General features: G+C 52.6%; 9 protein-coding genes across 12 annotated transcripts; 5 read left to right on the top strand and 4 right to left on the bottom strand.

Moving 5' to 3' along the window:
- Positions 1–67,001: 67,001 nt before the first annotated feature.
- FTH1 (ferritin heavy chain 1) lies at positions 67,002–69,924 on the top strand. Its single transcript, XM_082660887.1, has 4 exons — positions 67,002–67,324; positions 68,918–69,064; positions 69,379–69,504; positions 69,601–69,924. The coding sequence occupies exons 1-4, from the start codon at positions 67,211–67,213 to the stop codon at positions 69,763–69,765; spliced, it is 552 nt and encodes a 183-aa protein (XP_082517013.1). The 5' UTR covers positions 67,002–67,210; the 3' UTR covers positions 69,766–69,924.
- A 1,497-nt stretch (positions 69,925–71,421) lies between these two features.
- On the bottom strand, positions 71,422–78,799 carry BEST1 (bestrophin 1; the record flags this gene model as incomplete). Its single annotated transcript, XM_082660123.1, has 9 exons — positions 78,645–78,799; positions 77,097–77,191; positions 76,284–76,517; positions 75,497–75,651; positions 75,024–75,101; positions 74,572–74,724; positions 74,272–74,352; positions 73,834–73,985; positions 71,422–72,094 (listed from the first exon to the last, which is right to left on the bottom strand). Exons 1-9 carry the CDS (start codon positions 78,794–78,796, stop codon positions 71,422–71,424), a joined length of 1,773 nt encoding a protein of 590 aa, XP_082516249.1. The 5' UTR covers positions 78,797–78,799.
- A 5,989-nt stretch (positions 78,800–84,788) lies between these two features.
- Positions 84,789–126,501, top strand: RAB3IL1 (RAB3A interacting protein like 1). 3 transcript variants are annotated; one of them, XM_082659970.1, is made up of 11 exons: positions 84,789–84,863; positions 116,932–117,178; positions 117,575–117,670; positions 117,762–117,839; positions 118,509–118,727; positions 119,963–120,091; positions 120,186–120,298; positions 120,576–120,599; positions 121,773–121,872; positions 124,586–124,652; positions 125,477–126,501. In XM_082659970.1, exons 1-11 carry the CDS (start codon positions 84,835–84,837, stop codon positions 125,557–125,559), a joined length of 1,185 nt encoding a protein of 394 aa, XP_082516096.1. In that variant the 5' UTR covers positions 84,789–84,834; the 3' UTR covers positions 125,560–126,501. The 3 variants fall into 3 exon arrangements, with proteins under 3 accessions (XP_082516096.1, XP_082516098.1, XP_082516097.1); XM_082659971.1 differs by lacking the exon at positions 84,789–84,863 and adding an exon at positions 108,691–108,786; XM_082659972.1 differs by lacking the exon at positions 121,773–121,872.
- A 7,586-nt stretch (positions 126,502–134,087) lies between these two features.
- FADS3 (fatty acid desaturase 3) lies at positions 134,088–149,561 on the top strand. 2 transcript variants are annotated; one of them, XM_082661114.1, is made up of 12 exons: positions 134,088–134,449; positions 143,547–143,657; positions 144,154–144,351; positions 144,734–144,835; positions 144,968–145,090; positions 145,355–145,415; positions 145,973–146,049; positions 146,532–146,629; positions 146,980–147,076; positions 147,189–147,268; positions 147,453–147,578; positions 149,246–149,561. In XM_082661114.1, exons 1-12 carry the CDS (start codon positions 134,243–134,245, stop codon positions 149,295–149,297), a joined length of 1,332 nt encoding a protein of 443 aa, XP_082517240.1. In that variant the 5' UTR covers positions 134,088–134,242; the 3' UTR covers positions 149,298–149,561. The 2 variants fall into 2 exon arrangements, with proteins under 2 accessions (XP_082517240.1, XP_082517239.1); XM_082661113.1 differs by having other exon boundaries at positions 146,881–147,076.
- A 6,373-nt stretch (positions 149,562–155,934) lies between these two features.
- FADS2 (fatty acid desaturase 2) lies at positions 155,935–189,288 on the bottom strand (the record flags this gene model as incomplete). Its single annotated transcript, XM_082661115.1, has 12 exons — positions 155,935–156,152; positions 156,508–156,633; positions 157,093–157,172; positions 157,478–157,574; positions 157,837–157,934; positions 162,638–162,714; positions 163,126–163,186; positions 171,594–171,719; positions 177,898–177,999; positions 178,119–178,316; positions 179,839–179,949; positions 189,082–189,288. The coding sequence occupies 12 exons, from the start codon at positions 189,286–189,288 to the stop codon at positions 156,101–156,103; spliced, it is 1,335 nt and encodes a 444-aa protein (XP_082517241.1). The 3' UTR covers positions 155,935–156,100.
- Positions 189,289–219,512: 30,224 nt separating this feature from the next.
- FADS1 (fatty acid desaturase 1) lies at positions 219,513–229,057 on the top strand. The gene is made up of 12 exons (XM_082661116.1): positions 219,513–219,719; positions 221,637–221,747; positions 222,316–222,513; positions 223,180–223,281; positions 223,385–223,513; positions 225,204–225,264; positions 226,371–226,447; positions 227,351–227,448; positions 227,617–227,713; positions 227,964–228,043; positions 228,152–228,277; positions 228,631–229,057. The coding sequence occupies exons 1-12, from the start codon at positions 219,528–219,530 to the stop codon at positions 228,680–228,682; spliced, it is 1,323 nt and encodes a 440-aa protein (XP_082517242.1). The 5' UTR covers positions 219,513–219,527; the 3' UTR covers positions 228,683–229,057.
- A 3,482-nt stretch (positions 229,058–232,539) lies between these two features.
- On the bottom strand, positions 232,540–235,711 carry FEN1 (flap structure-specific endonuclease 1). Its single transcript, XM_082659598.1, has 2 exons — positions 235,605–235,711; positions 232,540–234,917 (listed from the first exon to the last, which is right to left on the bottom strand). The coding sequence occupies exon 2, from the start codon at positions 234,897–234,899 to the stop codon at positions 233,757–233,759; it is 1,143 nt and encodes a 380-aa protein (XP_082515724.1). The 5' UTR covers positions 234,900–234,917; positions 235,605–235,711; the 3' UTR covers positions 232,540–233,756.
- Positions 235,712–236,001: 290 nt separating this feature from the next.
- On the top strand, positions 236,002–239,428 carry TMEM258 (transmembrane protein 258). Its single transcript, XM_082660824.1, has 4 exons — positions 236,002–236,062; positions 237,999–238,108; positions 238,575–238,711; positions 239,325–239,428. Exons 1-3 carry the CDS (start codon positions 236,060–236,062, stop codon positions 238,699–238,701), a joined length of 240 nt encoding a protein of 79 aa, XP_082516950.1. The 5' UTR covers positions 236,002–236,059; the 3' UTR covers positions 238,702–238,711; positions 239,325–239,428.
- A 2,922-nt stretch (positions 239,429–242,350) lies between these two features.
- Positions 242,351–273,776, bottom strand: MYRF (myelin regulatory factor). The gene is made up of 26 exons (XM_082661216.1): positions 273,716–273,776; positions 261,482–261,569; positions 261,030–261,293; positions 258,554–258,615; positions 257,400–257,658; positions 256,080–256,330; positions 255,863–255,986; positions 254,013–254,208; positions 251,932–252,008; positions 251,638–251,748; positions 251,152–251,242; positions 250,597–250,797; positions 250,237–250,348; positions 249,638–249,747; positions 248,797–248,957; positions 248,652–248,724; positions 248,288–248,376; positions 247,929–247,997; positions 247,173–247,261; positions 246,884–247,063; positions 246,377–246,628; positions 244,960–245,065; positions 244,640–244,714; positions 244,165–244,270; positions 242,747–242,821; positions 242,351–242,572 (listed from the first exon to the last, which is right to left on the bottom strand). Exons 1-26 carry the CDS (start codon positions 273,759–273,761, stop codon positions 242,492–242,494), a joined length of 3,348 nt encoding a protein of 1,115 aa, XP_082517342.1. The 5' UTR covers positions 273,762–273,776; the 3' UTR covers positions 242,351–242,491.
- Between the last annotated feature and the right edge of the window lie 6,965 nt (positions 273,777–280,741).

Raw genomic sequence — 280,741 nt, 5'->3', positions numbered from 1 at the left:
CCCAAAGTTAATAGAAGGAAAGAAATCATAAAGATCAGAGCAGAAATAAATGAAATAGAAACAAAGAAAACAATAGCAAAGATCAATAAAACTAAAAGCTGGTTCTTTGAGAAGATGAAAAAAATTGATAAACCATTAGCCAGACTCATCAAGAAAAAGGGGGAGAGGAATCAAATCAATAAAATTAGAAATGAAAAAGGAGAAGCTATAACAGACGCCGCAGAAATGCAAAGCATCCTAAGAGACTACTACAAGCAACTCTATGCCAATAAAATGGACAACCTGGGCTTCCCTGGTGGTGCAGTGGTTGAGAGTCCGCCTGCCAATGCAGGGGACACGGGTTCGTGCCTCAGTCCAGGAAGATCCCACATGCCACGGAGCGGCTGGGCCCGTGAGCCATGGCTGCTGAGCCTGCGCGTCCGGAGCCTGTGCTTCGCAACAGAAGAGGCTGCAACAGTGAGAGGGCCGCGTACCACAAAAAAAAAAAAGGACAACCTGGAAGAAATGGAAATATTCTTACAAAGGTATAACCTTCCAAGACTGAACCAGGAAGAAATAGAAAATATGAACAGACCAATCAAAAGTAATGATATTGAAACTGTGATTAAAAATCTTCCCACAAACAAAAGTCCAGGACCGGATGGCCTCACAGGTGAATACCATCAAACATTTAGAGAAGAGCTAACACCCATCCTTCTCAAACTCTTACAAAAAATTGCAGAGGAAGGAACACTCCCAAACTCATTCTGTGAGGCCACCATCACCCTGATACCAAAACCAGACAAAGATACTACAAAAAAAGAAAATTAAAGACCAATATCACTGATGAATATAGATGCAAAAATCCTCAACAAAATACTAGCAAACAAAATCCAGCAACACATTAAAAGGATCATACACCATGATCAAGTGGGATTTATCCCAGGGATGCAAAGATTCTTCAATATACGCAAATCAATCAGTGTGATACACCATATTAAAAAACTGAAGAAGAAAAACCATATGATCATCTCAATAGATGCAGAAAAAGCTTTTGACAAAATTCAACACCCATTTATGATAAAAACTCTCCAGAAAGTGGGCATAGAGGGAACCTACCTCAACATAATAAAGGCCATATATGACAAACCCACAGCAAACATCATTCTCAGTGGTGAAAAACTGAAAGCATTTCTTCTAAGATCAGGAACAAGACAAGAATGTCCACTCTCACTACTATTATTCAACATAGGTTTGGAAGTCCTAGCCATGGCAAGAGAAGAAAAAGAAATAAAAGGAATACAAATTGGAAAAGAAGAAGTAAAACTGTCACTGTTTGCAGATGACATGATACTATACATAGATAATCCTAAAGATGCCACCAGAAAACTACTAGAGCTAATCAATGAATTTGGTAAAGTTGCAGGATACAAAATCAATGCACAGAAATTTCTTGCATTCCTATACTAATGATGAAAAATCTGAAAGAGAAATTAAGGAAACACTCCCATTTACCATTGCAACAAAAAGAATAAAATACCTAGGAATAAACTTACCTAGGGAGACAAAAGACCTGTATGCAGAAAACTATAAGGCACTGATGAAAGAAATTAAAGATGATACAAACGGATGGAGAGATATACCATGTTCTTGGATTGGAAGAATCAATATCGTGAAAATGCCTCTACTACCCAAAGCAATCTACAGATTCAGTGCAATCCCTATCAAATTATCAATGGCATATTTTACAGAACTGGAACAAAAAAATCTTAAAATTTGTATCGAGACACAAAAGACCCCGAATAGCCAGAGCAGTCTTGAGGGAAAAAAATGGAGCTGGAGGAATCAGACTCCCTGACTTCAGACTATACTACAAAGCTACAGTAATCAAGACAATATGGTACTGGCACAAAAACAGAAATATAGATCAGTGGAACAGGATAGAAAGCCCAGAGATAAACCCACACACCTATGGTCAACTAATCTGTGACAAAAGAGGCAAGAATATACAATGGAGAAAAGACAGTCTCTTCAATAAATGGTGGTGGGAAAACTGGACAGCTATATGTAAAAGAATGAAATTAGAACACTCCCAAACACCATACACCAAAATAAATGCAAAATGGATTAGAGACCTAAATGTAAGAAGGGACACTATAAAACTCTTAGAGGAAAACATAGGAAGAACACTCTTTGACATAAATCACAGCAAGATCTTTTTTGATCCACCTCCTAGAGTAATGGAAATAAAAACAAAAATAAACAAATGGGACCTAATGAAACTTAAAAGCTTTTGCAACGCAAAGGAAACTACAAAGAAGACAAAAAGACAACCCTCAGAATGGGAGAAAATACTTGCAAACGAATCAATGGACAAAGGATTAATCTCCAAATTATATAAACAGCTCACTATTAAAAAACAAACAACCCAATCCAAAAATGGGCAGAAGACCTAAATAGACATTTCTCCAAAGAAGACATACAGATGGCCAAGAAGCACATGAAAAGCTGCTCAACATCACTAATCATTAGAGAAATGCAAATCAAAACTACAACGAGGTATCACCTCACACCAGTTAGAATGGGCATCATCAGAAAATCTACAAACAACAAATGCTGGAGAGGGTGTGGAGAAAAGTGAACCCTCTTGCACTTTTGGTGGGAATGTAAATTGATACAGCCACTATGGAGAACAGTATGGAGGTTCCTTAAAAAACTAAAAATAGAATTACCATATGACCCAGCAATCCCACTACTGGGCATATACCCAGAGAAAACCACAATTCAGAAAGACACATGCACCCCAATATTCATTGCAGCACTATTTACAATAGCCAGGTCATGGAAGCAACCTAAATGCCCATCGACAGATGAATGGATAAAGAAGATGTGGTACATATATACAATGGAATATTACTCAGCCATAAAAAGAAACGAAATTGGGTCATTTGTAGAGACATGGATGGATCTAGAGACTGTCATAAAGAGTGAAGTAAGTCAGAAAGAGAAAAACAAATATTGTATATTAATGCATATATGTGGAACCTAGAAAAATGGTACAGATGAACCAGTTTGCAGGGCAGAAATTGAGACACAGATGTAGAGAACAAACGTAGGGACACCAAGGGGGGAAAGTGGTGGTGGGGTGATGATTTGGGAGATTGGGATTGACATGTATACACTGATGTGTATGGATAACTAATAAGAACCTGCTGTATAAAAAAATAAAATAAAATTCAAAAAAAAAACAGAAAAAGAAAAAGATGAATTATCTAATTACCATTACTTTTTGTAAGGAGATTAGGTAAATAAAATGGGCAGAATTATATAGGGAACTTTTCAGCAGTAAAAAAAAATGAATCAACTATGTATTAACATATATACACATTTACATATGTGCATACATACATATGTATTAACATAAATAACTCTTAAGACAATGTTGATCAATAAAATCAAGACCTTCAGAATGATACCATATGACGCCAATTTCCTGAAAAAAATTGAAACACACAAGTCAACACTATTTGTGTTCATTAATAAAGACTGTACAAGTATAAATACACACATGGGTCTGAAAAACACTATCCTGAGTTTTATTTTTACCTCTAAGCAGAAAGGGAAATAGGATTGGGATTTCAAATAAATCTATAATATTTTAGGTGTTCAACTGAATCATAAATACATGAATGTCTATTGTATCATTATCTATGCTTTTTTGTGTGCTTAAAAATATTATAGGGACTTCCTTTGTGGCGCAGTGGTTACGAATCCGCCTGCTAATGCAGGGGACACGGGTTTGTTCCCACATGCCACAGAGCAACTAAGCCCGTGTGCCATAACTACTGAGCCCGCGTGCTGCAACTACTGAAGCCCACGCACCTAGAGCCCGTGCACCACAAGAGAAGCCACCACGACAAAGAGTAGCCCCCCACTCGCCACAGCTAGAGAAAGCCCACGTGCAGCAACAAATACCCAACGCAGCCAAAAATAAATAAATAAATTAATTAAAATATTATAAAAATTATTGAAAAATCTAAAATTAGTTATAGCGTCTTTGGGGGCTAATCCCCTAGAACCACAACAGACTTTTTGGTGTGAAATCTTGATCCGATTATCCTGGTTTTGTAAATTGTCACTTTAAAAAGAAAGCTCGTGACCCTGTAAGAGAAACGAAGGCAGAAAGTCTTTAGTTCATAGTGTAAATATTGGGGTTTTAGCTTCCTATACGAGGCGCCGTTTGGGGGCGCCAGAGGACAGCACAAGCCAGCCGATCCCAGCTTCTCCCAGGGGAACAGAACGCCGGGTTCACCTGTTCCACACTGGTTAATAATCAAACATCTGGTGGGTTCTTACCTCCCGAAGTGTCTTGTGATGACGGAAGCGCGTGCTGTCTTTAACGCCCTGGACTTGATATAGTAAGGGTTTGCGGAGCCCCTGAAATGCAGCTCATTTTTGACCTGAGCACTTAGAACTTTGCAAGCTGAGTCAGGTGGCAGTGGTTCTTCCATTGCATAGGGTTATGGAAAATTAATCTGGCTGAAACTCCGTACTTTCTGACACCCCCAGGATCCTCTTGAGCAGGAAATGAGGCTGCTTGATGAACGTGCTTTTTTCACCTCTTGAGGAATTGCCATATATTAAAAATAATTTAAAAGAAAAACTGGATGATCGAGGTTGTTACCCAATATTACAAAGAAAATTGCATGTAGATAGGTTGATGCCTGGTGAAAATGGAGTGTGAACGGCTTTCCTTACCTAATCGGAGGGTCTTCTGAGAGGTCCTGTTAAAATCATCCAGCCAAGTTAGGAGGAATTCTTCCCATTTTATAGCAAATGAAGAGAAAAGATCACCAAGAAGTCCCCTCCCCTGGGTCCCCTAGACCAGTGCTGTCCATTAGAACGTTCGTGATGATGGAAATGTTCACATTTATGATGTACAATGAAGGAGCCACTAGCCATGTGTGGCTGCAGCATGCTGAACTATGGCTAGAATGAAGAATAAAATTTTACATTTTATTTAATTTTAGTTCTTTTCAATTTAAGTGACCACATGTGGCTGGTGGCTACTGAATTGGACAGTGCAAGTCTAGATATTTTTAAATGTTTATTTTCGTGTTGTACCACTAATATATGCACTAAAGAAAATGAGATGCATGTTAAATTCAAATTTGGGTGTATATACTTCTAACGTTTTCCCTACTGATGTCAAATGTACTTATAGAGACACACGTTTTTCTTTTCAAAAGTGGGACCATACTTAACATATTGCTTTTAATGTTTTAAAAAAGTAATACACAGGGAACATCTCCCCATACCAGAGCTTTATATAATTTTTAGTACCTGGAGTATCCTCTGTTGAGTGATAATAATGGACAGTTATTATTCTAAGCACGTTGCCCGCATTATCTCATGTGATCCTCAAAACCCCATGAGGTAGATATCATCCCATTTTACAGATGAATTCTCTGAAATACATAAAGATTAACGTGTACTTTGCAAAACTCAAGCAGAGGCGGTGGGAGAGTCAGGGTTTCAAGGCTCCCAAACAGGTGGGCCGACTTCAGAGCCTGCTGCAGAATCTCTCTGCTTTAAATAAAGTTTTTTATTTTTTAATTAATTAATTAATTAATTATGTATAGGGTGGATAAACAACAAGGTCCTACTGTATAGCACAGGGAACTATATTCAATATCCTCTGATAAACCATAATAGAAAAGAATATAAAAAAGAATGTGTGTGTGTGTATATATATATATCTGAATCACTTTGCTGTACAGCAGAAATTAACATAACATTGTCAATCAACTATACTTCAGTTTTAAAAAGAAAACCCATTTCAGCTCCTTACACTAGTAAGATGGTAAAGGTAATTAGTTAACTTCCTGCTGGGCCAGTCTCTTAACTAGTTTGCTAATTTACCCATAGGATTTCTCCTCTACGGGAGTATCTAGAGGACTCCCTTAAGCTTCTCCCCAGAGGGTTATAAAAACGCAACCATTTAGAAAATAGAGATGCACTGTCCTAATCCTCTATAAATCCTTAAACTATAGAAGAAGCTGTTACTGATTGACACACGTAACTCAGGGGAGCCCAGTCTTGGGGATGCGGAAACATGAGTTCACCATAGGTGGCCTTTGTTTGTTTGTTTTAATCGTAGAGACTTCTCTTAAGTCAGCTGTTAAAGACCAAGGTCTCTTTGCAAACCAGGCCACTCAGACGCCCTCAGCTCCGCCCTCCCTCCCCCCGCCCCCTGCCTCCGCGCAGGCCTCTGCAGGGCGTCCACCTCCTCCAGGGTTTCAGTTGGAGGCATCAGCCCTCTTGTCCTTCAGCCAACCCTTCTGTAACTGAAGTCCCTGTGGACGAGAGGGAGCGAAGCTTCAGGTTCATGTCAAAAATATTTTAACCCTTGCTCCACCCAGAAGCCGCCTGCGTAGGGTTGATGGACTATAAGGGCCTCGGTCCTAATTAGGGTCAAGCGGAAGTTACTAATCAGCACCGTGCCCAGGACTTCTAGGCTCAGCTGAAGCAAAATCGAGAGCATGCCGTCACACGCCGCGTGCGCGGGAGCCCACTGGAAAGGAGGAAACGTGAGCCCCCATCAGACACGGGCCTTTAGATGCAGTGACGCTGACTGCCAAGGAACTCCGCGCTCTCTGCTTTGCGCAGAATCTGATGAATACTCAGATTGTTCAGTGCGCAAAACATACACACCCAAGTTCTGGAATTGCAGAGCGGTGATGGTTGCACAGCACTGTGGATATACTTAACGCCGCTGAATTGTGCACGAAGTGGTTCAGATGGTAAATTTGACACTGTGTGTGTTTAATCACAATTAAAAACAAAAACCAGAAACTCAGTTGCTTGCTTCTAGAAGCTGAGCCATCCATTTTATTTTTCATTTAGGATGTTGACTTTTTAAAATCTTTATTTATTTATTTATTTGTTTATTTATTTATTTATTTTTGGCTGCATTGGGTCTTCGTTGCTGTGTGCAGACTTTCTCTAGTTGTGGCGAGTGGGGGCTACTCTTCGTTGTGGTGCACGGGCTTCTCATTGCAGTGGCTTCTCTTGTTGTGGAGCACGGGTTCTAGGCGCACGGGCTTCAGTAGTTGTGGCACGTGGGCTCAGTAGTTGTGGCTCGTGGGCTCTAGAGCACAGGCTCAGTAGTTGTGGTGCATAGGCCTAGCTGCTCTGTGGCATGTGGGATCTTCCCGGATCAGGATTTGAACCCGTGTCCCCTACATTGGCAGGTGGATTCTCAACCACTGCACCACCAGGGAAGCCCGACATTCTTTTATCTTGAACTATAATTGACACATAATATTAGTTTCAGGTGTACATTGCAAAATGATCACCACATCCATTCTTTCTTTTTTTTTTTTCTATCCTTTAATTTCCACAGCATGTTCATTCACATTTGACTGACTGATGGTACATAATTTTCTTTCACAATAGGCCAGGACATCTGTGTTATCCTGATTATACAAAAACAGATACAAAATGGTGTTGAGACTTACTTGCCTGAAATTACAAGACTGTGTATACGCATATAGTTTTTTAAATTTCTCTATTTCCATTCCATCCCTTTGGCCGAACATTATGAGTACAATATTTGCCCTTCTTCTCGTATTCCCTTCTCTTGTGGCAGGCATCACTGTCCAGTAACCCAAGCCAAATCTCCTTTGTCATCCCCCCCACCAACGGTCATCAAATGCTAACAAGACATCTTCCTAAATCTCTCTGGAATTGATCTCTTCCCCATTAGGGTTCCCTTTTGCAAGTCCATTTCTTCATCATAAGTCTGATATGTGAGCTCTTAATTGCTCGGCCGCAGTTTTCTCTTCTTCAGTCAGTGGTAAGAGCTTCAGGTCTGTTTGCTTTTGTAGTTCTTGTATCAAGGTCATAGTCTTATTGAAAGTAGCACCAATGCGGCTCTTAGTCTCTTTGTGCTCCACAGCGAGTGGTTTAAAGCATGCATGCAGAGTTTGATATCGAGACTTTATTGCTGACAATTCCTTTAAGAGTGTAACTGGATTTTTCTTGCCTGCCGAATCAGGATAATTAGTCTTGATTTCCTATTTCAACCTGTACTGAATGTAATCCGGATCAGAGTCAGCTTTCTGGAACATCAGTTCCAGCTTATCGACCTCTGCCTCCGTGTTGAATAGTTGACATTCCTCCTCCATTCTTTTTTTAAATTTTAATTTCTTTAAATGAAGTATAGCTGATTTACAATGTTGCATTAGTTTTAGATGTACAGTACAGTGATTCAATTATACATATATATGTATCTATTCTTTTTCAGATTCTTTTCCCTTATAGGTTATTACAAAATATTGAACATAGTTCCCTGTGCTATACAGTAGGTCCTTGTTGGTTATCTATTTTATATATAGTAGTATGTATATGTTAATCCCAAACTCCTAATTAATCCCTTCCCCCCTTTTCCCTTTGATAACCATAAGTTCATTTTCTATGTCTGTAGGCCTATTTCTGTTTTGTAAATAAGTTCATTTGTATCATTTTTTTTAAGATACCACATATAAGCAATTACACATGATATTTATCTTTCACTGTCTGGCTTACTTTGTATGATAATCTCTAGGTCCATCCATGTTGCCGCAAATGGCGTTATTGCGTTCTTCTTTATGGCTGAGTAGTATTCCATTGTATATATGTACCACATCTTCTTTATCCATTCATCTGTCAATGGACATTTAGGTTGCTTCCATGTCTTGGCTACTAAGATCCTTTTTTTGGTTGGGGGGGGGCGAGCCGTGCAGCTTGTGGGATCTTAGTGCCCCCAGCAGTGGAAGCGTGGCGTCTTAACCACTGGACCACCAGGAAAGTCCCCTAAGATCCATTCTTTCTTTTTTAAAATTAATTATTTTATTTTATTTTATTTCTGGCTGCACTGGGTCTTCGTTGTGGTGCGCACGCTTCTTATTGCGCTGGCTTCTCTTGTTGCGGAGCACGGGCTCTAGGCATGCAGGCTTCAGTAGTTGTGGCTTGCAGGCTCTAGAGTGCAGGCTCAGTAGTTGTGGTTCACGGGCTTAGCTGCTCCGTGGCATGTGGGATCTTCCCGGACCAGGGCTTGAACCCGTGTCCCTTGCATTGGCAGGTGGATTCTTAACCACTGTGCCACCAGGGAAGTCCTAAGATCCATCCTTGAGTCTCTCCTTTACTTACCCCACATGACCAATCTATCAGGAAAACTTGTCAGCTCTACCTCCAGGAGATTTCCAGCATCTGTCCTCTCCATCTCCGTACCATATCCTGGTCCAACCTACCATTCATACCTTTGATTACGGCAGCAGTAACCTCCTAACCTGTAACTCACCTCCCTAATCGACTCTTGCCCTTCTGCAGCCCGTTTCCCTCTCAGCAGCAAGATCATAACAACTGACAGTGCTCTCCTCACTGAAACCGAATGGATTCCCCTGGTTCTTGGAATAAAAGCCAAGCTCCCTATCCAGCCTCCAGGGTTCACACCATCTGTCACAACCTGCCTCTCCAGCCCCATCTCCTGCCACTTCCTTCTGGTTCACCACGTCCCAGCCCCTTTCTTTCTGCTCCTTGAGGATGCTAAGCTTGCTCCCATATCAGGGCTTTGCTCTTGCTGTTTCCTCTGCCCAGTCTCACACGCTGGCTGTTTCCTAGCAGACCTCCGCTTCATGTCACCTCGGCAGAAAGGCCTTTCCCTTGTAAGTCTGAAGTAGCCACCAAATCTCTCCATCACATGTCCCTGGTGCATTTTCCTTACAGCCTGTATTATTCCCTACTATTTTCTTGTTTATTTGTAATCATGCTCTGTCCATGTCCTCCCCCTAGAATGGAAACTCCACGAAGAGTAGGACCCTGAACGGCTGGGTCCCCAGCATCTAGAATGGCGCCTGGCATGTAGCAGGTGCACAACACGTATGACTGAGTGAATGAGTGAAGACTTAAAGTGTATTTCCCAGACATCGGGAATGTCACCCGTAGCGGGCTGAATGGTGGCACCGAGAAAGATATGTCCGCGCCCCAGAACCTGTGAATGTGACCTTATTTGGAAAAATGGGGCGGGGGGAGAGAGGGAGGGATAAATTAGGAGCCTGGGATTAAAATATACACACTACTAAATATAAAATAGATAACCAACAAGGACCTACTCTATAGCACAGGGAGCTATACTCAATCTCTTGTAATAACCTTTAAGGGAAGAGAATTTTTTTAAAAAAGAGTAAATATATTTATATAATTGAATGTATAATTCAATTATGTGTATGTGTAATTGTATGCAAAATTGAATTACTTTGCTGTACACCTGAAACTAACACAACATTGTAAATCAACTATATTGCAATAAATATTAAAAGAAAAACCATCTTTGCAGATGTAATTAAGTTGAGGATCTTGTGACGAGAGCGTCCTGGATTCCCCGACTGGGCCCTAAATTCAAGGACAAGTGTCCTTAGAAGACACAGCGGAGACGGCCATGTGCAGACAGAGGCAGTGATTAGAGAGATGCTGACACAACCCAAAGATCGCCTGAAGCCACCAGAATCTGGAAGAAGCAAGGAAGGAACCTCACACTTAGAAGCTTTGTGGGGAGCGTGGCCCCGCCAGCACCTTGACTTCAGTCTTCGGGCCTCCAGGATGGAGAGAGAATACATTTCTGTCGCTTTAAGCCACCGAGTTGGTGGCGATTTGTGACAGCAGCCCCAGGATGCTAGTACACTCCCCAAACGTACCTTCTTCTGAACTCTTCCGGCCCAAATGAACTGTGTGTTCCCTTTGATGTTAAATTAACCACGTAAAACAGTATGTGATTCTCTCCCACGTGCTTGTCCTTTTTCCCCCACCTGATAACTAAGGGCAGGATGTTATTGTTCTGCTTCTTGGCATTATCCGCAACAGTTTGCAGAGCGCTAGGGTGAGAGCAGGCACTCAGCAAGTCGGTATCGATTGAACGGTGGGGAATATGGAGACACCCACTGCTCAGGCTGGGGTTACAAAGCAAAGACTCTGGCATCATCAGGGATCCAGGGAACTTTGCTGCCTGTGGAAGCCCTGACTCGATCCAGGTTTGGGTATAATTTTGGCTTTGTCTACGCTGATCGGCCATCCTTCAAACCCAGCCTTTACAACACGGGGAAGATAGCTGGTATTTTATAATAACTATGAATGGAGTATAACCTTTAAGAATTGTCGGGCTTCCCTGGTGGCGCAGTGGTTGAGAATCTGCCCGCTGATGCAGGGGACACGGGTTCGAGTCCTGGTCTGGGAGGATCCCACATGCCGCGGAGCAACTAGGCCCGTGAGCCACAACTACTGAGCCTGCGCGTCTGGAGCCTGTGCTCCGCAACGGGAGAGGCCCCAACAGGGAGAGGCCCACGCACCGCAATGAAGAGTGGCCCCCACTTGCCACAACTAGAGAAAGCCCTCGCACAGAAACGAAGACCCAACACAGCAAAAATAAATTAATTAATTAATAAAACTCCTACCCCCAACATCTTAAAAAAAAATTGTCAATCACTATATTGTACACCTGTAACTTATATAATATTGTACATCAAGTATACTTCAATCAAAAACACAACAACAGCATTTAGCTCCTGTTACCTCCGTCCTCCCTGAGCCTGGCTACTGTGGAAAACTTGTTCTCTGGCTGGAACTTGTAGGCTTGTCAAAATGACTGAGTTCTCGGAGGGGGACCACCCAGACGGCGGGGGAGTTAATGGCTTTGTTCTTGGTCCTCATTTGCTCCATCTCTGGGCACACAGCCACGTCTGGTGGTCTTTGCTGGGGGCCTCCCCAGGTGAAGGAGGAAGGGACAGTGGGAGAGAAAAACAAAGGGGAAAACATAGCCCACAAGAGAGCGGGAGAAATAGCAGGCCCAAGGGAAAAGCAAGGACTTCAGAGTTGGTTCGTCCCTGAAAACTGGTTCTGGACAAAAAGAGACTCAGCTCTGACCTGTGGGCACCAAAGGCACCGGCGGCCGCGTTAGGGAGCAGTGGATGCTGGTCTTTTCCTAAGAGGACACCGCTTGTTTTTCTTTCCTTTTTTGACTGTGGGTTTGTCCACTTTGTCGTTTCTGCCCCGGCTTCTCTGAGGATCCCTGTGCTCCTTCACAACAAGGTTCTTCTGACTTTGCTGCCGAGAATGACTTCTATAAATGCTCCGTGGGGTGCCCAGGACCCCCTCCCCGCAGAAGGCAGCAGGGACACCCCCCCCCATGCCCTCACTCCTCCTGTGCCTATTTGAAGCATGAGGGCAGGGACAGTTGATTTTCCTGCCCTGGGGCTTCGGAGGGCAGGTGTGGCCACGTGGACAGCATCCCGGACAGAGATGACGGGAAGTGTCTCTATCTTCCGTTTCTCTGGACTTCTTTTTATGGATTCACCCTTCCCCCCCATTTTCTTTCCAAACTCAGAAAGGAGCAAAACTTAGTGTGAAGCAAGAGGTGAAGGTAAAGAGGGGGAAAGAGCAGAGGGAGGGGGAAAGGTGGCGGCCCTGCGGTAACAAGGTGAGACTTAACCTGATGAGCAAAGTCGGTACAAGCAATTTACGTAAGGAAGAGCTGTTCAGTAAGCATCAGGGGTGCTAAGTACCTTCTAGAGAGTTAAGGCCCAGGTTGGATGCCTTCAGGAGTAGATTTTCTCAACCTTGGGCTATGAAGATTGAAAATGGCCACTGAGGCCACTGAAGAAAATGGACTTGAAAGGAAAGAGGCTTCCACCTGTCCCAGCAGGTACAATCTGAGAAGTGAGGAGGGGATGCGTATGATTGGGTCACACGGACACACGTGCTTTCACATGGACACACACACACACACACACACACACACACACTTTGGCTTAGAATGAGTCTGTCTGGGCTGTGACTTGTCTTAGAAAGGTTCTCAGTGGACCATGACCGTGGCAAAGGCACTATGGGACATCAGACACTGCAAGGGTGGCCTTTGTGTGGAGGTACCAGGAATAGCCCTGGGGTACAATTTTAGAAGTTATCTTGTTGGGGCTTCCCTGGTGGCGCAGTGGTTGAGAGTCCGCCTGCCAATGCAGGGGACACGGGTTTGTGCCCCGGTCCGGGAAGATCCCACATGCCGCGGAGTGGCTGGGCCCGTGAGCCGTGGCCGCTGAGCCTGCGCGTCTGGAGCCTGTGCTCCGCAACGGGAGAAGCCACAACAGTGAGAGGCCCGCGTACCACAAAAAAAAAAAAAAAAAAAAAAAAAATTATATATATGTATTATATGCCTTTAAAAATACATCTTAATAAGTTGAAATATGTGTCTGCTCTCCTTCTTCCTAAGAGGCTTCTCCTCTTCTCTATTTGCTTTGGCATTCGAATGCGTTGCAGACAAATGAGTCAGTTGAGATGAGGTCTTCAATTTGCTGGAGCCAGACATGTGTCAGCCCTACTCTGGGGAAGAAGCAGGAAGGTGCTCATTTCATGCCTCGCCTAGGACACCCTGGCTGAAGTAACCTCATAACATGCCCTGCCTTCCCCAAGGGTCTGTTTTGTTTTATTTAAAAAAATTGTTTTTGAAGTATAGTTGATTTCCAACATTGTGTCAATTTCTGCTGATGATAAGGTGCTTCAAATCCCTTTGAAAGTGAAAGCACTGGCCAGGGGCTAGTGGTGTTTTTGTGTATTTCTTTCTTACAGACCAGGAGCACAGGAAATGGCTTGTCCTCAGGCCTGGCTGGTGGCTGTACTGGGACCAGAATCCATGTTCTGACCCCCAGCCTGGGGTAAAGGCTGCCCGGCCAAGTGCTTAGTTGGGTCTCATGTCTTGCAACTCCTTCAATTAAAAGCAGTTTAACTGGGACTTCCCTGGTGGTCCAGTGGTGAAGACTCTGCTCTTCCACTGCAGGGGGCACGGGTTTGATCCCTGGTTGGGGAGCTAGGATCCAGCATGCTGTGCGGCTCCACAAAAAATTAAGGGGAAAAAAAAAAGCAGTTTAACTGTTGCCTAGAAGGAGGAGAGCCTGCCACCGTCTACAGTCAGCGTTGAGGGAAGGACATCTGTCCATCTAAGGGTGGCTGGTGGGAGTAGGTGGAGGTTGGGGCTGAGGTGGGCAAGGGCAGGAGACAGAGAAACTGTCAAGAAGTCATCCTGGCAAGAGATGGTGAGAGGCTGGATTCCAGAAGGAACAGAGCAGAGGGACCAATTTGAGAAATGTTATTTATCTTGTGTTACTTAACTTTCTGTTTTGGAAACAGTCAGACTGACACACAAATAGAGAGACTAGTATAATGGACCTCCATATAGCCAGCACCCCCCAATTCACCAGTTATCAACATTTTGCATTTGAGAAGTTGTAGAAGGTGAGGTGGAGAGGACTTGGGGATTGATTAGGTGGTGGGGGAGAGAGGATGGTGATGGAGAGCAAAAGAGAAGGAAGAATCCAGAATGATCCTGGGCCTCTGGCTTGGTCAGGTAGACAAGGGAAGAAGCCGAGCCAGTCTGGAGGGAGATGGTAAGCTGGGTGAGCAGAGGCTCTCTGCAGCGCGGGGACTGTGCTCTTTGCAGCCCCCAGCCCCTTACACGGCTACCTACTAAAGGAATAAGCAAAGGACACTGGGTGGCAGGGTCAACCAGGGGCTCTCCTGAGGGCTGAGCCAGGGGCAGCTGGCGGAGTGTTTGCTTTCTTTCTTCTCTACTCCTTAAACCTTGGTTTTACCCCTTGAGAATTTCTTTTTTTTCTTTTTCTTTCTTTATTTTTTTGGAGTATAATTGCTTTACAATGTTGTGTTAGTTTCTGCTGTACAATGAAGTGAATCAGCTATATGTATACCTATATCCCCTCCCTCTTAGACCTCCCTCCCCCCATCCCCCCCATCCCAGAGAATTTCTGAAAATGAAAATAACCACCTAGCCTTTTTCCCAGAAAAAGAGAAGCTTTGCAGATGAACAGAAGGTTGCAAGAGGGTGTTCTGGAAAGAGAACAGTGATGTAACAGGGCTGACAGCTCCACCCTTCAGGGAACTGCCCAGGCTCTGCCCCAGGGGACTCTTCCGGGCATGAGAATTCAGCTCTACCTCGAAGGTGCCCACATTCACCCTCCACTGTGTGTGTCTTGGAATACACTTAGAGTGCACGGCAGAGGGGATAAGAGGTGTCCCATGGTGGGTCACCCTGACCTACGGAGGGTCCGGGATGGGGAGCCAGCCTCTTCTCATGTTCCAGACAGAGCCTGTCTCATTTTAGGTCAGGATGACACTGCCTGGTCCTGATTTGCAGAGGTTCCAACTTGTCCTCCACTGTTTCCAACCAGGGATGTGACCACCCTGGTTGGCTGGTGTTCAAAATTCCTTATCGCCATTCCAGCAATTATGGGCCACACCAAGGGTGCCCTGTGGGTCTGGTTTTATCTGCCCTGAAGTGTCCATGCCTCTGAGACACAGGCCTGAGTCACCTCCTGTGCGTTCATTACCCAGGAAGCCCTTTGGCATTCTGGCCAAGTCCCAGGCTATTGCCGGTTTTTCCCTTGTCTTCTAGCCAAAAAGCAAAACAAACAAATCGCTCCCTCTCTATTAAACTTCTACCAGCCTTCTTGACCCAGCGCAGTCTTCAAAGAGGCGTCTCTTTGCACAGAAATTTCTCCCATGTATTTGAACTCCCCAGATGTGCTCGTCCGAGAGCCCGTGGCACTCTGCCTGGAGCTGTCATTAAGTTGCCATCTGGCAGGTTTCGTGCTGTGTCATCTCCCCAACTGGATTCAGAGCTCCTGGAGGACTTGCTTCTTCCCTTCCCTCCAGCGGCAGCCGTGTAGTGTTCCCCAAGTTTGATTCATTCAGTGGTGGTTCTTCTAGTTTTGGTGAAAATTATTCTGCCCTGAATGTTGAGATGGAAGCCTGAGGTAGCGAAGGTCCCCAGCACCATCTAGGACTTTTGAATTGACTTCCACAGCTGTGACACCTGTGGGGAACTTGAGGGCAGCCCGGGGGGCATGTGCTGCCTTGGGTAGATGTGGTCCCAGGTCAACCTGCTCTGAGAGTCACATTTCGTTTACTAAGACTTTCTATATTTAAGCACTTCAGCTTCATTGGACTCAAATCTCCTCTTAACACCATCCAAAAAGCAGTGGCTTGGGTTTGGAGGGAGCGGGTAGAGGTGAGCGAGGCGGGTCATCTGCTTCCTCATGTCCTTCTGCTCTTGTGCTTCTTCTTCTTCTTCTTTTTTTTTTTTTTTGCGGTACGCGGGCTTCTCACTGCTGTGGCCTCTCCCGTTGCGGAGCACAGGCTCCGGACGCGCGGGCTCAGCGGCCGTGGCTCACAGGCCCAGTCTATCCGCGATATGTGGGATCCTCCCGGACCGGGGCACGAACCCGCGTCCCCTGCATTGGCAGGCGGACTCTCAACCACTGCGCCACCAGGGAAGCCCCATTCCTTTTTTTTGAGTGTCAACAGCCCGGTGCTGCCTCTCCAGGGGGACTCGATTCTCTGTTCTTCAAAGGGCCCTAAGGGGCCTCCCTGCACAGGCCCCATGGGACCAGCTAAGGCCCAGCCTCTTCCCCCCAGGCCTCACCTAGCTGGGCTCAGCGCTTCTCAAAGCCTCTGGGCTGAAGGGTAGGGTTTGTTTTTCTTTTCTGCCAATGTGTCACAGATCAGTACTTCCATAAAACACATTAAAAATGACTGGGGGGGGGGGCTTCCCTGGTGGCACAGTGGTTGAGAGTCCGCCTGCCGGTGCAGGGGACAGGGGTTCGAGCCCTGGTCTGCGAAGATCCCAAATGCTGCGAAGCAACTAAGCCCGTGTGCCACAGCCACTGAGCCTGCACTCTACAGCCCACCAGCCACAACTACTGAGCCGATGTGCCACAACTACTGAAGCCTGCGTGCCTAGAGCCCATGCTCCACGACAAGAGAAGCCACCGCAATGAGAAGCCCTCGCACCACAATGAAGAGTAGCCTCCGCTCACCACAACTAGAGAAAGCCCACGTGCAGCAACGAAGACCCAACGCAGCCAAAAATAAACAAGTAAATAAATTTATTAAAAAAATAAAATAAAAATTACTAGGGAAACCACTATTTACAATAGTCAAGGTATGAAAGCAACCTAAAAGTCCATCGATAGATGAATGGATAAAGAAAATGTGGTACATATATATAATGGAATATTACTAAACCATAAAAAAGAATGAAATAATGCCATTTGCAACATGGATGGACTTAGAGATTATCATACTAAGTGAAGTAAGTCAGACAGAGAAAGACAAATATATAATATTACTTCTATGTGGAATCTTAAAAATGATACAAATGAATTTATCTACAAAAGACAAACAGACTCACAGACTTAGAAAACAAATTTATGGTTACCAAAGGGGAAAAGTGCGGGGGAGGGAGAAATTAGGAGGTTGGGATTAACATATGCACACTTCTATATATAAAATAGATAAGCAACAAGGATCTACTGTATATCACAGAAAACTCTACTCAATATTCTGTAATAACCTAAATGGGAAAAGAATCTGAAAAGAATATATATATATATATATATATATATATATATATATATATATATAATTGAATCACTTTGCCGTACACCTGAAACTAATACAACATTGTAAATCAACTATACTCCAATATAAGATAAAAATTTTAAAAAAATGACTAGGGAAGGGTGGCAGAATATGCCACCCCAAAGTATGCCACTTTGGCATAAGGATTAGTTTGAGCTAAATGCATTTTTTGAAATAAATTTATTTATTTTTGGCTGCGTTGCGTCTTCCTTGCTGCCCACGGGCTTTCTCTAGTTGCGGCGAGCAGGGGCTACTCTTTGTTGGGGTGCACGGGATTCCCATTCCAGTGGCTTCTCTTGTTGTGGAACACGGGCTCTAGGCACACAGGCTTCAGTAGTTGTGGCTCGTGGGCTTTAGAATGCAGGCTCAGTAGTTGTGGCGCATTGGCTTTGTTGCTCCACGCATGTGGGATCTTCCTGGACCAGGGCTCGAACCCGTGTCCCCTACATTGGCAGGCGGATTCTTAACCACTGCACCACCAGGAAAGTCCCTAAATGCATTTTAAAAACAGCAGGTGCAAGAAGGGTGCTCTGACTCTCCCCTTTTTCTCCCTAAAAGCAGGAGCTAAAACCCCAGATGGAAGATGTCTTCCCTACATGTGGAGGAAGGTAACATTCTTATCATCAAGACCAGGGAGTTGAACCCAAGAGAATTCTGTGCAAACAGACCTTGTTGAAATAAATCTCATCTTCCTTTAGCCTCCCTTATATTTTTGTTACTTTCCTACAATCACCTCTCTTTGTTCAACCTACTAGAAAAACATTTAAGGTTTGTCACTTTCTTTGGGTCTGCATTTCCTTCTGAGGGCTCTTGTGTCACAAAAAACTTGTATTAAATTAATGTGCATGCTTTTCTTCTGTTTATCTTACGTAAATTTAATCCTCAGGCCCAGCCCAAAACCCTAAGGGGAAAGAGGTAAAAATTGCCTTCGCTACACTAAGAAAATGGCATTTGGAAAATAAACTCCCAAAATACAAGTCCTGTTTTCCTTATTAGACTCAACAGTCAGAAAATTACGCTGCCAAATCACCATGAAACTGTCTTAAAAATTTCTCTTTACTTCTGCACTTATTTCTTCTTGGACTGGCCACACAGTTCACGGATCAGTTCCTGTCCCTGGAACACAGTGTGTGTAGCCCTGGGCTAACCCATCTTGAAAGAATTTGCTGTGTTTTAAGAAAACGCATTCTTTACTCTACTGTCGTAAGTAATATCCTAACAGTTTATAATTTAAAAAACAGTATTTATTCTTCCCAGTTTTCTCTCCCTCTCCCCCCAGACCAGCTCCGCTTCCTCTTTCCTCTTCTCCTCCCTCTATTCTTCTTTTTCTTTCTCCGGAATCCCAATAGCCAACTAGTTGGATGGGTTGACCTTTTCTTCTGAGTTAATTTATCTCTGTGTGTGGCAACTACTCTGGGGGAACAGGCAGTAACGGAGCCAGGAACTCACACTGAATAGAAGCAGTGACTTGGGTCATGGCTGGGGCAGAGGTGGTTGAAACAACCACCAATGCTGTAGGAGAGATAAGAGAAACTAATCAGTTGGTGTGCTCCCGGCTTCCATGCGAGGGAGGTTCCAGCCCTGGGCGCTTCCAGCTTTGCTCCCTATGGCTCAGCGTAGAGAGCCACTTCCTTAATCTTTCAAGGAGTCCACGTAGCCCATGGGCTCCAGTCCTTGCTCAGCCACTTTACCAACCTGTCTTTCTCCCTGTGATGCAGACTCATCCACGTGGCCCTCAGTGTCCTAACCACCCCAGTCAGGATTGCATCTGTCCTGCTGATGGTGGTTGACGGACAATGGATTCAGCTCCACACTCATTGCTTCCATGTCCACCGGACAGCCTGTGGCAGACAGAACGACAAAAATAAGTCTCGAAGTTAAGAGTCCTCTAAAGTTCAGTGAGGAAACAGATTTGGGGCTTATATCACATCTATCATTAACTCAGACGAAGTGGAGCTGCAGATGTCTGGGGGAGGGCGGGGTGGGGGGCAGGGGGTGCTGGGGAAGAGTCACAGCGGGCGGGGTACGTGAACTGTGTTCCCTGGGTTAGAGGAGAGAGGATTGCAGAAATGGGCTATGGGATGTGCAGGAGGATGAGAGAGGGGTGGCTGGAGCTGCAGGTGGGAGGCAGATGCCGGAGAAGAACTTGCCTCAGGCAGCTAGGCTCCACCACCCACTACACTCTCACGAGACTCCTGCAGTCACATCCCTACCTTCTGCTCTCCCTTCCTCTCTTGTCCCCTAAAAATCCATGCTCGGCAGCCAAAGCGATTCTTTTAAAAGTAGCTCAGACTTGTCACGGCCTTGCTTCACCCCATCCACTGGTTTTCTATTACTGGTCGAATAAAATCCAAACTCCCCACCTATCCTCAATGCCCAGTGTGACCCCCTGTTCTGGCCTGTCTGGCACCACCCTTCCTGGCACACTGTGATGGGCACCAGCTTGACAGCGGTGCAGCTCGACACCACCTGGACCAGAGGGGAAGAGGTTGGAGTGGCAGAGCCTTCCGGCCTCAGGGGACCACAGGAATGTCAATTTCTTTGTGCAGCAGGTGCTCATGGGCTGATTTGCTTGAGGAGATGGGATTTCCATTTTCCACATGCTGAATTTAAGCATTAAATTTAAGCGTTAAAGCTGGACGTTATCTGGTGAGGCTAAAGATGTGCGAACCCTATGACCAGCCGTCACGCTCCTGCAGAAACGTTTATGCATGTGTACGGGGAGCTCAGAGGGCAGAGATCAAAGCCACAGCCCACGGCCCGATCCTGCCCCAAGTCTGGGTTCGTACAGCTCGTGAGCTCAGAACTGGTTTACATTTTTAGGATGACTTCTCCTCTTTTTTCCATATTTTAAAATGTATTTCAAAATAAAGAAGACTATGCAACAGAGACCACATGTGGCCACAAAACCTAAACTATTCCTTTACAGAAAAAATTCGCCAACCCCTGATTATAGGACTGCTCACACGGGATTGTTTGTAATAACAGAAAACCAGAATCATCTAAAGTATCCATCGGCAGTAGATCAATAGATTATAGTTTGTTCACATAATGAATCTTACTCAGTGTTGGAAATGAACAGACTGTAGCTCTATGTAACAATCTGGATGATTCTCACAACCACACTGAGCAAATAAAATAGGACACACAAAAAATACAGACGGATTCCACTCACATCGAGATCAAAAACAATCGAAAGCAAACTCATTTAGGAATGCACATATGCACGGTCAGCGATGAAGAAAAGTAAGAATTATTTTTTTAAAGTCGAAACTGTGGTTACCTCTAGGGCTGAGGGAGGAGGTGGTGCTCAGGAAGGGCACATGCAGGTTTCTGGGGTGTGGAGTGGTATTTGATTTCCTTCCCTTGGTGGTGGTTTTGTGGGTTTTCCTTGCATAACTAATCTTAATTTGTGGGTCTATGTCTTATACCTCCATCTCTATGTAAGATTGTATTGGTTAGCTGTTGCTACAGTAATGGTGTGTAACAGACCACCCCAATATTCAGTGGCTGAAGACCACGATCCTTTAATCTCACAGCCCTGGGGGTCAGCGGGGCCAGTGGCTGTGATGCATCTGCAGTCATGGGGCTGCTCTGCTTCTGGCGTTAGGTCAGCACTTCGGCTGGGGCAGCTTTGCTCCATGTGTGTTCGTTGCAGGCCCAGACTCAGGAGGCAGGGGAAGCTCCGTTCACCGCAACGCCCGAGACTCAGATAAGGCATATAGTGTCACTTCTACCCTACTGGCCAAAGGAAGTCAAATGACCGAGCCCAAAATCAAGGGGCGGGGGTGAAGCCCACAATGAAGCAGAGGGGTGAAGAACTGGAGCCAGGAACGCAAGTATATCTGTCCCAATAAAAGCATTAGTTAGCAGAGAAATCGAAGCTACTTTGGGGCAGCCAGTTAGGAGTCACAGATGCTGATCAGGAGCTCAGAAATCTCTCGAACGCAGACCAAGACTTGGCTCGTCCGCATTTAGGTAGCAACCAACGCCCCACAAGTGACTGAGTTGTCTGGGGACATTGTACTGGGTTGAAGCAAGAGCATCACTAATGTGAGTTGGGCTCAAGATAATCCAGTATAGTGGGTTTACACAGGCACCAGCGGAGCGGCAGGAAGAGGGGGCTAAGAAAGGAGAGAGTTTGAAACTGAACAAGGCAAATGGCACTGATGGTGTCGAGTGTGGAACAATGTGCTGGGCTTTTGCTCTTGGGAGATCGCATTAGAGAAAGGAACTTGGCAGCTCTGTAGGGACCAAATGCCATCTGCAATGGGTTGAGGCAATTGGAGAGGATACAGGGCTGTTCTTTCAAGCAGCGTGGCTACCGAGCAGAGGTTTTCAACCTCCTCCCCACTCTACCCTACACTAGACTAGTACTTCCCACTGTCATCAGTAGCAGCGCTCACCGCAGGGTGACTTTCAACGGTCCTCACCTTCCTCCAGCCCCGTTTTAAGAAACATTGTTATAAAAACAGGACAGAGAGGTGGTGACTAGGAAAGGATGCTGTACCCAGAGAGGATATCATATTACTGATAAATAGAAGAGCTTGGGTTTCTGCCCTGCCCAAAGGTGAATCCAAGGTCAGCATCCTTGCAGAACTTATTGTCTCTAGGGGAAGTGACCTGTGAACACCTTACAGGAGTTCAAGGCAGGGCAACAGGAGGGATGACTACACTCACCTGCTATCTGCAGTGCTGGCATTGAGGAAGGAGCAAGGAGGGGACAGGCTTACAAAGGAGGAAGCATTTAGGGAGTGGGCTGAGCTGGAAAACGGATGGGGAAGGGTGAGTGGGGGTGGGGAAGGGTGAATGGGGGTAGGGCAACACGTGGAGTGTCTAGGAGGGCAGGGTGTGGAGGGAGAAGCCTGCAGATGGGGCTGGAAACGAAGGTTGGGGCTCTGTATGGAGAACATCAAATGCCAGGGGTATTAGGGCTTACACTCTGCAGGCAATGGAGAGCCACCGTGTTTTTTGTTTTTAATATAAATTTATTTATTTATTTATGTATTTATTTATATTTATTTTTGGCTGCATTGGGTCTTCGTTGCTGCATGCGGGCTTCTCATTGCGGTGGCTTCTCTTGTCGCGGAGCACGGGCTCTAGAGCGCAGGCTCAGTAGTTGTGGCTCGCGGGCTCTAGAGCGCAGGCTCAGTAGTTGCGGCGCATGGGCTTAGTTGCTCCACGGCATGTGGGATCTTCCCGGACCAGGGCTAAAACCTGTGTCCCCTGCATTGGTAGGTGGATTCTTAACCACTGTGCCACCAGGGAAGTCCAAGTGAAGTGTTTAGAAGAGTGTGTGGCATACAGAGTGTGCTCAAAAGTATTAGCTATTATGTAGCCCAAAGGTGGAGGCAATCCGTGTGTCTACCATGGGTGAACCAATGAACAAAAGGTGGTCTATGCATACAGTGGAATATTATTCAGCCTTAAAAAGGATGGAGGGCTTCCCTGGTGGCGCAGTGGTTGAGAGTCCGCCTGCCGATGCAGGGGACACGGGTTCGTGCCCCGGTCCGGGAAGATCCCACATGCTGAGGAGCGGCTGGGCCCGTGAGCCATGGCCGCTGAGCCTGCGCGTCCGGAGCCCGTGCTCCGCAACGGGGGAGGCCACAACAGTGAGAGGCCCGCGTACCAACAACAACAACAAAAAAAGCAGCTGCATGTTGGGACCAGTTTGGGGAGCTTAACCAATATGATGCTCACACCCAAACTCCAGAAGTTCTGGTTTAATTGGAGAGGTGCCACCCAGGCATAGGGATTTAAAAAGCTCTCCAGGTGATTATGAGGGGCAACCAAGGTTGAATACCACTGCTCTAAAGTTCAAACAGGAAGACTATGGCCTCAGTGAGTGAGGTAGGAGCTGCAGCAGATGGAGATTGAAAAGGTCCAGGGAAGCCCAGGTACCACTGAGTGATCGTTTCATGGGGAGGACCATGGACGGGCAGTATCTGCTATTTCTGATGAACAGGAGCCATTAATCTGAAGCTGGTTTGGTCTGTGCACACATAGTGATGTGAAGACCCTGCCTTCTGCATTGAAAATACAGCTTTGGACTTGCCTGGTGGTGCAGCAGTTAAGAATCCGCCTGCTAATGCAGGGGACACAGGTTCGAGCCCTGGTCCGGGAAGATCCCACGTGCCGCGGAGCAACTAAGCCCCTGCACCACAACTATTGAGCCTACTCTCCAGAGCCCGCGAGCCACAACTACTGAAGCCTGCACGCCTAGAGCCTGTGCTCCGCAACAAGAGAAGCCACTGCAATGAGAAGCCTGCGCACCACAATGGAGAATAGCCCCCGCTCTCCACAACTAGAGAAAGCCCGTGCACAGCAACAAAGACCCAACGCAGCCAAAAATAAATAAGTAAATAAATAAATAAATTTATTAAAAAAACAAACAAACATAGCTTTGTGAAATATAAACTAGGTCCCCCAAATGGTCACTTTTCTGCCAGTCATGGTGTCTGGGCTTTTCCCTTTGGCTTGTACCGGAACTGCTGAGAATCGTAGTCAAAACACACCCTGTCACATCTGCGGGTGTCTGCTGACTGCTTACTTTAGCTTTCTTGATGTCATAACAAAGCTGTCCAATGTATTTCTTAATGGGGTGAAGTCTGCTGTCTCTTCTGTTTTGAAATCCATGAGTGGCAAGACTCTGACTCATTTCCCTTAGCCTGTGGAGTGCTACTGCTTCCTGGATCACAGACCCTGCGGGCACCAGAATTCATAGCAGGGGTGAAAATTACCATTCCTCAAGGCCACGAGTTCAAATTCAGACTCTCCCACTGTTGGCGGGGGAGTTGTATGGACAACTAGGTGACATTTCTGGGCTTTGAGGGTTTGTAGAAAAGGAGATGTGTAAATACAAAACGTGGTTAACCCTAATTCAGACTTTTGAGGAGAGGACCAGCAGATTTCTCTCAGTGTGTAAGAGACTTGATTGTTCTCCTGGGCGACCCTGACACCGACTAGCTTTTGTTCAAACATTCAAGACATACGCACTGCCCGAAACTGTTCTAGGCTCCTAAAAACCAGGCAGAGGCAAGTCGGATATTATGGACCCGGCCTCTTTAATTTTTTGGAAGACTTTATTTGTTTAGAACAAAAGGTTTACAACAAAATTGAGAGGAAGGTACAGAGATTTCCCATATATCCCGTTCCCTTCAACATGCATAGCTTCCCCTATTGTCAGCATTACTCACCAGAAGAGTACATTTTATTTTTACCGAGGATGAACCTACACTGACACATCAGAATCACCCAAAGTCCATAGTGTACCTTAGGGTTCACTATTGGTGTTGTATATTCTATGGGTTTGGACAAATGTATAATGACATGTACTCACCACTACAGTATCATACAGAGTATTTTCACTGCCCTAAAATTCCTCTGTGCTCTGCCTGTTCATTCCCTCACTCACCCTCCCAACCCCTGGTCTTTTTATTATCTCCATAGTTTTGCCTTTTCCAGAATATCAAAAAGTTGGAACCATACAGTATGGAGCCTTTTCAAATTGGCTTCTTTCACTTAGTAACATGCATTTAAGATTCCTCCATGTCTTATCACGGCTTGATAGCTCGCTCTTTTTTTTTTTTTTTTTTTAGCTCATTCTTTTTTAATCTGAATACTATTCCATTGTCTGGATGGACCACAGTTTATTCATTCACCTACTGAAGGATATCTTGGTTGCTTCCAAGTTCGGGCAATTATGAATAAAGCTGCTCTAAACGTCATGTGCAGGTTTTTATGTGAACATGTTTTCAACCCCTTGGGTAAATACCAAGGAGCTCATTGCTGGATCATAGGGTAAAAGTACGTTAATTTTGTAAGGAACTGTCCAACTATCTTCCAAAATGGCTGCACTGTTCTGCATTCCCATCCGCAATGAGTGAGAGTTCCTGTTGCTCCTCATCCTCCCCAGCATTTGGCGTTGCCAGCGTTCGGGATTTTGGCCATTCGGATAGGTATGTAGTGGTATCTCCGTGTTGTTTTAATTTGCGCTTCCCTGATGACATATGATGTGGAGCTTTCTGTATGCTTCCTTGTCATCTGTATATCTTTGGTGAGGTATCTGTTAAGGTCTTTAGCCCATTTTTTTAAATCAGGTTTTTTGTTTTCTTATTGTTGAGTTTTAAGTGTTCTTTGTATATTTTGGATAATAGTCCTTTATCAGATGTGTCTTTTGCAAATATTTTCTCCCCATCTGTGGTTTGTCTTTTGATATTGTCTTTTGCAGAGCAGAAGTTTTCAATTTTATCTGGACTCTGCCTTTTCGTGAAGCTTACCAAGATGTGTGCTTGGGAAATAGCATTCACGGTCTTCAGACTGTTCTTTTTTTTTTTCCAGTTTTATTGAGACATAATTAACATATGGCATTGTATAAGTTTAAAGTGTACAGCATAGTGATTTTTTTAAAACTTACCATTTTAATTATTTTACCATTTTTATGTGCACAGTTCAGCACCATTAAGAACATTAACATTGGGGACTTCCCTGGTGGTCCAGAGGGTAAGACTCCGTGCTCCCAGTGCAGGGGGCCTGGGTTCGATCACTGGTCAAGGAACTAGATCCCGCATGCATGCCGCAACTAGGAGTCCACAGGCTGCAACTAAGAAAGATCCCGCATGCTGCGGCAAGGATCCCATGTGCTGCAGCTAAGACAGGGTGCAGCCTAAATAAATTAATTAATAATAAATATTTTTTAAAAAAGAACATTAACATTGTTGTGCAATCATCACCACCATCATCTCCAGAACTTTTTCATCTTCCTAAACTGATACTCTACCCATTAAACACTAACTCCCCATTCTCCACTGCCCCCAGCTCCTGGTAACCAGTATTCCACTTTCTGTCTCTATGAATTTGACTGCTAGAGACCTCACATAAGTAGAATCATACAGTATTTGTCCTTTGTGCCCGGCTTATTTCACTTAGCGTAATGTATTCAGAGTTCATCTGTGTTTTCGCATACAACATAGTGATTTGACTTACATGTAACCTTGAACCATTCTTTTTCACTTAATTAATAACAGCGAACACTTAGGGAGTGCTTACTGCATGCCAGTTCCCGTGCTAAACCCTTGGTTTGCACTCCTTTTAAAAACAGCTATTTCCTTTTATCACAATTCTTACTCTCCTTTTCCTTTAAGCAACCATCCTAACATGTTTTGTGTATGTCCTTGTTTGTGGTTGTGGAATCTTCAGTTGTTGTTTCTATGCATGCATTTTAATTTATATTTATGTCAGATATGCTTATGTAAATTAGGGTGGGTGCACTTTTTCTTCCAGCATATGTTAGTATGATCCATCTGTGTTGCTAGCTGTGCATCTCCCCTCGTCTCATGGCTATAAATGACTCACAGAGTGCAGCCACTGTGTTTCACCCGTCCACCACCCCACGGAAGGGCTGCGAATTGCCCAGTGCCCTGCCTCTGCCAGCAACCCTCTGCTACGACGAGCATCCTCGTGTAGGTGTCCTTAGGCCCCTGTGTGAGACACTTCAGGATATATCTATCTATATCTATATATTCCCAGGAGTGGATTATTGGTTATGTGGTATACATACAGGTGGTCAGGCTAAGGAAGGCGGATTGCCTGTAGAATGGCTACACCACCTACCTACTACCTGCAGTCACGTAGGGAGCTTATAGTCCCACATCCTAACCCACTTGACCTTACTCAGCTTTTTAATTTTTGCCGAATAGGTGGCAAGTAATATCTCGTTGGTCTAATTTGCATTTACCTTATAACCAAAGAACATCTCTCCATATATGTGTTTAGTCCTTTTGGTTTCCTCTTCTCAAAATGACCTGTTCCTAGTCTTGGCCCATTTTTCCGCTGGGTTCTTCTCTCTTTCTTGTTGATGTGCAGGACTTCCTGTCTATTCCAGATACGAGTCACTTTTGGGCTTGATATTGCAGTATCTTTGCCCAATCTGTTTTCTGGTCATTATCTTTGACCGCTGTGCCCTTTGTTTTACAGAAATCCTGTATTTGGAGGGATCACATTAACCTCGAGTCCTGTGATTGTGCTTTTCGACTTTTTTTAAAGAAGTCCTTCTTTGCCTCTAGTCCGTAAAGACACTATTTACGGTTCTTCTATTACCAGCAGAGTTTGTATTTCACAGGTCGGGCTGCAGTTTATCTGCACAGGAGCTCTGTAAATGATGTTTATCAGGGATCCACTTGTGTTTGTTTCTGCTTACCCTACTCACTGCATCTTCATAACAGCTCTCTGAGGTAGGGGAATAAACTGAGGGCAAGGAAGGTTAGAATGCTAGCAAGTGGCAAAATCCAAACCTGATTTTGTTTCTTCAAATGTCGAGGAGCTGGACCGTGTTACAGAGTTCCAGGGCAGGGGAGCAATGAAGCCTGGGACCCAGAACACAATTCACCTAGAATAGGCACTATTCATTACTTGGTGGATGGATGAGGCCCTCAGTTTGGTCTCTTGGACTTAGTTCAATCAGAAATGCCAACAAACCCCCAGGAAGGGGCACACTCAAACCCCCAGCTTCAGTAGGGAGCCCCTTCCCATCCCTCTGACCCCTTCACCACGTAGGCCACACACGCAGCCTACCCCAAAGTAGCTTCTCCTCCCTCAGCTTAGGGTCTCCTTCTACTTCCTGTCCTCATATTTTGCGCTTATGAGCTCTAAGAAATCTAAGAAACTCTAAGATGCGGAGAGTATTTTCCAAGTGCCAGGCGCTGTCCTACGCACTTAACATGTAGACACTCATTTACTGTTCATAACGACCCTATGAGGTGGGTATTATCATTGTACCCATTTTGCAGATCATAAAATCAAGGCCACAGTTCTCACTTTCAGTAAGTAGCAGAGCAGGGATATAAACCCAAGCCACTGAGCATGGAGCCTGCACTCCCAACCACTGCATCATACTGTCTCTTGTAGGGTACATTACCATCCTATCCAGATCAAGTACAACTTCAGAAACTATAAAATACAGGTACCTGAATAAGGCTGTGAGTTTTATTTCAAGCATCTTTGTAACAGACGCTGCCATTTGACATTCCAGCATCCAGAATCACCTGGATGAAGGCTTGCAGTCATCGCGGTGGCCTGGTTACCTCACATCCCTGCTGGAGCCAAAGACCTCAAACATCTTGCTCTGCAAGAAAGCCCACCTGATTCATTAGGGCTTGCTGTGCAGCACAACTTTTTATTAAGTGAGCATCCCACTAACTGTAGAGTTGCCGTTCCCAGCCCAGCCACACAGCACGGCGCTTGTCACTGTTTTTGGCAGAATCTCTTAATCCCCTTTGTGTAACGGAATCAGGGGGGCGGCAGTATGACCACTTCCCAGCCTGTGCTGGCTCTGTCCTGGGCTTTGTTCTCCTCTCCCATGACCCATTGTCCTCAGATCCTTCGCTTTCTGCATTATCATCTTGTTTTTAGCCCATCTTGGTTCTGTTCCTCATCATCATGTTTTCTTCCATCCTTCGCTCTTGCCTCCAGCTTTTATCTCTTCTTTCTACCTCTTTCTGTCTCCTGTTCAAAAAGACATCTTATCTACCTGTCCTTTCTTTGCCCTTCTTTTTTCTCTAACCCTTTCATCCTAAACCCACCTTGGAGCTGGTTCTGTGCAGTCGCTTCTTCTCCTTCCCTCCCTGCTGAGCCCCGCATCCTCCGGGCAAGCTCAGCCACTCCGAGGGCAGCCCCCCCCCGACTGTGCGACAGTGGCTCTAAATTGTCCTTTGGTCAGATTTGAATGTAAGCAACGGGATAGATCTGGCTTCTCCTTGCTGTAGTCCTGACTTATTTCTCTCCTGCAGGGAAGGTGACTGGGCATGCCTCCTTGTTGGTATTGCTTTCATTTCCTGGGAACAGTCTCCTTTACTCAGCTTTTCCAGTTAACCCTGTCACTTCAGTCCCTCCTGTCTGACCTCTAATTCGTTCCCCACCGTCCCCGACTATGTCTTTGAGCACGTTTAAGTGTAAGACCGTCCCACCTTATGAGACATGTCCTCCTCATCCTGTTTGTCCAGGGCACCTGCTCTTGCCAGGTGTTCTGGAACACCTGAGGTCCTGCATTGCCCCAACAGACGCACCCGTGAAGGTCCTTCAGGGGCACTGATATGCTATTAGAGGCACACGTGGGTTGCACATGGGCTTATTCTAATGTACACAGATTATCTCCCAACACAAAACCCGACCTCTGCCAACAGCTAACGCCAGCCAGTCCTGACCCCCTCACAAATGTGAACACCTTTTGCTGTCAGCACTTTCGTCCCTTTGCTCATTCTGTCCTTTTTCCCCTCAGCTCTCCCACTTCATCCCCATGGCTGAGACTGCCTCTAGGCCTTTCCCAGCACAAGTCCTGAGGGTCTTCCAGGACCCGACTTGAGTCCCACCTCCCCTGCAGAGCCCTCCCTGCTCTCTGTCGTCTGAGTCCCCATAGTTGTGCCAGCAGTGTAAGGGCACTCACATCCGTACTGATAGTACCTGGTATTGCTAGGACATTTTTTATTTGTCTCTCTAGTAAGATTCTTGGCACCTTTGAGGCAAAGGATCACATTTTCGGTGTTTAGAGTCCAGATGGGCAGATGGGGAACGATTCTGGATCCTTAACAAGTATCTGAATGAACAGATGTGGAATCTCGGACCCCTCCCTCCTGCTATAGTCACAGGCCGCCTTGGTCTACGGCCGTCCAGTTATATGTTATAGTTTCCCCCACTAGACTGTAAGCTCCTAAGGTGATTGGAGCAGGGTGTCTCCAAAAGGACCTCATCCCATCCCCCCCAGAACTCAGCACCACTGCAGACTGAGCACCCACCGGAAGTTGTCAAATTGGCATGGAGGTCAGAAGACACAGTTCTCTGCCCATGACCTCTAGGGCTGCAGGAGAAAAAGGAAGTTAAGGGGACAGGGGAGGGATCAGAAGCACTTGGGTGTCCATCTGCTGGAAAATCAATCTTTTCATTTGCAAGACCCAGAAGAGAAGGCCTAGGCAGTTAAACCCCAGACCAGGAGTATCTTGTACCTTGGCACCGGGAGCCCGGGAGGAATTGGGTACTTGAGGCCATGAGAGTGTTGATGTTGACCACTCAGGTCAGGGCTCTGGGTTCCATGAGCCTTTGGCCTCCTTGCTTTCCTGCCGAAGTGACAGAGAGCTGACTGGACTCTAGGGGAAGCCCAGGACTGGGGATTCAGGACTCAGGAAGGCCAGCTGTGCCACCCTGGGTGGGAAGGGGCCCCTTCCTGGACTTCTTGTTCTTGCGTTGAGAAACCGTATCACCACCAATTCACGTTATTGCTGACCAGGCCCACATTCATTTCCTTTTGCTGCTGCAACGAATTGCCACAAACTTCGTGGCTTCGAAGAACACAAGTTCATCACCTCAGAGCCTTGGAGGTCAGAGGTCTCAAAGGAGTCTTACAGGGGCTAGAAACGATCCTCCTGGAGACTCTAGGGGAGAATCCGTTCCTTGGCTTTCCCAAGGCTGCCCATGTTCATCAGCTCGTCGTGACCACATCACTCCAACTTCTGCCTCCATTTTCATGTCTCCTCTGACTCTGAGGCTCCTGCCTCCCTCTCATAATGAATGACCTTGTGATGCCAGCAGGCCCACTCGGATATCCCTCCATCCCCAAATCTTTAACTCAATCATATCTGCAAGGCCCCTTTTGCCATGTAAGGTCACATATTCACAGGTCCTGGGATAAGGCCTGGAACATCTTTGGGGAAACATTATTCACCCCTCCACAATGCCCCACAGAAGGACAGTTTTAATTATAAAATATTTCAAGCTTACTGGAAAGCACAGACCATGTTAAAAGACCCATGTACCCACCAGCCAGCTTTGTCCAATCTCGACATTGTATCATATTTACTTTTTATGTTTTTAAGTAATAAAATGGTAAAACATTGCAGATTCAGTTGAAGCCCCTTGGGTGGCTCTCCCTGACATCTTCCTTGCTTCAAGAGATGACAGCCTGTGGGGATCACCCCCGACAGGGCCCTGTGTGCCCAGCCGCATGGGTTTTACTCTCCAGGTGATGGACGGTCAGCCTGAAGTGCGGGTTAAGGTCAACAAGCCCGAGTGGGAATTGTGACCCTGTCGTTGCTTGGCTGGTGTGACCCCTTGGAGGTCACTCAGCCTCTTTGCTCCTGTTTCCTCATCTATAATACCAACAGAGCACTTCCTAGACTTGTTGAGAGAACTCAATGCGATAAGCTTTGGAAAGATTTCCTGGAACCCTAAGAGCGTCCACTGAGCCACAATAATCCTCCTATCTGCTGTATCATAATTGAAGGCATTCACCCAGGTGGGAGAGTCTCCCCGGGTGCAGGGAGGAGAGAGGATTTGCAGCTCCAGGGGCCCACGGGCAGATCCTTTCCTGGCTGACTCTACAGAAGGTTCCAGGAAAGCCGGGAAGCATGGTGGGTGGTCGGGAACTCCCCGGCAGCTCAGCCTCCCAGGGAGCCAGAGGGAAACCCTGAACCACCTCGCCTTTCCAGAGGCCAGGACTCCAGCTTTCCAGCTCACCATCGGCGTTCCCCGCGGTGTAGCCTGGCCCCCGCCGCCCCGGCCCAGCAGCGGGGAAGCAAGCCGGAGAGAGCCGGCAGCGGATCAGGGAGCTTAGGAATGTGGATCCTTCCCTCACTGCGTGGCTCAAGGCAGGCTCTTCCTCTGATTCATCTTTGCCTCCTGCCCTGCCCACTCCCCACACTGCACCTGGCTCTCAGGAAGCCACGTGGCTTTGAGCAGCTCTCAGCCCAACAGGGGCTCGGGTTTCCCTTCCCAAAGACCAGGGACCTGGGGACAGCGGGTTCCCTATGAACACAGTGTCCTATTCACGGATGAGGGCTCCGAGCACTCGCCCTCAGGGAGTTGGTTGAGATACAGGGACACAAAGGCAGTCAGTGGCAGAGCTGGGACCAGAGCCCCGTCTCAAGGAAGGCCATTAAGCTCTGCAGTGGGGAGAGCACACATCAGCCGTACCCCAAGTCTTCAGCTCCGGGAGACAAAAAACTCAACATGGGGGACTCCAAAGGGAGAGCCCCTTTATAGGGAAAAATGAGATCTTTTGGTCTCTAAAGTGGACATGACTGATGTCACAGTTAGGAATGCATTCAGCTGCAGAAAAATAAAATCCTGACCAACAACGTTTTAAAGAAAGAGTTGTTTATTTTTCTCATAAAGAAGATGACAGGGCTCTGGGTTCTTAGCTTTCCCCTCATGGTTTCAAGACGTTTGCAGGAGCCCCACACATCACATCACATCCTCACACCATGTTCAGAAGCAGGAAGCAGGTGGTGATATCAGGCAGCTTCTTCCCTCAGCTTCCCCCTTATCAGCAAGCAAAGACTGTTTTCAAGGACCCAACAGCTGACCTCACGTTATTGGCCAAAGAGGGGTTATAAAGTGCTCCCCAGAAAACCCAGACTGTGTATCTGGCTGTCCCAGGCTTTACAGTGAGAGGAGGACAGGAAGAAAGATTTAGGCAATGACTCTGGGTTAGGCAGCAAAAAGTACCTGCCACAGCTGACTAGCTCGAGGACTCCTGGTTTTGAGTAACTAGACTTAGGTGAAAAATTCTTACGGTTTTCTGGTGGGAGGACCAGAGATTGACCTGCAAAGCTAAGGAAAAATCTTCCAGTTCGGACTAGAGAAGAGAGAATTTAAACCCTGTCCCTGAGTGAGATGGAAAACTTCCTAATGAGGCATCACTTTCAGGTGGTGTTTCAGTTGCCAATTTCTGTGTAACAAACCACCCCAAAATTTAGAGGTTTAAAAGGATAACTTTTTATTATCTCTCATGATCTGGGAGTTGACTGGGCTCAGCAGGGCAGTTCTTACTTAGGGTCTCTTGACATCACAGTGTGGGCTGGAGCCATCCGAAGTTGTCTTTACTTAAATGTCTGATTCCTGGGCTGGGATAGCTAAAAGAGCTAGAAGAATCATCTATATCCACAATAAGTAGTTAAGGGATACACAAAACAAAAAGGTGTAAAATATGATATCAAAAACATTAGGAAAAAAAAAAAACATTAGGGACTTCGCTGGTGGCGCAGTGGTTAAGAATCTGCCTGCCAATGCAGGGGACATGGGTTCGATCCCTGGTCCGGGAAGATCCCACATGCTGCGGAGCAACTAAGCCCGTGCGCCACAACTACTGAGCCTGTGCTCTAGAGCCCGTGAGCCACAGCTACTGACCCTGCGTGCCACAAGTACTGAAGCCCACGTGCCTAGAGCCCATGCTCCGCAACAAGAGAAGCCACCACAGTGAGAAGGCTGCTCACCGCAATGAGTATCCCCCACTCACTGCAGCTAAAGAAAGCCCGCATGCAGCAACAAAGACCCAATGCAGCCAAATATAAATACATTAGTTAATTAATTAATTTAAAAACAACAATAACAACCAAAAAAACCCATTAAGGGGTTTTAATGGGTTTAATGGGAGGTAGTGATAATGCAGGGTTGTTACAACGTGTTCAAACTTAAGAAACTATCAACTTAAAATAATCACGTACATATAGGTTTTTATATATAAACTTCATGGTAACCACAAACCAAAAAAAATCTATAATTATAATAGATATACAAAAAAGAGAAAGGAATCCAAACATAACACTAAAGATAGTTATCAAATCACAAGGGAAGAGAGCAAAAGAAGAAGGGAACAAAAAAGAACTTCAAAAACAACCAGAAGACAATTACCAAAATGGCCATAAGGACACACCAATCAATAATTACTGAAAGTGTAAATGGACTAACTCCTCCAATCAGAAGACACAGAGTGGCTGAAGCAACTGAAGTGCCCGTCAATAGATGGATAAAGAAGGTATACAATGGAATATTACTCATCCATAAAAACTAATGAAATCTTGGGGGAATTCCCTGGCGGTCCAGTGGTTAGGACTCTGTGCTCTCACTGCCAAGGGCCCAGGTTCCATCCCTGGTTGGGGAACAAAGATCCCACGAGCAGCGTGGCGCGGTGGGAAAAAAAACCAAAACAATGAAATCTTGCCATTCGTGACAACATGGATGGACCTAGAGGGTGTTATGCTAAGTGAAATAAGTCAGACAGAGAAAAACAAAATACCATATGATTTCACTTATGTGTGGAATCCAAAAAAAAAAAACAAATGAACAAACATAACAAAACAGAAAGCGTCATAGATACAGAGGACAAACAGGTGGTTGCCAGAAGGGAGGGAGGTGAGGAAAGGTAAGAAATAGGTGAGGGAGAAGAGAGCTGTAAACTTCCAGGTGCAAAATAAATGAGTCACAGGTATGAAATGTACGGTGTGGGGAATAAAGTCAATAATTATGTAATATCTTTGTATGGTGACAGATGGTAACTAGACTTACCGTGGTGATCATTTTGAAATGTATAGAAATAGCAAATCACTGTGTTGTGCTCCTGGAACTAACATAGTGTTGTAGGTCAATTATACTTCAGTAAAAAAAAAAAAAAAAAACTAACTAAAAACACTACATTAAAAAAGATTTGCAGCAACATGGGTGGACCTAGAGATTGTCATACTGAGTGAAGTAAGTTAGAGAAAGAAAAATGTCATATGATATCGCTTATATGTGGAATCTAAAAAAAAGGCTACAAATGAACTTATCTACAAAACAGAAATAGAGTTACAGATGTAGACAATAAACTCATGGTTACCAGGGGGTAAGGAGGGGAGGGATAAATTGAGAGATTGAGATTGACATATACACACTACTTTATATAAAATAGGTAACCAATAAGGACCTACTGTATAGCACAGGGAACTCTACTCAATACTCTGTAATGGCCTACATGGGAAAAGAATCTAAAAAAGAGTGGATACATGTCTATGTATAACAGATTCACTTTGCTGTACACCTGAAACTAACACAACATTGTAAATCAACTATACTCTAATAAAAATTTTTAAAAAATAAAAAAGCTAATATATCAGTATTTTTAAAATGTTGTTTCCACAAATACTATGAGTTATGTATGATTACCAAGGGGAAAAAACAATAGCGACTACCTGGTGATCATTTGTGCTTTTATGAAGTTAAATACCATCTGTGCACATTCTTAATATTTTCTCCTCAAACACCTTAATAAGCTGTACCACTGGCATACCATATGCCTCTCCTAGATGGTAATAACCGGATGAAAAGGCAAAACCCAAACAGAGCTGACACGTATGCTAACAAGGCGTACTGAAATTGCATTTGTGCCGCTGCGTGGACGATTCACCTTGACTCGTCAGCGTTCCAGTTTGTCACGTTAAAACTCCATTGTAACCCAGTTTCTTACAAGATGGGTTTAAGTATAACATTTATCACAACATGTGTGCCGAAACCTAACCACCAGAGAGACATTGTGAAGTTGAATACATGGTTATAGTATTAAAATTATATTGATTTTGTCCCCTAACACACATTTCATGAATTTCGGGGGGTATTTTTATATTAAAAAAGTGAGCTATTTTGGAGAAATAAATAAGACAGCTGGAGGATGTCGAGCGTCTCTCTTTCCGCGTGTTCTCTCTGCTTGACTAGCTTGGGCTTCCTCACAGCATGGTGGTCCTGGGATCGTCGAGCTTCTTTCAAGGCAGCTGGCCCCACTCTAAACAAGTGTCCAAAGACAGGTTTCGGGACTTCCCTGGTGGTCCAGCGGGTAAGACTCCACAGTCCCAATGCAGGGGGCCCGGGTTCAATACCTGGTCGAGGAAATAGATCCTGCACGCATGCCGCAACTAAGAGTCCGCATGTCACAATGAAGATCCCGCGAGCCGCAACTAAGACCCGGCGCAGCCAAAAAGAAAAACAAAAGAGAAAATAGGTTCTATCAGAACCTGCAAGGCTTCTTGCAGCCTTGCCCTAGAAGACCTAGAACACCCCTTCCACCTCAGACGGAAGAGCCACTCACACCCAAGGTGGAAGAGGGGTCATTGAACTCCATCTCCTGACATGAGGCAGGGAAGGCTTGACGGCAGCCCTCAGAGATCGGGGGTCATAAGGTGATCTCAATGTGGCTGCTCTTCAGTGGGGAAGGAGGGACAGTGAGGCCTTAGGCCAAGGCACGGAGAGGCCCTGCAGGGAAGGAGTGACATCAGAAGAGGAACTTGTGGGGTCCAGAGGGAGATGTTGGTGCTGAAATGCTGACCCAGCCCAAAGGGCTACCCCAAGGGTATGTCCCTGAACAATGGGTTCTGAGAGTCTCTGACGCTGTGAAACTATCAGCAAAGGAGGTGTGGCCAAATCTCCCCCCTGGAATCATGGGGGATAAGGAATTATGCTGTGGGAGGAGCCTAAAAACAGAGGCGGTGAAGGGCCATTCGTGCCTGGGAAGGGAATGATTATTTGTGCTCAGAAGCTAAGTGCTTAGAGAACTAACTTATGGTTACAGGGGGAAGGGTGGGGGAGGGCACAGACTGGGAGTTTGGAATTGACACGTACACAGTGCTATATTTAAAATAGAAAACCAACAAGGACGTGCTCTACAGCACAGGGAACTCTGCTTAGTAGTCTGTAATAACCTAAATGGGAAAAGAACTTGAAAAAAAACAGATACATGTATATGTATAACTGTATCACTTTGCTGTACACCTGAAACTAACACAACATTGTTAATCAACTATACTCCAACGTAAAATAGAAATTAAAAAGAAAAAGAAGAAGTTGAGCACCAAGGAACCCCTTGGGACATCACAGGCTCCTATCTCTCTTGGGGGTCTGCTCTTCTCTCCTACAGCCTGTGCACCAAATCCAGCCCTGGGCCTCTTTTTATACAACCCAGAACTGAGAATGATTTTAAAGGATTGCAAGAAAAGAGGAAGGAATGGGTGAGGAATAGGCCACAGGGATGCAAGTGGCCCTCAGAGTCTAAAATATTTCCTCTCCGGTCATTTACAGGAAAAGTTTGAGGACCCCTGCTTTAAACAAAGGGCGTGGCTCCCACTGGTGCCAAGTGCACTGATTGTAGGGGAGATCTGAGCTGATGTTAGGTGTCAGCAAGCACGTCATTCCCTTTTCAGCTCTCTCCCAATCCTGATTCCTTCCAGGGGCAAGTCTCAGTTGTGTGTGTGGGTATGTCTTGCAAGCACGACTAACATTTGAGAATCTCCTTTTCAAACAGAGAAAGGAGGCCACGGTATCCAGCTGGAATTGTTCAAAGTCCTCTGGTCAGCCCAGGAGTCCCGCATGGCCCAGCACCCCACCTCCACCCCCGGCTTGGCTTCCATGCTCAGCCTGACGCTCGGCTCTCCTGAAATAGACGGAACTCTTCAGTTTGCTACATGCATGCTGTTCCACTTCAACCTTGGACCTCTGCATCTGTGTCTCCTCTTAGAATACTTCATACCTGGCCTGCGCTGAGTAACTCCCACTCACCCTACAGGGCTCTATAGTACCATTGTTTCCCATAGAACTATTTCAGTAATTTACAGACAGCCTATCTACCCACTGTCCCGCACCCACCTGTGTGGTTCAACAAATGAAACATTCTTTAACAAAATAGGAAAAGAAGTCATTTTAGGGAACATATAAATACAAAGAAAACAAAAAATAACGCTCATCTCCCAATCGCTGCTTCTCCATCCCTGGCCCTGGGCAGAGGGCTCTAACCAGTCCAATCTCATTTTTCCTTCACAGTGGGTGTGGCTTCCAGTGGACAATGGTTCCATTCAGCTTCCCAGCCCCTGACCCTGGGGGAGAACCAGAGAAATGGGGTTGGGTCTGGAAGAGCCATCTGAAGCAGATGGATGTAAATTCAACCCTGTGGCCCCGTCTATAACCAGGGCTAACCCTCCCCACCCCCCAACAGTTTCCCTCCATTAGAAGAGAACCTGGGACTTCCCTGGTGGTCCAGTGGGTAAGACTCCGCCCTCCCCATGCAGGGGGCCTCGGTTCTATCCCTGGTTCAGGAACTAGATCCCGCATGCTCGCCACATCTAAGAAGTCCACATGCCGCAACTAAGACCCAGCGCAGCCAAAAAAACAACTATAAAAAAGTAAGAGAACCTGATTCTTGCTGGTGTTCTCTCCAGACCGGGGTCTCAGACACTGTGTGATCGTTTCCCACTCTTACCCCTCAAAAGAGGCACCACCACACGGTGGTTGGATCACGGGCTCTTGAGTCAGACAAACGTGCGTTCAAGTTTCCACTTACTACAAGACCTTGAGCAAGTTGCATAACCTGATGCCAAATGGGTTTATTGAGAAGAAAAACATGAGACAATGTATATACCGCACTGAGCACAGAATCAGGTACATGGGAAGCAAATGTCAGCCACTATCATCATTAACTTTTTAAGTTTTTATTTTAAAAAGTATCACTACAGTAAAATTGACTTATTTTGGTGTACGATTCTTTGAATTTTTGCACCTGTACAGACTCACATAACCGTCACCATAGTCAGATACACAACAGTTCCATTATCCAACCCTCCCGAAAGCAACCAAACCACTCTCCTGCTACCCAGTACCCTGCCCCACTCATAACCCCCCGACAACCACTGACCTGTCCTCCCTCCCTGTAGTTCTATCCTCAACAATGTCCTATAAATGGAATCTCACAGTATATAAACATCTGAGACTGGCTTCTCTCGCTTGGCATAAACACCATTGCGACTCATCCAAGTTGTGTGTATCAGTGGTGTCTTCCTTTTTATTGCCCAGGAGTGTACACTTGCTGAAAATGGCTTTCTCTTTTTTCATCCCAACGAACTGTCCAAGTCAGATAAACACAAATAGACTCTATAGGTCTTGATCTAGGAGTCACTTTCCCTGGGGAAGCTGGTAACCCCATATTTTGTCAGGTCCTCTTCCTATCAACCTCCCATAAGCCCTCTTGAAAGAAAAGCCCTGAGTCCACATTTATGGTTTGAGGGAAAGAAAAATCTTTGGTCCCCTGGATGGTAGCAAATGGAAGACCCCAAAGGGTCTGGGGAATAGCACTCTGAGCCTGGAGCCCCTTGTGCTCTGTGACCTACAATTTGCAGCCAACTGGCCAGGCACTGTCAGGCGGCCAGTTATCCTATTCCCCTCATACACAATTGCAGGGCAGAAAGGCTGGTGCCTGAGGGTGGGAAGAAGAATTCCAGAGACCAACGGGGAGACCGAGCAGAAGAGGCCGTTTGTGGCTCTGAATAACATCCTTCTTTGCACTATTCTGTTTCTCCAGATTGGCTTAGAGGGACACCCCAACTGCTGCCTTCTCTGCTGTTCAAAATTATTATTGAGGGACTTCCCTGGTGGTCCAGTGGTTAAGAATCAGCCTTCCAATACAGGGGACGCAGGTTCCATCCCGGGTCGGGGAACTAACATCCTACATGCCGTGGGCAACTAAGTCCGTGTGCCTCAACTACTGAGCCCACGCACTCTAGAACCCATGCACCACAACTAGACAGAAGCCTGCGCGCCGCAATGAAAGATCCCACATGCCGCAATGAAGCTAATGCGTGCCCCAACTAAGACCCGACGTAGCCAAATAATAAATATTCTTAAAAATTATTATTAAAGGGGCTTCCCTGGTGGCGCAGTGGTTGAGAGTCCGCCTGCCGATGCAGGGGACACAGGTTCGTGCCCCGGTCCGGGAAGATCCCACATGTTGCAGAGCGGCTGGGCCCGTGAGCCACGGCCGCTGAGCCTGCACGTCCGGAGCCTGTGCTCCGCAACGGGGGAGGCCACAGCAGTGAGAGGCCTGAGTACCGCAAAAAAAAAAAAAAAAAAAAAATTATTATTAAAGGGCACATCCTTCCTTAGAACCATTAGGGAACAGATACAACACTGGCCTCTGAGTTGTCCTAGGAATGTCTTTTTTGTCTTTTGTCTATCCTTCTGTCCATTCCTGGGTGGCCTAGGGCAGGGTCCTAGGGCAACTGCTCATTAGAGGAGGGGGTGAGAGAGAGAGAGTCTTTGATTTCAAAGTGCAAAGTCCATGGCCAGAGCCTTTCCAGCCTCCCAGATCCTTAGGGGACACACCATGGCAGTGCCACTGACAAGTGACCCAGTGCCGTCATCTTCGGGAGGCTCGTGAGCTTTGACTCAGGGAAAATGAGCTTGTTCTGGGTTCCAGGGCAAAGAGTTAGCTTTGGGGTTGGGCTGTGGCCAGCTGGTCTGCACGTCCCAACTGGTGCTGGAGGCCGGCTTTCACTTCCTTTGGAAATCCCACGCACTTGGCCTCTGAGGTTTCCGCAATATGCATAGACCCTAAATTCCCCTGGGAGTTTTGGTTGACGGGTTTTCTGAGCAATGGATCAACTTCAGTAAGGTGACACACAAAGTTAGAGCTTTCTGACCCAGGAGAGCAAAGGTTACAATCCCGAGAAGCCTAGCACCGAGAAACACAGAACACTGAGAACAGGTGTGTGAGTTAGAAACTATGTCCTCTCACCTGGACTTGGCATCAGAGGAGAGTCGAGTGGTGTCATAGGCTCGAATCCCAGCTCTGCAGACAGCCCGGAGACCTTGGACAGACCCTGGACTGCGGCCTCTTGAGCTTAGGGTCCTCTGAGTCCTGTTGTCCATTCTGAGTCACTTCATAGATGCCCAGGTCTGTGTGAGGCCCCGTTAGAGACACGGGAAGATGGGGGTGGTCCTTGCTTCCAAGGGCATGTGGAGATGTGGCCCACACACCAGATAAGACGGGAGCGTAGGAGGAGATGAGGATGTGATTCAGGTCAATAAGCGCTGGAAGAATCAAAGGGTGTGATGTTGGTGCTTGACGAGGACTTTCAGAGGAGCAGGAAGGGGACGTCGGAGGCGGGGGAGGTGGCAGAGGCCAAGGCACCTGGGGGGAGGGGTGTGGCTCATCCAGGGCAGTAGGAGGCACGGTTGGAGGCCGTAGGAGACGCTACAGATGCCCCACCCAGATCCCCATCACCCACTCCCCTGAGCTGTGACTGTCGGGCTGCTGCAGCCCCATAGCTACACCCTTCCCCAGACCAGGAGCCACCTGGTCATTACACCCCCAAGGGGTGGCCGGCAGCCAATGCCGGGACAGTTACGAAGGCCCGCCCCCTTGCATCCGGGTGGAACGGCTCTGTGGGGCCATTCACACTCCAGAGCCCCCAGGGGATCAGGCTGAAGTCAGAGTTGAGCCACAAACAACTCTGCTTGGCTTCTTCACCCGCCCTATCCTGCTTCCCCCACTCCCTCACCGGTTTCCATCCTCTGGGTTCTCCCACAACACATCATCTGCACAAAAGCCCCAACCTCAGATGCTGCCTCTAAGGAACCCGCCAACTAGGATCAGCACAGGCAGGGCTAAGGGGTCCTCGGATGCTGGAAGGTCTGGTATGTGGGCAGAGACCAAATAGAAGGAGACCTGGCTCCTTCAAGCTGTTCGCACCTGTGCCACTTACTTTTCTTTCTTTCTTTTTTTTTTTTTTTTTTTTGCGGTACGCGGGCCTCTCACTGTTGCAGCCTCTCCCGTTGCAGAGCACAGGCTCCGGACGCAGGCTCAGCGGCCATGGCTCACGGGCCCAGCCGCTCCACGGCATGTGGGATCCTCCCGGACCAGGGCACGAACCCGTGTCCCCTGCATCGGCAGGCGGACTCTCAACCACTGCGCCGCCAGGGAAGCCCGCCGCTTACTTTGAAAGTTCAGCACGTCAAAGTGGCCCACCCCACTTTATCCTGGGTGCCCGCCCCACACAGAGAAGAATTTCTAATGGATTTGCTAATGGTACTGGAAGTTCTTCGGTTTAGCTAAAGAACAGGGGCAGGTGTGATTCTGCTGCCCCGGAAACACCTCTGTGGGGGGTGGTCCATCTGCCGACCCCAGCGCAAGGGGGAGTGTCAGCCTCCTTGTCGGTGAAGGCGCTTAAAGGGAGAGACTGGTGAGGTGTTTCTTTCTTCACATGATCCGCCCCTCAGGAGGCATATGAAGAAGAAAGGCAATAGAAAGAAAAGGCCATCTCCCCCCGACATGCCCCCTTCTGTCTCCAAGCCACCTCCTTCCTTTCCCCCTCTATTCCAAGTACCACCCACCAATTCAACTAAACATCCACCAGGTGCCGGGCACAGTTCTCGGCACTGGGATACGGCAGTGATCGCCACAGTGAGGGCCTGCTCTCAGAGACTTCACATTCTAGTCAGTGGAGGCTGGAAAGGGGAAGTATATTAAACAGAAATAGTGTTCACGACCATCAGGAATATACAGTAATGGCTTAGAGAGAGGCTGGCTCCTAGGGGGATGGGCCACCTTGGGTAGGGGTCAGGGAGGGCCTCTAGGAGCTAAGCCATCAGTGCTGAGAAGGTGTTGGTCCAGCAAAGATCTGGGGGAAGAGCATCCAGGCAGGGGGAGCAGCAAATAAGGAAGTCCTGGTGTGCATTGAATACGACGAACCTGGGAGATCCAGGGGGATCTCTGCGGAATCTCAGGTTGTTCTCCCTTTCGTCTGGTCCTTGCAAGGATGCTCGTGGAGGGAGGAAATCGAATGTGTCTTCCTGAAGTTTCTACAGCTTTACGCTGATGGCATTCTGACCAAGCAGAGCTCTCTGCTGGGGTATCTTCTCCTCTTCCAGACAGTGAGCTGGGTTTTCAATAGTAACCCAAGGCTTTCAGGTTGGAGCCCAGCCTTGCGTTCTCTTTTTAGTGCCTCGTGGCTTCGGACATCCTGGTCACTCCCTGTACTGGACCGCTGACTCCCACGTGCCAGGGATGGTGAAACTTCCTGTCTGGACGCAAAGGCCTCAACTTCCTCCTCTTCGGACACACAAACACATTGCAAACTTACAGACCGAAACTGTCCTATCGGCAAGGTAGGTCCAAAACACCTCTTAGAGCCGAGGGAACAGGGGCCTCCACCTCTTCTCCCAGGAGATGTGGAGCCAGACAACGTACTGCTTAACCTTCCACCAGACTCCGGCCAAGTCTTCCCCCCAAGGCATGCTTCCCTAATGAGTCAGCTGGGCCCCAAAGCTGGCTTCCTTCCTCCACTGGCCTCTGGGCTGCCTGGTCACTGGCTTGGCTCATGACAATTTATTTTATTATATGGTCAGGAAGATGCTCAGGGGTCTCAGCAGGTCAGATGATGGGCTTAGGAACTTCGAGACACTTAGGAACTTCCCCAGACCCCACGTCAGGGAGACACCTGTCCCTCTGTTCTCTGCACCTGGCACCCCTCTGGCAGGCAGGGGAGGGGGCTGGTGAGGGGCCAGGACACAGAGGAGGCTGGAAAGCGTGGCATGTGGGACACAGGGAGCAGTGTTCAGGGGAAGGAGATGAAGAGAGTGGGAGTGGCTGGGCGTCAGAGCGGGGCACTCAGATGACGTGGGCGCAACTTCCTGGGGCTCAAGGAGTGGGCAGAAGTCACTTTATTGTAATAAGGAACAGCCTGATTCTGCTGCAGCCTAGCAGAGGAAGGGGCTACCCCAGGTGGCCAGCCCCGCCCCTCAACCACGCTGAGCCTCAGGTTCTCAGGCCCGACGGGGCCATCCAGGAGAGCCGGTGGTCCTGGATCTGGACGAGGCCCATACTCGGGGCAGGCTGGGCTAGAACCACACAACCTGGGCAGCTCCGCCCTCCCCACACACAGCTGAGGGCGGGACATGCTTCCGTAGCATCCCCCGCTTCCCATGAACGTAAATCTCAACAACAGCTGTGGGGCCGGCAAACAGGGCCACAGCCGCCATTGTTCTTTACTAAACCAAAGTGCTACCAACACTGAGAATCACTGCATACCAGGATTTCTAGGGTCACTTTAACTCTTAAACAATGTCTGATTCTATGAACCTGGGACTTCAAGGTCAACTTGGAGGGCTAAGGGAAGCACAGGAGTCAGAGCTACTAAGCCAGGAATGGCTGTCTGATGGTGGGGAGAGAGGTCGCAAAATCTAGGGCATATGAACAATAATAATATTGTGGGGCACTTGCCTGTAAGTCACTTTATACGGTGTCAACACACACATCAACCCTCCCAGAGACCCTGTGCAGTGAGTGGAGCAGGTATGACGTCATGCAGGTGTCCGGGTGTGGGAGGAAGCGTACCATGGCTCCCACTTCCTGTGGCCCTACCCTGTGCTCTAGAGCCCGCGAGCCACAACTACTGAGCCCACGTGCCGCAACTGCTGAAGCCCACGCGCCTAGAGCCCGTGCTCTGCAACAAGAGAAGCCACCGCAATGAGAAGACCGCGCACCGCAACGAAGAGTAGCCCCCGCTCGCCGCAACTAGAGAAAGCCCGCACGCAGCAACGAAGACCCAACGCAGCCAAAATAAATAAATAAATAAATAACAAATAATTTTTTTTAAAAAAAGGTGAGAGCTTAACTTATCATTAAAGGCTTGTCCCCTGGTCCTCTCCTCCTCCTAGAACTTGTATTTCTGGCCAGCAGAGTTTTGACAACAGACACTGATTTACTGAAGCAGATGTGTTGACCACTGCTCAGAAAACAAGACCCACTCTTCTTTTCGTGATGTTTTTAGCTCTCAGAACATCTGTTCTTATCTCCCCAAAGAAACAAGAACAGTGTATTGATTCTCTCCCCCCCAGCACAGAGCATGGTATTTGCTACAAAGTAGAAGTTAAGTAAATATTGATAAGATGAGTGGGTGGATAGGTGATAAATGGTCTCTCTGTCTTTTGTTTAAAGAAATGATCCTTTAAGGGCCACCATTAGCCAAGCACTAGATTCTCTCCGGGGCCCCAGCTCTGTAGTAAGGATAGAATATTTGGTCCCACCCATACCTTCCCCAGGGGCAGAATAGGGACCACCTACTTCCAGAGAGCTCTCCTCTCTGAAGGTCATTCTCCAGAAACAGCTCTTTATCTGCAGAGTCTGGGTTAGTGTGAATTTGGCCCCCATAGACTCCCTCTCAGGGCATTTGCCTCCAAAGCTTGACCTCTGAGCCTGGAGGAAAGGGCTTTGTTGTCAGGTGGGAGCCTTCCCCAAGGATGATCTTGGCAAGGAGGGTCGTAAGCAGTGGTGAATGAGATAAAGTGATTCCCCTTGACAACGAAGTCCAAAATCCAGAAACAGCCCCCGTTGCCTATGGAAAGCTTGTATATGATAAAGGCAGCATCACAAATTGTGGGGAAAGCATGGGTGACTTAACAGTTAGTGTTAGGAGGGACTTCCCTGGCGGTCCAGTGGTTAAGACTCCACGCTCCCAATGCAGGGGGCATGGGTTCCATCCCTGGTCAGGGAACTAAGATCCCGTATTCTGCACTGCGCGGCCTAAAAAACAAACACACACACACACACACACACACACACACACAAACAGTGTTAGGATAACTGGAGAGCCTTGTGGAATCAGAAACAGTTGGTGGCATTCCTCTTGTATTACCAGGACACATTCCAAAAAAACTGGAGAGTTCAGTATAAAAGTGAAACCATCCAAGCACTAAAGGGAAACATGGGTAAATCCTTCTGTAATTTGGGACCAGAGAAATCTTTCCTGATTCTGACTCAACATCCAGAAGCAATAGGGGGAAGATTAGTAAGTTTCATGGAATTGACGTTTTTCTACGCGGCCAAAAAAAAATTTTTTTTATTTAAATAAATAAGTAAATAAAAATTTAAAAGACAAATGACAGACTGGTAAAAAAAAAAAGATTCACAACTACAACACAAAAGAGTTAACATTCTTAGAATAAATATAAAGTGCTTCTAATACTAATTAAAAGGCCAACTATCTGTGAGAAAGATGCACTAGAAATATAAACAGTTTACAGAAAAAGAAAAGCAAATAAATATTTCAAAACTATACGAAAAGATGTTCAACCACACTTGTAGTTAAAGAAATGCAAATTGCTCCAAGGAACTATTTCTTGCGGTCAGATTGGCAAAAATCCAAAAGTTTAACAAATACTCTCTTCTCTAGGCTGTGAGAAAACAGACATTCTCACACTTTGCTGGTGGGAATGTAACCGTCCTGATGGAAGGGGCTTTGGCAATACCTACATGTGTATTTGCCCTTTGATCCTGCAATCCCACTTCTAGGAATCTGTCTTAAAGATTCACTGCAAACAGTACAAAAAGACACAGGGACAAGGTTATTTATTGCAGCTCTATTTGTAACAGCTTAAGCCTGGAAAAAAAGCCAAATGCCCATCAATAAGTCCCAGCAGAATAAACAATAGTATATCCACACAATGGAATACTTTGGAGCCATAAAACGAATGAGGAGTGTTCCTCAAAAAATTAAAAATAGAATGACCATATGACCCAGCAATTTCACTTCCGGGTATATACTAAAAAGAATTGAAAGCAGGGTCTCGAAGGGACCCTGTGTTCACAGCAGCATTATTCACAATAGCTAAAACACGGAAGCAACCCAAGTGTCCACTGATGGATGAAGGGATAAGCAAAATGTGGTCTATACATACAGTGGAATATTATTCAACCTTAAAAGCAAAGGAAAATCTGCTACATGGATGAACCTTGAGGACATTATGCTACATGAAATACAGGATCTCAAAGAGATATCTGCGGGATTTCCCTGGTAGTCCAGTGGTTAAGACTCCACGCTCCCAATGCAGGGGGCCCGGGTTCAATCCCTGGTCGAGGAACTAAGATCCCACTGCAACTAAGCCCACGCACCGTAACTAGAGAAGTCCACACGCCACAACGAAGACCCAGCTCAGTCTAAATAAATAAATACAATTAAGAATATTAAAAAAAAAAAAGAGATATCTGCACTCCCATGTTCAGTGCAGCATTATTCACAATAGCCCTGAAATAGAAGCACCCTAAATGCCTATGAATAGATGAATGGATAAAGAAAATGTGGCATAGACACACAATAGGATATTATTCAGCCTTAAAAGAAGCAGAAAACTGTCTCATCTGCACAAGGCGGATGAACCTGGAGGAAGCTGTACTAAGTGAAATAAGCCGGTCACAAAAAGACAGTTTCTGCATGTTTCCACTTATGTGGGGCACCTAGAGTCATCAAACTCATAGAAACAGGAAGTAGAACGGTGGGTGCCAGGGTCTGGGGGGAAGGGGAAGCAGGGAGCTCTTCAATGTGTGTGAAGTTTCAGTCATTTAAGATGAAAAGCTCATGAGATCTGTTATACAACCATGTGCATTTAGGTGACAGTATTTTCACGTATACTTTAAACAACGATAAATTCATGTCATTTTTTTAAAAATTTTTTAATTTTAATAGATCTTTATTGGAGTATAGTTGCTTCACAATAACATGTTAGTTTCTGTTGCACAACAAAGCGCGTCAGCCATATGCGTACACATGTCCCCATGTCCCCTCCCTCTTGAGCCTCCCTCCCACCCTCCCTATCCCACCCCTCTAGGTCATCACAAAGCACCAAGCCCATCTCCCTGTGCTATGCGGCTGCTTCCCAGCACCCAACTATTTTACATTTGGTAGTGTAGGTATGTCGATGCTACTCTCACTTCGCCCCAGCTTCCTCTTCCCACCCCGTGTCCTCAAGTCCATTCTCTATGTCTACCTCTTTATTCCTGCCCTGCAACTAGGTTCATCAGAACCAATTTTTTTTTTTTAGATTCCATATATATGTGTTAACATATGGTATTTGTTTTTCTTTTTCTGAATTACTTCACTCTGTATGACAGACTCTAGGTCCATCCACCTCAGTACAACTAATTCAATTACATTTATTTTTATGGCTGAGTAATATTCCATTGTATATATGTGCCACATCTTCTTTATCCATTCATCTGTCGATGGACACTTAGGTTGCTTCCATGTCCTGGCTATTGTAAATAGTGCTGCAATGAACATTGTGGTACATGTCTCTTTTTGAATTATGGTTTTCTCAGGGTATATGCTCAGTAGTGGGATTGCTGGGTCATATGGTAGTGCTATTTTTAGTTTTTTAAGGAACCTCCATACTGTTTTCCACAGAGATTGTATCAATTACATTCCCACCAACAGTGCAGGAGGGTTCCCTTTTCACCACACCTTTTCCAGCATTTACTGTTTCTAGATTTTTTGATAATGGCCATTCTAACCAGTGTGAGGTGATACCTCACTGTAGTTTGTTGTTGTTGTTGTTGTTGTAGTTTGCGGTACGCGGGCCTCTCACTGCTGTGGCCTCTCCCGTTGCGGAGCACAGGCTCCGGACGCGCAGGCTCAGCGGCCATGGCTCACGGGTCCAGCCGCTCCGCGGCATGTGGGATCCTCCCGGACCGGGGCACGAACCCGTGTCCCCTGCATCGGCAGGCGGACTCTCAACCACTGCGCCACCAGGGAAGCCTGGATTGTTTGTGTTTTTGATATTGAGCTGCATGAGCTGTTTGTATATTTTGGAGATTAATCCTTTGTTGCATTGGCAAATATTTTCTCCCATTCTGAGGGTTGTCTTGTTTATGGTTTCCTTTGCTATGCAAAAGCTTTAAAGTTTAATTAAGTCCCATTTATTTATTTTTGTTTTTCACCATTGAGTATCATGCTTGCTGTGGGTTTGCCATACATGGCCTTTATTATGTTGAGGTAGGTTCCCTCTATACCTATTTTCTGGAGAGTTTTTGTCATTAATCAGTGTTGAATTTTGTCAAAATCTTTTACTGCATCTATTGAGATGATCACATGGTTTTTATTCCTTAATTTGTTAATGTGGTGTGTTACATTGATTGATTTGCATATATTGAAGAATCCTTGCATCCCTGGGATAAATCCCACATGATCACGGTGTTTGATCCTTTTAATGTGTTGTTGGATTCTGTTTGCTAGTATTTTGTTCAGGATTTTTGCATCTACATTCATCAGTGATACTGGTCTATAAGTTTCTTTTTTTGTGATATCTTTTTCTGGTTTGGGTATCAGGGTGATGGTGGCTTTGTAGAATGAATTCGGGAGTGTTTCTCCCTCTGCAATTTTTTGGAAGAATTTGAGAAGGATTGGTGTTAGCTCTTCTCTAAATGTTTGATAGGGCTTCCCTGGTGGTGCAGTGGTTGAGAGTCCACCTGCCGATGCAGAGGACACAGGTTCGTGCCCTGGTCTGGGAAGATCCCACATGCCGTGGAGCGGCTGGGCCCTTGAGCCATGGCTGCTAAGCCTGTGCATCTGGAGCCCATGCTCTGCAACGGGAGAGGCCACAACAGAGGCCCACGTACCGCAAAAAAAAAAAAAAAAAAGTTTGATAAAATTCGTCTGTGAAGCCATCTGGTCCTGGGCTTTTGTTTGTTGGAAGAGGTTTAATTCCAGTTTCAATTTCATTACTTGTGATAGGTTTGTTTATATTTTCTAATTCTTCCTAGTTCAGTCTTGGAAAATTGTACCTTTCCAAGAATCTTTTCATCTCTTTGCGGTTGTTCATTTTATTGGCATATAGTTGTTTGTAGTAGTCTCTTATAATCCTTTGTATTTCTGCAGTGTCGGTTGTGATTTCTCCTTTTTCATTTCTAATTTTATTGATTTGCGTCCTCTCCCTTCTTAGCCAGATGAGTCTGGCTAAGGGTTTATCAATTTTGTTTATCTTCTCAAAGAACCAGCCTTTAGTTTTACTGATCTTTGCTATTGTTTTCTTCACTTCTATTTCATTTATTTCTGCTTTGATCTTTATGATTTCTTTCCTTCTACTGACTTTGGGTTTTCTTTGTTCTTCTCTCTCTAGTTGTTTTACGTGTAGGGTTAGATTGTTTATTTGAGATTTTTCTTTTTCTTGAGGTGAGGTTGAATTGCTATAAACTTCCCTCTTAGAACTGCTTTTGCTGTGACCCATAGGTTTTGGGTCGTCGTGTTTATGTTGTCATTTGTTTCTATGTATTTTTTAATTTCTTCTTTGATTTCTTCAGTGATCTCTTGGTTATTAGTAGCACACTGTTTAGCCTCCATTATTTGTACTTTTTACAGTTTTTTTCCTGTAATTGATTTCCAATCTCATAGCGTTGTGGTCAGAAAAGATCCTTGATATGACTTCAATTTTCTTAAATTTTCTGAGGCTTGATTTGTGACCAAGATGTGATCTATAGAATGTTCTGTGTGCACTTGAGAGGAAAGTGTATTCTGCCACTTTTGGGTGGAATGTTCTATAAATATCAATTAAATCTATCTGGTCTATTGTGTCATTTAAAGCTTGTGTTTCCTTGTTTATTTTCTGTTTGGATGATCTGTCCATTGGTGTAAGTGGGGTGTTAAAGTCCCCTACTATTATTGTGTTAGTCGATTTCCCCTTTCATGGTTGTTAGCATTTGCCTTATGTATTGAGGTGCTCCTATGTATTGAGGTGCTCCTATGTATTGAGGTGCTCCTATGTTGGGTGCATAAACATTTATAATTGTTATATCTTCTTGGATTGATTCTTTGATCATTATGTACTGTCCCTCCTTATCTCTCGTAACAGTCTTTATTTTAAAGTCCATTTTATCTGATATGAGTATTGCTACTCCAGCTTTCTTTTGATTTCCATTTGCATGGAATATCTTTTTCCCACTTCAGACCTAGGGACGCATACAGACTGAAAGTGAAGGGATGGAAAAAGATATTCTATGTCATGTGTTTTTTACCACAATTTTTTTTTAAGTGATTCCTATGGTGAAGAGGCTGACCCTTAGCCTTGGTTAACCCAACCTTCCCCACACCTGAACTCCGGAGGGGCTCCCACCCTGTTCTGCCCCAGGCTACGTATGGTACCCTTGGCAGGGTGCACAGTGAAAGCAGCCAGGGACAAATCCAAGAAAAAAGGGAGTGACTGCCCTGGGGTTAAGATGCTGGTGCAGCCCTGCCCTTTCACCTCTGCAGCCCCAGGCCTTCCCCAGTCACTGCAGAATTAAGTCGGTGTGTATCTAGTACCTTCCTCCACAAGCAAAGGGTACTTCCATTCTTGGGCTCTTACGTGGCTCTCAGGCTCTCAGCCCGCTCTCCTGAATCCCACCATCCTCTTATTTCATGTCCCTGCTGATGCCAAGTCATGTGCCCGGACCACCGTGAACGCAGCGGTGCTACTCAGCGAGCTCACCCCTTCAGAACCTGTTGGGAGCTTGGCTTAGAGAGCGCAGTGAACTTGTGTCTGTTAATCGGATCCCAAAGGAACTGGGTTTACATGGTTCTAAAGTAACTCTCAGTTCATCCCCTCTGCTCTTGCAGCTGGAAGGAATGCTCCTCCAGGAAGCACACAGTGAAGAAATGCAAGCTCCTTATCTCCAATGGACAATTGACCACACAGAGGCCCAGAGAGGTTGGCAACTTGCCCAAGGTCACGTAGCTAGTTAGCCGCAGAGCTGGGACCAACTTCAGCAGGTCTGGCTCCAGGCCTGGTGTCCTTTCCGGCGCATGCACACAAGTCACCATCACTAGACTCCACCCAGCTTGTTCTCCGTAATAAGCACCACAGGCCCTGGGCCTCGTGCTCCTGAGCTTTGCAAAGGCCCAAGACAATGTGTTGGTTCCTAAATTCAAAAAGAAAATAGCAAAATCAGTAAAAGTAAATGTTGGAAATCCCCTGGTGGTCCAGTGGTTAGGACTCCGTGCTTTCACTGCCGAGGGCCCAGGTTCAATCCCTAGTGGGGGAATGAAGATCCCGCAAGCCACATGGCACGGCCAAAAAACTAAAAAATTAAAAAAAAGTAAACGTTTACAAACTGTGACACGGTCACCTATTCAACTGCAACTGAGCTCAGCTATTTTTTAAGTTACTTTTCCATTAAGTTGAATGAGGCATGTAGGTACGTTTTAATGTATTTGCTGTGGTATGCAGTGGAGCTTCCAAAATCAGAGTGCTGGGCCCCTCATAGGTCTTCAAACAGACACATGGTGGTAGAACTCTGTAGGGCACAGGCCTGGGTGCACCAGCTCCAATGTCCTGCCTCTAAGATAACTGTATTATTTGGTAAAATGATACCAGCAAGCCAGACAAGAGAGCACTTGGCAGAAACTCCTCCTGTCTCCAGTGAGCCCTGGGGCCAAAATCCCACTTAGAAACACTCATCAACTCCATCTTCTAGGTTTACGTAAGCAGCTATTTAGAATCAGACACTCCAACTGACTCAGGTGAGATCCCATCAGACAATGCTTGTGAAATGGAAGGGCTGGGGGGGTGGGGGCAGTGTGTGTGTGGCATGTCTAGCATTACCTCTGGAAGAAGAAGATCTGCAACACTGGATGCTCTCGGAAGATAGCCTGAGGATGAAGCTCCACAGATGGGAGCAGATCCCAGAGAGAATCACAGAGAAATAGGGGCAGAGGCCTGATGGAACCATGCCTGAAACCCATCTTCTCTTGATCTCTCAGCTACAAGAGCCAACAAATCCCTTTTGTTGCTAAGCTGGTGTGGCTTGGATTTTATTGCCTGAAATCAAAATCATCCTGACTGATACAGACCTCCCAGCTTTTTCATCCATCTGATCTTGGAGAGACAGCAGTGAGCAGTCCGGAAGAGAGATCTCAATTTGCTGCCCAGGAATTGAACCTGGCTAGCCTGGATGAAAACCAGGACTCCTAGCCACTAGACCACCAGGGGCTAGAGGCTAGAAGCAAAGTAGCTCTGGCTCTTTCCTTGGTCTGAAAGAATGTTGCAAGGAGGCAAAAAAATGTAAAAATACAGGTACAGAGTTTGTTAGTAGACACAGCACAACGTACGGGAGAGCACACAGAGAAGCAGTTTATTTATTTAAGTCAGAAGCTAGGCAGAAATACACACCCAGAGAGGAGTGCAGGAGTCCTGAATGAGGAGGGCAGTCAAGGGGTGATTTATATCACTTGTATAGGACACTCCTCCTGGTGTCTGTTTACCTTTGGCCAATTATCTTGTTTCTTTTTTCACACCTGACCTGTCCTAGGAGTCTCCCCAACATGCATGTGCAACTTTTCGCTAAGATGGATCCCACAGCAGAGGCCTATGGGTGCATGTCCACACTTACTATGGGGTGGTGCCCCACCCCTTTTTGGCCCCCAAGGAGCCTTCCTGTGCATGCGCAGACAGGGAAGTTTTCCTTGACCTCAAGAGTGGCCACTGTATCTCTTTATTCCAGCACAGCTCAGCTTCTGCCACTAGCTTTGTCCTTAGAGTGTCTGGGTGAGAACAAACTTAAGTTTTGCTGCACTTGACAAACACCAGCTGTCCAGCCCAGGGGCCCATCTATATCCTACCTCACGTATAACCTCAGAAGCCTCCAGAGTGTTTTTCCCTGGAGTACTTTCACAGGGGCTGGCCAAGAGGCAACTGTACTCAAGCCCTCTGATCTTACACTAACAGTGACGAGAGCCCATCTGAAATCTGGGAACTTTTCAGAAACATCCGTTTCCCTAGATGTGGCAGAGAGTATCAGGGTGTCCAGGAGGCTGGGCTTGGGGTGGGAGTGTCCGTGCTGCTGGACCCAACATTTTTGTTCTTCCCTCTCATGCCCTCCATGGCCTCCTAGGGATAACCTGGATAAGCAGACAGAATTCCCAAACTCCATTCACCTGTTCCAGAAGCACTTACTAAACCCCCAGGTGAGACACCCCATGATGGACCCTGGACATGCAGAGTGGAGTGACGAGCAGAGAACGGGTTGGAGCAGAGGGATGAGTGATCTGGGCAGTGGAAGGGGGATGAAGAGCAGTTAAGAGTGTGGGCTCTGGGAGTTCCCTGGCGGTCCCGTGGTTAAGACTCGGTGCTTTCACTGCTGGGGCCTGAGTTCAATCCCTGGTCGGGGAACTAAGATCCTGCAAGTTGTGTGGCCAAAAAAAGTTTTTAAAAAGAGTGTGGGCTCTGGATCCGAACTGCAGGTGTCCTTGGGCAAGTTACTATGTAGTTCGGTGCCTCAGTTTTCTCATCTGGCAAATGGCATGCCTGGAATATCTAGTAAGGGCTCAAAAGTATTAGCTTTTATTATTAAGTATTTGTTTTTATTATTGAGCATTATTTTTTATTATTATTGGATTCATTTTAAGAAAGGGAATTGACTTTAACCCACATGGCTGGGTGGAGCTTGGGCCTGAGGACCCCTTACCTTGGAACACAGGAGTTTTCAGCTAAAGAGCTTCAGAAAGGGACGTCCCTGGTGGTCCAGTGGTTAGGACTCCGCACTTACACTGCAGGGGGGCACGGGTTTGATCCCTGGGGAACTAAGATCTTGCATGCCTCTCGGAGCAGCCAAAATAAAAAGAGGGAGGGTGGGTTCAGGCAAATTCCAGAGACCAATTCCAGTTCCACCTCTGAGGTTCCCATTGTGGGCTCCTAAGGAGAAAATGCAGGAGGGGCCCTCCCTAACCCTTAGTTAAGTGCAAAGAACCATGTCTGAGGGAATGAAGGATGCTCCTGGGGCAAGGATTCCTCCTTTTCACAACGGTTCAACTACATCCAACCAGAGCTTGCACTGAGCACCTGCAGTGTGCCAGAGCACGGGCCAGCGTACCAGGAGCACAGAAGAAACAAAGTTCCTGTGTCCACTGAGCCCTCGGTCTCCCAGTGGCCATGGAGGGATGGTGATGCAATGGCACAAGTGCCTACTGTCACTCAGTAAAAGTTGAAGGGACCAATGTCAGAGGAAGAAAGAGATTAGCTCCAAATCCTGGAAGACTCCTCGGCAGAAGCAGGATTTGGACCGGTGTTTGGAGGAAGCGTAGGTCTTTCATAACTCGAAGGGCACAGCTTTGGGAGGAAAGATGTAAGCAAAGGGACAGAGGTGGGGCCCATACAGGACCTGTGGGGCACTGCAGGGACGGGGGTGGATGAGGCAGAGAGCTGATGGGACCAGCAGGAGGGACGCCAGCAGGGACTGAGACCTCTCACAGCCTCAGCCTGCTCTGCCACCTGTCAGGCAACTGTGTCTGGCACGCAGGGCAGCTGCTGGTAGCAAATGCTATGAAAGGTTAGTAAAGCTCAGAAAGACAAGAGTGAGGGACTTCCCTGGCGGTCCAGTGGTTAAGACTCTACGCTTCCCCTGCAGGGGACACTGGTTCCATCCCTGGTCGGGGAACTAGGATCCCGCATGCCACAAGGCGCGGCCAAAAACAAAAAAGAAGAAACACAAGGGTGAACCAGATTGGGGGGTCGGGGGCAAGGATCCTTGACGGCCCCTCCACAGGTGCCTAATTGGTTTGACAACAGCTCCCCTTTCCCTCTGACTCCTGGATAGAAACACAGGGCATCTGGAATCTGCTCTGATCAGTTCTGGGCAATGTTTCCACAGGCCCCATTCCACAGCTGCTAATTGCTGCTTGCTTGCCCCGGGGCCCCACAGGGAGGTGACATCTGGGCTCAGTGCAGCCCTTGCAGCCAGCAGGTATGGCAGGCAAGGTGGTCATCACAGACATTCACAGGGAACGTTGTCAGACACGGCTGGAGCTCCTGAGGGCAGACACGCAGTCCCACTTGTCACTGTATGGCCACGGCTCAGCCCAGCACTGAAAGCATAAGTGAATTGTTCAGTTGTTTCCTTTAGTCGTTCTCTACCAGGCAAGGGTGTGTGTGTGTGTATGTGATTTTCGTGTGTGTGTGTAATTTTCATGTACATATGTGTGCTGAATTTTTCATAGATGTAGTTTTGATCATGGACAGCTCTTTATTTTCTCCTTTCTCCTTCTTCTCTGTCCCTTTCTCTGCAGTCTTTACCACCTCTGCTTTGCCCAGAAAGCAGTGACCACTGCTTAGCATAGAGTCCTCCATCTTTTTCACACTCACGTATCCATGTGCAAACACTGCCACTGGGATTTAATCTCGGGAAGCCGAGGAGCATAATTAGAGAATGCTGGCTTGGGGGTCAGAAGGCCTAGGTTCTGGTCCTTGACTCAGCCGCAAACTTTCTGTGAAACCCTGAGTCAGGCCCCTCCTCCCTCGAGGACTCAGTCTCCTCATCTAGGGCCTGGCCCAAAGCCGGCATTTTAAAATGTTGCTTGAGTGGCTGAATGAAAGTATTCGATAGTCTCAAAATCAACTTCCTGGCTTGAAAATTCTGTGATCCATGAAGGAATTAGTTGCCCTTCAGGTGATTTAAAAGGTAAATTGACTGGAAAATGTGTTGCAAGTGACAGAATATGTGTCTTCCTCTGAATGTGGGGGGCAGAGGCCGTTCTAACCATAGTACAGGGCAGGGGCTGGAGGGGAGGAGATGTCTCCCCAGAGGAAAATCGGGGTGGGGGTGGGGGGGGACTGGATGTGAGGAAGTAGGTGTGACTCTTAGAGAAATCACCAATTCCAGAAAAGGTAACATTTCTGGATTCCTGTCACTACCACCACATACACACCCACAGTACTGAAAGGACAGCTGGACAGATGAGCAAGTTGGGAAAAAATTAGAGCTGCTGAACTCTAGCTAGTGATTCCAAAGTATTACAAAAGGCGGGGATGTTTGAAAGGGGGACACCTCATTGTGGTTTTGATTTGCATTTCTCTAATGATTAATGATGTTGAGCATCCTTTCATGTGTCTGTTGGCAATCTGTATATCTTCTTTGGAGAAATGTCTATTTAGGTCTTCTGTCCATTTTTGGATTGAGTTGTTTGTTTTTTTGATATTGAGCTGCATGAGCTGCTTGTATATTTTGGAGATTAATCCTTTGTCAGTTGCTTCATTTGCAAATATTTTCTCCCATTTTGAGGGTTGTCTCTGCATCCTGTTTATGGTTTCCTTTGCTGTGCAAAAGCTTTTAAGTTTCATTAGGTCCCATTTGTTTATTTTTGTTTTTATTTCCATTTCTCTAGGAGGTAGGTCAGAAAGGATCTTGCTGTGATTTATGTCATAGAGTGTTCTGCCTATGTGTTCCTCTAAGAGTTTTATAGTGTCTGGCCTTACATTTAGGTCTTTGATCCATTTTGAGTTTATTTTTGTGTATGGTGTTAGGAAGTGTTCTAGTTTCATCCTTTTATTTATTTATTTATTTTTAATAAATTTATTTTATTTATCTATTTTTGTCTGCATTGGGCCTTTGTTGCTGTGTGCGGGCTTTCTCTAGTTGTGGCGAGCAAGGGCTACTCTTCGTTGCGATGCATAGGCTTCTCTTGTTGCAGAACATGGGCTCTAGGTGTGCAGGCTTCAGTAGTTGTGGCACACAGGCTCAGTAGTTGTGGCTCACAGGCTTAGTTGCTCCGCGGCATGTGGGATCTTCCTGGAGCAGGGCTCGAACCTGTGTCCCCTGCATTGGCAGGCGGATTCTTAACCACTGTGCCACCAGGGAAGCCCCTAATTTCATCCTTTTACATGTAGCTGTCCAGTTTTCCCAGCACCACTTATTGAAGAGGCTGTCTTTTCTCCATTGTATACTCTTGCCTCCTTTATCAAAGATAAGGTAACCATATGTGCATGGGTTTATCCCTGGGCTTTCTATCCTGTTCCATTGATCTATGTTTCTGTTTTTGTGCCAGTACCATACTGTCTTGATTACTGTAGCTTTGTAGTATAGTCTGAAGCCCAGGAACCTGATTCCTCCAGCTCCGTTTTTCTTTCTCAAGATTGCTTTGGCTTTTCCGGGTCTTCCATATAAAATTGCGTGGCACATTTTTTCGTAGAGAGAATCCATCCTTCTACTCTTCCTCCCTGGCCCCTTGTGACCTCCCACAAGTTCCTCCAGTCAAGGAAACTCTCTGTGGCCACCGACACAGGCAAAGGGAACCGGTCAGCAGAGCAGGGAGCCTGTGACCATGGCGTCACTATTTCCATGGCCCAACTGGTCACAGACCGCTCTGCCTTGTAGTGTTCTCAGACCCCAGAGAAGCTCAAGTATTCTCTGTGTCTTCCTTGTGGGGAGTAGGAAGAGCTAGTGATGTAAAGATGGAAAAAGCAAACCTATGAGGCAAGGGGTGGGGAGGCCTATCCATCAGTAACAGGAAAGGTGAGTAAGAGTTGGGCTCTTAAATTAATCCAACACACAGTTCTCGGTAGTCTGGGAGCCTGGCGCTTTGTGGGTACCGAGGTGGGGAAGGGGAGGCACTGCCAAGGTGAATAGGGCAGGAGCTCCCCTTCCGGTGTGGGCGGTGGGTACAAAACAAGACACTGCAGTACTTGTGGCCACAGAGAAATGTTCAGAGCACTGGAGGGCACAACGAATGGAAATTCTCACCTCTGCAGGGGGAGGTGAGGGAAGCCTCACAGAGGATACGTGAGCTGGGTGTCGAAGGCTGGGTTGTTTTCAGGCAGAAAAGTCAGGGCAGGGCAGTCCGTGCAGAGGGACCAGATATACCAAGTCCAAGGGGACCGCCACTGGGTTGAGGGGAATAGCTGAAGAGGAGGCCCAGGAGGAGAGTGGCTGGCGGATGAGCAGGGCCTCTCACTGCACGGTAGACTGGACTTGTATCCCAAGGGCAGAGGAGAGCCTGGGAGGAGTTTTAAGCAGAGGAGTGAAGTGCTTACCTTTGCATTTCATAAAGCTGGGACAGGCAGAAAAGAGACTACAATCTTCCCTCCATATCTGTGGGTTCCATGTCCACAGATTCAACCAACTGGATTGAAAATACTAAAAAAAAAAAAAAAAATCTAGAAAGTTCTGAAAAGCAAAATGAATTTGTCGTGTGCCTGGCATGTTTACATAGCATTTACATTGTATTAGGTATTATAAGTAAGCTAGAGACAATTTAAAGAATACAGGAGGATGTGCATAGGTTATATGCAAATACTACACTGTTTTATACAAGGGACTGGAGCATCCTCGGATTTTGGTACCCACAGGGGTCCTGGAACGATGGTAGTTAGAGAAGGGCCAGGCTGCAACTGGTAGTGCAGGCAGGAAATACAGGGCCAGGGACACTGGTAACAGCCAAAGGCTGACTAGGGCCTCTTCCACGATAACGGTGAGGTCTTTTGGGTCCTGACCCTCTCCTGGAACACTCAGGACTCCCCTCTGCTGGCCACTGGGCCCCATCTGCTTGCTTAGCCAGAAACACTAGCTTGCCTGGAGCACACGCACCTACGGACCTTCCTGGGAAAGTCAGAGAGTCGCTCACTCCCGCTACATTCTACTGCCTCCCAGCTTGTTTAGCCCCCAGCTGCCCTTCACTTCAGCCTCCCCTCTGCCCCGGGCTGCTGGCCTCTCAGATTCCTAACAAGCTTCTGTGCCCTGCCCCCCACCCCCCACCCCCGGCTCAGGGCAGCCTGAAGCTCAGGGTTCTGCCTCCATCCTCAACTTCTCCCAGCAGACGTGGGACTGTGCTCGTGCAGCCTCCCCTGGGTGTGGGTGAAATGCACATCCACGGGGCGAGAGCAGAGGCAGACGTCAGTCCCTACTTCCTGGCTGCCCACCTCGGCCAAAGCGAGCACGCCACTCTACTCATTCCCTTCTCCGAGGCTGCCCTTTGCTGAGCCAGGCCTCTCCTGATTTGGCCACGGTGGGCATGGCTGAGCCTGGACTGGGTGACATGGGCATGCTATGCGGCTGGGTACCAGCTCATGGGGTGAAACATGAATCGTGGTGACGAGGGCACCCAAAGTGTGTGTGTGGGGGGGACACCCAGGGTAGCACGGGGGAGGACTAGCTCCAGAGACCGTAAATAAATATAAGAATCAAAGTTTGGAAAGGCCAGGTGACCTCATTCAAGCTTCCAGAATGTGGGCGCATACCCAGGGGCTCCTTCGGAAGGATATAGCAAGAGACCATCAAAGGCCAGACGCTTACTTCCAGAGGCCTACAGTCTGAAGGCAGAGACTAGATATTATTCCACTGGGCCCGATGATTCCAGAGGAGGGCCCTAGGGCTGCAAACTGCTAGAACCGGAAGGGCCCCGGATTGTGCTAGGGTCTGGTGACACAGGTTAAAATGAAGCTCAAAGTCCAGTGGGAAGGCAGACAAGCAAACAACAGCCAGGGTGCATGGGATAAAGTCTCTGGCAGAGGTGAGGTGTGCTGGGCTCTCCCAGAGGGAGCTCCCATGGATGTGGTAAGGCCTGAGTTGCCTTAAAAAGTGGGCCTTCCGGGCTTCCCTGGTGGCACGGTGGTCAGGAGTCCGCCTGCCAGTACAGGGGACACGGGTTCAAGCCCTGGTCCGGGAAGATCCCACATGCCACGGAGCAACTAAGCCCGTGCGCCACAACTACTGAGCCTGCGTGCCACAACTACTGAAGCCTGTGTGCCTAGAGCCCGTGCTCCGCAACAAGAGAAGCCACCGCAATGAGAAGCCCGCGTGCTGCAACGAAGAGTAGCCCCTGCTCACCGCAACTAGAGAAAGCCTGAGCGCAGCAACGAAGACCCAATGCAGCCAAAAGATAGATAAATAAATAAATAAATTTAAAAAGTGGGCGTTCCTTTCTCACTTATCCCCAAACATCCCAGGTCATGGCTCTTGACCTTAACCTCCTGGAAAAGGGGAAACCTGAGTACCTAGACTGCTGGGTTTTCAAGAAATGCCTCAAGGACAAGCTCTCTGAATCACGGCTGCATCGTCCAGAAACGCACCCAAATCTGATTCAGTATTATTTTTTCCAATTTCTGAACTCTGATTTCCTGCACACTTCACTTTACTTAACTTCAGGGAAAATCCCAGACACTGAAAACACCAGCTCTTCAGTGAAAACATCACTGAACCCGTTCTCTCCCAGTCCTCCTCTGTGCTTCCAGCCTGGGGATTCTTCACTGTCATCAGCTGTGAAGGAACTATTCTGGGCTCTGCTTTTTCATATAACATCATTTCATATACACTTTCCAGCAACAAATGTATCCATTTTAACGACCCCACACCGTAGGCCCTCATGCGTCTTGTCCTTCATTTTCAGCTTGTGTTTCTGCCAGTGATGATGGCCTTAGGCAAGCCCTGGCCTTCTATGGGCCTCTCACCTCTGTATCTGTAAAATACAGTGATTCGGAAACTCTAAAGTTCTTTCTGAGCCTTAACATTCCAAGGCCTATGATTTTCCAGCTGTGGAATCATAACCCCATAGCAACAATCCCTAGAAAGGAAAAAGAGACCCAGCATCTGTTGAGAACTCACTGTGAGGCAGGAAAGCACTGAGGAGGAAACAGGCACAGAAAAAAAGAAAAGGGAATTCCCTGGTGGTCCAGTGGTTAGCACCCTGCGCTTTCACTGCCGATGGCATGGGTTCAGTCCCTGGGCGGGCAACTAAGATCCTGCAAGCCGAGCAGCGAGGCCAAGAAAAGAAAAGAAAAGAAAAAAAATATTTAAAAAAAGAAAAACAAATAAACAAAAAAGAAATGGGTGTGAAAAGTGACACCTTCCCTTTCCTGCAAAAACACTATCTGAGGCCTGGGTGGGTGAACTAGATCCCTTTGTTCCAGGTCCAGCCTGGACACCCGGACACACTACCAAATGTGGCTCACCCTATAGTAAAGCCCTCCAACGTTCCCCTCCCCCGGATGACAGAGCACTTTTGGAGCCCAAGCCCAACCCCTCCAGCCCAGCAGAGTGCTGAGTCACGGTGGGGCAGCAGTTCTCCATCCCATCCCCCACCTCTTCCCCCTCCCGGGTGAGCTGGAGTCCTCCAGAAACCACAGGCCTGGCTCTTCCCTAGCCTGAGGCTCCTCCCGCAGAGGCCCCAGGGAGGCCAGCCGAACTCCCCACCTTCTCAGAGGAGCCGGGCCTGGAGGGGAGGGAGGCAGAATCCTGGTCAACAAAGGTCCAAAGACCAGGCCAGGGCTTCGAAAGGATCTAGAGGCTTGGAGATGGCAGTTCGGACACCCCAGGGGTTCCCAGAAGGTGTGGAACAGGCCCAAGCAAACACCCCCCCACTCCCCAGCACAAGACTGCCCTTTCATTTTTCCCAGCCGGCCTCCCCCAGTGACCTTCTACATCCCAAGCTGACCCTCAGTTTTGCCGTGATGGTCACTGCAGCTGCACGTGTTTTAACCAAGCACGGAGCCAAGAAACCTCCTTTCTGCACCAGAACAACTTCCTTCCGGTGGATCCAACTTCATGTTGGCTCTGTCCACCTGGATGTCCTGGAGGCCCTGAAACTCAGCAAATCCTGTGCAAAACCAAGCTGGCCTCCTTCAACAACCTTCCCCCCAAACTGCATTTCCTTCTGTGTCCCCATCCTCAGTGAATGGCAGCAGCAACTCAGCTGCCCAGGCCAGAAAGCTGGGGGCTCTCTTGCCCACCGGCCCCCCCTTACCACCCCCCTCCACAGCTATCCAATCAGCTACCTCATGCTGTCTGTTCTGTCTTCTCCGTATCTCTCAAATCTGCTTTCTGTCTCTTCTACTCACTGAGAACTAGGGCTGTTACCTCCCAACAGGTACCCAGCCCTCTTGTCTGACTTTAAACTATCCTCCACATTCAATCATGCATACATCCGTTCATTCAACAAATACTGAGGACCAAGTTACAAGCATCTTGCCAAATGCTTGAAATGCAGGATGGAGAAGACAGAACTAATGCCTGCCCACCAGGAGCTTACAGTATACAGCAGCAGGGAAGACGATCCAAAAGTGATCTATATGTCTACAATATACGGTTATACATACGAATATATATTGTATAGTATGGTTATTAATCTTCACTACTTAGCAAGCTACAAACACTAACTTAATTGTCATTTGTATTTTAACTTTGTTTACGGCATCTTTTGTCTTACAGCTTTTCATTTTTGTTGTATGATTCCATCCATATGAAATTCTAGAACATGCAAAGTTAGTTAATATCAGAAGAGAGCTCTTCTTGAGGGGTATGGGGGAAATCTACTGGAAAGGGGTACAGAGAAACTTTCTGGGATAATGGAAATGTTCTGCATCTTGTTTCAGCTGTATTCAAGTGTCAAAACACATTTAATAAAACGCCTAAGATTCTGCATTTTATTTAGTTAATTATAGCTTTATTTTAAAAACTTAAATCACTCATTTTTGCAAAGAAAAGAACAATTTTGTTGGCTTTTTACCTACTTGATACCAGTTAGCTTCATATTCCAATAACTATTCACAGTATGTTTCTAGATATGCCTCTCAAAGATTTAACTCCATGTATTTTGAATTCATCAAGATTTGGTGGGACCACACCCTTTGCTCTCCCCGCGGGCCCCCCCCCCCAGCCCCCCAGGCGCTTGGTCCAACGGAAAGGACTTCCTAGAAACTACCTTAATCCATTCAAAAATTTTAACAAACTGTGTGACGGCCATGCCCTTGATTTGGTCATTACCCTGAGGATTCATCTTAATCAGCCTGTGTTACTCAAAGTATTTCTTGGTGTTATTTTTTACTGGTTGAAAAAGACAAAGAGTTCTAACTTCAATACTACACGTCCCAGAAATTCTGGATTCATTTTCCTCTTCCCTCCCACTGCCAAAGGGGCCAGCTCTGTTCTAAATTTATCTCTTTCCTGTAATCAAATGCGCCTGATAACCAAGGCACTCTAGTAACATTCTGTTTTGCAATCTTGCTTCATTTTGGAGCTCTTTCAGGAATTGTAGTGTCATCGATTTTCTCTGCCTTGGCATATTCTTTGTTTTCTGAAGACTTGGACTTTACTTTTTCTTTGGTGTAGTTCAATAGTTGGTCCTTCTTGCTCTGCCATCGTCCAGATTTTCAAGTAGTCATATCTGCCAACTGGCTTCTTTTTTTAAGGCAGCCTCAGAAGAACACTCCCTACCCCCTAATTCTAAAAGATAATTTTCTATACATTCTTCTAATGACTTCATAGGTTGTTTTTTTGTTTTTTAAGGCAGCCTCAGAAGAACACTCCCTACCCCCAAATTCTAAAAGATAATTTTCTATATATTCTTCTAATGACTTTATAGGGGTTTTTTTCTTTTGTTTTTTAAGGCTTGGATCTTTAATCCATCTGGAACGTATTTTTGAAATGCTGAGTCATTTTTCACCACATGACTATCTATTGTTTCAACATCATTTGTTGAACCCATTCTCTCTCTCTCCTAATTGAAATGCCACTTTAGCATGTACCAAGTTCCCATTCATATGGGGGTAGGACTGTTTAGTTGCATTGATCTACTCACCTTTTCCTGTGCCAGTACCAACTGCTTTATATTATTATATTTATACTACTGTTTTTTTTTATATCAGGGAGGACAAATCTAACCTCGTAACATTTTTCCCCCCAAATGCTTATCAGCTTTTCTACACACTCTTCCAAATGAACTTTAGAAGCATTTTGTCAAGGTTCCAAAAGACCACTGAGTTTTACAGAAATTGCACTGAATTTATAAGTTAATTTGGGGAGAATTGACATCTTTGCAAAACTGAGGTTGGCTATGTAGAAACATGGTGTCTCTTCATTTATGCAAGTTCTTTTCTGTCCAGCAGTAAACATTTATAGTTTTCTTCACACACTTGGTAACTTTATTCCTAGGTACTTTAAGCTTTTGTTGCCATTGTAAATGAAGAAAATTTTTCTCTCATTTCATTGTCTAACTGGTTACTGACACATAGGAAAACTTTGCATCTGGTAACTTTGTCATACTCTTACCCTAATAGTTTTTCTGTTGATTCGGTGTAAGATTTCTAGAAACAAAACTAACGTGGTTATTTCTCTGGCTAGAAATCCTTTAGGGTCTCCACGTCCTCCAGGATAAGATTTAACCCCTTTTTACGACACACAACCCTTCCTGACCTTGCCCCTATACTACCCTCCCAGGCTTCACCAACAGGGACTCTACTTTCAGGCCAACACATTCTCTTAAGGTGCCTTGGATAGGCCATGCATTATCCACACCTTATACTTTACATATGCTGCTCTCTCTGCTTGGAATTCCCTCCTCATCTCCCTCCTCCCTTTCACCTTTCTTTTACTTTTCCTTCTTTTACTTTTCCTTGAACTAAGTGACAGTTCAAGTGTCACTTTCTTTTCTTTTTCAACATTTATTTTCCTTTTTTGTGTGTGTGGCTGCATCGTGTCTTAGTTGCGGCACACGGGATCTTTGTTGAGGCATACGGAATCTTTTCATTATGGCCCTCAGTCTGCTAGGGTTTCTCTCTAGTTGCGGCTGTCGGGCTTCTCTCTCGTTTTGGCAAGCGCGTTTTCTCTTCTCTAGTTGTGCTGTGCGGGCTCCAAAGACAGTGTGCTCTGTAGTTTGTGCCATGCGAGCTCAACAGTTGTGGCACGTGGGCTTAGTTGCCCTGCAGCATGTGGGATCTTAGTTCCCTGAACAGGGACGGAACCTACATCCCCCGCATTGGAAGGTGGATTCCTTAACACTGGACCACCAGGGAAGTCCCCCTCAAGTGTCACTTTGTTAGGGAAGCTTTCCCTGACCTCCTATCCCAGACTGGGTAAGGCACTCCTTGTCTGTATTCTCCCACCACCCTTCTGCTTATTTTATCGTATGTAGCTCTAGCCCCACTAAAAATTTTTTTCCTTAAACGAACACATGTTCGTTTTGAAATGAATAACAGATGCAAGAGAGCAAGTGCCATAATTCCATCAGCAACTTAATATTTTAGTAAAGTTCCTTTTTTAAAGTTTTTAAAATTGAAATATAGTTGATTTACAATGTTGTGTTAATTTCTGCTGTACAGCAAAGTGATTCAGTTATAGAGACATACATTCTTTTTTTTTCATTCTTTCAATTGAAATTTTTAAAAAAACGTTTTTTAAAGGTTTGTAAGTCCAGCTTCCAGTTGCATGTTTGTGAACATCCTGAAAAGGTTCTTGGGTAGGTCTCCCACCCATGCGTTGAAGAACCCGGCTAAGAATAGTGACCCTGAGGAGAGCAGACTGGGGCGCAGGCGCTCGGCCTAGCTCCGTCCAGTTCTGCCATCCATGAATTCACACCCATTCAGTGCTGGGGACACTGCTGCAAGCCACACGCAGTGCCCCTGTGTCCCCCCCCCCCCAGGGTCCCTGGCATCTGTCGCGCACATTCGTTCAGTGCCATTAGCTTCTCTCCAAGGACAACCTGGGGGTGGCTCCCTGTAGGCCCTGCTCAGCCCGAGGCTCCTGGGACTGGGGCCAATAAAAGAGGCCTTTTCAAAATGGCCTCGCAGCATCCTTTCCAGACCCAAGCGGCTTCTCTATTTTCTAATCCCTGGTCTCTGAGCTTTAAGCTACCGGCGATTTCCTCAGAATTCAACGGCTCATCCCCACGTTTCCCTCGGGAAGGCGATCACCGCAGTCTCTCGGGAAACACGACCCGCCCAGCCTTTGTTGTATCAAATGCTGCACGAGGAGCCATATTTGCTTTCAGCAAACGGCGGACCAGGTCGCCGGAGCCGGAAGAGGGGCCGACCCGCGACGGGCCGTGGGCCCCACCCGGCCTGCATTCGGTCTCTTTCGAAGCTTTGAGGAAGAGAAATTGAGCCCTTTCCCAGCCCGACCTCTGACTCACTCGGCCTCCTCGGGCCCACGTTCACCCTCCAGGTTCCCTATTTGCATCACGAAGTAATCACCTCGGGGTGTGGCAACTGCGGCTCTACCGCTCTGATTTTTAACATGCCCTTGGCCAAGAGTCTCAGGGTGCCTTCTGGGACCTCGCAATCGCCCTGACGCCCCCGGCGCCAGGGGCAGTTTCCTGTCGGTTTCAAGACCCAGGACGCCACCGGGGTCAGGGCTCCGAACTGGGCTTCCTGCCCCCGCTCAGGTTTTCTCTCCAAACCCACGAAACGAGCCCCACGTTCCACGGAACAAGCTGCACCCTCCAGGCCACCCAGACCCCGCACCGCCACCCCCACCCCTCCTTCCCCACCCACCCCCAGCGGGGCGGAGCCGCGCCTCCACAGGAAGAGGCGGGGCTCAGCTAGGCGGGCGGGCGGCGTGATTGGACGCGGCGGGCCTGACGCCCATTCCCGCTATAAGAGCCGGGCAAGAGTCACCTGCGCCACAGTCCTCGCGGAGAGTCGCCGCGGTTTCTTGCTTCAACAGTGCTTGGACGGAACCCGGCGCTCGTCCCCCGCTCCGGCCGGCCGCTCAGAGCCAGCCCTCGCTACCACCTCACGGCGCCCTCCGATCGCCCCAAGGTCCCCGCCGCCGTTACAGCGCCGCGCAGCCACCGCCACCGTTTCACCTCAGCCGACCGCCATGACGACCGCGTCCCCCTCGCAGGTGCGCCAGAACTACCACCAGGACTCGGAGGCCGCCATCAACCGCCAGATCAACCTGGAGCTCTACGCCTCCTACGTCTACCTGTCCATGGTGAGCGCGGGCGGGCCCACGGGGCACGGGCGCGGCCTCCCTGGCTGCAGGGCGGGGGTGTGGCTACCGGGAGGTCCCTCCCGCCTCCCGCCTCCCGCCTCCCGCCTCCGTGCGCCCTTCTGCAAAATGAAGGGTGCTCGGGGCCCTCTAGGACTCCTGCGCAGAAATTCTGAGCAGTTGTCCCCTGGGAGTGTTCCCTCGCGGGCCAGGGCCGCCTCTGCGCACCCCAGTTTATTTAAAGAGAGCTGAGTTTTCTCCCGGGGTTGCCACACTTGCCACCAGTACGACCCTGCAGTTAGGAAGGTGGATTTTCGCATTTCCATCCCTTCTGCATTCGATCACGTGATGGGGGCGGTGCTGAGGAGGTCCGGCTCCCATCCCCCTGAGTCCGGCGGAGCCTGCTGGGTAATGGTGTCCAACTGTGGGGGCTGGTGCGAAGTGGTTTATCTCTCGTGGGCCGAACAGCCGCCTCCACCTCTCCGCTCTGTTTATCTCAAAGCCCCGCTTGAATTGAAGCATATCTCTAGAAATCTCCCTTTCAGCCGACACCGAGTTGTCTGCCACCCGTATTCTTTATCTTTTTTGTATCTAAGGGTTGTGGCGTAATTGAATCTTTAGTTCTTGGATATAGTCCACCAACAGTTACGGGGCCTGAAAATTTTCCATGCAGTAATCGGTGGAATCAGTTTTCCAAAATCCTGGTTTTAATCGGTGTGGTAGGAGTTTTAGTTATAATTGTCTTATTACGTTTTGCAAATCATCCAAGAATAAACGTGTTCCGGATGGGTTTGGAATACGCCTGGATTTCTATGACTCACTCCATTTCAGGAACAACTGAATACAGCAGGGGTGTAAAAGGGACTAAAATTTTTGCTTTCTACTGATAACATGTTTACGTGGTAAACAAGGTAACAACTGTTACCTTGCCTAGTGGGTTAATTTTACACATCCATCAGCCTGCTGCAAGCTGGCAGCTCATGTTTTTTGTTTTTGTTTTGTTTTTTTTTGCGGTACGCGGGCCTCTCACTGTTGTGGCCTCTCCCGCTGCGGAGCACAGGCTCCGGACGCGCAGGCTCAGCGGCCATGGCTCACGGGCCCAGCCGCTCCGCGGCATGTGGGATCTTCCCGGACCGGGGCACGAACCCCTGTCCCCTGCATCGGCAGGCGGACTCTCAACCACTGCGCCACCAGGGAAGCCCGCAGCTCATGTTTTAACATGGATTACCCAGGGAGGAGGGGGAGAAGGCACTACTAACAGTGCAGGGTAAATACTCCAACATCTCTTCAACCAGATTTCACAGGGGCTGTAACAACTTTACTCTGCACTTAAACAGATGCTTAAGATGTTCCATGGTGGAGGCAATTCCCATGATATTCTAACGGTTCCTTGTAGCAAACTTTCAGTTTCAAGGACCAAGTTTCATCTTTGTGTTTCAGAGTAAAAACTAATTACTGTCGTGTTCAATCCGGGAACATACCTTGCTCTAGTCTTCCTGTGCTCAGACCCTTTCTTGCTGGGCTTTGAGAAGGAAGCCTAGACTAGCAGACTGCCTTTCTTTGGGAATCCCTAACATGTTCATGTACTGTTTTCAGTCGTACTATTTTGACCGCGATGATGTGGCTTTGAAGAACTTTGCCAAATACTTTCTTCACCAATCTTCTGAGGAGAGGGAACATGCTGAGAAACTGATGAAGCTGCAGAACCAACGGGGTGGCCGAATCTTCCTTCAGGATATCAAGGTGAACTGAAGATCCTGGGGTCGGCATGCCTCATCTGTCTAGCAGTCCTCTGACGTCAGAAATCACTGAGCTCAGCAGTTGCCCTTATCAGATGAGGATACTTTGGGTTTTTGTCTTTTGCGCTTTTTGGGGCCTACCGTCTAAGCTAAAGTTGGCAGACGGTAATGGGCAAGGATATTAAATTGGAAGCGGTTGTCAGGGGGAAGTTGGCTGTTCCTTTTGCCAAGCGCGGTTGTTACACATTAGATGCTTGCTGATTTGTGGTTTAAGTGGTAGAGGTTGCAGATGCACTGACTTAACCTCCTCTCATTCAGAAACCAGACCGTGATGACTGGGAGAATGGGCTGAATGCAATGGAATGTGCGCTACACTTGGAAAAAAGTGTGAATCAGTCACTACTGGAACTGCACAAACTGGCCACTGAGAAAAATGACCCCCATGTGAGTATTGGCAACCTGGGAGTAAATGGAGGAAATCATTTGTCTTAGGGGCTGGGGAAGCTTCCCAATAACTTTTTTCCTTGTTCTCTTTTCTAGTTGTGTGACTTCCTTGAGACTCATTATCTGAATGAGCAGGTGAAATCCATTAAAGAATTGGGTGACCACGTGACCAACTTGCGCACGATGGGGGCCCCCGAATCCGGCATGGCACAGTATCTCTTTGACAAGCACACCCTGGGAAACAGTGATAATGAGAGCTAAGCCTTAGGCTGGCTTCCCGTAGCCACAGGGGTGACCTCCCTGGTCACCAAGGCAGTGCATGCATGTTTGGGTTACCTTACCTTTTCTGTAAGTTGTACCAAAATATCTACAAGTCCTTTCCTTAGTACCGTTCCTTCAAATAAAGTAAGTTGGTACCCAGCTGTTGTCTTTGAATTCTCGGGGTGGGCTAGGAATGTATCCAGGCCATCTTTATTAAACTTGTAAGTGCCACCATGGCTCAGTCACACTCACCAAAGTGAACCGCTTAGGAGGATCTGTATTTACGTACGAAATTCCTTAGTTTGCGAAAGATACCAAGGCTTGGGTGTTTAGAATTCAGACAGGACTTAAGGATTCCTGATTCTGAATTAGGTGTTTTATACGTTTCCAGCAGTTCTGGCTTTCACAATTTATATGTACGGAAAGCATTTTGAGGCTTAAAGTAGACTTGAAGCTACTGATTCTTGTTCTTCATTAAGGTAACCATTTAATTCAGGCTGTCGTAGGGACATGTTCTTCAGTGTGGACAGCTATATGGCTATGACTGGATCAGTGTCCTGCTGGTGTACACGCAGGTAGGACCAGGCCGGTGAAGCATCCCCCTTGGGAAGCAGGCTAGGAATGTGCTTCATCCCTAGTGAGAATTTGAGGAAGGTTTACATGAGTATGGAAAGAGACCTTCGTTTCAATAGGAAAATAGCTGCAGTAGGAGGGAAGAGGTTGAGACATCTTGAATGTTAACCAGTGGGGAGCCGTCTGGGTCCTTGCTAACCAACTACATTAACATTGTTTCCTAAACCAGCCACAGTGATTTGTAAGTTTCCAGCTAGCCCTGAGAAGTATGACAGGTGGTAGGCCTTTTCAGCCTTTTCAGTTTTCAATACAAAGCTAGGTATTCTGACCTCAGAATAACTGCTTGAGAATAATAAGAAATGAGAAGTTACACTTCCCTTTCACATCGTGATGGGGGGCTGGGGTGGGGGGCCGGGTCTAATTGGGTGAGTGAGCATCTGGGGAATCTGGAATAAAGGGAAACATCTGGTGGTACTGTGACAACTTTAGATTGACCTCAAAAATGCATGAAGAGCTCATTTAAGTTCAGAAGTCTTGGTGAGGTCCCCAAAGCAGTAAGATGCCCCAAGGGACCTGGATTGTCCCCACCTTATCATCTGCCAGTTCCCAGGAGTGTGGCACCCTTCCCAGGAGGGCTTCAGAGCCACCACTGGTTATGGGGGAGGGCTCATGCGACCTCCCAGCTAAGCCTGGCCAGTAAGTCGAGTTCTTGGGCTACAGTCTAGAGCCCCGAGTTCTGCCTGTGTTTCTGTGTCTGCCACCCCTGCTTAAGGTGAGCTGGGCCCACTGGTATCGTCAGCCCATGTAAGCCTGGCCTAGTGGCCCTTCGGCGTTACTCTTGTCGGTGCAAACCTCGTCTTCCTATCCCTGGGCCCCAGAGAAGTCTTGGTGAGTCAGGCTCTCGGGTGAAATAAGCAAAAGTCGCCAACACTTCCCTAGAGCCCCTGCTGTGGCGGCCAGGTGTGTGCCCCAAGCCAGTGCTGGGCATGCCCTGGCAGCCATAGAACCATAGGAAAACTGGGAGTAGGGTGGGCTTCAGAGCAGGGGAAGCTGGTGGGGACCACCCCTGGTGGGCTGGGGGGTTCAGTGACCCTGGTGTGGGTAGAAGACAGACCTGTTGTTTTCCAAGGCCCAATAGGGATCGCCACGATCTTTGAGTATAGTGTGTATGTTGCTTGTCGACTGTCCCAAATGCGGTTCTCTGAGATGTTCAGGGGCCTCTGACATGTCTGTTAGGTTAAACTCAACAGTTTTCCTCCTCATGTGACTCACTTCCGGGTGCTCCGTTGAGGCCCCAGCACTCTCTGGGAGCAATTCAAAGCTCTTCTTGGACCTGGGAGTTGGAGGCTGAAGGCTTTGGTCTTTGGCGGTGTCATCCATGCCTGAGACTTTGCGAAGACTTGAGGGTGCTGACTGTCCAGGTGGGAAGACCATAGGGGTGTGGCTGAGGGGTGTCTGGGGGGCACTGTGGTAGCCTGACCTCCCGTATAGCACGGCGGACTTGAAGGCATCCTCCCCTTTCCAGGCCTTGACGTCTTCCTGGTCACTGGTGTCCTGGCCGTCTCCCCCGAGGTTCTTGGGCTGGCCCTCGTGGGAAAGGACTTCTGTCTTCGGCCACAGTAGTTTGGTCTTTGAGTTTGTCCTGGGGGGCTGGCGGTCATGGGATTGCAGCCCTCGGAAGCGGCCAGCGATGCCAGTGTGAGCACTTTCCTCCTCCTCCGGATCTGGCTGGAACTCCAAATCCTCCTTATCCAGACTGGAAAGAAACAGGAGACTCGAGGGTCAGTGGGCGGACAACGGCCTGAAGCCTGACTTGACTTCTCCCTTACCCTCTCTTCTCCCTCTGGCCCAAGGCCCAGGACACACAGTCTTCCTCACCTCAGCTTTGACTCACCTCTCTGCTGATCCATCTTGTACCTCGCAGTGAATCCCTCCTGGCCGAGCTCGCCTCACTGTTCTGTGGCTCCCTCTTGCCCGTGTTAACATCCAAACTCCCTAGCCTGGTATTTAAGGGCTTCCTCTTCAGCGCCCACATTTTCCCTTTGAAACCCCTCACTCCAGGCTGTCTGAACGGCTCTTCCCCAGGTATGCATGGTCACGTGAGGCCCAGGAGTGACTGAGTAAGCCAGGGGTTTGTGGTTCCTGCTGGGGAGCAGTATCCCCCCAGAAAGAAGTCTGGCTTCCTGGGAGCCTAAAGCCTTTACTCTGCAAGAGAAAGCCTACCCACCCGTGAATGTGGCCACCTTTGCCCATGTCCAAATTCTCCCCATGCTTCAAGGCCCAGCTCCAGGTCCAGCTGGAGGCCAGCTCTCAGGCAGCCAAAGGTGATCTCTGTTCTATACTCTGTCCCTTGCCCAGGCATCCAGTACCTTGTATCTTGTATCCAGAGTCTGGGCCCTGGGTTTGAACTCCCTCACTAAATGGTGTGTTTCTTGGAGGCAAGGTCTATGTGTTATTATTCTCTGTTATCCTCCTTCCCCAGCAGCTGGGCTACCAACCATGGAAAACTCAGAGGCGACCTCCAGCAATGTTTCTGACCTAAGCAAGCCTCCTTCCTTGATCATTTGATCTCTTATCCAAACCTTCCTCACACCACCGAGAGACTCTAGCTAATTCTAATTACAGCTTAATAGGATATTCGGTTCTTAAAAAGAGAACAGCGCTTTTAATACTGTGGAAGAACACCTTGATGGGATAGACCCCGAATTGCAGCAAACACTCTCCGAAGTCCTCTCCACTCTGTCATCCTAGGGGGAGAGAGCTGTCTGGGGCGCCTCTTCAGCCGGCCATGGCCCAGCTACAGCTCAAAAGGGATTCTAACCAAATCAGGGAAAGAGGACCCATGTGGGGGAAAATGTGGCTGCTGTGGGCTGACCTGAGGCCCGTACTCTGTAGCAAGAAGTCTGCTCCGAAGGTCCCTGTGATGACCCAGCCTCTTGCTCGCTCCCTTGCCCAGGGAACCCCACTCCCACTCCCCATGCCAACACCCTGGCTTATCAGGAAACATAGCTCTGAACCAGAGTCAGGAACCAGGCCCTGACATCCCAGCTGCATCACTAATCACTGACTGCCCTTGAGTAAGTCCCTTCTCTCTCTAAGCCTCAGTTTTCAACTCTGGATAAGGGGTGGGGCTTAGATTGGAGACTACCTAAGAGCCCTTATAGCTTTAAGAGTCCTTACACAGCACAAGGTAAGGGTTAAGGGTGTGGAGTTGGACCCAGACATACCTGGCCCACCTGTGCTGCTTGCTAGCTATGTGACCTTGGGTTGGGCAACTGACTTAACTTCTCTGAACCTGGACTTAATCATCTGAAAACTGGAGAAAACAAACCAAGTTTATTGGGGGGGGGGAAATAGCTAATATATGTAAAGAGCTTAGTACAACGCCCAGCACTTAATAGGAACCCAATATGCATTAACTAATATATTCTAAGCTCTCAGGCCCTTGCACTTGGGGTTTTCTACCCACCGAAGTGGTTCCCTGGCACTTCCCACCTGATGCTGAAGGTGGAGCCGAAAAAGGAGGGCCGACGAGACTGGGCAGAAGCGGCTGTGTAGGGGGGATGTGGTTCTGGCTCATTCCAGTACATATCTCGCTCCATCGGTGGCAGGTCCTGGTGCATCTCATCTACAGCCAACAGGGACACCTGGTCGTCGGGGACAGAAGGAGAAGTCCAACAGGTCAGCCCAAGCAGGACCATGAATTTGCCAGGTGACTTGGAGAGGTCACTGCTCTCTCTCTGGGCCTCAAGTTTCCCTTCCTGTGAAATGGAGAGACTGATGCAGCCTGGAGCCTCAAAAGTTAGGCGGAGAATCCTGTGAGTAAATGGTTGGGCAATTCACTGTGAGGCCTCCCTACAGAACTGTGGGGCCCCCTCCCTGGGTCCAGTTTGGGGAAGGGCCATGGGGCAGGCTCTCTTCCTCCCGTCATACCTGCAAACTCCTGTCGACAATCCAGTTGGTCTCAAAGTCATCATCATCCTCTCCGAACGGGTTGATGAGCTGCTCTGCCACCTTGAGGGTAGGTGAGGCTCTGGAAATCCTCAGGTGGAACCCCTTGCAGCCTTGCTCCCACCCTTAAACCTTGGCTCCTGCCATGTCCACCTCTCCACCCCCCTCAGTGATGCCCTTCTCGCCTGACCACTGTCTCCAAAGCCACTATGTAGGGCCCCTCCTCTCCTAACTGGCCATGACTCCCTGGGCCACAGCTGGCCTTGTCCCGGGGAGGCCTACCTTCAGCCAGCCAGCATAGAAGAAGAACTGCAGGAATGTGAAGAGGGGTACAACGAGGTCCATCTCGTGGCCGGGGTAGGCCTTGGCTGGGTTCAGAAACTGCCGTCCCACCAGGCAAGCCAGGAAGAAGCTGTACACCGCCACGGTCACCACCTGGGAGGCAGAGGCGGCGTCGGCAGAGATGGGCTGCGTGGGGACCACGCGATCAGGAAGCTCCCCAGGCTCTGTGGTCTCCCCTTTAGAATGGGGATGATCACACTGCCTCCACCACCTGGACCAGGCAGGGACCTGGACTCTTTGAACTTGGCACTAGAGACAACCTGCAAAGTCCAGACCTGACTCCCCAGGGTGAGCCTCTTCTTCAGCCTCTGAGTGAGCCCTTCCCATCATAGGCTGCTTCCCGGGTCCTCCTCAGTTTCCCAAAGGGGCAGCTTCACCAGCCTAGTCCTCACCTGAGTGTACACCAGTGGGATACTGATCCAGTCGTAGGCATACAGCTGTCCACACTGAGTACGCAAGGTGTTCATTTCCTAGGGGGGCAGGAGGGAAGGTTGGGCCTTTGACCATCACCTGCTCTCCCAGGCTCACCCCCCAGCTCTTCCGCAGATACCAGGGTCTCGTGCTCATGGTCCAGCCCTGGCTGTGTGGTCATGGACAGCTCACTTAACCTCTCTGTGCCTCAGCCTCCTCAATATCAAAAAGGAACCAGGATCTCAGAGGTTCACTTTAGAGAGGGGAGGGGAGGGGAAATTGGAAAGGGGCCACCTTGGGCTACGGAATCCTGTTGTAAAAGATCCTCTACAGTCCCAAGGTAGGCTCTGGGAAGACCCTCAGAGGCTCAAACTTCCTCTTTGCAGAAAACCTGTTCCACGTGGGGCGTGACCCTCCCCGCGCTGCAGCAGCCCCATGTGTGTAGCGGGCTCACGTTGAGCAGGCTCTGGAGCAGGACAGGGTCCCGGATTCGACCTCCCATCCAGGCCTTCGTTGACAGGTTGGCAAACCACACCCAGGGCATCCAGAATGAGTTGTGTGGCAAGCTCAGTTTTTGTAAGTGCTTGTGTTCCGAGGGGGTCATAAAGCCTGCGGGGTAGAGTGGAGAAGACAGTGGGTAGGGGAACCTGCAGAAAGGGTGGCTGGCCAGGCCCTGCTGGGTGGGACCCAGAGTTCAAACCAAGTCCCTGCTGAGCCCATAGGGACCTCAGAGCTCCTTTGCTATCCTCTTTCTTTCAACAAATTATCACTGCGTCGTATCTACTATGTGCTGCTCTGGGCTGAGTACGTGAGAGGGATCTGTCTTATTAACCAGGATCAGGTCAGGCAAGGCCAGAGAGTGAGACTGCTGACGTACAGACTGGAAACCGGAAAACAGGAAGGGGAAGGGCAGTTCCCAGTTCCCAAAGCCCCACTCTGGCCCTCAACCCTCACTCTTCCCTCATCCCTCAAGAGGCCTTAGCCCTATCTCAAAGCCCTATCCTCCTAGAGTCGGTTCCTGGTCTCTCCCCACCTTTAGACCCCTGACTTCGCCCCACCCAATTCAGGTTCCCGCCCCCCGCCCCCCCACCCCCACCCCGGCATCCCAGGTCTCGACCCCACTCCGCTCCTGGTCCCACCCAATCCTCAGCCCTGGGGCCTCTGACTCCACCCATCTGCAGCTCCGGCCCCGCCCTTGTCAGCCTCTGGCTCCGCCCACTGCTTCGCCAGGCCCCGCCCACCTGCTTTCACCAGGTGTTGGGGACTGGGAAAGCGCTTGTAGACCGCAGCACTGACGCTACGCAGGATGAGCACGTTGCCCAGGTTGGCGTAGCGCATGAGCGTGCGCCGCAGCAGCCGGCCCTGCTCGTCCTTGCCCTCGACGAAGCACGACACCAGGTTCATGAGGCGGTCGGGCCATGGCAGGTTCTCATATTGGTTCCACCAGCGGGTCACGACCAGTGTCACGTAGAAGCCTGGGCGGGAGGGGGGCGGGGGCGCGAGGGGCGAAGGCCCACGCTGCGGCTAGAGCCCAGCGAGGGCGACGCCTCGGTTTCTCCATCTTTCTAATGGGGCTGGGCCCAGCACCAACCCTCCTGGAGGGCGCTCGGGAAGGGGAGACCATCAGAGCTTCGCGTGAAGGCACGAGAGACTTGAGTTCTCTCTCTGGCCCCGCTTGCTTTCCCAGAAATCCGCCAGATACCTCCCCTCCTGCGCAAGGCTCCAGAGACTACTGTAATGTCGGCGCTGCCCTCAGAAAGTGGGGTCTTAGCAGAAACTAACACAGCAATGTAAAGCAGTTATACTTCAATAAAGATGTTTAAAATAATAATAATAATAAAATTTAAAAAAAGAAAGTGGGGTCTTGAGTGCTAACAGCAGGACAGCCTTCCTAATGTCTAACTTCAGTCCCTCTGGCTGCAGGCTCCCCGTTTCCCTGAACCACCGAGAGGCGCTGACATGCCACTGGCCTTCCCCAGCTAGCTCTTCATGATCTGCCTGTCTGGAGCCTGGAGCAGCCACTGGGACCCCAACACGCGGAAAGGGGAGCTCACCCAGCACGAAGGAAATGGGGATGAGCTGGATGTAGCTGTCGCAATATAGAGTCAGCTTCTCAAAAATCACCTGCTGATCGTCCGTGAGGGCCATCCTGGGGGAGGCGGGGGGCGGGGGGGAAGATGTGTAGATACTGGGAGGGGATGGCTGAGACCGGTCCCAGGTCCAGCCAGGCCCGGGGTAGGAGAGTGGCAGCCTCACCTCCCTATCCCTTTCACTGGCCTGCCTGGGGCCCCTCCTCTGGCCTGAGCCAGGTCCCCCTCTTTCTCCCACCGCCCTGAAACCCCAGTGGGGCCCTCTGCTCCATGCCTGGAGGAGAAACCCTCAGGAGGTTTTCTATAAGGTGGAGGAAGGAAGGTCCTGCTGAAGGGGTCAGCTTTAGGCACCACTGACCTTTTTAAAGGATCCAAAAGACAGTTGTTTGAAAGCAGGTTGAAATGAGTGTTTGGTCTTTAAAAAAAAATATCTGGTAGGGAGGGATGAATCGGCAGAGCACAGAGCAATGAAATTGTTCTGTACGACACTGTAACGGTGGATACAAGTCATTATACATTTGTCCAACCACATAGAATGTACAACACCAAGGGTGAACCCTAAGGTGAACTATGGACTTTGGGTGACAATGATGTGTCCGTGTGTGTGGGTTCATCTGTCATCACAAATGTCCCACACTGGGGTGGGATGCTGATAATGGGGGAGGGCTGAGTGGGTGGGGCAGGAGGGGTGGGGTATATGGGAACTCTCTGTACCTTCTGCCCAGTTAAGCTACGAACCTAAAACTGCTCTAAAAAATAAAGTCTTAATTTTTTTTAATTATATTGACACCCTAGTAACAACCAAAGAAAATGAACATGCTTTGTTATTAGGATTATCATTATGAACTCAAGAGGTTTATGTGTTTGATATTTGTCAATGCATTGCCATCATTAATGCTTTTTCCATTAAAAATGCTATCATGGGCTTCCTTGGTGGCGCAGTGGTTGAGAGTCCGCCTGCCGATGCAGGGGACGCAGGTTCGTGCCCCGGTCTGGGAAGATCCCACATGCCGCGGAGCGGCTGGGCCCGTGAGCCATGGCCGCTGAGCCTGCGCGTCCAGAGCCTGTGCTCTGCAACGGGAGAGGCCACAACGGTGAGAGGCCCGCGTACCGCAAAAAAAAAAAAAAAAAAAAAAAAAAAGCTATCATATATTCTGTGGTTTTAGCTGTCTTTTATTGTTTAAATACACATTTTTATTGGGGAAAAAAAAGTATGATATGGGCCTGTGAGACTATGTGGTATTCAGGGAAACAGGCTGACTGAGGGGGACTAGGTAAGGCCTGGGTTCCAATGCCCCTCCCTCGATTTGAGGAAAGGGTGTTTGAGATGCCCCGACCTACACTGAGCTGCCCCCCAAGGCTGCTTCCTTTTCTCTCCTCCCCAGCCCCCAGGCCTCAGGCCCCACGGTTTGACCACAAGCCCAGCTCAGCCTTATCTGTCTCTGTGCATTGGCCGCCTAGATGGCTGGGAGGCACCCAGGAGCTCCAAGCCCTGTCTTGTCCCCCCCGTACCTGTAAATGAAGCGGATGATGTAGTAGCAGATGAGGAAAATGAGGAACTCGCCATAGAGCAGCTTATAGATGCTGCCTCGCCAGCACAGAAGCAGGCGGGAGAAGGAACCTAGACGGGCATTAGCCACTTGGCTCGAGTAGGTGACGGTCATGGCCAGGCACTGAGCCACAGCAGGTGGGCTTGGGTGCTGGTGAACAGACAGAGAGAGATACTGATGGGGGGGGCCAGGAAGGAGTAGGGACCTCTTCAGAATCTGTCCAGGACGCATGAGTGACCTTATCCAGGACCCTTCCCTTCTCTGGGCCTCAGCTCTCCCATCTGGACACTGGGAGGGGGGCGGTGAGGTGACCTCCAAGAATCCAGGAAAGTGAGCTCAGGGACCGTCCATAGCCTTGGCACAGAAGACACAGAGAGGTCTGTGCCCTTAAATTGTACCACAAAGGCAACAACAGAAATGTCCGCATGCTGGGCTCCTTCCTGAGTTATGAGCCCATCATGTTCAGTAGCTCCCCAAGCTCCATCAACCTCCCTGGAGTGAGAACTGGTAAGGGGCGTGGTCAGCCTTGGCCACCACCCTGTTCCCCGTGCCCAGAACAGAGCCTGGCTGGTGGAGATGTTTCCTGAATGGTGGCCCCAGGGCCTTTTCACATGCTGATCCTCCTTCCTGGGGGATGCTCGTCCTAATCTAACTGTATGGCTCACTCCCACTTCAGATCACCTCCTCAGAAAGGATACCCCCAGCCACCCTACCTGGAAATAACATCCTCGTACCACTGGCCCGCTCTTCCCCTCGCCTTGCTCCATTTTTCTACATGGCACTTATCATGTTATAACTGCCATTATATTTTGCATGTTACCTGCTTGTTTACTGCCTATTCCCTCCTGGGAATGGAGCCCCTATTGTGTACTCATAGGTGGTGCTCAATAAAAATTGACTGAAGCAATGTTTGGCACCCCATCCTCCCCCTACCTGCTCTGACGCAGCCACACTGGCTGTCTCTGTGCCTGGCGTTCCCTAAGTTCATTTCTACCTCAGGGCCTTTGCACAGACACACAGGTGCCCGCACACCTGCACGTGTGCTGCCTGTGTGTATCCATCATGTGCACATGTACAGGTTATCTACCCCAAAGGCTCTCAATGTCCCAGCCCAGCCTTCTGGGGTAACCCTTACTCACAGTTGGGGCTCCAGGCTGGTCAGGCGATCCCACAAAAGGTCTGGCCACAGGACTGGTGGGACTCTCTGGGGTCCTCTGGCCAGTGCCCCTGCCCACTTAGGGGTTGGCACTGCCCACGTGTGTGCTAAGTGGTCACTTGACTCCCTAAGCCAGGGCCTCCACAAAGGAACCCTTGTCTTGGCCCCCTTCTCGTAATCTGCCCATAAGCAGCAGGCAGCACAGTCTGGCCTCTAATTCCTTCCGGGGGTGAGGGGCGTTGAGCTGAGACCAGGGCTGAGATGGGGGGCAACCCCCCTCCACCGTGGGCCCTGACTACCCTGCCATTTCCTCTGGGCCCTAGACTCCGGAGACTGAGGGATCTGTTTCTGACCCCTGAGGTCTTGCAGGGAGAGCTGTGGGGAGGAGGGGCCAGGGCCTTGGACCTCACCTCCTGTGCCAGGAGCCATCCAGAGAGGGGAGCCTCCGCCCAGGCCCTGTGGGCTTTGGCAGCACTCTGGGCACCCAAAAGAACATTGGACCACAGGCAGAAGTCCTGGCTTCTAGTCCTGGCTCTGCCACCTGGTGAAGTGACCCTGCGTGGGCCTCTTCTCCTCTCTGTGCGTCAGTGTCCCTCTGTGAAAAGCATGGCGTTGCTTTAGAATTCCATCACCTCATTAAGATGACAGAATTCAGCATATACTCGTGAGGAGCTCTGATTGGCTGCTGGTGACATCATAGGTTATTCGGGCTGTGATTGGCTGGCAGGATCCAGTGAGGTTGGTTTATAGTTATGGAAGGAGAAGGGGGGCAAGGGGGCTGCTGCGTGGGGGCCGGGCCTGGTGTGGGATGACACAGCAGTGTTTCTGCACTTCCCAGCTAGCCTGTGCAATAGGGAAGTATGTGCCCAGGTCCCCAAGGACAGCTGGTTGATATCTCAACAGTGGGTTTCATACATTTTAATACATCAGTCCATATGCGAGAACCCTCCCCTAAGTCGCTAGAAGTGATGGGGGTCTAGGATGTCTCTCCTCTTGTATTAAGTGAAAGCTTGAAGCAGCAGTGGCTCTTGGTCTTCAGTGGCTGTAAGAAGAGCCTGGAATATTTGTTAAGCATGCAGCTTCTCAGGATCTTTCTCCAGAGTCTGATTCTGAGACCTGAGGGATGCTGCATTTCTCACAAGCACTGTGGAGATTATAATGCCAGTGGTCTCTGAGCCACACTTCCGAAGCCCTGATTTACAATGTGACCTTGAGCCTTACCATAAATCCGCTCCTTCCCTCCTCCCTCCCTCTCTCCTTCCCTCTCCCCTTTCCTACCTGTCCCCACACCCCCCACCCCATAACTCTTCATGGTTAACAGTGCTGAGATTGCAGGCGATTTTTGTGCACAGTATTTTGCCTTTATAATTCTCTGTCTGGAAAAAAAGTTATTTGACAACAACCTTGGGTACTTTTCTTATCACAGCAAACAATCACACCATTATTTTTATGAGGGAGTCTCTTCAGAGATCAGGGACCATCTTTTAGGAGTATTTGCTGCATCCCTGCTGCCTGGGCTGTGGGAGACATATTTCCCACAACTGTCCTTAACTGAACTGGGGAAAGGGGCAGGTTCACTTGAGCCTCAGTCTCCTAATCTGTGAAATGGGAGAATAACACCTACCTCAGCAGCTGGGTGAGAATGAAGGACGGGCAACGTTTTAGTCAACTCTCCAAACCAGAGCGTTCTCGTGCCTGTTCACTCTTCCTGGGGAACATCTACAAACCCCTGGTGCCTCTGCCCCACCCTCCAGAGTCAATTGGTCTGGGTGGGGCCCAGTGGTTGGTGTTTTTTCAAGTTCCCCAGGTGAGTCTAGTTGACGGTGTAGGTTGAGGATCGCTGCTGTGAGGGAATTTCTCCCTTCCTTGTATTCCCTCTTCCCCCACCCCACCCCAGCGCATATCAACGCTCAAGAGAGAGCTTTCCATTTACCAGATGATTAATAAGTATATTTTATTTTATTGTATTTTTTAAAAATTTATTTTATTTATTTTTACTTTTTTGGTTGCACTGGGTCTTCGTTGCAGCGCACGGGCTTTCTCTAGTTGCAGCAAGCGGGGTCTACTCTTTGTTGCGGTGCGCAGGTTTCTCATTGCGCTGGCTTCTCCTGTTGCGGAGCACGGGCTCTAGGCGTGCGGGCTCAGTAGTTGTGGCGCACGGGCTTAATTGCTCTGCGGCATGTGGGATCTTCCCAGACCAGGGCTCGAACCCGTGTCCCCTGCATTGGCAGGCGGATTCTTAACCACTGCGCCACCAGGGAAGCCCAATAAGTATACTTTAAAATTAAAATTGAAACATGTGCCCAGCACCAAACCCGGCATGAAGATGTTCAATTAGGTGGAATAAATGAACCACCTGCCTTTGTGGAGTCAGGTTCCTGCCTCCCCTGTGGTGGCCACTGGAGGGCGCCCTTGGCCAGCTGGCTTTGTCCTGGAAAGCCTGGTCCACTGGTCAGGGCCTGGGTGGACGGTGGAACTGGCACTGGATGGCACCTTCATCTCCTTGAGCCTGACAAGCAGCTATAGAGAGGGAGTTGGGAGACACTGGAGTCCTCCCTCCCTTTTCCTGAACCACAGGTTCCTTGGCAATTCCCCCAAATCCCAGCAGGACCAGCTGACTGTGCTACCCTAGCCCCCTTCCCTCCCAGATGCCCCAGGATATCCCCAGAGACACCCCATGAGCAGCTGCTCCTGGCCACACCCCACTGCTAAGACAGGCACACCCCAGGCATGCCACTGTCTTTCCCACTGGGTCTTGGCCGTGAAAATGTCCCCAGCCAGTCAGGCATGGCTCAGGCACACAGAAAGGCCACAGCAAGCACTGATTGACTCAAGCCATCTCGGACAAAGGCCCTAGGTTTGACCCCTGCAAGGATGGAGCCCAACCCCATCAGTGTCGGTCTCTTCTGCTTTCCATTCCGCAAAGTAGTCAGTCAACAAACTATTTCCAGCAACAGAACTGAGCCTAATCTGATTCCTGCCTCCAAGAATTCACGCTTAATGAAGCAAGTCAGACAGAGAAAGACAAATACCATATGATATCACTTATATGTGGAGTCTAAAAAAAAGGCTACAAAGAACTTATGTACAAAACAGAAATAGTGACAGGTGTACAAAACAAACTTATGGCTACCAAGGGGGAAAGGGTGGGGAGGGATAAACTGGGAGATTAGGATTGACATATATATATAACTAGATATAAAATAGATCACTAATAAGAACCTACTGTATAGCACAGGGAACTCTACTCAGTACTCTGTAATGACCTATATGGGAAAAGAATCTAAAAAAGAGTGGATATATGTATATATATATAACTGATTCACTTTGCTGTACAGCAGAAACTAACACAACATTGTAAATCAACTATACTCCAACAAAAATTAATTAAAAATTAAAAAATAGGGCTTCCCTGGAGGCGCAGTGGTTGGGAGTCCGCCTGCCAATGCAGGGGACGCGGGTTCTTGCCCGGTCTGGGAAGATCCCACATGCCACGGAGCGGCTGGGCCCGTGAGCCATGGCCGCTGAGCCTGCGCGTCCGGAGCCTGTGCTCCGCAACGGGAGAGGCCGCAACAGTGAGAGGCCCGCGTACCGCAAAAAAAAAAAAAAAAAAAAAAATTAAAAAATAAAAGAACTCATGGTTAAGTAAAAACCAGGAAAACACTTAAATAACTAACACAGAGAGGCAAGGCCTAATATCTGTGCCAAGTACACAGAGGTCAGGGAAAGTTTTTCAGAGATGGGAGCATTTAAGTTGGGTCATGAAGCATGAGTAGGAGTTTGAGTTGAGAAGGATGGAAGAGCACTACACATCAGGGGTACAGCCCATGAAAAGTCACAGAGGCATTACTGAGGGACAGTTAAGTATGGCATTATTATCCACATTTTATAGAGGAGGACACTGAAGTTCAAAGCCCACTTTTTTTTTTTTTTTTTTTTTTGACCTTGGCCGTACGGCTTGTGGGATCTTAGTTCCCGGACAAGGGATCGAACCCCGGGCTTTTGGCAGTAAAAGTGCAGAGTCCCAGCCACTGGACCGCCAGGGAATTCCAAAAGCCCGCCTTGTCCAAGGTAACGTGGTTATAAAGGGCCAGGTTGGAATTGGAATCTGTGTTCTGATTTTGAATCTGTGCCTTTTCCACCACCCATCATCGCCTCTCCAGTGGAGGTCAGTTTCTGAGGGGGAGAGTCTTACCAGTTAGGGTAGTGGTCTCTGTTGGGGTTGAAGGGAGGTCCAAGGGATGGGGGATGCCTGGAAGAGACTTTGACTGCAGTAGAGCCCGTGCTCTCAAGCCCCCCAACAGAGAGCCATCTCCGGCGGCAGGCAGAGCAGAGCTGGTCAGATGGGTGGAGGTTCCAGAGGCAGAATGCTATGGCCTTCTTATCTAGGATAACCATGGCAACAGGAACATCACAGACGGCCTGCCACTGTGCCCTTCCAGGCCCTGTCTCAGCCGGGCAGGAAGGAGGGGACCCAGCTTGGCTGGGGGCAGTGACAGGGGGCCCTGGGGTGGGCCAGCCAGGCCTGGATGCTGCCCAGGCTCTGTGTAGGGCACCTGCCAGCCCACAACCCTCTCTTGGGCCAATCACAGTACAAACAGGACAGAAGCCAAGAAAGAAAAGAAGAGGTCTTGGCACAGCTGGACAGGGGTGGTGAGGGAAACTGCCAGCCTGGGGCCTGGAATCAAGACAGACAACACCTCTACCCTGGGGCCAGACAGCCCTGATCCCTGAAGGGCCACATAGACTCAACATACAAAGATATGAACACGTGAGCTCTGATTCCTGCAGGAAGACGACAGAGACCAGGAGAGGCAGAGAGAGGCTGGGACACGCCCAGGTCCAGCTCCACCAAGCCCAGTCCTGCCAAAGACAACAGAATAGCCCGAATAGGAATTCTGGGATAGGCCAGAGCTGGCCCAGCTACAGACACAAGGCGAGAGCATTCACCACAGCCTTCGGGAGAACGCTGAGATCTCCAAGCTACCCCGTCCCCATGGACTCTACCCCCCTGAGGCCAGCCAGGTGAGGCACAGACGCCAACCACACCCCCAGCCCACCAGCTCAGGACCGGGGCTAATGGGCAGGGGAGGAAGAAGAGGAGCGTCCCAGGGCAGGGCTCCCCGAGGGTACTGCACTGGGTGCGAGAGCACAGGATGCTGTCATGCATTCACCACAAGTCAGGAGCCTCAGCTTTCCTCATCTGTCCAATGGGCATGTTAGCCGTTTCACATGCTGTAGACAAAGAAAGCAAGGCGTAGAGGCAGAAGTCGACTTGCCTCGAGTCACAGAAATTAGAGTTGGAGCTGGGAGGTATAACACATCATGGTCTAGGTCAGAGCAGTGTGTCTTTTCACTGTTCCGTAGGTTCCTGAGTTTCAGTTCCACAAGCAAGCACTAAATACCAGCTGAGCTGAGTGCTGTGCTGGGTATCGTGGGAGGAAAAGGGAACAAGAAACAATGGCTTCTCCGGTGACTCGAGCACTTACTGGGTGCCAGGCAGTGCACTAAGTGCTTTTTAGAAATGATCTCAGCTCGGGACTTCCCTGGTGGTCCAGTGGCTAAGGCTCCCAATGCAGGGGGCCTGGGTTTGATCACTGGTCAGAGAACTAGATTCCCCAATGCCACAACTAAGAGTTCACATGTCCCAGCACCCTCAGCTAGGACCCAGTGCAGCCAAATAAATAAATATTTAAAAAGAAAAGAAAAGAAAAAAAGAAATGATATCGGCTCATCATCAGAACTGGGGAATAGGAAGTGTTATCTACCTGTGACAGGTGGTTGTCGAGCCCAGAAAGAAAGTAAGTAACGTGCCTAAGTCTCCACTCAAACCCAAGTCTGTGTGGTCCCCAGCCCTAGAGGTAATGACTGTGAAAGCTGTCTCCTGGCCCGAGGTTGCTGACCACCGGGCCGCCTGGGGTAAGGCCGCCTGTCAGGGTTGCCCTGGAGGGGGATTCCTGTACCAGGCGGGCGACTGGACCAGGCAGCCTGCTCTGCGTCTGCGTCTTCCAGGGGAGCCTTCCTCAGGAGACGGCCAGACCCAAGGGCAGCGGGGGAGGACAGCACAAGGGCAAGCCGTCGAGGAGTGAACCACGGGGGCGACTGTCTGCTGGGCCAGCAGGACGGCCAAGCAAGCGGCCTTGAGTTGTCTTGATGGGCCTCAGACACAGGTTGCCTGGCGTCCGCAGCTCCAACCTCTCTCTACCCCAGGCCAGGGCTCCAGAGTTAGCAAGTAAAACTACAGGACAGTCAGTGACATATGAATTCCAGATAAATAATGAATAACTTTTTAGTGTAAATATGTCCTGCACGACATAAGCTCCCTGGGGAGGCGTCCAGAAGCAATGGTCCTTTCTGTGCTAGCCCTCCTGCAGCTGACTTCTAGAGCCTGGCTGCCTGGGGCGTGGGAGTGGAGGGTTGGGAGGTGTCTGTGGCCCAGTTGCAAAAACATCATTTGGAAGCTTTTTTTTTTTTAAACAAACTTGTTTATTTTTGGTTGCGTTGGGTCTTCGTTGCTGCATGTGGGCTTTCTCTAGTTGCGGCGAGCAGGGGCTGCTCTTCGTTGCAGTGCGCGGGCTTCCCACTGCAGTGGCTTCTCTTGTTGCGGAGCATGGGCTCTAGGCGTGCGGGCTTCAGTAGTTGTGGCTTGCAGGCTCTAGAGCGCAGGCTCAGTAACTGTGGTGCACGGGCTTAGCTGTTCCGCGGCATGTGGGATCTTCCCAGACCGGGGCTCGAACCTGTGTCCCCTGCATTGGCAGGTGGATTCTTAACCACTGCGCCACCAGGGAAGCCCAGAAGCATTTTTAGAAATTAAATAAACTAGACTCCCAGAATCCCAGGTCCCACCCTGGACCTACTCAATTAGAATCTGTATTTTTTTTTTTTTTTGCGTTACGCGGGCCTCTCACTGCTGTGGCCTCTCCCGTCGCGGAGCACAGGCTCCGGATGCGCAGGCTCAGCGGCCATGGCTCACGGGCCTAGCCGCTCCGCGGCATGTGGGATCTTCCAAGACCGGGACACGAACCCGCGTCCCCTGCATCGGCAGGCGGACTCTCAACCACTGCGCCACCAGGGGAGCCCTAGAATCTGTATTTTAACAAGGTCCCCAGGAGATCTGTGTGGACATGAGAGTTTGAGAGGCTAGCTTCAGACGATGACAACAGAGATAAGGGAGATTTATTATTGTACTAAGTGTTTATTGTAAACACTTAGGAAAATATAGAGCAGCAAAAAAACCCCGCAAATCACCAAAGGTATCATTTTGATGTATTTCGTTCCAGTCTTTTTTTTTTAATATTGAGGTAAAATTCACATCCTATAAAATTCACTATTTTAATCATTTTAAGTGAACAATTCAGCGGCTTTTAGTTTATTCAACCATCACCACTATCTAATTCCAGGACATTTCTGTCATCCTGAATGGAAATTCAGTACCCATTACTCAGTCACTTATTCATCCTTCTCTCCAATCCTTAGCAACCATTAATCTGCTTTCTATCTCTATAGATTTGCCTATTCTTGACCTTTTATATAAATGGAATCACACATATTTGCCCTTTTGTGTCCGGTTTCTTTCACTTAGAGTAATGTTTTCAAGATTCATTCATTTCCTAGCATGGATCAGTGCTTCATTCCTTTTTGGGTTGAATAACATTCAGTTGTATGCAGGTATCACAATGTATTTATTCATCAGTTGCTGGACATTTGGATTGTTTTCATTCTTTGTCTATTATGTATATTCATGTACAAGTTTTTGTTTTTAAACTTCCGTCTTCAGTTCTTTTGGGTATGTACCTAGGAGTGGAATTGTTGGGTCATATGGTAATTCCATGGTTAACTTTTCAAAGAACTACCAAACTGTTTTCCACAGTGACTGTATCCTTTTACACTCCTACCAGCACTCTATGAGGGTTCCAATTTCTCCACATCCTCTCCAACACTTGTTATTTCCCCTTTTTTTAAAAAAAAATAAAGCCATCCTAGTGGGTGTGCAGTGGTATCTCATTGTGGTTTTGATTTGCACTTCCTTAATGACAAATGATGTTGAGCATCTCATGTGCCTGTCATTTGTATATTTTCATTGGAGAAATGTCTATCCAAGTCCTTTGCCCATTTTTCAATTGGATGATGTTCTCATTGTTGAGCTGTAAGAGTTCTTTGTATATTCTGATTACTAAACCCTTATAGGATGTATATGTATCTCATAAGATTTACAAACATTTTCTCTCATTCCGGGTTGTCTTTTCGTCTTCTTGAGCATGTCCTTTGATGCACAAAGATTTTAACATTTTGATGAAGTCTAGTTTATTTTTTCTTTTGTTGCTTGTGCTTTTGGTGTTGTATCTAAGAAACCATTGCCAAATCCACGGTTCTAAAACTTTACCTATAATAAGTACAAAATATTTATTTAAAAAAACAACAAAATTATCCTTAAGTTTTTTTTGAAGAGTTTCAAAGCATTAGTGCTTACATTTAGGTCTTTGACCTATTTTGAGTTAATTTTTGTATATGGTGTGAGGTAAAGGTCCAACTTCACTCTTTTTTTTTTTTTTTTTTTTTTTTTTTGCTGTGTTGGGTCTTCGTTTCTGTGCGTGGGCTCTCTCTAGCTGTGGCAAGCGGGGGCCACTCTTCATCGCGGTGCACGGGCCTCTCACCATCGCGGCCTCTCCTGCTGCGTAGCACAGGCTCCAGACGCACAAGCTCAGCAGTTGTGGCTCACGGGCCCAGCCGCTCCACGGCATGTGGGATCCTCCCAGACCAGGGCTCGAACCCGTGTCCCCTGCATTGGCAGGCAGATTCTCAACCACTGCGCCACCAGGGAAGCCCCCAACTTCACTCTTTTGCATGCAGATATCCAGTTATTCAAGCACCATTATTTGAAAAGATTATTCTTGCCCCATTGAATGGTCTTGAAACTCTTGTTGAAAATCAATTGACAGTAGTTGTATAGGCTTATTTCTGGACTCTCAACTCTATTCCTTTAATCTAAAAATTTATCCTTATGTCAGTACCACACTGTTTTTATCGTGTAGCTTTGTAGAAGTTTTAAAATCAGAAAGCGTGAGTCTACAACTTTGTTTTACCTTTTCAAGAATGTTTTGACTATTCAGGGTCCCTTGAAATTCCGTATAAATTTTCAGATCAACTTGCCTATTTTTGTAAAAAAGGCAGTTGGCATTTTGATAGAGATTGCATTGAATCTGTAGATCACACTGCCTTCTTTTCAATATTGTCTTCCACTCCATGAGCATGGGATGTCTGTTATTAAGATCTTCTTTAATTTCTTTCAACACTGTTTTCAGTGTATTTGTTAAATTTATTTCTAAGTATTGTATTATTTTGATATTATTTTAAATGGAATTGTCAATTTTAAATGGGATTATTGTCTTAATTTTAAGATTGTTCATTGCTAGTATAGAAATATAACTGATTTTTGTATGTTGATCTTATATTGTACAACTTTGCTGAATTCACTTACTAGGTGTAATAGTTTCTGCGTTAGGATTTTTTAAAATAAATTTATTTATTTAATTTATTTACTTTTGGCTGCGTTGGGTCTTGTTGCTGTGCACTGACTCTCTCTAGTTGTGGCGAGCGGGGGCTACCCTTTGTTGCAGTGCCCAGGCTTCTCATTGCAGTGTCTTCTCTTGTTGCGGAGCACAGACTGTAGGCACACGGGCTTCAGTAGTTGTGGCACGTGGGCTCAGTAGTTGTGGCTCACGGGCTCTAGAGCACAGGCTCTGTAGTTGTGGTGCATGGACTTAGTTACTCCACAGCACTTGGGATCTTCCCAGACTAGGGCTCGAACCTGTGTCCCCTGCATTGGCAGGTGGATTCTTAACCACTGTGCCACCAGGGAAGCCCTGAGTTAGGATTTTTTTTTTTAATATTTACTTATTTATTTTGGTTGCTTTGGGTCTTAGCTGCGACAGGAGGGCTCCTTAGTTGTGGCATGTGAACTCTTAGTTCTGGCATGCATGTGGGATCTAGTTTCCCGACCAGGGATCGAACCTGGGCCCCCTGCATTGGAGTCTTAATCACTGTACCAACAGGGAAGTCCCAAGGATTTTTTATCTATAAGATCATGCCATCTGTGAATAGAGATAGTTTTACTACTTCCTTTCCAATCTGGATGTCTTTTAATTCTTTTTCTTGCCCTAGTTAAAACTTCCAGTAAAATGTTGAATAGAAGTGGCAAAACCAGACATCCTTATATTGTTTCTGATCTTAGGAGGAAAGCTCTCAGTCTTTCACCATTAAGTATGATATTAACTGTGGGTTTTCAAAGATGTCCTTTATCAAGCTGAGGAAGTTCCCTTCTAGTCCTAGTTTTATGAGTGTTTCTATCATGAAAGAGTGTTAGGTGTTTTTTTCCCCACCTTTTTTTATTGTGGTAAAATATCTTTAACATAAAATATACCATCTTAACCATTTCTAAGTGTACAGTTCAGTGGTATTAAATATATTTATAACGTACAACCATCATCACTCTCTATCTCTGAAACACTTTTCTTCTTGTGAAATGGAAACTCTAAACCCATTAAACAATAACTCCCCACTCCCCCAGTCACTGGCAAACACCATTCTACTTTGTCTCTATGATTTTGGCTACACTGAGTATTTCATATAAGTGGAATCATACAGTGTTAGTCTTTTTGTCACTGGCTTATTTCACTCAGCATAATATCCTCCAGGTTCATTCATAAGGGTGTTGGGTTTTATCAAATTATTTTTCTGTATCCGTTGAGATGATCATGTGGTTGTTTTTCTTCATTCCGTTAACACAGTACATCACATTGATTAATTTTTATATGTTGGTCCACCCTTGTAATTCCTGGGATAAATCTCACTTGGCCGTGAAGTATGATTCTTTTAATATGTTGCTGGATTCAATTTTCTAGTATGTTGGGGCATTATAGTGGTGGTGGGGGGGAAAGGGTTATTATGGGATTATATGAAACCATATGTGTGAAACTTTTGAAAATTGTTTTCAAATATAGTGTAAGGCACTATAGAATTTAAAGAATCTTTTATTCAATTAAAAAAAGAGGGGCATCCCTGGTGGCGCAGTGGTTGAGAGCACGCCTGCCGATGCAGGGGACGCGGGTTCGTGCCCTGGTCCGGGAGGATCCCACATGCCACAGAGCGGCTGGGTCCGTGAGCCATGGCCGCTGAGCCTGTGCGTCTGGAGCCTGTGCTCCGCAACGGGAGGGACCACAACAGTGAGAGGCCCGCGTACCGCAAAAAAAAAAAAAAAAAAAAAAAAAAAATTTAGAAGTTTTCAGCTATTATTTCTTCAAATATTCTTTCCCCCCATTTCTCTTCCTCCTCTCTTTCTGAGACTTCCTTTATGCATATGTTAATAACGTATGCTTGGTGGTGTCTCACAGATTAGGCTCTATTCATTTTTTTCCTTCTTCTTTTTCTTTTTTCTGCTTCTCAGACTGGGTAATCTCAATTGACTTATCTTCAAGTATGCTGACTCTTTCTCCTACCTGCTCAAATCTGCTGTTGAACTTCACTAGTGAATCTTTCATTTCAATTAGAATTCTTCAACTCTAGAACTTCTATTTGTTTCCTTTTTATAACTTCCGTCTCTTTATTGATATTCTCTATTTAGTGTTATGTTCTCATGGTTTCCTTTAGTTCTTTGTACATGGTTTCCTTTAGGTCTTTGAAAATATTTTAAATAGTTGATTTAAAGTCTTTGTTTACTAAATCCAATATCTGTGTTTCCTCAAGGACAGTTTTTTTTTCCCCATATATAGGTCATGCTTTCTTATTTCTTTGCATGCATCATAACTTTGGTTCTAAACTGGACATTTTTAGTATTATAATGTAGCAACTCTGGAAATCAGATTCTTTACCATGCGAGGCCTTGTTCTTGCTGCTTGTAGTAGAAATTGTTTGTTAGTTGATTAACTTTTCTGAACTAATTTTGTAAAGTTTATTTTTTGTTGTCTGTGGCCACCAAAGTCTTTTCCATTAGCTTAGTGGTCAGCTAGTGATCTGACAGAGATTTCCTTAAATGCCTGAAACAACAGCCATGAAAGTCTTTGCAGATGAGCCTGTATGTATGTTGGGACATACCTTTAAATACTCAGCCAGGCAGTTTACAACTGCTTCAGCCTTCATTTCCTGCTTGCTCAGAGCCTGAAGATCAGCTAGACGTGAGATCTTAGAGCCTTCTCGTGTCTTTTCTGAGCATGCTTCCAGCCCTGGGCAGGCATGTGGACTTCTAGTCCCATGAATAGGTAGGTGCTTTTCAAAGCCCTTATCCCTAGAGCATCTCATTCTCCAGCCTTTCTTCCTAAGCTTTTTGGTTTGTTTGTTGTTTTCTCCAAATGTTACCCAGATGACAGCATCTAATACAATAGACTTTATATATGTTCAATAAATGCTCCCAAGGTAACAGAGAGTTCTGAATTGGGAAAAATAAGGTTAGCCCTTTGAGCCAGACGTCCAGGGAACCACCAGAGAGGTCAAAACAAACAACCACAGTTCTTTCAGTAGAAGGTCCATTCCACTCCCTCTAATGCTAAGAACAGGAACGCAGGCTGTTGTCTTCAAGGCTACCACAGAGCTGGGGAGTGGGGGATGGGCCAGGGTAAGTTAAAATATCATAAAGTTCTCTTACTGAAATTCAGCTACTTATTTCTTGATTAAGTGTTCACCTGGTTGCTGTAAACTTTATTTTGTTTCCAGAGTTCTGATAAAGTTGATTCTGACAGTTTTGCAGTTTATTAGCTGCTTTTGTGAAGAGATGAACTCTTGGAGTTCCCTACTCCATTTTCACTGACCTCCTCAGTCTTTTTTTTTAAACACAGAATATTTTTACATAAAAATAATTATTTGGTATTTCAATTTTTTGCATCTTTTTCACTTAATGTTATACCATAAATATTTCTGTTTACCTGTATTATTCTTCATTATTATCCATTTTAGTAGATCATTTAGCAAATAGTTCTTGGGTACCACTTACCTGGTGGTCACTCTATGGAGACTGAGTATACAAAAATGAGTAAAACAAGGCCCTGCTCATATGGAGCTTATATTCTAGAAGGGAGAGAAATAAGAGTCATATAAATATTCATTCTTTTGAATGCTGTATAATATTCCACCATAAGAATATAACTCTGATAGGATGAAAAATGTCCCCCACCCCCGTAATATCAGGTCCTAATCCCAGAAACTTGTAAATGTTACCTTATATGGAAATGGGGTATTTGCAGGTATGATTAAGTTCAGGGTCTTGGGATGTGGAGATTGTCAGGATTATCGGAGTGGGCCCTAAATGCAACCACATGTGTCCTTTTAAGAGGGAAGAAGAGGGAAATTTGACACGTACAGAAGGGGAAAAGGCAATGTGACAATAGAGGCAGAGACTGGAGCGAAGCCAACAGATGTCTGCAGCCACCAAAAGTTGGAAGGAGCACGGAACGTATTCTCCCCTAGACCCTCCAGAGGAACACAGACCTAGCAACATCTTGATTTTGGCCTACTCACACTAATTTTGGCCTCCAAAATGGTGAAAAACCAATTTCTGTTGCTTGAAGCCACCTAGTTTGTTACAGTTACCATAGAAACTAATACAGAGGTTTGGAACTGAGAGTGGGCTGCTGCTGTAACAGATAGCTAAAACCTGGAGATGGCTTCGCAATTGGGTAATGGGTAGAGGCTGGAAGAATTTTGAGAAGCATGATAGAAAAAGCCTAGATTGCCTCGAACAAACTATTGGTAGAGATATGGATGTTTAAGGCTCTGCCAGTGAGGGCTCAGACCAGAATGAGGAAAATGTTACTGGAAACCGAAGGAGAGGTGATCTCTGTTATACAGTAGAAAAAGTCTAGCTGAATTGTGTCCTACAGTGGTGAAGAGCAGCATTTTAAGTGATGAACTTGGATTTTAGCTGAGGCAATTTTGAAGAAAAATTTTAAAGATGTGACCTGGTTTCTTTTTGCTGATTATACTAAACTGTAGAAAAAAATATATTGAGAAAAGAACTGTTATGCAAAAAGGAACCAGTACTTGATTTTGGAAATTTGCAGCCTATCCAAGTTGCAAAAGATGTTAAATTAGGTGATTTACTGTTAGAAAACTGTGCTCTAGAGAGAAGGCCATGGGTGTGGTTGGACAGCCTTCTGCCAGTGCTGAGGATATTAGGTGTATGACCCGTGGAGCCACTCAACCATCTCAGCAGACGCCAGGGATAAAAGATGATACTTTCCAGGAAAGATCTGTGGGAGACTCTAATGATGTGAGTCTCTGTGACATACAAAGGAGACCCATAAGGCCTTGGAGAATGTTATACCGGCAGAAATGCTGCCAGCTTGAACTGAAAAGAACAGAGGCAATGAAATGAGGGAAGGCTGTTGGACTCCCAAAATTCTACAGGCAGGAGATGGGTTTATAAAACTACTCAGCTTCAACCATTTGCTTGCCTTTAAGAAAAAGGAAAAATGACTCAAAGGGAAGAGCCTCAGGCCCAGAGGGCAGAGCCTCAGGCCTAGAAATCAGAGTCAAGGATGCAGAGGCTGGAACTGTGAATGACAGATTCACCTAGGCCTTGAAAATACTAATGAAATTTGCCCTTTATCTCTTCCATTTTCTTTCTTTTGGAATAGGAATGTCTATAACTGTTATACTGTGCCTGTCCCACCATTGTATTTTGGGAACAGACAACTTATTTCTAGTGTCACGGTTCCAGAGATGGAGAGGAATTTTTTCCCCAGAATAACTCATACCCAGAGTCTCACTTATTCTCGGTTTAGATAATGAGATTAGGGATTCTGAGCTGATTATAGTTAGATGAGATTTTGGATTTGAGTTGATATTTTGATGGATTAAGACTTTCGAAGATGTTGGGATGGGTTAAATGTATTTTGATTGTGTAAAGGGAGAACGTTTTGGGGTTGGGAGCAGGCTCTAAATGCAATCATGTGTGTAATAAGAGGGAGGCAGAAGACAGACAAAAGAGAAGGCAACGTGAAGATGATGGAGAAATTGTGAGGCTGTGAGACAAGGAATGCCAGCCTCCACCATAAGCCAGAAGAAACAAAGAACAGGTTCTCCCCTACAGCCTCCAGAGGAAGCATGGACCTACTGACATCTTGATTTCCGTCCAGTGATACTAATTTTGGACTTCTTGCATCCAGCATGGTGGAGGACGAAATTTCTGTTTTAAGCCTCTGTAACTTTTTAGAGTTGCTATAGGAAGCTAATATGATACCACAATGCATTTATCCAGTCTCTGTTCATTGGACATTTGGATTGCTATTATGAATAGCCTTGTACATGTCTCCTGGTGCAAATGTGCTTGAGTTTTACCAGTTTACACTCCTACCAACGCTATAGTTCCTGTTGATCCACATTTTGTGTATCATTTGATATAATCAGATTTCTTAATTGTTGCCAATCCTAGTGAGTATGAGATAGTGTCTCACTGTGGTTTTATTTGAATTTCCCTGATTACCAGGCTTGAGTATCTCTTCAAATCCTTATTGGCCATTTGTAATGACTCTTCTATGAAATGCATGTTCATGTCTTTGCCTATTTTTCTAATGAATTATTTTATGTATTTTTATTGACTTATAGGAGTTCCTTTTATAGTCTAGATACTAAAATTTTGTTGGTTATGGCTTGTCTTTTTACTAGCTGTTCCTTCTGGGCTTTACACATTTTTATATTGCTAAATAACATGTGTATACTGACAACTTTTTAAAAAATTTATTTATTTTATTTATTTATTATTTTTGGCTGCATTGGGTCTTCATTGCTGCACGCGGGCTTTCTCTAGTTGCGGCGAGCAGGGCTACTGTTCGTTGCAGTGCGCGGGCTTCTCATTGCGGTGGCTTCTCTTGTTGCAGAGCATGGGCTCTAGGCACGCGGGCTTCAGTAGTTGTGGCTGGCGGGCTCTAGAGCGCAGGCTCAGTAGTTGTGGCGCACAGGCTTATTTGCTCCGCGGCTTGCGGGATCTTCCCAGACCAGGGCTTGAACCCGTGTCCCCTGCATGGGCAGGTGGATTATTAACAACTGCGCCATCAGGGAAGCCTGACAACTTGTTATTAATTGTTTAACCTATTGACTTATTTAGTAGATGAGGATTTAATTATCTGATACCACTGCGGGTTAAAAATTAGTGTTTAAGTGAACATTTGGCATTTACATATTTATGCCTACTCAAATATTATTCATAGCTGAGCACTAATATGACTATATTTTGTACTTTTAGTTTTCTCTAAAGTTAGTAACTGTCATTTTTTAAAATTGTTCAGGTTTCTTTGTACCTAGTGCTCATTCTTCCCACACCTTCCAGTATTTTCAATCACATCAGTTAATCTATCCATTCCAATGATTTTTCCTTGGAGACATTATTCCTAGTGACCATGGTTCTCCTCTGTCTAGGCGGGTTACTCTCCATACTGCTACACAGCCATTGTCCTGGGGCTTTGTCGTCGTCCTTGGAATAATCTTCCCCATTCACCCGGGTTGGAGTCCTTGTTTCCCTGTATCCTCTTTCTTTCTTATGGTTTTACTCTTCTGTTTTGGTGGAACACACCCTGTAAGAGTTCATGAGTTCAAAATAGTGGTACAGTGGCAGAAGGCATGGTGATGATTGCTCTTAACATACCGACTTCTTGATCTTCTCTCTTCCAGTTTGGTCTGATTGCCGTCGTTGCCTACACAGAATCCCAGCATCTGCTCTCACAATCATCCTGAAGATTCCCTTCCCTTTAGTCCTTTGCTGGCTTTCCAGTCTCTTGACCTATAGGGTTTTTTCCTTGGTTCCCCCCTCATTTTGCTGAAGTGCATCCTTCAGTGGTTCTTGAGAAAGAGTACGTGAAAGTTAAAATTTTCAAGACCTTGCACGTGAACTTGAATGATAGTTTAGTTGGCATAGAGTTCCAGGTTGGAAATAGTTTTCCTTCAGAATCTTGAAGGCATTTTTCTCCATTGTTTTCTTGCTTCTGGTGTTGCTATTGAGAAGCCAAAATCCATTCTGATTCTAGGTCCTTTGTTGTGGTTATTATTGTGTTTCTGGAAGCTTGTAAAATCTTCTTTTTGCCCCCAGTTTCCTGAAAATGTACAATGATGTATCTTAGTGTTTTCATTGACTCTACTAGGCACAGTGTGGGCCTTTTCGGTTTGAAAAATCCTATCCTTCAGTTTGGGGAAGTGATCTCAAATTATTTATTTGATGTTTTTATCTCCATTTTCTTCTGTTCTCTCTTTCTGTAGTCCTTGTAATGCAGATAGTGAGTTTCCTAAATTTCGCCTTGAATTTTCTAATCCTTTTTCTATTTCTTTATTTTTATTTTATTTCTTTATTTTGGGGGGATATTACCTTAGCCCCTCTTCAGAGCTTTTCTTTTCAGCTGTCATATTTTTTTTAAAAAGGTTAATTTTTTTTTTTTTTTTTTTTTTTTTTTTGCGGTACACGGGTCTCTCACTGTTGTGGCCTCTCCCATTGCGGAGCACAGGCTCCGGACGCGCAGGCTCAGCGGCCATGGCTCCACGGCACAGGGGATCTTCCCGGCCCGGGGCACGAACCCACGTCCCCTGCATCGGCAGGCGGACTCTCAACCACTGCACCACCAGGGAAGCCCACCAAGAGTTCTTTTTGTTCTCTCAACTTTCATTGTATAAAATCATGTTCTTATTTCATGAATGCAATACCTCCTTTTGCTCTCTCTGAGGGATATTAATGATAGGGGGGATTTTTTGTTTGTTTTTTGAGGGTTTTTTTCCTTCTCAGAGTCTCTGTTTCCTGCAAGTTGCTTTTTTTCTGCTTACTAGGTTTGACTTCCTTCATGTTAGAGGTTCTCCTTCGTTGTCTTATAGTCTTTGGTTGTCTGCTCATTATTATTATTTTTTAATTCTTTCTTTCTTTCTTTAGGGCTGCGTCAGGTCTTACTTAGTTGCAGCAAGTGGGCTTCTCTCTAGTTGTGGCGTGCAGGGTTTTCTCTTCTCTAGCTGTGGTGCGCAAGCTCCAGAGTGCATGGGCTCTGTAGTTTGCAGCACGTGGGCTCTCTAGTTGAGGCGTGTGAGCTCAGTAGTTGTGGCGCACTGGCTTAGCTGCCCCGCAGCATGTGGGATCTTATTTCCCCGACCAGGGATCGAACCCATGTCCCCTGCATTGGAAGGCAGATTCTTTACCACTGGACCACCAGGGAAGTCCCTGTCCGTTCATTATTAAGAATGGGAGCTTAAAAATTGATGGGAAGCTCTAAGCATGTTGACTTTGACCTTCACAGTATGGTGTTCTGATGGGGCATTTCATGGGTAACACTAATCTTAGGGTCTTTAGTCCTCTCTTCTTGGGCTGGCCTGAGTCCCCAGGGAAGGTTCATCCAACCTGCTGCCTGGAGGGTAAAAATCTGGCTGCCAGTATTCTGACTGCTTGGTAAGGGAAGAGGGTTTAGGGCCAGGGAAGGGGGTGGTGTCTCAGTTTTCAACTTGTATGCAATCACTTAATCCCCTTAGTCAGCTATTGTCCCAAAGACTGTTTTACCGTCTCCAGAGAACAAATTTCCAGTCTTCTGTTAGACTCAGAAAGGGGAAGTTGCTTAGTGGCATGAAGTAGGGGAGAGGATACAGGGATCTAATTTCTTCTCAATCAGCTTTGATCGAGAGCTTCACGTTTTAGCCTTTACTACCAATGCTAGAGGTCTCTGTTGCTGCCAGTTTCTGATACTTTGCTTCCTTAAATCTACTCATAATTGAGAGAGATTTGTTGATACCTCACACTGTCATGACAGATTTGTCTAATTTGCCCCTGTAGCTTTAAGGATTTTTGCTTTAAATATTTTTAGACTTTTTTATTTTAGGTGTATACTAATATAGAATTGTTATATCTTTCCTGGTGAATTTCACTTTTATTTTACTTAACATTGTCATCACTTCATCATTACTGCATAGTGACTACCTTTAATAATACTTTTTGTCTTAAAGTTCAGTTATTAATATAGATATACCACCTTTCTTTTGCTCTGTATTTTCTTCATATAACTTTTTTCTTTTTAATAATATGTTTTATTAAAGTATAGTTGATTTACAATGTTGTGTTAATTTCTACTGTACAGAAAAGTGATTCAGTTATACATATGTATACATATGTACATATATACATATATATACATTCTTTTTCATATTCTTTTCAAGTATTGTTTATCACAGGCTATTGCATATAGTTCCTTGTGCTATACAGTAGAACCTTGTTGTTTATTCATATAACTTTTTTCAGTCTCAACCTTTTCATATTCTTATGCTTAAGTGGGTCAGGTGTGTGGGTTTTTTAAACTGCTTTAAGCATTTAAGTGTACAGTTTAGTGACAATAAGTACATTCATATTGTTGTGCAACCATCACCCATCTCCAGAATATTTTCCTCTTCCCAAACTGAAACTCTGAATCCATTAAACAAATGTTGATGTCTATCTGCGCTTTACTTTCTTTTTTTTTTTTTTTAAAGAATCAATTTCATTTATTTTTGGTTGTGTTGGGTCTTCATTGCTGTGCTTGGTCTTTCTCTAGTTGCGGCGAGCAGGGGCTACTCTTCGTTGTGGTGCGTAGGCTTCTCATGCGGTGGCTTCTCTTGTTGTGGAGCACGGGCTCTAGGCACGCGGGCTTCAGTAGTTGTGGCACACGGGCTTAGTTGCTCTGCAGCATGTGGGATCTTCCTGGACCAGGGCTCGAACCTGTGTTCCCTGCATTGGCAGGCAGATTCTTAACCACTGCACCACCAGGAAAGTCCCTGTGCTTTACTTTCTATTCTTGGATTTTATAGACCTCATAAGTCTATGCTCTATATCTCTTTTCAACTTCTTTTTCAAATTTTCCATATCTGTGTGTACTTTTCTGTTACTTTTTGATTATTTATATATATTTTCCAGGACTCTAATTCTCTCTTTGGCTCTGTCTAATCTATTTAACCCATTCTTTTGGAGATATACATCTATATGTATACTTCATTTGGTCATTCAAAAATCTGTTTGGTTCTCTTTAATAATCACTTGTTTATTTATCTTAAGTTCATACATAACCTTTCTATAATGTACATAGGACCTGAGTATCCGGGGTTCTATAGCATCTAAATCTGTTCTATGTTGTTTCTTCTGATTCTCACTCATGGTGGCTAGCCTCCTTCTGTGCTGGCGATCTCTGATTGGGAGCTCATTACTTGGTATTAACCAATGGGAATCTTCTTACCTGTATTTGGACACTTCCCTCCAAAGGGGATTTGCCTCTGCTTCTGCCAGGAGCCAGAGGGTGCCACCAGCATGGGACACTTCAGTCCTCCTTGAGGGCCCTGGCTTCGTATAGTTGCCCAAGATCCAGCTCCCCCACCCTCTCCTGGCCAAGCTCCCAGCTTCATTCTAACTTTTCTTTTGGAGGCAGGAAGTGGGTTTTGGAGATCTTGGAAGACAACAGGGCCTCAAGGAATCATGGCCTCTCTTTGCGGGATATTCTTTTTCTGTAGCAAGAAGGTTCCTCACTGCTCTAAGTCCACCAAATGAGAAGAAGCAGAAATTTTCCAATCCAGGGACTTCCCTGGCAGTACAGTGGTTAAGGCTTCGTGCTTCCACTGCAAGGACGCAGGTTCGATCCCTGGTTGAGGAGTTAAGATCCTGTGTGCCGCAAGGCCAAAAAAAAAAAAAAATTCTCCAATCCATTCCACACACGTCTATAGTAGCCACCTTTTGGACATGCAAATCTGATCACATCACACCCCTGCTTGAACCCTTCAATGACTCCCTTTTGTCCTTAAGTATAAAGTTTGAACTCCTTGGGAATTCCCTGGCGGTCCAGTGCTTAGGACTCGGTGCTTTCATTGCCGTGGCCGGGTTCAATCCTTGGTCAGGGAATTAAGATCCCACGAGCAAAAAAGACAAAGTTTGGGGCTTCCCTGGTGGCACAGTTGTTAAGAATCTGCCTGTCAATGCAAGGGACACAGGTTCGAGCCCTGGTTCGGGAAGATCCCACATGCCACGGAGCAGCTAAGCCCATGAGCCACAACTACTGAGCCTGCACTCTAGAGCCCGCGAGCCACAACTACTGAGCCCACGTGCCACAACTACTGAAGCCCGCGCGCCTAGAGCCCATGCTCGGCAACAAGAGAAGCCATGACAATGAGAAGCCCACACACCACAATGAAGAGTAGCCCCCGCTCACTGCAACTAGAGGAAGCCCGCGCACAGCAACGAAGATCCAACACAGCCAAAAAATAAATCAATAAGTTTATTTAAAAAAAAAAAAAAAAGATAAAGTTTGAACTCCTTGCCCAGCTTACAAGGCCCCACCTGATCTGGCCTAGTTGCTCAATGTACTTCCCATCCTTGTACCTGTCACATTGTTACAATTAGATGTCTGAATCCCCCAACACACTCCTCCCCTGAACTGTATACTTCATGAGTGTAGAAACTTTGTCTTGTCCACTAATATCTCCTTGGCACCTGGCACAGGTGCTTATTAAATATTTGTCGAATGAATGAATGAATGAACACATTTACTGGGTGCCCAGTGTTTTTCTTACTGGTTTCTGTGAATTCTTTATCTTAAAGATGTTAACATTTTGCCATTTGTTGGGAATATTTTCCCCAGGCTATCTGGCTTTTAATTTTGGTGACTTTTTGGTGGAGGGAGGAATATAGAACATAGATAAGTTTTACATTGTCATGTAAACAGATCTTCTTCTTTTGAGGGTTCTTCAAACGCTTCTAAGTTCAGAAAGTCTTGCCCTCCCTGGATGTTTGATGTGTCCCTTCTATTTTCTGTGCACGCTGCTGTCGATTTCTTCTTCCCAAAGCAGGGCTCCAATCATGCCACTCTCCTGCTTAAAAATGTTTAACTGTCTCCTTGGAGCCTTTGGTATAAACTTCAAACTCTTTAACTTGGCCTCCAAGTCTTTTCATGATTCATCCCGAGGCGGTCCATCTGATCTTTTGTTTACTGTCCCCCAACTTAGCCTGAGCAGAATGAAGGGATCCCTCCCTCTGTACCCTGCTCTCTCCCACCTCCCAGCCTTCGTTCCTGATGCTCCCTCTGCCTAGAATCCCCGTCTATCTATTTAATAATTATTTATTCTATATATTCATAATTATTACATATTAAACTCCTGCTTATTCTTCAAGCCCTATTTTCTCTAAAAAGCCCCCCCTTACCCCTCCTCCTGAGAGGATGAATGATGGAGGGATAAGAACATGAGCTTCTGGAATCAGATAAATCTGGATGAAAATCCTCGCTCCTTCCCTTGTTCACTGTGACCAAACCCTTTAAACTTTCCACATCTCAGTTCCTTCATCTTCGTTTTGTTTGTTTTCTCGTTTTTGGCTGTGCTGCATGGCTTGCAGGATCTTAGTTCCCTGACCAGGGATTGAACCCTGGCTCCCTGCAGCAGAAGCATGGAGCCATAACCACTGGACCACCAGGGCATTCCCCCCTCCTTCATCTTTAAAATGGGAACAGAAAGCAATGAGAGGACCGATGGGTGATTGCCAGGGTGAACGAAGTCTGATATCATGAATGCAAAAATCCTAGCATGGTCCCTACCCCACATTTTGGAAGGGAGTCATCTGCTGCCCTAGGGTCATACTCTCCCCCTCTAATCGTATTTGTCCCTCAAGGGCTGGCTGGTTCTAATCCCATTAGGTGGCTGAGCTTTCCTGCTCTGGACCAGGGAGTGGGCAAACAGGTTCCACCTCAAAGAATCCAGCCCAGGCCCCCAGGCACCTTTGTGGGACACCCACACCCCTCTGGGGCAAAAGGAATCCCCTCCTTCCTTTCTTGTGAGCTCCAGTGGTTTTGTCCCTGGGAAATATTTAAGTCTCCAAAGAGGCCCACCAGCCAGCACTCTCTGCCCCTTGCCATCAGCACCCAGGACGACGATGAGTCAAGTAGAGCAAGAGTAATCCTCCCAGTTTAAAGGTGGGTAAACTGAGGCTCAGGCTATCTTCCAAATAGCTGGGTCTAGAACTTGTGTGGCTTCTCAAGGGGCTCTGGGAGGCCTGGACGGCTGTGGTGGGGAACCTGGGGAGAGCTCTGACCCCAGAGTAGGAGATGGTACAGGAACCCTGGCTCTCATGGCCTCCACCCCTTGTGCTAGATGGGTTAGTGCCACACTCGGAGGCTGGTGGGGAGCTCAGTGTCTGTGTAAGCTTCGTGAACCTAGAGTACTAGGCTTGAGTAGGTTGTTTTGTCTGTGTTGTCTGGGGAGAGCAAGGATGACAGTTCATTGGCTGGAGCGTGTGTGTGTCTTGGGGGCTGGGGGTGAGGGTGGGGACAACCTGGACAGAGAGGAGAGTGAGCTTAGGGTCAGGAGCCCTGGGTTGCAGCTCTACACCCAGCATGCTGTCACCTGGGATGAGCGCCTGCCTCCTCTGGACACCAACTGCCTTATCTGTAAAATGGGGGTGGTGGTAGATGGGCCGATCACTGCCAGGGGATCAGACGGCTGCCCTGGGCCCGGCTCCTCCCTGAGCCCAGACCGTCTTCTGGGCCTGACTTCACCCGATTGGCCCCCACAAATCTCTGACACCATTCTGCTGCCTCTTCCCTCTGTCCTGTCCTTCCCCCAGTGGCCTGGGCCGGACTCAGGCTCCCCACCATGGCGGGGGCGGGGGGAGCTGGGCAGGCAGTGGTGCTGGTCAGGCCTGGGCGGGGGGCCTCCAAGCCCACAGCTGGCCTCTCAAGCCTCTTCCTGGAGCCAGCATCCTCTCCTCCCTCCCTCTTGAAATCTGAGCCCGGGGATCCAGGGAGCTCTCGCCCTGCAAAACATTCCATCCAGTTGTCCAAACACTCTGCACAGCTGGCGGAGGGAGGGGCCCGAGCCTGGCTTTCAGGGAAGCCTTGGGCTGTTGTTTTCATGGAAATGGCTGAGTCCTTACTCAGATGGCCAGTCTGGGATGCTGGAAGTGGGTTCGCAGGGCTGAGAGGATAAAGAGCCCCCAGCACGCCCTCCTGGGCTTGCCCAAGGCCTCCCTCACCAGGGCCCGGCCGCTGGTGGGAAGGATCCAGGCTGCCTCATGCCGATGCGAGGTGGCAGCCGGGCGCTGGCGGCCTTGTGACCGTCCCCTCGGAACTGGGCTTGGTGCGGTGGCGGGGGAAGGGCAGCAGGAATGGCTGAGAGGTGACTTAGGGCAGCAGCTTTTCCGGGCAAGCAGTCCCAGACCTGGCTGCCTCTTGGTTCTGACCCACCAGTGACCCGGGATGAGTCCACAAGCCTCAGTTTCCTCACCTGCAACAGGAAGGGGTTGGGCTCCTTCTGCCTCTGATTTTCCTAAGTCACAACGAAGGACAAGGTCCTCAGAGCTTCCCGTGCAGTCCCAGCTGTGCCTAAATGTCCAGAAAGTAGCCAGATTTTCTAGACAATCCCCAGAACAACTCTGACTCAGTTTCCCCTCTGAGAGGACAGCTGGGGCTTGGCAGGGAGGAACCATAGCCTGTACACTTTGTCACCAGCCAGGCTCAGCCCCTTCACCTCCCGCCACGTCAGGGTGATGGGGAGACCCCCCCCCCGCCCCTTCACACATCCTGTTTTTCATTCATTGTTTCCAGGTGGGCCCAGAGGAAGGTGGAGGCACGGGAGAATCTAGCAGGAGGATCAGTGAGGAGCAAAAACAGGAAGGGGTTGGGAGCAGGCCATGGAAAATTCACTGCCAGGAAACAGAGGCCAGCATCTGGTTTGCATTAGGCTGAGAGAGCTTGGAAGCCCAAAGCTTGAGTGAGAGATATTGTTATCCATGCGCAGGGCAGGCGGGGTGTGACTACCCCTCAGGAACTGGCAGCTTCTCCCAGTGGGAACTCAGAGGCTGACAGGAAAAAAGAGGGAAGGCGAGGGAGAAGGGGACAGGAAACTCAGTGTCCACTGTGGCTGCCACCTCATGAATGTTATCTTCTTTGATATTCACAACTTCACAGGGGAGAATTGTTCCCATTTTTATAGTTGTGGGGATTGAGTCCCAGAGAGGTTAAGTGACTTGCCCAAGGTCACACAGCCAAGGGAACGGCAGAACTCCCGATTAGAATGCAGGCCAAACGAGATAGGGTGGAACACTCAAACCATCCCACGGGTGGATTGAGGCTGACTGTGTGCCAGGCAAGGGCCCACTGAGGATTTGGTGATGAGCGCGGGCCAGCCTCTGCCCATGGGGTCACTCAGTTCATGTGGGGGGTGTCTGACAGTGCCATGGGGCACTGTTCATGACACAAGGTGGACCACGTGTCTGAGGGCTCCAGCCCAATGCCTGCAGAGGAGAAAGCAATCCAGAGGGGAAGGCTTCCTGGAGGAGGGGGTATGAGCAAAAGAGAATTTTATCAGAGGGGGTGGGTTGGAGTGGAGGATGCAGAGAGGGGGTAGTGTGAGGAATGTGGGAAGAGGGGGGTGTAGGGCATGTCTGGGCAATAGCAGCTGGCCTGATGTGCCTCAGAGGGAGAGATTCCATTTTATAGTTGGGGAAACTGCAGCATAGAGCCTAATGTGCGCAAGGGTCCACAGTCTGGGAGTGGGGTTGAATCCAACCTCTCTGACTCCATCCAGGTCTGCGTTCCTAACTGCTACACCATCTGGTCCCTTTTTGCTGGTGGTTAATAGTTTTAAGGGGATATTGAGGCCAGGGACCACAGGGCAGCGGGGGCCTTGCCCAAGGCCACACAGCCAACTAGTGACAGGGTCAAAGCTGGACAGGCTCTTTTCAACTTGCCAACCTGAGTGGGAAGAGGACAGGCAGCCCCATCCATGGGCCCGGTAAAAACCTGGGGCCTTAGGTATGTAGAGGGAGGCTCTCACTTCCCTTCAAGGTATCTCACCTTCCTTAGGAGAGGGGCCCAGCCTCATATGCTGTCTGCTGAGCCACGGGAGTTAATAATTACTGGGTTTAAGGAGATAGAGGCCTGTCTGGGAGGCGCCTCCCTCACTGGCCACTGCTCCTCAGAGATAGCAAAGGTTAGTGTGAGTCTCAGCCTGGGAGTGGGGAGAAGGCTCCTGCCACCTTCCCGCTTGGCAGTCTCCAGAGACACTCTCGGTCTGGCCCTCCAGCCATGGACCCCGCTAAGGAACGCACTGAGTGCCCTGCCCGAGAAAAATGCCCTGTGTTCCTGGCAATGAGCTCAGGGACCGTCCGCTACGCCCCATCAGGTTTGGGCCTTGCACTCAAGGGCAACTTGGGAGAGCAGCCCTGGGACACAGACAGGTGAGCGGAGGGGATGGTGGAATCTTGCCACTCAGCAGGGGCATTGGGGGAGGGGTGAGAGGCGGGGCTCCAGACAGGGGACTGGCATAGAACTATGAGGAATTTCATGAGCATTCTACAAGGTCGGCACCGGGGGTGGTCCTGATTGTCTTGTCCAACTTGGTGGTTGTACAGATGTAGAATCTGAGGCTCAGAGAGGGCAAGACACTCATTCTTGGTCACACAGTGAACTGAAGTCCAGAATCAGGGCCTGGGTCATCTAGGCTGGCAGTCTTCTGGATGGGTCTGTGGCCAAGGCTGCCAGGCTGGGGATAAGGATGGCAGGGGTGAGGGGGAAGTTTGGGAAGGGCAGTGGCTTGGGGGCAGAGGACACACCTTTTATATTTTCTTCCCCACCTGCCGATCAGGCACCTAGTAGGCTCCTCTTGTTGCCCGACAGCATGTAGCTGGGGCTGCCAGAGAGCCCCTCTGGTTTCTGGGCTGTCTTTTCAGAAAACCGGTATAAGGGGTCACAGCCCCTCCATCCCTGGCTGTGTGACATTGGGCAGGTTCCTTAACTTCTCTGAGCCCATCTTTTTCAACTGAAGAGTTGTGGGAGGAGCTAGTGAGGCCTTGGGAGTCCTAAGCAGCTGCATAGATCATGGGATATTTTTGGCTAGTAATTGGGGTGGTGACAGTGACCCCACACTTGTCCTTCAAAGCCTCCCTCAAGAGTCTCCCCAGCCCACCGGTCCTCCCGGGCTGAGGACCCTTCCTCTGGGGCCATAGCCCTGGACTGACACCCCCTCCACCCCTTATCTCCCACCAGTCCGGGTTACCACGACTTGGACCAGGTCTTATCTCCTGCCTGGGCTTGTGACGACTTGGAGGGTAAGCGCCCTGTTCTGAGCTCCTTTTGTGTCATCCCCTCCCCATTCCCCTAAAGAGTGAACAGAGCAAGGTCCAGGAAGACAGCAGTTGCTCAAGACTATTTGGAGAAGGATTCGTCAACAAACATAATGACATCTGCTTTGGGCCAGACCCTGGGCTGGGCTGCGGTGGGTGGAGAAACACAGCCCCAAGGAGGACTTGGTCCCTGCCCTTGGGAAACCACAGCTGTGGAAACAATTGCCCTGCAGAGTGAAGGAGGTCTGGGCAGAATGAAAAGGACGTCACAGAGGGCTGCCCAGGTTGTTCACTGCACAGGGTACCAGCCAAGGGGGCATCAGAGCCAGACATCAAGTCTGGCTCGCCCTCCACTCACCAAGTCCTGTACCTTGGCATGGGCCATGCCCACCTAGGAAAGGAGTACCGTTCTCTAATTTGAACTAAGACACCATTCACTAGGCAAGGTGTACCCTGGGCAGGCAGTGGCCCTGGAAGTGGAGGTCCCCACCCCACATCTCTCCACTGCACTGGAGCCCCAGGAGGACAGAGCCTGTGTCTATGCAGTTTCCTTTTGGGTCCCCAGCCCTTGTATGGCCCACAGTTTGTGCTCAGAAGGGGTGGTTGGATGCATGCATTCAAAATACGTGCCCCAGATGAAGACGTGATAAACTCAAGCCTGGGGCCCCAGCTCGGGGTCTGAGGGTAGTGCCCCAAGTTCTAGCAATATCTGGAAGGGAAGTACTTCCTCCCATCCTCCTAGGCCTCCTCTAGACACGGAGGCTGGGAGCCATGGTCCCTGGCAGGAGAGAAGCGGGGTTATGCTCTCACTGGATCAGCCCCAGGCTGAAGTTGAGGCTGATGGTCAGGGCTCAGGAAAGGTGACAGAGGGACAGAGGGGTGGAGGGACAGGCTAGACCAGCGTTCAGGGAATCTGCAGAGGATGTGGGACCTGACAGGTGTGTGTGTGTGTGTGTGTGTGTGTGTGTGTGTGTGTGTGTGTGTGTGTGTGTGTGTGTGTGTGTGTGTGTGTGTGTGCGCGCGCGTGCGCAATTCTCCCAGAGAGTAGATGGTGGGCAAAGGTAAGGATGGGCAGTATCTGTTCAGAGCAGGAAGGGAGGCCCCTGGTTGGGGGGGGGAGGGGCGGGGTTGGGGTTGAAGACTTGGGCCAAAGGTGGGGCCTCCCTCAGAAAATGCACTCAGTAGGAGTGAGAAAACTAGTTTTGGGGTCAGCCCCACTTCTCACCAGGAGGGAAGTTGCCCAGAGACAGGCGCAGAGCAGGGAGGCCAGGGAAGGAGTGATGGCCGGAGGGCCGCGTGAGGGGGTGGGAGGGTGTCTGCCGGCCTTGAGTGACAGTCCGCTAAGAATCTGGGAGCTGAAAGCCCGGAGCCATGGTAGGCTCTTGAGCAGGGGTGGTCCTGGGAGGGTGCTGCGCTGGGCCGCGCTGGGCGCCGGATGTCTGGAGCAGAGTAAGCTGGGAGCGTCAGAGAGCAGTGCTGGCCGCAGGATGATGGGGACCCGCTCCTCCCCCACTCGGGCCGTCGCACTGTCCAGGGAGGGCGGCCGGAGCGGGGCTGGGCCGGGAGCGCGCGCGAGCTCTGCGCGTCGGCCGCCAGAGGGGCGGGGCAGGGCACGTGTCCTTGGGCCACCCCTCGGCCACGTGACCCGCCGAGGGCAGGGTCGCAGAGGGACTGGGGGCCGGGGCGCGAGCCCGGGCCGCACAGACCCACAGGCAGCGGGCAAGACTGACAGGCGGCGGGGCAGCCTGGCTGGCCCGGGGCGGAGTCGGCTGCGGGCGGGGACGCGGCGGGGGCGGCGCGGGGAGATCTCTGGGCGATCGCGGCGGCGGCGCGGGGAACCGACGCCCGGGCGCCCCGAGTCGCCAGTATGTGGAGCGGGTAGGTCCGCGCGGGGTCGGGCCGCGGCTGCCTCTGGGGGTGGGACGGTGCGGGGGGGGTTCCCTGCAGTGTGTGCACCCCTACTGGGAGGTGCTCTACGCCCCCATCCCTGTCCGTGCTGTAGCCCGAGGACTGGCGAGCCGGTTTGGGGTGGAAGGACATTCGGCATGGAGGGTTCAGGGGGTCTCTCTGGGGGCAGGAATTGTGAAGGGTGGGCTGCTGACCGTCCCGGAGTGACAGCGCCAACTCCTAGCTTGTCCGGAGCGCAAGTGAGATGGGGGCAAGGGGGTGTGCGGCGGAGTGCAAGCCAGAATAAGCCTGGGATAAGCACCTAGAGGAGGGACCCCCAGGCTGAGTGAACCCTTGAAAAGCAGTGCATTTGCGAAAGGGGGGACTGGGTCTCTGCCACATTCGCTTGCAAGTTGGTGAACTTCCATCTGGGGCTCCTGGAACCTGCTGAGCTCAAAGGTGGGTAGGACCTCCCTGCAGCCTGGAGGGGTGCAGCGCAGACTCTGGGCCCTGGACTAGTGGCTCCAGTACCCATATCTGTTCCTTGATTCTTAGGGGTGGTCCCAGTCCCTGGGCAACCAGGTGTGGGACCCTTTCCCTGTATTTGCAGAAAAGCTGTGGCCTTCTCATGGAGTTGGGTAAACACTTCTTCCTCCCCATAGCCTGGAAAGACCAGGTCCTGGCGGAGATGTGGCCAGAGTGGGGGTGGGTTGTACTCCTGGAAAGAACGGGGCCAGATGGGTGGTCCCAGGACAGGGCTCCTCCCAGCCACAGCCGGGGAGTGAGGGAAGCCCCACTGGAGAGGCTGGCGGGCTGGAGAGCTCTGATGCAGGCTAGATCCACTTTACTCCATGGCACCTAGCGAAGTTCGAGCTGAGATGCTAGGGGAGGGCTGGGGAGTCATCCCCAGCAGGGGCTCCTGAGAGAATGGGCTCCTGGTAGGGGTGAGGTGTGGAGACACGTGAGACTCTTAAAGGGAGAGAGTTAAGCAGAGCCTGGATTCTTGTGGAATTGCGCCCTGGGGGAAGGAGACTGAGCTTACGGAGAAGGTGGTTGAGGTGGGTTGGTGACAGCTGGAGAGGTCAGGGCGATCCCACCTGGGGTAAACCGTGCTTGAGGAGCTTCTGGAGGAAGCTCGTGACCCCTTGTGTTGGGTGCGCCCAGGCAAAACACAGCCACCGAGTTGCTGTGTGATCTTGAGAGTATGGCCTCACTGCCCTGAGCCTCAAGGTGAAATGTGTGGGTTGTGTGGTGGAGGTAATCCAGGCCCAGAGAGTGTCCTTTCCTGGAGGCGTCCAGGCTGGAGCCAGACAGACAAGTCTGGGAGGTGCCAGTAGACGGATGCTCACTTTAAAGACTGGATCCAAGAGTCCCGGGACCGTTCTGGATGGACCAGGCTGCCAAGCTGACGCCCGCTTGATCCTAAGTGTGGCTTACTTGGATCCCCCAGGGTGTCGCTGGGTGCAGAGCACATAGTAGGTACTTCATAAATGCAGATGGAAAGCATGAGGGGCAGGATGAGGAGCTGGGCATCTGGGGAGTGAGAGGCAGAGTCTTGGGGTTACCTTGAGCTCTGCCTTTTCATGGCCCCCTTACTTGGATGTTGGAGGCAGGGGCCAAGCTGCTAGCACCCGCTGGGGTCCTGGGGTCCTACGAGCTCACGCAGACCCCAGCAGCAGCTGGGAGGCACGCTGCTCAGGTCACACTTGCGCAGGTAACTGACTGAGCTGCTGTGACACCTGGGCGAGGGCATCCTTGAGATTCTTCCTTCTAGACTAGGAGGGGTGAGGAGTTGGTGACTCTGGCTAAGCCATTGATGTCTCTGGGGCTTGGTTTCCTTACCTGGAAGACAACAGAGCTACGTCTCTTGGGTGACTGCTCTGTTAATGGCCAGGTCGTAGTGCCAGTTCACCTTCTGGGCCCTGGACTCAGGGCTGCTCCCCTGGGGTGGGTGGAAGTGGCAGGACTCTACAGGAGCTCAGGTGGACCCTCTTCCTTGGGACTCCTTGAGTGTGGGCCCTGAACTCAGAACCCAGAGGTGGCTCCCCCAAAACAGGACTGCTCCCCTCCCCCTCCCCCACAGTGTCCCCTGTCCATAGTCTTGGGTGCCAAGCCGGCTTCCTGGTGATGGGGTGAGGATGGTGACTGGGGTACTTCTGCTGCTAACACAGTGCTGGGCACTTGAGACTTGGTCATCAGAGCCGAGAGTTTGGGTTCTGGGCTCGTTTTCTGCCACTAAGTGGCCACATGACGTTGGTGTAGCCCCTCAGTCTCAGTTTCCCCATCTGACAGATGGGGCTAATCATACCTCCCTAGAAAGGGAGGGACAGGCTCTGATAGACGCCCAGGAATGAGAAAGACCACCCCAACCTCCCAGGGATGGGAGACTGTGTCTTTGCTGCAGGCAGGATGCTGGGGAGCTGCAGGGCTACAGATGGGCTGTGAGATCTTGAGAAAGTCACCTAACTGTTCTGGGCCTTGGCTATCGTAAGGAGCTTGGATCTGTGAGGTCCTGCCTTTAAGGAGTAAGTCACAGGGAACTCCAGGCTCTGAAATGGCATCTGAAGTATGGCCTAGGGGCTCCAGGGTCAAGAGCAGGAGAAAGGGGTTTTGTGACCTTCACTGTCACCTCCTCCTGGAAGCCCTCCATGATTTAACTACCTCCCACCTCCCCCTCAACAGATGGAAATGTCTTTCCTGCTGTCCCTTAATCAGCACATCTGTCTGTGGCACTCAGTAGAGTCCTGCTTGTCTTAGACTCTCCCCACACGGGATTTGTGCTCAACAGGGTGGGGGAAGGGAAGCAAAATGAATTCAAGTGTGATGAGAAGGGGGCTTGGTGATGTGGCTGCCAGAACCTGTGCACACTGGGTGGGTCTGGGCCGGTGGAGTGCCTGGCACACGATAGGTGCTCGCTGCGTATGTGTTGGATGTTTGAGGGCTTGGGGTGTCAGATTCTTCTAGGACCAAACAGGCAGATGTGAGGTGTGTGCCATGTGCCCTGCTCTACCTCAGTAGAGGAGGGAGCCCTCCACCCTTTCAGGCCTTGTGCCACCTCCGGTGGAGACACAGGGCTGGATTCCCTCCCTCATCAGGGCTGGGCTGCGCTGGGCTGGGCTGGCAGGCCTGGGGCTATGGCAGGGAGAGGCTTGGCCTGGTCCCCCTGCCTCAGGTGTTCTGACCTCCCTGCTTACCACCCTGAAGCTGTTCCTGACCTCCTCCTCCCTCCTGCTGCCTGTCCTACCAGGCACACACCTGCTTCCCCCTTCCTGGAGCGGTCCAGGCCCACCCTCTCCTATCCTGGGGGTCCCGCTTGGCTCACTTCCCGGCATTCTTCTGGTGCCTCGTATGACCCTGTTCTCCCATTCTTCTGGAATCCTCCCCTCCAGCCCCTCTGATGGCTCGTGTTCAGGTCTCCAGGCGGGCTCTCTGGCCCTCAGCTCCTCTCTCACCCATCCCTCATCCAGGCTCAGGGCTGCAGCTGCTCCCTCTGGGCTGGTGCCTCCCCTCAGCCACCACTTCCCCAATGCCTCAGCCACGCCCCTTACCTTCCCTGAAAGACCCCCTCCCAGTTCCTCAGTCGTGTCGTGGGCACTGCTGTTCTCATTCACCTTGGCCTCCGTTTTTCATTAGATTAATTACTGCAACTTTTGTTCTGTTCCCCTCTCCAGCCCCTGGTCCTCCCCTGATTTCCTCCCCACCCCCGCCCAAGTCTTTTGTCTCTGTGTGTCCCCTCTGTGTGTCCCCTCCCAGCCCAGAGCCTGCCTGGCTAGAACAGCAGCCTTGGGTGGAACCGTACCACCACCACTCAAGCACTATCTCCAACTTCCTCAAACCCCCGTCTGCATCCTGCCTCACTTCTCTGAAACCACCATTCATCCCCTTTCCGCCAGTCCTGACTTTTTTGGGTGACAGTTCACATGATGCACTAGTGCCTGGACTCTGGGTTCAGTTTCCCCACTGCCACTTCCTTGCTGTGTGTTACAGCCAGGTCGCCATCCCTCTCTGAACCTCGGGTGCCTCGTCGTTCAAACTGGGCTGGCGAGAGCATCTCCCTGTGGCAGCATCGCAAGTTGACACACGATGACGTCTGTGGGGAGGTGGAGTGGTGGGCTGGCGTGGACGTGAACAGGAGCTTGAGAATCTGATCTGTTTGTGGGTCTGGAGCTGAAGACTTGGCCACTCTGTAGGCTGAGCCTGGCCGGGCTTGCTGGTTGGTTGGGGACCCAACACACGAAACCTTTCCTGGGACCCCCTTGGCCTCGTTACGAGAGTCACTTGCCTGTCAGCCTCAGTGTCCTCAGGGCTTACTGGACCGCCCATAAGTGTATGAGCGTGATTCTGAACTGGGCCCCTGTGCCATGGCTGTTCCTGAGCTGCGCCCTGGGTCAGAATTCCTGCAGACCAGACCAGCTGTAGTCGCCCTGGAACCCGGGCTTGGTGGCCCCAGGCAGAGGGTGAGGGTCGCAGTCTGCCCTCCCAGCCCTCTCCTTCCCCTGGTTTTCAGTGCTTTCTTCACTGGCTTCCCCGCTGCTTGCTTAATGAACCCACTGTGCCTGTTAGCACAGGGGAGGGGTCTTTAACTCAAAGAGGTGACCTGGGCACTGGGGGGCAGAGAAGGGGAGGTTAGGGCAGAAGGACCCCATGGCTGGCTGGTTGGGCTGGGGCTGGGAAAGGGTATCCAGGACGCTACCTGGGTCTGTCTGGCCCCGGGAGTGGGCTCCGTTCAGGCCCTCCTGGCCCAGTGGGGTTGCTGGGTGACTGGGGACCGTAGAATCCAGGGTGGGCCTCATTTCGCCATTTTTTCTGCTTGGGGACAAAAGCCCTGCTGGCCCTCCTAGGGGTGGCCTGGGGGGTGAGGATTGAGGTTACTGCTTTCCCCTGCCTTGTGTGTTTCCTGGGGAAGTCACCCAGTGGGGCCTTTCCTGTATGAGCTGCCCTGGGCTCTAGGCCGCAGGGCTGGCTTCGGGATGGGGGATGTTGGCTACCCCCACCTACCTCTGACCTTGACTCTTAGTATCTCCCACCCCCCTACCCGAGCAGACCCCTTCCTAGCCGGCCCTGCTGTGTGTCCTGGACACTGAACTCTGTGTCTGCAGGGAATGGGGTCCGAGAAGGCTTGTGCACAGGGCCGTGGACCTGGACTGGAAGGGGAGGTGCACGGCAGGAGGACTCCAGTGGTAACCCGTGCTCGCCCAAGGAGTGAGCTCCCCAGCCCCCAGGCACTCACACCCGGATTTTCGGGCCTCTGGTCTAGGAGACTGAAGTGTGTGGGAGATAGCAGATGCTGGCTCGGGTGGACCCGAGGGGCCTGGGCTCCCTCCTTCATCTGAACTTCGAGTCACGGGAGCTGGCCTCATAGCCCAGAAGTGTGAGGGGCAGGGTCTGCAGACTTCAGTACAGGGTGGACCCTCCTTCCCTCCAGCTTCTGCACCCCTGGCCCAGGCATTGGGCATTTGGTGACCACAGGGTGGTCCTGCTGTTCCCACGCCTTCTGCCATGAGGATTTGCTCGTGGGCTTTTCCACCAGGGACAGGGGGAGGGTGTCACACTCTGTCTCAGGCCTCCCTGGACCACTGTTTCCTCTGGCTGCAAAATAGGGCGCCATCCCCCCAGAAGTAGACCAAAGTGAGCCTGTTAGGAAAATGATGGGGGCCGTCTGGACGCACCCCCAGCCCGTGCCCTTGGGACCCACTGGAGAGTCCTCCACTGTGGCCAGAGGCCCAGACCATACTGGTGGACGAAGCTCAGGCCTCGTGGGAGGGGCTGGCGGCCTTGTTCCCCTAGGCAGGTGGTGTTGGCAATGTCAGGGTGGTCCTTGTTGTGGGGCTAGGTGTCTGAGACCTGGGATTCTGCCCTGTGCCCTGTGCTGTCCCTGAGTCAACCCCTGCCCTTGGCCTGTAGTTCCTGCTCATTCTATTGTAGTGGGCAGTCCCGAGATGGGGTCCCCACCAAGCCTGAGTGACTGTGGCCATTCTCTCAACTGAGGAAGTGGGGCTGGGGCCCAGGCCTCCAGGTTCCCACAGTGGGTACATCCCCAGGGCCTGGGGTTTCAGGTGCAGGACACAAGAGCCTGGGCAGGGATGGTGGAGGTGGTGGAGGTACCTGGCAGATAGCCCACTATTTACCTGGCGCTGTAGCCAGTGACTTCCTCATTGGATTCTCAGTGTGTCCCTGCGAGTTTTAACTGCCATCCCACAGGCGGGGAAGCAGGTTGAAAGAATTTCAGCAACTTTCCCAGGGGCTCGCGTGGACCCCAGGTCAGAGGCTGGCATGGACCCGGCCGTGCCCGACTGGCCTGTGCTCTCAGCCACAGCTCCCCCAGTCCTGGCCTCCCTCCTGGGAGGCAGTTTCTCTGCCTGAGCAGAGGCTGAGAAGCCAGTTTGGGCTGGAATTGGGTCAGATTTTCCTGTCACAGCCAGGGAGGAGCCTCCTGGATGCCCCTGGGCCCAGCGGCCCTTGATCCCAAGGCAGATGCAAAATTCTGTAGCCCACACCCCACCTGCCTGTCCGCTGTGGCTGGAGAGCTTTGGACCTGAACTGAAGACCTGGCCGCCTGTCCCACCAGTGCCACCGACTAGCTGTGTGGCCCTGGGCAAGTCCCATTACCTCTCTGTAGAATGGGAACAGTACCATGAATGCTGCTGAGAAGTTTAAATGAGATAACACGGGCAGAGCGCCCTCATGAGTCCCCGGGTGCAGACCCCAGCCTGGGGCTGCCACAGTACTGCCAGAGACCCTTAAGCTTCAGGGACCGCCCCCCTTCCCGACTAGACCCCCCCCCAAGCAAAGTATTAGGAAAGATCCCTGTCCGGCATAAACACTGTTGACGGAGTGGTGGGTGTGTGTTCCCACTTTATTCGTCAAAGCCCCACGTCCTAGCAAGGCAGGACCCAGCCCCAGGAACCTTGAGGCCACACTCGGGGCCAGTCCCAGCAGACGGCAGGCTGGGCTGGGCAGCTGGACAGGGCCATGCGGAGGGTCGGGAAATGGGCTCATTGCTGGGGTCCCTGGGTGCCCTCTGTGTTACCTAAGGGCAAACTGAGGCTCCGGGGCCGCTTAGTGACTGTCCCAGGGCCCAGAAGACAGGGAGGTGGGACCGGAGAGACCCTGGCCTTGTGTTACTTCCCCTCCGCGATCCTGAATTTCATGACCCCTTGGCCCTGTCTTTCCTCCCTCCCGTGTGGGCCCCTCTTGGCCCCCTCCCCTCCACTTCCCCACTGCTATCAGCAGCCCAGCCCCCAGCCTCGGCGCAGCCGCTGCAGCTCAGAAGCTGCTGGCTCAGGAGCCGCCAGCTTTTGCTGAGTGAGCGAGTCCAGGGTGCTGTCTTGGCACAAACCGCCACGGCCCAGCCCGCTCCTCCCCTCCCTCCTCAGGGTCTGCTGCGAAGGGGGGCGCGTGGATGGGAGGTGGGCAGCGGCTGGCGGCCCCCACCCCGCACCGCCTCTAGGGTCTTCAGCTTCAGAGGGAGGAGGGTCCTGAGGCCCAGAGAGAGGGGGTGTTTGCCTGAGGTCACAAGGCAGACCAAGCAGAGAGCTGGGACTGCCCCCCTGCATGGTCCAGAGAGCAGGAAGTGGGGCTGCCTTGCCTAGGCTGTTTGCAGAACCTTCCTGCCTCAGCCGGCCCTGCCTGCCCTGGCTAGGCCCTTCCTCTCTGGTCCACCCTAAATGGCGTCGAATTTGCATAAACTATGCATGAACCATAGCAATGAAGGCAGTTCCCACTTAATCACCTCGTGTGCCAAGGTTTTCTGCACATCGCTGATCCACTCAGTGACCCTTGAGGTAGGGCCATTGGGATTGTCCCCATTTTATACAGGGGGAAACTCGGGCTCTCGACAGGCATGCATTTACAACATCTGCTGGGCAAACGAGCACCTGCTGTGTGCTCAGCACCTACGGTGGTCCTGGGCTGGAGGGGATGGTTGACAAAGATGAATGAGGCCTGTCCTTGCCCCCAGGAGACCCTGTGCTTGGTCATTCTGCCCTTGTGACGACCCCCGTGACGGCCTATTTTACAGATGGGGAGACTGAGGCCCAGAGTGGCAGGTGCATTGCCCAAGGCTGGTCCCTGGCCTCAGCTCTCTAGCTCTCCAGGCCTCGGGACACCACCCTGTATCTGCTCTTTGCCTCACAGCCAGCCCCACCCGGACGAGGGCCACCCACCGCCCCCTGAAGCTGTCCCAGTCCCCTGGAAGAGTGCGGGCCCCTGCAAAAGCCACAGGGATTCAGGCCTGGTGGAGACCCCTGCTGGGAAGGAAGCCCAAGGCGAGGAGGACCCTGCGGCCACCCGGCTGGACGTGTTGCGTCTGCGCAGCTCTTCCATGGAGATCCGAGAGAAGGGCTCAGAGTTCCTGAAGGAGGAGCTGCACAAAGCCCAGAAGGTGGGCTCTGAGGGCGGGGGCGGAGTGGGGGGGTGGTGAGGGGCCGGCCTGAGGGGCCGTGGGCTCTCACCCAACGGCCAGAGACGTCACGTTCCTGTCAAGGCCACCTACATGCCAGGCCTGTGCTGGGCAGGAAGGCAGCCCAAACGAAGGAGAAACAGTTTTTCTTGTGACTTTTAAACGACTTTTAGAAGTCATGACATCTCTGAAAACCGTTCCCAGGCTCTAACAAACTGACAGTTGGGGTTCAGCTTCACGCTCTGAGCTAAATGGAAGCACAGAGGAGGCAAGCTCGGGGCCCTGAGGCGCACGTAAGGCGGCCCCGGGAGTGGCGCCAGGCCCGGGGCCGCTGGGGGGCTCACAGCGCCCTCCCTCGTGCCCACGCCCGCCCCGCAGGAGCTGAAGCTGAAGGATGCGGAGTGTGAGCGGCTGTGCAGGGTTCGCGGGCAGCTGGAACGGGAGCTGGAGGAGCTGACGGCCAGCCTGTTCGAGGTGCGGGGCGGGGCGGGGCGGCGGACAGGGGGCGGGGCAGCTGGGCGTCCGTCCGCGCCTGCCCCTCACGTGGAGCCCACCGTCTTCCCAGGAAGCCCACAAGATGGTCCGAGAAGCCAACATGAAGCAGGCGGCGTCAGAAAAGCAGCTGAAGGAGACGCGGGGCAAGGTGAGGCACGCGCCGGCCCAGACCTCCTGCCCACCTCTGAGCCCTGCGAGCGCCGGCCTCCGCCACCCGATCGGACCCTCGCATGGACTGGGGGGCCAGCAGGGAGGCGCAGAGGCATCCGAGATGGCCCCACTGCAACGTTCCCGCTGGAGTGGGAGCCCAGCTCCCTGGGACTCGAGCTGTGTTTCTGCTGTACCACGGAGACCTTTCTGGGGGCCTTTTCAGGGGCTGGGAGGATCCTGTGGCCATTGTAATTTCTTTTCCTCCGTCCCATACCCCCTTTACAAAGCAGAAACCTCAGTCTGGCTGTGTGAGCCTGGGCAAGCAGCTTTATCCCTTGGAGCCCGTGTACCCATCTGTAAAATGGGAGGGCTGGGTTGTTCCTGGCTCCGGGGGGCCCCCTCAGTGGGAGACCCAGCCAGCTCTCAGATACGTGCACCTAACAGAGTCCTGGCTCTCAGTATGACCTCAGCCAGGCTGTGTCTCCTCTGAGCCTCAGTTTCCCTATCTTTGGAAAGGGTATCTCAGCCCCCAACCCAGAGGCTGTTCCGAAGATAACGGGTGGAGTTAGGTGCTCAGGGTGGTCTTTCCTGAGCTGGGGTGGCAGGCAGTGGCAGCCGGGGCAGCCTCAGCCCTGGGTTAATATTGACAGCCGTCTCTCCCGGCCAGGTCGACATGCTGCAAGCAGAGGTGACAGCCTTGAAGACACTGGTCATCACGTCCACACCAGCCTCTCCTAACCGCGAGCTCCACCCACAGCTGCTCGGCCCCACCAAGGCCGGACCCCGCAAGGGCCACTTGCGTCATAATAGCACCAGCAGCGCCCTCTGCCCCGCCGTGTGCACCGCGGTAGGACACGCCCCCAGCCTGGACAAGGAGGGCAAAGAGGTGAGGGGCAGCGGGCAGGCAGTGGTCACGGGAAAGGGAGGCAGTGCCCACTGTCAGCCAGGCAGCGGTGCCCAGTGGGGACCCGCCTGGACCCCGCTGTGTGACAGGGAGCGTGTCCTACCCTCTCTGGGCCTCTGTGTCCTCTGGCTGTGAGGGCTGCCTGAATTCCCTGTGATAGGAGGTGTTGGGCCCTCAGTAGGGTAAGTGGGGCACCTGGTCCAGGCGGGACAGTGGCTGTGATGTCCTTGGCCACGGGTCTTTGGGCAAGTGAAGCCGCCTGTCAGCATGTCAGTCTCCTCGCGTAAATGGGGTTTCCTGGGGCCACAGGACGTGGGTGTCAGGAGCTCAGCTCAGGGCTGCACCCAGCGGACGCCCCTGAAGGCTGTAGTGGGATTCAGCTTCCTGGAGTCTCTGATGCCAAGGTGGCCCCAGCTCTGCCCTGCCCCAGGCCTCCCGAGCACCCAGGGAGGAGGTGCGGGCCAGGCCTCTCCATCCCCTCCTGAGCTCTAAGCTTCCGGCTGGACTCTAATAATCTCCTTCCTCTGTCTGTCTCTGTGCACCTGTCTGTCTGTCTGTCCTGCCGGCCCAGCCCGGGCTGCCCCCTCTCCTCTCCCTGCTCCTCTGCGTGATCCCCAGCAAGGCAGTTCACCTCACCTACGAGCCGGCCTGGCAGCTCCCACCTGGGGAGCTGCCTGTGGGCCCCACCTCTGCTACCTCTCTCTCCTTTTCCCAACAGGTAAAGGCTCCGGAGAGGGGCTGCTCCCTCTGCCCCCTCCCAGCCTCTCCCTCTGCATGTGCCCCAGGGCAGCCAGCGAGTTGTGTGTGTTCCTTTCCGTGTGCACATGCCTGCGTGTGCCGTGAGTCCCGTCAGGTCCCTGTGTGTACCTGCGGGTACCTGCAGCGTCACTCTTCAACTTACCCTCCTCAAGGAGGCAGCGAGGGTCTTCAGAATGAGACCCTGGACCCAAGTCTAATTCTCTAGGCCAAGAAACTGGCAACACACCTCCAACACACTTGGAAGTGAAACTTTTGAGTTCCGAATCAATTCTTCTGTGCAAGGGGAAGAGAAGAGTTCTTCTTTGGGACTCGGGTCCCCTGCATGGCTACAGGGGACAGGCCCGCTGGGGCCTGCCCTGCATCCTCCCTGGCTCCCCACCTCCTGGGGCTCTGCCTGTCTCTGCCATGCTGGCCCCCCAGTGCCCTGCCCCCCACCACCAGCTCACCTTCCCCCACAGGTGGACACGACCCTGTTTGCAGAGTTCCAAGCCTGGAGGGAATCGCCCACCCTGGACAAGACCTCCCCCTTCCTGGAAAGGGTGTACCGGGAGGACGTGGGCCCCTGCCTGGACTTCACCATGCAGGAGGTGAGGCAGACAGAGGGCGGCCCGCCGGGGGACCCGGCCCTGCAGCCGGCGGCCAGCCCCTCACCACCTCCCACTCCTCCCTGCTCTACCGCAGCTCTCAGCCCTGGTACGGGCCGCCGTGGAGGACAACACGCTCACCATCGAACCCGTGGCTTCGCAAACACTGCCCGCGGTGAAGGTGGCCGCTGTCGAGTGTGGCCGTACCAAGTAAGCTTAGCACCCTGCCCCCTGGGAAAGGCCCACATAGCCTTGGGCTGCACCAAGGGGGTGGCCAGGGAGGACTGAGCCTCAGGCCTGCCTGCTGGGTCCTGCAGTGGGACCTGGGGGTGGGCAGGGGCACCTGACTGGAGAGGGACAGTGGCTGCCTCCGCGCAAGGCAAGGAGGCATCTTTGGCAGACATGCTGCCTCTAGTCATGGAGCCGGGGTCTCCTCCTTCCTGGCTGGCCTGACGTGCATCTCTCTCCTACCCCCTCTCTCCCACAGTGGGTTCCGGGCCCCGATTGACACGTAAGTGACGTCATTTTTCACTCCACCTCCTGACAATGACCCGATGGCCCCGGCATCTTGTCCTCCCTGCTTCTCAGCTGGCATTGGGCAGGGCCAGCAGCAGAGCAAAGCTGCCAGCATGGAGCAAGGGCAGGGACTGGGGCCTGCGAGGGAGGCCCCTGGGTGGGAGCCTTGTCACAGAGGGGAACATTTGAGCCGGGTTTTGAAAGATGAATAGCAGTTTGCTGAGCAGGGAAGGACCTTTCAGGCAGAGGCAACAGCATGAGTGGAGGTATGAGAAGCTGGAATATTAATGGAAACACCACTGGATCGGTGGGCGGAGCAGTGGGGTGGGTGGGCATGGGGTTGGGGCTGAGGCCACAGAGGGTGTTTGGGGCCAGAGTGTGAAGGCCTCAAATGAGGTTTGGGCTTTAACCCACTGAGGCCAGCATTTCACAAATCATCGATTAACGTTCCCTGAAAAGAGGGTTCCCTGGTCCAATCAGAGTCACAGTGAACCTGGAGGCAGCAAAGGCTCTGATAAGTCCTGCAACCAAGGAGCCTATTTAACCTTCCTTTACTCGGGATTCTCCATAACTATTTCCTGGGCAGTGGGGAAGCAGCAGGGAAAGATAATGGGCTAGATGTGGGTTTTTGGAGTAGCCCCTGGCTGTAACATGGAGAAGAAAAGCAGAGATGAGGCAGAAGTCTGGTTGGAAGGAACTGAGGGCATCTGGGCAAAAGGTCCTATTGGCAGAACCTAGCCTGGGGACTTGGTGACCTAAGTGGAGGAGAGAGAAGACTCCTGCTTAGGAGGAAGGGATGACTGGGTCTGAGGGCCCTAGTAAAGTAGGGGGCAGCATTTTTAGGGGCGGCAGAGGGTGGAGCTTTTGTACCCCTGGCCTGAGGTTGACCAAGCTCTCCTGCCCAGCAGGGGTGAGGTGAGGGGTTGAGGGATGGGGTCCAGCTTGGTTTAAAGGTCTCCCCCAGGGACTTCTGAGACTGCCCTCCTCCTTGGCCTGCCTCCAGGCTCCTTGGGAAGCTGGGACCAGGGGAAAGGATGCCAGGCCCCACCCTGATGTGTGTTTGCCTCCCCCTCCCTCTGTGCCTTCTGCGGCTGCTGCGTCCTCCCTGGATGAGCTGGGTGGGCAAGCCCCAGCCGTCCCCATGGTCCTGAGGTCTGCTTTTCCCTAGTACCTGTGCCCTGAGTGGCCTGGCCTGCGCCTGTCGTCACCGAATCCGGCTTGGGGACTCCGAGAGCCACTACTACATCTCACCGTCCTCCCGGGCCAGAGTGAGTCATCCAATGGGAGTGTTACCTGGCTCCTTAGAGGCTCCCTGGGCTGGGACTCTGAGCCCCAGGCTGCACAACCTACAATCTACAGAGCAGGGCACAGGCTCAGAGAGGTACGAGAATGACTTGGGCCACACAGCCAAGCCGGTGTATTTGTTTGCTGTTGCTGTGTGACAAGTTACCATAAACTTAGTGGTAAACTTCGATTTAGTATCTCACAGACTCCCTGGGTAGGAGTCTGGGCACAGCTTAGCTGGGTCCTCTGCTCAGGGCCTCATGGACTGCAGTCACAGTATCAGCGGCTGCATCCTTTCTGGAGCTCAGGGTCCTCTTCTGAGCTCACATGTTGTTGGCAGAAGTCAGTTCCTTGTGGTTGAAGGACTGAGGTAGCCATTTTCTTGCTTGCCGAAAAGTAATCATGGGAGTGACACCCATCAGCTCCGTCGTTTAATATAACCTAATCAAGGGAGTGACACTAGAGTTCCAGGCTCCTGACTCCTGGCTCCGGCCCCAGGCTTTGGAGAAGGTTCTGAGGCTTGTCTGTCACACAAGGCTGACAGTCAGCTGTGGGCTCTGAGGGGCCTCCAGGGATCCCAGCTTCTGTCCTCACCTGCCGAGTGACCCAGGTGAGGGTCAGTGGATCAAGGGGCCTCACTGAGCTGGGATGAGGGTGGGGTGGACCCCTTTCCTCTGTCCCTTCAAAGACAGTGAAGAAGATTGGAAAGAACAAAAGTTTGGAAAACTCTGAAGCTTGGTGCAAAGGCGACGTGGTGTGGAAGGTCCTCTTAGAGGAACCGTCTCCTCCCCTTGACCTACTAGAGGTGCCTGATGGGACTAAAGTGGGCAAATGGCCTCATCATCAGGCAGTAGACTGACCAGCACAGTCAGCTTGTCGGGTCCTGACAGCCTCTGCAGGGCAGCCCAGCATGTTGTTTTGGCAAATCCCCCAGCAGCGAGCTGAGCTCCCATTAGAGAGGGAGTCTGAGCCTTAGAAAGGAAAGGGGTGCACCCCAGGCCACTCAGCCTAGACCGGAGGTCTCCCCATCCTGGATCCAGTCTCTTAACTGCTGCAGTTTCCACCCCCTGCATCTGTGCCCAGAGCCTTGTTCGGTGGCCATGGGTCACCTCTGTGTTTTTCTGATCCCAACCAGGGGATCTGTGCCAGACGCTCCCATGCCTAGAAAATTACATCTAGAACGTTGTTCTGCCAGGCCTACGTGTCTGCTGTCCTGGGCAGAGCTGGGAAGGCAGAGGGGAAGGGTGTGAAGTTCTCGGATGTGGTCCCCACCCTGATGAGACCAAGGAGTGTGGAATCCATAGTGAGAAGAAAGTTCTGTCCCCAAAGCGCAGCCCTGGGGAGAGAGCCCCACTGCTCCCCACCATTCCCTAGTCACGGGCCTCTGGTAGGGCCTACTGGCCACTGAGCAATGCCAGGGCCTGGGACCCAAGCTTCTCCTGCCCATCCCATCCGGCCCTACGCAGCCCCTCCTCAGCCCTCCCAGGCGGCACCTTTGCCACACTGGGTTAGTCCCCTCACCTGGCCTCTCTCACACCTCCCTGCCTTTGCCAGGGCCACCAACCCCCTGCACCCAATTTTGTCCTCCTGGCAAGGGCTCCTGTGTGTTTGAGGGCCCAGCAGGAGCATCGCCCCTCCCTCAGCTTTCTCCACTGCCCAACCTGTGGCCCCCACACACTTGCTGTCCCTCCCCCAAAGTGCTGGGTACTCAGCATGGGCAGTTGTGGGCACAGCTGCCAGCTGCCTTCCACCCTGCTTTAGGTTGGGTACCCTAGAAGCAGAGCCTAAGATGGAGATGGTGTGCAATTCTCAGGAGGCAGAATGGGGGTGGGGGGAAGGACAGGCAAAGGTGAGGCTTCAGCTGGAGTCTGGCTTCAGTCTGATCCACAGGGGCTCTGGAGCCCAGAGTGGGTTCCACCCTGAGGCACGGGCGTGGCCTTTTATACCCAAGATGCCTGTCAGTCATTGGCTAAAGTCTGTGAGGGTATGGGGTGCAGAGGGGCACCAGCAGCCAACATTCTCAGCAGTGGGGAGATGGGGCCCCAGCCTGGGGAAGGGGCCTGGGAAGGGCACTAACAGCGCCCTCTCAAAGGTATGAGAGTCTTCGTGACAGAGCTCAGGTCTGAGCCAGCTCGGGGTCCCCAGTGCCTGGCGCAGGGCCTGGCTGGGAGCAGGCCTCAGGTCAGACTGGGGGCTTCAGGTGGGGATCCAGGGCAGCCAGGTGAGCAGCTTCTGATCCCCTCACCTTTCCTGGCATTACGAATAGCACCTGGCAAGGCCTGGCCGGCCGGGGCCTCCAGTAGCCAGAGCGAGCAGGCCCCTCCGGGGAGTGTGTGTTCTAGGCAGCCTGCCCGGTTTCATCGTTGCAGCTCAGCCACTTAATAAGTGGAGGCTCTGTGGCCTCCGCAGGCGTTGTGGGGTCGTTCTCGGAGCCTCAGCGCTCCCCACGTGTAGACTGGGAATGATAGGCACGTCCGGCGCCCCGGGTACGCGTACTTGATTACGCTTAGTTGTCGCTATCGTTTTTATTAGGAGCACTAGTGCTGCTGTTGACTGTAACGTTAGAGCCCAGAATTATCTGAGTCTCACAGGACGTGGGTCTTCCCGCTCTGGTCTGCGATACACCCTGGCTTTTTTGGGGGGGGAGGGGGCAAGTGTGAGGGCCGGGGGGTCACACCCTGCCCCCTCTGCCCACAGATCACGGCCGTGTGCAACTTCTTCACCTACATCCGCTACATCCAGCAAGGCTTGGTGCGGCAGGACGGTGAGCGCCCCCTGGTGGCCGCTGGGGGTGGCGCCCGGGAGGGGAAGGGCGGGGCGGGGCGGGGCGGCCGGGCCAACCCCAGGGCTTTGCTGCACCCCGTCGGAGGAGGGCTCTGCGAGAGAGAGAAGGTCGTAGATTAGCAAAGCGGTCCGGAAGCTCCTGTTGCTGAACCCTGTGGAGAGAGGAAGAGCGGAAGGAGCCTCCTGGGCTCTGCCTTACCGGGAAAACCAGCCTGGTGCCCCCACATACCTGGATCCAGCTGCTTTTTCCCGTTCAGAAACCTCTCCAGCCCCCCGGGCCTGTAGTGACGGCATTCCTGTTACTGGCCTGGCCTACACGATGGGGCCTCCCCTGTGAATCTCCTCCCCTCTCCCGCCGCGTGGACCTCTAAGTGGTGGCTGGACACGGCTCGCCCACCTCCCCCTGTAGACACTCCCCGCCCTTGCCCAACAGATCCTCTGTCCATCCGTTGTCCCCCTGACCCCATTCTGCCAGGCCAGGGACGGGCCCTGTGCAGGGTCGCTGGAGAGCCCCGGGAGCAGGGGTTGGAGAGCATTTGCAGTCTGTCCAAGTGTGTGGCAGTGTATACATGGGTGTGCGTGTCAGGCTGTGGAGGTGACCGTCACCTCCATGCCTCCCGGGCTGCAAGCCCTCAGAGTGGAACCTCAAAGAGGTCCGGCTACGCACTGAGATCTGTCCTCAGGGACTGGGGAGTCCTAGGGTGCCCACCAGCTGCCCTGCCCAAAGCCGGGGGAGAGGCCAGGCCATCTGCCTGAGGCGACCCTGAGTGGGCACTGAGCTGTCCACCCTCTGTCTGCCTGCAGCGGAGCCCATGTTCTGGGAGATCACAAGGCTGAGGAAGGAGATGTCGCTGGCCAAGCTTGGCTTCTTCCCCCAGGAGGCCTAGGTCATGGCCCAGGCCTGGAGGGGGTCTCTGAGCTGGAGCCAACACCTGCCCCAGGAGAGACAGACAGACAGACGGGGTCCTAGAGCCAGCCCTGAGCCAGAAGCTGACCAGAGGGACAAATGGCCAGGCCGTGGAGGCAGCACTGAGCCGGCAGCAAATGTCCATCCCAGGACAGGACCTCGGGAGGTGACCTCTCCCCCCTTGTAGTACTACAGCCACCAGGAGACTTTCGAGAAAGCACCAAAGACCAAGGAGCTGGGAGCCGTACAAAGGGGCTCAGCCCTTGGGAGGGCACCCCTGGGACAGCCAGCACCCCCTCCCCAGTCCTAGGAGCTGCTGCCTGCAGGTGCCTCACTGGCAAGATCTCCAGGGTATCTCCGCACCCCCCCTTTCCTAAGCCCTGGGCACCAGCACCCCCTTGTGGCCATCCCTCACCTCGTTCCCAGGTGGGCCTGCTGTGCCCAAGGGCCAGAGAGCTAGGAGGAGCGGACGGGGGCGGACGGGGGCCTCGCTGGCTGTCTTCCACTCCATCCTGTATCTGCCTGACAATGACCCCAAAACATCCTTAAGATGTATCAGGGGCCCTCCTCCCGCCCGCCCGCTCGACCTTCCTCCTTCCCGCCAGCTGAGCCCGATGCTGCAAGGAGCCTTCGCCCCCACCACTGCTGGGAGGATTGGGGCACTTTCCTCCCAAAGTAAAACACAGACAGGCCTCAGGATGCCCGGGCCTGTTTTCAGCTGTGGATGGCCGTTCCGACGACGGAGGCTGAGATCGCCCAGCCCGGTACACAGGACTGGGGTGGGGCAGGCAGGACCCGGGCCCCTCCTCCCCCCTCGCAGGCTACTCAGTACCGGGGTCCAACCTGGACACATCCCTCACCACGTCCGATTTCCTCCTCTGAATGGAATGTAACGCGATCTCTATTTAATAAAGGACGGCTTTGTTGGTAGAGGCCAGGCAGCCACGCGCCTTCACTCCTGCGCCCTGGGGCTTGGGCCAAGGCTTGGGCATCTGAAGGAATGAAACAAAATCCTTTCCTTGCCCGCCCTCGTGCTTGGGATTAAACCCAAATCCTGAAGGGATTGCTGGAGGGAGCACCAACTGAGTCCTCCCCAGTGTTCCTGGGGCAGTAGGTTATTGGGGGATGAGCCCAGCTCCCTCTCCTGAGAAGTGGTTTGCTGCAGGAGAACGGGGGCTCTGTCGCTGCCTCACAGGGGATCTTGGGCAGATCCCCTTGCCATCTCCCTGCCAAGTGTCACGAAAGCCTGGAGCTCAGAGTCAGAGCATCAAGGCTGCCTGGTGCCTGCAGGGCAAGGCAGGATTGATTGGTGATGTCTGCCAGCAGCACAGCAAGGCCTGTGGTAGCTGTGGTTTTCCCCGCCCTGGTCAAGGGACAGTAGTCAGAGGTGGAAGAAGGTGGAGTCGCCCGGTCCTCTGAGAACCCAGGGTAGGCCTTGGGAGGTGCCTTGTGGGGCCTGATCCCCTCCCCACAAGTAGGGATGTGGGCCCAGGCCAGTTGGTGTCCTTCCTTGTGGGGGTGGGGCGTAGCAGCTTCTGGGTCAGTATTTACTGGGGCTGGTGATCCCTCGAGGGGACTTCTCTGTTGGCCTGAGACCTTGGGGCCACTCAGCTGGTAGGTCGAGGCCCCCCCACCCTATCACTCTCTCCAGCCAGTAGCCTTTTCCCTCTCGCTCTCCCGCCTCCAAGACTCTCCCTCTCTTCCCAGCCCTCCCCACTACTCCACTAGTGATTTGAATCCCTTCTGTCTCCCCAGCCCCCTCGGATGTTCACCGGTTAGGCCTCCTGTCACAGATGTTCATTCATTCACTCAACAAATGCTGGGCAACTCATATGCCAGACACTTTTCCTGGTGCCGGGGGTACCTCGCTTGAGCTGAGACGCTCACGGGGAGACTGGCAATAAAAACAATGCACGGGTGACATCCACGGTGTCAGATGGAGGAAGGAAAACAAGGAAGGCGATGGAGGATGTCAGGGAAGGGTGTATCCTGCCGCATTATATGGGGTCACCTATGTCCTCTCCTGCATACCAGTCTCTTTCTGTCCTGGGTCAACCCTGGGTCAGCCAGGGGACAAGGGAGGATGAAGGTCTGGGCCCTGGAGCTGCCCGTTCCTGCCCTGAGCTTCTGTGCTCCCGGTCCAGCCACACCCAGCGCCAAGGAGACACCAGGCAACAGTTCAGGCAGCCTGGCAGAGAATCCCCACGGCCAGATGTGCTCAGCCTGACCCTGCCAGGTGAGCAAACAGTAGCTGAGATGCCTGGGGGGTGCCTGTGACCCTTACACTCTGGCGTCAGCGTCTCCCAACAATATATAATAGCTGAGCACTTACTGTGTCCCGGGGCTCGTTCCAGACCCTTTAAGTGAACAATTCGCTTAATCCTCAGGACAACCCTATGAGGTACTGTTTTCCTCATTTTGCAGATGAATCGACTGAGGCACCACGAGGCCGTACGGGAAATGGTAGCCCCAGAATAGGAATAGATGAGCCCAGCTCCAGAGCCCACGGTGCGAGCCAGCCTCCTAGGCGCTTCATACTCACCACCTGCCGCGTCCCGGATGCTGCGTCCCGGATGCTGCGTTAGGTCCTTCCCTGTTTTTCAGGGATGTAGAAACAGGCTGAGGCAGTGGCGGAGCAGAATTTGAATCTAGGTTTGTTTCTCACCTTTACCCCGTGAGGGGTGCCCTCACCCCTGCTCTGCAGGCTTCTGGGGGTGGGTATGGGGGGAGCTCAGGGCTTTGGCTTTTGGAGTTGGGGGGCGGGGAAGGTTAGCTCACATCAGCCACACAGGAGTTGTTCCTCTTAAGTGAATTTTCTAGATAACCCACTCAGGTCTCTCTAAGTAGTGCCGCACAGGTGGCCACCTCTTACAAGCCAGCACCAACCACAGTCTCCAAGCCTGAGCCCGGCCCCACCCTGGCCTCACACGTTGCGCTGCTGTGTCACATCTTGCCATCTGCCAAGCCTGTACCGATTGGGTCCTGCCAGGGTTGTGTACCCGGGCAAGTCACTCCTCTCTGGGCTTCAGTTTTCTCATCTTTGACTTGGGAATATCAGACTAAATGACCTTTGCAGCCCCACTCTTTCCCTTTTTTTTTTTCCATTTATTTTATTGTGGTGAAAACCCACACAGTTGACCATCTTAGCAATTTTTCATCGTATAGGTCATTAATGTTAAGTATATTTGCATTGTTGTGAAACAGATCTCCAGCACTATTTTTTTTTTTTTTTTTTTAGCGGTACGCGGGCCTCTCACTGTTATGGCCTCTCCCGTTGTGGAGCACAGGCTCCGGACGCGCAGGCTCGGTGGCCACAGCTCACGGGCCCAGCCGCTCCGCGGCATGTGGGATCCTCCGAGACCGGGGCACGAACCCACGTCCCGTGCATCGGCAGGCGGACTCTCAATCACTGCGCCACCAGCACTATTTTATCTCACAAATCTGAAACTGTGTACCCATTAAACAAATCCCCTCCCCCATCCCTGGCCACCACCATTCTATAACTACTTTAGAGATTTTATATAAGTGAAGTCATGCAGTATTTGTCTTTTTATGACTGGCTTCTTTTATTTAGCATAATGTCCTCAAGGTTCATCTGTTTTGTAGCCTGAGACAGGATTTCCTTCCTTTTTAACGCTGAATAATATTCCATTGTATTCATAGACCACGTTTTGTTTATCCACCCTCTGTTGATGGACATTTGGGTTGCTTCTACCTCTTGGCTATTGTGAATAATGCTGCTATGAACATGGAAGTACAGACATCTGTTTGAGACACTGCTTTCACTTCTTTTGGATATTTAGAGGTGGGATTCCTGGATGATATATATAGTAGCTCTTTTTAAAAAAAAAATTTATTTATTTATTTGTGGCTGCATTGGGTCTTGCTCTACGCGGGCTTTTCTCTAGTTGCGGTGAGCGGCGGCTACTCTTCGTTGCGGTGTGCGGGCTTATTGCGGTGGCTTCTCTTGTTGTGGAGCACGGGCTCTAGGCGCGCGGGCTTCAGTAGTTGTGGCTCGCGGGCTCTAGAGTGCAGGCTTAGTAGTTGTGGCGCACAGGCTTAGTTGCTCCGTGGCATGTGGGATCTTCCCTGACCAGGGCTTGAACCTGTGTCCCCTGCATTGGCAGGCGGATTTTTAACCACTGCACCAGCAGGGAAGCCCCCATATGGTAGTTCTATTTTTAATTTTCTGAGGAAACTTCATACTGTCTTCCGTAGCAGATGCACCATTTTACAATGCCACCAATAGTGTACAAGGGTTCCAATATCCTTGCTAACACTTGTTTCACTGGTGTTTTTTGATAATAGCCGTCCTAATGGCTGTGTGATATCTTATTGGTTTTTTTAAATTGACGTATAGTTGAATTCCAATGTTGCATTAATTACTGCTGTACAGCAAAGTGACTCATTTATACATATATACACATTCTTGTTCATATTCTTTTCCATTATGGTTTATCACAGGATATGGAATATATTCAATAGTTCTCTGTGCTATACAGTAGGACCTTATCCTACTGTTGTTTATGCGTTCTATATATACCAGTCTGCATCTACTAATCCCATACTTTTCCACTCCTACCCTCTCCCACCCCTCGGCAACCACCAATCTATTCTCTATGTCCCTGACTTTGTTTCTGTTTTGTAGGTGGGTTCATTTGTGTCATATTTTAGATTCTGCATATAAGTGATATCATATGGTATTTGTCTTTGTCTTTCTTACTTCATTTAGCATGATAATTGCAAGTTGCATCCATGTTGCTGCAAATGGCAGTATTTCATTCTTTTTTATGGCTGAGTAGTATTCCATTGTATATATGTACCACATCTTCTTTATCCATTCATCTGCCAATGGACATTTAGGTTGTTTCCATGTCTTAGCTATTGTGAATAGTGCTGCTATGAACATAGAGGTACATGTATCTTTTTTTTTCTTTTGTATAAAACACAGTCCCTACCATTTATTTATTTATTTTTATAAATTTACTTATTTTATTTTATTTATTTTTGGCTACTTTGGGTCTTTGTTGCTGCGTGCGGGCTTTCTCTAGTTGCAGTGAGAGGGGGCTACTCTTCATTGTGGTACACGGGCTTCTTATTGCAGTGGCTTCCCTTGTTGCAGAGCACAGGCTCTAGGCACGTGGGCTTCAGTAGTTGTGGCTCGCGGGCTCTAGAGTACAGGGTTAGTAGTTGTGGCACACAGGCTTCGTTGCTCCACTGCATGTGGGATCTTCCCGGACCAGGGATCAAACCCGTGTCCCCTGCATTGGCAGGCGGATTCTTAACCACTGCACCACCAAGGAAGTCCCACATGTATCTTTTTAAATTATAGTTTTGTCTGGATATATGCCCAGGAGTGGGATTGCTGGATCATATGGTAATTCTATTTTTAGTTTTCTGAGGAATCTCCATACTGTTTTCCACAGTGGCTGCACCAACTTAAATTCCCACCGACAGTGTAGGGGTGTTCCCTTTTCTCCACACCCTCTCCAGCGTTTGTTATTTGTAGACTTTTTTTTTGTAGACTTTTTAATGATGGCCATTCTGACTGGTATGAGGTGGTACCTCATTGTAGTTTTTTGCTTTGTTTTGTTTTTTAAATTAATTAATTTATTTTTGGCTGTGTTGGGTCTTTGTTGCTGCGCGCGGGCTTTCTCTAGTTGCGGCGAGTGGGGGGCTACTCTTCTTGCGGTGCACAGACTTCTCATTGCGGTGGCTTCTCTTGTTGTGCAGCACGGGCTCTAGGCACACGGGCCTCAGTAGTTGCGGCATGTGGGCTCAGTAGTTGTGGCTCGGGGGCTCTAGAGCACAGACTCAGTAGTTGTGGCGCACGGGCTTAGTTGCTCCATGGCATGTGGGATCCTCCCAGACCAGGGCTCGAACCCGTGTGCCCTGCATTGACAGGCGGATTCTTAACCACTGCGCCACCAGGGAAGCCCCCTTCATTGTAGTTTTGATTTGCATTTCTCTGAGATTAGTGATGTTGAGCATCTTTTCATATGCCAGTTGGCCATTTGTACACAGCCTCTTTTTTTTTACTACGGGGTATTCTAAGGAGCTCTACTGTTCCATCATAGTGATGCCTCCAGGGAGAGTCTTTCATGGCTGCTAGGGCTCTTGAATAATGAATAATAACTCTTCACTGAGTAGTTGTGTCTAGGGCCTAATAACCAAGCTCGAAAAGTGGTGAGCTTTAACTCAAAGCCAAATCGCAAAGCTCTGACTTGGGTCCCCTTTGCGTGTCTGCTGGAGAACAAACGCCTGGGCTTTGTGACTGCTCTTTTTGGTAGGCGCAGAGTTTTTCGGAAATTTGCCCGACTGGGCCACCGTCGCCCCTACGCGGCCTACACAAACATCATTTGACCCCAGGACAGTGGCTGGTGGCACCGTAGGGGTGTGGAGACTTCAGTGTGTCCAAGAGGCTGTGTAGCAGCTCGTGGAGAAGCCCAGCAGGGGCTGGGACAGGGGCTCTCTTCAAACCTCATGTGCCCCCCCAAAAAAATGCTCCAGCTGGCCAGACCCTCCCTTGCCTTTTGTATACTTCCCCCTCCCCCTGCCTAAACCCTGACAGTGGCCCCTTGGCAGCTCAGGAATGTCAAGTAGTCCCTCTCTCTTTCCAAGTAGCCTGAGGGGCCTCGCTGCCCTGATGGGGGTTTGGAGACAATGGAATCCCAAGTTTCCCCAGGGCCCCTGACTCCAGGAAAGTTGCCAGCTCCACTGGTTTGAAGCCCAGAGAGGCTATGGAAGTCCCTAAGGCCTGCAGAGAAATGTGGGAAGCTGCTGGTTGGGCTCTGGGGAGGAGACATAGTTCCGGCTTTTAGCCACTCAACTCCAGGTGGCAGGAGGGTTCAGCCATCTCTCTCCCCCTGTTGGGATGAAGTAGCTGGAGGCAATGGCCTGGCCCTGAGCCCTGTCCTTGCTTTACCTTCAAGGGGATCCTATGAGGGCCTTCATCTGCCTCATCTCTCTGGGGGCAGCTGGGGCAAGTGAAGGTTCTAACCCACTTAATTCCCCGCTACCTCACATGAGCTGACACCAGGCTCGGGCCCAGGGAACGGGTCAGGTGTCAGCAACTGACCACTGATGGCTGCTGAAGACAGGGTGAGGGCCACGCCTCCTCCATCCTTGTGCCCATGTGTGAACGTGGTGGGGGCAGGGGCATCTGCCGTCACCTCCAGCCTTAGCTGCCAACCACATTCCTCTATCCCCACACATGCTCAGGGAGGGGGCTCGAGGATGCCTCAGTGGAGAGGGCTCAGGCCGCCTATGGCTGTGCTGGCGACAAGGCCTTCCTGGTTGTCCTGGCAACAGAATACAGGTGCTCCTGGTACCAAGGAGAGCCCACACGACCCCTCAAGCCCTTCTTTGGATCCTGCCCAACCTGTCCCACAAACGTTAGTGACAATGATTTCCTACAAAGTGTTAAACGAAAATAAAATTTTAGCACATCAGAGGACTGTACTTAGGGTTCTCAAAGTGTGTTCCCCCAACCAGGACATCCGCATCACCACATCAGCATCACCTGGGAACTTGTTAAAGCACGATTCTCTGCCCCCAAAGCAGACCTGCTGAGTCCCACTCCGGGGATGAGCCCAGCAGTCAGTGTCTTGACAGGCCCTCTGATGATTCTGACGTGCACTCAAGTTTGACACTTCCTGCCCTGTAGCATAACCTTAGCCTGATTTCATTCGCTGTTAGGTGTGAATTCTTAACTTTTAGGAACACGTACCTTTGTCTCAAAAAAAACTACAGACCGTAGGGGAGCAACCTACACTCTCAGAAGGAATTTAAGTAAAAAGTAGGCAAGGGTACCGTACCGAGCAAGCCAGCCAGTAGAGCAACCACATCCGGTGAATGACAGCACCCCACTCCCCACTCTGGCGCCCCTGCTCCCCTTCTGCCCCAATGGCCATCCCAAGGCATCACCGACCCTGCAGCTCCAAAGGCAGGAAGCCCACCGACTTCCATAGATGGGCGGGGGGAGGGCGGTCAGGCCAGTAACCTCAGCCCCGATAGAGGGGCCTCGCTGAGCCGATTCTGGGGACCCATGGTTTGAGAGCTGTTTATGGTCACCCCTAGGTAGTGTCCCCACCTCTGAGCGCTCAGGGTTTAACGTTCTAGGAGGCGCGGCGGGAAGCCCATTCTTCGCAGACTCTTGTTCTGGGCCCCACTGGGCGCGGACCGGACCCCCGAGGGCGCGGCGGACGCCGGCTGTGGGCTTTCCGTCCCTCCGGCCCCGCCCCGCCCCCGCACTGCGGAGCGCAAAGCCCGGCTGCGGACGGTGCCCCCCGCAGGCCAGGGTGTTGTGGCCGCGGAGCCTCGCGGGCGGGGCGCGCCAGCCTCGACACGGCCCTCCCCGCCAGCCCCGCCAGAGCGCGGCGCAGCCAATGGGGGCCAAGGCGCTGCGCCGGGATTGGGGCGGGTACGGGGCGGCGGCAGGGGCCGGGGTGCGGGGAGGGCGAGGCGAGCGCTGTCAGCGCGATTATAAGCGAGTGAAAAGTTGCCGGCAGACAGCCCGGCGCACGCTCGTACGGCGGCCGCAGCGGCAGGGCGGGGCCGCGGAGCAGCGGGTGGCGGCGGAGGAGGTCTTTGAACGCGGCCTCGCTCCTCAAGAGGTCTCGTTCGGCGAGGTCCCGGCTTCGCGAGGACTTTTGCACGCAGCCATGGGCGGCGTCGGGGAGCCCGGAGGGGGACCTGCGCAGCTGGGGGCGACGCTGCCCACCTTCCGCTGGGAGCAGATCCGCCCGCACAACCTGCCAGGCGACAAGTGGCTGGTCATCGAGCGTCGCGTCTACGACATCAGCCGCTGGGCACAGCGGCACCCGGGGGGCAGCCGCCTCATCGGCCACCACGGCGCCGAGGACGCCACGGTAAGGCCACCCACCGCTGGCGGGGTAGAGCCCAGCGCTCGCTGGGGCCTGCTCGTGGGCACCGTGCCCTGCTCCACCGGCGGGGCCTTAGCATCCTTCTTACTCTCGCTGACCTTTGACCTCCCGGCCCGGGGACCCAGAGTTGGGATCTACTAGCCGGGGCCTGATGTGGAGTAGGGAGACCACATCAGCATGGAGGACCCATACCCCCGGCAGTGGACCAGGGCTGGTCTGGAGCAGATCTGTGCGGAGAGGAAGGGGCTCTCAGAGGTGGGTGTGTCATGGCAGAAAGCACTGGCCCTTGGTGAGGGGGCTCCCTGATGCTCTGAGGTTCCTCCTCTCAGTGCTGGCTCTCCCAGACCAGGCTCTTCATGCCGAGCGCTTGCTGGATGCCAGAGGTAGGGCGGGTTCCCCAGGGGCTGGCAAGGATGTGCCTGCCATCAGAGGCTGGAGGCTGGGCAGCAAAGCTTGAGTGAGGCCTAGAGGTCTGTGGCTCCCCAGAGCTGCTGTAAATGGCTCTGAGGAGCCGTGACTCACCTCTCGTGGGCTAACAGCTGCATGGGGGAGAATTTCGCTAGTCAGGCTGGGTGGGCCTCTTTGGGAAGCACATTCACCCCAGGAACAGGCTGGCCCCCGTGGACCCCAGCTTCCCCTTTGCAGCCATGTTCAGACATGTTCTGGTCAAGGAGGAATGTGGCCTGTCCAGTGGGACCATCTGGCAGAGCAGCATCAGGATGAGAGTCCTCACCAGCCCCTTTTCCCACAGTCCCCCAGCTGGACAATAGGACCTGGGGCCGTGACGCTCTGTCCTTGACCATCCAGAATTCTAGGCTGGTCCCACTGGGTACCAGGAAGGTCTTCAAGATTCCAGGGGATGAATCCCTGACTGGCGGAACTTCAGATAACAAAAGCGATTGTGTCCCGTCGCAGGAGGGTCAGTGCCCCTGTTGCCAGAAACATCTGCTCTCTGCCCACTGCCTTCTCCCGTGGCTTGCGCAACCTTCCTGGGACTCTTTTAGGGGGAAACGTGTCTCTTCCTCACTTCCCCAGGAAGCTGAGAGGTTAGGGTCAGAAACCTCCTGAAACCCTAGAAGCTTACCGGGAAAGCCTTGTGGGTAGTGCCGGATGGCCCGGCGGTGGCCACGGCGTTGGAGCTGACTGTGGGCCAGGGAGTGCGTGACCGTGTTAGGCCTGTCCACGTGCGAACGAGGCATGTGTTTGTGAGCGTGGTTATACATGTGTGTGTCGCTGCCAGGGCGTGGGGGGCGTGAGGTGCCACAGCCCCTCCCCCCTCAGCCTGGCTGAGCGCTGGCCACCCCTCCAGGATGCTGGGGGCAGCTACTCTGGCCTTTTTTCAACCTCTGACCTGTCGGACGGGATGGAGGTTGGCAAGAGGAAGACGATGGAGAATATTTACGAATCGTTTTTTCCCGCTTGGTGCCCAGGTCTGTGCTGGGGGCCCTCCTGTGTGGGAACCCCATTTAGCTCTAGACCCTGAGACCGGCCCCCCCGTGACAGGTTTCTCACTGATTCATCACCAGTAAGGTCTGTTTTCCCATTTCCATTAAAACACTCTGTCCGTTCCCTGGGGCCAGGTCCCGGCTCTGCCATTGGAGGCTCTGAGGGACCTGGAGCCAGGCATATCATTCCTCTGAACCTCAGTTTCCTCATCTGTAAAGTGGGGACAGCTGGGCCAGACAGTGAGCCGGCGGAGGGCGGGACTGTGCCTTCTCAGCTCCGTGGCCCCAGAGCTGCTATATAGCTGTTCCTGGTCAGTTTACGCTGCCAGCTGAGAAGTGGGAGTGTGCCCTGCAGACTGTAGAGTGCAGTGGACAGCCACGGCATAGCCACGTCTTTGCTGGGTGACCTTGTCTGGTTCGTTCATGGCTGTAACAGGACATGATGTTAGGCCATCTCTTAGCTTCCCCGAGGCCCCAAACCCTGGGCTGGAGTTGCCAGAAATACCTGGTCTGTTCAGGCCAAAGGGGTTGTGAGGAGGCTGGGGTTGGGGGACCCCAGTCTTTGTCTGTGGTGGGCCCACAGGGCAGAGCAGGGATCAGATCACCCCAGTGCCCTGTGTGGTCCAGCCCAGACCCCAGGCACGCCATCCCCGGCCCTGGAACACAGGTGGGGGTGGGGCAGCCATCTTGCCGGGCTCTGTTCCCGCAGCCACCTTTTAGCAGCCCCTGCTGCCCATCAGCTGTTCTCCTGTTCACGCCACAAAAGCCTTCCTGCCAGGAAATGCCCAGAGTTCCTGCGCCGTGAAGTCAGTCTGTGGCCATCCTGGGATACAAAGCCGGGTACCCTGGGGAGAGTGCTCTGGGCCTTGGGCCAGGTTTGTCTAAGAGTCACAGGCGGCCTGAGACTAGTGGAGCCAGCCATGGAGGGGTGAGGCCCAGCCGCTGCTGATCGTGAGTTTACCAGGCCTGGGTGCCGAGCACCTACTGTGTGCCGGGCTCTGAATTCAGTGCTTGATTTATAGATACTCCCTCTCTGAATCCTCATGATACCTCTATGGGACAGGTACTGTTACTGCTATTTCCATTTTAAAGATGAGAAAACAGACTCAGAGAGGCAAAGTGACTTGAAATTAAATGATGGGTCTGGGATTTGAATCCACAGGCCATGCTCTTAACCACCCGCTTCACTGCCACTTAGCTGTTTATTTCATTCATTCATTCATTCTTCAATTATCAAATCATTAAATCCAACAGCAGATATGCAACGAGCATATCCTACGTGCCAAACCCTGTTCTAACCTCTGAAGATACAGCTGTGAACAAAAAAATGTGCTAGGAGGGACTTCCCTGGGAGTCCAGTGGTTAGGACTCCGCTTTTCCGCTGCAGGGGTCACGGGTTTGATCCCTGGTCGGGGAACTAAGAACCAACGTGCTGCGCAAAAAAAAAAAAAAAAAATCTGCTAGGAGGATGTTCCTTGGCAGAGGGACCAGCTAGGGCAAAGGCTCGGAGGTGGGACTCCGTGCATTTAAGGAACAGCAAGGCTATCAGCTCTCAGCGTGGCTGGAGCACAGCAGTGAGCAGAAGTGCAGGCAGTGTGGTCCAGAGGTAGCAGGGGAAGCAGGACTTTTGTTTTATTCTAAGGAGAGCTTGAAGGGCAGAGCAGGGAAGCCAGGGGAATCTGATATACATTTAAACAGATCCCTAATGAGGAGGGGGAAGGCAGAGCCTCCTAGGAGAAGGGGGAGGCATTAAGAGAAGAGATGGTGGGGACCTGCCCTCCCCAGGGGAGGCCGCTTGGAAGAGGTGGCCATTCACCTGGGCCCTGGCGTGCAGGTACGTCCAGGGCAGGGGGCAGGTGATGCTGTGGGCTCAGGCACACCAACAGGAACCATTAGGATTTAGCTCAGTGTGGTCTCGAGAAAACAAGCTTCAGAGGTAGTCCTAGCGTTAGCCCACTTTGCAGATGAGGAGACTGAGGTTGAATATGGGTGATTTGAAGGGACCTTCTTGGAACCCTCAAAGGGCAGGGCCTTTGTCCATGGGCTTGGAGGGTGGGGTTTGTATCTGGGAGATCTGGGCAGATCTGAGGCTGTGGAGCGAGGGTGGGGCCGGAGACAGGGGCTGGCCAGGAGCTCAGACAACCTGGCTCCAGAGCTGAGGAAGCCGTACTCTGCTTCCTCTTACCACGCCAGCGGCCTCGAGAGCTGCCTAAGGGCCACTCCCCGTGAAGTGTGACCTCTCTGGGCTCTGTGGGTGTTTTCTGCAATGTCCCCACCCACCCAGGCCCCTGGTGGGGCAAGAGGGGGATGGCAGTGCCCTGGGGGAGGCGTCGGATCATATGGTGCTGGGCAGGAACTTGGGGAGCAGGGGTGGGGATGCTAGTATCCTAAGCACGCCGGCAGTCCCTCTGCATTTCCTCCCAAGGATGCCCAAGTGGCAGCCATGGGTTTCTCAGGAAACAGCAGCGGGAAAGAGCCAGAGCTCAGTGGTGGAGAGAGGACCCGGGGCCAGAGGGCCTGGCCACTTCAGGCCACCGCGGGGTCAGTGACACCTGTGAGGCCAAGGGTGCTGGATGGAGGAACCCCACCACCACCACCACACCTGTCACCAGGGACACCAGGGGTGCTGGGGGGACAGGGGCAACTTCCTGAGGACATCCGTCCTTGAGCTGGGCTCTGCTGCTCCAGCGGGAGTTGATGCTCATGTTCAGGGCTGTGTGCCCTTTGGCCTCAGTTTCCTCATCTATAAGATGGGGATACTGATTGTGCCTCCCCATTGGCCTCCTGTGAGGAGACCCAGGGAGAGGATGGGAGGGAGCATCTGACCTGGGCGTGAGATCCTGCTTTATCTTCCCACCCAGGAGAGGGAGGGAGGAAGAAATTCCTGGGTGTGTCCACTCTCCCATCCTCACAACCCCCTGCTGCCTCCTGAGCTGAGGTTAAGAGGAGCAGACCCAGACCACCTGAGCCCCCAGCAGCCCTGCTTCCTTCCCTGCTCTACCCCCTTCCTGATCTGGAACATTCCAGATTCTTTGGAGAAGTCACCAGAAATGCTCCCCGCCCCTACCTTATCTCTGGGGTGGAAGGAGGCTGCCAGCCCCTCCTGTTTCCTAGCCTCAGGCTGGCCAGGACAGTGACCAGCAGGGCGCACCTCCACCCTCCTGCCTCAGGCCTGCGGGCCTGAATCTCACGGGACACCAGGCCCCTTCTAAGTGCTCTGCCTGCACTGACTCAGTCCTCCCAGCAGCTCCACGAGATGGGTATTTGTGGTTCCTGATTTACTGAAAAAATATAGGATGGAGAGGGGGTGCGACCTTGTCTGTGGCTCCAGGGCTCAGCTCCTAAGTGGCAGCTCAGATTCCATCCCCTGCAGGCTGGCTCCTGAGTCTCCCCACTCCCACCCTTAACCAGCTGCTACCTGGAGTTCAAGGCGGGGCTGGGGGCAGGGCAGGAGCCACTCTGAGGCTTCCAGGGACTGAAGCAAGGCTGGGTGGGAGCTCTGTCCTGGGAGAGCAGGGACGTCACAGAAGATAGAGCTGGATTCGAATCCCAGCTCTGCCACTACAAACTCTGACCTGGGCAGGCCAGAGCCTCTGTTCCCTCACGGGCAGAATGGTTCAGATGCCTGGCTTGTGAGCTCCTTGCCCACTTACGCACACCTGCCATCCTGCCCCAGCTCCGTGCAGGGCTCTGAGGCCACCCCTGTGAACAAGGGCCTGTCCCTGTCAACCGCAGCTTATGTTTAGAGACATCGTTTGAATTCTAAAAGTTTCACCCAACTCTGTTCCAAGAACCCGTGAGAGGCCTCAGTTGCCATCCCCGTGGGGGAGGGTCACAAAGTTTGCACCTATGTCCCTGGGAGGACGTTTCCAGGCGCATCAGGGGTGGGGCCTCCTGCAGTACACTGAAACTTGGTCAGTGCAGCCCCAGAAGCACCAGGACCACCGTCCCGACCCCCACAGCCCGGTCTCCGAGCAGCCAGCTCCTTGGCTCCCCGGGATGGTGACCAGCCTCGTGACGAGGGCCCCTTTCCTCCACCTAGGAGACCCACTGCCTCCCCTCTGACCAGGAGTGGCCACCCTGGGGCTACTGCCGAGTGGCCACAAGCACAGTTTTACGGTCAGACCAAGTTCTGGTCCAACCTCCATCAAATGGAGCTATGTGACCTTGGGTAAGTGGCTCAACCTCTCTGAGTCTTCTGCCCAGCTCCTGAATCCTTAAACAGAGGCCAAAGAGGACTGAGTCACATGGCCCCAGCCAATGTTCCAGGAAAAGCTGTTTGCTGAGGTTTTGGTCTGCGGCCAGGGACCCACCTTGTTGGTACTCAGACTGCAAGAAGCGTAGGCTCAGCAGTGCCCACCCAGCCCCAGGAGCCCGAGCTGCTATCCGAGGACCTGGCACAGCCCCGCGCTTTCCCACCCACCAGCGGAAGGCTTGTCCACCAGCTCTGGGATGTCCCTGCCCGGACCTGAGGGGGCGCACAACTTCCCTCCTCAGTGCAAAGGACATGCCTGGCTGGGGGTCCCTCGGGCAAGCCTGGCTCTGTCCTCCTTCAGGGCATTTCCAGGCCTGGCTTGGGTGAATCAGGACCAAGGGAAAGGAGTTGGGGAGGGAGAGCTGCTCCCGCAGCTCCTCAGCATGGCCCTGGAGCATCTGAGGTCGGCCGGGCGCTGGGGCGGCCCCAGAACAGACACAGAGGTCGTGAGAGCGCGGGGCTGGGAGAGAGGGAAGCCTGGGGCCGGAGCCACCGCACACACATCTGCTCTGTGAGTCTGTGTGCGTGCCAGGCCGTGTCTGTCTGGGTGTTCTTGTGGCCTTGCCTGTGCGCGTATTCCCAAGCGTGTCTGGGAGCCTTAGCGGGTCGGTGGTGGTGTCTGCACGCGTGGAGGCGCACCCTTAAGGCACTGCACTTCCGTGACACGTGTGCACCTCTGGTGTCACGCTCTTTGTAGCATGCCGTGTGCCTCTGTGTGCCACCAGGGCGGTTTCAAAGAAAACGAGAGGTAATCAGAGTCAGCGCTCGCTCAGCCTTAAAAAGGAAGGAAATTCTGACATGCCACACATGGATGAACCTTGAAGACGTGATGCTAAGTGACAGGTCCGTCACAAAAGGACAAATACTGTATGATTCCTCTTCTACGAGTCAATTCTTCTTTTTTCGGCCGCACCTCGAAGCAGGTGGGATCTTAGTTCCCTGACCAGGGGTGGAACCCGTGCCCGCTGCAGTGGAAGCGCGGAGTCTTAACCACTGGACCGCCAGGGAAGTTTCTGTGAGTCAATTCGTAGAGACAGAAAGCAGCACGGTGGTTTCCAGAGGCCGGGGGGAGGTGGAAATGGTGAGCTAGGGTCTCATGGGGACAGAGTTTCAACTGGGGAAGATGAAAAAGGTTTGGAGATGCATGGCGGTGATGGTTGCCCAACAGTGTGAGTACACTTAATGCCACTGAACTGTACACTTCAAAATGGTGACGATGGTCAATTTTATGTGTGTTTGACTATAAAGAAAAAGAAAAAAACCTTAGTGCTCTATAGTCCAGAGCCCGAAAGGCCCTGGGGGCGCGCCCCTTTGATGTTCCCCTGGATTTGCCTAGTTCCAGGCAGGAGAACAGACTCGCTCAAGGTCACAGTAAGCGGGGTCAACCAACCACAAGAGCAATCTTCCTCTTAGCTCCCCAGCCAGTGCCGCTCCTGCGGCTCCCCAGTAGGCCAGCGCCCGGGCAGCTTCCTGTGGGGCCAGCTTCCCCTCCCCCCCCTCCCAGGGGCACTGCCCCATCAAGGCTCTTCCGTTGTGAGGGTGAGGTCTGTACCTATACAACCCCTTCCCCTATTATGAGCTCCGCGGAGGGGCCCCAAGTCAGCCTTCCCAAGGGCCTAGGTTATCCCAGAAGCTACATCCTCTGAGCCCCCAGGTCCTCAGACTGCCCTGCGCCAGTAAGAGAGCAGGCAGCAAGAAAGGGGACCCCTCGGGTGAATCCTGCAGGGGTGGCCTTCAGGTGGGAGCTGGAGGGGCCTGAGGTGCTTCTGTCCCCGGGGATGGGACGGTGTGGGATGTCCTGAAGTGAGGACAGGGGCCCTGCTGTTTTAACACCCACCAGGCACTGCTAGGCTCACTAGCAGCCAGCAGTCACCTTCCCCGGCCCAAGGGGACCCGCCACTACTCCAGGTGCTGCTTCCACAGTTCAGGCTGCTGGCCGGCTGGGGGTTGGCTCTCTCAGAGAGAGTCTCCGAAAGTGCAAAGATAAAAATGGGTTGAAGAGCTGTGAACAGCAATGAGCCAGTGACACCAGGGCTAGATCAGGAAGACTGAGTGAGTCCCAAGCGTGAAGTTCAAGTTTACTCACACTTCAGAACTGCCCGGTGCTAGAGGTCGGGGTCACTTCCTGACCGGTCCCTTTCCACAGCCCTTTATCTTTCCTGGGGTCGCTCTCTTCCTCCAACCCCTTCTCCCGCTCTGCACCCTGCCCCCATGACAGAGAATCACAGGAATGTTAGATTGTTTATTTAACTTACTGTTTAAAAAACTTATATTTTCCACTCCTGCTTTTAAAATCAAGCGAGTTTAACTGTTTGAGCATCTTCGGGCTGTGTGGTCCTCGACTGATTTTTTTTTTCTCCCGGTGGCCCAGTGGTCGTCAATTGCAAGTTCCCTCACCCACGTTTTACCCACTGCTTGTGTGTGTGAAAGGTGATTAATCTGATGTTTGTGACCCAGTAGAAAAGCATATGATTTCAAGAAAGCTTTCCAGTGATCTTTTTGGAAAAGTCAAACCCTTTCAGGAAAGGAATCAGAGTCTTCCAGGGAGAACTTTCTGTAAATCCTGATTTATTTTTTTAAATTAATTAATTAATTAATTTATTTTTGGCTGCATTGGGTCTTCATTGCTGCGCCCGGGCTTTCTCTAGTCGCGGCGAGCGGGGGCTACTCTTCGTTGCGGTGCGCGGGCTTCTCATTGCCGTGGCTCCTCTTGTGGCGGAGCACAGGCTCTAGGCATGCGGGCTTCAGTAGTTGTGGCGCACGGGCTTAGTTGCTCCGTGGCACGTGGGGTCTTCCCGGACAAGGGCTCGAACCTGTGTCCCCTGCATTGGCAGGCGGATTCTTAACCACTGCGCCACCAGGGAAGTCCCAATCCAGACTTTTAAAAAATACATTTATTTATTTATTTATTATTGTGGCCGCGCCGGGTCTTAGTTGCAGCACGCGGACTCTTAGTTGCGCCATGCGTGTGGGATGTAGTTCCTCCAACCAGGGATCGATCCCGGGCCCCCTGCATTGGGAGCACAGAGTCTTACCCACTGGACCACCAGGGAAGTCCCCTGTTAGTCCAGATTTTAAAATACCCGACCAAATTTGGGGAAGGGCCCCATGGCGGCGTGAAACAGCTGGATCCTGGCAGGCGAGGGGTGTCTGTTGGGGCACCCAAGGTCTGGGGAGGACCAGGGAGGGCTCACAGGCAAGGCTGACCCGTGTGGTCCTATTTCTGTGACGGCTGAAACACCAGGGGACTGCCTGCCTGCCTGCCTGTCCGTCTGTCTGCTCTGCCCTTGCATCAACAGCCCTTCCACTTTGTCTCTGCCTGCTGCCTCTGGGTGCTACTCCAGCCGTCTGTCTGTCCACCTGACTGTCTGCTCTCCTTCAGGATGCCTTCCACGCCTTCCACCAGGACCTCAATTTTGTGCGCAAGTTCCTGCAGCCCCTGCTGATTGGAGAGCTGGCCCCGGAGGAGCCCAGCCAGGATGGACCCCAGAATGTGAGAAGGGCCCTGGTGGAGGCTAAGCCCCCAGTGGGGGGGCTGGAGGGGATAGAAGGCGTTGCCAGTGGCAGCTTCATTGGAAATATCCCAAGGGGCCCTGGGGCCAAGGCTGGCTCTGCCATCCCTTCCTGGGCAGACAGTTGTAGGCAGAGCTGTAGGGACACCCGCACCAGCGTTTGCCGGGCGACCCCAGGCAAGCCCCTTCCCTGCTCTGGGCTCTGCAGCCCCATCTATGATGAGGATTTTGATGAGCTGCACTCTCGGGGTTTTCCCTGCTTCTCAGGTACCCCACACCTTTTGTGGGTGGCGGAGGAGCCTTTGCCGCCAGCCAGCAACCCAGCTCACACCCCAGGCTGGGCACTCTGGTCCCTCCGTCCCCTTCGGCCACAGACCCACGGGTCCTGACACTGGGAGGAGTGGCTGTTGGGGGGGTTCCGGGGACGCCTGGGGCCTCCCTCGCTTCCTCGGCTGACCAGCCGTGCCGCCGTGGCAGGCCCAGCTGATCGAGGATTTCCGAGCCCTGCGCCAGGCGGTCGAGGACATGAAGCTGTTTGAGGCCAAGCCCACGTTCTTCGCTTTCCTGCTGGGCCACATCCTGGCCATGGAGATGCTCGCCTGGCTCGTCATCTACCTCCTTGGCCCCGGCTGGGTGCCCAGCACCCTGGCCGCCCTCATCCTGGCCGTCTCCCAGGTGACCCCAGCACTGTCTTGCAGACACCTAAACTGACCAACAGACACAGGGCCTGGCACACACGGACACTCGGGACATACTTGCTGAATGAATGAATGAATGAATGCCCAGTCCCATAAGTGTGTATCTGTGGGTCAAGCTACAGTTTCAATATGTGAAGGAAGCTCTTTATTTAATAAGCCCAGAGGGAGCCCACGGCTGGGAGCTGGACGGCTGCCGCCCACAGCTCCATGACAGACCCGCAGCCCCTGGACCTCCCGAGGAAACTGGCCTACTAGGCTCTAGAGTGGAGTGCCAGCTTTGGGGGTGCCCTGCGAGCTGGGAGGGCTGGCCGGGGCCCAGGCGGCTCCCTGCCTCGGCTCCTGACCCTGCGTCTCCCCAGGCCCAGAGCTGGTGTCTGCAGCACGATCTGGGCCACACCTCCATCTTCAGGAAGTCCCGGTGGAACCACGTGGCCCAGCAGTTTGTGATGGGGCAGCTGAAGGTGAGGCTGGGGGCAGGTGGTGGGCAGCCAGGGGCTTAGTGGGGGGGCCACACTGGGTCTGCGCAAGTGTGTGGTTGCCATGGAGAGGGGGGCGCGGCCTGGCCCCACTCCTGAAAGCCCCCTCCCCTGCAGGGCTTCTCTGCCCACTGGTGGAACTTCCGCCACTTCCAGCACCACGCCAAGCCCAACATCTTCCACAAGGACCCGGATGTGACCGTGGCGCCCGTCTTCCTTCTGGGGGAGTCGTCTGTCGAGGTGCATGGGGGACACGCTCGGGCTGGGCCTGCAGCAGAGGGGAACTGGTAGTCCCTGAACCCCCTGCTGTGGCCCAGCCCCTGACCCAGCCCCCGACTGTAGCTCCAGGCTGAGCCCCTGCTCTGGTGGTACCCCTTCCCCCTTTCCCAGTTGGCTAGAATCCAAAGTTGCCTTGGCCCCTGGGCCCCAGCCGGCCCCCTGACCCTGCCTGGGACAAGGAGGGCCTGGAGAGCCACCCTCCCCAACGGCTGCCTGTCCCCACAGTACGGCAAGAAGAAGCGCAGATACTTACCCTACAACCACCAGCACCTGTACTTCTTCCTGAGTGAGTGTCCGCTTGTCCCCCTGGGGGTGGGAGCCATGCCGGGGCCTGCACGGTCCACCTGACGCTTCCAGCCCCCTCAGCACGGCACCTCCAGGTCTCTCCCGGCCTCCCTCTGGTCGCCCTAGCCTGCAGCCCATGCCGACTTCCATCGCCAGGCCTTTGCCCCAGCCCTTCCCTCTGCCCGGGGTACCTTCCGGCAGAAGGGAGCAACCACAGTCTTGCCTGGAGCTTTCAGAGTTCTTTCCTACCCTCACCGCAGGGCGAGCCAGAGCTCTAGGGCAATCGTTGGGGCAACAAGGTGAGGATTAAAGGGCGCGGATGTATAAGGCTGGGACCGACCTGCTGAAGAGGCACAGGAGTTGGCGGGGCGAGGACCAGCCTGGAGAGGCTCAGACACGGAGGGAATGAGTGAGGACCGGGCCTTGTGGGTGACGCGGGCTCGTCCCAGCAGGATGGGACCAGCGCCAAGTGCCGCTGCCCTTCCTGGGGGAGCAGAGCCCCGCCCCCAGCCCTGTGCCCCGCCCCACCCCTGAGCCCTCTCACGCCCCTCCTTGCAGTCGGCCCGCCGCTGCTCACCCTGGTGAACTTCGAGGTGGAAAACCTGGCGTACATGCTGGTGTGCATGCAGTGGATGGTGAGTGGGGGCCCCGCTCGGGTCCCCTGGGCGTACAGCTGTGGTGGCAGGAGGTGGGGCGTCAGGGGGCAGCCCCTCTCAACCAGCGCAAACAGGTGTGCCTGTGATGGTGCGGTAGGCGTGTGCACCCGCGCAGGGGGCGTGAGTGTGTGCCTGTGTGTGGTTGCAGGGGGAGAGGGGCGTGTGCACGGGGCGTGCTGTGGGTCTCTCACGGTGGGGTGTCCTCCCTGGGGCTAGGGATCCACTGGGCCCCTTCTGCCAGGCATTGGTCTTCCCGGGCAAGGCTTCCCTCAGCCCGCACCCCTGCACAGCACCTTCACCTCCGTGGTCAGCCCCCTGAGGCTGGCAGGGCAGGGATCCTACCCATTTACCTGGCTGAGACACCCAGGCCCAGAGAGGGGCGGTGACGTGCCGTCCAGGGTGACCCAGCTCCCCTTCCCGGCTGCCTCGAGGCCTCTGCCCTCCTCCTCCCTCCTCTACAGGACTTGCTCTGGGCCGCCAGCTTCTACGCCCGCTTCCTCTTTTCCTACATTCCCTTCTACGGTGTTCCTGGGGCGCTGTTCCTCTTTGTGGCTGTCAGGTATGGCCAGGTTTGGCATGGCGGGGTGTGGGGAGCTCACACACGGGCGGCAGGGGCCCCTGACCTCAGCCCTCCACGTCCCCATCTGCAGAACGGGGACAGTACTGTCTCCCTGGGCTGTCGAGTGGCAAGATCCTGGGGGTGGCAGGCCTCAGGGAAGCGGCCCCGGGGGTGTCCCCCGTCTTGAGTAGGGCAACTCTGGCAGCCTGGCAATGGCCCCTGCACCACTCAGCTGCTTTAAACACTAGCAGGGAGGGCTTGCCGCAATCCCGTAGCACAGATGGGGAAGCCGAGGCCCAGGTCTGCGTGGTCAGCTGGACGCGGGGTAGCGCCTGGGCCTCCCCTCACAGGGTCCTGGAGAGCCACTGGTTCGTGTGGATCACCCAGATGAACCATATCCCCAAGGAGATCGGCCACGAGAAGCACCGGGACTGGGCCAGCTCTCAGGTGGGCAGCAGAGGCGGGGTCCCAGCGGAGAGGCAGGGGGGCGCTGACGGGGCTGCCACGGGGTCGGGCTCCGTGCCAGCCCCCTCACGTGTGCCCCGCCCGCTCCTGGCAGCTGGCGGCCACCTGCAACGTGGAGCCCTCTGTCTTCCTTGACTGGTTCAGCGGACACCTCAACTTCCAGATTGAGCACCAGTGAGCGCGGGCCCCGGGGGCCCACGGGGGTGGGAGTGAGGCCTGAGCCTCTCTGTCCAGTCTTCCCCCAGGGAGGCCGAGACGTGAGCCCTGGATTTCCTGGAGGGCCCGGGAGAGGTGGTGAGCGGGGCCCGGGGGGCGATGGGTGGGTGGGGGTGCCAGCACACGCTCTCCCCGCCCCCAGCCTCTTCCCCACGATGCCGAGGCACAACTACCGCAGGGTGGCCCCGCTGGTCAAGGCCCTGTGCGCCAAGCACGGCCTCAGCTACGAGGTGAAGCCCTTCCTCACCGCCCTGGTGGACATCATCGGGTAAGGGTTCTTTGCTCACGGTGGCTCCCTGGGGGCCCCGGCCCACCCTGGGCCTGGTCGGCCCCGTCCTGAGCACCCACCTGGCTCTCTGAGCTCACGTGGGCTCCTTTGTAGAAGCTGGCATCCAAGGCCTTTCCGATCAGCCTTTCTGCCCGCAGCCCGTGACCTCCCTTCCCAGTGTCCGCCCACGTAGCCAGGGTTTAGGGAGCACCTACCATAGGCCCAGGCCCTGTCCTTGGTGCTACAGACACATCAGTGAGCAAAACAGGCTGACATCCCTGCCTTCCTGGAGCTGACATCTGAGCGGGGGAAACAGAAAAAAGGCAGTTAAAATAAGTAAATTACAGAAAATGTGAGAAGGGGAGAAGTGCTTCGGCAAAAAACAAAACAAAACCACAAAACCTGAGGGTGGGGGCAGGAGAGGGACTGGGTGGTGCAGGCAGGGTTGCAATTTTTAGTGGGGTGGCACGGTGGGTGGTATTAAGAAGGCAATGTGTGAGCAAGACAGGGAGGAGGGGAGAGGGCTGGCCATGGAGAAATCTAGGGGAAGCAGATTTGGGGCAAAGGAATAGCCGTGCAAAGGCCCTGAGGCAGGAGTGTGCTAGGTGAGTGGGAGAGTCGCTGAGTGGAGGAGGGGCACGATTTTGGAAAGATGCTCTGGCTGTGGGAAGGTACTGATGGGGCAGAAAGAACAGAGTGGGGGTTCCTGCAGCTGTCCAGGGATGACATGGCTTGGCCCTGATGGTAGCCTTGGCCGTGGGGAACAGAGGCCGGATTCTCAGCCAGAGCTCTTCCACCTCTGTGCCTTAGCACATGCTGTTCCCTTTACTTGGATGCCCTTCCTTCTATACTGGTGTTGGAACACCTACTTCTCCTTTTTTTCTTTTTTTTTAATTAATTAATTAATTTTTGGCTGTGTTGGGTCTTCGTTGCTGCGTGTGGGCTTCCTGTAGTTGCGGCGAGCGGGGGCTACTCTTCGTTGCAGTGCGCGGGCTTCTCACTGTGGTGGCTTCTATTGTTGCGATCACGGGCTCTAGGTGCGCGGTCTTTAGTAGTCATGGCTTGCGGGCTCTGGAGTGCCGGCTCAGTAGCTATGGCGCGCTGGCTTAGTTGCTCGCGGCACGTGGGATCTTCCTGGACCAGGGCTCAAACGCGTGTCCCCTGCACTGGCAGGTGGATTCTTAACCGCTGCGCCACCAGACCCGCCTACTTCTTCATGGCCCTTCCCAGCCCAATCCTTGGGGCCACTGCCACTTGGCATGGCCCCTTTAGGACACCTGGCATAGGGTTTCCTAGCAAGTTCTTGATGTTTCTGGTTCCTCTGCCTGATGTCAGGCTCCTGGTGGGCAGATCCCAAGCCTTAGCGGGGCTCAGCAGGAGGAAGCAACAGAGAGAGCTGGGTGAAGGAGAGACAGGCCCACCCTGGTTCCTGCCTGGACTTGGCCTTGGCTGCCCCCCTCCCGACCCAAGGTCTAGGTCCCGCTCCAGTTAATGAGCATGTAGCCTCCTCTCCCAATCCTCCCCTCCAGCCCCACCCAGCTGCCTGCCCCAGGGGACAGGGACTCACCGGGGAACGGGGACATCTCTACTCACACTCCTCATCGTGGGGGGAAGGGGTTAATATTTGCACTTGAGTCCCTTACCTCTTCCTGCCCCCCGCCTCCCAGGTCCCTGAAGAAGTCTGGCAACATGTGGCTGGAAGCCTACCTCCACCAGTGAAGGCAGCGGCACCCAGGGCCCCAGCGCCACCCAGCCACCCAGCCGGGCTCCCCCACCTGCCCCCACCTTGCCCTGCCTCAGCCTGAGGACCCTGCCCGCCGTCCTGGGCCCCCTCCCCGCCTGCTCCACGCCCCTCAGGCCATGGCTCTAGACCCCACGGGACCAGGGCTGGGGGCACGGTATATAAAACCACACGGTGAGCATGGCATGTTTTCCTAGCGCAAAAATTTAGGGAAAAGTTATTTTTATATAAAAACAAACCCAGATATATTACGGAGTAGAGTATTGAATTCGCATGAATTTTGGAGCTGGAGTTCAGATCCTTCAGCCATCAGGGTCTTGGTGGGGCGAGGGGGTAGTGGTGGGTGGTGGCTTTCCGAGTTGCGCTCCACTCTGGGTCAGGGAGCTGGCATCTGCCTTGGGCTCAGGTCACCTGAGGGCCTGGTTCCTTCCTGTTCTTCACCCACTCACCAGCAACCTTGGCAGATCACGCTGGGCTCCCCTCACTTTACTCCTTTGCACAGTAGGACAGGGGCTGGCAGCAGATGGGGCCTCAGGGCTGAGCGCCATGTCTGCAGGCGCCCCCGGGGGGCGCAAGAGGCACCCCTGTCCTGGATCTGCACTGGTTTCTTGCAGCCTCAGCCTCAGCGCTGAGGGGCCTCAGAGGACCACGGGCAGTGGGTCCCCTGCTGATCTCCAACCCACACTTGGCATCACACCTGTGGAGGTGCAGCTGACCATGCTCAGTGACCTCAGGAGGTGATCCCGGATCCCCCCAGTGCCTGCCTGGGGCCAGGTGCTTGCCTGCAGTGAACCATTCAGGCGGGACCCCTGGGAAGGGGCTGTTTCCGTCCCTAGAGTCTGAGAGCACAGCGCTGTCCTTCACTAATAAGCCTTGGGCTCCTCATCTGGAAGATGGGTGTGGTTGGCCTGGGCCTGTGGTGTTTGGACACTTCTGGGGAGGGATTTGAGTTGCCTCTTGGGGCTTCCTGACGGTGGGAAGAAGGGCTTCCTCCGCTCCCAGTACACACACACTTCGGCAGCTCCAAGCTGAGCAGAAGGTTTCATTTGAAGAAATGTCAGCAGCTTAAAAAACAAAAAAATTGAAATGCTGAGCTAGAATTTCTCTGAGGGACTTTCTGGAGTGGGAGCCGCCATCTCCCCACCAGCTGCAGGATTGCTCCCCACTCTGTCTGGGCTCCCATGGCCCCAGACTGGGTTCCCTACAGGAGGTGGAAGAGGTGCAGGTACCGCAATTCTTATCCAGTCTTTCCAGGGACCACCCAGCCCCACCCTGACCCCCTCCACGCAGCTTCCACCCCCTCTTCTCTGGAATCAGGCAGCCAAGGGAAAGACCTGCCTCTGCCTGGACTCTGGGCTGTGACCTTGGGGAAGTTATGCAATCTCTTTGAGTAATAGCATGACCTCCTAGGGTGATGGAAGATCAAAGGGATGCTTTGAAAAAAAAAAAAAGGGATGCTATGTAGGGCTCTTTGCTTAGGGGCTCCAGCAATAGGGCTTAGACTTTATTTTTAAAATGTTCTGCACAGAGTCCATGGCCCTGGGGCCATCACCTGCTCTCACCTGAGAAAAGCACTTGGCTGCCTCCAAGCCTGTTTTGTCCTTGAAAGGTACTTCCTGCCCTGAGAGCAAATCCTTGTGTGTAGGGCAAGTCCCACTTCCAGGGCCCCTGCACAGGCTGTTCTCTTTGTGGGAGTCCCTCTTCCTGTGGTCACCTGCTGACTCCTGGTGCCTTGTGGGCCCTGGGATGGCAATCCCCCTGGGCAGATGGTCAGTGCCTTTCCTGCAGTGACTCTGATGCCCTTATCAGGGAAATGCTAACACACTAGACTCAGGGACAGCGGGTGCCCACCCAGCGGGAACGCTGAGCCTGCAACGCCCCCCAGAGGTACCTGGAGTATCTGCACCAATGTGGGGCAGGCCGAGCTCCGTGCTGCCCCTGGTGGTAGCTGAGGGCAGTGGGCCCTCACAACTGCAAATGGGTAGCTGCCTAGTAACTTGCTGAAAAGACCATTGGGAAGGCCCTCTGGCCTCAGTTAGCCACCCCACTCCCTATTGCCTGAAATCCTTCACTGGGGGGTCATCTTTGCCCTTGTCCCTCTCTGTCCCCCATGCTGGAACCCCTGAGGACAAGTCAACCACCCCTCTCCCTAGTTGAGTTCCCCCTTCTATGTCTATAGGTTTCTTATGCAGTCACGGGGCCTGGGCTGGGTCTGTACAAGGAGGGAGGGAAGGGCCTTGGCGGAAACTCTAAGAAAGGCCGTGGCCCTGCTTTACAGTCTGCAGTCTTGGGCCCAGAGGAGAAGCAAAACTCCTTAGGGAAGCCATGCCTTTTGCCCCCTTCAATCAACCAGCATTTAATCAGAGTCTTCTGTGAGTTGGCCTGGGCAGATGGGGGAAAAGGAGATTCACAAGACCCAGCCCCTGCCTGTAACGTTGGGAGCAGCTGGTAGGTTATGTGACTGGACAGGTGGTGGGTCTTTCCCGCCCCACCCCTCCCCCACACACGTCCCGGAGCACCTGGCTGCCTCCATCTTCTTGGCCCTTTCCAAGCCCCTGGTACCTGTCACTAGTCCTCCTGGATACTTGCTCTTAAACCAGATAATTTGGAAGAAAGACCCAAATGCCTTCAAAACTCAAAGAAATGTATTTATAATAGCAGAGGACAGTAGAGACATGATCTTTAAGTCCTAGCCTGCTAGGTGTTCTCTTGTTCTGTTTATGCACGGGCTAGTAGTTCCAGACCTGCCTGGGCCCTGCCTTCCCCCTCCAGGCCTCGGTTTCTTCATAGATGGTGTAGGTACCCTACTGGATCCACAGCTAATCATTTCCATCTCAGACTCAGACCAGGGGTGAGCAGCTGCGTTCTGTCCAGAGGGGCACACCTCTCCAGGGACGGCGTGGCTGGGACAGCTGAGGAGTCCCCGAGGCACTGTGTCACACAAGCAGTAGCCTGTCACTCCTGAGGGCCGTCTGTGCCCAGTCTAGGTGGCTGCCACCTCCGCCCTGCCCCTCCCACCAAAGGCCTCCTCTCTCCTCCCAGTGGGCCAAGAGGGTCTGAGTGTCCCACTGGACGCCTGAGGAACTTGTCAAGCCAGTGACCACCTCTGGGGCTCCAGGTCCACAGGCTGCTCTGCCAGCCCCTCCTCTGGGCCCGGTGCCCAGCACATGTCCACGCCACCCACAAAGCTGATAGCCTTATCAGGGTAGCCACCTGCCATAGGTGAGCTCTTATCCCCTCCACAGGGACTAACTCCCTGCGTGTCTCCACCCCGTCCACCCAGCCGCTGGGCCTCTCAGGAGCAGTCTGACGTTTGGCCTGATGGGATGGGAAGAGCCCATGGTCTGGGAAATGGCCCTTCCCTGGCGGCGGTGAAGGACACGCCAGGCGGAGTGCAGGGTGAAGAGCCGGGCTTCAGCTGCTGCGCCGAGTGCCCTCAAGCCAGTCCTTTCCCTCTGGCCTCAGCCTCACCTGTGAATGGAGGTTTGGTCCTGTGACCACTCAGGGCCTTGCACGTTAGGGTGTCATGACTTTGGCAAGGGGTGGGGATCAGAAACCCACGATTCTGGGCTGGGCAAGAGCCTCAGCAGGGTCTGGGGACAGGAGGGGCGCTTGGACAGAGAGCAGGTATGGGTGTCCCCAGTTTCTTACCCCAAAGGTAATACATCAGGGCAAGGTGGGGAGTTGGAGGGGGGGAGAAGTCACAGAAGATCCAGGTGCCCATCAACCTGGGCCAAGTGCCCATCGACCTGGTGCCCATCGACCTGATGCCCTCAGAGCCACCACTCTCCTCCCCCTCCTGGGATCCTGGTTGTCACTGGTGAGGGATGCTGGACTCACAGCTGGCAGGGGTACAGAGGTGTGTATGTACTCTACCATCCTGCGAGCCAGGGTGCGAGGCCCAGCCCAGGTAGGAGGCAGAACACAGGCACAGGTAAGAAGGATGAAAGGTCTGTTCCCCAGTGTCTCCCAGATTTGAAGGCTTCTAGTGGGTGTCCAGGCAGGGCGAGGCCAAGGGCTCAGTGTTGGGAGATGACAGCATCCTTGGAGCTCTGTAGCCCACTGCCTTCTCTGTACAAATGGGGAGACTTCAGCCTTGAAGGCTGGGGCGGGCAAAGGACTCACCCAAGGCCACTCAGTGAGCCGGGGCTGGGTCTTTGCCTCTTGGCTCGAGGCTTCTGGAATCCTAGGTCCTACTCCACAGTCTGTGCCCACTGGGGAATCACACACACACCCGACCTGGATCAGCTGGCTGTCCCTGCCGGCTATACTGAGGTCATAGGCTAAGCAAGAGGGAGGGCAAGTGTCTGCTGTGGAGCCTCCCCAGCCCTGCTGGGAGGAGGCGCAAGGCCAGGTGGGGAGCCCCTGGGATTCTGGCCCCCGTGAACCTCTTGGTTCTTCCCTGGCACAGCCAGCTTGACCTGCCAGCTGAGCCAGCCCAGAGCAGGGTCATCAAAGAGCAGTGTGGGAGCCACTGGGAGGTAAAAACTGTACGAGTGCTCCTGGCGCGTTCCTGTGGACTCTTTCCGGGCTTGGGGACTGAATGAGCCACTGCACGGGCACAGCGGCCATAAGACATCTGATCCCCAGGGCTTTCCTCAGCCCCTTGAGACTCTCTGCCCCCAGCGCTCGGTACGGTGACCAGAAACGGGTAGAGGGGAATCCAGCAGAAGCCAGCTGATGTGGGCCTGTGGGCAGACAACTGGTCCCTAAAGGAGGAGGGGGATGGGAATGAGGATGTCAGGAGGTGGCCTGTGCCAGCCCCCTGCTGCCCCCCGGAGACCTTCCGGAAAGCCTCACTCCGGTGGTGGTGGTTTTGTGGGAGATGCGGAGAGTCCCCAGCCCCCAGGAAGAGGAAGGAGGGCTCATTTATTTGGGCCATTTGTCCAAAATTCCTGGCCTGGAGTGCACTGCGGGGCAGGGGAGAGGAAGTCCTCTCCCGAGAAAAGGCGTGGCGGGGGGAGGGGGCTGGGGAGGGGTGGACAGAGGGAAAGGGCTCCCAGTGCAACATGGGCCCCCTCCTCCACCCTCCACCGACATCCCGCCCGGCATCAGCATGCAGGACGCGGCCAGCGCTGATCACGGAAGTGAGAATAAAATCACTTCATTTATTTCCAAAAATGTAGGGGTGGGGAAGCAACATGATAAAAATTAAGATCAGTTCCCTATGGATCCATTCTGCCCCAGGGGAGGGACAGCGGCTCTTCTGGCCAGTGTGTTCTCAGTGGGAGGGCCTCAGGCGGACCCTCGTTGCCATGGCAACCTGAAGGTCCATCACCAGCCAGGGCGGGTCCCTCTTGGCTGGCCAGCGGCTGGTTCCTGTCCCGCCCTCCCCTGGAGCTACATAATGGTTAGTGGGTTAATTTCCAAATGCAGCAGCTCTGGATCCTCCCAGGGGCACCAAGCTCCCCACCCTCCCCTCTCACTTTCCTGTCCCCTCAGCTGTCTGGCCTCCAGCCCCAACCCCTCCTTGTCCCACTAGGTCCCCCCCAAACCCCCGGCTCCTCAGGGTCACCTCCTCCGGGACTCCTTCCTTCTCTGCCTCCCGACACTCAGGGCCACCGTGGCCTCAGTGAGTGAGCCCAGCTCAACCCACTGTGGGGCCTGGGGAGGCTGCGAGGGGCGGCTGGTAACAGGCAGATTGTCACATGGCCCAGTCCCGTTGCCACCCCCGTCAGAATGCATCCTGTAGCAAAAGGTTAAAAAACCAGGAAAAGACACGACAGCATAGAAGACGGTGAAAGAGAGTGTCCACGCGGGCAGCCCCAACCTGGGGAGGGACTGGGATGAGCCCCCGGGCTCTAGTGCCCGCTTGCAGCCTGTGGGACCCAAGTCTGCACGGGCCAAGCAGCCAGGGACTGGCTGGCACTGCCCGGTAGGTAACGGAGCACTCTGGGGAAGGGTCTGATTGCTCCGGAATTTTAGGCCTCTCAACCAGGACAAACATCTGAACAGGGATGGGGGGACAGGGCTGAGCCTACAGGCTGGCTGACCCCTGACCTGGCCATTGCTTCTGCTAAGCCCATCTGTGGCACTGCCCCCTTGGACCCAAAGTCCCAGGCTCTGGAGCTGGGAGGCAGCAGGGTGGAACTGCTCGAGCCCTGGGCCAGAGGGCTCCAGTGGGGCCAGGAGGACATTTCCCTGGGCCCCGAGGCCTGAGCTGGCTGCGCTACAGGCACCGGGAGCCTGGCGTCAGGGCCCAGGGGCTGAAGACATCTCAAGAGAAAGTGGGGCCTGCAGGGACGCCCCAAGTACCGATCCTGGCGGTGGGAAGGAGACCCAGGCACAAAGCACGCCACCCCACATAGGGGCAGACGGTGGGCGGCCATCAGAGAGGGTGGAGCCAGGCTTGCAGGCTCAGGGAGCCGTCCTGCTGGCTAGGACCCAGCCCCGCAGACCTCAAGAGCATCGGAGGGAGAACAGAAGGCGGTGTGAGGCCTGGAGGCCAGGTGCAAGGGGGTGGGGGCCACAGGCTGCACCTGTGCACCTCTGGTCTGCAGATGCTTAGGGGCAGAGGGTAGTGGCCAGGCTGCAGCCACCTGGCTCTGCTCCTAGGTGGGGAGAGCCGGGCTGACCGGGCAGGCCCCAGGAGGGAGGGTGCTGGGGGGAGGCGCAAAGGCAGCGAAACCAGAGAGCAAAACAGGAAAGACCGAACCCAGAGTCTGTGAGCCAGCAGGTACCACAGCCTCATGACACCCCCCTGAACCAAGTCCCACCCTTCCCTTTGGCCACCATCCCCACCTGGTCCCCCTTCCCCATGGGCACCCGGAGGGCTGCAGCTTCATTTGTGGAGGTAGGCGTCCAGCCACAGCTGCCCAGACTGCCTCAGGGACCTGGGAAGAGAGAGGGATAGGGACAGTCAGGGACCAGGGAGCCTCAGGAAGCGGGGGGCTGGGAGCATGGGTGCCTCCTCTCAGCTCTCAGCCAGGGGCCTGTGGGCCTGCTAGCTCAGGGCTCCCCGGGAGACCCCGTGGAAGGACCAAGGGAAGGTCCTCATCCAACCCACACAGAGGCCAGGCAATTCCTAGCGACAGAGGGGCCGGCGGGGGGCACCAGTGCCAGCAGGGCCTCGGCTCCTCTCGTCACCCCGTCTTCACCATGGGTGGTCCCAGCTACATGCCTCTCAGTCTCCCCCCTGTGCCCCACGGACCTCCAGGGGCGCCAGCACCCGTGCCCGCCAGCCCTTACCTGATGATGTCCTGCAGGGCCTGCAGCAGCGGCTTCTGCTGGTACTCAATGCCATGCTTGGCGCACAGGGACCTCACCAGCGGGGCGACCTTGTGCAGGTTGTGCCGGGGCATGGTGGGGAAGAGGCTGGGGAGAGTGCGGGGGGCCGGGCGTGAGGAAGCACCCACCTCCTCTCACAGCCCACTTGGAGGCTGGCCGGGCCCAGGGGACCCCGTCCATCTCTCCCTATGTGCCCACAGGGGCGGCTGGCATGTGGAGGGGGAGGGCTGGGCCTCGGGTTCCCTGGCAATAAAGGGACCAATCACCTGCCCTGCTAGGCTCACGGGACCAAGGAAGATGCCAAGCCACACGTGCAGGGGTGGGCGCCACTATACCATGTGGCCCAGGGCAGGAGAACCCCTCTCCAGGCTTCGGGGGGCGCTGGGGTGGAGATACGCTCTAGGGTCGGTGGGGGGACCTCACTGGGGAAGAGAGAGGTAGTCCCCAACTGCTGCCTTCTGCCGGGGAGGCTGGTGGCTACTTCCCTCCACTGTACGGCCTCCACCCTCCACCCACCCCCACCTCCCCGCCCGCGCCTGCGCTCACTGGTGCTCGATCTGGAAGTTGAGGTGGCCGCTGAACCAGTCATTGAAGAAGGACTGCTCCACGTTGCAGGTGGCTACCAGCTATCAGGGAGAAGGGGGATGAGTGGCCAAGAGCCAAAGCACAGAGGGCCCCGTCTCCTTCCCACGAGGCCCAGCCTTACCCAGGGGTCTCACCGCCCTGTCCAGATTCCCCATTGGTCCCTCCAAAAGCTCCCCGCCACTCTCTCTTGCCCAGCCCTGTTCCTCCCAGCGGAAGGACACAGGCAGCCCCAGGAAGCGCAGGACGGCGCCGGGCCCACTGGGCAGCCACGTTCCCGGGAACCAAGGACATGGACCTCGGGTCCAGGCTCCACAGGGCCCCGGTGGCCAGCTCTGGCCACCCTCACCTGGCTGCTGAACCAGTCACGGTAGGGCTCCTGGTCAATCTCCATGACGATGTGGTTCATCTGCGTGACCCACACAAACCAGTGGCTCTCCAGGAACCTGGAAGCGAGCTCAGCTCAGCACTGGAGCCCGGCATGCTCGGTCTCCACGGGGCCCGGGGAATCGGTGGGAACAGAGCCTCCCTCCCGACCCCGCACAGCCCAGGGCGGGTGGGGGGTGAAGCGAGTGCAGCCCCTGATGAGGGGCCGGGGCAGGAAGTGGGGACCTCTGAGCCTTTCCTCTTGGGGGCCTCGCATCAAAGCCCCCATCAGTGCCAGTGCTCGAGGGGCCCAGGGATTATTAACCAGCAAAGCGCAGGCACCTGATGAAGTTGAGGAAAATGATGGCCCCCAGGACACCATAAAAAGGGATGTACGTGATGAAGAAACGGGCATAGTAGCTGATGGCCCAGGCCAGGTCCTGTGGAGAGAAACAGTTAGATATGGGAGTGTCCCGCCCGCCCCCCGGTACGGCTTCCCGACCACAGGTGTGTGTACACAGCACCTCCCTCTCACTGCTGGGCCAAGGGGCCTCCGTGAAACTGGGCACCAGGCCCACTGAGGACGCGACGCCTGCCAGCGCAGGGTGTGCACGACTGTCTTTATATGTCTAGGGAAATGCTGAGTGTTTTAGCAACAGGAAGGGGGCTGCAAGCTCTGCATTTAGGGAAGTAAACAGGGATGGGGACCAGCAGATGCCAGCCATAGGGAGGGGCCGGGGGTCAGCAGCTCTTTCATGGTCCTGAGGATTCTGAAGGTGCATTGCCATCTGCACGCACCCCTGACACCTGCAGGTTCACAAACTGCTCATCAGCACCTGGGTCTCCTTCCCGGACATTCACTCCAGCACAACAAAGGCCAGGGACACCATCCATCGCCCGCCTCTGGGCCCTCCCAGCAACCTCTGACACTGCTGGCCCTCTTCCCACACCTGATTCTCCTCCTGGCCCCTCTTCCTCTCGGCTCTCTCCCCTTCCTGGGCAAGCACCTCCCCCAGCTGCCCCAGTGGCTCCATAACCATGGCAACCAGAGCGACCATCTTAGCTCCAAGCAGACTATCTTTCCCTAAGCCCTCCCATCCCACCCAGATCAGCCCACAGGGATTGGGGACCACTGTCTTCTCAGCCACCCTGACCCAGCCTGTTCCCACCTCAGGGCCTTTGCACTGACTGTTTCCTCTCCCTCATCACTTCTCCCAGACACTCGGCAGGGTAGTGATGAGAGCAGAGGCTCCGGGTCAGGCTGCTGGCTGTTAATTATAGCTCCACCCTACTCTGTGTAGCTGTAAGTAATTTTCTGAGCTGTGCCTCAGTTCCTCCATCTGCAGGATGGGAATAGAACACCCCCACACCCCCTGAGATTCTACATGGCTTGAAGGTGTTGCAACAATAAGCACAGTCCACAAGTCTGAGCTCTAAAGACTCCAATCTGGTCTCTGCACCACTTTGCGACCATAGAGACTTTCCTAACATGCAAGCTGGATCACGCCACTGCGATCCTCAAAGCCATCACGGGCCTCCTTCCCCGCCGGGGGATAAAAGATAAAATCCAGCCCCTTAGTAGGCTGCACGGCCCTCACATGCCTGCCCACCGACCTGGCCTCATCCGCAGCCCATCTTCCACAGCCAGGCTGTGCTGCAGCGTCTGCGTCTCACTGCATCCACCTGGAAGCTCCTCCCCTTATCTGCTCAGCAAACTCACCCTTCAAACGAGCTCTGTTCAGTTAAGCTCCACAAACACTCAGTAAATGCCTTCTCTGTGTCAGGGACCGAGTTAGGTGCTGGGGGCAAAAGGAAGTCCTTCAGAGCCCCTCGTCTGGAAGGACAGACTTATACAGAGATCCCTTCAATATCATGTGCAAGGGGACACACAGTCACAGGGGTGATGGGAGTGTGGCGTGACGTCCCGACCCGATCCTGATTTAGGAAAGGCCTCCATCAGGAGGTGGTGCCTGTGCTGGGCTGGGAAACGCGGGACGTCAGCTAAGCAAAGAACAGTAGGATGGATGTTTGCAGAATGATGACAATACGAAGAAAAGCCCAGAGAAAAGACCGGGCAAGGGCTGTGTTTGCATACAGATTATATGCTCCATATACCCCAGCCCAAGCGCTCGAGGTGGAGGCGGGACACCAAGGCCAGGTCACGTCCGCCTGGGGGGACTGGCCTCTACCTTGCCGGCAATGAAGACCCACTGAGAGCTTTAAACAAGAACATGGTCCCTTCTGGACCTTAAACTGGATCCCCGCCAACTGGAGGTGGGGAGATTCGGTTATTCCAGTAGCTCAGGAATGAAATGACAGAGGCCCAAACCAGGACCCACGGCACTGAGGAGGAGATAACAGATTCCAGAAATATTTAAGAGGCAGGGACAGCTCCACCTGGGGACTGCTTGGTCATGAGGAATCTGGGCTGGTCCCTGGCGTGGGTACCATCAGCTGGGGTAGGAAGGGGTTGGGGGGAGCGGCTGCGGAGAGGAGTCGAAGGGCCAGCGGTGGGCGGAGGGCAAGACCTCAGGACCGAGGCGGTCTAAACATTCATTTTAATTCCGTGTTTGTGCGTAAGCAGTGCAGTAGTATGTACGTATATATTAACGGAGGTGCGTTCTTAGGTATTGTTGTGCGGAGCGATACGTGACTGTGGGACCACTGGTTTCACAGGTAGGGGATGGAGGAGATGCAGGGAAACAGAGGTGGAGGAGAACCAGCGGAGGCGGCACTTGGAAGCTGACACGGAGAATTTTAAGAAGGAGCAGTAAGTGGTATCGGATACAGCGGACCTCCAGGAAGTTGAGGCCTGGGAAACATCCCCAGGATGTAACCACTGGCAACGCTGGCTGGCATTTGGGGCTGGATAATTCTCAGCTCTGGGGGGCTGTCGTGGGCACGGTAGGATGCCCACTAGAGGCCAACAGCTCTCCACCCCCCCTGAGTTGTGACAATCAGAAATGTCTCCCAGGACTTCCCTGGTGGTCCAGTGGTTAAGACTCCGAGCTTCCACTACAGGGGGCACGGGTTCGATCCCTGGTCAGGGAGCTAAGATCCCGCATGCCGCGGCCAAAAAAAAAAAAAAAAGTCTCCCAGATGTTGCCAAGTGGCTCAGTAGAATTGCCCCTGTTGAGGACCACTGCCCCAGGTCACAGCCACACGTGGCACCCAAGCTCACTGTTACCATGAATCAGAAAACCACAGCACAGGGCATGCCTCTGCCCATGTGGGCCCCTGAGGGGAGCGCTGGGTCTGGCGCCATGCCTGGCTGCAGTCAGCTACAGTTTTGTACTAGAAACCCAAGCTTGAACCCTACTCCCCAGCGGGAGAGCTCTGCCCTGAGGGGCCCGATCAAATGTCCCTGGCGGGGCCACCTGAGCCGGTTCAGGTACAAAGTCTGATTCCCTTTCCCGCTGTCCCTATGTAATGCTTTGTTCCTGAGGGAACAAACACAGTTTAAAAAATAAAAAAAGGATTAAATATTCATGTCAGGAGTCATTTGCCATGAAAGCAGATTCAAGTACCCCCGGCAGCAGCAGCATCGCGGTCCCTTTCTGCTGTGACCCCTTCCAGGGCCCAGGTGAGCTCAGGTGCAGGAGACCTGGATTCCAATTTCCACCACTTAACTGATCCAGAAACTCCTTCCCTCTGGCCTGTGCCTGCCTTGCTGGCAAAACAGGGTTAGATGACACGACGTAGGGGGCAGTGCTTAACCGTTCCCGGAACACAGTGGGTACGGATAAAAGAGCGTGTCTTAGAAGAGTGTAGTACAGGTTTTACCAGCACGGGGCTGGCAGAGACCTCAGACTCCCACCTCCTCCCCAAACAGCCCCACCTGCTCCCGAGTCCCAGGCCTGGCCCTCTTAGCAGAATCAGCAGGCACCTTTGCCAATAACGCCAAGGAGAGAACGTAAGACAAAGTACTTTGAAGCGCTTCCATTGCTGTACAAACATGGACAGTGGTGGTTGGGGTGTGGGGACAGGATCCAGGCCGTGGCATCGGGAGGTCTGGGTTCTAGTGCCTGACCCACCCCTCGGTGTCACCTTGGGCAAGTCCCAAACTCTTAGAGTTTCAATATCTTCATTTATGAAACTAGGTTTTTAAAAAAAGACCAGCAATACTGACTCAGGGGCTCTCCGCTTGGTCCCGAGGGCAGGGGCCCTGTCCCCGCCCCAGGGAATCCTGCTCTGCCCAAAGCAGTCTCTGCCGAGGGTCACTGCTCCACCCAGGGCATCCCACCACGGGCACATCGTCCTCTTCCACAGAACCACGCCTGCACATCTACATCAAGCCAAGGACCTCTGTGCACCACGCCACACGGCCCTCTCCAGGGTCCCTTTCTCTCTCTGGAGTTACGGGCTGGATCACGGCCCCTAAAATGAGTATGTTGAGGTCTTAACCCCCAGGACCTCACAGCGGGACCTTATTGGGACATAGGGTCCTTGCAGATGTAATTAGTGGAAATGAGGTCATTAGGGCGGGCCCTAATCCACTAGGATTAGTGTCCTTATACAAAGGGGAAGACCTGACACAGATACAGACACACACAGAGGAAAGGTGAGGGACACAGGGACGAGATGATGGTCATTCACAAGTCAGGGAGAGAGGCCTGGACTAGATCCTTCCTCAGAGACCTCAGAAGGACCAACCCTGCAGACACCTTGATCTCGGGCTCTAGCCTCCAGAGCTGCGAGACATGCGATGCTGTCGTTTAACAGAAACGCCACTCAGTTTGTGGCACTCTCTCATGCAGCTGCAGCAAACTAAGTGCCCGGTGGCTCTCCATTTACCAACCAGAGTGCAGTGTGGCCCGGTCCACCGGGTCTTAGGGGCCGCACGGGGACACAGGAGGGCGATGGCTGGAGCAGAGCCTTGGATGGGCGGGCTCATACGTTGCCTTCAGGAACTTTCTGAGGAGCTCTGCCAAGGCCGTGGCTCTCCCAGTGGGTGCCCTGTGTGGGGGGATCTTTAGGGTTGGGGTGCTATGGCCTCCCTGGCTCCTGGCAGCCTCAGAGCTAGTCCCTTCCTGAGGGTGGCAAGGCAGCCACCCCAGGAGGAGATGCCAGGGGCCCTGCAGGCCCCCAGGTCCACTCACCTCCGTCGCCCTCCTCCCCACACTCCCGGGCCCCCTGGACTCACCACCCAGTCTCTGTGAACGATCATGGACATGATGATCTGGTACTGGAAGTATAGGGGGATGAGCAGCGGTGGCCCAACTGCAGGAGAGAGAGGAGAGGCACTCAGAGGGCCTGTCTCACCCGGGTGGGCCTGGAAGATGGGAGGGAACTGGGGGCAGAAGCCGGAATGTGGTGTCAGCTCTGCAGCTCCCGGGCAGAGGTGGCCGGGGCCCCGGTACCCGAGGAGGGGGCTGGGAGCAGACAGCACCTGCTGGCACCCCGCCCAGCCATCATGAGTGTGGGACCCTGGGCAGGTGTCTGGGCCCATGTCCCTTCTGCATCATGGGCCACGTGGGGTTTGCCTGGGATGGCTGCTGTGGTCCCTTCTCCTCTCCCAGGTCTGGTGTCACTTTCTGGGTCTGGAAGGTTGTCAGGTGGGAGGGGAGACAGAGGGCCACACTGGGGTGACAAGGGGGTCCGGGTGTGGTTGCGGGGTGCCCCAGCACTCACTCAGGAAGAAGTACTCGTGCTGGTGGTTGTAAGGCAGGTATTTCAGCTTCTTCTTGCCGTACTGAGGAGAGAGCAGAGACCGTGAGCCCCCGGCACCCCTCAGGCTCCAGCCTCCCGTGCTCTCCTCCACCTGCTCTGCAGCACCGTTCCTTCCTCCTGCCCAGGGGGCTTCTGTCCTCTGCACCCTGGGCTCCCAGGGCTGGGCCCCTGTGGGCCCCCGGCCCCTCCGGCCAACACTTCCTCAGCCCTCGCGGGGCGTGCCGATGCCAAGCTGTACCCCATGCTGGCCTCGGCTCATGCGCTCCTCTACGAGCGGTGCTTCCAATGCTGAAGCTCTGGGTCAAATCACTGCCCGAGGCCACAGGGCCGGCTGGGATCTGGACCCAAGAAAGTGGACGCAGAGCCCATGCGACAGGCACTAAATAAATGCTGAGTGAATGCACAACTCAACAGTGCACATGGGGGGCACAGACACCCAGAGGGAGCTCCTTGGCCAGTTTCCACCCCTTTGGGAGACAGAAAAGCTCCTGGGTCCCCCTGAGAAGCTCCCTGGAGCCCGCAATGGGCAGGAGAACTCAGGTAAGGGCCTGGGGAATTGTTAACAGTCACCAGGCCAGGCGCATCTACCTTCTCGGAGCCCCCTGCAATTCCCAGGCCGAGACTTTTCACTCGAGGATGCCGGCGGGCCAGAAGAGGTCACCACGTGGACCACGTGGACTCTTCAGGCCACCCTGACACCCAGACATTCAAGTGAGATGGGCTGGGAGGGCTGGCTGGGGCGTGGGCATCCTCACTGTACCAAGTGGCTCAGGCCACACTGAGCATGAACCCGGGTGAGGGGCCCCACGGCCCCACAGGGCCCCTGCAGCTCCTTAATTCAAGGTCCACCCCCCCAGGGACCAGCGCACCTGGCCCTTAGGGGACTGAGACCAAAAGATGCTGCTCGAAGAGGGGCACCTGCGATGCTGGGGGTCTGTGTGGGGAGCCTGGGCTTCGACTCTGCCTCTCACCTGCGCTGAGACACCGCACAGGTCGCGGAGCCCGCCTGAGCCCTGTTTGACATCCAAATCACTGGTTGCCAAGAGGAGCCAATGAGAACAAGGGCGCAAATGCCAGGGGCTGACCCCTGGGCCACAGCTCCTCAGCCCCCCTCCCCCAACCCCACCCCCGGCTCCGGAGGCTGGCGCCGCTCTCATCCAATCATGTCCACTGCTGCTTCCTTCAGCTGGGAGATCAAAGCACGATATGGACGGCGAAACCCTGGACGTCCTCTAGGCCTGTGCTCCTGTTCTTGAGGTGAGAACACAAGAGGGGAGGGATTGCCAAAATCACAGGGAGAGCCCACGGACAGAGGGGCCCCGGTGGGAGCAAAGCCAAGCCTGTCCCCAGGACGTGCATCTTGGCACAGAGGCCATGGCCGTGGCCCACCCAGCTGAAGCACCACCAGAATCAATCCCTTTGTTCCGTGCGGCCCCCTGTGCCTTGGCAGGCGTCCCACCCATCCCCAGAATGCACGTCCTTTGCAAGAAGGCTGTCAGTGAGATTGCGGCTGGCCTTGAAGAGGCCACCAGACACAGTTCTGGACAACTTTCCAGAGGGAGGGATTAGAGGCGCCCCCTGAGTGGCCGGTCTGGTGGTCTGAGTTCTGGGGAGCATGGGGCCCATAGAACAGGCCCCCAGGTCTTGCTCTAACCTCCTCCCGGAAGCCAGGAACCGGGCCCAGACTTTGTCTGCAGGCTTCTCCAGCCCTGGACAGGAGGCCTCCTACATCTCTGCCCCACAGGTCAACTCAGTGGACAGCCCCAGGCCCAGAAGACCCTCAGGCTGGTCCAACTCTACTCGGGGAGTGAGCACTGAAGGCAGCGCAGGCTGGCTGGCAGAGGGACCCCACGGAAGGTCTCAGGGGTGGGCGCAGCTGGGGAGTTGGTTTGAAGCTGCATTTGCACAGTAAGCACCCTATTTGCACTGATCCATGGTGCCCTGTAGGGGGTGACAGGAGATTACACGGGGCTGATGCTCCCCAGCTGCCCCTGGCCACTTAGCACTGCAGGCTCCCATGCGTGTCCCCTCAATGCCCCAGACTGTCGTGTGGGAGCTGCCGAGTCCCTGCCCCCAGGCAGCGGCAGGCCTCCCCTGTCCACCCCTGAGGGCTCCCAGCCTTAGAGAGGCGGGGGCTCAAGATTTGGAAACAATCTGTTATTTGAGCAAATTGCTTTGCTGTCCCCCCGCCCTCCCACCCCATGAGCTGTGGGCTCCTTATTTGTCAAGTGGAGGTATGATGGGTACTTCTTAGTACTTCTTAGGGCTGTCGAGGGCCCGTTGGTGATGGGGCCGTGAAAGCACTTCAGGACCGTGGGGGAAGGCCAGTCACGGTTACACGTGCGCCCGTGTGTGGTAACGTGCGAAATGTCATGGGACGCCTGTTCCCGTCTTGATGACCTCAGTTAGGGGAACTGCAAGGTCGCCTGTCAGGGTAAGGCTGATCCAGGGCACTAGCTTTCCTCCGAAAACCAGCCAGGCACAGCTGTGGTTTGGTGATGCCAGGCCCGGCCCGGGGCCAACCTTCTGGTTTCTTGACTTTCACACGCTCAGTTCTTTGCAACACTCAGTTGTATGTCATGGGCACAGGGAAGGGATGGGGAGAGCTGTTTCAGAATGTACCAAGCTAGGAGGAGGGGCTCCTGGCTTCTTAATTCATCAGGAAGCTGGAGGGATCCAACAAGCACAGGCCTCTAGTGTCCAGCAGGTGGTGGCCCCAGGCAGGGCCCCACAGGACCCGGAAGCCCTGGCTGGGAGCCAGGCAGCCTGGTTTTGGATGGCGGCACTGCTCTTCTAGCTGTAGCCTTGAGCAAGTTATTTCTCTCTCAGCCTCAGCTGCTCCACCTATAAAATGGGTTTGATGAGGGTTCCTGCCTCCCGGTTAAGCAAGGATTAAGGGACGCCCCACGTGCAGCGCTCGGCACAGTGCTAGGCCCGGGGACTCAGTAAGAGTCAACCTTCCTCCCCAGTGGGGACCACAGGCCTCTGCCTTCCAGGACAGTCCTTATCACACACAGGGAGAAAGCTCGGGTCATGAGGCCATCACAGGGGAGTTGCAGGAGGATAGGGGTGCTTCCACTCGAGCTGCGGGCGAGGATCCGGGTGGCTTGTCATGTCCAGACCCCAGGGAGTAGCGGCACGTGCAGATCCTGCTTTGACACGTCCTCAAGCTGAGGCTGAAGGGAGCACAAGCCCGAGGCAGAGGGAGGTGGAGTACGGCCAGCCCCGGCGGCCTGTCTTCCCGGAGGCCCACCACCCTGGGCCCCGGCCAGCTGACCCTCCTGTGCTCAGCCTCTGGAAGGACCACAAGGCCGGGCTTGGATTATGGGCTGAGGGGGTGCCAGGGGCACGTGCAGGGGACTTTTCAGCATTGGAACAAAATGTCTGAGGATGGGCTTCCCTGGTGGCACAGTGGTTGAGAGTCCGCCTGCCGATGCAGGGGACACGGGTACGGGCCCTGGTCCGGGAAGATCCCACATGCCGCGGAGTGGCTGGGCCCGTGAGCCATGGCCGCTGAGCCTGCGCGTCCGGAGCCTGTGCTCCGCAATGGGAGAGGCCACAACAGTGAGAGGCCCGCGTATCGCAAAAAAAAAAAAAAAAAAAAAAGTCTGAGGAATGACCAGGCCCTTCCTTGTCGGTCAGGGGAAGGGGGAGGGGAGCAGTTGCAAAACCCTGCCCAGACTCACACACAGAAATGAGGAACATGGCCACGGCAGGCATGCAAGGTGGCAAGACTCCAGCCCGAGGGCCCTGAGAGGAGGGCCACAGGTGCTCCAAGGGAATATTTGGCCTGTTCAAGAAGGAAGCCTGGAGGGTCAGCTGCAGACCGGCCGTGGGGCAGGGAGAGCCTCCCAGATGGGCGGGACAAGCAGGATCTCAGGCAGGAAGGCAGAAACATCCCCAGCTTCTGAGAGCCCGTTTACAGAGCTACAGGGCTAAGGGCCTCCTCGTTCCCCCCCATGATATGGGAAAAAAAAAAAAAAAAAAAGTGGGTGGTGGAGGGGCAGGATGAGCAAAACAAGACCGTCCTTGACATCACCACGAATTCTGTTCTGAAGTTCCAGTAATGCCATAAAACCCAAGCCAGGAATAAGAGTGTAGAGCGATTAGAAAGAGTCTAAATTTTCATTATTTTCAGGGATGTGACTGTCTACCCAGGAAATTCAAAAAAATCAACTGAAAAACAACTAGAATCATAAGCAGACATAAGTGGACACTAGCTGGACATAAGATAACTAGCCAGACATTAACAGGTTTCCTGAATACTGGAGAAACCCCTATCATAATGACAAAAAATAGAAGTTACCCAGGATTTAATTGAAAAAAAAAAATTCACAAGACATATAAAGAAAAGGAGGACTTCCCTGGTGGCGCAGTGGTTAAGAATCCACCTGCCAATGCAGGGAACCCAGGTTCAAGCCCTGGTCCGGAAGATCCCGCATGCCGCGGAGCAACTAAGCCCCGTGCACCACAACTACTGAGCCTGCGTGCCACAACTACTGAGCCCACATGCCACAACTACTGAAGCCGCGCGCCTAGAGCCTGTGCTCTCAACAAGAGAAGGCACCGCAATGAGAAGTCTGCGCGTGGCAATGAAGAGTAGCCCCCGCTCGACGCAACTGGAGAAAGCCCGCATGCAGCAACAAAGACCCAACACAGCCAACAATAAATAAATAAATAAAAATAAATTTTTTTAAAAAAGGAAAACCTTTCTAAGAGATATAAAAAGGAGACTCAAGCATAAATGGAGAAAGATGTCTCATTTCTGGATGGAAAGGTTGAATGTAAAGACGTAAATGCTTTCCGGGAGGGAAGTCGGCCCACGACAAGCTTGCAGTGAGCTCTAAGGAGCCATTGTGGATGGATCGGCACGGATCGGCACGACGCCCAAGTCACCCAGACAGCGTCCCGTGCTGACGCTCAGCCCAGACCAGGTGCTGGGGTTCAGGGGAGGATACCCTCCCACTCAGAAGGGGTGGCGTGACCCGGTGAGGGGGAACCAGGAAAACTGGCTGACTCCTGAAAATTATGAAGGTTGACCAGCAGTCTTAGTCAAGTCCCATTTGGCAAGAGTCAAGCATTCAAAAGTGACACCAGGGGACCTCCCTGGCGGTCTAGTGGTTAAGACTCCACGCTTCCACTGCAGGGGGCATGGGTTCCATCCCTGGTCGGGGAACTAAGACCCCACATGCTACAGTGCAGCCAAAAAGAAAGAAAAAAAAAAGAGGTCCAGGGAACCAGGCTCTGATGGGGCTCCACCACTTCTCATCCACAGCCAGACCCTCTCCACCTGCAGACCCCTCTCGACCCCGTAGAACTCTCCCCCTTCCCTGGGTGCAGATCCCTGCCGTCAGCACTCCCTCAACTCCTAACACCCTCAACAGAGCTGGTGGCTTGATGTCTCCTGCTACCCCCTAGAGGGTAACATGCCCATCTGAGGGCGCGTCTTAGCTCCTTCACTGGGCTGGGAGTATCCTAGGAAGAGGGACAATGGCCAGCTCCGAGCCTCCAACTCCCAGCACAGGCCGACACAAAGCAGCTTATTCATTCAACAAACATACGCTGAGGGCCTACTATGCACAGGCCCTGGGGACCCAACAGAGAGCAAACCATATTACTTTTTGATTATTTATATATATTTTCCAGGACTCTAATTCTCTCTTTAGCTCTGTCTAATCTATTTAACCCATTCTTTTGGAGATATACATCTATATCTACACTTCATTTGGTCATTCAAAAATCTGTTTGGTTCTCTTTAATAATCACTTGTTTATTTATCTTAAGTTCATACATAACCTTTCTATATTGTATATAGGACCTGAGTATCCGGGGTTCTATAGCATCTAAATCTGTTCTATGTTGTTTCTTCTGATTCTCACTCATAGTGGCTAGCCTCCTTCTGTGCTGGCGATCTCTGATTGGGAGCTCATTACTTGGTATTAACCAATGGGAATCTTCTTACCTGTATTTGGACACTTCCCTCCAAAGGGGATTTGCCTCTGCTTCTGCCAGGAGCCAGAGGGTGCCACCAGCATGGGACACTTCAGTCCTCCTTGAGGGCCCTGGCTTCGTATAGTTGCCCAAGATCCAGCTCCCCCACCCTCTCCTGGCCAAGCTCCCAGCTTCATTCTAACTTTTCTTTTGGAGGCAGGAAGTGGGTTTTGGAGATCTTGGAAGACAACAGGGCCTCAAGGAATCATGGCCTCTCTTTGCGGGATATTCTTTTTCTGTAGCAAGAAGGTTCCTCACTGCTCTAAGTCCACCATATAAGAAGGAGAAATTCTCCAATCCCAGGTCCAGGAACTAAGATCCCACATGCCACGTGGTGCGGCCAAAAAATTTAAAAAATTAAAAATTATAAATAAATAAAAGTGAAACCAGGGACTTCCCTGGCGGTCCAGTGGTTAGGACTCCACGCTTCCACTGCAGGGGGCACGGGTTCGATCCCTGCTCAGGGGACTAAGATCCCGCATACCATACGGCCAAAAAAAAAGTGAAACCATGAAACACTGAAAATATATGAAGAACTTTCTAAGCGTAAAAGAAAGGTCCCTTCCAGGCAGCATGGTCCTGTGGACACCAGGGTATGGCTCAACCAGGAACCCAGAAACAGCTGGCCTTTCCCCCGAGTATGTGAGAGAAAGGATTTCATGGAGCACCGTGGCCGTGGCCATGGTCTTTCAAGGCCACTGGCAACTGGATGGCCAGATCCCCAAATCCTCCCACCGCACCCCCTCCCCAGAAGTCGGCATTCGAGAGGCGTCTAGGGAGAAATGTTGGAAGAAGTTTCGCCGGCCACCCCACAGAGAGGAGAGACGCCTTGTTGCCAGCATCACTGGTGAGACTAGATTTCGTTTTCAGGGACACAGAGAGCATTTGTCAAGCCAGTCAACAGCTCTACAGCATGAAGCCTCACCCAGAAAGGGAAGCCTTTGTCTTCTTATCAGATGGACCCAGGTTAATCAGTCCTGCTATCTAGACACCTCAAATCAAAGCGAGCAAACTCTTTCCTAGAAGGAAAACGTAAGCATGTATTTTGGCAGAGAATAAAATCCTTGCCCAGCCAGAGAGCCTCCACACTTCCAAAGTACTGAATTTTGGCTAATTTCCTCTGAATTGACAACGTCACAGAAAACCCACGTTTCTGCTCAGATATTCTGTCAGATAGATATGAAACAGGAGAGGGGGGTACCAACCAGGATTGAGGGGACAGGCTCTCTTCTCTCCCTGTTCCAATCCTTGGAGGCCAACACTACTGGGACTACGACCAACTAAAGACACTGCTCCTTACTGAGGGTAAACATGCCTCTCGTGGCAAACGCTTATCGGGCCCCTACTCTGCGCGTCACACTTAAGATGTACGTAAAAGCAACAAGGATCTTCTAAACTCTAGTTTACATCACCAATGTATTTCTGAAAAGTAAAGCATATGTAGATTTTTTTAGAGGCTGTCACATAGAGGCTCTACTTTTCACAGAATGTTAAATGAGGACAGTCTTTACATTCTTTAAAGGCGTTGGCGGGGGGGCCTTTATTCAAAGACTTAGCAACACCAATTTTTCCTGTCATAAAATAGTGTGGGTTACATTATGGTATAGAACTACGACAGAGCACTTGGACAGCCCCAGGTGGAGGCCCATATACCTCTGACTCCAGCAAGGAAGTGTACGTTTGGTGAGGCAGCAAGTTGCAGAAAAATTGTTTAAGTTTTAATTTTTGTGTTTAAAAAAAGATATGTGTGTGTGTCTACACACATAGAAAATATCTGGAAGGATTTTGTAGTATGTTGTCCACAGTGGTCACCCTCGGGGGCATGACACTAGAGGCAAAGGGGGGATGGTAGAGATAATAGGAGACTCACTTCTTAGTTTGGTCTATTTCTGTTATTATTTAAATGCTTGTAACAGGTATGTTCTATATTTATAATAATAATAATTTTAAAAAACTAATGTAAAAACAAGGCAGTGTGATGGAGTGGAAGGAAATGGCCTAGTTGTCACCCTGAACACACACCCTCCTCCTGCCAAGCGCTGCTTGGCATCTGTGGTGAAGCAGGTGGGACCAGACCCCGTTGAGGTCCCTCCCAGCATCGGGGACTGTGACCCTCCAGGTAAGGTTTCCTGGGGCTGGTCTTCGGGGACCAAGCTTGAGCTCTGGAATTGTGCCTTCCTGCTAAACTGGAAGGAACAAGCCAGGAAATGCTCTTCCCCGGCCCATGGGAGGTGGGGAGGCATCGACCACTCTGATAAGGATCTGTATCCATTATTTACACAGGACGCCATCCCACAGACATTTCAGCTTGAATAATTCAGGGTGTCCAGGAAAGGTTTTCGTGTAAACATCAGACACTCTCCACCCTACGGGATTCCTCCCCTGATCCCTGCGCAGGCCCAACACTGCCCATGGCCACTTGGTCCCCTTCATCGTACCTCAATGGGCTGCCATTTACCCAGGACAAACACATGCAGCATGTTCACATCCGGGTCCTTGTGGAAGATGTTGGGCTTGGCGTGGTGCTGGAAGTGGCGATGGTTCCACCAGTTGGCAGAAGCACCCTGTCGGGGGAGGAATAGGGGGTGAGCAGTGCAGTCCTCGGTGCGCAGGAAGGGGATCCACGACAGGCCCAGCTCAGGACCAGTTCCCAGCAGGTCCAATACTCAGGGCTGACTTCTCCCTTATACACAGGGCCTCGGGTCCCTGAGAGTCAGAATGCAGTCCTGCCAGTGCTGAGTCCAGAGTGCTTCCGTATGGAGCCAGGTCACTCCCCCCCTCCAGGTCTATTTCCCTGATCATAAGACGGTGCTGGGGATGGACAGAGAGGCACGTGCTTCAGCACGTGCGGTGGAGTCTCAGCTCTCTGCCAACACCGGGCGTGAGGCTCCACCTCCCTCATCCTCTGCTGGCCTCCTGTTGGCGTGTGTTGCGCAGAGGGGAACCCTACTGTTTTGGGAACAGTAAGAAGGGGTCCCTACCATATGACCCAGCACTCTGCCCCTACGTGTGTACCCAAGAGAAATGAAAACAGAGCCACACAAAGACTTGTACACAAACGTTCCAGCAGCATTATTTAAAATAACCAAAAAGCGGAAACGACCCAAAGGTCCATCAACGGATGAATGGATAAATACAATATGGCAGACCCGTACAATGGAATACGTTTGGCCATGCCACAAAAAAGTGTGACATACTGACACGTGCTACAACGTGGGTGAACCTGGAAAACACGATGCTAAGTGATAGAAGCCAGACACAAAGGATTCCATTGATACGAAATGTCCAGCACAGGGAAACCCACAGACAGAAAGATGAGTGGTTACCTAGCGCTAGGGCTGGGATGAGGGGGTTGGGAGGTGACGGCTAAGTGGTGTGGGGTTTCTTTTGGGGGGGATCAAGATGTTCCAAAACTGATTGTGATGGTGGTTGCACACACGTGGTTTGTACACTTTATTTCTGCCTTGCCTCGCAGCACGTGGGATCTCAGTTCCCTGACCGGAGATGGAACCCACGCCCCCTGCAGTGGAAGTGCAGAGTTTTAACCACCGGACTGCCAGGAATTCCCTGGTTTGTACATTTTAAACGCGCAAATTGTATAGCATGTAAATTAAATCAAGAAAGCTTTAAAAAAAAAAAACAAAAATGAACACAAGCGATCCCTGCTCTCAGATGGCCAAGAGACAGCCCAGCAGCCAGACATGCCGCTGCACTGAGAGGTGACAGCTGAGCCACACCACGCCCAGAAGGCTGGCGGAGCTTCATAAGCAGTCACCAACAGAGCTTCCTGGTTCTAACGGTCTAGGGACTTCCCTGGCAGTCCAGCGGTTAGGACTCTGAGCTTTCACTACCAAGGGCCTGGGTTCAATCCCTGGTCGGGGAACTAAGATCCCGCAAGCTGTGCGGCACGGCCAATAATAATAATAATAATAAAATTACAATTCTAGCAGACAAGAAGCATCGCATGAGTATTTCGTTCAAGGCCACAAATTTCTGTCTCACCAGCTCCAGCTCTGGGCACATTCTGAAGGCACGTCCCTCTGCAAAGTCACCCAGTGACGCAAAGAAGGAAACAAGACTCCTCTGACTCTTCAGCATGAGGACTTCACTGTTGCTGGATCAATCAATGCTTTGGCCAAGGGTCTGGCCATCTATAAAAAGGCCTAACTGCGAAAACAAATATTTTACTTGGAAGACGTTTTGATACAAACATAGTCTCTGGACCCTAACGGACAAGGGCGGGAACAGCTCTGAGCAGCTGTGGCCTTTGCAGTGACCTCAGGCCCCTGTAAGCAGGAGGGCCTCAAAACCCAACAGGGCAAAAAAAAAAGTCAGCGAATGAGAGCTTAGAGGATTAAGAAATCAGATGACACACTGGCCTTTCTAGACAAAAGGAACCAAATTCCTGGGAAGAGCTCAAGGGATTCCCTGGCACAAAGAAATCAAGGGGCAAGGCGTGTACGCACGATGTTTACAATACACCAACCAAGAGATGTCTGTTGAGTAACTGGAGGAAAGACAGGCTATGAGCACCACGGGGATGAGAGGAGGCAAGGTGGGGCCATCCCCGAACTTGGCATCGGCTGTAACGACAAAAGGTGCTATTTATTCTCTGCTGTGATTCTTCTCAATCCTTCTTCACTAGGCTCAACCCTACGTATCCTTCCTGGGCACTGGGAAGCCCCGCCTGCCCTGGAACAGTGACTCAGTGCTGTGCTCTCGGAACATGGTGCCGATGTTGCCTGCCCTGGGGATGAAGTGGGGAGGGAGGCGAGCCCTTGTCGAGCGAGGGAGAGTAGGGCATCACTCCACACTGGGGTGGGCTGACGGAGCTGGAAAAGTTTCGGGAGGCCACTCAGAAGGCCTGCCCTTGGGCAGCAGGCTGGGCAGGAGCAGGCCGGCCAGAGTGAGGGTCCCTTTTCTGACAGAGGGAAGAGCCTAGGTGAAGGCCTTGGGGGAAGGGGAGCGTGGAATGTTCCAGAAGCCAAAAGAAGGCCCCCTCAGTTGGGCCAGCAGTGCTGGGCAGAGCCATAGCAGACCCTGAGGCAAACTCATCAACAATATTTCTAAAAATCTATGCTTTTGCCCAACCCATTTTCAATTGAGAGAACCGCCAAGTTAGACAATTTCTCTCAACCAAGTGACATTCTTAAATCATTTTTTAAAAATATTTATTTATTTATTTGGCTGCGCTGGGTCTTAGTTGTGGCACGTGGGATCTAGTTCCCTGACCAGGGATCGAAGCCGGGCCCCCTGCGTTGGGAGTGCGGAGTCTTAACCACTGGACCACCAGGAAAGACTCTTAAATAATTAAAAAAAAACTTTTTTTCTTTTTTAAAAAATTAACTAATTTATTTTTTGGCTGCGTTGGGTCTTCGTTGCTGTGTGCGGGCTTTCTCTAGTTGTGGCGAGCGGGGGCTACTCTTCGTTGCGGTACGCAGGCTTCTCATTGCGGTGGCTTCTCTTGTGGAGCACAGGCTCTAGGTGCGTGGGCTTCAGTAGTTGCGGCACATGGGCTCAATAGTTGCGGCACATGGGCTCAGTAGTTGTGGCTCACGGGCCTAGTTGCTCCGCGGCATGTGGGATCTTCCCGGACCAGGGCTCAAACCCGTGTTCCCTGAACTGGCAGTTGGATTCTTAACCACTGTGCCACTGGGGAAGTCCCTTAAATAATTTTTAATTAACTTAAACTGTAAAATAACAATAAATTCGGTTTCAGTATAAACAATCAATTTAAACTTCATATTAGGATTTTTAATATACCACCTTTCCAATTTTTAAGTAGTTTTCAACTATTTTAATGCTCTGGGGAAAAAAAATCAACCATCAGGATTTCCCTGGTGGCATGGTGGTTGAGAATCTTTCTGCCAGTGCAGGGAACACGGGTTCGAGCCCTGGTCCCGGAAGATCCCACGTGCCGCGGAGCAACTAAGCCCGTGTGCCACAACTACTGAGCCTGCGCTCTAGAGTCCCCGAGCCACAACCACTGAGCCCACGTGCCACAACTACTGAAGCTCGCGCGCCTAGAGCCCGTGCTCTGCAACAAGAAAAGCCACTGCAGTGAGAAGCCCGTGCACGGCAACGAAGAGTAGCCCCCGCTCGCCACAACTAGAGAAAGCCCATGCGGAGCAACGAAGACCCAACGCAGCCAAAAATAAATAAATAAATTTATATTTAAAAAAAAAAAAATCTACCATCAAAAAGAGAAAAACACGACTACATGCAAACATGTATGTAAGGTACAAGTTGTCCTTCGGCTTCAGATCCCAATATGGCTCAACACAGTCCTGAGCTTTATTTGAAATGTTGGTATTTTGTTCATTGTGGATTGTTTTGCATTAATTTTGCTTTTTTTTTCTTTAAATATTGCATTAAAATGTTACTTATCTCAATTCCTGACTCGTTTTGGTGTCCCCTTAAATTCTGTGCCCCTGGGACACACTTGTGTGCTCACTTGCCTCACCCTAGTTCTGGCCCTGGTGGCCCCAGATAAGGCTGTGAAAAGGCTGTGGGTTCCGAAGATTTCCATCTCCAGATGTAGAGCCTAGATGGCGCCAGGCCTGGTGGTTTGCATTTTATCCTCAGTGCAGTGCCAAACAGAGATTCGACCTCTCAGAACTGTCTCTGTACAAGATCACCCTTGGGAAGAAATGTCCAGCGGAAGTGACGTGGGCTGAGGAAAAGGGGGAGCTGGGAGGTGGAGGGCTCACCCGTGGAACCCTACAGCAGCGCAGGCTGACAGTAAGAAGCGGGTCCCAACATCTCGAAGCTTGCAGCACCCTGTTCAGTGCCCTCACTGTCTTGAGCTAAGACATCCAAATTGGCAGGGCACCTGAGGACCTCCCTGCAGCCAGCTCCTTTCTGTCCCAACAAAGGGACCAGAGGAACAGCTGGACCGACAAGGCTTGTCTGCAGCCGTGTGGCCACTGGGTGCCAGAGCGATTCCACAAAAGCTGTGATGCTCCTCGCTCTGGGGCACCCCTGCCCAGCCACACCACTGGCCTGGACACAGCACGAAGGACACAGCTCGCAGCGGGCTGGGAAGCCATCCGCAGAACCCAGGTCCCTGACCTCCTGTAGCCTCCCAGCCTGAGTACCCTGTCACCCCAGAGTTTACAAGTCAACGTTCTACATGGAGGCCAGTCTTCCGTCCTGACTGCATCTTCCGTCTGATCCAAGAGCTGTGCCCCAGGGCCCTTCAAGGACAGAGAGACATCAGGCGGGAAAGGCCCTCCCGCCCAGAGTCTGAAAACAGGACACAGTCCATCTTTGTTAAGTGTGTGGGGACAACATGGGTCCAGAGTGAAATGTTACTTTCAGTACCCAGGAGGGTTTTCTCCAACAGAAAAGAATATAAAATGAAACAAAGTGCTCAACTATGTGCAACCTTCACCCCTGAAATTCTGGAAAGAAACCAGGTTCTCAGACAGCTCCAGGCTCAGGTCCAGGCAAACTGTCTGCTGAGGAACTGGTTACTAGTTCAATGGTAGTTCACGCCCAGCCAGATCCGCAGCCGGCAAGCCAGGAGCTGGATGGGGTCAGGTCGCAGGGAGACACGATTAACCCGGACACGGAGCTCTTCCAAAGCCAGGGTGGGGAGGGATGGGGGTCTTTAGGACACGGCTTTTCTTAGGAAGCAGCTGAATGATGTAGAGGCAGGGCTGGGGTGGGGGATGAGATCTGTTTCCAGGTGAGAAGTGGCAAGGACTTACTCCCGAAACCAAGGAGATAACGCCTATCACAGCAGCGCAAGGTCGCTGGCAAGTCGAGCTCGCCTTTTTACAGACTTGCCGAGCTAGAAGGCTACTGCAGGTCTGCCTCCTGATCTGGAGGGTGGTGAGAGAACTACCTTCCCTTCTGAGTTTGAAACAACTCTTGCCCTTTGGCTCAGCTGATCAGTACACTGTTTGATTTCCCTTATCTAAAAAGACTTATATGATGACAATATTCCCTTTTCATGGCCCCATATACTTCCAAAACGTACTGGAGGTGGCTTCTGATAAAGGACTCATCTATAACAGAACGCTTAAAGATAACAGTGTAAATGACAGGTAGTGGGAGGGGAGGATACATACAAGGAGGACGAAGATTAGGGACAGTTGCTGTTTCATGTTTTGCTTTGTGTTTCCTGGCATCCAAGGGGGAAAAAACAGCGAAACACAATGTATCAGATAGCAAACATTACCTGATGGAGGGAAGCAAACCGATTTATCAAGAGAGACTGTTTCTTCAGATGCAAACCATTCTATATAGAATGAATAAACAACAAAGTCCTACTGTGTAGCACAGGGAACTATATTCAATACCCATAATGGAAAAGAATATGAAAAAGAATGTATATATAAAAATGTATATATACGTATAACTGAATCACTTTGTTGTACAGCAGAAATGAACACAACATTGTAAAACAACTCTACTTCAATAAAGGAATTTTAAAAGAGAGAGAGACTGCTTATCTACCAGCCCCAAACTGAAAGGAATTTATTAGTAAGTCCTTAGGTAAGGAACAAATATAATCAACTAAGAAGCATGGGCTTGTTTTTATGACTAGGACACTGGTTTTGCATGTCTAATGTGGTTAGGAGACAGGGCTTGGAAGTTCAGAGAAGTGGAGGGTTGGCAGGTCCTGCAGGTCAGCCGGGACAGTGACCTGACAGTGGACCTGGTCTGAGTAAAGTGAGATGGTGTTACACCAACCACTAACTGAGAGGACAGATGCCCAGGGCGGCTGACATTTACCTTTAAGTGACCAATCATGAACTTGTGGGCTATGTGGTTCCACGTGGACTTCTTGTAAACAGAGAGGTGGCCGTAATCGTGTTGCAGCCATCCAGCTTGGGCCTGGGGAGAGAGGGCCACGGATGCTTTCCCAGCGTTGGCACCCAGGCACCAGGCCTCTGCCAGCTGGGGGAGTCAGGGGGCGGGGGCTTCGAGTGACAGGTGAGAGTGTCACGCCTCACCTGAGAGGTAGCGAGGACGAAGGCCGTAATGACGGTTGGAATCCAGCCGTTGCCAAAGTAAAAGATGGTGAACCAGGCGATGCTCTCCATGACGATGATGTGGGCCAGGTAGAGAAGGAAGAACAGGTGGCTGCTCTTGAAGAGGTTCATGTCCTCAGCCGTCTTCCTCAGCGCCCGGAAGTCCTCAGTGATCTGGGACTGTTGAGCCAGAGCACCGGGAAGGAGTCAGCCTCCCAGCTGCTCCAGAGGGGACCAGTCGACACATCTAAGCTCCACAGGAGGCCGGCCGCCGTTCACTGCAACAGCTGCCGTCACCGCATACCTGCCTGAGCCCGGCACAGCCCTGGGGCTATGTGTTTGTCCACAGCCAGTTCAGTGGCAGAGAAAGGACTTAACTCAAAAGCTTGCATTTTACACGGGAGCATTACTCAAAATAGGCAAAATGTGGAAACAACCCAAATTCCACTGATGGATGAATGACTGAACAAAATGTGGTCTATACATACGGTGGAATATACAGCCTTCAAAAGGAAGAAAATTCTGACACTTGCTACTAATGAACGAACCCTGAAGACATTAAGCTGAGTGAGATTAAGCCAGACACGAAAAGACAAATACTTATGAGTCCTCTTATATGAGGCACCTAGACTAGGCAAACTCATCAATAGAAAGAATAGTGTTTACCAGGGGCTGGGGGGAGGGACAGATGGGTAGTTAATGTTTAATGGGGGCAGAATGTCAGTTTGGGGTGATGAAAGTTCTAGAGATGGGTGGTGGTGACGGCTGCAGAACAACGTGAATGTGCTCGAAGCCACTTAGCTGTGCGCTTAAAATTGGTTAAAATGGGGAATTCCCTGGTAGCCTAGCGCTTAGGATTCCGCACTTTCATTGCGGAGGGCCTGGGTTCAATCGCTGGCTGGAAAACTCGGATCCCCGCAAGCTGCCCAGTGTGGCCAAAATAAAAAAAAAAAAAGTTAAAATGGTGAATTTTATGTTGTATCTATTTTACAACAATTTTTTAAAATACAAGGTTTATAGCAAATGTTTTCTTTCCTTTTTTTAAAAAAAAAACATTATTTATTTATTTATTTGGCTGCACGCGGGATCTAGTTCCCCGACCAGGGATTGAACCCGGGCCCCCTGCATTGGGTGTGTGGAGTCTTAACCACTGCACCACCAGAGAAGTCTCACAACAATATTTTTTTTTTAAAAAAGCTTATTTTTCCACTACCTGACATGCACCAGTTGTTCCGGACACTCTATCAGGCAGGAGAGGGCTGGGTGGGCACTGGGCATGTGGGGTCAGGGACATAGAGGCAGAGTCAAGGGTGGCTCTGGGGACAAAAGGGCATCACTGGGACAAAGAGGGAAGCTAGGAGGCAGGGGCAGGGCAGGAGGGGGAAGAAAGGCCAGATACCAGGGCAGGGGGCTGGGCAGGACGGAAAGACCCTGTGCCCAGCCTGGCACCGCTGAAGCCCCAGAGGTGGAGAGGCTGGGAATGAATTTCTCCAAGGTGAGGGCCAGCCCAGGCTGGCAGCAGGAGGGGGGCTCACCAGGGCCATCGGAGGCTCTGAGTCCTCCCTGACCCTAGGTGATGAGCAGTGGCTCCCCCTGGACTGGCATAATGGCTCCTTTGCCCCACGCCCTGCACTCTCCTTCTTGGGGCGAGACCCCCTCCCCCCACAAACCCTCCCCTTCTTCCTTGTGAGGCCCGACTCACATTCTTGCTGTGGTCCTGGCTGGGCTCCTCAGGGGCCAGCTCGCCAATCAGCAGGGGCTTCATGAACTTGCGCACGAAATCAAGGTTGCGATGGAAGGCCAGGAAGACATCCTGGGGAGCAGGGGACAGGTGGTGAGTGGGAGACCCCGACCTCGGCCAGTGCCTCCACCCCAGGCAAGACGGGGCTCGCCAGCAGAAGCTCTGTCCCACTAGGACATCAGGACACCGAACGGGGCTGCAACCATCCGACCCCAAATGCTCTCTCAGCCTCATTCCGGCAGGTCCCTAAGTGCCCAATTCCAGTGGAGGTGTCACTTCGGGCTCTGCCCTGATGAGGGGCCGCTGAACTCGCCATGGGTGTTTACAAAACCGCAGAGACGTGCGGCCTGCCGCTGGGCGAGTCATGAAAACGCGCCCCTGCAGAGCTACACGGCGCGGGCACCGGGCGGGGCACAGCCGGGAACCCGATTCTCCTCCAGCTGCTCCTGCGGCGTGGGCTGCCCGGTTTCCGGCGAACTGCACCACCCACCACGTGGTGCACACGCCTATCAACAGAAAGAACAAGTCTGGAGCCTACCGCAAGCATGCAAAATGTGCTTAGCTCATGTTAAACCAGAAACAAATGCAGAATTCCGTAAAACGCATTTCTGGAGGGGTGGGGGCAGCATTTTCATACTTTGAAAAGGTATGAAAATAATTGTGTAGATTATGAAAACTTTTTTATGTAGAACTCTAAACTGTTATGTGTTAAGGTGGTGGCATTATGCCTTGTTTTCTCTTAGTTTTTCCAAACTTTCTCTAACATTGCTGTTATTGCTTTTAAAAATTTTTTTAAATTAAGATTGTGCCTTTTAATCTTTTTTTCCAATTATAAAGTAATGTGCATAGTTTTGGCAAATTTAGAAAATGTACAGAAGAATAAAGAGGAAAATAAATACCACCCAGAGAGTGACCACCATTGCTAATATTTCAGGATTTTGTTTTCCAGTTTTTTTCTATACATGCTATGTAAATTAGATAAAACAAATACAGCATCTCCACTAGAGATGTGCTGACCATAGACCGCCCCGCCCCCCACCGCATGGGATACAATATGATGTCGCAGTGATAAACAATGTTCACCTAGCATCACACCAAGCTTCAAGGTGAAACTCACATAATATTGTACGTCAACTATATCTCAATTTAAAAAAGTTTTTTAAAAACAATTCTTGAGACTTTGCTAGGAGAGAGGAACAAGTTGCATGATACCACGAGAAGCAATCAGAAAAATCAATGTAGTGGGGAAAAAGAAGTGAGGGTGCACGTGTGTGTGTGTGTGTGTGTGTGTGTGTGTGTGTGTGTGTTGGGGGAGGGGTCCTAGATTAAAAGAGACAGAAAAATATATAACAAAAGGTTATAAAAACTGCAGTGTTTGATTTGAAAGGTTCCCATTGGAGGGCGGGAAACCCAGCAGTTACCCAAGACATTTTGGTATTGAATGAGAGATTTTGGATATGGACAGGATATCTGATCATATTAAAGAATCACTATTGGGACTTCCCTGGTGGCGCAGTGGTTAAGAATCCGCCTGCCAATGCAGGGGACACGGTTCGAGCCCTGGTCCAGGAAGACCCCATATGCCACGCAGCAACTAAGCCCGTGCGCCACAACTACTGAGCCTGTGCTCTAGAGCCCGCGAGCCACAACTGCCGAAGTCCCGCAGTGAGAAGCCCGTACACCGCAACGAAGAGTAGCCCCCGCTCGCCGCAACTGGAGAAAGCCCACGCACAGCAAGGAAGACCCAACGCAGCCAAAAATAAATAAGTAAATAAAATTTCAAAATAAATAAGTTAAAAAAAAGAATCACTATTAATTTTCTTAATTGTAACTAAGGTATTGTGATTATGTTAAGAGAATGTCCCTATTCTTAGGAGAAGATGGTGAGGTGGCATAATGATGCAATTTATTTTCATATGATTTGGCGAAAGACAGTGCATATATGCATAAAGAGGAATATAAATGTGGCAAAACGTTGGGATTAGTGAATCTTGGTTGAGGATATACAGGTGTTCGATTCTTTCAACATTTCTGTATGTTTGGAAATTTTCAAAATTTTTTCAAAAAGAGGAAGGAAGTTGCTGACAACTCATGAAAATGTGCTCAGGGCTTCCCTGGTGGCGCAGTGGTTAAGAATCCGCCTGCCAATGCAAGGGACACGGGTTCGAGCCCTGGTCCGGGAAGATCCCACATGCCGCGGAGCAACTAAGCCCGTGGGCCACACCTACTGAGCCTGCGCTCTAGAGCCCACGAGCCACAACTACTGAGCCCGCACGCCACAACTACTGAAGTCCACGTGCCTAGAGCCCATGCTCTGCAACAAGAGAAGCCACCGCAATGAGAAGCCCGCGCACCGCAACAAAGAACAGGCCCCGCTCGCCGCAACTAGAGAAAGCCCGTGGGCAGCAACGAAGACCCAAGGCAGCCAAAAATAAAATAAAGTAAATAAATTTATTTTTGAAAATGTGCTCGGCCTCCCCTCCCCCCACCCCACCCCCCTGCCAAAGTATCTCACAATTGCCCTGGCACCAAGCCTTTTGCCTGGTCTTTGTTCTGTTTGTGTCTAGAACAGACTCACAAAGCAACGCTTTGTGCAGAGGAAAACTGGGCCCAGAGTCTCTTAAAAATGTCTGCACCCGCCTCACTGAACAGAAAGGGATGGTAGCAGAGGATCAGAGCAAGTGTATCTTCAGAGGAGGGATGGGCTGCTATCCCAGGGGTCCTGAGCGGGCAGCGAGGAGCCTGTGGTCCACGCTGGGCCAGCTGCCACCCAGCCCCCCAGCCTCCGTCTCCTCTGCAAGGGAGGACCCTCCCAGCTCCAGTGTTCAAAGGCCCTGGGAAAGGGCCTACCAGGAGCTTCCAAAGTCAGGGCTCAGGCATTGGTGGTAGGGCAGTGAGCACAGCTGCCTTCCAAAGTCAGAGCCGTAAAAGGCCCTTTCCTTGGCCCACCTCACAAGACACCACGGCTTTTGAGAAACAAAGGGGGACGTTCTTGGTAAGGCAGTTTCCTGAGGAACGACGGCTGATAATGAATAATGAAACAATCTCTACTCTTCACAGGGAGACAGACAGCCTGCAAGCGCATCACCTCTCCTCTGGCACCCCCTGCCCCCCACCAGGTCCAGGTCCCACCTCCAAGCTTCTGCCTGGGCTGAGGAACCTGGTGGAGCAGACTCCTGTCCTGACTGAGGCCATCCCTGGGTCAGTTCCAGAGAGCTCTTGGGTGGCGTCATCTCCCTGAGGCCAAGGGAGAGGAAGGGTCACGTGCCAGGTGGGGAGCCAGGAAAGTTGTCTCTGTTACCTCCCTGATGCCTCAAAGCCCCACTTTACAGTTGAAAGCACTGGAGCCCAGGAAGCTGACACCCAAGTGGCAGAGTCAGGGTCAAATCCAGGTTCACCCGATCCAGGGACCGCAACCCCACAAGCCTCACGCAGGTTTAGAAAGCCGAGCGCTGTTCAATTATCTCCTTATCCATGTTAGATCCAGCAGCTTTCCGAGCAGACCTGGTGGAAACCACGCTTGGACCCACCAAGCTGGTTTCTACACCGGGGCCTCTGGCTCTTCCTTCTGCCTGGAGCCCTGCTCCCTCAGCGTCCCGGGGCTGGCTCGTCCCAACCTACCACCCTATCTGAAAGAGCCACCCTCCAGCCTCACGCTTTCTGGGACATCACCCTGTTTTAACAGTTATCAAAACCACAAGCTCTATTATGTGCTCACTTCTTTATTGCCTGTTTCCCCAACTAGAATATAAGCTCCACTAAAGGGCCAAGCCTGTTTCGTTTGTTGCAATAACCCCAGTGCCAACAACGATGCCTAAGAGAGGCTCACAAGACCCCACAGCTGTGCACCCTCTCAGCCCAGGAAATTTTCCACTCTTCGGTCATTTTGCACAACCCGGCTTGTGCTTCTGCAACATCTTCACCTGCTCAGTGGCTGAGATTACACAGGTCAGCCACTGAGCTATGGGCTTTGTGTACGTAACCCAAGAATCTTTACCAAACTCTGTGAGGCAGGTCCTATTTTAGAGGTGAGAAAGGAGGCTGACGGAGGTGAAACTACTTGCCCACGGGTCACACTCCAGGTCCGCCTAACTCTAGACTTTTCTGCTGTTCATACAAAAGCCTCGATCAAAATGAGCTTCCTTCTCCTGAGAGGTGATCACTTTTTGTGTCTCCCCCTTGCAAGTGTCACAGATGTGCCTCACCAACTTGTAGCGGGTTCCCAAAAGTTAAAGTGTCTGGCTGGCACAAGGCAGGACACGGCCAATCCAAATGTTGACTTTGGAACAAGAATTGGAAGCAGGCTCTATCCTCGTCCGACAGGGAGATTGGAGGCAAAGACATTCCAGGAAGAAGGCTGGGGACACAAGTAAAGGGGAGGGAGTGGCCAATAGTTCCAGCGGGGGCAGATCCACCCCCAGGAGGGTAGGTGTGCCTGTTGGGTGCTGGGGAGGTCAGGCTGAGGATGGAGGGACAGAACACCCAAATTCTCAAATGCAAGACCTTCACCAGTTCCTGCTTCTGCCATCGCCCGGCTCCCATGCCAGCCCCTTCTGCATGAAGACAGCCTCCCTGCCTGGCTCCCAGGCGCTGAACAGAACTCACAGCTCCTCCTGCACTGAGCATCAGGCGTCACGTCTCGTTTCTGGCTGTGTCCACCTTCTCTGCAGAGCAAGGCGAATCTCTAATCCAGCTTCTCACATCTGGGCACACGGCCAGGGACTGCGGAAGCGCAGGAGAAGCAAACTCAGGGCAGACAATGCTGCCGGCAGCAGCCCTGGGAACCAAGACTGTGGAGCACGGGGTTAGGGAGGGAGAAGCAGAGGAGGGACCCTACGTTCTCAGCTGGAAATAGGGATGCTAGCTTCCTTTCCATGGCGGAGAGATGTGGGCAGGATGTCCCCTCCAAGGGAAAGAAGCGATGGGGGGGGGTGGGGGGGTGGGGGGCGGGGTAGTGCTCTGTGGCCAAAGGACCCTTGGCGAGAGCATCCCTGCTGATGCCATGCACAGGCAGCCTGGGCATGAAGGGATTACAGCAAAGGAAACACACCTCGATAAGATGCCAAAGATACCAGGGATGCTGGGCTCGGTATGGGGTCTTCTGGGGGCTGCAAGGAGTCGACTGCTCCTACCAAGATCTAGCTGAGGGGGTGGGGCTGCCCTCCAGGCACAACCACAGGAGGGATTTCAGGTAAACGCCTTTTACCTTTGGCGAAAAGGAGGTCACCAAGGTGCCTCTGCTTCACCCTTGTTCTTTTCCTGTTTACTGAACCCCCTACTGTGCGTGCTGGGAACATGCACACAAGTGCTCAGGAGGCTAAGGGTTCCAGGGTAATGTCCCCTCACACCTGCAGAGAGAATGATCTCATCTACAGCCAATTTGAGCCTGATAATAACCTTCCCATTTCCTAGACCTGGAAAGTGAAGTTCAGGGTTAAGTGCCTTGCCTAGAATTCCTAAAGCTGGGACTCGAACCCAGGTCCTCTGCCTCTCAATACCTCGACCCTCCTGCCCTAAGGAGGCCAGAGATTCATTCCATTTTCAACAGTAAAACTCCATTGCATTTCCCAAGAACGGCATCGGAGCAAGTTCAAAGATGGAATGAATCCTGATCTCTTCTCGCCCTCCCTGGGTTCCAAGGGGCGACTGACGCAGACAGGGCAAAAAGAGTCACCGAGACGAGGGGGGCAGAGGTGGGGAAGCTGGTGCCTAGAGGCAGAGGGTCCAGATTCAAGTCCCAGTTTGAAAGGAGAGAAGCAAATCCAGCAAATGCACTCACTATCTGGGAGTTATTCATCTTTGTGCCCAGGGCCAGCTCGGAACCACAGAGACACTGGAATAAATGTGTGATGAGTCTTTGTTAGAGATGAAAAGTTCTGGGGAACTTTTATAACTCTGTATATAACTGAATCGCTTTGCTATACACTTGAAACTAACACAACATTGTAAATTAACTATACTTCAATTGAAAAACAGAAAAAAAAGTTCTGCCCTGAAAGAGGAGAGACACCCCTGGGACCCAGGCGAGGGCTCCCTCTGCCCACAGCAAGGCAAAGACCAGGGAAGTGCTGGAGGAACAGAGGGGAAGAAACCCAAGGTGTAAATAGGAAGGAAGGAGGAGAGGAGGAGGGAAGGGAAGGGGGGCTGGGAGGTCTCTGTGTTGGTAGATCCTGAGTTGAGGTCTGACTGCTGCGAAGACAGCAAGGTGTTTAAACCCAAGGGAGCTACTCCCTACAGGGCTGATCGCAGCACTAAATGAGGTGATCCGTACAATGTGCTTTGTGAGCTGTAAAAATTTAGTTTCATTTTTTATTCTTGCAGAGAGAAGGACCACATGACGATTGGCCTTACCCCTCACTAAGCCACCCTTCTGGGGAGGAGGCCGTCCTGACTTCTGAGGTCTTCTCTTCTTCAGTAACAGGAAAATCCCCTATGGAGGCCCCAGGTTATCGGGCTTCCTTGACTGTCAGCCTCTGGTGAGGATACCACTGCATCAGGATTGGCTCGTAACAGTGCGCTCAAGTGCTCCCTGGAATCTAACTTCTATCTGCAGATCAGTCCTTCCCACACTTCACAGGACCATAAATACTCACTCCCCCAGATCTGAAGAAGTCCATGCCCCGAGGGCAAAACCACCTGCTCAACAGCCCAAAAATAAAGAGACAGAGTCTCTCCATGCCTAGCCTGTTCCTGCCCCTCTCAAGTCCCCTGCCCAGAGACCCCACACTTCCTGTGGCCTTTTTCCAACCTGGTCCCAGAAAATAGAGAAAGAGGGAGAGGGAGGGAGAGGGAGAGAGAGAGAGAAAATATCCAGTTGCTCCGTCCACCATTATTCAACTAGATTAGTGCATTTCATGCCCCCAAAGTTTTATCTCGGAAGGCAGTAAGCTCTGGGCATAGGGATTGTCTTTATATCTTGCTACACCAAATAGAGCTGGCCTGGATTTAAAAAATTTTCCTCCAAATTCCTCTTTGTTTACTTTACATTCTAGCTGTTACATAATCCTCACTCTTACCGCTCACTTATCTGATAATGTAATACAGAAGAACCTTTTGCATTCTATTACAAGTTAATCACTAAAGGGATGTTGTCTATAAGCTTAAATTATACATAGTGGCCTATCTCTGGGAACCCTGCTTCTCAGGTAATGAACATTAAGCTACAATACCTTTGTTGAGCTCACAGGAAACATCCTGACCAGGCCCACCTATGACTACAGGGAGGAAGAAATGAACACATACATCCCCTCCAGAGGCTGACGGGAACCAGGAAATGTTTGATTTGACACCCTCCCCTTTTAGTATAAAAGGAGCCTGAATTCTAAGTCAGGCAAGATGGTTCCTTGGGCACGAGCCCACCATCTTCCCAGTTTGCTGGCTTTCCAAATAAAGTCGTTATTCCTTTGCCCCAGCAACTCGTCTCTCGATTATTGGCCTGTCGTGCGATGAGCCATATGAGGTTAGACTTGGTAACAGTCAAACTCCATTGCATTTATCTAGTGCTTAGTTTAGGAAATGCCTTGCCGCAAAAGAGAATATATTTATTTAACACTACGGAATAAACAGACCAATCCACTGGATTTGACTTTTCCTTCTAGGAAACATTTCGGTGAAGGCTCAACCAGGACAGGAACCTTCAGAATTCACCTATGAAAGATCTCAAACCAGGTCTTTACTTGGGAATCACTCTTACCCCACCTCCTCACAGGGCTGTGGGAAGGTCCCAGTGAGATAATATACTGATGGTGCTTGAAAATCTTATACCCACCTAAGTTACAATCGGTATCCCAGCCCCAAGGGCTCAAGGCGAGTTCACAAGCAGGTAAAACGGGATCGGACCCAAAGCTGTAGGCGCTATTGCTGACCCTCTGCTCGCCAGAGCAGCGAGCCAAGCCACAGCTTACACTATAGCTGCCTGCTCTGCCCCCCAGCACTTGACTCTGTCTGTCCCAATTAGATAGAAGAGGTAGGGAGATCTAGAGTTCCACCAACTGACGGCCCCATACAGCTTGCCCAGCAAAAGCCCAAACAGGTCAGCGTGCCAGACCTCCAGGTGGAATGAGCTATGTCAAGCTGATCTCTCCCTAGTCACCCTTCCCAAATTCTCCATGCCACCAGACCTGCTCTGCTTCCAGCTCACTGCCACCAAGAGCGGCCCCTTCCTTCCCTCCCGGCCTCTGTTCTTCGAGTCCATGGGGTGGGGATGGGGGGAGCAGATCCAGCTGCACCCGAAGAATAAGCAAGGATTTGGGGCTGGGGGGCGTGGTGGGGTGCTGTGTCATCGCAGAGCTGCAGGTTTGGTGCGCAAAGGTGAGGGTAAGATGGACAGCCCCGGCTCCAGGAAGATCCCAGAGTCCCACTACCTTTCTGAGGGCAAGATGAGGGAGGGCACTCCTGGCCGGATTTGGGAACAGAGGACCACTGAGTTGAAGTCCCAGAGTAACCTCGAATGCAGCTGGACCTGTTGCCAAGCTAGCCTAGTGCTGCTAAATCGTCCCGTCTCAAGGCCCCTCTCCACCTGGGCTTTGCAAACTCCAGCCCTTTTTCTTTCCACCAATTCCCACCCGGGGCCCCCAAGAAGGCCGGCCCTTGCCGGGGTGGGGGGGGGGCGGGGGTCCTGGTAGTCTCTGAGAGCGTGGGAACAGGAGCTACCAGGGGGTGTCTCCGCGGCAGCCATTGCGGACCTTCTGAGACTGGAATTCCAGCAGGAGCGAGCCCTGGCCGGGGACGAGCTTTCCTTCCCCGCCCCCTAGTCTGGCTGGCGAGTGGGGGACGCGCGCGGAGTCCCACACCTGGCTCCTCTCCCGCTCCTCTCCGCGGGGCCCAGGGGCGGCCATCTTCCACGCTGGGGGCGTCAAGGCTCCAGGGCCCCGGCGCCCTCTCTGGGGAGTCCCAGGCTCCGGCTGAACTCTGAGGAAGGAACGGACGCAAGGATCCCAGTGCGCGCGGTAGATCCTGCATGGTTCTCCACCGCTCGAATATGCCTCTTGGGCTCCAAAATCCGACCCCCACAGCACGTTGGCCCAGCTGTCCCAGAGGACGAGGATTCAGGGCGGGGGATGAGCGCAGTAGACTCTTTCCTTCCCTCCAGGACGCCCCAAGCTCCACTCAGCGCTGGAGGTCTTGTTTGGCGCCCTGGGACCCATGACTCCTGATTCCCTCCTGCAGCAGAGAAAGGTGGCGGGAGAGGCCCCAGACCCTTACCGTAGCATCTTCCCCTGCGTAGTGCCCGATGACCCGGTGGCCCCCCGGGTGCCGGTGTGACCATTCGGTGATGTTGTAGACCTTGCGGTCGATGACGAGCCACTGGTCCGTGCGCAGGTTGTGCTTCTGAATCTCCTCCCAGCGGAAGGCAGGCATCGGCGCCTCGCGCTCGGTGGCCCCCTCTCCCTGGTTCCCCCCCTTCCCCATGCTGCCTGCCGACAGGGTTGCCCCGCGCACTGCGGTGTGTGCGGCCCGGGGCCTCCTCGCTTTCGGCTTTTGTCTTCTCCTACTCCTCCCCCCACCGCGCCCCCTCCCCCAGCCGCCTCGCCTTCGCTCCGGAGTATCCTTGCCTTCCCTCCAGGCTTCCCAGTGCCCCCAAGCGGTCCCCTCCTTCCGCCCCTCCCTCCGCCCGCCGGCCCGCAGTGGACTTTTGCCTCCTGTAAAAACTCCTCGGTAGCTCAGGGCCTCGAAGCCTCCTCTTCCCGCCCCGCTGGCTCCCCCCGTCCGGGGCTTCGCATCCTCCCGCGTTCCCCTCCGCCTGGGTTTCCACAGTGATCAGCAGAGCGCCTGCACCAATCCGGGCGCGTCGCCCCGCCTGCCATTGGCCCAGGAGGATCTTTCGAAGGCCAGCGGGCTGGAACAGCGGTCCCCGGCTCCCCCGCCTGCCCCCCCACGCGGAGTCGAGAGGGGCCTGGAGGTCGGTTACGTGTCCGAACTCCTCCCTCCCCCGCTCGAGCTGGGGGGTTGGAGGGGGGGACCCAAGGATATCCCAGGGTAGCTTGGCGGGCGAGCTGGGGCGGCGGCTGAGTTCCGCGCTTTCCGGGCGCTTGCGCGCACACCCACGGCCCGCGCTCCCGGGTTTGCACCTGATGCCGGCACGTAGAGGACCCAGCCGCTCCGCGCGCTCTGCGGTGGGGACCGGCCCAGGGCCCGGCTGGCGGGCGCGCAGGCGGCGCCGAGCCGCCGGGCTGGCGAGTTCCACTCTGGGACTGGCCTGGTTAGGTGACGCCCTCCCCTAACCCGCTGGAATCCGGACTCCAGTATATCCACATTGTCCGTGCTATCCACATTGGCGCCCTTCTGCAGCCTCCCTGGGGGAAGAAGCCGGCCTCCGGCTGGCCCAAGGCCTGTAATCAGTGGATCTTAGAAAAGAATTGTGGAACCTCTGATGGACTTTCCTGTGTTAGGCGCCATGGTGGAGGGAAGCGGGGGTGGGGGTGGGGGGGGCATGGGAGTGGGGACTCCAGGACTTGGTTCTTTCCCTGAACTCAGGAATCTCACAGCCGATTTGGGAGAGGTACCATGGAAACAATACAGGACCTCATGGGATTAATTGTTCAGTGATGTTATAAATAACAAGAAATAAAAATGGGGGTATCAAAAGTGTTGTGGTCCGTGCGCGGGCTGGAAGAAGAATTTCGAGACACGAAGTATTTTAGAAAAGAGTGAGTTTATTGAGAACAAAGAGCAGAGTTAGGGGCGCTGCAAATACCGCGGGCGACTTCCTGATAGACCGGGGCGAGCCGACCCCCTTTGTGGGCTAGTAGCCAACTTTTATAGCCTCAAGACAAAGAAAATTCCTGCTGGCAGGATGGCATTAGGTGATTGGTCAGGATGCTACAAGGTTACTACATGGCGATTATTTTTGCCTAATATGGAATGGGGGAGGGGGGCTGTCTGGTTTAGATTAGGAGCGCGCATGGCAACAGTTGCTATGGGGGCTCCGTTAATTCCTGAGTTTTTGTCCTGTGTCCTCGATGTAGGGTGTCCTTGAGGTTGGGCTCCACACTTCCCAGGGAGGAAGAATGGCATGGAAGCCTCACTGGTTGCACGGGACAAAACGCAAATTGGCTCAGAAAAAAGGAGGAGTTTGTTGTCTCGCTAAACTCAAGGAGGGACTTCCCTGGTGGCGCAGTGGTTAAGAATCCACCTGCCAATGCAGGGGACACGGGTTCGAGCCTTGCTCCGGGAGGATCCCATATGTGGCGGAGCAACTAAGCCCGTGCAGCACAACTACCGAGCCTGCACTCTACAGCCCACGAGCCACAACTGTCGAGCCCACTTGCCCCAACTACTGAAGCCTGCGTGCCTAGAGCCCATGCTCCGCAACAGGAGAAGACACCACGATGAGAAGACCGCGCACCGCAACAAAGAGTAGCGCCCACTCGCCACAACTAGAGAAAGCCTGCTCACAGCTACGAAGACCCGACGCAGCCAAAAATATAAATAAATTTATTTTTAAAAAATCAATAAGTTCAAGGAAAGGTGGGACAATCTGAACACAGGAAGGTGGGGATGGAGGGGCTCAGGAACCAGCAGATGCAGGAACTTGAAGGCTGCCAGGTCTCTCCCTCCTCTGTTCCTCCTTGATGTCACCTCTTTCTCTCTCCTTGCAAACGAGGGTCTGGTGGAGAGACAGCTGAAAACTACTGAGTCTTAGGTCTTACGGCTGGCTGCGTTGGAAGGTAGGCCTACTAATCTCTCGAGGTATAAACTCAGACACAGAAGGAAGAACTCTGACTGGCACGCCCTTCTTGGATCAAGTACCCACGCCTGGATGAGTCAACTATGGCCTGGAGATTAATCTCAAAGAGTCCACATGCTGGAGTGGGGAAAGTGTCAAGGTGTGAGCGCAGCTTGGAGAAGAATTTCCAGACACAAAGCAGAACGTAAAGAAGATAGAATTTATTAGAGGAAAGGGTCGCTGCCAGAACAGTGGCCCGAATTCCTAGTAGTCTGGGAGAGTCGAGCCCGCACATGTGTTATTGATCAGTGTTTATAGCCAGAAAACAAAGGAATGGTCCAAGGTGAAAATTTCATTTACTGATTGATCGAGGCACGCCTACCTTCCTTCTGTACAGTGGGAGTAGGACAGGGCATATGCCTTTCCTTCCTTATTTGGGACAGGTCCCATTGCCCAGGTGGGCATCACCCAGGTGGGCGCAGGGATTTCAAAACCATCTCAACATGGTGGGGAGGGCGATTAAGACTCCAGTAACTTTTTCAGGCAGGGTCATCCTTTGTCCTTGAAGCACCATTGTCCTTGGAGCACCACACTCCCCCTTCTCTTTATGTGTAGGGCCAATTCCTTGGCCTTATTGAATACCCTACTCATATCTACCTAACTGCCTAATTCCCTCTCAGGCATTCAGGAAGCCCTTTTGGGAGGAGAAGGGGCGATGAACTCTCTCTGGCCGCTTCCTGCTGAGTGAGGGCGTCGTGGGGCCCTGGGATCCCTCGCCTGCTCTCTGTCAGGGTGCATCTAGGGAGGAGTGTGGGCCCCATGGAAAGAGATGTTGGCTTGTTCAAGGGTACGAGTGTTGACTGTCCAGTATTCTTTTTTTCTTTTTAATAAATTTATTTATTTATTTTTGGCTGCATTGAGTCTTCATTGCTGTGTGCGGGCTTCTCATTGTGGTGGCTTCTCTTGTCGCAGAGCACGGGCTCTAGGCACGCGGGCTTCAGTAGGTGTGGCACATGGGCCCAGTAGTTGTGGCTCGCGGGCTGTAGAGCGCAGGCTCAGTAGTTGTGGTGCACAGGCTTAGTTGCTCCATGGCATGTGGGATCTTCCCGGACCAGGGATTGAACACGAGTCCCCTGCATTGGCAGGCAGATTCTTAACCACTGGGCCACCAGCAAAGCCCTGTCTGGTATTCTTGTTGTATCACCATTTGGAGGTTTATTTGTTGTATTCTGGAAGAGACAAACTTAACAAGAAGGTTAAAAATACATGGCCCAAAGATTGGGCTGGACCTTGCCCGGACGGTTGACCAAAAAACAGCAATCCTCCTTTAATGTTGCACAAGTCCCTCCCTGATAAGCCTTTAGGAGGTCCAGAGCTCTTTTATTTTGTAAAACTACTCCTGCAGAGAAATTATTTGTCTTGTAGCATGTTAATTTGAGCTGCGAGGTTGGCAGTCTGTTGTGTAAGTTCAAGAGAGAGCTGTAGGGATGAAAATAGGGTTTAAGAGTCCGGCTAAGCCTGTTCCCATCCCCGTTAGGAGGATCGAGGAAGAGCGAGTGGGACCAGAGAAGGAGGTCGGGGCCGAATAAGTAGCCGCTGTGTCACTTCGAAAGGTTATAGTAGCCCCTGCCCCATCCAGGGTTACCTGGGGCTCCTCCGGTCTTCTGGGGAACATAGGGGCCTGTAGACTGAGACTTGGGCACCTTCAGTCATCCGCATCCAGGAGCCCCAGATCTTGAGCGTAATCCCGTTGTCACTCCTGGTAGTCAACTACCACCAACAGGGGCCATTGGCCTTGACCTCAGCCAGGGGGCTGGGACCCGAGATACCCCAGGTGTTGGGTGGTTGTGGTGTTGGCCTACCAGCTTGAGGGCGGCAGGGACAACTCCTCTTCCAGTAGCCCTTTTGATGACAGTAAGGGCACGGGGTGTCGGGTGGTGGGGTGCGGCCGTTCTTCACTGTGCGCCCCTGCTGACCGCACGGGTCGCAGGTCAGCTGTGGTTTCTGCGACGGGAGATGGGCTGCCTTGAGTCCGTGCTGTGGGAGGGACTGAGTAATGACAAGAGCCATATATTGAGCAGGTCGTGTTAACTTTTCCTCTTCTCTTTCTCGTCTATTCCTAGAAGCCTCCTCCCTATTCGTGAAGACCTTAAAGCCCTGTCAATGGGACGGAAAATGGGGTCTGTGGCCCTTGCTCTAGTTTCCGTAATTTCTGTCTTATGCTTGGCGATGCCTGGCTTATAAAGTGAACCGCAATACAGCCTGGACTTCAGGAGTCTCAGGGTCTAGGTTGGTGTATTTCCTCATAGCCTCTGCCAATCGGGCCTGAAAAAGGGCCGCCTTCTCCAAGGGTTCCTGGGTAACTTCTCTGAGCTTCTTATAATTGTCCTGTTTGATGACTGGCGTTTTCATACCTTCAATAGATAGGTAGTCATGGTTTCTCCTAGTGAGCCCTCCTGCTGGCCCATTTTCATTTGCCTGGTATCTCCATCCTGGGCCTGCCCGTGGGACTGTCTCTTCCCCGGCTCGGTTCTCATTAGGATCTCGGGCGTGTGCCTCACCTGCCCAGGCCTGAGCCAAGGCCCCGATCCCAGCCTTGTCTTCGTGATGCAGCAGGTAGTTAGGACACAGGAATATCTGGCCAGGTTAAGTCAAAGGCTATAGTTAGGGCCTGGAATTCCCTGATGAAGGTGGAGGGGTCCTGGCTAAGGGGCCCAGTTTCCCTTGAATATGAGAGATCAGACATGGGGAAGGGGACATGAACCCTGATAGTACCTCGGTCTCCATTAGCGGCCTCTCGTAGGGGAACCATGTTGGGACTCGATTCAGAGCGTTGGGCTGCTCGTGACCGAGTGTGGGGAGGGGAGGGAAGGTCTGCTTGCGGGTAGAGAGGTGGGGCTTGGGGAGCAGCACGTTGGGGAAGAGGCTGGTGAGATGGGGGACAAGAAGCCTCATCCAAGGGCTTCCCTGGTGGCGCAGTGGTTGGGAGTCCGCCTGCCGATGCAGGGGACATGGGTTCGTGCCCCGGTCCGGGAGGATCCCACATGCCGCTGAGCCTGCGCGTCCGGAGCCTGTGCTCCGCAACGGGAGAGGCCGCAACAGTGAGAGGCCTGCGTACCGCAAAAAAAAAAAATTTGGTTACTGATTGGTCGAGGCACATATACCTTCCTTCGTAAGGGTGGGAGTGGGACAGGCCTTATGCCTTTCCTTATCTGGGACAGGCCCCTTTGCCCAGGTGGGCGTTGCCCAGGTGGGCTCAGGGATTTTGTAAGCAGAGCAACATTATGGGGAGGCCGATTAAGAGTCCAGTAGGGGGTGTAATGGTGAAAGTTCTTCAGACAGGGTTGTCCTTGTCCTTGAAGCACAATTGTCCTTGGAGCACCACGGAAAGGAGCCACTTTCAGAGGAGGAGAATGTTGCTACCAGAAGAGGAGAGCATGCTAGGCAGAAAACCAGAATGTGAAGGCAGAAACAATATGGGCTTTGGAGTCAAGACCAGCTTGGGTATGTGTCCTGGTGCTGCAACTGCTGTAGCTGGACTCTGACAGGTTACTCTGTCTTTCGAAGCCTCAGTTTTTTTGCATCAATGATACCTACCCCATGGGGTTGTTTTAAGCATTGGCGATAACATGCTCAGCATATATATCAGGGACTTGGGCCCTGACGGTTACTGTTCACTGTTTGCTTAGGTCCAGCACTTTGGACATTTCTGCCACACCAACCTACTTGTGCATCAAGCCTCAGAATATTAGGTTTGGAAGACATCATTGAGTCATTCCAAGTCCTGGTCCACAAACTGGTTCCAGACAGCATAGAGTTTTCAGCAGTTAGTTGAAAAACTAGAAAAATAAAGGAAAATGTAGAGTGTTTCATAAAACTAAGGGTATTCAATTTAAGTGACTGCCTTTTTAAAAATTCTGTCCTAATTTTCTGTACTAAAATGTTTTTTAATAATGAAATGGTAACAGTAGATGGTGGAGTTTTGAAAATATGTTTATTTCACAAAATGAAAAGTGGACAACTCTCCACTCATTTCCATATTTAATTTACTTCTTCATGAAACATTCAAAAGCACGGGAACCGCTGATCTTGCCCAACTCTTTATTTTCAAGCAGCAAATCAAGCCCTGGAGCGTTCACACAACTTGCTCATATCCCAGATTTACAAAGTGGGTACTTTCAGACACCACCTCGCATTTTGACTCAGCGTGGGATTACCTCTGACAGCTGGTGTTTGATTTTTAAGGTCTCTTTCATTGATTTTTTTAATACACTTATTCTTTTTTTTTTTAACAAAAACACCTTTATTTTTGCCTTCAAAGAACAAACTGTTCTTCTTTTTCCAACATAATCATGATGAATACATTTATTCTTTACGGTAGTTTGTGGTTCACGGCAAAATTGAGTAGGAAGGTCAGAGAGTTCCCATATACCCGCTATATGTCCACACACACACAGCCTCCCCCATTATCAACATCCCCTACCAGCGGTACATTTGTTACAACTGATGACCAATATTGACACATCATTACCCAAAGTCCATTGTTTACATCAGGGTTTACTCTTTGTGTTATACATTCTATGGGCTTTGACACATGTATCTACCATAACAGTATCGTACAAGGTAGTTTCACTGCCCTAAATATCCTCTATGCTCTACCTATTCACCCCTCCCTCCCCTCTGTCCCCTGGCCTTTTACTGTCTCCATAATTTTGCCTTTTCCAGAATGTCATATAATTGGAATCATACAGTATACTGTGCACTGAATATCTGTGTCTCCCTCAAGTTCATCTGTTGAGATCTAATCCCCAATGTTATATGTGTGGAGATGAGGCCTTTGGGAGGTGATTAGGTCATGAGGGTGGAGCCCTCATAAATGGGAAGAGTGTCCTATACAAGAAGTCCTCGACCATTCCACCATGCGGAGTTAAAGCAAAAAGACAGCCATCTAGGAAGTGAACCCTCTCGCCAGACACCCAATCTGCCAGCACCTTGATCTTGGACTTCCTAGCCTCCAGAGCTGTAAGAAATAAATTTCTGTTGTTTACAAGCTACCCAGTCTATGACATTTCTGTTATGGTAGCCCAGATAGACTAAGATACGTCTGCCACCTCACATAGTTCTTTTTGTGTGTATATATGGTGAGAACTTTTAAGATCTACTCTCTTAGCAGTTTTCAGACATACAGTACAGTATGGCTAACTGTAGTCACCATGCTGCTGTATGTTAGATCCCCAGAACTTATTCCTTACAACTGGAAATGTGTGCCCTCTGACCACCATCACTCTTTCTTCTCCATCTCTCTGGCTACCACAATTCTACTCTCTGTTTCTGAGTCTGGTTTTCTTAGATTCCACATATAATTGAGATCATACAGTATTGGTCTTCCTCTGACTGACTTATTTCACGTAGCGTAATGCCCTCAAATTCCATCCATATCACAAATGGCAGGATTTCCTTCTTTCTTATGGACAAATAATATTACATCGTGTATATATACCATAAGACACAAAACCATAAAACTATAAGGTAACCTGGGAGAACATTTAGATGATCTTGAGTTTGGCAATGGCTTTTTATGTACCACACCAAGCCATGACCCATGAAAGAGATAACTGATAAGCTGGACTTCATTAAAATTAAAAACTTATGCTCCGTGAAAGACACTGTCAAGAGAATGAGAACACAAGCCACAGACTGGGAGAAAATATTTGCAAAAGACATAGCTGATACAGGACTGTTATCTAAAATACAGAGAACTCTCAAAACTCAAAAAATAAGAAAACAAATGGGAGAAAATAATTGCAAACCATATATCTGATGAGGAACTCACACAACTTAATAGCAAAAATATATAAGAAACTCATACAACTCAATAGCAAAAAAGTCAAATAATCCAACTTAAAAATGGACAAAGTATCTTGTGAGGTAATAGAAAATCTCTATTGGTCTCTGTCCCCAGTTCCTGAAACCCTTGTAATTTTCTGGGTGATAGGAGTGTCTTTTGTTCTAATGAGGTGACTCTGGGTGGGCTACTGGATGAGGGCTGGTCACCAGAAAGATCAAACCATAATCAGGGGCTTGGAGTTTTCAGCCCCATTCCCCCATCCTCCAGAGAGGAGAGAGGAGCTGGAAATGGAGTTAATGATTGATCTTGCCTACGTGAGGAAGCCTCCATAAGTACCCTAAAAGTATGAGGTTTGGAGAGCTTCCAGGTTGGTGACCACACGGAGGTGTGGCGAGAGTGGCGCACGTGGACAGGGCACGGGGGCTCGGCGCCACTTCCCGCATACCTTGCCCCCTACACATCTCTTCCATCTGGATGTTCATCTGTATCCTTTATCACATCCTTTTATAATAAACTGGTAAACAGTAAGTAAACTGTTTTCCTAAGTTCTGTGAGCCACTCTAGCAAATTAACTGAAACCAAGGAAGGCATTGTGGGAATCTCTGATTTATAGCCAGTGGGTCAGAAGTGCAGGTCACCACCTGAACTTAATACTGGCATCTGAAGTGGTGGTGTGTGGGACAGTCTGGTGGGACTGAGCCCTTACCTTGTAGGATCTGATGCTATCTCCAGGTACACAGTGTCAGAATTGAGCTAAATTGCTGGTGTCACAGAATTGCTTGGTGTGGGGAAACCCCCTTCACATTTGGTGAGCAGAGTGTCAGAAGTGAAGTGTTCTGTGTAAAAGAAAAGGACACACATAGGAAGAAAGGACTACTGGGGGGGTTTAAAATACAGACTGGAATAAACATTTTTTCCAGAGAACATATACAAAGGTATACAAATGGCCAACAGATACATGATTTGATTTTTTTGCTATTGAGTTGTATGAGTTCCTTATATATTTTTGCTATTAAGTTGTATGAGTTCCTTATCAGATATATGGTTTGCAATTATTTTCTCCCATTTGTTTTCTTATTTTTTGAGTTTTGAGAGTTCTCTGTATTTTAGATAACAGTCCTGTATCAGCTATGTCTTTTGCAAATATTTTCTCCCAGTCTGGCTTGTGGTCTCATTCTCTTGACAGTATCTTTCACGGAGCATAAGTTTTTAATTTTAATGAAGTCCAGCTTATCAGTTATCTCTTTCATGGGTCATGGCTTGGTGTGGTACATAAAAAGCCATTGCCAAACTCAAGATCATCTAAATGTTCTCCCAGGTTACCTTATAGTTTTATGGTTTTGTGTTTTACATTTAAGTCTATAATCCATTTTGAGTTAATTTTTCATGAGGGGTCTAAGGTCTGTGTCTAGATCATTTTTTTGTACGTGGATGTCAAGTTGTACCAACACCATGTGTTGAAAAAATTCTCTTTTCTCCACTGTATTGCCTTTGCTCCTCTGTCAAAGTTCAGTTGACTGTATTTGTGTAGGTCTATTTCTAGACTCTCTATTCCGTCCCATTGATCTATCTGTCTGTTCTTTGCCACTTCCACACTGTTATGATTACTGTAGCTTTACAGTAAGTCTGAAATTGTGTTATTATTTTTTGTTATTAGGAAAACAAGAGATGTTTATTATGAAAATATAGATAAGTATTTTAAAATATTAAAATAATGCTTATCCTCTCTACTCAGAAACAATCAACTTTACTAGCAGTGTGTACAAGAGCTGTGTGTGTGCGTGTGTAAACATATGTATAATTAAATAGAATAGCCTCTGGTCCCATGGAGCTCCCAGTGTGGAGAGGACACAGCAAATACGTAACACTCACAAGATAGTGAGTTAAGTGCAAAGGAGTCAAGGGCTAAGTATTAAGGAGAGATACAGGTTCTAGAGTGACAGAGAGCCCAGAAGTTTGCATGGAATTAGCCAGGTGAAAAGGGACTGAGGATGGCAGAAATGTTCCTGGAAGTGAGAAGAGACTCCTGTAGGCACAGAAATCAGAGAGAAGTTGGCAGCTCCTGAGGAGCTGAAAGAAGTTCAGTAGGTCTGGAACACAGAGACAGACAAGAGGTGGGGAAGTGGAAGGGAGAACTTCCGGCAAGAAGAGTGAGATTTAAGGCCCGGGGTTGGGTGGGGTGGGGTGGAGGCAGCAAGCATAGCTCAAAAGGGCCTTGCAAGTCATGTTAAGGAGTTAGACTTTATCTCAAGGTCATTGAGAAGCCAGGAGATTGATTGGCTGCAGATACTGTTTGTCGTTCTCTGTCTGACTTACTTCACTTAGTATGATGATCTCAAGTGGCATCCATGTGGCTGCAAATGGCATTATTTCATTCTTTTTTATGGCTGAGTAGTATTCCACTGTATATAGTACCACATCTTCTTTATCCATTCATCTGTTGATGGACATTTAGGTTGTTTCCCTGTCTTGGCTATTGTGAATAGTGATGCAATGAACATTTGGGTGCATGTATTTTTTTGGATTAGAGTTTTGTCTGGATATATGCCCAGGAGTGGGATTGCTGGATCATATGGTAATTCTATTTTTAGTTTTCTGAGGAGCCTCCATACTGTTGTGGGGTTTTTTTTAATTTTTGAATTTAATTTTATTTATTTTTTATATAGCAGGTTATACAGCACGCCCACCCGCCACCGCTTTCCCCGCCTTGGTGTCCACACATTTGTCCTCTACATCTGTGTCTCAATTTCTGCCCTGCAAACCGGTTCATCTGTACTCCATACTGTTTTCTATAGTGGCTGTACCAACTTACATTCCCACCAACAGCGTAGGAGGGCTCCCTTTTCTCCACACCGTCTCCAGCATTTGTTATTTGTAGAGTTTTTAATGATGGCCATTCTGACAGGTGTGAGGTGATACCTCACTGTAGTTTTTTTTCTAATAGTTTTTTTTTAATTAATTAATTTATTTGGCCAAGTCGGGTCTTAGTTGCGGCATGCAGGATTTTTAGTTGCAGCATGTGGTATCTAGCTCCCTGACCAGTGATTGAACCTGGCCTCCCTGCATTGGGAGCATGGAGTCTTAGCCACTGGACCACCGGGGAAGTCCCTCATTGTAGTTTTGATTTGCATTTCTCTGTTAGTGATGTTGAACCTCTTTCCATGTATATGTCTTCTTTGGAGAACTGTCTGTTTAGGTCTTCTGCCCACTTTTTAATTGGGTTGTTTGTTTTTTTGTTATTGAGTTGTATGAGCTGTTTGTATATTCTGGAAATTAAACCCTTGTCTGTCACATCATCTGCAAATATTTTCTCCCATTCCATAGGTTATCTTTTCATTTTGTTTATGGTTTCCTTTGCTGTACAAAAGCTTGTAAATTTGATCAGGTCCTATTTGTTTATTCTGCTTTTATTTCTATTATTGCCTTGGGAGACTGACCTAAGAAAACATTGGTACAATTTATGTCAGATAATGTTTTGCTAATGTTCTCTTCTAGGTGTGTTATGGTGTCATGTCTTCTATTTAAATCTTTAAGCCATTTTGAGTTTATTTTTGTGTATGGTGTGAGATATTTTCTTTTTTTCTTCATTATTCTTGCTAGAGATTTATCAATTTTTTTCAAAAAACTAATTTTTATTGTATTTACTTTCTTTAATTGTATTTTATATTTCATTGATTTCATACCTTTTCTAAAACAAGCATTTAAAGCTATAAATTTCCCTTTAAGCACTGCTAGTTGTATCCCATAAATTTTGATATGTTTTCATCATCATTCATTTAAAAATATTTTCTTTTTTTAAAAAAATAGATTTATTTCATTAATTTATTTATTTATTGGCTGTGTTGGGTCTTCGTTGCTGCGCGCGCCAGCTTTCTCTAGTTGCAGCGAGCGGGGGCTACTCTTTGTTGCGGTGCACGGGCTTCTGATTGTGGTAGCTTCTCTTGCTGTGGAGCACAGGCTCTAGGCACACAGCCTTCAGTAGTTGTGGCACGTGGGCTTCAGTAGTTGTGGCTTGTGGGCTCTAGAACGCAGGCTCGGTAGTTGTGGCCCATGGGCTTAGTTGCTCTGAGGCATGTGGGATCTTTCCGGACCAGGGCTCGAGCCCGTGTCCCCTGCATTGGCAGGCAGATTCTTAACCACTGTGCCACCAGGGAAGCCCCTAAAAATATTTTCTAATTCCTTGCAATTTCTTTGAGCCTGTGGATTACCTGGTAATATGATAATTTCCCAATATTTGGAGATCTTCTGAACAGTCCTTTGTAATCAACTCCTAATTTAACACAGTTGTCAGAGAATATACTCTGTATCATTTTATTTTATATTTAGTGATATATATTTATTTTATGGCCTAACATATAGTCTATCTTGAAGAATGTTCAATGTGCTCTTGAAAAGAATGTGTCTTCAGTAGTTGGATGCAGTGTTTGATACATGTCAGTAGGTGAAACTGGTTGATGGTATTGTTCAAAATTCTATATTGATTTCTTTGGTCTGTTTTATAAATTACTAAAAGGAGGTGTTAAAACCTCCAACTATGATTATGGATTTATCTATTTCTCTTTTTATTTGGTCAATTTTTGCTTCACATATTTCAATTATTAGATTCATACAAATTTTGGATTTTTATGTCTTCTTAATGATTTCCTTATTATGAAATTCCCTCTGATAATACTCTCTCAAAGTCTATTTTATCTCATATTAATTTAGCCATCCCAGCTTTCTTATAATTACCCTTTTTTAATTTAATTTTTTAAATACAGCAGGTTCTTATTATCTATTTTATACATATTAGTGTACATATGTCAATCCCAATCTCCCAGTTCATCCCACCCCCACCCTGCTTTCCCCCCTTGGTGTCCATACATTTGTTCTCTACAACTGTGTCTCTATTTCTGCTTTGCAAACCGGTTAATCTGTACCATTTTTCTAGGTTCCACATATATGTGTTAATATACGATATTTGTTTTTCTCTTTCTGACTTACTTCACTCTGTATAACAGTCTCTCGATCCACCCACATCTCTGCAAGGGACCCAATTTCCTTCCTTTTTGTGGCTGAGTAATATTCCATTGTGTATATGTACCACATCTTCTTTATCCATTCATCTGTTGATGGGCATTTAGGTTCCTTCTGTGACCTGGCTATTGTAAATAGTGCTGCAATGAATATTGGGGTGCATGTGTCTTTTTGAATTATGGTTTTCTCTGGGTATATGCCCAGTAGTGGCATTGCTGGGTCATATGGTAATTCTATTTTTAATTTTTTAAGGAACCTCCATACTGTTCTCCATAGTGGCTGTATCAATTTACATTCCCACCAACAGTGCAAGAGTGTTCCCTTTTCTCCACACCCTCTCCAGCATTTGTTGTTTGTAGATTTTCTGATGATGGCCATTCTGACCGGTGTGAGGTGGTACCTCATTGTAGTTTTGATTTGCCTTTCTCTAATAATTAGTGATGTTGAGCACTTTTCAGGTGCCTCTTGGCCATCTGTATGTCTTCTTTGGAGAAATGCATATTTAGGTCTTCTGACCATTTTTTGACTGGGTTGTTTGTTTTTAAAATATTGAGCTGCATGAGCTGTTTATATATTTTGGAGATTAATCCTTTGTCTGTTAATTCGTTTGCGAATATTTTCTCCCATTCTGAGGGTTGTCTTTTTGTCTTGTTCATAGTTTCCTTAGCTGTGCAAAAGCTTTGAAGTTTCATTAGGTCCCATTTGTTTATTTTTGTTTTTATTTCCATTACTCTAGGAGGTGGGTCAAAAAAGATCTTGCTGTGATTTATGTCAGAGTGTTCTTCCTATGTTTTCCTCTAAGAGTTTTATGGTGTCCGTCCTTACATTTAGGTCCTTAATCAATTTTGAGTTTATTTTTGTGTATGGTGTTAGGGAGTGTTCTAACTTCGTTCTTTTACATGTAGCCGTCCAGTTTTCCAGGCACCACTTATTGAAGAGACTGTCTTTTTCCATTGTATATCCTTGCCTCCTTTGTCATAGATTAGTTTGACCATAGGTGCAACTTTCTATTCTGTTCCACTGATCTGTATTTCTGTTTTTCTGCCAGTACCATACTGTCTTGATTACTGTAGCTTTGTAGTATAGTCTGAAGTCAGGGAGTCTGATTCCTCTAGCTCTGTTTTCTTCCTTCAAGATTGCTTTGGCTATTTGGGGTCTTTTGTGTCTCCATACACATTTTAAGATTTTTTTGTTCTAGTTCTGTAAAAAATGCCATTGGTAATTTGATAGGGATTGCATTGAATCTGTAGATTGCTTTGGGTAGTATAGTCATTTTCACAATATTGATTCTTCCGATCCAAGAACATGGTATGTCTCTCCATCTGTTGGTATCATCTTTAATTTCTTTCAACAGTGTCTTATAGTTTTCTACATACAGGTCTTTTGTCTCCCTATGTAGGTTTAGTCCTAGGTATTTTATTCTTTTTGTTGCAATGGTAAATGGGAGTGTTTCCTTAATTTCGCATTCAGATTTTTCATCATTAGTGTATAGGAATGCAAGAGATTTCTGTGCATTAATTTTGTATTCTGCAATTTCACCACATTCACTGATTGGCTCTAGTAGTTTTCTGGTGGCATCTTTAGGATTTTCTATGTATAGTATCATGTCATATGCAAAGAGTGACAGTTTTACTTCCTCTTTTCCAATTTGTATTCCTTTTATTTCTTTTTCTTCTCTGATTGCCATGGCTAGGACTTCCAAAACTATGTTGAATAATAGTGGTGAGAGTGGACATCCTTGTCTTGTTCCTGATCTTAGAGGAAATGCTTTCAGTTTTTCACCATTGAGAATGATGTTTGCTGTGGGTTTGTCGTATATGGCCTTTATGATGTTGAGGGAGGTTCCCTGTAAGCCCACTTTCTGGAGAGTTTTTATCATAAGTGGGTGTTGAATTTTGTCAAAAGCTTTTTCTGCATCTATTGAGAGGATCATATGGCTTTTCTTCTTCAATTTGTTAACATGGTGTATCACATTGATTGATTTGCATATATTGAAGAATCCTTGCATCCCTGGGATAAATCCCACTTGATCATGGTGTATGATCCTTCTAATGTGTTGTTGGATTCTGTTTGCTAGTTTTTGGTAAGGATTGTTTTTCATCCATATTCATCAGTGATATTGGTCTGTAATTTTCTTTTCTTGTAGTATCTTTGTCTGTTTTTGGTATCAGGGTGATGGTGGCCTCGTAGAATGAGTTTGGGAGTGTTCCTTCCTCTGCAATTTTTTGGAAGAGTTTGAGACAGATGGGTGTTAGCTCTTCTCTAAATGTTTGATGATATTCACCTGTGAGGCTATCTGGTCCTGGACTTTTGTTTGTTGGGAGATTTTTAATCACAGTTTCAATGTCATTACTTGTGATTGGTCTGTTCATATTTTCTATTTCTTCCTGGTTCAGTCTTCGAAAGTTATACCTTTCTAAGAATTTGCCCATTTCTTCCAGGTTGTCCATTTTATTGACACAGAGTTGCTTGTAATATTCTCTTATGATGCTTTGTATTTCTGCGGTGTTGGTTGTAACTTCTCCTTTTTCATTTCTAATTTTATTGATTTGAGTCCTCTCCTTCTTTTTCTTGATGAGTCTAGTTTAAGGTTTATTAATTTTGTTTATCTTCTCAAAGAACCAGCTTTTGGTTTTATTGATCTTTGCTAGTGTTTTCTTTGTTTCTATTGCATTTATTTCTGCTCTGATCTTTATGATTTCTTTCCTTCTACTAATTTTGGGTTTTGTTTTTTCTTCTTTGTCTAGTTCCTTTAGGTGTAAGGTTAGATTGTTTATTTGAGATTTTTCTTGTTTCTTGAGGTAGGATTGTATTGCTATAAACAGCTCTTCCCTCTTAGAACAGCTTTTGCTGCATCCCATAGGTTTTGGATCGTCTTGTTTCTGTTGTCATTTGTCTCTAGGTATTTTTTAATTTCCTCTTTGATTTCTTCAGTGATCTCTTGGTTATTTAGTAATGTATTGTTTAGCCTCCATGTGTTTGTGTTTTCTACGTCTTTTTCCCCCTGTATTTATTTCTAATCTCATAGAGTTGTGGTCGGAAAAGATGCTTGATATGATTTCAATTTCCTTAAATTTACTGAGGCTTGATTTGTGACCCAAATGTGATCTATCTTGGAGAATGTTCCATGTGCACTTGAGAAGAAAGTGTAATCTGCTGTTTTCAGATGGAATGTCCTATAAATATCAATTAAATATCAATTAAATCTATCTGGTCTACTGTGTCATTTAAAGCTTGTGTTTCCTTATTAATTTTCTGTCTGGATGATCTGTCCATTGGTGTAAGTGAGCTGTTAAATTCCCCCAGTATTATGTGTTACTGTCAATTTCCTCTTTTATAGCTGTTAGCATTTGCCTTATGTATTGAGGTGCTCCTATGTTGGGTGCATATATATCTATAATTGTTATATCTTTTTCTTGGATTGATTCCTTTATCGTTATGTAGTATCCTTCCTTGTCTCTTGTAACATTCTTTATTTTAAAGTTTATTTTATCTGATATGAGTATTGCTACCCCAGTTTTCTTTTGATTTCCATTTGCATGGAATATCTTTTTTGATCCCCTCACTTTCAGTCTTTCTGTGTCCCTAGGTCTGAAGTGGGTCTCTTGTAGACAGTATATATATGGGTCTTGTTTTTGTATCCATTCAGCGAGCCTGTGTCTTTTGGTTGGAGCATTTAATCCATTCACCTTTAAGGTAATTATCAATATGTATGTTCCTATTACCATTTTCTTGATTGTTTTGGGTTTGTTTTGGTAGGTCCTTTTCTTCTCTTGTGTTTCCCATTTAGAGAAGTTCCCTTAGCATTTGTTGTAGAGCTGGTTTGGTGGTGCTGAATTCTCTTAGCTTTTGCTTGCTTGTAAAGCTTTTGATTTCTCCATTGAATCTGAATGAGATCCTTGCCGGGTAGAGTAATCTTGGTTGTATGTTCTTCCCTTTCATCACTTTAAATATTAAATATATCATGCCACTCCCTTCTGGCTTGTAGAGTTTCTGCTGAGAAATCAGCTGTTAACCTTATGGGAGTTCCCGTTTTATGTTATTTGTCATTTTTCCCTTGCTGCTTTTAATACTTTGTCTTTAATTTTTGCCAGTTTGATTACTATGTGTCTCGGTGTGTTTCTCCTTGGGTTTATCCTGCCTGGGACTCCCTCCACTTCCTGGACTTGGGTGGCTATTTCCTTTTCCATGTTAGGGAAGTTTTTGACTATAATCTCTTCAAATATTTTCTCAGGTCCTTTCTCTCTCTTCTCTTTCTGGGACCCCTATAATGTGAATGTTGGTGTGTTTAATATTGTCCCAGAGGTCTCTTAGGCTGTCTTCATTTCTTTTCATTCTTTTTTCTTTTTTCTGTTCTGTGGCAGTGAATTCCACCATTCTATCTTCCAGGTCAATTATCCATTCTTCTGCCTCAGGTATTCTGCTATTGATTCCTTCTAGTGTATTTTTCATTTCAGTTATTGTATTGTTCATCTCTGTCTGTTTTTTCTTTAATTCTTCTAGATGTTTGTTCTTTAATTCTTCTAGGTCTTTGTTAAATATTTCTTGCCACTTCTCGATCTTTGCCTCCATTCTTTTTCCGAGGTCCTGGATCATCTTCACTGTCATTATTCTGAATTCTTTTTCTGGAAGGTTGCCTGTTTCCACTTCATTTAGTTGTTTTTCTGGGGTTTTATCTTGTTCCTTCATCTGGTACATAGTCCTCTGCCTTTTCAATTTGTCTGTCTTTCTGTGAATGTGATTTTCATCCCACAGGCTGCAAGACTGTAGTTCTCCTTGCTTCTGCTGGCTGCTCTCTGGTGATGACACTATCTAAGAGGCTTGTGCAAGCTTCGTAATGGGAGGGACTGGTGATGGGTAGAGCTGGGTGTTGCTCTGGTGGGCAGAGCTCAGTAAAACTTTAATTTGCTTGTCTGCTGACGGGTGGGGCTGGGTTCCCTCCCTGTTGGTTGTTTGGCCTGAGGCGAAGCAGCACTGGAGGCTACAGACTCTTTGGTGGGGTTAATGGCAGACTTCAGGAGGGCTCATGCCAAGGAGAACTTCCCAGAACTTCTGCTGCCAGTGTCCTTGTCCCCATGGTGAGCCACAGCCACCCCCCGCCTCTGCAGGAGACCCTCCAACAGTAGCAGGTAGGTCTGGTTCAGTCTCCTATGGGGTCACTGCTCCTTCTCCCTGGGTCCTGATGCGCACACTACTTTGTGTGTGTCCTCTAAGAGTGGAGCCTCTGTTTCCCCCAGTCCTGTCGAAGTCCTGCAATCAAATCCCGCTAGCCTTCAATGTCTGATTCTCTGGGAATTCCCCCTCCCATTGCCAGACCCCCAGGTTGGGAAGCCTGGGGCTCAGAACCTTCACTCCAGTGGGTGGACTTCTGTGGTATAATTGTTCTCCAGTTTGTGAGTTGCCCACCCAATGGTTATGGGATTTGATTTTATTGTGATTGCACCCCTCCTACCATCTAATTGCAGCTTCTCCTTTGTCTTTGGATGTGGGGTATATTTTTTGGTGAGTTCCAGTGTCTTCCTGTTGATAACTGTTCAGCAGTTAGTTGTGATTCTGGTGCTCTCACAAGAGGGAGTGAGAGCACGTCCTTCTACTCCACCATCTTGAACAGACTGTCTTATGATTACACTTTGCATTGCATATATTTTCCATCCTTTTATTTATTTGTGTCAGTATATTTAAAGTGCAATTCTTGTATATAACTGAGTCTTGTTTTTTAATTCAGTTTGACAATCTGGAATATATGGTCTGTTTACATTTAGTGTATTTATTGATATGGTTGAGTTAAGTCTATGATTTTGCTCTTTGTTTTCACTTTGTCTCATCTATATTTTGTTCCTTTATGCCTCCTTTCTTGCGTTTTTTTTAAACTGTTTTTCTTTTTTCATTTTAACTCCTCCACTAGCTTTTTAGATATACATCTTTGTTTTAATAGTTGCTCTAGGGAATACAATACACATCCATAACTGATCACAGTCTACCATGAGTTAATATATCACTTCACATATAACCGAAGAACTTTACATTGTATAGTAAACCTCATGATACAGTGTTATTATTTCTTCTTTGAATAGGTTTTTTTTTTTTTGAGGTACGCGGGGCTCTCACTGTTGTGGCCTCTCCCATTGCGGAGCACAGGTTCCGGACGCGCAGGCTCAGAGGCCATGGCTCACAGGCCCAGCCATTCTGTGGCATGTGGGATCTTCCCGGACCGGGGCACGAACCCGTGTCCCCTGCATCGGCAGGCAGACTTCCAACCACTGCGCCACCAGGGAAGCATGAATAGTTATTTTTAAAGAAATTTAATAAATGAGAAAAAAGTATTTTTTATTTATCTACAAATGCACCATTTCTGGTGCTTTTCATTCCTTTGTATAAATCTCAGTTTCTACCTTACTTCATTTTCTTTGACCTGAAGAACTTGCTTTAACATTTAATTTCTTGTAGTGCAGGTCTACTGGTGAATTCTCTCAGCCTTTTTGTCTGAAAATATATGTTTTTGCCTTCATTTAAAAAAAATAGAGCAGTTTTAGGGTCACAGCAAAATTGAGTGAAAAGTACAAAGAATTCCCATATACCCTTGGAACCACCCCTCAACCCCACCCCCACCATCACAGGCCTTTGTTTTTCAAGAATATTTTCACTGGACATAGGTTCCCAGATTAACAGCATTTTTTCATTGTCTTCTGAGAGCATTATTTCTGGTGAAAAATCAGTGATCATTCTTATTGTTGTTCACCTATTTGTAATGTATATTTATTGTTGTTTGCCTATTTGTAATGTATATTTCTCCTCCAGGTACTTTTAAGATTAACTCTTTTTCATCTTTAGTAATTTGATTGCTGTGCCTAGGTATGACTTTCTTTGCATTTTTTTTCCTGTTTGTGGTTCACTGAGATTCTAGGATCTAATGAATTGATATTTTTCTTCAAATATGGAAGCATTTTTGGCCAGTATTTCTTTAAATTATTTTTTTCTACCCTAGTCTTTTTCTCCTCTTAGTCTAGGACTGCAATTATACACATGTTAGACCTTCTGATATTATCCAGTAGCCATTGCTTTTTTCCCTTTTTCCAGCCTTTTTCCCCCCACTGTGAGCATTACTCTGGATAATTCTTATGTTCCTATCTTCAATTTCACTGATCTTTCCTTCTCTAGTTTCCAGTGTGCTATTAATTCCACCTGGTGAATTTATATTCCAGATGCTACATTTTTCATATCTAGAATCTCCATTTCTGTCCATCAACAGATGAATGGATAAAGAAGATGTGGTACATATATACAATAGACTACTACTCAGCCATAAAAAAGAACAAAATAATGCCTTTTGCAACAACATGGATGTAACTTGTGATTATCATACTAAGTGAAGTAAATCAGAAAGAGAAAGATAAATACCATATGATATCACTTATATGTGAAATCTAAAATATGACACAAATGAACTTAACTACAAAACAGAAACATACAGACATATAGAACAGACTTGTGGTTGCCAAGGGAAAGGCGGGGGTGGGGAAAGAATATAATGGAAGGCTGGTGTTAATAGATGCAAACAATTATATATAGAATGGATAAACAACAAGGTCCTACTGTATAGCACAGGGAACTATATTCAATATCCTGTGATAAACCATAATGGAAAAGAATATGAAAAAGAATGTATATATGTATATAACCAAATCACTTTGCTGTACAGCAGAAATTAACACAACATTGTAAATCAACTATACTTCAATTTAAAAAAAATAGAATTTCCATTTCTTTTCTTACTGTTTCTATTTCTTTAGTGAGCTTTTCCATCTCTTACCCAGTATGTTAATCTTTTCCTTTAAATCCTTAAGTATATTTAGAATAGCTGTTTAAAATTACCTGTCTGCTCTTTCAACATTTGTCATCTATGGGTAAATTTCTATTGCTTTTTTTTTTTCACTCTGGTTATGGGTCACATTTTCCTGATTTTTTTTTTCATGTCTAGCAATTCTACGTTTTATGTTGGACATTGTGAATGCTAAATTTTTTGAGTGTCAGGATTTTGTTGCTTTCCTTTAAAGGATGTTTTGTCTTGTTCTGGCAAAGTTAATTTACTGGCAGATAAGTTGTTCTTTTAATGGTTTATTTTTAAGCTTTATTGGAAAGGTCTAGAGTAACCCTACTCCTAATGCATGGCTAGAGTAACCCTATTCCTAATGCATGGCCTTTCTGGGGTCTCAATTGAATGCTCAGAGTATTTAATGATGTCTCTTGATTCCGCCTAATAGGAACTCCTATGTCTCCCAGTGCTGTGAGACCCAGTAGCTGTTCTCTGCTAGGCCTGTGAGGTCTCACCCTAAACATAGTTATGTCTTTAGTGCTTGGCTAAAGACTTAAGAAGATCCATATGCAAATTTCTGGAGCTCCTTTTCTGTACACGCTTTTGTCTAATATCCCGACCTACAATTCCCAGCTGTCTCAACAGTTTCAAATGTTAAATTAGGGACTTCCCTGGTGGCGCAGTGGTTAAGAATCCGCCTGCCAATGCAGGGTACCCGGGTTCGAGCCCTGGTCCAGGAAGATCCCACATGCCACGGAGCAACTAAGCCCGTGTGCCACACCTACTGAGCCTGCGCTCTAGAGCCCGTGAGCCACAACTACTGAAGCCCGCATGCCTAGAGCCCGTGCTCTGCAACAAGAGAAGCCACCGCAACGAAAAGCCCCTGCACCGCAAGGAAGAGCAGCCCCCGCTCGCCGCAACTAGAGAAAGCCACGCGCAGCAACAAAGACCCAATGAAGCCAAAAATAAATAATAAAAAAAATTTTTTCTTAATGTTAAATTAACCTCTGCTGTTTTCTGCTTGAATTTCACCTCATTACAGCACCAGAAAGTGCCATCAGGCAGAAAGCCAGCGACATAGCGGGGTCCACTTTGTATGCCTCATTTTTACTTGGGGAATCACACTGCCGATTGTGCAACGGCCAAAAACAGTCACTTCATGTATTTTTTTCCGTTTTATAATTGTTTATGGTGGGAGGGACACACCCTGTGGAACTTCAAATACCATATTTATGTAACTTGTTCCCTACTTAAACAGATATTTAGGTGGTTCTAAATGATAGTACAGCATAATGATCGAGTGTGCAGCTCTGGGTTAAATTCTCAGCTCTGTTACTTACTTGTTGTGGTTCCTTGGGGAAGTTGCCAGCTAATTACCCCACTTACAAAATGCAATATAATAATAAAAACCACTTCATAGAGTTGCTCTGTGAAGTATATGAGATACTGTCCTGGAACACAGTGAGTACTCAAAAATGTCAGCTGTTATTATTCCACATTCTTCCTATTACAAAAAATGCTACAATCAGGAATTCCCCGGCAGTCCAGTGGTTAAGACTCTGCGCTTCCACTGCAGGGGGCACAGGTTCGATCCCTGGTTGGGAAACTAAGATCCCACATGCCTAGCGGTGCAGCACCCCCCGCAAAAAAAAAAGCTACAATAAACACTCTGGAGGATACTTATTTGCATTCTTATGTAAGTGTATCTCTGGAATTCTTGGGTCTATGAATATATGCCTTTTATAATTTGATAGATATTGCCAAATGCTTTCTTAAAAAAACACTGGGGCTTTCCTGTTTTTCCAAACTCTCACCAAGGTTAAGAGATATGGCCAAACCTCTAAATTTTGGCACTCTGATATATGAAAAGTGCAGTCTCCCTCCTTTTAAATTATGGGACAAATTCTGGGCATCCTCTTATGTTTGTTGGCTCTCTATACATTTTCTCCTATGACCTCCTGTTGGTATCACCTCATTTGGGTTTTTTTTTCTTATTGATTTTATCCATTCATCCAACTAATTGTATTGAGTACATATTAGGCATACAACAGTGAACAAGACACGTCTCGTCCTTATGAAGCTTATAGTTCAGCCAGGGAGACAGAAAATTAGCAAAGAAAGAATAAAATAATTACAATTCCCGTGAGAAGAAAACAAAGAGGATGTTAAAATCGTGAGTAAGCAGCAGTAGGGATCTTCCGTAGAAAGAGTGGTAGTCATGGAAAGAGTATTTAAAGAAATGAACTTTAAGTTGGGAACAGATGGTTGAGAAGGAGCGAGTCATGGAAGGAGCAGTGGATCACGTTTGAAGCAGAAGGAACAGCCATATTCAGAAGCTCTCATTCAAGAATGAATTTAGCATGTTTCAGGAACAGGAAGGCCACTGTGGCCATAGTGTCCTTGGTGAGGGGAAAAGAGCCACCAGATGAGATTGGAGATGTAGGCAGTGCCCACACGAATATGAATTTATTTATTTATTTTTTTGCTGTACGCGGGCCTCTCACCGTTGTGGCCTCTCCCGTTGCGGAGCACAGGCTCCGGACGCGCAGGCTCAGCGGCCATGGCTCACGGGCCCAGCCGCTCCGCGGCATGTGGGATCCTCCCGGCCCGGGGCATGAACCCGTGTCCCCTGCATCGGCAGGCGGACTCTCAACCACTGCGCCACCAGGGAAGCCCAGGAATATGAATTTTATTTCCAGTGCTATGGGAAACCAATTACAGGTTTTAAGCAGGAAACTGACATGATCTTAAATTCTCAAAGACCACTCTAGCTGTTCTGTGATTGGATAGGAGGGAGTCAAATGTGGATGAAGCCAGAAAGGCTAGTGAGGAGACTAATGCAGGAATCTGAGCAAGTGACAATAGCTTGGATAGAGTGGAGACACTGGAGAATGAGGAAAGGGAGGACATTTATGATATTTTTGGAGGTATAACTGGCAGGACTTTGTAATGAATCAACCACGGCAGCTCATTGGAGAGTGAAGCTTCAGAAATGACTCCCCGGTGTTTAGCTTGTGCCACTGAGTGAACAGAGCACTTATAACGGCGGGGAAGACAACAGAAGGAGAGGTTTGAGAGGTGAAGTGGGAGATGGCAAGTTCAAGGCTTGGACATGCTAATCTGGATACGATGGTAAGACATCCTAATGGAAGTGGCCACAAGGCATGAGCTACATGAGTTAGAAGCTCAAAAGAGTGACCTGGACTAACCACATAAATTTAATGGCAAATGTTCTTTGTGTTTTTACTGTGAAGCCTGAGGGTAATTAAATGTAATGATGTGAACATTTAGAGTTTTGCAATCTAAAATGATTTAGCTGTTCATTAGACTGCCTGTGGTGATCATTTTGCAGTACATAGAAATTTCAAATCATTATGTTGTATACCTGAAACTAACATACGTTATATGTCAATTATACCTCAATTATTTTTTAAAAAGAGCAACAAGTTAGAAATTTTTAAAAAATGACTTAGCAATGAAAATATCTTGCACTTATATCAGGCCTCTCTCTCAATAATTCAATGCACATCATCAAATCAGAATGGCTGATAAAAATAAGGAAGCAGGGACTTCCCTGGTGCAGTAGTTAAGACTCCACACTCCCAATGCAGCGGGCCCGGGTTTGATCCCTGGTCAGGAAACTAGATCCCACATGCGTGCCACAAGTAAGAGTTCACATGCCACAACTAAGGAGTCCGCAAGCCACAACTAAGGAGCCTGCGAGCTGCAACTAAGGACCCCACCCGCCGCAACTAAGACCTGGCTCAACCAAAGAAAGAAAGAATGACGGAGCAGTAAGCAGGAAGGAGGCAGGGGAAGGACCAGCTCCTCCATTGTAGAAGAAAAGTGTGCTGCAGTCTGGAGCCCTCCCCCCACAGTAAGGTACCCTTCTCTACCAGGGCAGAATTGAAACCCAGCAAGGGCTCAGGCACCCGTGGCACAGAAAGCCCAACTCTGACAGCGGGAATTTGCAGCAAAGTAAGGATTTACTGAAGGGCACCAAGCAAGGGAATGGGAGACAAGCCTCAGATGTATTCTAACTTGGTCTTTGAGTGAGGGTTTTTTTTTGGGGGGGGGGTACACGGGTCTCTCACTGTTGCGGCCTCTGCCGTTGTGGAGCACAGGCTCCGGACGCGCAGGCTCAGCGGCCATGGCTCACGGGCCCAGCCGCTCCGCGGCATGTGGGATCTTCCCGGACCGGGGCACGAACCCGTGTCCCCTGCATCGGCAGGCGGACTCTCAACCACTGCGCCACCAGGAAAGCCCGAGTGAGGGTTTTTTTTAAAAGGGGAAGAACAAAGAGGCTGGGATTAATCATCGTCTTGTGAAAGTTCTATGGCATTTCTTAAACGTAGTTTCAGGAGCCAGGATGTCTCTGGTTTACGATTCTCTGGACAAGTGGTCCACGGCTCAGGGATCTGTTAGCTCATATTGCCCTGGGAAACAATCGAGTTTGTATGTTTAATGATGATATTTAGAATAGCAATTTCAGTACATTAATGATGTTATCAGCAACAGTAATTTTAGTCACCTGACTCTGGTTGATGACTGTTCAGTTAGCACAGGACTGAGGTCAGAGGGGACAAGAAAGGGAATAAGTTTTGGATAAGGAGATTAATCGTAAACTCGGTAAGGGAACCCGGTTTTAGGGGAACTCGGTTTCAGAATCACTTGGCCACACTTTTACAAAAACTCTAATCTCCTCAGTCCTTAAAAAGATAGGTCAGATGCCACGGTACCTGAGGAAGGGGTTTCTCTTTTCCAAGGTCCCATATTCAGCCTTTCTGGATTGGGACTTTAGTTTGGGTCCAGTAAATAAGTGACGTGTTTAGCACACTGCCTGGCACACTGGAGGTGCTCGATGACTCCCTGCTGTTATTAACATTAGAAGAAAGGGCCCTGGGGCCTAAGAGCCAGAGGTTCTAGGTTCATTTCCTGGCTGCAAATAACAAAAAAAGGAATTCTAATTAGTGTAAGGAAAAAAAAGAAAGTTACTGGCTCACCTAGCCTGGAGGACTAGCCAGACAGGTCACAGAACTAAACAGCTTCAGAAACCAGGGCCTCTGGAAGCAGCGATTCAACACTTGATATTTGTCTCTGCTCTTCGTTCCCTGTTGGCCTGCTTCTCTCTTACTGCAGAAAGGTCGTCTCCATGGAACAGACAAAAATGGCTGCACTTGCTAAGCAACCCCAGCAGAAAGAATGTTTCCCCAGCCCCTGCTTCCTGCACTAATCCCCCAGGAATGGCTCTGCTGGGCTTGAGGTCACATTCTGACCCTTGGGCCAATTACAGTTGTCAGAGGAATGAGACATTCTGCTTGGCTAGGCCTAGGTCACAAATGCAGCCGTGGATCTGGGCTTTGGGGAAGAGTGTCTGTTCCTTCTTGTGGGAAGTCCCAGATCAAAAGCAATCACAGGCCACATGAATATTCCTGCTCCATCAATTACGGCCTGATGTTAGGTCTCCCAGCCTCTCAGTTTCCTCATGATAAAATGGAGACTGTAACTTCGGACTTACCATACTCAATTTTTTTTTTTGTTTAAATAATGAAGATCAAAGGACACAAGTTGTATGAAAAAAAAGTACACATACTATCTTAGCTAACAATATTGGTCAGGCCAAGATATTTTAACTAAGTACACTAGATAACAATTTAATTTGCAGCCAAAGTTGTTAACTATTAAAAAAATTCAAGAATTTTCAACAATAAAAATGGCGTAAACTTAATAAGGCTGTCAAATTCAGTTGCCTTAAATGACAGGCAACTATTGAGTAGTCTATCTAAGAAACGAGTTGTTATCAAAAGCATCAGGGCTTCCCTGGTGGCGCAGTGGTTGAGAGTCCACCTGCCGATGCAGGGGACACGGGTTCGTGCCCCGGTCCGGGAAGATCCCACATGCCGCAGAGTGGCTGGGCCCGTGAGACATGGTCGCTGAGCCTGTGCGTCTGGAGCCTGTGCTCCGCAACAGGAGAGGCCACAACAGTGAGAGGCCCTAGGGCAAAAAAAAAAAAAAAAAGCATCATCTCTAGGTGAATGTCGACCAGAGATATGGGATCTTGAGTAACATTTTCATCAAAAAAGGCAGGAACTGCTAGTGCTGGAAGGAATCTGGCCTCTTTACTTTAGATATGGAATCTGTGACCAGAGAGGCTAACATGGCATCCAACATTGCACAGCAGCCGGTGGAGCAGCAGGACTTCCCCAGGTCTCTCAAGTAGCAATCCTTATTCTTCCTATTCTATCACATTGCCTCCCTCCGTGATCACATCCTGCTGGAACTTGATAAAGCCTTCTCTAACTCTGAAATGCATTTAGAATAGAACTTGCTTGTAGGTTGATAGTACAATTATTTGGATAAAATGTGGGGGATTGAGAGACTCCCGGGAGAGACCCCAAGTGGTGGTGCTTCATTCCTGAATGTTTAGAGCTCACAGTATTGGCGGGGAGGCAATTGGCCAGGGAGCAGCAGACCAGCATTCCTTTCTTGTTCTGGTGACAGCAGCTGCAGTGAAACTAAACAACCCACAGTAAATGCTCAGTAAACCAACTTTGCTGAGAAGCAATGTGGCAACACATAACAGGAGCCCAAAAATGTTCTTACTTAGTGCATTAATTACACACATAGAACTTATCCTAAGAAAATGCTCATAAATATAACTAATATCTATGTTTAAAATTTTTTCAGCACTGCAATTTTTTTTTTTTTTTTTTGGCCACGCTGCTCAGCTTGAAGGATCTCAGTTCCCCAAGCAGGGATTGAACCCGGGCCCTAGGCAGTGAAAGCATGGAGTTCTAACCACTGGACCGTCAGGGAATTCCCCTTTTTGCTTTATTTTAAATGGAGATCCTTTGTACTGTAAAGTTGCATTAGAAGAGCAGCAAAAAGCTGACATCAATGGCTGGGGCAGTGCAGACCAATTTCCTGGGGAAATACCTGTTCAGGCCTGCCTTCTCCCATTTTATAGAGGCGGGTCTAAGGACCTGGAAGGAAGAAGGTGCCCAGAGAAGCAAGGACAGCAACACTGACACTGCTGCCTCTTTTTGAAACCAGGGAGGACTTATATCAAACACGTTCATTGAACCCACTGTTTAGGAACTCCTGCAGAGAGGAACTAAAAGGTATAAATGAGTCCTAGGGTAAATTCCAGCCCCAGATGTCCTATTTTCAAATGTGTGGCTCCCACGCTTTGGCTCTCAGTCACCTTATCTGTTAAATAGTAGGTTTAATATACTGGTCTGTAAGATGTCTATCCTCTATACAACAAAAAGAAGACAACTGCGTTACGGAAATCCCATGAGTTCATCCTGCACGAGCCCCTTGTCCCCCACCTCCTGTGTTACACACCGTGAAATTGTTCAGCAAAGTCTTTATTTAAGTGGAAAATTGGCTGTCCAGGGGGGCAGCTGCATGGACCATGATTCCTGAGCAAGGTGCAGTTGCCTGGCATTTAACTGGAGCTTCCCCTTGGGAACTTGGGAAGTCCCTTCCCCATTCTGAACCTCAATTTTCATATCTCAAGAAATGAGGGATTTGGGTTGAATGGATGAAGGTCCTTTTCTACCAGAAATCTGGCTGTATTTCTCCTAGTCTCCTGACTCCTAGGGGCAAAGACCCTAGTTCAAGTGCATGGAATAAAGCTTGGCCTCCTTTCCCCTGGCTGCAGAATCCATTAGTATAATCAGAGGAGAGACAGCAGAGCTACACGCTGCTTCGAAGCTCAGTCCTACCACTCACTGTGTGATAAAATTCTTCACCTCTCAGTGGCTCCATTTCTCCATCTGTAAGTGAGGTTCCTACCTCAAAGTGTTCTTATGAGAATTAAATGAGTTAATGTTTGCAAAGCACTAAAAACAGTGCCTGGCACGTAGTGCTTTGAAAAGTGTTTTCTGAATAAATAAAATTTAGTACGTGAACTGAATCTCTTCATAACGCTAACAGCTTCTTGACTCCCCCTCCCCCCAGGCCCCAGCCTCTGTGTTCACCCCTTCCTAAAGCTCAGAGCTCTGAACCCCCAATCTCTCTACTTAAAGGCCTCCTACGGCTCCCAGGTTCCTCCAGGATGGAGCATTGATGCCTCAGCTGGAGACCCAGGCTCTTCACACAGGCCCTCCCAGAGGTCCAGAGATGCTAGGCCACTTCCTTTTATTTAAGGATCCCAGTTAATTGAAAAAAAATAAAAATAAAAACAAACAAGCAAAAAAGGCACACAGAATTACGAAAATTGTGAGGCATTTTTTTGTTTTGTTTTGTTTTTTTTGCGGTACGCGGGCCTCTCACTGTTGTGGCCCCTCCCGCCGCGGAGCACGGGCTCCGGACGCGCAGGCCCACCGGCCATGGCCCACGGGCCCAGCCGCTCCGCGGCACGTGGGATCCTCCCGGACCGGGTCACGAACCGGCGTCCCCCGCATTGGCAAGCGGACTCCCAACCACTGCACCACCAGGGAAGCCATGTGGGGCATTTTTAATGTTATACTGAGCAAAGTCAAGCGTTAACCACTCCCACACCCCAGCGCAGATAAACCGTAATTACGCTGTTTCAAGATAATTGCCAAGGGTTCTCAGGCTCTTAACTTCCAGCCGCACAACTGGTGGAGCGGCGTGGCAAGGAGGCGGGAGTTCATCAGGTGGATCTCTGGAGGGTCAGCGTCGGGAGACTGGCGAGGACGCCCCCAACCCAAAGACGAGGCCCCTGGGACAACCCCTCTCCACCCCCCCACCCCCCACAAAACCCCTCAATCTCCAACCCGCGGGCCCGGCAGGCCTCCCAGGCCGCGAGACCGGCCCTCCATGCACCCACTCACCCGGCTCGGCCGAGCCCACCCTACCTTAGTAGCCCAGGGCGCCCGCGCACCCGGTGCCGCCGCCCCGCGAGCCGGGACCCGCACCCAGGAGCCTCCACAGGAACCGTTATCTTGCCCGCGGCGCTCCCTGTGAGCTACAGGCGTGAGTCGGAGAGTGGGGTCCGGCGGCGGCGAACCCCGCAAAGAGCCCGCGAGGGGGCGCGCGTCCCCGCGCTCAGCCGGCCTGCCACGACCCTCCTGCAGCGCCCGCCCGCGCGGGGCCGGCGGGAAGGCGGGGACTCGGTCCCCGCGCCACGCGGCTCGACCAATAGAAGCGCGCGCAGCGGGGCTCGGCGCCGACCACCTCGGTTGCTGAAAACCCGACGCGCGGGCGGCGGGCTCTAGGCGGGCGCCAGCGGACCGGCTCCCAGAGCACTCGAGGCCGGTGCGCGCTACCCCGCGGGTCCCGTGCGCGCGCCTGACCTCCCTTGCCCAGTCGGTGCGCGGCATCGCCCGGCCCCGATGGCCCCCGAGACCCCGGCCCAGGGGCCTATCCCGCGCTACTTCACCTGGGACGAGGTGGCGCAGCGCTCGGGACGCGACAAAGAGCGGTGGCTCGTGATTGACCGGAAGGTGTACAACATCAGCGAGTTCACCCGCCAGCACCCCGGGGGCTCCCGGGTCATCAGCCACTACGCGGGTCAGGACGCCACGGTGAGCGCTGCCAGTCCAGGGAACGGGAGGAGGCGGGGCCGGGCGGTCGGAGCCTGGGGCTCAGCGCGCGAGACAAGACATTTGGCACTCAGGGCCGAATACTCTAATTCGGGGAAAAGCCGGGAGGCGCAGGAGCGTCCCGGTTGCCAGGTGATTGGGTGTGCTGCGAAAACGGGATGCAAGGGCAGGAGAGAGGCTGCGAAAAGTGGAGTCTGGGGAGTAGGGAGGGAGGGAGGCCGGCAACGTGCACGCACAAACAAAGGGCCGCGCCATCTGTCTGTGCGCTCCGTCTGCTGCCCGGAGTCTGCGGTCTCCAGGCGTGGGCAGTCCCTGGAGCAGGGGTAGGAGAGAGGACAGCGGGGATGTGGAACCCCCGGACGGCGGCACTGCCGAGACCAAGGGAGGAGGGGTCAGTGGCAGGGAGAGGGATCAAGTCTTGACCTGACTTGGTGGCTGGGAGGGAAGCGCAGACGCGTCTGGGCCGAGCATGCCGGACTAGACTGGCGAGCGTGAGCAGGGCAGAGAACGAGGGAACCACACTCGGGGATTTTCCTGAGCGGGGAAGCCACCTATTGCCCGCTGCCTTAGGAACCCCTGCACAGGGTGAAGACCGGAGGGTGGGGAAGGGGCAGCACCGGCCAGAGAGGGCTAGCGCCTGCTCTTGCACAAAAAAGAGTGGGAGCAACGTGCTGAAGGGGGTGGGGCTGCATCAGCATACACTTAGCGAGGGCCCTGGAACAGTCCTGGAATCCTGTGGGGAGGTCACTCAGCCTCAGGCCAGCAGCTGTTTGCAGTCCTGGGCTGTAGGCCCCGTGCTGGGTCGCATCCCTCCTCCCTCAGGCCTCACTGCGGGCCAGCGCGCGTCCCAGCCCCGATTCTGTTGCTTCCCTCTCTAGACGACCTGCTCTCGGAACTAAAGCACCTAGCACTTCCCTTCTGGGTTTGAGAGCTGGGGGTCCACTCCTTGGGACCCAAACATTGGAGCGTTCGCTTCGCCGTGTCCCCTCCCCCTATATCCTTCCCCCATCCTTCGCCTAGCGGCGTGACCCCTTCCACTGTCCCCAGCTTTCTCCCTGCCATCTCGGAGCGCGCCTCGGGCCACTAGGGTTCCCGTGATGTGGCGGTGCAGCCTAACATGGTAAGGACCCGCCGGTCCCTCCGACGCGGCTGGCCTGGGAGTCGAGGCCTGAGCCTGTGCTCGTCTCAGGAGTGACCACTGGGGAGCTCAGGCAGTGGCCGAAGGTGTGGACTGGCGCATGCGTAGACGGAGCAGGCTTCCTGCAGTGTGATTTAGGGCCGGGGCCGGCTGCAACGGAGACCGCGATTGGTCCGGATGTGTGGTGCCACTGGCCGCCGGCTCCGCCCCGGCTCCCTCCGCCTCCAAGCTTGTGGCTTTGGGCCTGGGGCTGTCTGACCTTCAGGACATTAATCTCTTAATCTAGTCGCTGAGGACCCCGCCTTGCGTAACCAAAATTAGTGCCCTAGGGCAGGGGGTGTTCAGAGTGGGAAGGGAAATATGGAACCCCACCCAGAACAGCAGCGGAGGGAAGGGGGAGAAATGCAAGAGTCCTCCAGTTGGACACAGGGAGTCTCCCTCAGCACATTTCATGAGACACCTAGAGGAGAGGCCAGCCCAGGCAGGTCTTTCTGTGGTCGCCCTACCCGTGCTTCCTATTCCTTGGCATGGTACCCTTCTTCCTAGAACACAGTTGTTGGGTGATCCTGAGCTGTGGACACCAGGGACAGGTCTGAGCACTCTCAAAGGGCAGCTGCCTGGAGGGGGGTGGGGTCTGTTTGAACTTGGGTACAGCCTCCTTGCTGGATCAGGAGGATGGTCCTTGGTGTGAGCCCTCCACAAATCTTGGGGGCGGGCCGGGCTGACTTCCTCACTGTTCTGCCTTCTCCCCAAACTTGCAGGATCCCTTTGTGGCGTTCCACATCAACAAGGGCCTTGTGAGGAAGTATATGAACTCTCTCCTGATTGGAGAACTGTCTCCGGAGCAGCCCAGCTTTGAGCCCACTAAGAATGTGAGACCCCGTCTGCTGTTTGGAGATCCTGCAGTTGTTGAGGGGCAAAGGGTAGAAGGAAGCCCTAGATATGATCACAGGGGACCACAGTCAGTAGTTCTTGGGAATCTCGAGATCCTTGCTTCTCCTGCATAGTTATTGGGTTGCAGGGCTTTGGAACCTGTGGTTCTCACAAGGCCACCACCACCATCCCCATCCTCAACGTGAGACCTATCGACCGAGCACTTATTCTGTGCGAAGCATAACATCATATAATCCACACACAGTTATAGATGAGAAAACTGAGTCTCAGAGAGGTTAAGCAACTCGGCCAAGGATCACACCATTACTAAGTGGCAGAGCAGTGGCTTGAATGAATTCTGTTTAACTCCAAAGACTACATGCTCTTAGACTTAATCCCGTATCACCTTCTGTCATCCCTCCTCAGCATTGTGGTATTTTTACCTAGGACCGTGGGCTTCCCTCAGCTACCTTGGTGGGGGGGCCTTGAGCTTAAGAGGGTCCTTGGCTCCAGTGCTGGGTTGCATCTGGGGAGAATAACACCCTTTCCATCTCCACTCTTCTACAGAAAGAGCTGACTGAGGAGTTCCGGGCGCTGCAGGCCACAGTGGAGCGGATGGGGCTCATGAAGGCGAACCCTGTCTTCTTCCTGCTGTACCTGCTGCACATCCTGCTGCTGGATGTTGCTGCCTGGCTCACTCTTTGGCTCTTTGGGACATCCTTCCTGCCCTTCCTCCTCTGTGCAGTGCTGCTCGGCACAGTTCAGGTGAGAGCCCTCGGCTTGTCGAGAACACAGCCAGCTCAGCTTCCGTGGGGAAAATTCTTTGTACCCCTCAGGAGGCCAAGGAGCCCTCTGTCCAGGGCAGAGCTGAGGACACGTGGTAGAGTTGGTGCAGAAAGAGCACACATTGCGTCATCTGTGGCTTTCATCTGCTCGTCTTCACCACGTGCACCTTCATTTCTCCCACTGCCTCTCCAGCCGCTTCTCCCAGGGCTCCCTTCTTCCCGTGGCATTTCTCCTCTGAAACTTCACATTCAGGTTCTGTCACAGTCCAGGTGTGCCAAGAACCAAGATTCTGGTTTCTCAGCTGGGGCCCTAATACTTGGCTGTCAGAACCATTAGTTAAGCCTTCTACTTGCCTGAGTTTGTCACTCTGTCCTGTTCTGTAGTTTGGATGTTCAGTCCATCGGAAGTCACAGAACTCCAGAGCTGGGGACACCAAAGAACAGGGAAGGGGTAGTGATTTGCCCTAGCTCTCGTGTGAGTCAGTGGCAGAGCCAGAAGCAGGACCCAGGCTTCCTGACTCCTTTCCTGATGTGCTCAGTTAGGCCAGCACAGGCCTAGGTACATGAAGGACGAGGGAGAGGCCGAGTCAGTTGAGACAGATGCAGGGCTGGTGGGCTGCTCTCAGCGCTAGCCTTTCTCACCCAGGCCCAGGCTGGCTGGCTGCAGCATGACTTTGGACACCTGTCCGTCTTCAGCACCTCTACATGGAACCACCTGCTACATCATTTCGTGATTGGCCACCTGAAGGTCAATGGGACGGGGAGGGACTCTGTGAAACTCCAGTCAACAATGGGCTGCCTGTGGGAGGGGGGGCACCAGGCTTCCATACTCATGCCCCGCTTTTCTGTAGGGGGCCCCTGCCAGTTGGTGGAACCACCTGCACTTCCAGCACCATGCCAAGCCCAACTGCTTCCGCAAAGACCCGGACATCAACATGCACCCCTTCTTCTTTGCCTTGGGGAAGATCCTCTCTGTGGAGGTGAGCAGAGGTATCGGTGAAGGTCTCGGAGAATGGGAACCAGGCAGCACACACGGCTTGCAGGGAAGTGCTCACAGTGCTGTCAGTGTGGGCAAGACATTGGGGGCCGGGCTGGCTGGCTGTTTGGAAGTTGTGGGACGCCACAGGCAGTAAGCAGGCTGCCCAGGACACTCACCTGTCCTCCCTCATGAGTTCAAGTCAGCAAATAGCTGTTGCAGAAAGGTACCCCACGCTGCTAAGGACCCAAAGGATGACCAGATTGCTGTGCAAACCCTGCTTGGCCTTGAAGGTGATGGATGGCCTCCTTGCAGGTGCTTTTTAGACACTCCCACCCCAGGCAGTCAGCCCCCTGCACTTTGTAATCCTCTCTCTTATGCAACGGCTACACTGGCTTACTCTTCTCTGATGCCCATTATCTAGAATATTCATTCACTGAGTAATTCTTCCCACCCGCCTGATCCTAGCCTGACTTTCAGGGTGGTCAGCACTGGGTTTGAGTTGTCATCTGAGGGTGTGAGCAACCATTATAATGCAGCTGCTAAAGCCTGGGGGTGGGTGGAGATCTGGTGAGCCTTCAGTGAGTGCAAAGTGATGGACGCTGGGAGTGGGCAGGGGAGTTCTTTACAAAGTTAATTTAGGGCTTCCCTGGTGGCGCAGTGGTTGAGAGTCCGCCTGCCGATGCAGGGGACATGGGTTCGTGCCCTGGTCTGGGAAGATCCCACCTGCCGCGGAGCGGCTGGGCCTGTGAGCCATGGCCACTGGGCCTGCGCGTCCGGAGCCCGTGCTCTGCAACGGGAGAGGCCACAACAGTGAGAGGCCCGCGTACCGCTAAAAAAAAAAAAAAAAGAAAAAGAAAAACAGTAGATGGACTCATGAAAGAAGGGTGAGCTGGCATTCTGCTCTGGGGTAGAGTCCCTCCTGTGCCCTGTGGTCATCTGGTGGCCAGAACTGACCAGGACACGGGGAACAGAAGGAGCCATGACTCGAACACGAGCGCAGAGCTTCGCGGTCATGGTTGTGAGAGCTCCCGCTAGGGGACCCGGACTGACCGGCTGGCCTGGCAGCCCCAGCCTGTCTCTACGGCCGCTCAGCTTACAAAATCACCACCAGCCGCTGGGGAAAACCTTGCCAGAGCCTTCAGGTTGCCAAGCTGATTTTGGTAATCTTTCCACAAATGTTTGCCAAACTGTGCTTAGCTTTCAAGGGATTTTATAAAGCTCATGTTGACATTTGAAGAGACCGAAAGATTTGGAGAAGGTCAGGGGCTGGATGTAGAGGGGATCCTGGCCCGGGTAAGGGTAAAAATTGTTGTCTGTGGAGACCCTGGTGTCAAGAGTACCAGATGGAGAAAGGAAGGGGAGGTGGAGGGGCCTGGAAACCTGACAAGGGCGTCTCGGGCTGAGCACGAGGTGTACTGAGGACCTGCAGGCTCCGCTGTGCCCAGGCCTCGTGTGGGTGTGGGCCACCGAGCTGCGTCCACGCTGTGGCGCGCTTGGCAAATCCAGCAGCCCGGGCTTCACGCGCCAGGAGCTGGAGGTAAGGCTGGGCTTGTTGGAGCCTTCCGTGGCGCCAGCAAGCTGACGGCCCCCGCAGGAGGCCTCGGCTCCTGAGCAGGGAGAAGCCAAGGTCACGGGGAGGGGAATGGGTGACTGGCCTGTGGGGGCTGATGTGTGTTTGCTTTCCTTCACAGCTTGGGAAACAGAAGAAAAAGTACATGCCGTACAACCACCAGCACAGATACTTCTTCCTGAGTGAGTGTCCTCGTCCAGCCCCGGGGGGCGGGGCTTGCGACGCTGCCGCGGGACTGCAGTACTTGAAGTGAAGGCTGGAGGATCTCCACCTGGAACAGGGTGCCCCCTGCAAGGGGACAGTCTACCTTCTCAAGGGGCAAAGGCAAGAGTTAGGCTAATGTTTGGTCAAAGGTCACTTGTGTTGGGGGCAAACTAGTTCCTCCAGGCCCACCCTGGCTTCCACAAGGGAACTGAATGGTGGGGGGCCATCCCGACTAAGTCTGAAACCTCACTTTAAATCTTGTCAAACAGCCCAGGGCTAAGGTGACGCAGTGGGACACAGTCTAACTCCCAGAAGGACAAAGGTAGATAGACTAGCAATGGGAGGATTGGATCTGAAGAGGGAGCTGGGGAGAAAACATTGCTGTGGTTGTCTTAAGCTCTTTCTCAAGACTGCTGTGTATATTCCCTGCTTTAAAAATCTCCATAATGTCTAAAATTTTTTAAACCCTTTCAAAAATTCAAATTTTTAAAGGAAAGGAGGGGATGAGTCCATTGATCCCATCTTCGTTCAAAGGAATTTTTTTTTTTTTTTTTTTTTTGCGGTACGCAGGCCTCTCACTATTGCGGCCTCTCCCGTTGCGGAGCACAGGCTCCGGACCCGCAGGCCCAGCGGCCATGGCTCACGGGCCCAGCCGCTCCACGGCATGTGGGATCTTCCCAGACCGGGGCACGAACCCCTGCATCGGCAGGCGGACTCTCAACCACTGCGCCACCAGGGAAGTCCCAGAGCAGTACCTTTTTAAAGGCACAGGAGCAGAGCAAGTTCCATGCGTGGAGCTTGTCTCCCCAGCTATCCTTTTCCATGGAAGAGAATGCCACGTTCCCCCCACCTCACCCTCTCAGCATCCACTGGGAGGTTCTGCTTTCTTCAGACTTGCATTCATGCCCACCTCCAGCGCCCGTCGGTTCCAATGGATTGAGGACTGCCGAGGCAGCTGGAGGGGCAACAGGAGATGGCAGAGGGGCAGCCCTGTGCTGGAGGCCATCTGTCCAGCACCAGCTGGCCCTTTAGTGACACTTGAGTGCTGCTCACACCTCCCCCCTTGTGTCCATTTCCTCCCCAGTTGGGCCCCCAGCCTTGCTGCCTCTCTACTTCCAGTGGTATATTTTCTATTTTGTTATCCAGAGGAAGAAGTGGGTGGTAAGTATCCATGGCCCCCACATCCTTTGTCTCCAGTACCCTGAGGGATGGGAAGGGGGTTCTCCAGGGGAAATCCCACTAAGATTTACTCCAGGCCTAATTTAGAGCAAAGTAACAGAACCAGGTATAGACCCTTCCTTATCTCTAGGTGAGATGACTTGGGCTCAGCAGGCAACCTGACTCCTGATGCCCTATTTAATTCAGCGAGTTATCTCCTGAGGTTATTGTGTTCGGCATAAAGCAGGGGCCAGGCTGGGGAGGGGGAAGATGAATGAGAGACGGCACCTTCACTCGGGAAACTTCTGATGAAACAGGATGTGGTTGACACCAGACAGGAGGTACAGGCAGCAGCTTTGGGGATTCCGAAAGGGGCCTGACTGCCTCTGGCTGGATGGGAGGCATCAGAAAGGAATTTGCAAAGTCCCTTACCTAGCTGGCCTTGGAGGACAGGCGGAGGCAGGGGAGGTGGGATGGACTCTGAGCAGAGAAGCTGGGAATTAAGGGGCGAATCTGGTCACCGGACATGTGGTGGAGGACTCGGGTGTCAGGGGAGGAGGGTGGTGCAGAAAACTCATCAGCGATTTGATCAGGGCACTGGCACAGACTCAGCCGCGATCCTGGAAGACTCACTTGGCAGCGTGATGAAGGGGTGAAGGATGGAGATGGGTTGGGAGGAAGTGGAGGCAGGGAGACCTGGCACCTGTGAAGGAAACAGGCAAGGAGGGCTGGGGGCGCCACTAGGAACGGAGCGGAGCTAGATGGTGCCGGACAGGGCAGCTGGGAGAGGCTGCCGTGAGCACTCCAGTGTCAGGACCGGGGAGGATGGCTGCTCCACGCAGAGGAACAAGTGCCATGAGAGGAGAGGTGCTTTGTGCCGTCACAGGGCTCTGCCTCTCGCTGCAGGACTTGGCCTGGATGATCAGCTTCTACGTCCGCATCTTCCTCACTTACGTGCCGCTGCTAGGACTGAAAGGCTTCCTGGGCCTTTTCTTCATGGTCAGGTAGTACTTGATGGGGGAGGAGGGAGCGGCGCAGAGATGTGTGGGAGTAACCAGTCTGGTCTGGGGGCGTTGGCTGGGGAGGGTGGCGGGGTTGGAGCAGCTTCTGAGCGAGAGTCAGAACTCTGGGCTCTGCTTGTACTGGTTTTGTCTGGGTGCCATGTCCACCAGGTTCCTGGAAAGCAACTGGTTTGTTTGGGTGACACAGATGAACCACATCCCCATGCACATTGATTACGACAGGAACGTGGACTGGGTCTCCACCCAGGTGAGGGACAGTCACTTGGAAGACCTGGGCACAACTAATAAGAAGGGTGGGTGGGCACAGACCCAGGGTAGGGGGTGGGCGGTGGTTGACAACAGACGCTCCCAAACCTTGCCTCGTTAGCCTGAAGCTTCTCTCCTGCCACCACGTGGAGAAGGGAGTGACCAGGGACAGGCCGGCTTTGCCTGGAGAAGGCTGGGCTGGCCTTTCCATCTGGTACCCAGAGCCATGCTCCCCCAACCTTCTCCTCCAGCTCCAGGCAACATGCAATGTCCATAAGTCGGCCTTCAATGACTGGTTCAGTGGCCACCTCAACTTCCAGATTGAGCACCAGTGAGTAGGGAGGCCTGGGAAGCAGGGACCTGGGGAGGGTCCACGTAGGAGGGGGATGGGGGGGCCACAGGAGCTGGAGCCACTGACTGTCCCCTGTTCTCCGTGAAGTCTTTTCCCCACGATGCCTCGACACAATTACCACAAAGCGGCTCCCCTGGTGCAGTCCCTGTGTGCCAAGCATGGCGTAGAGTACCAGTCCAAGCCCCTGTTCTCAGCCTTTGCCGACATTGTCCAGTGAGTATCTGAGCCTAGGAAAAGGGCTGGGAGGGCTGGAAGAGGGCAGGGCAGTGGGGTCAGTGGTGAAGTATGGGGTGGGAGCCACAGGAAGGTGTCCCCAGCTCGTCTGGAATGGAGGTCACCAAGGCCAAGGCCAGGTGCTCTGTTGGTCTTGTGGCCAGTTTGGGCCTTTGCTCTCAGTGCCATGGCCCAAGCCCTTTCTCAGAAGCAAAGGGGAGGCGAGTGCTCAAGTCAAGGGGGCCTTACATCACCTCTGGAAGGGCCTCACTGCTGCACTTCTGGTGGGTATGGCTTTGGGGCTCCTCTCCACTCTGTCTCCCTCACCGTCTGCTCCCATCTTGTCCCCTCAGCTCACTGAGAGAGTCCGGGCAGCTCTGGCTAGATGCCTATCTCCACCAGTAAGAGCAGCCTCCCATCTGGAAGAAGAGCCTTGGAGCCAAAGCAGAGGGGGGCTTGGGGACAATGCCACTACAATCCTAATGTTCAGAGGGGGTGGGTTTGAGGAGATAAAGGCTCTGACTCAAACCCCTCCCCTTTATCTCCTAGGCACAGATCTAAGACCCAAAGAGGGGTGCGCAAGCCCCCTGGAAGGAGGGGTGGAGCTGTTGGGACAGGGATGTGAAAGTTTTGTTTCCTTTTTTGTTTAGTAGATGCAAGTGGTTGGTGGGCAAAGAGGGAGTCAGGAGGGTGTTAGAATAGGGAGGGTCTACTGAGCCCAGAAATCAGGAAGAGATTTAGCACTAAAATTCCACCCAGGGGACTTCCCTGGCGGTCCAATGGTTAAAACTCCGTGCTTCCAATGCAGGGGGCGCAGGTTCAATCCCTGGTTGGGGAACGAAGACCCCACATGCCGCACGGTGTGGCCAAAAAAAAAAAATTCCATCCAGGAAAGGGAGGAGCTCATCCCACTGGTCCACTTCTCAGTGCCTTCTCCACTCTTGCTTGCAAACCTCAGAAGTTCGCAGGCTGGAGGAGGACAGAGCAGCTCAACCTTCTGGGCAAGATTTAGAAAGGAAGCATTAGCGCCTGAGGCCCGGCAGCTTGGCTCACTCTAGGGCTAGGTGTGACCCATGTCTGCCTCAGGCTCCTGGAGAAGCAATTTTTCCACTTTTAGAAGCAGGGAGGGCAAAGGCCAGGGCTGTGGTGTCAGAGGCATCTGGCCCTGAAGGATGCTGCCACTACAGGATTTGGTCCCGCATTCCATCCAGGGTACCAAAGGAGCATGAGGTCCCAGGGCTTGCCAAAACAGCCAGCAGAGAGTCGCTGGCCATTAAAAATCCTTTCAGCTTTTGACCACCACCCGAGGGAGAGCACACTCCTAGGATGGGGAGTCTACTTCTCGCTCCATAAGCAGGTGGGCAGACGGGCGCTTAGTCTTCTCCTCCACAGAAACAAACGGGGGCTCCCAGGGGTTTCCCTTTGCTCCCCAACCTGTAATTCCAAATTTAATAAAGTAGCAGTTAGTGAGCACAAGTGACCAAGCCGGGAGAGGGTGAATTAGCAGTCATGACGAAAACACGGGGTTCAGTCATAAAGAATATAAGGGCCGTAAGAGATGTTCCATCACCTAAATTATGTAGCATTACTTCTGAGCAGGAGCAATGGGTTAAGTGTAATGACTTCATAGTTCTAACCGGAAACAGGAAGAGGAAAACGCAGACGTTTGTGATCTCATGGCTGCCCTTCAGCATCCTTCCTCTGGCAATTCTGTCCAAGTACCTTTCTCTGCTGGAGACCAGGTAGGAATTTAGGAGAATCTCTTAAAGGTATATCAGTCTAATACTGAAATACAATTTTTTTAATCTCCGGTTTTTTTTAAAAGATAGAAACAGTTTAACCCATCTCTAGAGAGTGAACACAGGACTGTGCCCCATGGGTTGCCAGCGTTCACACCCTTTCCCCTTCCCACACCCACAGCCTTGCAGGTGAGGTGAGGGGATCATTCACTTGTCCCAACAGCATCTACTCGAAGCATATTGAGCATTTTGGACACTGGAAAGAAAGTACTTAAACTACAAGGAAAAAGCAGAGACCTGGGAGAATTCATATTTAGTTTAGGAAAGGAACGGCAAGGAGATGAGAATGGTAATCAGGGAGATGAAGGTCCTAAGGCATGTTGGGGTGGGATTAGAGGCACCACCTAACGGGAAGGCTGTTGTGATTACTCAGAGGTTTGTCAAAACAAAGACAGACTTAAACACACACACGCACACACGGCAGAACAGGTTACAGAAGATTTTAGATCTTTTCCATTTGGGCAGAACCTGGCTTGAAACAGTCTGGGTAGAACAATTAGGAGCAGAATTGGAGAGTTCTACTTTCACTGGCGCCTTCATTCCAGAACAGGTGCTGAACCCAGCCCATCAAGCCATCTGGCTTTGGGCCCAGGCTGCCCGATCTGAGCAGAGCCAGTGAAACTTACTGAGCCAAGTCCAAGCCCTCAAAGCACCTCAACCACTGTGGCCTTCTCTCCTTAGCCTGGACCAGTGTGGTCTCACATGGCCACCAAGGGACAGACTAGTGACAAAAAGCTCAGACGTCGCAAGGTAACATGAGTGATCTCAAATCCAAACAATGACATGAGAAAACAGGATTAGAGAGGATAAGCTGCCTCTGGTCATAGATGTGGCAGAACTAACATTTGAACTCACTTTGTAACTCCAACTTCTATGCTTACCTTTGTGACTTTCATCTTCCTACCACTTTGCCAGAGGCATTTTCATCAGACCCAATATCATCCTTTCTGTGTGTGCCAGTTTTGTTACCACACGCCAATGGAGTAAAACAGAAATAAAGGTAATTTTGACCAAACGAAGGCTGTTATAATCCACGATCCTCTCCTGCATCTGTTGACAGGAGTCCCTGTACCTCTGCTACAAGTTACTATCCGACTCTCTCACTTCTTTCTGAATATGAGTCCCCATACTGACTCCCCCTTGCCTAAGCCCCTTGGGGCAGAGGGAGGGTCATCAGCCTGCTGTAGAAACACCAAGGCACAGGTGGACTGTGGCAAGGAGAAGAAAGGCCAGCCCATTCCCATGATACCTACATGTTCCAATGCTAGACTGCCTGTGTGCGCTAGCCCATTCTAGTGTTTAGTGCACTGCTTCCTACTACCATGAGGCAATGCCCTCACCCTTTTAAACTCTGATAGTCTGTGTAGGTAGTCTCCGTAAGTTTCCTTTTTGCCTAAATCTCTGTAAGGCGTAATACCTCAGAGCTGGACTGCAAAGCAATGCCCTTTTAACACTGCCCTACTAGAACAGCTCTCCTCTCCAAGCGAGAATATCAGAAATGTGCTAGGGCTTCCCTGGTGGCGCAATGGTTAAGAATCTGCCCGGCAATGCAGGGGACAGGGGTTCGAGCCCTGGTCTGGGAAGATCCCACATGCCGTGGAGCAGCTAATGCGCCACAACTACTGAGCCTGCACTCTGGAGCCCGCGAGCCACAACTACTGAGCCTGTGTGCCTACAGCACATGCTCTGCAACAAGAGAAGCCACCGCAATGAGAAACCTGCATGCCGCAACGAAGAGTAGCCCCTGCTCGCCACAAGTAGAGAAAGCCCGTGCAGCTACGAAGACCCAGTGCAGCCAAAAATAAATTTATATTTTAAAAAATGTGCTAAGTAGGATTTGCAGGATTGATTTTCCCTGCAGTGGTTAATAAACTGGAAAAGACCAGGTAACTCAACTTCAAAAATAAGAGGAAAACAAACCACACGCTACCTGCTACCACAGGGGACAGGCCCTTAACTAGAGCTACTGCGCTGAGGTGGTAACACCTAAGTCTTCCCACCTCGGCCCCATCACCATTACTGCAGGCTTAGAATTGAATTACCTGAATGAGAAAATGGAGCTCAGGAAAACTCCCTGGCGGTCCGGTGGTTAGGACTCCACGCTTCCGCTGCAGGGGGCACAGGTTTGATCCCTGGTCGGGGAATGAAGATCTTGCATGCTGCGTGGTGCAGCCAAAAAAAAAAAAAAAAAAAAAAACAATAAAAAAAACGGAGCTCAAATAAGTTGTGTGGCTTGCTTCAATCTGGAAAACTGGTTTCATTTGTCAACTGCTAGAGACAGAGCAGTGAACAGATACTAAGATCGAGAGTTTGAAAACTACTGGTCTTTAGTCCTACCTGCTTAATCTGTTGAAATATTGTCAACTTAAATTTCAGACCACTTAAGTGTCCTTGGTTAACTTTAAATGGCAGTAAGTGATAGGAATGCTACAAAATTAGAAACTCAAACAGGACAGCCCCCTATCAAGTTTTATTAGGATTATAAAAATTTCAGAGTACAAAAACATCCCACCTCTACGAAAAACAGTAACCTGAAGCTGACGTCACAAAGGGAACAAAAAGGGATTTTCGAATGGCAGCTTTCACGATTTACAAACTGGTAAATGCTTGGATGCTATGAAGTAGTTGATCTAAATTGTGAGGATTTCTCAGAGGAGCTCCTTTATCTCACACAGTAGGTGGAAAACTAGAAATTCGTTCAATTTATTAAAACTCCTTTCCCAGCAAGATAAGCTAGGCACCATCCTCTAAATGGCTGAAGTACTGCCAAAGCCGCTTTGACCATTGTATGGAGCACAGTGCCATCTCGTGGCCACTCAAACCACCCATTACTACAGTGCAATTCCAGCATGTTAACTTGGAGTGAAAAGAACATTTTAAACTGCCTGAAACCTGAGGCACTTGAGATGTCTTCAAATGTTCTCAAAGAACAGGACATTCTGGTTACTTTTATAATTTTATTGACTCTTTTCTCCTTATATCTTTCAAAACAAAAAACGCAGCATCTTATCCCAAAGTTTCAACTCAACTAACTGCCTCAGAGAGGCCACGTGAAGCACCACCACTTTATGCCTCTGAATAACCACTGTAAAGACTAGAGTTATGTACATAGCAAGTTCAGGTTTCTGCCCACCTTAGGACACACAGCTGGTAATCAAACCCTTGTTGCCAACTCCAGGGACTCTGCCTGTCTTATGTCCCGGCAGCTCTTCGCGCCTGTTTAAGACTGCATCTTCCTGATGGCTACCCTTTAGGGTGGGTCAAGGCTGAGCCAAAGAGCACAGTCTAGTCCCCCGGTCACCTCCCACCAGCCCCCAGTTGCCCAGGCAGGAAATCATTTCCAGTCTTTTGTCTCCACCATTTATCTCCCTCTTTCTTCTTCAAAACTTGTTGCTATCACTTTCATGTAACAATGGATTCAGTGTCCATTAAATGGCCTGAGAGGCGGCTTCAGCCTGACATACTTTTCCTGAGCTAAAAAAGAAGAAAACAACAAACCTCTGTGGCCTTTCTGCCATGAGATCACGTAACAAAGGGAAAAGCACTACTGAGCAGGGTGGTGCTAGGGAAGCAATGCAAGGCCCTCCCCACCCCCACGGAGGTTTCTCCCGCGCCAGCTCTTGCGGGGACAACACGGCAGATATGCTGGGGTCAAGGAGGTATAATGAAGGGAAACCCGTTTATTTTCCCCTTTTGAACTTCCCTGCTGCCCCAGTCTTGGCCTTCTTCTTAGCGGACCCCTTGGGTTCTGGCTCCTTGCGCTTAGCTGAAGAGAGGGAGCCGGTCACCTTGAAGAAATCATCCAGGCGGCCCTGGGTGCTGCCCTGGCGGCTCTTGCTCAGCCTCCTGACCCCGCTGCGGATTCGCTCCTCGGAGAACTGCTTTTCACCACACATGAACTTGACGAGCTCTTCTTCGTTCGGCTCGCTCCACTTCAGCTCCACAGACTCCGGGTCCAGCACCTCGGGCTCCAGGAAGAGCTGCTGGGCCTCCTTGTGGAGCCAGTTTTCCGGCACAGGGTACTTGTTGGGGTCGAGCCGACGCAGGATCTCCTCGATGCTCTTGTGCTTCTGGATGAGGTCCACGGCCCGCTTGGGCCCAATGCCCCGAATGGTCTCACAGTAGTCACTGCCCAGCAGGATGCACAGATCCACAAACTGCTCCTGGTTCAGGCCCAGCTCCTGCAGAACCCGGCTCAGGTGGAACTCCTGGATGGGCAGCTTCTTGGCCTCGCTAGCAGTCAGGTGCCGCATGAGCACGGGGCTGCCAAAGGTCAGGCAATCCATGTCCTCGGTGGCCGCGGCGTAGACTCTGCCGGCCTTCACCAGGGCGGCGCAGCTGGCCTCAGCCTCGCTGGGCGCATCGAGGTATGGGATGCCCATGAGGCTCAGGAGATGCTTGCACTCATCATTGTGCTGCTTGGTGACCTTCACCAGCCGCTTCGTAAACTTCTCCACCTCCCCTTCGGCCCCAGCAGCCTGGGCCTGCTGCAGCTGCTTCTCCGCCTCAGCCCGCCGCTCGCTGCGTTTGGCCAGCTCCCCTGACTTCAGCTGTGGCGGCTTGCCGTCAAAAACGTACACGGGCTTGATGCCGTTCTCCATCATTCGGATGGTGCGATAGAACATGCCCATCAGGTGGCTGGTGGTCTCACCCTCCTCATTCTGCAGCACATCCCCCCCTTGGCGAACAGCTATTAGGAACTGATAAATGCTCATGGAGGCATCGATAGCCACCTTGCGGCCAAAGTAGCTCTTGATGTCATTCTCCCGGATGGCACTGGGGGCCACGTCGGCAATCAGTTTGGCCAGTCCTTGAATTCCCATAGCAATACAGAGGGACAGCTAAAAGAGAAACGCAGGTAAGACAAGGAGGAACTTAAAGGATGCAAAAGGAGGAAGGGTTACCAGGGGTGCTATCTCACCCACTTCACGCCCTCGGCTAAACGTATCTAGCACAACAAAACGACACCAAGTCAGCACCTCGGAAGATGAAAAGAACAAGACAGGCTCCCATCGTCAGGAAACGTACAGTCTAGTAAGGAAGTCCTCACAATTCATACTAAGGCCTCCTGAGAGTTAACTAACAGACAAAAACCCCGACAAAGTTTAAGTGCGTTTTCCCTGCAGAACCCACTCGATCCTTTGGTTCGTGCCTCAAGCTGCCTGCTTTGCTAGAACGTGTACCGAGGGGACAATGCCTCGTTAGCCGGGGCATCCTCCCCCTGCGTCCGACAAACGCAGGCAGGAAAGGGATGTGAACGAGTGTAGCTCAAAACAATGTCTCCCCTCCAGGAGCTTAGACACAATACGCAACGACCTCATGAGCTGGGAATTATCTTCTTTCTACAAATGATGAAAGAGGCTCGGAAGTTAAGCGACTGGCCCCGGGCTCAGAGCGGGAAAAGTGGCGGGCCCGCCTGACCGCGAATCCCGCGCTCGCTCCGCCCCGCCCGCGGCAGCCGCCGGCCTTCCCCAGCACCCGGGGCAAAACGGCCCGCCGCTCTCGGAGACGCTTCCGGAAGGGCTCACCTGGCCTCTGGAGCGCTCCGGCGTGGCCCAGGACAGATCTCAGCCCAACTCGCTCCTCAGCCCCGCCGCCTCCTCCGCACTAGCCGCTGATACACTCTAGCTCCGCCGCCTTCCAAAGCCCGCGCTCCCGTCACGTGACCTGCTGCGGCGCACAGCCTCCTGGGAAGTGTAGTACATGCCCCGGCCCTCTCGGCCAGCTTCTCTCACGACAAACAGTCCCGCCAGGGTGAACGGACTCGCTCAGCGAGCCGACCCTACCCTTCTCTACCGCTTGCCCCCACTCCACCCCGGTCACCCCGCAGGCCTCAGATCCCGCCACACCCGAAACCACACGACTACAAATCCCACAATGCCACATGTGCAGCTGCACTTCCTCTTCCGGCTGAACAGCGCGCCTGCTCCTGCCGACGTGTTCTTCCGGTGGCTGAGCGGCGGATTACCCTGTGTCCGGCAAAATGGTGAGAGGGTTGAGGGGAGTTCCGGATGGGACTTCGGGGACCCCTCGGGGCCCGTCCCGCGCCCTGTTTTTTCTCGCAGAAGCCTCAGATGTCCAAGGTCCAGAGGGCTGGAGGCTCCTGGATCCTTCGGCTTGGGCTGAGGGGCGGGGAAGGGAAGCCCCTTGCCGTGGACTCCTTAGGCTGAGGTTTTGATGGCATGGGCTTCTGATCTAACGATTTATAAGGATGAGGAGCATGGGGAGCATTTCTAATACCTTCGAGCTTTTATCTCTGTTACTTGTGATCAATCTGTTACCCCTGTCTGGAAAGTTTTTCCCGCCTGCCGAACTCGTACTCATACTACACGGTCCCGGGCAAAAGTCACCTTCTTGATGAAGTACTAACAACTGTCTCGGGCACTTGTCCTCTTTCTCCTGGGAGCCCCGCAACCTATGTACAGACCTCTTGCCACGTGTCATGGACTTCTTTGTTATTTGCCACGCCTCCTAGTGACCACCATCTGACGTGCCTCTGGCCCTGGGATGATGTCTATTCATCTTTGTATTTCCAGTGCCAAACACTGGGGCCGGCAATTGGAGGCTCAATCAATGGCAGCGATTGTCTTTATCATTTTTAGGGGGGCATAAATGTTTACTGAATTGAATTCCAGTGTCTCTGAGAACAATGAGGTCAATTTACTTCTCTAGAGTTGTTGTGTTCTGGATTTTAGAAGCGTTGGCTGGTGGGTGACAATGGAAGTTAACATTTGTACAGAACTTTACGTTTACAGCCCTCTTTCACAAGCATTATCTCATAATCTTCCCTATAACCTTGGGAGGGAAACAAACACCTATTGAGCAACTACTCTATGCCAGGCAGTGAGTTAGACGCTATTGCGTTTGTCGCCTTTCTTAAATCATACGTCAGCCTCGTGAGAGAGTTATTATTATAATCACTTTACTGAGGCTCATGTTATTCAGTAGAGCCAGAATTTTATTTATTTTTTATTTTTAAAAAATATTTTTTACTTGTTTACTTACTTATAATTTATTTAATTTATTTTATTTTTGGCTGCCTTGGGTCTTCATTGCTGCGCTTGGGCTTTCTCTAGTTGCAGCAAGTGGGGGCTACTCCTTGTTGCAATGCCTGGGCTTCTCATTGCGGTGGCTTCTCTTGTTGCAGAGCCTGGGCTCTAGGCACGCAGGTTTCAGTAGTTGTGGCATGTGGGCTCAGTAGTTGTGGCTCGCGGGCTCTAGAGCGCAGGCTCAGTAGTTGTGGTGCACGGGCTTAGTTGCTCCACGGCACGTGGGGTCTTCCCGGACCAGGGCTCGAACCCGTGTCCCTTGCATTGGCAGGCGGATTCTTAACCACTGCACCACCAGTGAAGCCCCAGAATTTTAAGTTATGTCTTTTGCCTGTAGGTCCTGAGATTCCTTAATTGTGTAATGGGAAGAATACAAGATTAGGAGTTGAGATCTGGGTACCAGTCCAGAGTCTGTCTTTCAGCAGTGATTCTGAGCTTGACGTCTACAGACATGGGTTCATAAGGCTTCTAAAATTATAAGCAGACTTTTTCTTGTATGCGGTTTGTCCCAGGCAAAGAGTCCATACCTTTCATCACGTGTTTTTCATGGTGGCCGGTGGCCTCAGATAATGTTAAGGACCATTGCATTGATCTGTAGCTAATCAGTCACCTTCTGTGTGCCTCAGCCTCTGACTCTCAGCTGCCCATCTTGTCTCATATTGAAAAGACAAAGTGCCACCTTAGTTTAAGATGTAATTGTTGTCATTCCCAACCGGAATCATTTGACGGTGGTTCTGAAGGATTTCCACATTTCCCAAGCTGAAATAAGCTCCTAGCAGTCACAGCAGCACGAGGCTCCGTGATAACCCCATAGTGCCCCCAGATTGAGGTCATGGGATTCTTTGATGGCTCTGATCTCACGCCTTCCCTTAGGAGCTTGAGGCCATGAGCAGATACACCAGTCCAGTGAACCCGGCTGTCTTTCCGCATCTGACTGTGGTGCTGTTGGCCATTGGCATGTTCTTCACCGCCTGGTTCTTCGTGTATCCTTTCACTGAGCAGCCAGTGGGCCAGAATTAGTGAGGTGGGAAACTGAGGGAGGGACCATGCTGGGTACATGCACCCTGCCAGTTTTGTTCCGGTGTGGGGACGGGGGATGGTAAGGAGGTTGAGGGAAGGCTATTTGACGTCCAAAGTCAGGTTGTGGCCTTATTTTCCAGGTTCAGGTGAGCTCAGTTCACTCCTCCGGTTTCCAGGACAGTGAGCAGAGGGGCCTGGCTGGACTGGAGGCTAGGTACGGGGCCCTGTGGTGTGCTCAGGTGTCAGGAGGTACGAGGGCTAGTCCCGGCTCTGCCGCTCATTAGCTGTGTGACCTAACCCCTCTGGGCTTCATTTTCTTCATGGGTGCTGGAAGGGTGGTAGGAGCACCAGAGTCTAGGTCACCTCTTGGGCCCCTCTGCCCGGAGCCACGCCAGCCACCCCTTTGCTTCTCCTTAATTGCCCTGCCAGTTACGAGGTCACCTCCACCAAATACACTCGGGACATCTACAAAGAGCTCCTCATCTCTTTGGTGGCCTCGCTCTTCATGGGCTTTGGAGTGCTCTTCCTGCTGCTCTGGGTCGGCATCTACGTGTGAGCTCCCACGGGTAAGAGCAATGGCAGGGTGGGACACTGGAGAGGCCTCCCCACGCCCACATCAGCGGGGTCCTTGGGCCTGCATGACCCCTTGGTTAATGGAGTGAGACTCAGCAGAGTGGATAGGGACACCACACACAGGTGCCCCTTTCCCTGTCTCCTAATGGGGATTTGAGCCAAGTGGGACCACCTTTGTCAGTTCTGAGGTCTCCACACTGTCCAAGGCCTCGACCTGGCTCTGGGATATACTACGTAGGGCTGTGGGCACAGGCTTCCCGTGGTTACACATCTGCATTCTTACCTGTCATACGCAGTGATTGGAGAGCCGCTGGGGGGTGACCCAGCAAGGGGCCAGGATCTGGGACTTGCTTCCAGGAGTAGCCTTTTAGTTAGTTTCAACGTTTTCAGTCATTGAAATAAATTTTGACTAAGCGACAAAAAAAACCACCCACAACCTTGCTGCAGATGACCCACCAAACAGGTCACTTAGAATCCGACGGCTCTGGTGGCCCTGCTTCCAAGGACTGTGCCCGTCAGCGCTTGCCCCAGGAGCGTAGGGGTTCAGTGAGAAAAGCGGATGGAAAGAAGGGTCACTGCTCTCATTCTGATACCCCTCTTTTTCAGGTACCAGCCAGGCGGCTTCACTGAATCCCTGCTTTTGTAAATTAGTTTTTTTTACTATGCCAGAAATGTCCCACCTGCTGCTCACAATAAAGGCAGATGTGTGACAGCCCTGCCTGGTGCCCGTCCTGCGGGGTGGGAGTGGTGCAGGTGCTGGGACCCACGACTTCCCCAGTCCCACCCCTTCCCGTTTCACCTGCCTTTCAGGTGGTTCCTGCTTGCTGGGAAGCCCTGCCCTCTGCCTATGAGAGGGCTATGGGGAGTGTCTTATCCTTAGAATTGAGGGCTCACCTGTGGATAGGAAGGGGCTTGGCCTGCCCTCCACTGTGGCTTCTAGTGTAAACTTCTGTAGGAACCCGTACCAGTCAAGTCTGCCCTGGGCCAGTCCCCTCCTCTGAGTGGTGCCGGGGACCCTCGAAAGGCTCAGCTTTTCCCTAAGGTGGCTACTTTTAACCCAGCCAGGGCAGCAGTAGGTCCGTGGGGTGTGGCTAGGGGAAGGGGCTGCTGCATCCTGTTCCCAAGCCGGGCCTGAAGCTACGAGGGATAATGGGGTACGAAGCATCCATTGGGCTCAGGAGCCCCAGTTGGTCCCAGGCCCACAGGCAACCCCATCTCCCACCAGAGCAATCTCAAGAAGATGGCGAGGCAAGCTCAGATACAAAGCAGTATTTATACATTTATTTATATACGTATATTTACTTCAGAAAAGAACAGTTCAGGGGACAGGAAGCAAGCAGGCCTGGGGCTGCTCCCCTCTGCCCACTCCAGAGTCAAAGCTCAGGGGCCGGAAGGGGCGGTTAAGTGGGAGGGAAGGGGCGCACTCTGCACACGCAGGCTTTCCGGGGGGCGGGGGCACTTGTGCATCGAGAGGCGCTGTGTACAGCTCGAAGCCTGGGGGAGATCGGCCCAGTGGCTACAGGAGCAAATGCCAAAAGGGAGAGCGGAAGGGAGGGGTAGGCTGCTGGACCCGGGGTAGGGGATGGAGCCACGACACCCACTCACCGGCACCCGCCAGGCAGCTGTCAGCCTCCAGCGGGTGGCCCACTGGCCTTCCCTGAAGCCCCTTTCCCTCACTGGGCTTAAGGCGACTTTAGTCCAAGGTTGACCTCCCCCCGCCCCCCGCCTCGGCCCCAAACTCAGCACTGAGGACCCCCTCCCCAGGCATGGAAACAGCCAGCTGCCAACCAGATTGGGGCGATGCTGTGTCCAGATGGCTCCAGGGAGCAGTGGAGGGTCACCTTCCAGTTAAGCACAGGGGGGCTGCGGTCCAAGAACTTGTACCCCCACTGAGGAAGCCCCAGAATCCTATTAGAAGGGGCAGGGCTCGGTAGTTGTATGGCATTTAGGGAGGGTTCCCCCAGTGGGAGGAAGGAGAACAGAGCAGCGCTAAGTAAGGCTCGGCCGCCAGCATGGTGTGGGCAGCCACGTAATTCCTATGTCGGAAGGAGGAGCCACACTGGGGAGGGGGCTGGGAGGCTAGGTATCCTTGCTACCCCCATTCCCCCTGTGTTTCCCTATCCCTAGGAGAAGTGCTTTGACATCCATAGCAGAAGGGGGCCCGCGGTCCCTAGGCTTCTTCAAGATCCAGGTCTCCCACAGAAAGGCCTCCCACTCAAAGCTGAGAATGAGAGGTAGATGGGGCAAGGCCTGGCTCCCAAAGCGGTGGCAGAATATCCCAGGGCAAGGATGGCATTTCCGTCCCCATTTCTGAACCCATGGCAGACACGACGAAATGATTTCCACTCTCCTTCCATGAGCCTGGATGTGGCCTCAGAAAGCTCCAGATACCCACTAAGAAAGGTTAACGTTGGCACTTGAGATAAGACTTCTTCCGTAACCCAAGCCCACCACTCTGCTCCTGGGAGGAGTGGGCAGAACTGGGACTACTGCCGAGCACGGGGCCCCCAGCCTGGCTGTCCAAGCCCAGCACAGGAGCCCTCGAATCTGGGGAGGTGAGGCCACCAGCAGACAAGAGTGGAGGGAAAGGCCAGTCCTGGTGGTCGGGAGTGGGGTGGGTGTCTCAAAGCTCCCTGGGACGGATCAGAGCCAGGGCCTTGCCTTTCAAGTGTCCCCCCGGGGCTCTGGCCCACTCCGGGCTTTCAATCTCCATCCTTCGACTCCTGTCCGGGTTTAAGTGCATTTTAGTAATTATTTCATTAATAACAGCAAAAGCTATTTGCATCCACCCACCAGACGAGACCAGCCTGCTGCCTCGCAGGGATTCCCGCTCCTCTGCTCAGAGACCTCTGTGAGCTCTGGAAGCTCCCAGGGGCCCAGGCCGCGGGGCCGCAACGCCATCTGGGGGCTCACAGGGAACTTCCTTCCCTTCGGGATACTCCAGGTTCAAGGGTCCAAGGCTTACCTGGCCCACTGGCTCCCCTGGTTCAGCCAGGCACTAAGTGTACACAAGGCACGTGGTCGGTCGCCAGCCCATCCAGGGCTGGCTTCAGCTGCCCTGGGAGCTCTTGGAGCCAAGCTCTCCCAGGGAGAGGAGACCTCCTGGGCCATGCTTAAAGCTTAGAAGTCCAAGTCCAGTAACAGTCAGACCCTAAGAAGTCCACTACCTAGCCCTCCCCAGGGAGCAGCTTCAAGGGTGAGGGCTGTCTGCCCTCCACTGACTCGTGGGTCCAGCCAAGTCTCTGAGGGCTCGAGCCAAGCCCCTGCCGGTCTCAAAGGCGGACGGGTCCTCTCTCCACAAGAGGGGTGGCTCCCAGTCGCAGAAGGGGAGGCAGGAAGGGTAGGCTCTGGGCCGAGTCACGGGCTTCCCCCGCCTCTGGGGCGCTGCTGCCCACCAGCCCTCCATCGGCCGAATCCGGACACATGTGAATCAGGCCGGCCTGGGCCCGGCAGGTCTCCCTCCAGCGCCCTCCGTGGTCTGGGGGCGCCGCCAGCAGGCCCAGCAGCTCCAGTGTGAGGACTTCCAGTTTCACCAGGCACGGGGAGGGCCGAGCCGCCTCAGTCCCTCCAAGGAAGTGTCAGCGGCGGGCTCCAGTGTAACACCATGGCGTCCAGTGTGGAGGGGCGCCCGGAGCCCCGGGCCCAGTGTAACACCATGGCGTCCAGTGTGGAGGGGCGCCCGGGACCCCGGGCCCAGTGTAACACCATGGCGTCCAGTGTGGAGGGGCGCCCGGGACCCCGGGCCCTGCTGTGGCGCTGCCTCCCTGGGCAGCTCAGTCACACAGGCGGTAGAAGTGGAAGTAGTAGTCTGCGGCCGGCCAGACCGGGGCCTCCAAGCTGCAGTTGGCCTGACCCTGGAGGGAAGGGCAGTGGGAACCAGTGAGGTGGCTCCGGGGGGGGGGGATGCCAGAGCGCTCCCCGTGCTGACGTCGCCGGACACTGCCCATGTCCCGCCATGTGATCTTCAGTCCCCCCTCACCCCCAAGCCCCACCCTGAACCTCTGGGGGCAGACGGCGCAGGTGCTCACCAGCAGTGCCACCCGGAAGTGATAGGTGAATCTGCGGAAGGACAGGATGGTTACTGGCCACTGGTGGGAGGTGCCCTGGGGAAGGAGGGGGGCAGAGGGGTCAGGACAGCTGCGCAGCCCCCCACCCCCTGTCCCACCCCAACTGGCATCCCCCGCCATGGCCGTCGCAGCCCTGGCTCTGTGGCATGGTTTACAAAGTGGAGAAGCAGAGATCTGAAGAGAGATCGCAGGGTGCACTTTCTACTTCGGGGAGCAACAGCGCCCACCGTCTGTGTGTACTCCGTGCCAGGCAGCCGGGGGCCCACAGCCGCTGCTCTCTTACTGCCTTCCCTCTCACCACTGTGCTCCGGGCACATCCAGGTATTTTGCTCACCCCATCCGCACTGCAACCCACTGAGGCGGTGCCGCTTACAGACGGGGACAGTGCTGAGTCACCTGCCTAAACACCGAGGCTGGGCAGAGCTGGGATTCCAGCCCTCCCCGCCCAGGGCCTGAGCCTCTTCAGGGCTCTCACCCACTCCATCCTCTACTCAAGCTACTTTCTGCACCCCTTTTCTCCCCGGCTAGAGAGTGCATTCTTGGAAGGCAAGGCCTGTTTCTTCCCTACCTCTGTCTCCCCTCAGCTGGGCCCAGCACAGGGCCTGGGACAGAGGAGGCCCCAACAGCTATTTGTTGAATGAACACACGAGTGGGTGAGAAGAAATTCCCTTAACTTGTGTTGAGAGTCACAACTTCGGGTCACATGGCCAGGGAGGAGCCCGACGGTGACAGGTTCCCAGACCAGGAGGCAGCCCCCTCCACACAGCCCAAGAGATCTTCCAAAGTCACAGATGGAACAATGCCACTGCCCCCGCCCAAGCTTCAGGTCCAGCCTCCTTCCCATCTCCCCGGGCGCACAGCCCTCGCCACGTTTCCAGCTCTGCCAGCGCGCCATGCTCTCCCTGGCCGCCAGGCCTCTGCACCCGCTGTTCCCCTACTCCTGGGACGCTGTTCCCTTTCCTTTCCCCAGCTGATCCCGTATTGCTCTTCAGGTCTCATCTTAATCAAACATGACTTGGGGGCAGCTGGCCTGACCCTGAGGCCACACAAGGTCAGCTCTCCCTGCCACGGGCTCCCAGGACGCCCTCCACACGCCCTCCCCGTCTCCACCATTGCGCTCACCCCAGGTTAGGCCTTATGGAACTGTTTTCCTCCCCAGGCCTTCGTCAGGGCAGGCACAGGGCCGGAAGACACTCAGTGGTGAGCAGTGCACGCATGCCCCGCTCCCTGCGACACAGAGGCCCAGGCCCCAAAATGTCCTCCGTGGAGATGCCTGCACTCTTGACTCCAGCTCCCTCTCCTCTCCCGCTTGGGAGCCCAGATGTGCCGGCGCGGAGGAAGCTCCGGCCTGGCTGGCCCACAGCTTCCCAGTCTCCTACCTGGGTGTCCTGGTGGGCATGGAGGCTCTGTGGAAAGCCCCCCTCCTCACACGGCTCCTCCTTTGACATCAGGCTGCACAGCGCCACGGACACGGGGGCCGAGGAGCTGGGAAAGACCCAGTTAGCAGGGAAGTGGGGTTCCGAGCTCCTCCAGCCCAGCCCGCTCCCAGCCAGCCCTCCACTCTACCTCCCTCACCCCGGTGAGACAGGGCACTGAATCCTCACAGCCTGAAAATGATGCGTAGCCGTCAAGGCTCTAGACGGCTACAAACCCTTTTCCATCCACTGACCCACACAGCCTTCACGGCCCCTGGGAGGCAGCAGCGCATTTCCCAGATGAGGAACCGATGCCCGGAGGTTGCCAGGTCACACAGCCAGTGAAGCGTGGAGCGGGCAATAAAGCTAGCACCCCTCCTCAGCCCCTCCCCCGGCTGCCTGGGACCACTGGGTCCCCATCCCCCACGGCGGCACTCACTTCATCTGCAGGGTCAGGCGGAGGTGCAGCGGCGTGCTGCTGCTGATGGGGATGTGGTAGGTGACATTTCCAGGCCTGAAAGGGCAAAGCTGGCTCCTCAACAAGGCCACCCTGCCCTGCACCCCCCCACTCCCATCAACTCCTCAGCCCCCAGTCTACAGTGGAGCCCTTCAGGGGCCTAGAAAGGGGCTGCCCCACCTTGAGGGGAAAGTTCCTCCCTGAGGGGAGCAAGATCTGAACACCTGGACCGCCTGGGCTCATGTTACCAGAGGGAACCTGTCCTGGGGCGGGGGTGGGGGAAGGGAGGTAGCCAAGCCCACCTGCAGGCATCCTCTGAGGAGCAGTACTGGGACGTGATGGGCATCGAATTCTCCAGCACCTGGATGGAGGTCAGGGACGGCACTGGGTCTGCAAGGAGAGAGGCCACTGGTGCAGGAAGGAGCGTGAGAAGACAGGACACAAATGAGAAGCAGCCAAACCTGTCCTTGCCCGAGACTCGAATCAGTCATTCACACCTCAGCAGGAATAAATTTCAGGTTATTCTTTCCAGACTCCCACAACGGCTGGGGTCACGCCACCATCTTCCCCAGCAGCCCTAGGACTACACAGTTCCCATGAGCCTGAGGTGTGCCTCCCTGACGGACCCAGGACACCCACAAGTAGGGATGGGTCTTCCATATCCCCTGCATGGGGCGTACAGGAGCCCGCTCTTCAGGCCCCTGTCCCTGACTGCACACATCTCTTCCCAACTCGGGGTACAGTGACGTCAAGTTGGTAGCTTGAAATCAGCCATGGCGGCAGTATTCACACACACAAATCAGGGCCCCACTGTCCTTCGAAGACTCAGCTTTCAATGTCGCCTCCTCCAGGAAAGCCTCCCCAATCATATCCGCACCTCAGTCCGGATTCTGTGCCCTCCCCAGTCGCCAAGCTGCCTGTGTGTCCCCTCAGAGCCTCACCACACTGCTGTTTTCGTGTCTGTGAGCCCCTGGGGGCAGGACACATCCATCTCCATCACCCCCGGTGCCCTGTATGGAGCCAGTCACAGAGAAGGGGCCCAGGAAACGGCTGCCTGGTAAGCATCTACCCCGTGGGGTTTCCCCATCACTCTGAACTTCAATCTCGGCAAACCAGTTTCTAAGCTTTTTTTTTTTTTCTCTCTTTAAGCCACAAAACCCATCAAATGCAAGTTGATGAGGAAGCCCAGTACCTAGAGCAGAGGTGCCTGGTTGAAGCCAGGAAGGTTCTCGGCCTCCCCTTCAACCTCCAAGGCAGCCCTGGGGATACTTCAGAGAAACCCGGTTTGAAAACAAAGCGTTCTCTAGCTTTGTTAAAACCAAAGGTATGAGGTTTGGAAAACTGGGGGGACTCTGAACAGTAACCTTCTTGCCCTGGCGTGGTGACATAAAAGGAGCCACGTGGACTTGGGATCAAATTCCACCCCTGCCGCTAACAGGCTGTATGACCCTGGGCAAGTCACTTCACCCAAGTTTCCATTTCCTCATCCGAACAATGGGGACGATTCCTTTCTCGCAGGACTGTTGTGAAGATTAAATGATGCGATGGATATAACGCTATATAATCAGCCTGGCCTGACTCCTGGGACTTAGTAATGCTCAGCAAATGTCTGTCGACTGACAATTCTGCACCCAGGTATTCTGGTGATGGGCTAAAATGGGCCCTGGCCAGTGAGCCTTGCCAGGTTGGGCTGAGCGGGGGAAGGGGTAGGGCAGGTACCTGGCTGGCTCCAGGCCTGGGTGGGCTGAGCAGAGCTCAGGCCAAGCTGAGGGGCCCCTCGGCGGCCCCGGACATGGAGACCAAGGCTTGGGCTGTTCTTGGCTTTGCCCTGGCCTCCAGGAAAGGGGACCGCAGGGCTGGCCACAGGGTCCGAGTTCTTTGGATGCTTGAAGTAGCCAATGCCGTTGGCTGACAGGCCCCAGGACTTGGCTCTGATGTTGGTGGCTGGCAGCAGGGCCATCTGGCTGGGGCCTGTGGAGAGAACCAGGCACAGGCTGAGAGGCAGGCACGGGCTGCCTCCTGCCCAGCTGTCTTGAGGGCCCGACTGGACTCTGGGTGGCTCCCTTCTATCTCCTGGTCTCCTCAGGGGGAACCCCCAGTCTTTCTCCAGAGCCTCATTCTGGGTTCCAGGAGACCAGACCCTCCCACCAATGAGTCTCTGGGGCCTTTCTTAGGCCTCCTGTAAAAACCCCTCCAACCCAAAACCTGGCCCCAAGCGAGCCATACCTGAGCGGTTGGTGGAGGGACCGGGACTGGGGCTGAGACCACGGCCAGGATTAAAGCTAGGGGCAGGGGTGGGGCTGGGGCTGGGCGAGGAGCAGCAGACGACTGGGCAGGGGCGGCTGGAGCACAGGTCCAAGGTGCGGAGGGCTGGAGCTGGGGCCGAGCTGGTCAGGCCAGTGGTAACTGAGGAAGCCAGAGGCTGTATGAGCTGGAGTGGGGCAGCAGAGCCCCCGACCCAGAACACAGCCACCGCTCCCCATCCCACCCCTCCAAAGCCACGCCCCACACGCACCCAGCAGCAGAGAGGGCTGCGAGCCCGGCCGCCCAGTGGTCACAGGGGACTGTCGGAGCTGAGTGGTCCCAAAGCTCTGGCTGGACCTGCTGGGGAAGGGTGGGCTGAGCTCAGAGGGGCTGGGAGAGCCTGAGCAGGAGGCCTGGGAGTCCCAGAGCAGCGGGAGGGGCGCGAGGAGGTGGACAAGGAAGGCAGAAAGGAGGCAGAGGCAGGCGGGAGAGGGCTTGGTCCAGACACGTACCATGGGCACATGGCCTCACTCCCCCCAGGGTGCTGGGGCCGGAGCAGGGCCAGAAGACAGGAAGTGGACACGGCAAAAGAGCTAAGGGGCGGCAGAGAGGAAAAGAGGGGGCAGGCACAGGGGAGGAGAGAAAGAGAAGACACGGTCAGAGATGGCCCAAGGACTGAGGGTGACAGTGGGCAGAAGAGCCCAAGGCCCCACCCTGGCTCTCCTTCCCCTACCCCCTGTTCTAACCTGGGCCGCTCAGATGCCCCCTGCCACTCAGAGGCCCAGCCACCTGGAGGAGCACTGAGTAGGCCAGGGAGAAACATCGGCTTCAGTACGACTGCGAAGCAGCTGCCCCCCTTCCAGAGAGGCCTTCCCACCCACCCCCACAAACTCCTGGTGGGCTAAGAGCCTAAGGTGGAACCCCCTTTAGAGGAGACAGCCTCCAGGGCTCCTCCGACCCTGGGCTGCTCACCAAAGCCCCGCCCAGCCTGGCGATGGCCCCCGCAGCCAGGCCTCCAGGGACATACCCATCAGTTTCCACCAGGTCCTCCTCGGTGCGCAGGCTCAGCACATACAGTGTAGACATGGACACCACGCTGGGAGCCACAGGAAGGGGCCACTGTTAGAGCTGGAGCCACCACCCGGCGCCCTCTCTCCAGGGCGGGGCCTGTGGTTTTTGCTCCCAGGGGCTGGACTCCCAAGTGATGCCTGTACGCGGGTCTCCCCAGTCCCAAGGGGAGGAGACAGAACGAGGCAGCCCCCTTCCTTCCCCGAGACCTCAGCCACTTCATCTCCCAGGCCCCGCCCTCCTCTTCCCCCAGGACTGGGCCTGTGGGCAGCCCGACATCCCTGGCCAGCCGCCCCCAAAGTCTGGGGGACAAGTCACCTGAAGGCCATGACCACCACCAGGGCGATGATGGTTCCCTGCAGGAAGCGCTGGCTGATGCAGGCCTGGTCTGGGACCACAGACGATGACTGAAGACCAAGAAGAAAGGGGGAAAAGGCCCAGACTTAGGGAGCCCATGGTCTGACCCACGGTGGGCTCTGCTGGAGGTGGGGTACTCATCCCCTTGAGGGGCAGAGGGAGAGGAAGGAGAAACCAGGGGCTGGGAGGGCTAGAGGATCCAGAAGCGAGGGGAGGGGAGGGGAAGCGCCTGGAGTCAGTGAGCCTGGAGAGGCGCCAGCTGGAAAGGGAGGCCACGAGGATGGGGAGGCCCCAGTCCCTGGCCCCCATCCCTGCCCACCCTCACCTTGCTGGCCACCTTGGGGGGCCTCTTCTTGTGGGGGACGCTGCCCGCCCGGCTGAACTGGCTCCCTGCGTGGCTGCAGCAAGAGGACAGGGTCAGAGGTGCCTCTGGGAAGGGGGTCTTGCCCTCCCCGGCCCCGAGCCCCCACCTGAAGGCGCCCGAGCTGCCGGTGGACTTGAGGCTGTCGAGGCGCCGCAGCTTGGCCAGCTTGTGGCTCCAGCGCTCCAGCTCATCAATGCGCGTCTCCAGGTTGTCCGTCAGCTTGCACAGCTCCTTCACAGCACCCACGTTCTCCATGAAGATGCGCTCCTGCCGCAGCAACGGCCAGAGTCGAGGGCACAGTCAGCCCCTGGGAGCCCCAGGCTGTGGGCCCACTGGGGCGCCTGACGAGGGCACTCAAAGGCTCCCTCCCCAGGCCAGCCTTGCCTCTCGTCCAGCCTCAGCTCCCTCGGCTCCCTGTGCCTGCATCCGAACAGCATCCCCCCTCTGCACCTTTCCCCACCCACGGTCAGAACCCGCTGTCTCTCAGAGGCTCCCACCCTCCATCTCCCCATCTGATGAACACAACGTCTCAAGACTTCAGCAGAGGCCAAACACATCACATGGTGCCCATCCTCACGCCAGGAAGGTTACAAACATTATCCTCACGACAAACCCCACGTTTAAGCTTTGCCATAACCACATTAGAACTTCTTAGCGGTTAAGTGTCATTTCCCTCCTTTTGCAGGGGAGGAAGATGACCCTCAGAACGTTCCTCTTGCTCTTGATCGCACAGCCGCAGACTGGCAGAGTCCCCACCTCCCACCTCCACCTCTCCCAGTGGGGTGGGGAGGGGGCTCTGGAAGCAGCATGAGAGAAGACTGGGGGGCAGGGGGAATGCTCCTGTTCTCTGCACTTCAGTGTCCCCGGTCTCTACGGAGGGCGTGAACGCCCTCCAGCGGGTCCACCCCTCTGCCCCTTGGGCTCCCTTCAGTCCCTCCTCCACAGACCTTGTTCACCACCAGGAAGTTCTCTATGGTTTTCCCATTGGCAAAGACCACGTCTCCAGTGTCCTTCACGGCCTCAGGCAGGATCTCCTTCACCTCCTGAGCGATGACACCTGGGGAGGGGCAAGCCAAGTGTGTGTTGCGGGGAGGACTGCCCACAGCACCGTAATGTAAGCAGGGGCAGGGATCGGTGAGGGTGAAATTCTGGGGGCTAGAGATTTGGGATCCAGGGAGCCCCGGAGCAGGGGGCTCCGAGGCACAGGGTCGCAGTTCCAGGGATCAAGGTGTGGGGTTCCCTGGGCTAGGGATAGGGGCATATTCCAGGGAGTAAGGACTCCAGGGGAAAGGGAGCAGGGATCCAGGAGAATAAAGGCAAGATTCATCTAGGGAACAGAGGAGTGAGGATCCCGAGGCCACAAGTCCCAGGCTTCCAGTGTCAAAGGGCAAGGGGTCCGGCCCGAAGGGCAGGTCTTCCGGAGGGCCGGGATTCCCGGGGGCAGGTTTCCAGGAGTCATGGGAAGGGGTTCCCGGGAGTAGGGTTTCCAGAGGACAGGGACAGGGTCGGGGTTACCAGATCCCAGCCTGCGCACGTGAATCCTTACCCGTTTCTGGCGCCGCGGCCTCGATGCCAGCAGTGGCGGCAAACTCTGGCTTGTATCTGTAGTGGACCAGTCGCATGCGCGAAATCCTCTTCAGCTGCTCGGTGGTGTCCACCTGCGCGGGAGCCAGGGCCGAACTGAAAGCCTCCCGTCCTGGGCCCGTCCGGAGGCAGCAGTGTGGAGGGGAGACCCTGCTACTAGGGTCGCGGGATCCAGAGATCCAGGGCCAGCCTCCCCCAACTCCTTCCTTTGCAGCCCCGCCCCCTACAGAGCCCCGCCCACAAAGCAAACCCGCCCCCCGCGGGCAACCCCGGGCACCAGTTCCTCCCGCTCAGTTGTCCCCGCCCACAGCCCCGCCCCCACCTCCTGCAAGTGCTCCTTGGCCCGCAGATCCGAGGGGTGCATGAGCGAGCCCATGACCTTGACGTTGCCGTGCACCACCAGCGCCTCATCGGGCCGGTCTGTGTTGATGCCCACACGGCCATGGTGGAAGACGGTGTCGGGCACCTGCGCCCGCTGCCACAGCACGTCGCTGTCACTCTCAAACTGGCCCGGATTGGAGGCCTAGCAGGAGTTGGGGTTGGATCAGTCCTGGGGGATGGGGAACCTGCAGCGCCCTGGGAAAGGGGGAAACCCCGCAGCCACCTCTCCAGCTCCAGCCAGACCTCCTCACCCCACCATGAGGGGCGGCTTAAACTGTCCCTCCCATTGTGGCAACCAGGTCCAGGTCCTGGCCACCTCCACACTTTATTGTGACCCGGACAAGGTGGGAGCCTTGCCCAAGGCCACACAGCGAGTGCCCAGCAGGGTCAGCATTCCAGCTCCTGACTCCTGAGGACCCCTGTATCTCTCCTGGGTCTTGGGGAGTCCCCAAGTCTGGGGAGGACTCTCAGCCCTCTGCGGGGAGGTGGCCCTCACCCGCACGATGATGCGTTCTGAGATCTGGGCGGCCAGCGTGTAGTTCTGGTTCTGTGCGTGGGCCTGGAGGGCCACCACCAGCATGAAGTACCTGGGACACACAGGGGTCTTAGAGGCACCCAGGGGTCTGCCCCACTGCCTCCCCACCCCCCGCCAGCCTTCCTGGGTCAGATGTACAGTGCCCACTCGGTCATCTCGCCCAGGCTCCCACCAGCCAGGAAGAGGGCATGAACACCCCGTCTTACAGAGGAGGAACCTGAGTCTCCACTAGGGGGCGGAAATTCCCCAGGGCCCACCAGCTAGGAACCAGGCTTCTGCTCTCCCATCTGTAAGTCATTAAGGAAGGGCTCTGAATCCCAGGTCCCTTTTTTGTGAAATGGGTGAGTCTGTGGGACTCTGTGCCTGGCATGCTATGTGGGGTGGCACCCTCCCGCCCCTCGTCCTCAGAAATGGAGCGGCTCCAGGGCAGGGGCACAGCCTGCTCACCTCTGGTCAGGGTTGGGCTTGCCCTTCTTGCGCATGTTGTTGGCGGTGGTCTCGCTGAAGTGCAGCCTCCCCACAGTCACCTTCGTGACCTGCTCGGGGGGCAGGCTGACCCTGCAGAGGAGGGGCAGGGTACTCAGGGCGCAGGGAAGGGGGCTGCGGAGAGCCAGGCCGCAGTGGGGCACTGGGGTCAGGAGTGTGTAGGAGGTGCACACTGTGGGTGCACTCCCGCACTCCCCTCAGCTCCTGCCAGGGTGAGCCCTCCTGGGGACCACCCGCCACGGGCCAGGCACTCACGTGACAGGGTTGAAGGGCCGCTTGCTTCGGTCCGACTGCGACTGCTCGATGTTGATGGACTGGTTGAGGGCCTCCAGCTGGGGGAGGGGCAGAGGCCAAAGGCACCTCAGGGCCCAGGTTCCCCACCTGGTTCCGCCCTCCTTCGGCCTCTCGGCCCAGGCCTGGCCCAGCTGGGGCTCGTGAGGAAACCGAGGCCCTGCCCTCCCCTCAGCCCACAAACGCTGGTGCCTTCTCCTACACGCCACACATCCCACAGCCCCACACCCACGCCACTCCCCCACCTATGTGCACACGCATGAGCGTGCACACACACACTCACCCTCACCGGCCCCCACTCCCGTCCGCACACCTATCCCAGCCCTGAGCACACACCCCAAACCGGCCTCCACAGCCACCCGCTCACTCGCCACCCAACATTTCCCAGACCCCGTCCCACACCCACTTCCCCTCAACCCCTCCACGGGCGCTGGCTGCGCTGCTCGATCATGACACTGAAGGAGTCGCACCCGGCTGACCCCCCTGGGAGCTCACGGGCTCAAAATCAACCACCACTGTGGCGGTGCCGGGGGATCGCAGGGGAGGGACCTCAAGTCAAGATGGGCCTCAGGGCAGGTGTCCCCGAGGACGCAGCAGTGTGAACGGTGAAGGTCAAGGAACAGCGGCGGTGAGCCGGCAGAGGAGGGATGGAGTGGTGTTCAGCGGGCGTCCCCGAGAAAGGGAGCCGCCTGGGGGAGGCGGGGCTGCGACTGGGCACAGCGAATGGCGGGAACGGGTGAGGCTGGGGTCCCAAAGCCCTCTGCAGGCCCAGCCTAGCAGTCAGGGCTTTGCTGGGGTGAGGGAGATGGGGTCCCGGAGGCCTTGGAAGGCAGAATGGGAAAGACCTCAGGCAGGAGCCACAGAGGAAGCTGCTGAGGACAGGTCAGACAAGGAGGTGGAGGTGGGGGAAGGAGGAGGGGACCAGGCAGAGGGGAGTTCTGGGCGACAGGAGGGCCTGGTGCATGGTGAGGGGTGGGCAAGTGGGCCCCGGATTCATGGCTCAGGTAACCAGGGCCCTGGAGCCCCGTTCCCAGAGAGGGGGCCCGGGAGAGGGGCAAGTTCCCAGGGAGTTCATTTGGGGGTGTGGCACTGAGACGGCTGACAGCGGGGTCAGAAGAGGGGTCTTGGCGGGGGGGCGCAGGCTTGGGATCACGGGGTAGAGAAGGAAACGGGAAGCGTACCTGAGAAAAGGGCTGAGGGGCCTGACGCTTAAGGGGCAGGCATGGGAGGACAGGCGGAAAGGGGGGCCTGGACTTAGCCACGAGGGGTTTCCTCAGGACACACTCACCTGGCCTTGGGCTCTTTCGACTCCCCCCAGCCTGCCTGCCCTGCTGCCCTGCCCTCCTTGCCGAGCCCCAGACCTGCCTTCACTCCGTGCAGCTTCAGGTAGAAGCAGTCGAGGGGCTTGAGGCCTTCGGGCGTCTTGACGTACTTGGGCTCCCCCAGCATGCCTGCCCCCCTGCCCTCCTGCCCTGCCCTCCTGGCCGAGCCCCAGACCTGCCTTCACGCCGTGCAGCTTCAGGTAGAAGCAGTCGAGGGGCTTGAGGCCCTCGGGCGTCTTGACGTACTTGGGCTCCCCCAGCATGCCTGCCCTCCTGCCCTCCTGCCCTGCCCTCCTGGCCGAGACCCAGACCTGCCTTCACGCCGTGCAGCTTCAGGTGGAAGCAGTCGAGGGGCTTGAGGCCCTCGGGCGTCTTGATGTACTTGGGCTCCCCCAGCATGCCTGCCCTCCTGCCCTGCTGCCCTGCCCTCCTGGCCGAGCCCCAGACCTGCCTTCACGCCGTGCAGCTTCAGGTAGAAGCAGTCGAGGGGCTGGAGGCCCTCGGGCGTCTTGACGTACTTGGGCTCGCCCAGCATGCCTGCCCTCCTGCCCTCCTGCCCTGCCCTCCTGGCCGAGCCCCAGACCTGCCTTCACTCCGTGCAGCTTCAGGTAGAAGCAGTCGAGGGGCTTGAGGCCCTCGGGCGTCTTGACGTACTTGGGCTCCCCCAGCATGCCTGCCCTCCTGCCCTGCTGCCCTGCCCTCCTGGCCGAGCCCCAGACCTGCCTTCACTCCGTGCAGCTTCAGGTAGAAGCAGTCGAGGGGCTTGAGGCCGTCGGGCGTCTTGACGTACTTGGGCTCGCCCAGCAGGCCGATGTACACCGTCACCTGGAAGTGGTTCTTCTTCTGGCAGACGAAGGCGTCGTCGCCCACCGAAAAGTTGAAACCCTTGTCGGCGTCCACGCGGTAGGTGAGCATGGGCCTGGGGACAGGTGGGGGCAGTCACCCGAGGCCCCGCACACCGGGCTTGCCCTGCCCGTCCCACCCACATGCCTGCGTTCCAACGCAACTTCCCACGTGGTGCCCCCACTTCTCAGAGATGGAAACTGAGTCCCCAGGAGGATTGGAGCTCAGGTCTGCCAGTGCCTCAGCCCATACTCTTCCCACTACGTGCCTGGGACCACCCCACCCTGGTGATGGGGGCAGGTTGAGCAAGACACTTGGACGGGAGGGAACTCCTGAGGAGGGGGCCTGACGGCCCCTCACCACACTTGGCTTCTTCCCAAAACGCTGCCCGAAGCCCCCTCCCTCACGGGAGCCGGGGTGAGAGGGGATGCGTCTGTGGAGCCTCACTGCGCCTGACAGCTGGTTGCCATGGAAACGGTGGAACCAGGCGCCGGCTCTGCGCTGGCCCAGCCCCTGCCCACCAGCTTGCTCAAGCCCCCAAACGTCCTCATTCTGACTCCACCATCTGCCCGGTTGGGGAGGGGGCACTCTGGGCAGCCTGGCCTCAGTCTCAGTTTACACATCTGTTGCTGGCAAGGTGTTCCAAGTCTGGACCCTTTGGGGGACCTCCAGGTGGACTGAAAAGGGGTGATTGTTGGCCCGCCCTCACCCAGGTCCCCAGGCACAAGCAGTGCCCCGGATGCCCAGGGCCCGCCTGGAGGAAGCTGGGCAGGGACAATGTTTCCAAACTTGTGGGGAGAGGCCTTTGGGCCTGGCTAACAACCACGGGAAGGCCTGGAGCTCACTACTTCTCCCTCCCTGGGCTCCACCCACCTGCCTGACCCAGGGGAACACCCAGGAAGTGCCTGGGCCACACTGGGGGCCTCAGCTGCCAACTTCCTGGCCTTGGGACCTGGGGTGGCAGGGCTGGCCCAAGAAGTATAGTAGTAGGAATGGGAGCTCCTCACCAGGCCATAGGGCTGAACAGCCAAAGACCTGCCCCCGCCACCCAGACAGGGCCTCAAGGGACCCTTTCACCACTACCTCAGCTGGACGCCCCCTGCCCCAGCCCTGAGGGCTTGTGGCTAACAACCCGGCATAGCCTGGGACACCCAACTCCAGGAGGCTGGTCTAGCTGCGAGAGGGCCAAGTCCCAGACACCCTGCCCAGGCCTGGCAATGTCCAAATGAGCTGATGGTGAGCCATGCTCTCATCCCTCACTGGCCTTCCGTGGGAGTGAGGGGACTGGTCCCGGAGTGCTCCTGGCCAGGTCCCAGGAAGCTGAATCCACATGGGTGGGTGCTGAAGGAGAGCGAGGAATGCCCGGCCAGCCTCTGACCCAGTCCTCCCCCACCCACTCATCCCTCCCCTCCAGGGAGGGGGCTGCTGGAAGGGCCTTGCTGACGCTCTGCTTCCGGCTACCTTCCTGGAATGCAGAAGGAGGAGTGGGGGAGGGGAAGGGGGGGCCAGAAAACACCCCTCCACCCACCGGCCCCTCCCTGGCGGACACCAGCTTCTTCAGGAGGCCTCGGGCTGGCTCTGGAGTCAGGAACCCTGAGCGCCAGTCCTAGTGCTTCCCTGAGCCTGTCTGCTCTTCTGTGAAACGGGACCATCTCGTGGCCGGTGTGCTCCCCAGCCCTGCTCTAGGACGGCGTGGCCAGGAGGGGTTAGGGGGAGCACAGGTCACTCACAGCTCTTTGTAGTTTGCGTCGTACAGTGTCGCCCACTTGTTCTGCTGATGTGGTTGCCACTTGATGGACTGGTAGTTGGGGTCCAGGTAGGAGCCACTGAGGCTATCATTGTCCTGAAGGAGACCTGGAGAGAGAGAACGGCCATGGGCCACGGGCTCTGGGCCCCGGCCCCCCCCCACCCCCCCACCTTGAAAGCTTGAGCAGGCCAGCCATGTACCTGGTGAGGGTGCACCTGGGGGGTGCCAAGGTGGCGTCTGGACCCGGGCGATGCTGAGGGGCAAGGAGCCAGGGCCGGGTGAGAGCGGGCCCTGGGGAGGCCAGGGTGGGGATGGGGCTCGAGCTGGGTGCGGTGGCAGGGATGTCACGGTCCCGGGCTCCTGTTTGATCATTCCATTCAGCATCTGGGCATTGAGGGTGTTGGGGGGTGATTCGGAGTGCTTCCTCTTCTTGGAGGGGTGTGTGGGGAGCCTGGGGGGGACACAGGTGTGCACCATGGGGGGCTGGCCCTCCCCGAGCCCCCTCCCACTGGGCAGTACTCCCGCTCCCCTCTTCACCCTGTTTCAGCAGGATACGCCCAGCCCAGGGGATACCTCCTGCACGAAGCCCACGCCTTTACCTCCGAAGTGCTCCCCCATCAGTCTGTGTTATCATTCTCTTTCTGTCCCTCCACCCTACCCCCAAGACTGTGGAATCCAGGAGGGCAAGACCCACACCTGACTTGTCTGTGTGTTCCCATCACGCCCAGCAACTGGCCCGGCACACAAAGCGCTCAGAATCGTTCGTGGAATGAACGAGTCTGTCCCTTCCCTGTGGTGTCATTCTCAGTGTCACTCTTTATAGCGACGGCTCTTTGGAGAGCAGCCTCCATGGTTAGAAACAAGCCACAGAGGGCCTGGGCCACAAAGGCTGGGAAAGAGCGTTTCCTGGGAAAGGGGCTGACGATTTGGGGGCTACACAGCACCCCTTCCCCTTCTGGTTTACAAAAAGCTTTGCCAGTGGAATCTTTCCTTGAATGAAATCTTTCACGAAATCTCAATGTGCAAAACAGATAAAAAAGACAATTTTACGGGTTGGAGTCAGAGCAGGAAGCTTGGGTCTCCGCCTGGAACCTCCTCAGAAACCCGAGGACTCCATGGTGACTGGAAAGTCACTGGTGTCTGGGTAAGAGCACAGTCCCAGGTTCAAGTACTGGCTCAGCTCCCTCCTATCTCCGTAGGGCAAGCATCCCACCCCTCAAGCCTCAGTTTACCTATCTGGGCAACAGGGGTGGCCATGCCCGCAAATAACGTACTTGTGAGCACTTGGCCTTGGCCGTAAGTGCCCGATGCACTGCTCGCACATACATATACATGACACTGACCCCCATCTCTGGGGTCAGAGCCTTGGTCCTTCCTGGGTTCATTCATCCCCGCCCCTACCTCCATCTCTATCCTACCTGCTGCTGCCCTGAGTATCCCCCCTCCCTGCCCCCACCAGCCCATCTCCCCGCCCACGCCGCCCACGCCCCCCACCCTGGGGGAGGCTGCCCAACTCTTACTCGGCTCCGGCTCCGTGTTGCTGCAGCAGCTGGTGCAGCATCTGGGACTGCTGGGTATGGTGGAGATCGGTGGGCACCAGCCCCTGCCCCATGGCAGCGTAGGGGGGCATCGGAGGCTCAGCCTTCATGTACAGATCCCGCTGCAGGACGGGGTAGTGAGGCGGAGGCGGCGGGGGCGGCGGTGGGGGGTGCTCCGGGCGGGAGGGCACCCCCACGTGGCACAGGCTCTCAGGGGTTAGGGTGCGCAGGAGATGGGGGTCTGTGGGAGAGATGCGGGGTGGCCATTAGGTTTCCCGGCACCAGCTCTCCCTGGGGCGGGGTCTCCTGATTCCCGCCCCCTCCTGAACCCAGCCTGGGGGCTGCCCTCCTGCCGACCCCACGTGGGAGGAGGCTGGGCAGTCTAGAGGCTGGCCACTACAGGCCCCGGCGGGGAAGCCAGACCCTGCCCAGGGGGTGGGCAGCCTTTCACCCCATCCGAGCCAGCTCCTTCCCCTGGGCCGCCGGGCCTGGCCCGGCTCCCTGGGGAGGTCCCTCATCCCCAGGTTCTCCCCCAGCCCCTCTCAGGCCTGCTCCTCCTCTGAGCCTCAGGAAGGAGTCTCCGGGACCCCCAGCGCTGTCCTGCGGGGGGCCCTCCTCCCTCCGGCGGGTCCCAGGGGCCAGCCCCCCAGCCTGAGGGGCGAGGCCCCAGCTCCCTTTGTTCCCCAGGAGGCATTCCAGAGATGTTTTTGGTAAGATAAACAGAACTCTTGACCCCTCTCTGGGCTGTGGGGAGACGGCTGCCCGTGATCCCTCTGCTCTTGGCCACCTGGGGGCCACTGCACCCCTGAGCACCTCCCAAGGGGAGGTGGGCCCGGCAGCAGCCAGGCCTGTGTCCAGGCTGCACCCAGCCGCCCCCAGCCGTCCACTTACCGCCGAAGGGCGCGTCCATGATGGCGCAGGCGGGCAGGCGGGTGGCATCCCCGGCAGGGACACTTGCTCAGAGGCAGGGCCAGGCTCCCCACCCACCCCTGGGGAACAACAGCCAGCGCCGGGGAGTATTTGACCAGCGATAATCTGGGCCTGCTGGGCGGCCGCTGGCCCCCTCCCTCCCGATAAGGCCGCCCCAGCCACTTGCCCAAACCCCAGAGGGGGAGGGTGGTGCCCGCTGGACTCACCATTCACCTGCTGGGGGGAGTAGGCCTCGGAGCCAGAGTCTGGGGGGGAGTCTGGCAGCGTGCTGGGAAGCAAGAGGAAAGGGTGGTTGGGGGGGCAGCCGAGCCCCTGCCTTCCAGCCGGCCAGCTCTTCTGCGGGGCAGGGTCCCGGAGACCCAGGGGCTGGAGGCTTCGAGGTTTCTTCGCAGCCCCCGTTATGGGCATTTCTCTGTACCAGCTACCTTGGGGTGCCTGGCAGGGCCCAGTCGTGGGTGGAGGCCTTGGGCTCTGGCCCAGCATCCCCTCAGACCTACAGGGCACTTGGGAGCGTGTCACCTGTGTCCCTGACGATGGCACAGGGATTCAAGGACTCCCTCTGCAGCCCGAAGGGCCAGGCCAGCTCTTTCCTTCCTGCACCCACAGAAGTCCCACTTCCTGGAGACTCTAGGGGCCGGGCCTGGGAAACTTCAGTGGGTCACCGGGGGGGGCGCTGCCCTGCCACAGGCAGGTGTAGGCTGGGCAGGGAGCCAGCTCGCCAGGCCTGCACTTATTTTTTTCTTGCAGGTTTTGTTTTATCAGTGGTTCGGGCAAAAGAACAAACTCAACTCTGAGAGGTCAACACGTCCTGCGTGAGCCCTGAGTCCGCCCGCGGGGGCGGCTGCGGCCACTCTCTGAGGGAGCTGACTCTTTGGCCACCCTGGTCCCCATATCTGGAAAGGCTGCCCACCGTCATGCCCAGGCAGCTTCTGAGGCGGCCCAGCTCTTGTGGACACAGCCCTGGGCTGCTTGCAGGGTCCCCCAGCTCCCCTGGACAAGCCACCGCTCACCCAAACCCTGCAGGCCGTGTGAAGATGACAGGAAAAGGTGATGGGGACTCGGTCCTTGCTGCGCCCAGCGGGCCGACCGGGGCCTCTCCAGCTCCGGGTCCACCATCTGCCCCCACTCCCTGCGCTGCCCTGACAGAGGCCTTGAGTAAAGGTCTTTCTCACCCTCCGGCCCCTATCAAATGTGCCACATCCACAGAACCTCGTGTTCTTCCTCGTAACTCCTCACGGTGCACGAGTCCTCGATTTGCTGATTTATTGATTAGTCACTCCCTCCCCCACTAGACCGCAGGAGCCACTATAGGAGGGATGTGCCTGCCTCGTTTACCACCTAGAACAGGGCCTGGCATGGGTGGGGGCAGTGGCCCTGGAGCGGCCCGGGGGCCACAGCGTGTCTGAGCGGTTCTGGACAAGCACTTTCTCTCTCTAGGAAATGGCCCCAGTCTGCCATCCGAATCCTGCCGTGAGCGGGGTGGGGCTTTACTCGCAGGCTGGCTGGTTTTGGGGTCCCCCAGGAGCTGGTAACTGGGGACAGTCGAGGGGCTCTCGCAGAGGCATGGAGAACAGCAGCGGGCACCCAGCAGGTGCTTATGATGTGTCAGTTCCCTTCCCTCCCTGCCCTTCGGGGCCTGTGGCTTAGGGACAGCCTCTGCGCCTCAAGCGGCCAGCTGCCCTGCAGCAATGGCTCACCCCTGGCTGGCACCCCAGCTCCCCTCCACGGCCCTCCCCCTGTAAGTCAAGACACAGCCACTGTCCCCCCAGTACTTCCTCTGGGTTTCCTCCCCTGACTTCCACAGTCACGCAGGGGCGGAAGCATTCGGGGCTCCCTTCACAGCCGGGGTGCCGAGGTTATGGGTTAGCACCCAGAAGGCCGGAAGTGGTGGAGCTGGAGACGGAGCCAGGCTGCCTGGCCGGCGTTGTGCTCCCAGCACCCTGTCATCCTTCCACCTAGAGATGGGGTCACCTGCCCCCTGCCTGAGCCCGGGAACCCAGAACTTTCTCCGAGCCCCTCTGCAGAGCCGAGCAGACCCACGCTCCCCGCCTCTCCCCACGAGCATGTGCCTGTGGACTGCCCTGCAGTCTGGCTGGGCTGGTGGCCACCTGGAACCCTGGGTCACAGCCGGGCCCGGGCTGAGCCCTTGGGTCAGGTGCTGACGTGGACTCCTTGGAGAGGAGCCAGGGAGCACATCGGGGGCCGGTTTGGGTAGGGTCCCAACACCTGCACCAACGGCCAACTCCCTGAGGCCGCGGGAAACAGCAGCTATAAATGCACGAGCGACTGGGTAGGCCTGGTGCAGGGAGGGGTTTGGGTGCCCTGGGTGCCTGCATGCACGTAGAGGTGCTCCCCTGAACGTAAACAGTCCTGCCTCCAGTCCCACTCCCTCCCCGCCACTCTCCACACAGCTCTCGGGGATGGAGATCTTTCTAGCACTTAGGTCAGCCCTCATCACTCCCCTGCTCAGAACCCTCCGTGGCTGTCCACTGCCTCAGCACAAAGCCGTGAGCACCTCCTCAGCCTGGCCCTGGTCCCCCAGCCACCTTACCTACCCACAGGGCAGCCCGATGCCCACTGCCCAGCCTCGGCCGGCACCTCCCAGGCCCCCAGTCACTGGTCCCACGGGCCGCCTGGGCCTGGGTCTCTGCATCTTACCCCACCCCCACTGCCCTCACTCACCCGGGGGCATAGGGAGCCTTGGGCTCTGCCTTGATGGGGGGCCCAGAGCCCCCCAGGAAGGGCTTGGGAGCAGCACCCATGCCGTTGTTGTTGTTGCAGTTGAGCGGGGCGCTGTAGTTCGGGGGTGGGAGGGGGCCATGGCGACCCGGGGAGGGTCCGCCCCCGGGGGGGCTCAGGTGGTGGACCCCGCTGGAGCCGGGGATCGCTGGCTGCCCGTGGGGGTAGGAGGCCGCACTGGCTGGAGCAGAGATGTCAGGGAAGCAGCTGCGGAGAAGGGTGGAAGCTCAGCGCCAGCCCGGCACCCCCGCCCCTCCCGGGGCTCCCACCTGCAGGGCGGCTTGGACGCTGCAGTGGGCTCAGTGACTGGGAAAGGAGCAGCTCTCAGAGGCGGGGCCACGTCACCCCTCCCAGGTGGAGGCCAAAGGGGCTGGGGTGCCGCGGGGGCCGCTCACAGGTCAGAGGCGTCCTCCTTGCTGATGTACTCCTCCAGGATGCTGGTGTCTATGTTGGAGGGCTCCAGGGCGCCGTTGATGTCGTGGCCTGTGGGGGAGGGGTGGACATGAGAGATCGGCCTAGCCCGCCAACTCTCCGCAGGCTGGGCCCTCCCCATCTGTGCATCCACGTGGAGGGGGAGTCCCTCATCACCCCCCACCTGCCAGCCCTCCAGGAGGTATTGATGGTGCTGCCCTCAGTCCACAAGGCCAGCTGGACTCTGCAAGGAGGGGCGGGGCCCAGAGTGCAGGTCTGGACAGACCGGCCGCTTCCTGCCCCTCCATTCTCCTTTCCAGCTTCGTGACATGAGCAAGTCCCTTCGTCTTTTCTATAAAATGGGGTAACCGTGTCCCCGTCTTGCGGGGTGCTGTGAGGAGCAAACGAGGCGCTTTATTTACCCGGGTGCGCAGTGGATACCAGCCCCTTCACTGACTCAGACCCAGACTCACTGACTCTGTCCTGCCCTGTCCTCCGGGAGGCGGTTCCAGATGGCCCAGCTGCGGGCAGCCGGGACCAGGAGGCCTGGCGGGGCTGGACCACACATCCTGGGGGGCCCATGGGGCTGGGGGAGACTCCTGAACCCCGGGCCCCAGCTGCAGGTGGCGAGGGAGCAGGGGTCGGAGTCAGGAGTGCCCAGCCCACCCTCACTGCGTGTGCCCATCACCCCCACATCGAGGGCTGAGCCCAGAGGAGGAAACAGCCCCAGAGAGGTTCGGCGGGGAACAATGGTGGCCTGAGCGCTGCTCCTCTGCCTGACCTCTCCTGGGCCCTCCCCGCTAGCCCCAGCCCCACCAACGGGAGGGATTCACAGAAAAGGCAGCCCAGTGCTCTTGGGCATCAGCAGTGAAGGAGAGGGGGAGGCGCTGGCCTTTCCCCTCCCGGGGTCACCTTGCAGGGGGAGCTGGAGTGCTGGGTGATAAGGGGGCTGACGTGGGAGATGCGTCAACTCTGATAATGGAGGACGGCCCCACCCACACTGCTGACCTGGGCTGGCCGGCCCCACTGAGGCAGGAGGCACCCCTCCCATAGGCCCCTAGGCCTTGAGTCTGGGGTCTGCGCCTCATGCCCCCTCCCCTGGTGAACCCTGGGAACAGAGCTCAGGTCCAGTAATAAATCCTAGCTCACCTACTCCCTGCTGTGTGACCTTGGGCAGGTCACATACCCTCTCTGAGCCTCAGTTGCCTCAGTAAAATGGGGACGTGAACAGCTAACACTTTACAGCGTTCTTCTGAGGATGAAACAAGTTAAGGTATATGAAGTGCCCGGAACACAGTGGGTGCTCAGCAAACAGTGGCTGTCCCCACTCCCCAGAGCCCTGGGGTCCCCAGGAACCCCCAGCCCAGGCCCCTCCCTGGCCCTGGCCGGCATTTCAAGAATGCTGAGCCCCGCTTAGGTGATTAATGAGTGGCTAAGCCCTCCTAGGAGTCACGCGCTGCCTGGGACAGGCCCTCCTGCTGGCCCCCACACTGGACTCACCCGGCCAGGAACAAGGGATACCCACCAAGCACCGCCAATGGCCGCCCAGGGCAAGGGGAGCTTCTCGAGCTGGGAATGACCAGGCTGCATGCCGAGGTTCCAGGACCCCCACCCCGTCCTTCCCTGTTAACCAAAGGTCCCATTTACTGAGCGCCTGCTGTGTGCCAGACACTTTCAGAGCCAAGTACGTTAATAATCACAGGAGTTTATTACATGTAAGGCATCCTGCAGGCTCTTCCTGTGCACTGTGACATAATTCTCCCAACCTATCACGGTGACGATGACAGTGGCTCACACTGACTGAGTGCCTGCCAGGCCCCAGCACCATCCTAAGTGCTTTACAGGTTCACCTCCCAATCGCCCCTGCAGACTTGGTGTCTGTTATTAGCATCATCCCCTTTGTTCAGAGAAGTCAAGCCTCTTGCCCAAGGCAACCCAGCAAGGAGAAGCCAATCTCAAGTGCAGGGGCCCGACTCCAAGAGGGAAAGTGTAGTTGGTGGTCGCTGAGGCTTCTCAGCCATGCTGGGCTGCCCCACTGGATGACGGGGCGCGGGTGGTCCTGAGGGCACAGGAGGTGGGGAGGGAGGGGGTACTGGCACGTCACTCCCACCTTGGCTGCTGAAGCCGCAGGGTTTTGAGACTGAACTTGGAATCCACAGTGAATGATGGGGTGACAGAGTCCTGGTGCAGCTATTTATAACAGGCCAGGCCCCCTCCTCCCCCTCCCCCGGCCAGGAGCAACTCCTAATCACCCCTAATCCTCCTGCCCCCCTCCCCCGGGGTGGGGGGTGCCTCCGACAGAGGCATCTTGGGAGACCCTAACGAGAACCAGATGTGGTTGGGGGGAGGAGAGACCCTCGGTGCCAGGGGCCGGGCGGACGGGAGGATGGAGGAGGGAGGGGGGAGCCACTGGGGCAGGGTGGGGGTGGGCCAATGGGTGGGAGAGAAGTATGAGGTTTGGGGGGTTGGTGGGCCTCCTGAGGACCACTGACCCCACACCTCCTCTTTCTCTGGGAGTCCTCGCCGCCTGTCCCAAAGGGTCCAGCCACCCAGGAGATGCCCCCCGCCTATCCCATGACCAGGCTGGAGATCTCTAACCCAACGTTCCAGCAGGACAGGGTGGAGTGGCTCCTTGACTCCTGAGGCTGGGGCAGAGCCTCCAGGAACCCAGGAGAAAGGCATGGCCCCCTCCCCCACTGCTCCCCAAAGAACGCTGGAACATCCTGGAACACCGCTGAGCGGCAGGTACAGTCAGGAAGGAAGCTGAGAATCTCATGCTGATCCTCAAGACCTCCCTGGGAGCTGGAGAGGCTGCCAAGGTCCCACAGCCTGAAGGCGGCACCACCAGGCCACAAACCAGCATCCCCGCCCTCCCTCTCCCCAGACCCTTCAACTTCCCATCGCTCGGGATAACCAGGACCCTCGTCCGTCCAAGGCCTGGCCCGGTCGACCCCCTGCCTGCCCCCGTGGCCGCTCCTGCCCCAGTGCCCCTCCCTGCAACTCTCCACAGTCCAGCCCCCGCCTCATTCCATCCTGGGACAAACACCCCCTTGCACATCAGGGCCTTTGCACATGCTGTTCCCTCATGCTGTTCCCATTCCTCGTGACTCTATAGGCTTTGGCTTAAATGTAAGTTCCTCCGAGAGACCATGTCTGACTCCCCCATTCTCCTGAGCGGCCTCCCTTCTACTTTCTCATCAGGCTCTTTGCTCCCCTGCCCAGCACACACCTCGGGGGAAGAATCAGTCCTCTGCCCACCCACTGCCCGTAGCACACACTCACCGCGCGGTCACTCTGCCCAGCCATGCCACACACACTCTACATGGCTCGTATTTAATTCCCATAACAACCCTACGGGGTAGGTGGTTTTCTTGTTCCCTCTTTCACAGATGAGGAAGCTGCGGCTCAGAAAGGATAAACGCCTTTCCCATAGCTTAGAGGTGTGGCAGCTGGGCCGTGAGTCCTGCCCCGTTTTGTCTCTCAGCGGTGTAAGCATCTAAGCATCCCGCAGGCACACGACGAATGTTCATGGGATGAATGAGCAAAGTGGCAAGCGGGGCACCAGGCCTGCCCGAGTCTGGGCACCTCCGCCCGGCCATGCTGTGGTCAGGGTTCAGGGCTAGACAGGGCCCCTCCAGGCACCGCCCCTGCCCTGCTGAGCTATGCACCCCAGCTGCTCCTCATTAATTAGGCCCTTTATTACCTGCTTTTAACAGGAGCCAGACACTGCTCCTTCCCAGGCAGGCGGGATCGGGGCTGTGGGAAGGAAGCCCCTCCCCTCCTGTCTCCTCCTCTCTTTAAGGCCACCCAGCTAGGCAGAAGAGGAACCGAGGCGACACAAGCCAGGTGCGGGATGAGGGCGGATGGGGGCCCAGGTGGTCCTCCACCCTGGACCCTTCCCTTCCTGCCCCCTCGTGCTCATGCCCCCCCCCACCAGCTGTGGCCACTGGCTGAGTCTCGGCCATTGTCCCGGGGAACGGGGGAGGGTGGGGACCCGGCACAGTGGGAGGCTTGTGCCCTGCCCACACCCTCCCCCTCAACCGTCAATGAGGCACTTGTCAATTCATGCCCCAAACATGGCGGAAATCCCGTCGGCCACGTGGCTGTGGGCAGGGCAGGCCATGGCCTAAGGATGCCGGCCAGGCCTAGCTGATCTGAACCTGGGGCTAACAGGACACAGGTCTGCCCCCCTGCTGTTGAGTGTCCACTCCAGGCATCTGAATCTGAGGGGCATCCTGCCTCCAGGCAACGGCTGGGCCAGGGTAGCAGTGGTCAGGGGATTGCCCACCTTGGCATCCCCATAATGCCCTAAGGGACCCCTGGGGTCAAAGAGGCCTGGTTGCTAACGCGGGTCCCCCTTCATTGCTGCGTGACCCTCGGCAAGTGACCTGACCTCCCTGTGCCTCAGTTCCCTTCCCTCTCAAGTGAAGGAGATCCCTGCATCACGGGGTGGTCGTGAGTCTCCAGTGAGATGGTGGGAAAGCTCCTCACCTCTAGAAGGCCATTCCTCACCTTGCTCTGGGCTCCCACCTCCTCTCCTGCCCAAGCCCAACCTGTGCCATGATGTTATTCTGACACACGCATGGCACAGCCCAGCCTCCAGGACTTGGCTCTAGCCATCCCCTCTCCAGTGGGGAAGCCTTCTGTGACTGCCTGCCTACCCTGGCAGTCCCTCCTCGATCACCCCAGTCACAGAGGGCCCCCAGTGCGGTGGCTCATTTCCCCATATTGACTGAGCTGATCAACATGTACCAAACTAGTTCCCGCTGGGACAGGGCACAGGGGGCTCTCACCTCCCTTGGTTTGGACTTTCTATCTTTATTAATTGATTAATATGGCAACTGCTTCAGGCTCCGGATTGTGACCAGAGCCTTCTCAGTCAAAACGCCTTCAGGCCAAATGCTTGATTCTGCAAGCTACACTTTGCATCTCTGCATCAAATCCCCAATCATCTTGGGGCTGAGTGACAAGGATGTAGCTCTGGAGTCATTGCCATCAGGTCCTTAATCTGATCCACAGTTGTCTTTGTTCCCTCTCAACTTCTTGCCAAAAATGCGGCAGAGCCCTGCCTCCTGCCTGCAGAGACCCAGATCCTCCAGGGGACCTGAAATCTTTAGCCACCCCTGGGCTATAGCTATGTCCTCCCCTAGTCCCCACACAGCTGCCACCCTGTCCTCAGGTCCACACAAGGCTGAACTCACAGCCCGAAGATGCTGCGAAGCCAGGTCCAACAGACCTGGCCCAGCAGTTGTGGCCTCTTCTTAGGGAACCCACATGGGTCCCTAGGGATCTCCACTTTGCTCTGGGGGCCCCCAGCCCTCTCCCACAGGGACTAGGCCAGGCAGGCTGGGGAAGGCCCCTCCCCACAGAGGCAGAGTAGAGACCCTGCAGCTTGGGGTGGGAGCAGGTCTCTACCAGGGTTACCCATGCCCACCTGTGTTCATACACCAGCATGCCCCACAGGCATGTGCACACACAAGGGCACACTCCCAGGCGTGTATCCACTGGCACACACATGATCGTGTACATCCGAACATACACATGTACAGAGGCACACCCCCCGCACACTGACACACATGTGTGCACATACCGGCATGCTCCAAGTGTGCTCATTCATTCACTCACACAATTATTTACTGAGCATCTGCTGTGTATCAGGCACAATTCTAGGCTCTGGAGATAAAGCAGTAAACAGACAAAACCTACTCCCTCCACGGAGCTGACATCCTGGAAGCAGAGTCAGATGACAAGCCAGGTGGGCAAAATCCACAGCATTTCAGAAGGTGACAAATGCTACGGAGACAATAAAGCAGGGAGAGGGGCTGGGGTGCTAGGAGGGTGGGGAGCGCTGCAATTCTAAACAGGGTAGCAGGGAGGGCTTTACTGAGCAAAGATACGAAGGAGGTGAGCCACAGGGACATCTGGGAAGCGCATTCCAGGCAGTGGGGAGGCACTGCAAAGGCCCTGAGGCATGTTCACATCTCAGCACACCTCACAGACTTCTACATTTGTGCCTACCAATGCTCGCTGACCCAATGGCAGGCCCAGGCCAACACACCTCCCCATCAGCTCTAGGTGGAGCCAGTCCAGCTGCGCGAACTCGGTGTCACAGACCCCAAACTCCACCACCAAAGGCAGCCCCCTCCAAGTTAGCAAAGCAGGGGATGGGGACTGCCCCCCACCCCCCAGCCCCCGCCAAGGCCACAGACCCCAGGAGGGAGAACCATGGGGGAAGAAGATAGCACAGGGGACTGGGATGATGAAGAGGGGAGTGAGGGAGGGTCCCAAACCTTTCAGAGAGACAGAGGCTGCGGTTGTGCATTGCGGGGCTGGAGGGATCTAGGTCAGATGGAGGGAAAACTTTCGCACTGATGCAGCCTGGAGTCAGGGGGAGGCCAGGAAGCCCTGAAGCCCCCTGTGCATAGTCCAGGCCAGTGGGGGCTCAGGACCCAACTTCCTTCCCTCCCACTCCAGGCCCTGGGGGAGTCTCACTGCTTATGTCACACAACCTAGATCATCTGAGTGAGGGCTCTGAGGCCCAGAGAGGTCAAGGGGCTGGACGGCAGTCACCCAGCACAGCCATCACTGGTGGGTCAGGACCCTCAGCACGCAAGGAGGAGAGGCTCCCTCCCGCCCCACTCCAAGCTAGCACCCAACTGTGACGGGTCAGGAGACCCGGGGTCCCAGCCCAGCTCTGCCGTGGCCGCCCTGAGTGAGCCTGACCCATCGCCTTCCCCTCCTGCCTCAGCAGCCCCCTCTCGGAAGTGAGGGGGCACCACCCACACTTCCACGGAGGCCCAGGACTCCCGGGAGACACCACATGCGAAAACCTCCGGCCTGGGTGTGGCAGGCAAAGACGAAGGACAGTCAAGACCCTTCCCCACCCCCCTTACACCCCCCGCACCCCGCCCCGCCACCTGCCCAAGGGCCGAGTTCCGAATCTCTGGGGTAGAGGGCGGGGCAGGCCCAGCTGGAGCAGGCAGCAGGACCAGGCAGGGCCAGACCTGTCATGGAGCAGAGCTCCGGAGTACAGAGTGTGCTCATCCCTGGAATAAGTAGCCCAGAGAGGGTGAGGGGCTTTCCCAAGGCACACAGCGCCAGCCACAGGCCCCAGCCCAAGCTTGGGGGCACTGACCTACCCATGGACCAATAAATCCTCCAAGTGGGGAGCATAATAGCTGTTGTAAGCGTCCCAGGGGAGAATAATCACAATCCAGGCTGACATTCATGGAGTGGAGCCGTGCTAGGCACTGCATGAGGCCCTGCTCAAGCCCCTTCTACCTAAGCCCCAGGGAAACCCTGAGAGGCAGGTACTCCTACTGCAACTGTATTCCCATTCTACAGATGGGAAAATGGAGGCACAAAGAGGTGCAGTGATAGGCCCAGGAGAAGGACCGTGGGTAAGCGGCAGAGCTAGGGACCGACCTTCAGCCCACCCCAGGGAGTGCACAGGACCAACACAGACCCGAGGGGCTGCCCAACACGGTGGTAGCAGGGGCTGGAGACGGAGGTGAGAGGGGAGGCCCCCCATACACACACTCAGGCTGTGAGGAAAAATGAGGCCCAGAGGAGGGGGCCGTGAGGAGGAAGAAGGTGGGAAAAATGGGCAGGCAGCCTGGGTGGGGCGGGGCCATCCCTGGTTAATAATTTAGTTAATGATTTCTTCTCCCCGTCCTTATCGCGTGGGCAAAGTCCAAGGGCAGCAGCCAATCAGCAGCCCTGCCGGGCTGTTACCCAGCAGCCTCTGCTGCCAGGGCCCCCCAGTCCTGTAGGCCCTTGGGAGTCAGGGAGCGGGGGCCAGGCCCCCAGGAGGAGGCCGTTCTGCCCAGAGCAGCCTGTCTTTCCCCCAGACACCCTGCTTGGCTCTGCCTAAGACCCCCAGGGGTACTCTGCCCAGGCCCCCAGACTCAGGAGAGGCCCTGAGGCCAGCACGTCGGAAGCGGCCGGCTCCGGTGGCTCCGCTCCCCTGTACCGAGCCAGGCCCTCACAGAGAGTCAGCTTCCTGGGGTGCGCCCCCCACCCCGCCTCTGTTCACACAGTCATTGTTGCTTCCATTCCTTGGGAACATTTCCTGCCCCCCTCCCACCCCGTGTGGCCCTGTGCTGTGTGTTGGGGACAGGGCGATGAGTCAGACCCCTGGCTACCACTTCCCCTCCAGCTGGAGTTAGGACCTTGGGAGGTGGGGCTGGGACAGGAGTCCTCTGGGGAGGCTCTGGGTGGACCCAAGAGGCACTCCATCTCATCTCCTTGAGAGTCAGGGGTCTGGCAGTCTCCCCCATCCACCTACTCCCTGGTCGCACTGCAGACAGACAGGCGGACACAAGGCACCGTGCCATCCCATCACACACCGCGCCTCAGCCCCAGATTCCTGTCCAGGGTGGGCGTCCTCTCCCACAAGCGGTCAGGTGGTCTCCTCCTGGGGCCTCCTCCTGCCCTCTGGAGGCAGAGATGCTGGTCCCCATAGGAAGGCCACCCTCCCTCCCCCAAAGCCCTGGAGGCAGAGGGGTGTTCTGAGGCCTGGGTGTCAGCCCTGGCTCACGCTGGCTAACTCCCTTCTCTCAGAGCCGCAGTCTTAGGCCCTGGGAAAGGGGGCCAACGCCACCGCTCCCCTCCCACATCCCAGAGCTGGGGAAGAGTGGCTTTCAAACCAGGATCTGGAGTCTGGGGTCTGTGAGGAGCCCATCCGCCCTGTGTCCAGTGTATATGTCCTATTCGGAGGCCAGGAGTTTGTCTTTGCTTGGTGGCTAACAAGAATCACATTGGAAGTCCCTACTCTGGCCCAGCGCACCTGCCTACCCAAGGAGGGGACATGAGGCCAGAGAAATAAAGTCACCAGGCCAAGGCACCCATCAGGTATGGAAGGAGTGAAAACCCGCTCCCACCTCCAGCCCTGGCGGGGCTCTAGAGGCCAAGGGAGGTCCCCCAACCTCTCGGTGGCCCTTCCAGCCCAGCTCCCCTCAGTGGCTTCCTCCACATCAACCGGCTTACCGAGTGCTGATCGCTGCTCACTCGTGCCCCGTGTGCCCCCGGAGCTAGGGGCCAGCACCCTCCCCCTTCTAAAACGTCCCTCTTCCCCAGGGCTGGAGGAGAAGGCTCAGCCGCGGGCATCATCAGGACCTGCTCTGCCACCCACTCCTGTCTTGCAGGTGAGGAAAAGGGGCCCAGCGAGGGCAAGAGCTCTGCACAGGGTCATGCAGCTCTCAGGGGCCAAGTCTGCACCAGAACCTCTCAAGTCCTATAGGGATCCTCTGATGCTGCCTTGCCCTGTCCCTGACGGGCTCTGAGAGTCCAAGGCCCCAGCCGGTCAAGGTGATGAGGGGAACACCTGCCACTGTGCCCCGGTTACCTGCTGGGAGCCAGTGCATCCTGCCCGGAGGGTCCCCTCTCTGCAGGCCCTGTGCCCGCCGATCTGGGCGGCCGCAGCCTCCCTCTAGGGGATTAGCAGGGCAGTCACGGGGGCCCGGCTGTACCAGCCTCGAGGGGGCCGCCCTGTCCCAGCCTCCCACCTGAGGCCCAAAGCGCCTTAGCTTCCAGCCCACCAGCCTGAGGCAGGGTACAGCCAGGCCCACCGCACAGGACCAGGCAGGACCCAGGGCATATGCTTGGTGTGCCTGGAGAGTGGGCCACGTCACACGAGGGCCTGGGCACGCCCTGCCCGCTTCAGCCAAGCCCTTTCCCACCTCCAAGTCCAGAGCTGAAAGCACAGACCCTGCCCACCATACCCACTGTCCTGGGGAGTGACCAAGGCCAAGCGGGAGCCAGGATGAGCGCTCAGGTGTCCCCAGCCCCAAGTGCGAAGCACCCTCCTCCTGGGAAATACATCCACGTGCACAAAAGCACCCTGCACTTCCACTCGAGAGCACACTCAGCAGCGCCCCCGCCCAGGGGCGCCCTAACAACCCCACTACGTCCCCCACATGCCGCTGCCCACCGGATTCCTGGCCAGGCCTTCCCCACCAAGTGGCCCCGGAGACCCCAGCCCTCAGCGCCCGCCCCACCTTCCCCCCATCTCAGGCTCTGGGAGCACTTCTCCAGCCCCTGGCTCCCTCCACAGACATTCTTGAGTCTGCTCTTATCTCTCTGGAGGGAGCAGCGCAGACTCCCCGCCAGGCCAGCCAGGCCGGCCGCATGGCTGAGCCGTGGCGTCAGGCCCCACCCCCACCCCCACCCCCACCCCCCGCCCACGGCCAGGAGGGAAAGTTTGGCTCAGGAGACAGGGAGCCTGGGCCAGCCAGGCCCACCCCTCTGCCCAGGCCCAGGGTCCTGGGGGAAGGGGGCACAGGGATTTCTGCAGGAAGCAAGGGGGCCTGGTCCGTGAGTCATCTGGGATGTCCGGCGGGCTCCGGGCACCCCCAAAATAGTGGCCCCCAGGCAAGGACTAGTGTCCCCTTCCTACCTCCCCAGAGCCCCCAGCCCCTATAAGGCCCCTCAAGGCTCTTAAAGGAGGAAAAGGATCTGGGGAGAACAAGAGCCCCTGGGACTGACGGGGAAACGCCTAGGACCCTCAAATGGCCCAACTACCTGAGGATCAACCACTTCATCTAGTCCAAACCTGATTTCTTGGATTCTGGGAGTGTCCAGAATCCTGGAGTGGGGAGGCCGGAGGCTTGGGGATGCCCTTACCTGGGCTGTTCGGCAAGCAGAGTGCACAAAGGCTCCCCCCGCCCACACACACACCCCCCCTGCAGTCACAGACAGGGAGAAACTAAGTCAAAGAAAGGCCTTCCTTGCTCCCTCATGGGACGCCAAAGGGCTCTGGGCGCTGGGCGCTGGGCTTGAAACTTGGACCCTAATTCCCTGCCCTGTGGCCCAACAGCTGCAGCACAGTGTGCCCCGTGGGCCACCGCGCCTCGCCATGGGCAGGTTCACACTAATGGAAGGTTCTGGATCATTGAGTTTTGGGTTCTGAAGGCACTGAGGTGCTGGAGATGGACTTAGGGACTAGGGGGAGGGTGGGGGCAGAGGCTGGGCTCCCGAGGTTGGTGGAGAGGGACACAAGAGCACCCAGAGGGTCTGAGAAGCTGGGAGAGTCAGCCTGCACCTCTGCACCCCCTCCCACACTCTGTCTCATCCCTGGTCTGGCTGGATGTTCCAGTGAGGGTCTGAGAAGCTGGGAGATGTCAGCCTGCACCTCTGCACCCCCTCCCACACTCTGTCTCATCCCTCCTGAACCCAGAGCCCAAGAGGGGGACAGCCTCAAGGGGCAGAGATTACTCAGGAAAGGGGAGTGGGTGAGATGTAGGAGCAGACCCCCAAATCCACTGGCCAGGAGAGGGGAGAGGGTAGAAGAAAATCTTGTAGGGTGTGTGTAGATCCCAGCCCTGGGGAGGGTCCTATCAGGGTCAAGGTGAGGGGATGAGGTCACTCCTGGGACGGGGGCACAGCCAGAGTAGGCATAGCTCCAGGGACAGGTGTGAGCGAAACAGCCCCGAGGAGCCACACAGAGCTGGCAGGATGCAGTTCACAGCTTTGGGAGGGTCTCGGAGTGCGGAGGTGGCTAACGGGGGGATGCCAACTTCAAGAAGGTTCCAGAACCAACGAGAGTATTCCAGGGTGGGAGGTGGGGAAATCCAGCCCACAGAGGAATGCTGGGGAGGGGTTCCCAGCCCTAAGTAGGGGAGAGATAGCCGCTTCAAGGGGAAGTTCAGCCGTGGGCGGGGGGAGCAGCCTTGTGGAAGGTGGGTGACAGTCTTGAAGGGGGTCCCTGCCTCAGGGAAGCACTGGTGGGGAGGCGCTGGGGGCAGGAGTCAGGCTGGGAGTAGGGTGCCAACCTGAAAGGCACATAGGGTGCCTGAGTCTCTAGGTGGGGGTCCCAGTCTCTGGGAGGCATGCTGGGGGCCCCCGGCCTGGATGGGGTCCCAGGGAAGCACAGTAGAGGGTCCCGTCGTCGGGAAGTGCGCTGGGGGTGGGAGGTGTCAGAATTTAGTGGGGACTGCAGGTCCTGGAAGGCAGGAAGGACGACCGAGCAGGGAAGGGGATACAGCTCCAAGGAAGTTGTGTGTCGGGGGACGGGGAGTGGGGAGCCCAACTTCAGCGGAGGTGGGTAGTAACCTCCAGGAGACAGAGGAGGGCCCCAGCCCAGAGGAGGTGTTCTGGGTGGGGGGTGGGGGGGTCCCAGCTTGATGAAAGCACAGTCGGGGGTCCCAGTCCCCGGGGAGATCGGCTGCGGGTTCCCAGCGCGAGAGGGTCGCCGCCCCCGCCGGCCCGCGGTCCCTCACCTTCGAAGAAGCGCTGCAGCGCCTCCGTCTCGTCCACCACCTCCATGTCCGGCCTGCCCCGCGTACACTCCACCCCGGCCCCGCTACAGCCCGGCCCGGGGGCGCGGCATCGCCGGCGCGGCCCGCGCGACAGTCCCGGCTCGGCTCCGGCTGCGGTCCCGCCCGGACCGCCGCAGCGCTCGCCCCCCGCGCGGCACTGGCCCGGCCCCTGCCCGCCCCACGCGCCCCGCCCGCCCACCGCGCGCAGCGCCCCCTGCCGGCCCGCCCCATTCCCGCGCCGCAGCCCCGCGGCTGGCAGGACGCGCGGGGCTCCTCCAGGGGGCGCTCGGCGCGGGGTCCTAACCAGCTTGGGGGTCGAGGGGCGGCCCAGCCTCTATGCCGGGAGGGCAGGGCCCCCGCAGTCCTCGGCAGCCCCTTGGGCAGGGGAAGATAGCGGGCTTCTGAATCTTAGATTTTCAGAACCAAACCTCAGAGGCATCCCCCGTTTCCTCTCCTTTATCCACCCCCCTCTCAGCAATAATAATAATAACCTGCATTTCTCGAATATTTGTTATGTGCCAGGCCCACAGTGAGCTGCTCTACGGGGGTTATCTCACGTCGTCCTCTCAGGTACCCTACAAAGGAGAAACTATTACGTGCATTTTACAGTTGAGGAAACTGAGGCTCAGTGAAGTTCAGTACCGTCTGAGGAAGTCTGTCCTGTGTAACCTTCCGTGACGATGGAAATGCTCTCTGCGTTGTCCAGCATGGTCGCCGCCGGCCACATGTGGCTACTGAGTACTTGAAATGTGGCTGCTGAGACTGAGAAACTGACTTCCCAATTTTAGTTAATTTTAATTAGTTCAAATTTAAATAGCTATGTGTGGCTGCGGTACTGAACAGTGCAGGTCGAAGGGTTTCCAAGTAATTAGCAGCAAAGGCAGCATCAGTGCCAGATCCTGGCTGACTTGGGAAACTCCCCCCTCAATCATCCAAGAGGGTCCTGAGTGAATCCACCAGCCTTGTCCCTCTGCCTCCAACCCTGTGAGTGCCCCCTCATCTCTCTTCTGCCCAACGGCACAGCCTCTCTCCCCACCCAATCTCCTCTATCATCCTCCCAAATTACTCTCTTTAAAATGTAAATCAGATCATTTCACTTCTTTGCCAAAACCTGTGGTTTCCCTTTGCACTCAAAACAATATCTAGGTCCACCCATGTTGCTGCAAATGGCATTATATACGTATAACTGATTCACTTTGCTGTACAGCAGAAACTAACACAACATTGTAAACCAACTGTACTTCAATAAACATTTAAAAACCAGTATCTAAGCTCCCGCCCTGGTTTCCAAGGCCTTGTATGACCTGCCCCTGCCTGGACCGCTGACCTCAGCTCCTATTTTTCTCTCCATTGCTCACTAAGTCACAGCCACCAAAAGGCCTCCTTGCCATCACTCACATGTGCCAGACCCACACCTGCCGCGGGGCCTTGATTTTTTTTTTTTTTTTTGTCCACACAGCATGCAGGATCTTATTTCCCTGACTAGGGATCGAACCCGTGCCCCCTGCAGTAGAAGCGTGGAGTCCTAATCACTGGACCGCCAGGGACTTCCCTGCCGCAGGGCCTTGGGACATGCTGTTCCGTCTGTCTGCAGTGTTGATCCCACACGCCTGGTTCCTTTGTAGTAGTCAGTTCACTCATCGCCTCACTGACCATCCCATTGAAAGCAATTCCCCCTACCTAGGCCTTTCTTTCTCCCCACATAAAAGAGTTGTATCTACTCTTTGTTATTATCCTTCTCCTCGCTCGAGAATGGAAGCTCTATGAGGGTAAGGGATTTTTCTGGCTTGGTGATTGCTCTAGCTTCAGCACCAAGAACACTACCTGGCACACAGTAGGTGCTCAATAAATATGTGATGAATGAATGGATGGCGGCAGCTTCACACTGCAGAATCCTAGACCTCTGAAACCTTGGAAGCAGAGAATTCTGGAATCCCGGACCCAGCAAATCATCTCACTACAGAGTGGCTCAGCTCGCAGCCTCCCTGAGTCCTCAGACACAGCAGGTTAGAGCTAGAAAAACCCATCCCACCCCAGAACTGTCTGACAGAAGACAAAACTGAAACTGAGGCCCTTAGGGGGGTGGGAGGACTCACTGGCAGATCAAGATGCCAGCCTAGCCAGCCCAGAGCTCTCAACTCTGCCCACCAGTGGCCCCCCAGAGGAGAGTGGGGTACGAATTGGGCTGCCTGGTAGGGGTGGGGGTGAGAGCCTGCAAAGTGGCTTCCTCCCAGGCCACCCTCCCCCTCCCCAGCGGCCAGCCACAGGGGAGGGACAGCCAGGGCCTGAGCCCCAGATGTGGCCCAGTCAGCAGGCTTGCGGTGGCCCGCCGAGGAGGGTCAATGCCACGACAGTTCTGGGGCTGGGGGAGGGGACGCCCAGGCCGGCGGGCGCCTCACAATGAGGTTTTGTGCCCCAGGGGCCGCTCTCCGAGCTGTTGCTCTTAGATATATAGAATGGGATTTTGCTGGAGGCCCCAGCTGTGTGCGCTGATCAGTGCTGCCCCGCAGGGGCCGGGCCAAGCGGGGGGAGAGGGCCACACTGAGACGCCTATTCTTTTCCAGCTGATACACCCCAGAGGTTTTTCCCCCTCTGCAGCCTCCCTTAAGACAATTGTTATTCTCTGCTCTGCCCCCTCCCACACCCGGGTCAGGCCTGCCTGTGGACACAGTAGACACCGCCTACGCTGTGTGATATTTAAAAATGAATTTATTTTAGCAGTTGCCCAGGACTGGCTGGAAAACCGGCTTCTTTATAAGCTTCCCCCACGAGCAGGTCTTTCTGCCACATCCCACAGGGTACCAAAAAGTCCACCATCAGAGGGCCATCCCAATGAGCTCTGTGTTGCCCTTGCCATGGGTGGGTGGGCTATGCATATTTTGGTCCCGACACCCAACTTCGCAGGCTGCATTACTATGTCTCTGGGTCAGCCTTGAAGTTGTGCGGGGTGGGATGCGGCTTCCTGTTAATCCCGTGGCAGCTGGCCTTGCTCGGAGGTTCTAGCCCTGCCGTCTCCCGACTCCACTGGGCCTCTGAGCAAAGGAGCAACGGTCCCCAGGGATCTTCATCTCTGGGCTGGGGGAGAACGGTGGCTGAAAGGTCCCAGACTCCAGGGCTCAGCTAAGAGTCGAGGCTGCCACCCCCAAATCCATAATGAAGGAGGTGAGCCTTGCACAATCAGGACCTTGAGGGGCTCATCAATGGAGAGGGGTCCCCATTGGTACCCCCTCCCCACGAAGCCACATGAGTGAGGGACCGAGACTTCAGTCCTGGCCCAGCAGACGTGGCTGTCCCAGCCATTCTCCAAGCCCTGTCCTCTGGTCCTTGGAGACCTCATCTCTAAATCAGCCCATTATTGCTACCTCACGGTGTAGGTAAAGTACCAGGGAAGTGATTGATAAATGGTGTTTTCTCTGATTCCAGGTCAGTTTCCAGTGCCCAGTGCTGGCCTTTGAGTGCCAGTAGGGCCAGGAGGAGCTGGCAGCTCAGCAGGCAGCCCTGGGGAAAGGGGGGCAGGGACTTGAGGGTTAATGAGTAACGGGCTGGAGGCCAGCCCAGGAGAGGGTGGGGTTCTGTGGACAGAACCCTCCCTAGAGCAGCACTCCAGGCCTCCCGTGGGCCCACGCAGCCCTGGCATCCGCCCATTTTGCAGAGGAAGAGAGGAGGGCCCAAAGGGTGGTGGGTGTGAACCCAGGGAGTCAGTGAGGCTGGGGACCCTGCAGGGTAGCCTCTCTCCCACCTCCCTCCCAGTGGAGACGGAAGGGGACATCCGAGGGTCTGGGAGGCAGAGCGCTGCTCCAGCCTTTCCTGGAATTGCTCCTCACGAGGGGCCCTTCCCATTCCTCGCTCTGGCTGTGTGACCTTAGGCAAGTCACAGAACCTCTCTGGTCCTCAGCTTCTTCTGCTCCACTAATTAGATAGGATGATATGCACACCAAATGAGACTACAGGGTGTGAAGAACCTCTGAAAACCATGAGGCGAGGGTGGAGGCCGGAGTCCTGGCCTGGAGGCCTGGATTCTGGTCCTAGCTCTGTCCCCAGGCTTGAGTGACCTTGAGCAAGTTTCCACCCTTATGTAGCCTCCGTTTCTTCCATTCAAAGAGGCCTAGGTGAAGACAGAACTGTTCTATCATCCCCTCCAACTCCCCACTCTGGACTCAGGGCTGGGAGGGTGGGCAGTGTGGGGAGGGGAAGGTCAAGGTCCGGTCACAACTTGGCTGGGTCAGTGCCTGGGCTGCACGCTGCAGGTCCCGTTGGGACTGGCTAGAGGAACAGCGCCATCTGCTGCGAGGAGGGGGCAGGCCTGGGCATGGGGCTGGCTGGAGGCCCAGCTGCCTGCCCACCGTGGCCTTGCAGCCACTCCCCAGGCCTCCCTGTCCCGGGGCCAGGCTGGGAGGGTGTCCCTGGGGTGCCCTGGGCCTGGCCAGGTCTTTCGCATCCTCCTAGAGAAGCCCTCAGCAAAGACTTCCAGTGGGCTCTGCATTCCACTGCGACCCAGCCAGGGAGTTTTAGTGCCCCCGCCCCACCCTGGCTCTCAGCATTGGGGGGAAGGGGTGGGCACTGTCAGACCTGCCTGGTACCCCATCACTACCTCTGTGGTCTTGGGCAGTTTACTTACCCTCTCGGAGCCCCAGACCCCTCAGGGAGAAGGGGCTAAGAAGCCCCGCCTTTCAAGGCCCTAATGAGGCCAGATGGAGCCCCTGGCACGTACCTCATGCAGGTAGGGCTCAACAAGGAGCTGCCCCCCATTCAAATGGGGCTCTGAGGGTCTTCTGGTCTCTCACTGCGACTCAGAGTGTGGTCCTGGACCAGGGCATCGACAGCGGTGACAGCCAACCTCAGAGGTCCCCTCCCGCCACTCCGCCACTCAGACCCAGCCTCCACCCCACCTGCGGGGAAGAGAGGTCACTCAAGGCGGCCAGCGTGCTTCTCCATCCAGTTTATACACAGCTCTATACAATATACAGAAAACTTTTATATACAGATATATTTATAGAATAAGCTATATTAATTTGTCTCTCCTTTTTACAGCAATATTAGTTTGCATCTTTCATACATTAAGTACAAAAAAAGTCATGGGAGAATGGCACGTACAGTGCATGAGTGTCTGCGGGGCCCAGGGGCTCACTACCGATTGCATATGGAGGTCGCCCGGGCCCCTGGGAGGATAGGCCAGCGTACGGCCGGGAAACCTTGTGCTGCAGGTCTGGGGGACAGAGTGGGGGTCGGTCTGAGCCGAGCTGGGCTGAGGGGGGTGGCTCAGACCCCCCAAGTGTGGTGTGCAGAGGAAGGGAGAGACACGCAGCAGGCCCATCCTGCAGGGGAGAGGCGGGGAGGGGGCGGGTGAGATGTGGGCCGACCCTGGAGCATCCAGGGCTGAGTCCGAGCCTGCCCCAGCCCCAAGCCTGTAACCCTGTGCGGCTGCAGCCCTGGGGGTGGGGGGTCTGTCCCTGATGGCTCAGCCCTGGGCATGGGTGGGCACCACGCCCCCTCAGAGATCCCAGGCCCACCCTGGTGGAGGAGGAGTTAAAAGGCCAGACCCCTGGGCTTCTCTGGTGGCTCAGTGGTTGAGAGTCCGCCTGCCGATGCAGGGGACACGGGTTCGTGCCCCGGTCCGGGAAGATCCCACATGCCACGGAGCGGCTGGGCCCGTGAGCCATGGCCGCTGAGCCTGGGCGTCTGGAGCCTGTGCTCCGCAACGCGAGAGGCCACAGCAGTGAGAGGCCCGCGTACCGCCAAAAAAAAAAAAAAAAAAAAAAAAAAGGCCAGACCCCAAGTCTCCCTGCTACGGGCTGGGGTGCTTGTTGGAACTTTACTCTGATTTATGATTTGTCTTTTTTTTTTAAACTTTAAGAGACACTGATTCCGTCTTGATTCTGCGGGAAAAGTGGGTGGGCCCAGCAGGGGCAGAAGCCTGATGGGGCTGATGAAGTTTGGGAGTCGCAGAGGGTGAGGGAGGCCCAGCTCCCAGGTCTCTGTCCCCATGTGTCAGGGTGGGCAGGGGTCCCAGGTACCAGTGATCACGAGACGGGGGTCTTGGTCAGGGGAGCCTAGCCAACCCAGGGAGGCCATGGGCGGGCCCAGAGTCGTGGGACCTTGCCTCCAAGGAAATGAAGGCACAAGCGGGCGGTCAACGCCTCGGCACACACCAGGTTTCCAAACCAGGGGTCAGAGCAGCCGGCGAGACGAGGGGGACGGGCCGTGTCCGAAGCCGAGCTCGTCCCGCGGCCCCCGCCGCGCGGTGCCCGTCATGTTTGCTGCCTGTTTTCTTGGCAGGCTGGGAGGGGCAGCAGGCAGGCAGAGCGGGCGGGGCGGGGAGGGTGCCCCAGCAGCCCCTTCCTGGGCACACACTCATGCACATGCACACACACGCCCCGCGCTGGCATGCGCCCCCTCCCCGCTCTGCCTCTGCGGACAGGCAGGGGCTCCACTTCCCCGCTGCTTCTCCAAGCCAGCAGGGAAGGAACCCTCCCAAGTGTGGGCTGTGGAGGCCTCAGGCTAAACTGGGATGGCCCCAGGGCCCCTGGCCCTCCTGGGTCTCTAGCCGGCTCCCACAATACCCCACGCCAGGCTCTACTTAGTGCCAACAGGACATTGTGGGTGGGAGGGAAGAGAGGCCCGCTCCCAGCAGAGAGCCCAGGCCAGCGGGGAGGGGCAGCTGTGCAGAGTGGAGGCGTGTTTGGCTGCAGAGCCCAGGGCCTGGCGTGCCTAGGCCTGGGGGGAGGTGATTAAAAGGGGGTTTGGTGGGGCCCTCCTTCCCTCCAGGGCACTGACTCTGCAGGCAGGGGTGGTCACACCTGTGCCCTCCACCCTTTGAGTGGCCAGGATCCCCGGGGGTAGAAGGCAGGCCAGGAAGTAACGGGGCGCGCCTGGGCACCCAGGACCCATCGACAGAGGGATCAGCATGAGGGATATCAGGCAGAGAAGGGACGGCCCTGACCACACCCTCCTGGAGGCCCCTCCAGGCCCCATGGCTGCCTTGGGCCC

The sequence above is a fragment of the Grampus griseus genome, assembly GCF_964374135.1.
Source record: "Grampus griseus genome assembly, chromosome: 8".
NCBI lineage: Eukaryota > Metazoa > Chordata > Mammalia > Artiodactyla > Delphinidae > Grampus > Grampus griseus.
The sequence above is the reverse complement of the archived record's forward strand: the minus strand, read 5'-3'. Positions and strand labels throughout refer to the sequence as shown.

What these genes read in the sequence shown, in the direction of transcription:
- TMEM258 (XM_082660824.1), top strand. An exon ending in TTCACCGCCTGGTTCTTCGT is followed by an intron (nt 238,109 to 238,574) that starts GTATCCTTTCAC and finishes TTGCCCTGCCAG; the next exon opens with TTACGAGGTCACCTCCACCA.
- FTH1 (XM_082660887.1), top strand. Translation starts at nt 67,211, where the DNA reads ATGACGACCGCGTCCCCCTCGCAGGTGCGCCAGAACTACCACCAGGAC. An exon ending in CCTACGTCTACCTGTCCATG is followed by an intron (nt 67,325 to 68,917) that starts GTGAGCGCGGGC and finishes TACTGTTTTCAG; the next exon opens with TCGTACTATTTTGACCGCGA. An exon ending in CTGAGAAAAATGACCCCCAT is followed by an intron (nt 69,505 to 69,600) that starts GTGAGTATTGGC and finishes TCTCTTTTCTAG; the next exon opens with TTGTGTGACTTCCTTGAGAC.
- FEN1 (XM_082659598.1), bottom strand. Translation starts at nt 234,899, where the DNA reads ATGGGAATTCAAGGACTGGCCAAACTGATTGCCGACGTGGCCCCCAGT.
- RAB3IL1 (XM_082659970.1), top strand. Translation starts at nt 84,835, where the DNA reads ATGGACTCTACCCCCCTGAGGCCAGCCAG. An exon ending in AGCTGCACAAAGCCCAGAAG is followed by an intron (nt 117,179 to 117,574) that starts GTGGGCTCTGAG and finishes CCCGCCCCGCAG; the next exon opens with GAGCTGAAGCTGAAGGATGC. An exon ending in TGAAGGAGACGCGGGGCAAG is followed by an intron (nt 117,840 to 118,508) that starts GTGAGGCACGCG and finishes TCTCCCGGCCAG; the next exon opens with GTCGACATGCTGCAAGCAGA.
- FADS1 (XM_082661116.1), top strand. Translation starts at nt 219,528, where the DNA reads ATGGCCCCCGAGACCCCGGCCCAGGGGCCTATCCCGCGCTACTTCACC. An exon ending in GCACAGATACTTCTTCCTGA is followed by an intron (nt 225,265 to 226,370) that starts GTGAGTGTCCTC and finishes TTTCCTCCCCAG; the next exon opens with TTGGGCCCCCAGCCTTGCTG. An exon ending in GCCTTTGCCGACATTGTCCA is followed by an intron (nt 228,278 to 228,630) that starts GTGAGTATCTGA and finishes TTGTCCCCTCAG; the next exon opens with CTCACTGAGAGAGTCCGGGC.
- MYRF (XM_082661216.1), bottom strand. Translation starts at nt 273,761, where the DNA reads ATGGAGGTGGTGGACGAGACGGAGGCGCTGCAGCGCTTCTTCGAAG. An exon ending in CTCCCCCCAGCAGGTGAATG is followed by an intron (nt 257,659 to 258,553) that starts GTGAGTCCAGCG and finishes TCTCTCCCACAG; the next exon opens with ACCCCCATCTCCTGCGCACC. An exon ending in CCCAGGTGCACCCTCACCAG is followed by an intron (nt 255,987 to 256,079) that starts GTACATGGCTGG and finishes CTCTCTCTCCAG; the next exon opens with GTCTCCTTCAGGACAATGAT.
- FADS3 (XM_082661113.1), top strand. Translation starts at nt 134,243, where the DNA reads ATGGGCGGCGTCGGGGAGCCCGGAGGGGGACCTGCGCAGCTGGGGGCG. An exon ending in TGGGGGAGTCGTCTGTCGAG is followed by an intron (nt 145,091 to 145,354) that starts GTGCATGGGGGA and finishes CTGTCCCCACAG; the next exon opens with TACGGCAAGAAGAAGCGCAG. An exon ending in GCCCTGGTGGACATCATCGG is followed by an intron (nt 147,579 to 149,245) that starts GTAAGGGTTCTT and finishes CCCGCCTCCCAG; the next exon opens with GTCCCTGAAGAAGTCTGGCA.